Source organism: Centroberyx affinis, unplaced genomic scaffold (assembly GCF_046629955.1).
Source record: "Centroberyx affinis isolate AG114_WGS23_722 - 3 ecotype Tasmania unplaced genomic scaffold, CSIRO-AGI_Caff_v1 ptg000449l_1, whole genome shotgun sequence".
NCBI lineage: Eukaryota > Metazoa > Chordata > Actinopteri > Beryciformes > Berycidae > Centroberyx > Centroberyx affinis.
The window spans coordinates 1-242,844 of record NW_027279111.1 but is presented as its reverse complement, the minus strand read 5'-3'; the positions used below and the strand labels follow the sequence as shown (position 1 = coordinate 242,844).

Sequence of the window (242,844 nt, the reverse complement as noted above, 5' to 3'; positions counted from 1 at the left end):
TGTGTGTGTGTGTGTGTGTGTGTGTGTGTGTGTGTGCGTGCGTGCATGCGTGTGTGTGCTGACTCACTGATTTTACTACTCTTTTTAAGGCAGTGGAGGAAGTATTTACTTTACTGGGTTGGCTATGGGTCAGAGGGAGGCGGTCTTCTGAGGTGGTCCGTGATGACGGATAGGCTCTTGAGTCTCGGGAGCTTCGACTCCATGATGTCAGCATCACTCTGCGTCAGATGCGAGTGCATTTTTTCTCTCTGCAGGAAATAGGGCAGAGTTTCCACTTTGCTAATGTACACTTTCTTCATCTTTATTTGAACCAGAGAGATAATTTGGCATAAACATATAGAGTCATATCCACTTGACAAACCTTTGCAAGACAGCATGACTTAAATTATGGGTCCTCAAATCTTTTCAGCTTTGCACTCCAATAAGGAATTTAATTTCTCGCTGTGGGACCTAATGTGAGGACCCATGAGCAATAGGCACACAATTCATTTCTGGGTCCTGACCCATAATTTAAGAAACCAGATTCCTAGCCAACAAGGTTATAACACACAGCCTGTTTCTGGGAAGTTATGGCAGCGGGACACACCTACGGTATATTATTGACTCTTTGAGTGGAATTTCTAAATTCCCTATCGGACTTGTCTAGACTGCTGGCCCTTTGCCCCCAGGTGGGTGCTACACATCGGTGGTGGATGAGTTGAGTCGTCCCCCCCCCCATATGTGAAGCGCTTTGAGTACCTAGAAAAGCGCTATATAAATGTAATCAATCAATCAATTATTTGCCTCAGGAGGAGAAAGGATAACACAAACACAGTATTTCCTATTCTGGACCAGACACACACACACACTCTCACACACACACCATATCTCCTGAGCCAGGCAGGTGTGAGGAAAGATTGCTCACTGAACTGAACATGGCTGTGGAAGTGTTTGAAGCTGAATAACACAACTAGAATAACAGGCTGGAGTCAGAGTGAAATTGTGAAATTTAAAAAAGTCCTGACACCCCCCCTCCCTTTACCCCCCCCCCCCCCCCCCCCCACACACACACACACACACACACACAGGCCTGCTGTATACAAATGTGTGACATCTAGACAGACTAAGAAATCCAGAAATAGATACGCACACAAGAAAACACGCACATATACACTTGCTTCCTCTCTCTCCCCTTCTCTCTCTATCTCTCTCTCTCTCTCACACACACACACACACACACACACACCGTTGCGTGCATTGGTCATGAGTGTCCTCATTGCGGGCTTTGTGGAGTGCCACAGCCCGTCTCTGCTATGCGTATGACTCAACACATCAAAAGGGCGAGAATACAGGCACATACATGACCTTCACGTGAATGTGCAATCAGCAAGCCCTGAAAAACTCCAACACGGAGGTCGTTTCCTCCCTGATGCACAGTGTGAGCCGAGACGAGACGAGGAGAAACTTCAGGAGAGGTGAAACCCGGTGTGTGCGGAGACTCTGAAGCTCAGTCTGTCAGGACCGCAGCTCTGAATGTCGGAGTAAATCTCCAGGGCGCCGGGCCAGACGTTTCCGTGCCAGAGAAAAGGACTCGCACACAAGTATCCTAAGCACATAATTAGTACTCTCATATGATGGGAATATTGCTCTTGGATGATGATTTAATTGGGGAATGTAATGATTTACCGGGTGATGCGTTGGAGCAGGTCTTCAGGCTGGGAGAGACTGTGGGTGGCTGCTCATGGAGGGGAAAGTGGCTCTGTTGTGCTGCTTTGTAAAATCACCCTGCTGTAAAGTGACACATTTAGAGCGGGTTGGAATTATTAGAACTGTCATGCACATGTGGCACATGTCAAATAAAGAGTTTTTGGCTTTGAGAACACATTAATTGTATTCATTATCATGGAACTCGGGACTGAATGAGGCAAGATAGAACTGATTTTGTAAAAAGGCATGAAAACTGTTCATTATAGTGTATACAATACACTGCTTTAAGTGTATTTTTAAGGCTTTGTTTTTGGTTCATTCAGGTTTTTTCTTTATCTCGCTCAAGGTTATTCATTCTCAGTTGTTATGAGAACTTCTCTCAGGGAAGAATAAACCCCTTGAAACTGATACGGTCATATTTAGGTCAGACACCTGAGAGTACCAGCATAGGAATTTCCTCTCATATCTCTTTTGCAGATTCTTCCTTGAAAGCTGCAGTTCAGCACAGTACACCAAAGTACAGTACAGTAAGTAGCTGCTGAGAAAGAATTATGTGTCTTTTATGTTTAAAAGATTTGTCTGAGGTGGTTACAACATCTACACCAACTCTCTTTGTCAAGTCAAAGTTAAAGTTGATCAACCACAACAAAAGGAAAGAGAACATGACAGGACTGTGACTCTGCACCTTTTCCTTGGCTGATGAAATATTTCAGGAGTCTTAGAAATATTACGAAGCGTGTCAAATACTTCAACAGAAAGCACTAGAAGCAAGATCTTTTCTTCCATTTATTCGATTATGTTTCCATTGCACATAAACATTGCGTATGGCATGATTTATCAGTTAAAACAACACATAGATAATGGTCACAGGAGTGTCTATGTACACAACTTGGTCCCCCCAGAATTGACTGCCTTTACACATCTTACTTACACATTTGTAAACATTGTCAACGCTCATTCAAAACTTTAATATATTGACAGAAAAAAATGGAGAAAAGAAAGCAAATTTTACTACAGTGCTTGTCTGTATTCTATATTCAAACCTAAATTAGAAAGTAAAAGAAAACACAGTGAATCATGACAAGGATCATAGAGCTGCAAACAGAGATGTCTTCATAAGATGAGCATTGTTTGTTTCGTCGCACACAGCTTTGAGCTTGAATTCAAGTCTTATAAAACACATAAGAGAATTCTGTTAATCATAAATGACAGAAAAGATGAAAAAAAAATTAAAAATGCAACAAATATTCTGCTAAAAAATATGAACTAAAATAGCCGAGCTGCATAGTTCGGCGGCTGTCGACCGCTGCAGGGAGACTGCAAACCCCGCTGATTTCTGAGTTTCTCACAAACCCATCGGGCTGAAACGCGAGCCTGTAAAGGGTCGGCGGTGTTTCGGTGTAAAATTCCACTGCTGTGTGTGTGCGGGCCTCTGGCCCCCGCAGGTGTAGGTGTAGTGTGTCAGATTCCAAGGCCTCCAGTGCTGCAGGTGTAGGTGTAGTGTGTAAAATTCCACTGAGTGCCGCGGAGAGCCGCCGTTAAGCTGCAAGTGGATGCCGTGATCGCGCCACGCACGCACTCACACCCCACCCAACCCTACCCTCCCTCTAACCTCAGCTCCACTTATATCAGGTTAGGGGGGTGCGGGTGGGGGGGTTGAGGAGTTAGTTGGGTTATGGGAGGAGGAAATGACTTGTCAAAAAAAAAAAACACACACAAGCTGCGCCTGTATCTGAAGGGAAAGCCTGAAATAACACGGTCAGGAAAATAAACACACCTTCAGCCTGATCTTATGCGTGGCAGTAACAGGGAGGGGGGCGGGGGGGTGAAGGGCCGTTTCTATGGCATCAAGTCTTTGTTTTTCAAAATGGTGGCTTTCATGTGAGACACTCCCTACGGGGGAGCAGGGAGTGCACCCTCCCTGTAGGTGGGTAAACATGATTGAGATGTTTGAGGTATCCAGAGGGGGTGCGCTTGGCGTGTTTAGGAGTTGCCATCAAACAAACCCAATGGTTAGGAGCTCCTCTTCCATGTTTTCCTGACAGGATTACATGTTTAGACGAGCCATCCAGTGAAAAAAATAATAATAAAAAAAAAACATGACACTTTGCATGTTCTACAGTCATGCTTGAGATATGGAAAGGAGGTACAGCACAGGTAAGAGTCTCTAGGCTTTCACCGGTAAACTTTAGGGTCCTTTACAAAAAACAACCTTTATCAGGCATTAACCTAAAATCCACAGCTCAACAAACGCTCTTGTTTGAAATAATACAGAAAAAAACCCCAGCATGATCGCATTTTCCAAAAAGAAAATGCTTCACTTTATAAGAGAATCTAGAAGAATTACTAAAGTCCACTTATCCAAAGTCTTCGATTCAGATCAGGCTTCCGGTGATCACTTTTTTTGTTTTGCCCGAGTCTCCCTCTTGAGGAACTTCTTTTTCTGGATATCGTTGAGGGAGAAGGGCATGGAGCAGCGGGAGGGATTCTCCTTCCTGTACACGATGCTCTCCTTGATGGCCTCTTTGATCACCTACAGGACAACGACAGGGTTTCATTCCAAAATGGATTTCCATTGAGGGAAGAAATGCTTTAATCAGTATTCCAAAACTCTATTAATTCTATCAGCAGAAATGTTACATATTGTAAGAAAAGGCCTTATATACTCTTCTGGACCTGTTTTTGTATTCTTGTATTCTCTATTTTTAGCCTTTTTATTTTATTTCGGTTTATTACTCAAAAAAGTACTATCCTATCCTATCCTAGTTTCAAAATGTGCTTCATATTAATGGATTGATTTTTTGGTTCAGAGTAGTGTGGATATCTTGCTTTGGAGCAAAACCCTTGAAGTAGAGAGAGGATGGATGAATGTAAACCCTACCTATATGTGATTAGGGCACTGAACACTTTTGAAAAACCTTGATTGAAATATGATTGGCACATACAGTAGATATAAAGATCAGTATGCACACATTTGTTTGAAGTCTCATACTATGGGGGACATCTAATTTGTGTTGGATAATTTAGCAAACTTTGATGTTGCTGGGATGGTTTTTGTGTGTGTTCATAGCAGTTAACTGACGTGACATTTAGGTTGGAATGTGGTTTTCCATAAATTAGAGCTGCCTGGCTGAGCTCAGTTCCATCCATGTTAGACTAAAGGCTTTGGCTACTACCTGTACACTATATGAAGGTATTTTGGGAAACTTCTATATTGACAAAGTAGGTCTGTCTGAATGAGCTGACCTTTCACTGAAATCAAACACGCTGCATCACATCACAGCAATTTACTCAGCAAGGAAGTGAGTCAGATGCAGTGAGTGAAAGTGAGTCTGACCTCTGTTACACACAGGTCCTTCACAGTGACACAGCTACACCAGACCAGACTTGTACAAACCAGTTGTAGTCGGCCAACTGGGTTTTGATATTGCAAAACAACTGCTATCTGTCATGTGCGTGTAAATATTTAAAATTTCCCCAAAGATAGCATTGAAGTCTCTCTGAAGAAAAGACACGGCTAAATATAGCTTAAGGAAGAATGAATGACTGAATGAAAAGGATTACGTGTGTGTATATGTGTATTAGTTAAGTCCTGCATCACTTTGGTAACCATTTTGATAAACCTGATTCTGATGAAACTGTAAAAAAAATATATGTTGCTATTGTTTGCTGTGGCTTGGTGTCAGAACTCTCATCTAAAGCCATTTTGTGGTGGCAACTTTAGTTGCCACCACAGTTACCTCCCAGTAACTAACTGGTTTAATTCTACTGGGGACACAAACTTGTATCCCTAATTAAACAACCTATTAAACCATCAAGGCAGAACTGACCTCTATGTTGTTGAGTGTGTTAAACTCCATGAGGTCATGGAGCTGGGTGTACGCCTGGTTGGAGTACTGGAAGTTAAAAGTCGAGTACGGTGTCTCGGGGTCGTCAAATATGTCAAAGTCTCCCACCTCCTTCTCCTTCTCTGTCTCTCTGGGGACTCCTGAAAAAAAAAGAAAAACAAGTAAGTTAGAAAACACACATCCACAAAAAGTCATTTGGGTGCAGGGGAGAGACTGATCCACTGGGAAGAACACAGGAAAAAAATGTTTTTAATGTCCCGGCACATACCAGCCGAGTCCTATAAACACACAAAAGTGAGGCAAGAAAGCAAGACTAGGTTTAGAAGAAACAAAGAAAACAAAATCTGTTGAAGTTTTGAGAAGAATTGAGCAGAAATGGCAACTTTATTATATGGAAACCTATTCATATGCAAAAAAAAGTTTATCTCGCAATTTTGATTCGTCATTTACTTTTTAAGGAAAAGCGGTATGCACCATCCGGTATTTGACTGCACTGTATTGAGACGGGGGGAACAGATGAGACAGAGAGAAATAACAGCTCAGAAAAAGCAAGCAGCCAGTGATGAGTCCCCCCCATGATGATGATGATGATGATGATGATGATGATGATGATGATGATGATGATGACAATACCTTCCTTTTTCCACAAGCGGAAGCCCATTTTTGGTAGAATTACTTTAGATATCTTTCTGGCTATGAGGCAGAAAAGCTTATGTAATGGCCATTAACAGGCCGAGGAAGTGTGTGGGCGGATGACCCGCTGTATGAAGAGGCAGTATGGACCCCATGTTCACTGCAGTGGAGACGGGGCTTAGTGTTATCTGGTGTGTCTTTGTATGGGCCGGTGATGTATGGGTTGTTTACACACAGAGCAATCCCATTGGCGTGAGAGATTCCCCCAGGCACCTGGCCAAAGACTGACTCCTGAAGGGACCATAACTCACCCAAGCAGCTCATAAAACACTGAACACACACACACACACTGCGGACATGTCTGCACACGCACACACACACACGCACACACAGACATGCAGGCATGCTTGCACACACAGACACACCATTTCCACCAGAAACCCACACTGACTTTGAGCCGAGGATTTACTGGGGTCACACAGATGAGAGGCCCAACTTTTCACTATACGTAAAACACCGGAACTGACCATAATTGCCCGAATATAGTGGAATTCCACGGTCCAACTTCGAGGAAGAGATGCCTCATATGCCATGATGGTAAAGCGGCATAATTACAATTCTTCAAAGAGCCCTGGAATATTTTCCCAATAACACACAAGAACCTCAACATGTGCACATACTTACCGGGCGCTTTGAATTGCCTGAAGTTGATGTTGACCAGGACAAAGTGGATGATGGTGGGGCAATTCTTTTCCCCTTTTTTTGGTTTGAAGACGTAGCATTCCTTCAGGCCCTCGCGGTCGAAAACTTTGGGGTCGATCTTGGGGAAGGGGAGCTTGTTCATTCGGGCCCACTTCTCTGCCAGCAGAAGCTCCTAGGGAGAAAGTTTTACTTGATTTCGCCTGTCTGCTTGGACCGCACTTCAAAACTCTACAATCCATTCATTGTCATTGTGGCAGAAATATATTCCTAATATTTATGACAGCTTGTAAAATAAACCAGGAAAAGTGCCTTAGCCCGCAGGTGGATTCTGACCTTAAATGGGGGGCTGGAGTCGCTGGGTCGTGCAGAGAAGTCAAAGGAGATGATGAGGTCGACGCCGCGCTGCGGCCGCAGGATGAGGGGGTAGGGAAGGTTATAGGTCAGACCACTGTCCACCACATGGATCTTCTTACTCTTCACATCCAGAGGCTCGTAGATACGGTCAAACTCGTCTGGGTCTGAGAACATTCCAGAAAAATAACACATTTGATATCAGGAACATTATGGGAAATTTCTGTTCAGCCACATTTTATTCATGACCAAGCAACAAGCCCAAATGATTTATGATCTATGTAATTGTTCTTTTCTGACTCTGAATTTTTCAATATCACCACTATTTGCATCTGCATACAATTCTTCAGCAGTGTTGGAATCCAAAGAAATGGCAGTTTTTTTGCTTTTTCTACAGCAGGCAAACTAGGCAGGATTATCAATAATCTGGAGAATCGATCCTGCAATATATATATTATCATTTCCTATCCTGCTTTTCTTTCATTTCACTGCTGTAAATATACAGCAACAATAAAATGTGAGAATCATTTATATTTATGAGTAAAAAGCCCTAAATAACTTTTCTCCGCTTCCCTTACCTGTGACGGCGTCCACCTCGTCCTCCGGTGCAGTGGACTGACACATGAGCTCACTGAAGGGGGAGAAGGGGATGTCGGTGTTCAGGTTCAGGCCCAGCATGAAATTATGCACCTGGTAAAGTTTGAGATGGGGAATGCAGAGGAAAAAAGAGTTTGGTGCAAATCTGAATGTAAGAAAAGGGAAACTAGAATGTAACTATAACACATACAATGCATCGGATATAGCCTTATATACTTTCATTTCATTTCAATGCTTTCATTTCATAATTTCAGAATGTACCTTCCCCGCCCGGCCCTCTCGCGTGTTGAACAAGGCAGACTCACTGAAGAGGGAAGCGATCATTCGCTGACCCCAGCTGGTCTGGGCGTGTCGATGGAACTCATCCTCTGCCTCCTGGTTCTCTGTACCGCCTAGCAACCAAAGTAATTGCAGAAAAATACTGTTCTTAGGCACATTTTGTCTGTAGGACATGCAGTGACAATGGATGGGGAAGTGACTAAGGGAAAGTTTATTTTCTGTAAAACAAATTGGGAAAAATGTAATTCAATTCAATATTTTATTAAGGACACAATTAAAACGTTCAAGCAAACATTAAAAACAAGGCATAGAATAAACATATGACATAACAAAAAGAGACAAGACAGATTAACAGTTGGCATTTGCATATTCAAACGTACTACTTATATCTAAATGTATAAAAATTCTGGTCCTGTCTTGACCACCAAAATGTGTGTAAATTCTTGGACATATACTGAAGTCCTGGACACTGTCCCCTCCTTCCCAACTTTGGCTTCACTGAATTACAGAGACAGAAAAAGGGATTTTTAACCAAGTATACCCAGAGTAGTTCTGATCTCATCTACTCTGCTTTAGGGTGCCTACACTGTTGCCCTTGACTACAATAGCTACGCAAGACAGTGAAAGGCAAATAGTTACTGAGAAAGCATAAGAAAAATGATGTGCCAGTTTTGGAGGGAAAAATACATTTCTATGTTCAATGGCCATTAACTTGACACTTTGCACTTTGGTACACAATTTTGCACTGGCACAATATACTGCGTCACCCCCCCCCCCCACCCCCCCCCACCCCCCCCCCACACACACACACACACACCCCCCGCCCCTTCTCTCTCTCTCTGTCTCTCTCTCTACCATTTCACTCCAATACACCTACAAACAGAAAGCCATTACCACAGTGCCTAACCTCTAATTCATGTTGCATATCACTACTAATGGGAACATCAGCAGCAAAACACCCATTCACCGCCAAACATTTGCAAACCATGATATATGGAGTCTGCAAACCAAGAAGTTGGCAGTGAAAGCATTTCTTCACTGCCTGGCAGTAACCACAGCAGCCGCTGTATATAATATGGCCTTCTCACGGCAATCACCAGAAGCATGATGCAGCAAAATTAAAAGAAACCACATAAAAAAAAAAACTTTCCCTCAAACACTAAAGTGTGTCAAACTGTCATCTCCACTGCACCGTACACAATTGAAGCAAACTGTATAGTAGGATATTGTAAGTCCTTCCTGTGAATCATGCCTGTCTTAGTTGGCCTCACCTATGCGTCGCTCTTCGTCATTGTCCAGACTGTCTTCTCCAACGATGTGCTGAGGCCTGATCTGCTCTGTAAGAAAGAGACAAGACAGCTTCACTCATCAAGACCCTTCTTCAAAAGAAGTTAATTAGCACATTTATACGGTACATCTACATTGTATAAGATACAATGCTGCTATCCAATTATTAGGCAACACCAAATTCACTTTCTATTGTTTATCTCTAGCAAAAGGACTCCCATCAGAAAGACAATACACCTAATAAACTAATACATTCTTTAATTGGGTGGAGACATTCTTAGCACTTACGCACACAACACACTGCATTGTTGCTATAAGAGCGTGTCTGCATATTAAAAGGTCACACCAAACAAAAGCGCTCGAGCAAAATAAACATCTGATGAGCTGTCAGAATAATCACAGGAAGCTGCTATCTCCCGACACGCCCATGGCCAGGTGATTATTTTAGGCAGGTAATTTTAAAGGTCAGGATACCCATTGTATGTGTCAAAGTGTGTGAAAATACATTTGCCACCAGAGAAAGAGACAGGTGTTAAGAGAGGACAGACAACAATGGAAGATCAGGTGATGAACTGTCTGCATGGTGGAGGAGGGTGGGAGGCCTGGGCAAGACGCACAGTTTCAGTACAACACCTCTACATAACAGTGTGTATCATGCACGTGTTTCAAAACCATCATGTTGTTCCATCAATGGATCTATTATACTCAAAGACAATAAGAAATTATCTGGAAGAACATACTTGGATTATGATGTTTAGAGAAAAGTTTCAACAAAAATTGGCCAAAAAAGTATTTCACATGATCATTCAAAATATATTTTGAACAATGGAAATACATTTTCTTCCTGTGCGACATATCCGAATACACAAAATATGTTTTGAATGAATTTAATGTGTATGAGTCCATTTTTGCATTCCAATTTTTGTATATTTTGAAAAATATGTGAAATGCATTTTTATATGGGTCCTTACAATAACTTGGATCTTTTTAACATTTTTCCTGTGGAGCAATAAGTGTTTTTATTTTTGTATTGAAAACTGTCTCTCTCTATCTTCTTGTATTATTCTATTCATTTTAACTATATTTTATTTCATTGATATGTTTTATTGTGTTGAATTTGATTGCATTTTATTATTCTTTCTTTTATTTGTGAAACACTGTGCTGCAATCTTTCATATGAAATGTAGATTGATTGATTGATTGATTGACTGACTGACTGATTGATTGATTGATTGATTGATTGATTGATTGATTGATTGACTGACTGATTGATTGATTGATTGGAAAAACATTATTTGGCAAAACCCACTTCACTTCAAATCAGTAGTCTATTGCAGGATCACTATACATACAGTGCTGTTCCAATCACAAAAATAAATTGTATTTTACTTACTCGTTTGCACTGACACATTAAAACATGTTTCTCTTCTAAATCAGTGCAGCTGAGTACGAAACACAAAGACAGACAGAAACAGAGGAAGATTACCTAACTCCTCCTCCATGGTGCTGCCGCCAGCCGTGTCTCTGACCCCCAGCACTCTGTTGAACAGGATCGAGAAGGCACTCCCCCACACACCTGGAAAACAGACACAAACAAGCACGCATACATGACGCATGTGTGTGTGTGTATGTGTGTATACATGTGCATCTGCGAATATGGTAAGTGTGTGTGCGTCTTTCTCACCCATAAGAAAATGCAGTGGGTTTTCCTCGTATTTCTTAACAGCAGTTCCCATGAAAAACTTGCTTCCAAACAAGTCCGGGGTCATGAAGGTGCCGTACTTGGCCATCCCGATTTCATAGGGACTGAACTCCACCCAGTCTGCAGGTGGAAACCTCAGTGTCAGGGTGTCATTCGAAATCACATCAACAACAAAGTAATTTAAGAGAAAACTAACTGAGTTTCTGAAAAAACACAGTCACCATATATTATTCAGACAGTGTCTATTTTACTGAAGAGTGTGCTCTATGCATGAAAGCTGCTATCAGTGGTAAACAGGGTGCTTGCATTTGTTTGCAAGAGAAACAAAGTATAGATGGAGATTAGTGTCATCAGAATTTGTATTTGACTTGCACGAATTTGAATTTGTCAATCTCATGTTGAACTATTGAATAATAAAGTGGGACACGGCCACTGTTGGCAGCCTTGGAGGAGGCGGCTGCCTTTGAGTCGACTCTCAGGGAACGAAAGTCCCTTGTGCTCAGAGGTGCCTCTCAGGAAGATGAATCTCAATTAAGTAAACTGAATTTGAATTGGGACATAAATAAAGTTAAATATAATAATCACACTGAATTCCAAGACATTGCATTCAATTTCAAAGTGCCTTACAAATTGAATTTCTGAATTCATCCAAACATTTTTTTTAAATCAGTGGATCAATATGAACATGTATTTCACATGTATGCAATTCAGATACAATCTCTGGCACAACTCTCTTTCCATAATAAAGCCTGAGGATACACAGACATTATAACGTCGACAAGACACACAGGTGGACAGACAGAAACACACATACACAAACTCTCAGGCACGGATACGTGCACTAATACATGCACGCGCGCACACACACACACACACACACACACACACACACACACACACATACACACGCACACACACACACACAAACACCCACATACGCACATATGATGAAAATCCTTGGGTTAAACCTCTGTCACCTTTTAGCCCATAATTTCCACTGAATTGCATGCAGGCTACAAGGTTACAACTTGAGTTTAGTTTAGTCTTTTGACAGCAAGGTATTTTCCATTGAACCAGGTCACAAAGAAACTGGAGATTCTAGGTAAGAGGTGAGTCAAGTGAATACACAGGAACAACAATTTGCATACATCTATTTTAGTCACTGGCTGACTCAGCAGTCAAATGTTCCAAATGGGGCATCTTGAGCTGCTGTTTGCAGGTCAGTTTTGCAAATCCAGTTGTGGTGATGAAGGCTACCAACAGGCAAACACCATGTGATTTTAGATTAGGACTTAAGGTGACCTCGCCCTGAGGCATATCACAGCAGCACCTGACATTTCACTCCCTAAAGTACACTGCACATACACAACTTCGACACCCTTTCCAAAAAACAACAAATAACATGCTTGTGGTCAGATGGCTGTTGTGATTGTACTTCTGTGGGCTGCATTATACAGCAATCACGTATACACCGTGCCTCCTACACACTAAGCGAGATATTTTTAGTAAGGCGTATTTCTAAGTAGGGTGTTGTTATTATACAAAGGAAAAACTCATCTGTGATGTCATCACTGCACTGCCTCACTGAATGAGGATATGATGACTTTGTTGATATTGTAACCAGGGTGATTACCTATGAATAAGAGTATATTTTGTTACATGCTATGAGTCTCCCATTCACTGTTAATAGAGCAACTCTGGAAAGTTTCTCCTGATGACATCACAGATCGAGTCTTGGCTGTTTGGCAGACAGCAACTCATATTCACATACATTCACTGATCTGTTTTTTCCATTTTCTATTCAAATATCAACTCCACCGAAAATTACTTAATAGCCGCTGCGCTACGAGGAAGTGCAATATGGGACTAACCCACAGTTTATCATGGCTTTGTGCACTCTATTCTGTTCCTTGACATACAGTAGCAGAGCTGCTATCTAACACCATCACCACTACAGATCAGCCGCTAGAGGACAGCCCATCGCATCGTGATGCATCCTCTCTGCAGTACATGAGTCACACTATAAGGAAATATGTACAGCTTGGTCACTTTGCATGTGGCTAAGCTCATTTGATCACCTCTAGTTACTCATCACATATGCAAAATAGTTCTGTCAAGTGCATGAGTAAACACGCAAGCATGGGCATATATGCACGTATGCTTGCACACAAAGACACACGCACATACATGCAAACACACACACACACACACACACACACACATACATTTACCTGCAAACATGAGCTCAGAGACATCTGGCTTGACGTGCAGACAGGTGAAGAGAGGAAGGGGACACTGAGCCTGGTTCACCTTCTCCTGTATCTCACTCAGCTTGGTGTCCATCCTCTGGTACGGGATAAGTTTATTTATTCACATGTAACATACTCGTACTGCAGATGTTCAACACAACATGTTATCACATGGTTACAAGAAAGTATATTAAAAAACTAAAAATACAAATAAAAGTAGAGAAGATGCGTGTACAAAAACATGAAGAAAGCACAAAAAAATCTTTAAATTAGGTTAGGATGAAAAGTCAGTTGGTCAGTGAGTTTAATATTGGCACATTTTTGAGGCAGGGTAGAATGAAGTAGTTGTTGAGGGTCATGTGGCACAAAAGAGAGGAAATGAAAATCGAACTAGAGAATGACAGACAAGGGGAGGGAGACAGAGGAAGAGGAAAGCCATCAAAATTAAAACAAACAGCAGTTGTCTGGCGGCTCTTACCCCGGGTATAAGAGTCTCTCCGATGAGCATGCCGAAGATATCTGTGAAGGTAACCGGCTGTCCCCCGGCCTTCTTGGTCCACAGGGCCTGGATGTAGTTGCTGATGTGCTGGGGCAGCAACAGCCTCAGCGGGTTACTGCTAACACTCTTCATCAGCTCCTGGTTGATATCCTTAGGGCCTTTAGTAGGAAACTCTGGGTGGGAGTAGAGAGTGGACATGTACCTAGAGAGAGAGAGAGAGGGAGAGAGAGAGAGAGAGAGAGAGAGGGAGAGAGAGAGAGAGAGAGAGAGAGAGAGAGAGAGGTATAAAACCTTCATATTTGTGGTCTTGAAATATTCAGAGAAGTGCTATACAATTCAAAAGCACCGCTACACAAGAAAAAAGGGGTGTGTTGTGGGTTATTATCTAACTGAGCATTTATTGCACAAACATTCTGCTTTTTCCCAGACAAAAAAGGTGTTACAGGTTATGTGGGAGGTACTTCTTAGGTAGTAAATTTCAATAAGCTCATCCACAAACATGAAAGTGGAGGTTGAAGTAAGCCAGGGGATTTAGCTATTCGACCTATGTTAGCTGGATGAGAAAGATCATGCAAGACTAAACATGTAATGAAATATTGAGGAACAAAAATGTTGCATGAAAATGTGCAATGAGTGATGTCGGAAACTGACAGGCTTCATGCCAGCAGGGGCAGGCAAGTCTTCCTGGGTAGGGGTGAGGCAATGCAGAGGGCAGGGAGGAGAAAGGAAACATGAGAGTGAAAAGAGAGAGGAAGACAAATAGAGAGAAAGTAAGATTACAAAGGAGGGGTCAGGCAGAAAGAGGGTGTAAAGTGAGAGGAGGAAGAAGAGGAATGTACAGTACTGAAACTGACCACGTGGATCCAGAGAGGCCAGCGACGTAGGTGGCACAGTCCAGGACGCCCGACTCATACAGGGCCTTCATAACTCCTGAGAAGCCTACCATCGCTCGGAAACCCCCTCCTGAGCCCACTATGGCTATCACTGGCACCTGCAGCAGGCAGGCAGTTAAACACACACACACAAAGAGAGAGGGAGAAAGAGGAGTGAGAGAGAAGCATAATGGAGATTACATGTTGTGTTATAAGCTACTGCTGTAGGACTATAAACAGCTAAGGCTATGACTTTTCTTAAATCATGATATCTCATTCTTTCAGCATGAGCAACTTCCCTCTGCACTGTGCGGCTGCCATGCTGGTTGCCTCACTCCTTTACAACATTTTTCAACTTGTGCTGTCTGATTTTCAGCTATTTCGAAATTTTCACTGAGCCACATCCCTTCCTTTCTGAAGTCTAGCCAAGGAGCAGCCTGTGTTTAGCTTGAGGTCTATTCTGAACACCTTGACAGAGACAGTTCCACGAGGGTCATCCTGAAGAGTGTTGTGGGATGTTCCAGCACAGTCGGAGGCTAAACAGTCTGCCTGCAGCGGCTGGTTACCTCATTGCTCTGAAGCTTCCGGCCCGTGCGGAGGACGTCAGCGGGCCTGGCTGGGAGGTAAAGAGGGTGCGTGGCCAACCCGAAGGGCGTCGGGCCAAAACCACAGCAGTCAGAAAAAACTTTGCTCAGCTCGGAGCAGGAGAGCAGAACTTGGAGACTTGTGCAGCTTACTACAAGGCTCACTTCTCAGTTTCCAATAAAGTTGCCAGGAGTTATAAAAAAGTGTTAAACCCTACGAGCTGAGAACAAAACGTGGGAAGAACTGAATGCGTGATGGTTATAAATCTAACAGGTTTGAAGTTTCGGCTGTTTGCTACATCTCAAAGAATTACACTAAAATTTAATCTTGCATAAAAATACATAAACACTATGGTTAATTTGCAAGAGTGAAATTGAATTGGAATGTTAGAGACGCTACAGTGAGCATGATTATCATTCCCATCCACATTCATACTGTACTGGATGTACTGGATGCATCCATATGTTCCAAAAAAACTGGTATATATGAGCTACGGCATATTGTGATTTAATTATTAAATCATCTCAGGTTTCATGTATCAATTAAAATTAATGAAAACTTGTGCTGTTAATGAACATGACAAATTCTATAATAATATGATTCCTAAATAGATTTAGGAATCAGGCATCTTTCTGTGGGGCCCACAGCTGCCTGGTTTCCATTATACGGCCAAACAAGGTTAGGCTCACATATTATTCATGCCACTCAGTCCCCACTAACAAAATTGCTGTAATTATTTGTAATACATTATCTACTACCAAGAGAGATTATTTGCCAGTATTTTCAGATGAGTATAGTGTGCTTGATCCAGTGTTATAAACAAAACTAAAAGCTCTCCTGTTAAAACTGTGTCAAAACTTCTGGTGCTCTGTTCCCACCTCCTGAGGAGAGCTGGGGAGGAAACGAGGCTTCTCCATGTCCAGCAGCTTCTTGATGCCCAGCGTCACCCTCTCCCTGCGGGTCTGTCTGTACTGCTTCTCCTTCTCACACAGGGCCAGGCTGAACCGCAAGTCCAGGTTGGTACTGCAGATACACACGTTGGCAATAATAATGAATGAAGTATCTCTCTCTCACATTCATTCATTCAGACACACGTACATCAACACATGCACACACAAAGAAAGGAAGTTATAATGCTTTGTACAGCTGACCTAGATGAGTGATCCATCATCACATTTACAATATGCAATTGACTTGAATAAATATTCAAGTGCCACTTCTGCTATGTTCTCATAGTAACTATAAAGTGCTTGTTACATAAAATCATACATTTTTAGCTGCATGTCTTCTCAATCTCATCATCTAGTTACAGTAAATTCATCACGCCTTTCCGTTTCCTGCTGAGAGGGAAGAAATGACCTTTCGGTTGGCGAGACAGTCCTGACTAATGTTACAGCAGGCCTACAGCTCAGATATGATCTGCCTCCAGTCTGGTCTGGTCTGGTCTGAGGCAGACAACCAGAGACAAACACAGTCATGACCTCTCACCCTTTACCCCTCACCTTCCATTACTACCAAGCTTCCAACAATGCCTGGCATGTCCAACTCCTCCCACTAACCACTATGTAGTGATGCAATGGTACTTATGATGTATTTTAACCTCACTTTAGCTTACACCAGCCTCCTATTATTGTTAAGGCCATAAAGGTGTAAAGCAAGATGAGCGTAGTTATGCTGCTTTAAGCTCTCATTTGGGTTTCTGCAGTGCTCCGGGTGAATTCCTGTGTATTGTTGAACCTATGACTGCTTTTGCCGCTATTTAGCTAATATTAGTTTTGTCATTTACATGTGATGGCCTTTGGGTTAATCACAGAGGCCGTGCTGCTTCAGAATATCATTGGGAAACCAAATTAACTTAATGACAGACAAGTGATTTTGAACGGAATACATACCACACCTCCAGGGACATCTCTAAGTGCACTTTGGTTGCCTGTCAAAACAACAAAATATGTGGCGATTGTTGATTGAGGTTGGTAATTCTGTCACCAGGCCAACACACAGGGTTACAAAACAGACAAAGAGAGAATAAGAGGGAGGGAGAGGAAAGGAGATGAAGTAGAGGAGAGGATGGGATGAAAGATGCGTGGAAAGGAAGAGTTGGAGATAATACGGAATAAATGGGGCTAAGATACAGTATGGGTGGAATCTTTATGGTCTTTAATGCAGTTTTCATTTGTTATAAAATTCAAATTGGCGTCTGTGCTAATATTTCCTACTTTAATAGAACAGATGTCTTACTTTGCCGATGAGGAAAGGCACCATCTCTGCCTGGCCTACTTTGAGCTTGGAGATGTCGTACGACGCCGTCCCAAGCGTCTCGTCCATCACATAATTGGCATCCATTAATGTCAACTGATTGTAATAAACATGAGAAGTGTGTAGTTAAATACATAATGGGAGCAGCACATTACTTATTCTGACATGTGTATATGTTCACTTCCATAAACCATCAACAACCAGCAAACATTATGTGACCAATCAAGTGTTATCTTGTCATCAAGGTAAACGGTCCTCCAGTAGGTGATCATCATAATGCAAACAACCACCAGTATAAACAATTATACTTTCAGAAGGTGGGTAAGCTGTGTTTATGCAGGTTTACCCTCCATTACACCCCTGCTAGTCATCCTATACTGGACTTGTCATTAAATGTAGCTCTCACCTCCAGGACGTTCTGCTGGTTGGGGTCCAATATGAAGTGAAAGGTCTCGTTCCATGTGGGGTTGATGTCGTTGTCTATATGCCGGGTCCTCTTTCTGCTCTCTGGGGCCGTGGGGATGAACAGCTCCACATATGGATCTGGGGTGTCCACTGCAGACACAAATTCACAGTAGCATTGTTTCCCTGCAGTGTCACTGGGTGGAGGAAACAGGATCCCTACCAGGGGAACTATGACAGAACTATGACTGTACTGGTTTCAATGGAGAGTGTGATGTCTTTTTTTTTTGCATGTGTGTGTGTGAATGCATTGTGTGTGTGTGTCACTGTACTGCATGTTTTAGCAGAAGTCAGATGGACAGGGGCAACAAATGTACTCACACAGGTCACCCAGTGCTCCCTTGGTGACACTCTCAGCTCGCACGACCGTCACTCTGAATTTGTGAGAAAACTGTTGTTCCACCTGCAAAGCGACATAAACGTTCAGTTCAATTTTGTTTCATTGCCCCACATGGGAAAAATGCACATTAGGCTTATGCATGGACAAATAACACATGCTGTATACAGTCCAACTAGATGACAGACAGATTCACTAGAAAATCTTGTATAAGTCAGTATCGTTTTTGTGGGTGAGACCATGGTAGGGCGACCGACTGTCAAATCCAAAATGAAATTCTCCAGTCCAGGAACTCTAGAGGCCACTTTGTGGTTTGTACTGATGTTTCCTGTGTTGAGCAATATGTAATGCTGATCAAATCTACAACAGAAAATATCGTGTTGATTCGCGGGCATTTTTTACATTAATCCCTAAACAATGTTCCCTTTGTTCTCTGTAGATATTCATCGCTGATTCATTGTGTTGGCAATGAGCAGGGGTTATGTCTTTTTCTGTTGTAGTGTTTTGCTTTCATTTCATCTTAAATTACTGGGCTCCGTTCTGTAAACCTATCTGTGTTTCTCAAGTAATCTTAAGATCTGCTTATGTTCACTGCAGTTTAGAGGTGCGAGAATTCATGAGGGACACAAGCAGCCTTAGACTGTTTTGTTTATAATGGCCTGTTACACATCCCTAGTTATTTAAGTGAAAGAATTCAGTTAACCATAAATGAGTTTAATAAAATATAAGAGTGTACGCAGATATCATAACGCTTATCTCATGCTCATCTTTGCTGCTTTCAAAACCCACACTAAACCTAGCCAGCTTCTGCACTGACTGCAAGACCACAGAGCTGCAATGATAAGCCTAATAAAAAAAAAACTTGATGTTGAAACATGTTTTTTGTAATGTTTGAATGAAATTTTGCTCTGGAGCCTTGAGAGTAACTTCCATATTGGGCAGGATGGAATGAAAGAGATTTATTAGAAATTATTCAACTATTACTACCTAAACAAGCAACTACATATTTCATAAAGACCCTGCATCAGGTCTGATACAGTATGGGATGGTTTTGAGACTAGTAGTAGAATCTCTCCATTCCAATTTCCACTTGGCTAGGTTTTACTGTACGTCCAGGAAAAGGGTCCTATGTCAACACAGCAGTGTACTCACAATGATGTACTGGTATGGGTCTATGGAAGCCATTGTGAGCCGTCAGCAGAGTAATTCTCAGTCTGCAGGAAAGCCTTCGTCCAGATGTGAACTTGAACTCAGGATGATGCTTCAGTGATTAAAGGAACCATTTAGAGACTGGAGGATGACACAAAGCATTTGAACATCAGTGAAACTGACGGAATTCACAGTTAACCACCCATAGCATTCAAAAACTATTGATTGCGTTAAAACTACGATGCTCTAAAAATAAAAACACATCAACCTGGCGACCTGAAAGAGTTACTGGCATCGATATTTGATGTGCGTCTTTTCACACAGTTTCCATTGGTTGCTTTTGGCAGGGCAACTGTAGGTAAAACAAGAAAGTACGCCTGTTCTCCATTTTAAACTACAGCTACTATCATAGACTCAATGACCAGGCTTCTTAATCTCTTGAAACCCAAGTAGAACACTGACTTATTGTCAAAGCAAAAGCTACTGTAGAAATACTGTATATATATATATATATATATATATATATAAATATATATATACAGTATGTATATCTATGAGGCCCTTTGGCATCTTGCAGTGTGTGACAGAGGCAAGGGGAAGTTTGCACAGCCACCGACTCACGATAAGACTGCGCCCATGGCATGTGTCACACAGTATCAGTGTGTTTGTGGGTGCGCATATGTTGCAGAGAGAGAGAGAGAGCAGTAATGAGTTGTCTCCTAGATTCCTCACTAGCTGACCAATCTAATTTAACAAAGATGTTTTAATGTGCATATAATATACTGCACAGTATGCGGTCTGGGTGTGTAAGTGCAACAAAGGTAGTGAGATAGTCATTTTCAGCAGTATCATGCTTATTGTTTACAGTGGTTGAATGGGCATGTATGTGATAAGAAATTTGCATGGACTCTCTGCCTCTGTGTGTGTGTGTGTGTGTGTGTGTATGTGTGTGTGTGTGTGTGTGTGCGCGTGTGCGTGCTTAGTGGAGATAGCATCTCAAGGTCAGCAAGGCTTTTCTCAGCTGTTCACCAAAGCGTGTCATAACTGAGGGGACTGGGAGCACGTAGAGCGTCTGTGTGTTCACAGTATTGGTCACGTACTTTGCATCAGTGGTCCAAGTTTCTAATGTGCCAATTCAGCGTCTCTCTCTCTCTCTGTCTCTCTCTCTCTCTGTCTGTCTCTCTCTCTCTCTCTGTCAACGTGTGCCCTTGATTTGCAGCACACAATATAATAAAAGTGCATGGAGCCTGCTTAGTCCTCTGTGTGAGCCAACATACAAACCAGATCACTATCTTCCCAGTGCTGTCTTGCAATTGTCATGTCACTGCAGAGGTGCACAAAACAGATATACTGCATATTGGTAAAGTGCCTACATCATAAGACAAATAATAACATCCAAAGACCCTAACGTAAAATAGCAATAGTAGGTCTAACCATATAATAAGGTGGTAAAACAGTAAAACTTGAAGTCCCAACAGGATTATTATAGGAATATTATAGCCAAGTGATACCATAGGACATGAAACCATGAAGTATATATAATAAGGTCGAAAGTAAAATAAACTCACTATTGAGCACCACAAACACTGTAACTCCCTGTACAATAGTGATTTTTCGTTAGGGCGAAGTGTAAACTTTATACCTGAACATCGCAATACCACTGTACAGTGAATTGTGGGCTTCATACAAAACTCGTTATTACCTTGCAACAAGTTATGCCTGCTCCGTATTGGCTGGACTGAATCAGGTCAGATGTGACAGGGCATGTATGGTATGAGTGCGAGATTGGAAGTCGACACTATTTTTAATTAAGCCAACGCGTATCTAATCATAGCCTATATGTTAAAATCATAGCCTATATGTTAATATATAATATGATGTAGCCTACAATAAGTATGTACCATGATATAAAATACATCTTTATCAAAGCTTTTATTCTCTTAGTATGTAGGCTACTGAAAGTTCCTGTTGCATCTGTTCACACTGACCTGTCCTGTAATCGCTCATTAGTCGTATGGAATGTAGACTACTTTAAACCACTTGATATTCTATAATTGTTAATAATAATAATACGCCACGAGCTTCCTCTTACTTTGAATTGCTTAAAGCAGTTCAAGAAGACGCTGATTAAAGCGCTACTAGCTGGAGTTACGCACCGATCGTCTCCAAGTTCCTCTCCAAGCCTATCAGCCATAAGCAGAACAATTTTCGGATAGGCCTACTTTTAAATGAAAGGAAACGCCAACATACCTTGACAGGAGAGTGCTATCAACTCACAAATCCTGAAAAATGTGTCATGGTGTGCAGAAATATGGTTCCACTGTAGGCTTAGAGATGGAGGAGGTGCTACAGGCTCTCGAAAGACGCACACACACCCCGGCCGTCACGCAGATCGCAGATTGCGGTATAGGCTACAAGTTCAGGGAATAGGAAGTCAGAACTTATCTAATAAATGCAAACTCCAAGAAAACCGGAAGAATGGCTATTAATATCGGTACCAAAATACTTCAGAGACGCGAACGAGCGGCGAAAAGCTCCGAGTTAAAGTTGAAAGTCAGTTTGGCCGACGGGGCGAACCTCCCGCGGACTGCTTCCCACCTCTCCAAACGCGCTCCAGTGCGCAACGTTTCCACACGAGGGCGCATAAAGACTGGACTATACGGAGAGTATGAGCATTAATCGATACATCTTTGGCAATATTGAACATGACACAGGGGTGACGCTGGGGCAACTAGTAGTCAGAGGTTCCTTTTGGTGAAAATGGTTTGAGGGTGATGGAGGACACTCATCCAACTATTCCATAATCCCCTAAACTTTCTCCAACACAGCAATAATAAATGAATTTCACACACCCTAAATAGTTTTGTCATCTGTACTGTAAAATTTAAAGGAGAGTGGGCAATCTCTTCACCCGTATTTATTTACAGGGAGGAAACAGAGAGAAAGTTGTGGCGAGGCCAGCAGGGACACATGGCTCTAAAGGTGGTGAACTAAACCACTAGTTATCTTTAGTAAATTCTTATTTCATTCATTTCATTGCCTCATCTCTCCAGACCAAGAGATCCTATAACAAGTAACTTCTCAGCGAACATACTGTATATATGTAGGCTATTTAATTTGTATTCCTTTTAATGTATTTGCTCCCTGAAAATGTGCTCGTCATAGAATATTCATCATGTAGCCTATAATATATTTGCTTAATGATATTCGTCTCCCCATAGAAATATACAATTTTACCCAGAAGAATATTCGAAGGGCTTATAAAGTAATAATATATAGCCTATATATATATATATTTTTTTTTTTAAATGAGGGGTTATATATAACAATTTTATTATTAAAGTAATTCACCGGAAAAAAACACACTTGATTTTGTTCAGTTTATAATAAAAAGGTTTTATAAAACTCATGTAAGTTCTGTCATCTGATTTGTTGCCTATATGTTTTGAGTTTATAGTCTATATATGATACCTAAGTTTAATAGTATGAAAGAGGCTGCTATAATTTTCATATTATGACTATACTATTATAAGATTTTAACACATGAAACATAGATTGTTGTAAAGTCTCACTTATATGGGTGGGTTGAGAGTTAGGCTACTTGCTATGAAAGTGACACTTGGATAGTAAGTATAGCTTGGCATATGAAAGTCAGAATATATCAAAATCGTGGTAAATTAATTTTTTTCCACGTGTGCACATCGATCATAAAAAGAGGGGACCTAAAGGCAGAAACCGTTCGCATCGCCAGTAATACCTTTTTTGGTGCCAAAATAAAATAATCCAGAATCAATTGGTCGGAAATGGACAGATTGCTGGATTGTGTAAGAAAAAATATCCCAGATCTTACTCGTCTATTACTTAGTTATAAGTCAGGTTCATTCACTGATGCGGTACTTGGCACCACAACGTGGATGGGGCAGATACTGTGACTGTGACGTCACATGGTCTCACAGCTCCACAAGATATAAACTGCTACAGGAGCGCAGATTCGGTAGACTCACTCCAAGCCACACAGTCGGATACCACAGAAGAAGAGAGAAAGGACACAAAAAGGAGACCAGAAGAAGGCATTGGAGTATGAACAGAAACATAGCGGCGGTTTTACTTTTGGCACTGGGCTTTCTCGTCTGCGAAGGGGGTAAGCATGGAAACAAATATTATCTACAGATGTCTGATAACTGATAGTTGAGAGTCTGCCTCAAAAGTTTTCTTTTTGATCTCTGACAAAAGTTTGTATTTTTGTATTGGTTATTCTATTAAAGATATTTAGAAGTATACTACTGGGAACTACATAATATCCCATTGTAAGAATATCATAGTGATACCATAAGGACTGAAAAAATACGATTAAGGCACGATAACGTTATTATAAACTCACTATGAAATACCACAGACAACCTATTACATCCTTATAGGATTATTACATGGATGGTGAATTTTCATTATAGGATTCGGAGTTTGTATAAGACTTTCCCAGGTTGTTTGTTCTTGGTATCACAGCTGAACTGTTTTCTCAATGGACATCGCACTGTGTGTTACAGGTAACCCGTGCTGCTCAGAGCCATGCCAGAACAGAGGGGTATGCACAGCTCTTGGATCAGAGGGTTATGAATGTGATTGCACGCGGACCGGTTACTACGGACAGAACTGCACAACACGTAAGTGAAGTTCAGAATTGTAGCCTATAAATCAAATAAACTAAAACCCACGATTATTGTCTCTTTTAAAAAAAATAAATAAATAAATAAATAAATTAATTCACATTCCCAATTGATGTTCACAGCCGAGTTCCTCACCTGGTTGAAAATCTCTCTGAAGCCTTCACCCAACACGGTCCACTACCTGCTCACACACTTCAAGGGCTTCTGGAACATTATCAACAACATCTCATTCCTCAGGGATGCTATCATGAGATATGTGCTGACATGTAAGTCTTGAAGAAAATAACTCTGGCTGAATGCAAACTGAGAATCTGGATTGGGAATTCATTCATAGCAAATTCAACTTCTTCAAATATGTTCTTAGATATTCTATAATAATAAAAAATATTCAAATATGCAGTGTTTATCATAATCATGAATAATAATTACATGTTTTATGTTATTTTCTCTCTAGCCCGATCCCACCTGATTGATAGTCCCCCTACTTACAACGCGGATTATGGCTACAAAAGCTGGGAAGCCTACTCCAACCTTTCCTACTACACACGCACCCTCCCCCCGGTGCCAGAGGATTGCCCAACACCTATGGGAGTTGTAGGTGAGTGCACTCTCTGTGCCTTTGGAAAACCTGTTTTCTCAGATTCTTGAATACTGAGCAAAGAGTGGCTTGGCCTCATTACATCACGGTACGCACATGCCAAAACGATCTGCGCTGCTGGCTGCTGCTCACAGTGTGCTGAGGAAATCACTGCAAAAACTGCACCAACCAGCCAAAACTAACTTTCATGAAGCCGCTCAAGCCACTCAAAACATCCAGAAGTATCAGAACAAATCTTTGCAAAGACAGAGTCATAAAGTGGGTCACAAATAACAAGTAGGATCCTGAAACAAGAGTAAAAAATCAACCATGGGCATGTTTGATTTTGCTTAAAATGTTTTTAAATTGAAAATATAGTTAACAAATCTAGCTTTACAAGTAGATCATCATCAATCCACAATCAAATGTATAACATCCAAATTCAGCTATACAGTTAAAGCCAGTATGATTAGCTTGGTTCTATATTGTTAGTGTATATTAATGTTCTGCATTGTTTCTCCAGGTAAGAAGGAGCTGCCTGATGTGAAGGTTTTGGCTGAGAAGCTCCTGATAAGGCGACAGTTCATCCCTGACCCTCAGGGCTCCAGCCTGATGTTTGCCTTCTTCGCGCAGCACTTCACCCACCAGTTCTTCAAATCCGACATGAAGAAAGGACCCGCCTTCACCCAAGCTCAAGGCCACGGGGTGAGGAGAGCAGCTCACAATCGTCATTTCATATCACACTGTATTAGAAACGGTGCAAGAGAAAGGGTCATAATGGTGACATTATATGATAGTAAAACATCTAGTTGTGTTGGGCATGGACATATGTTTTTTTAAATAATCTTTTCATGGTACACCATACCCGTAAATCAGACTGTCACATCATATTCCCTTGTATACATCTAGATTTCAGTTAGAGAAAAGGAAAGCGAGACCGCAGTTGTGATTACAAAATTAATTGAAAATGAAACATGTATTCATGTGATTGTTTGTTTTCAGGTGGACCTCGGCCACATCTATGGAGATAACCTGGAGAGGCAACACAAGCTCAGACTGTTCAAGGACGGCAAGCTGAAATATCAGGTATGGGACTCATCTTGTTCAAACGGCCATATCTTTAACTTTAACTGGTTTCTACATCTTAATCTTGAAGACCACAATTAGTTTCTTACGGTTGCTTCCTCTGTTCCATGACTGTGTAGGTACTGGAGGGAGAGGTGTACCCCCCAACAGTTAAGGACGTTGGTGTTGAAATGCACTACCCTCCCCACGTGCCCGACTCTTACCGCTTTGCCGTGGGCCACGAGGCGTTCGGCCTTATCCCTGGTCTGATGATGTATGCCACCATCTGGCTCCGGGAACACAACCGGGTCTGTGACGTCCTGAAGGAGATCCACCCCAACTGGGATGACGAAAGGCTCTTCCAGACCTCACGGCTCATTCTGATTGGTGAGTGTGTGAGATAGCGATAGGTAGAATGCTTCAGCACAGTGCAACACGGTTTAAAATTAGCCGACTTGCTAAGCTGTTAATGTGTGAAAAAGCCTGCTTATCATGCCTTTCACAGCGTTGAATAAAGGAAGTTATGCTTTTCTCAGTTTACTGTCATCTGGAGGGTGGTGTTAACAATGTTGTATATTTGCCAAATATAACTAGGTGGACAAACCATCCTTTAATCAACTGAATAGTCTCTAATGTCTTTACATTACATAAAGGTTTACAATTTGTCTAATCTGAACATCTCATCTGTCCTGCAGGGGAGACCATCAAGATCGTGATTGAGGACTATGTGCAGCACCTGAGCGGCTACAACTTCAAGCTGAAGTTTGATCCTGAGCTGCTGTTCAACCAGCGCTTCCAGTACCAGAATCGCATTTCATCCGAGTTCAACACCCTGTACCACTGGCACCCGCTGATGCCCGATGCATTCCACGTCGAGGAGCAGGTTTACAACTATAAGCAATTTGTCTTCAACACCTCCGTAGTGACGCAGCACGGCATCAACAACCTGGTGGACTCCTTCACCAAGCAGGTTTCTGGACGGGTAAGAACTACTAGTAGTAGTTGTAGTAATAGGCCGATTTACTTCGAGACTGTACCACTGATGTTGCTTTGAGACCGTACAGCTGACCTCGCATTCTTTCTTCAGGTTGCTGGTGGTCGAAATGTCCCCGGGGCCGTGATGCATGTGGCCATCAAGTCCATAGAGAACAGCAGGAAAATGCGCTACCAGTCTCTGAACGCCTACAGGAAACGATTCTCCATGAAGCCCTACAGCTCCTTCGAAGACCTGACAGGTGAGACGAAGTGAAGATCACTCAAAAGACCACTAGGGTTAGGGTTAGGGTTAGGGTGTAAACGATGACATCAAATGGCAAAAGAGATAAGAGGAAAGGTTACTGCCAGTGCCTCAAGAAAAGCACAGCAGTTTTTAAGATCCTATCTTATGGCTCTGATGCATGCCTGAACATAAACTATGGACATATTTGAGTATTTGATGAGAAGGTGTGTTGAAACGCCATTAAACTGGTCTGGACAGATTTTTAGTGCTCACAGCTTTGGAAGTTAGGAATTTATTTCCGTGCCTTCAAAAAAAAACAGATGTCCCCTCCAGCTTCAGATAGTGTAAGCAGTTTGTCATGGCAGAGAGCAAGACATAAACAAAAACCTGCTGAAGGATGTACTGCTTCAGAGTCGAAGATTTAAACTCCCCAAGAAGAGAGGTTTTGATTAACCAGTAACTATGATTTATGAGGAAAGCAAAATGTCTGTATATGTGTTTGTGTGTGTGAGAAACAGGGACGAGAGATCAGTATTTATTCTTTTTAATGTGTTTGCTGGATTTCAATCCGACAAAAACACAGGTGGTCGTATTTAGACTAGCTGCAAGCTTTACAGCTGCTGAGGCAGTGCGAGAAGCCAAGCTGAGAAACTAACCAAACCCTTTTCCTCTGGTGTCGTTACTCAGGAGAGAAAGAAATGGCTGCAGTGCTGGAGGAGCTGTACGGACACGTCGACGCTGTGGAGCTCTATGTAGGCCTGCTGGTGGAGAAGCCCAGGCCCAACGCCATCTTTGGGGAGACCATGGTAGAGATGGGCGCCCCTTACTCCCTCAAGGGCTTAATGGGAAACCCCATCTGCTCCCCGGAGTACTGGAAGCCCAGCACCTTCGGCGGCAGCGTGGGCTTCGACATCGTCAACACCGCCTCCCTGCAGAGGCTGGTCTGCAACAACGTCAAGGGCCCGTGTCCCGTGGCGTCCTTTCAAGTGGTTGGCATAAAAGAGACGGGATCCATTACCATCAACTCAAGCACGTCCCACTCGCGCGGCAGTGACATCAACCCCACAGTCATTTTGAAAGAAAGGACTTCTGAGCTGTAATTCTTATTTTATTCGGGGTTTCTTTTTGTATTTCTTTGTATTTATTTATTATTTATTGCATATTTATTATTCTATTTATAACATAAGTGCAAACCCAACTTTTTTATAATTATTTAGTATATTTTTGTAAGGTGATCAAGGAAAGATTCTCTGCTTGTTTTTATTTATTGAATGAGTTTATGTCTTGTATGTTATTGTTCCATTAACTGGTGACCTCAGAAATAGCACTGGCAATGTTGATGATATTAATGTTTTTAACAACTTGATACTTGAATTTCGGTTTACTTTAGTTTACAGTTTCAACCACATTGTACATTACAGTACTAATGTTGCCTTAAACTGACTGTCACTTTTTAAAATCTATTTAAACTGCCTCTATATGACTGTTACAACTTGCTTGAATTTTACTATACTGACGGTGAACAACATGACTGATCTTGACTGTCCTGATACCTACAGTAAAGTTCTAACTTCACTATTGTTTTCCTTCTGTTTTTTCTGCTTCAATACAGTGCCTTGCAATTTAAATTGACTTTAATTATTTCAGTCTAAGCTACACCATTGTTTTGAACTGAGCCTTTGTACTATAGAAAACTCAACAATATAGTGGGTTAAAGAAAGCCATGTGATTTTGAGAGTAATGTTCTCATACTCCACTGACTTGCACAAGCATCACTATAAATGCTACCAGGAAGCTGGTGCAAATTTCTCAGAACTAAATATTTTAACTGCTAAAGAGCAGACTTATCTGGAGATCAAAAATCTTGAGCTTTTCCTCCAAAAGGAAAAACAACATTATCCGAGTAATGGCTTGCTCTTATGGCACAAGGCAGTGCAATTAGTATTAGTGAGCAATAGTAAACATGTCATCCCCCATGAACGATGGAGTCTTCCTCAGGGCCAGCAACAAATATGTCACCTTGCTCTGACCTGTAATTGTAGCTTCCCTCATGGGTCGATAAGTGTAATTTGGAGTGAAGTGGTGAGATGCACCATTCCTCCAGGTTTTTGAAAATGCTGGAAAGATGCATCATTGCAAGTTTTGTCAAAATTCTTTGAGCGGTGTCTGAGATATCATGGGTGACAGGCAGATGAAAGAGCAACCAAGGAAGGAGACCAATCCATAGTCCACAAACATATAGCCTGCAGCTTCTCTACAGACAATCAGCAACAGACTGACTTTATCAGCTCGCACAGTTTGGTAAATCTTCTGCATCCCAACAACAGATTTTTTTATTGCAGTTGCAATATCAGCTTCCATTCAACAAAAATGAATGGTTATACGCAGAAAATCATTTTCACCTTTTATGTCTTTTCCAGTTCATTCTCTGTGGAGCAATATGTTTGTATGGTATCAGAGAATAAGGGGGGCAAGACAATCTTTTCTATCTTGAATATACTCTTACTGATAAAGACCAAACTGTCCTAAGGCAAAGGAATAATTTCAGTGATGTGTTTCAAAGGTGAAATTCTATCGTATTCCCCCTATAGCTCAAATGTCAATGAAAAAAGTTGATACACTCTGTATCTCGTGTGTACTGTGATTTTCTAAGTTATGTTCTCTTTGCGCAGAAAACAAAATCTGAACTTTTTTTATTTACAACTGTTGCAAAGAAAAGGTTTGCCTATAAGAAATTATGGCACTCATTTCTTAGAATCGAAGAACATCTAAAACTAATTCGGAAGGATTAATTTAATAAAAGGTCTCTTGTAAAATCACCTCAGAGGCATTGCAACACAGGTTGAAGGAGTTTTATTGTGTTAGACAAGTTGAATCACTGGTATCTTTTTGTTACAGCACTCAGATTTAGCCTTTGTTTAAGAGGGTGCTTCAACTTAACTTATCTAAGAGACCTTGAAGGACCCTTGTTTTAGCCAGTTTAATTGTACTTCACACACACACACACACACACACACACACACCCACACACACGTGCTGTAGGCCATTCTGCACACTGAGGAGCTTTCACTTTTCAGCACACTAGATAGTATCTAAGACATGTGGCTACTCGTCAGTCCCAAGGTGATCTGCACGCTCTGAACCAAGATGGCATGAGCTTCCTCAATCTGCTTCACAGATAAGCTGTGCTTGGAAAGATGAGCGAAGTTCAGGAAGCATAGATCAGGAAATTCTCGCTGAAACTTCTGCATTCCCTTCAATAATGTGCAAATTAATTACAGGGAAGAATATATCAGCCTATGCTTCTGAAGCAAAGTAAGGGCGTCGTGGAAAAATACCACTACTACATGCTTAGCAATTCCTTCTGTGAACTGATGTTGTTTTGCTATTACTTTATGATGAGTCCAGATTACTAACAATCATAACAGACGCTGCATGACATGTATAACAAATGATGCGACGTTTATTGGAAATGACGAGGTGACCATACAAAGACTGGGCTATAATATGCAATGCTAAAACTTTCCACAGGTCTGACGTGCTCTTTGTCGGGAACACAGCACAGAAAAAAAAACATTTTTATATGAGGTGAGAAGAACAGCGCTCTCCAAAAGCGAAGCAGCCCACAACGCCACACTACAGTGAGAGGAAACCTCGCCTCAGTGGTCTGGTCTGGCAGTGCAACAAAGAGGATCATGGTTATTTTTTCTATGGTGCCCCATCCAAAACAAACATGGCGGAGCAGAACCATACAGCCGACCCCCTGAAGGAATGCTGACGTGCCTCGCAGCACAGTGAGCGGTGAGTCAGAGAGCTGGGCATCATCCCTTCTAAACACAGACAATGACAAGTTAACTTTCCCATCCATTCACACATTTCTCTCACCGATACAGAGAACACATCAACAACTCTCTTCACACTGGGTTTAAACACACACACACAATCTGGGAAACGGCATTAATTGAGTCATGTGCATCAGTTGTCATCTCAACTGAATCTGATGGACAGTTCCCCCATCTCATAATCGTTGTCCCCCACTTCAAAGGACCAGGCGTAGGACAGCCTGTCAGTGGAACTTTGACTTGGCCCATCACGGCAGGAAAATGACCTAATTGTGCGTGCACATTATTAGTTTTCCCGACTCTCAGTGGCCCGAGGGCGAGTATTATTCAGTAGCGCAGCAATGTGTGGTGTGCTCAGGTCCTGGTCTATGAGACTGAGCAGGGGAACACATCTTGCTTTGTGTGTGTGTAATGAGCATGAGCAGGCCGTGGGCCCTGGTGTGGGAGAGGATCAAGGGATTTCACTGTGTGTTTTCAATGTGACCGGTCCTGGCCTTCTCTGGAACCGGACCTGGTGTGGAAATCGTGATCCGAGAAGAGCGTTACGTGACGGGCCGCAGGTGGCAGGTGACTGGGGTCAACCGGAAGCTGGCGCCGGTCGCCGCTGCACGTGAAGCACTGGCACTGACCCACTGGGAGAAATGGAAATGGGGGAAACTGTGCAAATCACAGTTGGACGTCTGTTCTACAAGCAGTACTGTAAATTCTCTGAGATTAAATTATACATGAATGTGGCTGCAACTGCATCTGGCTCCATCATGTATGCAGGTGGGTTTTGATACAGGTGCATGTTTAAATCACATTCACCTGGCTTATATCACAACATCTAACCCTGAGGTCACAGGTTCATGTTTGAGGTATGTTTGCGCCTGTTGTGTGGTAACAAGTCTTGTGTCAGTGCATCGCCCCAAGGAAGCCGTTTATTTGTCATTGTCTATAATGATGTCATTCCCTGTAAGCGATCACGGTTTCACTCGACACTTGACACGCTCACACGAATAAACTTTCATTCGTAACTTATCAGACGCTGACAGGATTGTTTATGTCATGGCGACGGTAGCGAGGCAAAGCCTGGGGCATGAGGAATGTCTGTCTTGTAGGATTTCCCTACAGTAATAACTAAGATCGTGATCTAAGTTTCTGTTTCTGCTTATGGGTGGCTTGTTTTGCGGCTGATAACTTCCTTTAAATCTGCACATGAAAGATTTCTGTGACGGGCAGAGATAGCGATCCAGAAATGAACGGTAAACTTAGTGGCACATAGACAAGTGAGGTGATGCCAAAGGAGTAAACAATCAAGCCATGGGGAAGAAAGAGGGAGGAGCAAGGAAAAAAACAATGAAACTCTGTGTAAGTAAGAGGAAGTAGAGAAGACTCAATGAGTCACCTAAGTTATTAATTTATCCTATGTTGGTTGTTCAATGACACTCCTGGCAACAGCAGGTGACAATATTGAATTCAGATGTTTCAAACGTAATTTCAGGAAGTCTACTGAGGGATTTTTTTTAAATTAGTCAATTATGTAGGTCAGGAGGAAATCGATGGTCCGTGTGTCATCTCAACAAATACTCATGAATGGACCACAAACACTGACGAAAGAAAGAAAGAAAGAAAGAAAGAAAGAAAGAAAGAAAGAAAGAAAGAAAGAAAGAAAGAAAGAACGAAAGAAAGAAAGAACGATTGATTGATCATTTGAAGAGATTTTGAAAAGGTGAGCCGTCATATCTTCTTCCACTCTTGTCATGATGTCACGCTGTGTGTGGTTGTTTTCTGAAGCGCCCCGTGACTTTCTCCCAGCAGGAATGCCTGGCGTCTCATTCTGTGTTTACGCTTCTGAAACCGGCGCGCATTTTGTCTGACGTGTGCGTCGCAGAAGCCACCTATCTGCCGGAGCCATATAAGGGGACACCCAGAGGAAAGGGCCTTCTCTAGTCATACTGCTGTGATACCGTGTCACAGGATGACATCGAACCAGCTGTGATACTGAAACTGTCACTCCACACACACTCAGGTTGGGGAGCAGTGCTGCATCATGCTTAGCTCAGACACATACACACACACACACACACCCATACACACAATCACTCTCACAAACAAACACAAAACACACACTCACAAATCAGACATACCACAAGTACATCATACACACACATCACTGTTATACATCATAGAAGCCCATTTGAGGGCCTGAAGCAGCAGAAGCAGATGATAGGGGATCATGTCACATGCCAGAGAGGTTAGATCTGATCTTTACTTAGCTAACTCTACTGCCAGATCTATAATTAACTTAAAGAGAATAATAATCGTGAATCCAAAAAAGGCCACAGAAACACCGCTAGAATGGCCTTCAATAAGAAATGTCTGAGCAAATGGTTGAGTCCCACATTTGGTCCCAACCCATTGTATTGATTCAGAACGAAACCTCATGTGGTCTGGACTTCTACTTGTCATCTTCATTAGAATCAAGTCATTTCACTCTCACACACACACACACACACACACACACACACACACACACACACATTCATGCTAGGAGGGACTATTACTTCCTCTCTTCCTTGCCCACAGACACATCAGTGGTGCTCTGCCCCTTTCTCACACATTACAGTAGTGACTAACAGCATGGTACAATGGCCTTATCAAAGGCCGGCCATTTGCTCAGGTGTCTCAAAAGCGTTCCCATGTTAGTAATAGGTTGTCTCAGAGCTCTCAGACCTTTGGCACATACTTCGACAGTGACACTCCACACCTTGCATTTGTGTCATCCTTCCACTCCGCCCTGTCACCCTGTCACTCATTTCTCCTTTGTTTTTATCTTATTTTGGAAACCATTTTCTTATCTCCCATATAAGATATGAATGAAACGAGCAAACATCAGCCGATTCATTGGCAAATATCACTACAGGAAGCAAAGGGCACAAATGCAAGTACAGTAGCTATGAATGGGTACAAACAAGCCAAACATTCAAAACATATCAGGATATAATTGTGCACTGACTAAATAGACTTATGGTAGGTCCTCAGATTAACAACATAGCAACCAGCCGGCCATGTGCTTCGCAAATAACAAGCAAAAACTAGGAAGTCAGTAGAAGAATTCCTGGCTTGAAATCTCTCAGTATTTTTCCTTTCAAAGAATAAGAACATATGTTTTTCATTCAATTTCTCCCAGCCTGTGTAAACGACATGACGTGTTTGTCTTCTTGGAAAGCTCAGAGAACCACACTCCACAGGGATTCAGGATTTGGCAGGGCAGCTGCCGGACAAGCAGGGACTGATTAGATCCACATCCACACGCAGCAAAGCGATGCTTAATTGGTGTACAGGGTGAGCACGTAACTTTGATTTCAGCTGAAGAATGGATGTGTGTGTGTGTGTGTGTGTGTGTGTGTGCTTGTGTGTGTGTGTTTGTGTGTGTGCGCGCACTTCATTATAGTGAAAACCCTAAACCATCACCCCGCACTTCAGCCATGAATCAGAGCTTTTAACTGGCAAAAGTGAATCTCTCATGCACCTACATGTTGTCATTTGTTGAATTGCACTATAATAAAATGCTCTTTAGTAATCCAGGGTTTACATGGAGACATTAATCATCATATCCTCACAACTAAATTACCAGGAATTACCTCTAAGAATCACTGTAGCAGTAATTGGAAGTTGTCTATACTGAAACTTAAGCACTATTCACTTCGAGAGAATTATGAGAAGTTCCGCCTCTCATATGTCAAGCTATGTTTCTTACTATGAACTGACTAATTTTCATAGCCAGTAACTTATAAGCCACCGACATAAAAGAGAATTTAGAAAATAAATGGCTTATAGGTTTCATACTATGAAATCGGCCCCTTTCATCCTATGAAATATAAATCATATTAAGCAGGCCCTATATGATTCTTATAAAACCTTTTCACATAGAATAAAATACTGGTAGCACTTTACATTTACATTACAGTACACAAATTACAGAGTAATTGGTAATTTTTGGTAATTATTTGGTAATTTTGGTTAAAAAAAAAAGTAATTGAACTATAAAGCCTGACTTTGCAGTACAGTTCCTATGGTGTTATCTATTAATTTCATAATAGGTATTGGGTAACAATACTATAACAGCGTCATCTGTCTTCTGAATTAGAATATGGAAGTTCCATGTTCTTTCTAAAGAAGGCAAGGACTGTTAAGGAAATGTTTACAAAGTATTACATAGTAATTATTCACTGACGATTGCACAACTTACTACTACTACTACTTTGAATCAGTTTACAACACACTGCATCTTGATCGAATCTGTACAGAAAATGTTATATTGTCTGAAAGTGTGATACTATATTGTCTGAATATATATATATTTTTTTTAATCAATCTTATTTTATTAACAATATTTAACACCTCAGTGCTTCACCATTCCTTTTATCAATCTTATAAAGTTCATAAAGGGTGTTATAATATTCATCATCCTGGCCTGAGTTCATCTACACCAGGACAAAAGCCAACAGCTTCCTGCTTCCCAACCAAACGAACAAAAGGAGCTGTTTGCTTCTGGGGCATTGATTTAGATGCAAATCTTCATACATTATATAACCAATGAAATCAGGTCATTTCTTGAGCTTTCAGTATTTGTACACCAGAACCATGACAAACCACATTTCTGGTCTAGGGCACGTACCATTTGGCCGTGGCGTCCTGGCCCGGGACCTTTCTCGCACTTCATCCCCATCTCTCTTCCCCCCTTTCCTGTCTCTCTCAACTGTACTATCTAATAAAGTAGAAATGCCATACAAACAATCTAAAAAAGAAACAAAACAATTAGCTTAGTAACAGTTTATCTGTGTTAACATAATAAGTATTACCATTTTTACGTGCTCACAAAGTGTAGCACATTTTGTTTTTATTTGCTCACTACACAATTCACGCATCATGGTCAAAGGTTGTGACAGAATCTGATTTCCCTCTAAACACCTACGGCCATTAGTAATGAGCCAACCTGTCAATATGTCAACAATGCTCACACAAATACCGACCTGGTTTCGCCAGCACAAGCCTTTTATTTGGAATTCCATGCAACATGAATTATGCTGTGACATTTCTTGCAACATAAGGAAGCAAACAAAAAAAAAAAAACTCTTTATCTGCCTCTATGCACTCTATGCACTTTATGCATTGCCTCGTAGCACTGCCTCGTAGCACCTATGTCCTGTTGGACCAGAACTTAGCTTTATGGCACTTACTCTCGTTGTTCTCTCCTGACTAGAACCTTGCTTGTGTTGTATTAAAATCTCATGTGTACGTCGCTTTGGATAAAAGCGTCTGCCAAATGGGAAATTGTAATTGTAATTTTCGTATCAGCGCCCTAATGACATGCTATGTGCATGTCATGGAAACTCTACATAATGTTTGTAGCAGCTACTATTGGAAAGTGGTCCCACAGGTGGAAGGTCCCAGGTAGAGTCCCCCTGACAGCCAATATCTGACACGGTCGCCCGGCACTCTAAGGCTGCATGTCCACCAAAAATCTCTGTTTACAAAAGCGCTGAGAACTTGGCAGGTTTTTCAAAGCGCTGAGTGCTTAAAGCTAGAAATATTTGTGAAAACATTTCAGCAAAAGAAAGCTGTGCTTCAAACAGGTTTTCAATAATTGCACAGCAGCTTCCAACAGGCTTCTGTTTTCTGGAAATAAGAAAAACTGTCTGAATATCCAGTGGACAACTAACCATTTTTAAATATGTGCAATGGCTGTGGAAATGGTTTCATAGACAGCAGATATATGGAACTTGCTCAACACATAGAAAATCATCTAAACTTTCAACCGAAGAAGAAAAAGGAAAGAAAATCCCCTGTTTTGGAAAGAAGAAGAAAATCAGTGCTAATCAGAATACCTTTATTATTTTAGCCAGCAGTCTTTTTGTAGGGGTCAGTGCCCAGTTTTTCATATTGTTCATATCTATTTATGGGATTAAACTCTTCAAATAAAAAAAACAAAAACAAAGCAAAAACAAAACAAAACTGGAGTTGTAAAGCATTAAGGCAGCAACAGGCATATGCAATATAGTACATGGGTGCTTTAAATTCCTAATTCATAGATGTGATGAATGGTATAATAACTTAAGGTTTACTTGTGACATAGTGGAAGAACTCCTGATCTAAAATCTGCACAAGAAAACCAACTGAAAGCAATCTCTTCAGTCAGGTCATGAGGTTTACTTCTTCTAACTGGTAGCTACATACTTCACCCTCTCTATTATTACAGATAATTAGTATCAAAGTGAAAATTAACAACACATTTCAAATCAAGACCGCGCATACCGTCTCTACTAATCATCATTCTTACACTGGCTGAAGTGTAATGTGAAAAATGAAGAGTCCTTGTCTCTTCGCTCCAAAGAGAATGCAGAAACAAAAAATTCAAATTCCCCTCTGTTCTTTCCCTGTCACCACAACATCCCTATTGAACTGAATAGGGATGTCACACCATCAAGCTCGGAGTGCAGCGAGGTCAGGTAGTCAAATTCAGAGTAGTGAATGAGTCACAGTCTGATTACAGGAATTGAAATGAATACAGACGTGTTGATCTACGCAGATCTTGACTAAACTGTTCAGGAATTTGATTTCAGGATGGATTTTCAGATAGATAGATAGAAACATGAAAGCCAGAACTCTGATCTGCGATATGAAAAAGTTCCATTGTCTGCTGCTCCATTCATAATAAATGGGGGAAAATAACGTTGTTACCCAGGGTGTTTTAAAGCGGATATACTGGAGGTATATTTGTGATTCAGGGCTGTAAGAGCTACTAAGAATGAACAATCATAGTGTGAAAGTTAACAAATGTGTCCACAAAGTCAGTCTCTCATAGATAAACATGGAGAGGTGGGGATAAGTGGAAAACAAAACTGATAGGTGTACAAACTCAATATCTGTAGATTCCCATTGTATTCTTAGATCATTAGTGAAACAAATTTAAATCAGGATTTTTGTTAGCCTGTCATGATGTTACCCATAGTAACTCAAGCCGGCTTGTAGTTATCGCCACTGAAAACAGACAGTAAAATGATAAACAAAACAGTAAAATTATAACTTTGGAATTCTAACAACCATAAAGCAATGCTATCCAGTTAGCTGTTCCCTGCAAGTACCCAAATGAGCCATGATGAGCAGCTCAAAGTGTTGCATCAGAGTAGCTTCTCCTTAGGTTCTCTCGTTTTTCACTTTGAAAGAGAGTTAGAAAGTATTGTTTGAGCTATCCAGGATAATATGTAACATGCACATTCTGTTTTTGGATGGGTTTCTTTAAGGAGCAGGACTTATATTACTAAACATGAGTGGGATATAGAGTAAAGGAACGCACAAGGTTTATATATGTGGGGATTTAATGTGTGAGCATCAGCTGGCACCTGATTGTGCATCTAACAGTTACAATATGGTGATATGGTGTGGGGTATGTGATATGTCACTCCAGCATTTTGTATCAATGGTTCACAAGGTGTTAATATGTATGTACCTTATTTAGCAGAAAAGCCCCCATAATAAATCCTTAGTACTGACCAAGTGACAAGGATATACATTTTTGTGCCATTTAGTGCCCTAAACCACACTGTACCCAACACATGCTCTTTGTTATCTTGCCATCGTTTCGTGATCTGCATAAAGAAATATTACTCATCCAGCATCTTATGATTTTGATGATTGTTTCTGTTAAAACAGACAAGCCTAAACAGGAGTAATAGCATACTAAGAAAATTAGGTCATCTTTAGCAAAAAAAAAAAATCCTTTGGACTACACCCCTTCTTCAAATACCTCAACAATCAGTAGTCAGATACGTGACAAGTGATAAGGCTATTGGTAATCTTCATCTACAATCATATGAGTGAGCCGCAGTATTCAAATCTGAAATAACAACACATCGAGGACTCAAAATAACCCCAAGATAACATATGGTTGCCCTCACAAACTATTTCCATGTCTGTAGCAGGTGAGTCATGAAAAGCAGAGGCGTAATGCAGAGACTGCATGCAAACAGATTTCGTCTTAAGGTAATCAGATGGCTGAGCCGTTGAGGGCGGAAGTGTAAGAGGAAGGGGATAAGGAGTGATTGGCAATGAAAGAAAAGAAAGGGAAGAAGACACCTGGGCAGGGACAACTGGTTTCTGTCTACAGTAAGTATTAGCACACAGGCCTACTGCGGCGTACTGGAATCATCACCACACATGAAGAAATACCTTTGCATGAACTATTCCCTCTGCTATTGGAAAATTGTGCCTGCTGGTAGAAAATTGTTAAAAGATTCAAAACAAACAAATATAGAGCACCGGCAGAGGAATCAAATACAGCAGTGTAACTATTTAGTATTGCAAGAGACACATTTAATGGAAATTACCCTAGAAATAAGATCCGTCATGAATTGAGATCAGGTCTCAAAAACTACAAATTACCAAAAGAACAAGGAAACAATGAAGTGGGTTTTTGAATCTCATCCTTGAATGTGAGCAATACTCTGAAAAAATACTTTCTGTTTTGGAGAGCTCCAGATGTGTCCCTTAAGAGGCAAAAAGATTATGTTGGGTTACGTTCTCTGTACATTACCGCAGTAGAGGTTTGAACAATGCAAAAAAACACAAAAGGCATCAATGTGCATGTTTACAGTCACAGTCATCCTGTTGAAGGTTATCCTATGACTGATGCAAAGAAGTCTGTGAATGATTGTCAGAATAACAAAGGTTAAATAAAGAGCATGACGGTAACCATGCCATGGTTCCATTCTGAAAATTTCCACCAAACGCCACGTTATGGCAGAGGAAAATCATGATATATGACATATGAAAATAAAGTAAAATTTCCTCAAATATTATCAAATGAAAATGAGTACAAATAGTGTTTGAGTAGAAGCATGTGTGCAAATTGTTTTACACCAAGTTACTCTTATTTATCAAGGTGTTCATGATTTACTTTTAATAATTGATACGGTTTGATTTTATAATTAATTAATTAATAGCATCTCACCCATGACTGGAAATAATTCTCACCAGTAAGCCAAAAATCTTGACATACAGGTTGATACATTTTTTTTGGCACCTTTAAGTTTTATGGTCAATTAAGTGATGACAATTAATCTTACCAGCAACCTAAAAAACCTAAAAACTTACTTGCACAATATTACAACATATTATGACTTTTGGGATTTCATAAAGCATTTCATTAGTGACTAACAAACATCCCTGCATCATGGACAGGTTAGGAACTGTTACTGGTTTGTATTCTGGGCCCCAGTCTCCACCTTCCTACTTGCTGCTCCTCTGCTCACTGGCCTCATTCACAGTGAGTGACTGACCTGCTCTGCTTTGTGTTCCTGCAGCACCTCCCGGTGGGCAGATAAAACATGATCATGCAAACTTTCAAGCCTGAGCCTAATTTTCCTTGGAACAATCAAGTGAGCCCCCCCAAACAAAAACAAAAACATCACTGTGGGATGAGTAATACTTATGAATGAGTGGCGAACGGTAGCAACAAGAGGTGGAAGAGGGGGTGAGGGGCGCGACGGGGGCCAGCTACTGCGTCACTTTCTCCTCCTCCTCTTACGCACTTCTGCTACAATCTGGATCAGCTATGGTGTTGCGCAACACACACACACACACGCACACACACACACACACACATACAAATGGAGTGAATCAGGGATCCCTACGGAGAAATTAAAGAAAACCCACTAATCCACGGGAGATTCTCCTGTAATGAAATACATATCCTGTCTCCTGTGACTTTCTCTTCTTTCCCAACTGCATGAATGATGATGAAGAAGATGATGATGATGATCAACAAGGAAAATTACTGACCCTGCAATGTCTGGGGTCATTATCATTGTACCTTAGAGATAGGTAGATTCTGAGCAAAATTCTTCATGTTTCCACCGAAACCAAACAAAGCTTGCACAGACGGGTGAGAAAGCCTTGATGATCTCTGGGAACTCTATGTGGAGGAGCCTGCAGGAAGACTCGAAACCTAAGGAGCTGGTTACTCTTGGTGAATTTGAAACAGTTGTTCTGACCATGAAAGATGAATATACTGGAAATTGTTGTGTTGATTGAGATTATTCATCTCTCTTTCTTTCTCTCTGCGCCTCTTTCCCCCTTTTTGTCTCTTACTCATTATGTGTTTCTTGTTTTTCTGTCTGCGCTGGAAGTTTCTTTATCAAGTCTTGCTTGAAAAAAAATGGTTTTATAAACGTAAATATAAAGGACAAATAAGATTAACTAGACTGCATCAAAGCTTGTTATAAATTGTTTATGTCTGACAGGCATTCAAGACCTCAGGTAACTCTACTGCAGGAACAGATGAAATTACAGCAGTGCAGAGAACCTGTATTCTCATATTTTGGCAAAACCAATCTATTTAATTTGATTGATTAACTGATTGAAAATGCAATCAATTTAAGCATAAAAGGTTGCAGGCTATGACAAGATTAAAGGTTTGTCTTTTTCAGTGCATATGCGTGAGTATGAGAAATTGAATACAGTCAATTATCAGAGGTTTCAAAAAGGTCATGCAAAACTTTCCTTTGAACAGACATTTCTGTTGTTTTGAAGAGGATTAGTGTTTTTCTTAGCTTTGCCTTGACTGTGTGTGCAGGACATTCGTGCCATTTGACACGCAGGGAGAACATTTAGGAAAAAAAAAATCATTTGAGCAGGTGGAACAATCGCTTTGGAGACCACAATGAATCACTGAAGAAACGCTAAGGTTATTTCTAATTTGCTCCATAAGACCAGACCAGAATCTGTGCATTCAGGACACTCACATGCAGACACTCAGGCAGACACTCACACACAGACGTCAAGATGGCGTCACACACGTGCTGTAATGTGGGCATGTACACCCACAGACACTCACTCACTCTCCACTACCGCCTATTACACACACGCGGGTGCATACACACACACACACACACACACACACACACGCACAATTAGGCAAAGGCATGACAGACACTAAGCAGAAATGCCCATGAACACGCACAGATGTGTGCAGTTACACGCAAACAAGGAAAACACTTGTGAGCCTGCATTTGTGTGTGTGTACACATCTACAGATCAGTCACATGAAAACATAGAGAGAGTATTCAAACAATAAAAACATTCTGAAAACAAAGAGAGACTTATTGGAAATCGAAGTCAGTAGGTAAAGGAACAAATCTTATTCTGTGCGAGAAAATTCATGAGCTTTTCGTGCCTTTACTTTTCATTTCCTGTCCTTAATCTTTCTGATTTTGCAACAGGTCATCACCATGAACATCTGTTAGCTTCAAAAAGTAAACCTGCTGCTTCGAGCATTCAGTGCAGTTTTACTGAAAGTGAGCCTCATGGTATCTTCAGCCAATAGGAAATGAGACTGTTGAGTGCAGTTCTTGCGTTCATCTAGTTCAAAAGAGTTAAAATAAGTTGTTCAGAGTTCATTAATTTGCATGTTGGCTTTGATCGAAGATGCCGCCATGCACGCCATGTCCTCTCCCTCACCTCTGTGGTCTCACATTGCATAGCCTGCAGGGCGAAAGAGAGAGGGATTCGGAAGAAAGAGAGAGAGAGAGCGAGAGAGAGAGAGAGACAGAGAGAGAGAGAGAGAGAGAGAGAGAGAGAGAGAGAGAGAGAGAGAGAGAGAGAGAAAGAGAGAGAGAGAGAGCGAAAGAGAGAGAGAGAGAGAGAGAGAGAGGCACTGGCAGAATGTAATGGATCTAACCAGAGAACCAAGGCTCTTCAGGCTCCAATAGAAGCTCTATCAATTTCTCAACCTTATTCCATCACCCTAATGAAAACCTCTCCCTCGCTCTGGATGTATCAGGACTCCCCCTCAACAGTATTGCTTCCTTCAAACTTCTTTTTACTCATCTCTTCCACCTTTCCACCCCCATTCCATTCTCAAATATTCTCTCTCATCTTCTTATTTAACCCGTCAGTTACTGTAAACACTTTGCCGCTGCGTGAGGAGAGCTGATTAACCAAGAGGCTGTTGAAGCCAAGAGAGAGCGAATACATACACAAACAAATGCCTACACGTATGCACACATACACGTACACGCACAGGCACACAAGCATGCATGCACACACACTCAGGCACACTCACACACATTCATATGTTACATATTACATACTGTTCATATTGTTAAAAAATTGTTTAAAAAAATCATGATGAAAAAAGTCTTGTGCCAATGTATTGCTGCTATCCTAAGTCAGATATTATTCATTATTCTCATATTTGCTGTGTATATTTCTGAATTCTCAATTTTTTAGTACAAGTAGCTTAAATTCTGGTTAGCTAAGTGTCAATTATCGTTAAACAGGCATAAATTCTCGTGAACTCATAAAATCCTTTATTGGGTCTTTAAAAGAAGCAACAATGAGATGTTCCAATTCATAAATCAGACCTTGACGTACACACTGAGCTTGTGTCCAGTGAACAATAAATATTTGACTTTGATCTTGATGATAGGCAATAGATTGTTTTGACTCCCAGACTCCCAGCATGTGTGAGCAATCAGAAAGCCAGTACTCCCCTGGAATAGCTGATGCTGTGTGAGACGACGTGAATTACCAGCAATACCGGCCCAGGTCATCGTTTATTGGTTTAATGGTGGTTTTTGTCTTTTTAAACTGGAAGAGTCAGGGCAGCAGAATGCATTGGCTGTGGACTTCAAATAGAGCAAGGCTGGACTTTCAGACAGCCACTAATAACACTGTATTACATAGTTGTCATAATAATGGAGGGGGTCACAAGGGAGGGGTTCCTGCTCATAAGAGTGATTAAAATGTTAAAAGGAAAACCACAACAGTGTCAGAGCCCGGCTACAGGAAAACTACAGAATCTATTTGTCACAGGATATAATGAAGGTGAAGTGTTTGTATGTGTGTGTGTGTGTGTGTGTGTGTGTGTGTGTGTGTGTGTGTGTGAGAGAGAGAGAGAGAGAGAGAGAGAGAGAGAGAGAGAGAGAAAGCGAGACAGAGAGAGAGACAAGCAAATGGGCAAGTCTGAGTACAATTTTTGCAGTTGTACTTGCAAGATATTTTAAAGAGATTACATCTAAACTATAGTAGTCACATGTCTCTGGAGTGTAAACCCAATATAAATATGCTTGAGAGGTTGTTTAAATAGTGATAGTGGCTTTCTCTCTGCCAATGTCAGCACTCTTCACTCTGACAATCACAATCGCGAGGATCTATGAGAGGCATAACACATTAGAAATACAACTCTTAAATGAAAGGAAATATAATAACTGCCCTGATGCGTGGCACCTGGTGGTTGAGAACATGAAAAGAAATACTGTCGCAGACAAAACGTCATTGTGCCCAGCGCCACAGGTGCGCCTCGCCTCACCATAGCAACGGCCTCAAAAGGAATAACTATTAGGTCATCATACCTGCCATCTCAGACCCTCTTCACGTTACCACACTGCTGATTAATCAGTTAACAGCGTTGGCGGAAGCCGTTGCCTAATATAGCTGGTATCCACTCTATCTCTGGTTTACCTATGGAATGTAACGTTACATGCTGTGACTCACTTGAAAAATGCGAGGTAAAAAGGCCCCACCTCTTCTGCCCATAGCATGTGGGAGAGACAGTGAAGATTAAGACACATTATCTCCCATATTATTATGCACCACAACAGCGCTGGAGATTTCAATTCCTGGCACTTCTATACGTCATGTCTGATAGTTGATCTTCAACTGTGTGTGAAGCTCCCTGACTCATCATTAAAGAAAACCGGTTTTCAAACTGAAATATCACTGTGGATGTATGGAAAACGCTGTCTGGTTGTGAGTAATTGCAGGCTTTGTGTAAATGGGGTAACTCTATACCTTGAGTTCCAGTAATATGGACGTAGCAGAGCATATGGTTTACATAAGAAGACCATGCTGGGCCTCTTAATAACTATAATGGACCACCAAGCTGATTCTATACTCACGCACACACACACACACACACTTCCTATGAGGTTTCTCTTACTCCCTATAAGATAAACCATCAACACATCAAACATTATTAAACCTAATCCCATTACAAATACTTAGTTATTAATGAATCATCTCGATGATTGAATGGTTAAAATAATGACATGCGAATGAGGTATGAGTGAGGGCCATAACACTGAGCCAATGACACATCCTTTCTTGATGTCACCTCAGAAAGTCAACAACCTGCCTATTTATTTTCCATTCTATCATTTCGCTGTGTATTTATAACTCTCTCTCCTCTCCGAACAGAGACATCCTGGTGTGAGTGACAGGTACACACCATCAGCACATCAATCATTGCCTTTCTATCCTCATGCCAAAGTTTAATAATTTGGCTGAAAAAAAACATGCGTGGTAAAGTGGCATGAGGAATAACAACACATGGAAACAATCCAAATCAATTGGATTAATTTATTTCCTCAAATGATCAGGCGACACACCTTTCCTGTGTGTCACCTTAAAGGTGTCGCTGGAAAAAGAGAGTCAACATTCCAATATGAAGGTATGCAAGGAATCACATCCATTCCAACTTTATGCCCGGTGAGAGGGTTTGGATACTTGCCAAGCTCATGAGTGGGGACAAGTTTTGACATGATAAGACGGCAGCAAGCCATCAAACTAGTCTTTGCGAAAGCGCAACTTTCAAACTATTTTGTTGCTGGTGGTTTCACTGTGATGGTTCAGCGTGGTTACATGGTTGAAAACCTACGGCACCACATTTGCCCATCGGTCTAAGGTTGAACTCTCCTGCCTCTCCTCTGCTTTGAGTCCCTCTCAGCTTCCGACTGTCTCAGCAGGGAAAAGAAAATCATGGAAGTGGACCGCCACCATTGTTTTACTCAGGATCCATAGTCTGCACGAATACCTTTGTGTTTCAAAGCTGTTGATCATGACGACATGTCCACTGACAATACAAAGGGCTAATGGATAAACGTGCACCAACCTGCACCAGTATCTGGTGCAGTCAGAGAGCCTGACTCAAATTAGGTCAATCCCACACAGAGTCTCCCATTTGACTGTGTGATCCTTTCACTTCCAACCTTCCATTCCTGAGCCTTTGTGAAATAGAGGCCATTTCAGAAGAATACGCAAAACACAAAACAAAGGTGATGAAACTATCAAAATGAAATGGGAAATAATCTCAATCCATAATCTCAGACCCTGACGCCTACTGCTAGTGACTATATTCACAATATAGGTGGTAACTATGCCTTATCACAAGATGTAATTATATCCAGGTTGAGGATGTGAGTACATCCTTTTATAAAAAGATTTATACAAGGATTTTACAAAAGCTACTTTCATAGCAAATTTGAGGAACGCTGAAATGAAATGCGGCATTTATGATCAAAGATGTTCAATGTAGAAAATGAGATTTTGTTTAAATTGTTAAATTTAAAGTTACTACATTTTCAAAAATCTATCCCATTTTACAGGCAGTTTCAGACTAACTCCAGTCAGCACATCACAACTGGACTTGGTCTTGATTGGCTCCGCTCACAAAATAATTTAGTGAGTATTAATAAAGTTTGCAGCATTTGAACTGGAACCTCCAATACCATTTTAACTAAAATACATTTATTTCCCAAACACCATTCTTATCCTGAGCCACTGTATATTTGAAAACGAAATCATGAAAACTGAATCATATGGGACCTTTAATATTTGGGCTGATGAAGGCACAAGGCTGACCTCTAGTGTTTAAAAAGGGAGTGACAGGACTGGCCTGGTATCACCCAGCTGCTCCATCCAAGAGAGGCTCCATGATCCAAGTCCTCTTAGGTAACAGGGAAACTCTGAAGAGGGGCACAGAGGTACAACCCTCAGCCCATTGAGACATCAGTCACCTGGTGTCTGAACAGGCCATCATGTGATGTCATCTGTCAATCATTGTGCTTCGGACCACACATTCAGTCTATTTCCATTTTCATAATTATATGTTTGTCAATATTTATTTTATAAAGACAGAATTTCAACCATTGCTCCATAGGTAATGAGGTGATATCTATGTCTTCTTCATGTGTGTGTTAAGTGACTGGTTCTTCACAATGAATAAAGTAAATTGTCTCAAAATAATGGATATGAAATGCAAAATGTATTTGGATAGTCTTGTAAAATAATGTTTTGAATGAACAGCTAATTGTAATTTGTTCTTTTCAAATGACATGCATTTTCCTAAAAATAGCAGAAGAGGTTAATATAGTGTAAGAAGCTAATATTGGATTCTAAACCGCTGATGACGGGGTTTTTTTTTTTAGAACATGAGGTGCTAAATAATCTGTTGGTTTCCATTTTAAGCGAACCATGCTGACTGAGGGACTGAGAATAATGAAACCCAACATGACATGCATACTTACTCAGTCTGCATGTATAAAAAAGTTTACTAAGCCTTTAAGCCAATAAATACAGGACACAGAAAGAGAGATGAAGAGCAGAAGTCAAAAAAAGGTTGCATGAGCTGTCCGAGAATATATTGTGAGGGTGTGGATAGCATTTACACTCACTATTTGCACTGCAGTGATTCAGCATTCCACAAAGGGAAACCTTAGAATAAGGTATGTGGGAAAGACAAAGAAAAGAGGGAGTGGGTGAGGTCTTTCTCTTCTAACTGTATGCTGAGGAAATGTACTGAATGAAAAGTATTCAAGGGCTGAAACGTATGTTGTCCTATTCCCAGTGTCACCTGGTGAATCTGAAGAAAATACACCATTAATGACCGTCGTCCAAGTATCACACAGTTCATTGTACTTGTTTTTCTACCATACAGTCTTCCATATGCATAATGAAGCACTGTATCTCTGACCAAAGAACATAAGGGAAGATTTTAACATTTGGGTTTTCATACTTCAACCAATTTTTATAGCCCTTTGTGGGTGTTTGGGGTGATGAGTATAATGGGTTGCTGACCACTCGCACCTTTCTTGTGTATAACCTCTTGTCAGCTTTACACCTTATCACCTGAACCTGAACCTAAACTCTCTCTGTTAGATAGTGTGACAAGAGGATGCTGTTAGGAGGCAGCGATGTTCATATTTGTGTTCAAAAGAAAAGTGCAAGACAAAGCATCGCCGTACATTCCGCGCCTGTAGCTAGCGGTTTGCGTTCAATTCGTGTGAAGCCCTATGCCTTGGAGAACTTTGAATTCCAGAGAAGATCACTTTTATTTGACAGTTCATCTCGGGGATAGGGTGCCCTTGCTTGAGTTAACTCTTTGCATGCAGTTTAAGACGGTGAAGGCTCAACATTTTAATGGTTACTTACATTATAATGATAATATCCTGTATAGCATGTAAAGATTGCAACACTAACTAATTTGTACTATTGTTGAATAGAATATGCTCTCATTATAGTCTAATCAAGTGAAGTGTTGGATTTTTGGTGAAAACAAAACTTTTGTTCTCTGGCCCTTTGAACATTGTGTTATGTTCTTTTGTTCTTTATCTCCAATCCCGTCTTGTTCTCTCTCTCTCTCTCTCTCTCTCTTCTAATTCCTGAACTGAAATCCTCTTAGGATCCATGCTCTATTTCTGTTTGGTCTGACCATGAGGCCTGTAGCCTTTTTTTGAAATCTTCATTAGACCAAGCTCATTGGCTGGAAAAGACAGACGCATGCACACAAAAAACTACACTGTCCAGCAACAGACATCTAAGTGAAGTGATTGAGTTTGGACCAGTCCAAGGTGAGCTACTGACAGAGGGAAGACTTCATTGTGACTGCAAGAGGTAAGAAAAACTCATTCACTCTTATTTTCTCGGAATAATAGAGTAAAAAAAGTTACAGCTTCATGTGCAGAGATGGAAAGTTCAGTTTCGCGTGAAAATGTTGGAACTAATTTTTATTTTTGGAGCTTTTTATTTTACAAATGGTACACAAATGACAATACAATTTTACAAATGTTGGAGCTAATTTGATACGTTTGTTTTCAATTTGTTTCAGATGTTTGGCCATCTTAATTTTTCATCTAGATAATTTACGATTCAGATTATGTTACAATAGGGAGTATCTTGATAGAATAACCATCTCTGTTTGTGGTTTAGTTTCTTCGTTGGTTTAAAAGTAATGTCTTCTGCAAAGAAAAATAACAATAACAATAACTGCTCCTGTGTTTAGTCCTGGGAAAACAACCTATTTGAATTGAAAATATTTGGTGTCCTTTTATGAATTTACTCACACACACATACATACACACATACATACATACAGCATACACATACACAAATACACACATACAAATACATACATACATACATAGTACATACATATATACATACAGAATATACATATATACATACATACATATATACATATAAAGAAATATTTGAAACATTTCAGAATACACTTCCTATTATTGCTGGTACTAATCCCAGCAAATCCATTATATCCACTTGTGGATTTGGGGGTCAGAGGCGTGGCCTCAAAGATCGCTAGCCCAAATCAGCCTGGAACAGCAGGAGACTGCAGGCAGGAAAGAAGACTGTCTATATCAGATTGAAAATTGAAACACTGGGGCATTTAATCCAATGACGTCTATCCAAAATATATTCAAAAGTGACTACAGATTTGCATCTAATGCAAGTCATATTGTACATTTCTTGTAAATTTCACATCATGAAATACAGGTCAGCAAAGCAATCACAAGGAACTGTTTAAACTGTTTAAAAATTCAAAATTATTTTAGGTCAGTGATTTAATGATTTGTTGATTTCCACATGGCTTCAAATTGTTAGTTTTCAATATCATGTGTTCCATTTGAAATGGTAGTTGCAAGGAAAGCAAGCTAACAGCAAGCAAGAGACATCTGATACTGCAGTAATCCTCTTAGACTGCATTAATTTAATTAATTATCGTGGAACTCTAGGTATTCAATACCTCTGTCACGGAGCACCAGCTCCAAAGACCTAAAGCTGTAGCTATGATTATCTGATGAGAACAAACAAGTGTTACAGGACATTGCCAAATCAAAAAGTGAAACACTCTTGGATGACATGGTCTGCCTCACTGTGATTCTCTTCTTTTTCCCTGACAGGTAAAATGTCTGGCAGAGTGCTGGAAATGGAAGAGACTGCAACCCACACAGGTGAGGAGGAGCAAACAAGGCCCATTCCACAGTGACTGAACATTTTTGCAGGCTGGTGGCCTTCGTCTGTGCTTGTGCCTTGTGTACTGGGTCTGGTCTATGTTTAAATGCATATCCCAGACACATTTTGACCATATGCAATACATAGTCATTGACTTGCACTTTCAATCGAGCTTGCATTACAAAATAACATTTAGTTTTTTATGAGGACAAAAGCAGCATTTAGAGAACAATTAGTTCTAAATAGATAAGAAGCAGACCCAAGCAAAGCAGAGAGACGGATCTGTAGACCTTTGGCAAGTTGACAGACACTCTAATCTTCTTTCTCTACCAGCTCTTACACAACTGTGGCACAATTAGTACACTTCTTTAAGGACTGAGATGGGGCTTTAATCCCCGAGGAAGGCAGAACACAAACTCCAAAGCTCATTCACAGTTACCCGTTTTACAACTGTCAATCACAACAAGAACATTGTAGGGGTTTCGGTCATCTGCCTTATGCCTTACAGCTCAACGGCCACTGCTACATTACAAGATTAAATGGTGTTTTCCTGGTCCACAGGTCCAAAAGGAGTGATCAATGACTGGAGGCGGTTTAAGCTGGAAAGTATGGACCAGGAAAACTTGCCACCCGCTAAGAGGGAACTGCTGAGACAGATGTCCTCCCCACACAAGCCCAAAGACGAGTGCAGAGCAGGCTTAAACCGCAAGGTACCAATGGATCACAACACCACATCTATCTATCTATCTATCTATCTATCTATCTATGAAAATTGTGTGTAGTAAGTAAAACAGTCTCATAGGCAATAGGGATTGAAATGATTGCTCTTCTATCATTCTCCCAGATGAGTGTCCAGGAGTATGAGCTGCTCAAGGAGGAGGATGACGCATGTATTAAGAAGTACCGAAAGCAGTGCATGCAGGAGATGCACGATAAGCTCAGCTTTGGGCCCAAGTTTGAAGGTGTGCACGACCTGGACAGCGGGGAGGCCTTCCTAGAGGTCATCGAGAAGGAGCACCACAGCACGGTGGTGATGGTCCACATCTACAAGGATGGAGTCAAAGGCTGCGAGGAGCTCAACAACTGCCTTGACTGCCTGGCCACCGAGTACCCCACTGTCAAGTTCTGCAGGATTGACGCAGTAGCCTCAGGTGCCGGCGAGCGGTTCTCTGATGAAGTGTTGCCTACGTTGCTGGTGTACAAGGCAGGCGAGCTACTGGGGAACTTCCTGGCCTGCACACAGCACCTAAACGAGGAGTTCTTCGCCACCGATGTGGAGGCTTTCCTCAATGGCTACGGCCTGCTGCCGGAGAAAGAGCTGCCCGCGTTGGGTAATGAAGAGGAGAACGATGTAGAGTGAACAAGAAAGATGGCTGGTGAGGAGGCAAGGGAGGTGTATTAGCGAGCAAGTTAGAGTTCGATGACAGACAAGTTATTATTTTGGGCTACAGTATATAGACAATCCATAAAATCTCCACTAGTTCACTAGTGTTTGAGGATTCGTCCCTAAAGGAGAAATTGCTCTACATCCTTTTGGTCAAGGAACCTGAGCATCCCACACATCTCACACATGTGTATGGGTTAAGGTTATGGGATAAGGTGTTTCTTTATAAAGTATATCATACATCAAAAAAATAAGCATGCAACCTAATGTTTGTTTTCCATGATTCCACGCCAAAACCAGCTTATTCTAATTAAGAAGAAATAAACTTTTATTTTGTAATGTTAGAAAATATTACATGCATGTAAAAATCTGACTATTTATTTGTAGATTTTTTTTTTGACAGAATTTCATATTTAGGATGGATCTTGTACAGAATATATTTTTAGATCCAGGGTTGATACAATGTGAAATCCTTAATGTGATACAATATTTTGACACAAATAAACTTGAAATCTCTGTGTTTTAGTGCCACATTAAAAAACACACAATGTCTTCACCTAAATGTAACGACTGGAAGTTACGAGGTCAAAGCTGTCTGGATGGGGAAACATTCATGTATAAATACCTTCTGTTCAATCTGCTGAATGTACGCTGTCTTACCAAGCCAGTGCAGAGGGATGTGCATGCTGCATCTGGAAAAGGCTTTTACGAGCCTCTGACATGGTAATGTCATCAGAATGGAGTGAATCCATTTCCTGTATATATTATTGTGGAGGTGGCAGAAGGTCATGGAAATACCCAAAGAGAGTTGTCTAGGAAACGTTGATACGTGTGCTGGTTTTCTTCCTGTTAAGTGTGCTATGGCTTTCAGCATAATGCTCAGTATTATCACCATATTTTAATTTTCTAAAGATTTGGTGACAATATTAAATTGTGTACTGAAATATGATGTTAGATCTGTTGTTCAAAATAAACAAAAAAAACAAGATAAATTAGTAACTCAAAGTTAAGTTTTGCTTTGATTTTCATAAAGACTGTAATTGCTTTCCTTTTGGTTTTAGTTACAATTTTACAAGTGTTTGAACAAAAACATAGATGGACATCATGTCTATTCAGTGTTTTGTTTCCCATCAAAACTGAGGCAGCAAGGGAAGTAAATAGCAAACTGCACACATGCAGCGATACAGGACGTTGCAGGAGAAGTCTCTCCCTGCACGCTCCCACTACAACACGCTGTCACATGTCAAATAACCTCAACCAATAACCTAATCACACACTTGACTCCCCTGTGACCCTAGTGAGGCTCAGGCTTACCAAAACCACAACATAAAAGCCTGTTTAGTTATTTAAGTGTTTACCCACAATTTGATATGTCATGAATTAAATTTAGGCGCCTCATATTTGTCGAAACTGACTAACACGTTACCATGCATGCACATTGCTGGAAGCTGCTGGAAGCCTTTCTAACTAACACTAACTGTGGCTGAATCGTACGTTCGTCAACAGAAGTTGGTGACAAAGAATGTTGGCTCTTATTGACTCCTATAGAGGGTCTGTATATGATTTTATATTGTCATTATATTATAGAGCCAGCTCAAGATTGTATTATACAGATCAGCCGTATTTGATGATGAACCAGGCAATCCAGATGTTAGCTGTCAAAGGATTGATCATCTGCCTCCTCTTCTGTTCATACAGTAAAGTACCAGTAACTGTAGAATATGTAATTCCATGCATATAGCAGCCTCGCCTTTGCCATTCTGAAGTGTCACAGTGTCTGTATCATTTAATTCTTCATCAGAGTGTCATTCAGTGATGAACAGTCCTTGTGATCGCAGAGATCTAGACTGAGCTAATCAGGCCAATCCTCTTACAGGATTAAAGCGGTAGCTTTGGTGGCTGACTGTATGCTTTTGTACCTGTTTAGGCCCAAGGACAATGACAAAAAACATTTATGGTCATCTCAATCCCACCATTAAATGGAATAAAATGGAACCAAACAGTATATGTAAGCTAAAGCTAAATTAAAATGCTTGCTATCCCTTGGTGATGATTCACAAGGAAAATACATTAACATTTGGTCCTTGTAACAAAAGGCTTTTCTTACTATTGGCAAAATACCTTTGAAAATGCACCTCCAAACACATTCCAAGATGTCTACTTTTATGTGGTTTCATGTGAGTAAATTCCTATAATTTCTGACATCTTGTCTGCGAAAAGGTCCTTGATTCCTAATTACTCCAAAAGCCAAATGTGAACTGTGACACGCTAACACATATTTCTCCGAGGATATATTTGTGTTTTCACGGTGCCGCATCTGGCATGGCCTGCATAGCCTCTAGCTGGTAACACCTCGCTTTGCACACAGTAGCGTGTGTAAAATTTATCATAACTTTTTTCTGATACCTCCCAACAAGAGCCTTCCGTGCAGTGAGGTTTTCCCGAGGTGCCCAAACGTGTCACGACAGTCTACTCCGGATTGGCTGTGCACCCGGACTAGCAGTGCATGCATGAGTGGCAGCCAAGTAGCCAAAACATCCCATCTTGACTCTCCAGACAGCACATGTCACCACTGGCCCATACACTTCACACCAACTAAAGGTGTTTCTACCTGGGGATGTGCCGCTGAGCTTTAGGTACATATCACAGCCATGTACAGTATGTGCTGCATATCTGGAGTTCTTGTAATAGGGGTTGGAGTTCAGTGAGTGCAGAGGAAGCCCCTGGCTGAAGACAACATGCCAAAGTTGAGAAAAAATCAGTTCAAAACAAGATGACTCATCACTGAGCCAAAAATGAACAACAACCAATAGCTGTAAAGCATATACATAACTAAGCCCTGTGAGCAGTGATTGACTCATCAACCCATAGCTTCCCTGTAACAAATATTTACCTCAATGCACTGACCTCCTGATCCCTCACCCATTTACAGCATTTTGATTTCCCCTCGGTTTATATTGCTTCACTAATTGGAGAACTTTTGTGTTTGCTTGGACTCGTGGACGGCCCAGCTGCAACGCTCTAGTTCACCCACATAAAAACCTGTTTCACTGAGGTGACGTCATGACACAGCAATAGAGACCCTATCTGAGACGCCCTCTTCCCCTGTTACCAAAAATGGACAGCGGAAAAAAAGCAGGGGCAAATGACATAACTAAGAAATGTGATCACTGGCAAGTGCAGCAAGTGACACACTAGTTTTCATGTGTATAATAATACTTTTCAAGGATCTAAATGTTATTGCTTGACTTCTTTTACGCACGAAAAGCCTAAAATTTCCTATGTGTCATTTTCACAAAAAAAGGAAAAACAACAATCAAATACCATTCCTCTTCATACGAGCAGAATGACTAGATAGGATGCAACCAGAGCATTAACACAGGCTTCCACAATGCTATTACTAAAACGGGGGGGGGAGGTGAGTAATCTGGTAAAGGTTAACAGGAGGAGGGAGGGAAGAAGGGAGCAGGAGGAGAGCAAGGTACAGAGCTGTAATTGCTGCAGAAAACAAATTATAGTCCTGCTGCCACCCCCACAGTGCAGTCCTGCTTTGGGCTGGTCTCATCAGAGTTTCTCACGCTAGGCTCAAGAGGAGGTGATACTGCACTTTCTTTTTGAGCTTTACCTATGGGATAGATTATTTATGTATTTATTCAGTTGTTTATTTGATAGGGACAGTGGAGTTAACATAATTACACTTCACAAATTGAAATATAAAAGATGTGTGGCTACTGCTTCCAACCCTGGTCATTTAAATGGCTTTTAAATGGATGGACGGAGGGAAAGATTGACAGATGGATGAATGAATAGATGGATGGACAGATAAAAGGATGGATGAATGCTATATCATTACATATCCGTAGTCCTTTTCCATTTCTAATATATCTAGTACACTGAGAGCCAGGTGCCGTCAAGTCTTGTATCACCAAGACCAACCAACCACAACCAGATTCAGGTGAAGTCTCATCGCTTCAACGATTCAATGATTCAATAATTAAAATGGGCAAATGCTTGGCTAGTGAATCATACCACGCCTTCCTCAAACACCATAGAGTGCAGTCTATGTGGCCCTGCCTGAATGTAAGTATGACCTCTGAGTTTCACTCTTCCAAACAAGTGTTGGCAACATCCAAGATGGCTGACTCAGATTAAGAGGTTTGCACAGCAAATATTACTGTACATCTCAGTATCCAGGCGTGACAGCCAACCGGAATAAAATATTTCTGCTGCCTGGAGCAAACCTTTGACTTAACAGGTCCCTTGTTCTTGCCGTCTGTCTTTTGTCTCACAGAAGAACCACCTTGGTTATTTAACCAAGGCAAACCACTCTGGTATTTGTTAAAACTGGTCCAGACTAGGTCTAAATACCTACCACACACGTGTCACTAGGGACACAGATAATAAATAAGTGAAACAGAAACTGTGGAGGCGTTTAAAGCACACATACGGAGTAAGACGTGATACTCGCATAACTTTAACTCAATAAAATGTAAAGATCCTGTATACTTACTAATTAATTTTGAACATTCTTTTAGATTAAGGACTTTTTTTATTTTCAAGAACATCATCTAATAGAAAATTATTAAATGGTCTGAATATGTCAATTATTTTATATAATATTATATATATATATATAATATTGGCAGGATATTATTTGTACCTAAGGCTTTGTGCTTGGCTAACAGGGTAGGAAGAGAGTCTATTCACGTTGACAATAGGCTACTGAGCATCATGGCCATTTAAACCTCTTGAAAATGCAGCTTGAACCTGATGTCTTTTACAGTTATCTGGCTTATGATATACACTCTTTAAGCTTTCAACCCTAATTGCCTCATGAGAATGGATTGTGTCATCGTGTTTTGTGCTGTACTGCATTATTCTGTACTCTACTGCACTGTGCTGTATTGTATTGTCTTGTTTTGTACCTTGATATAACTGGAGCCTGGCCTAGCCTGGTCTGCTTGGTCATCTTGGACTTCCCAGGAATGCAGCACCTCGGTCTCTCCAACACCCAGTAGACACTGGCCCCCCTCTCAGTTACATACACACAGGACTGTCACTTGCCAAGCATTCAGTACTATCCAACAACACAGAGAGAGAGAGAGAGAGAGAGAGAGAGAGAGAGAGAGAGAGAGAGAGAGAGAGAGAGAGAGAGAGAGAGAGAGAGAGAGAGAGAGAGAGAGAGAGAGAGAGAGTGTGTTTTGTGCACTAGAATAATGCATTAGCGCCATCTTCTGACATTAAAATTGCCAATTCCCCTCCCCGTTGCCAGAATGGGAAGGGATTAATGTTTATTCCCTTTAGTCAACCTTGTGAATAAATGCATCTCGTGTAATTTTCTGACATTCTTTTTCCTGTCAACTCTGTCTTACCTGAGTTCTTATGAGTCGACGGCCTTCGAAGAAACTGTTGGACCCATACTGCAAAATACGTTTCGCATACTGTAACTTATGGATATGTTTGGAGATGTGATTCACAAAAGGCCTATACAAAATTTGCCCAAAATATCTGTACATGTAGATGACATTTATTCGAAATATATTTTGAACTGTTGACACAAGTAGCCTGACGTTAAACCACTACATTTCCCACAATGCTCCAAGGAAACTGACAAACTCGAATCGCAAACTGCGCCTGCTCGGACAGCTGCCGTCGGAAAAAATGGCGGCAGTACTACTGCAAATGCTGGAGCGATCCGAGATATCTAAGCTACCAAAAGCAGTACAAAATAAACTCGAGAAGTTTCTTTCGGATCAGCAATATGAAATCGATTCTTTGAAAGCACAGCAGGAGCAATTTAGAGTTGACAGCGGTAAGATATCGCTTGCTATTAAGCCAGTAAGCGAACGCGCGTTAGCTAGCTAGCTAACATAGCCCTGAACAGACTAGTAAATTACTCAGACTAGCTCTAACGTTAATGACTTTGCTTTGGACGTTATTAGCATACCAACCTCCCAATGTGAACTATTTAATCTGTCATTCAACGGCTGTGGTAATTTGGTCAAGATAAGATAACAGGCTAACGTAAACAAGTGTCAGACGAGTAAGTTACTATCTAAGTTAGCTAATGTTAGCTAACTTCAACCAGTGTCAGCCGATGTAATTCTAAATACGTTAGCTAACTTATTCATTTATTTGTTTGTGTTTATTTTATCATTTCCCCTACAGAACAACAGTTCTTCGAGAAAGTGAAACGACTTGAACAATGCCAGGAAGAATTTGTGTCCCAGACTCAGGAACACCATAAACTTAAGGAGCAGTTCTCCAAGCTTGGTGAGAGTGGATTCTTTTCTATTCTGTCATTATACCCATTTTAGCCTGACCCAGCTGGCCAGAACCCCCTAGCTGGATTACTTAAGGATTTGTTCTTTCTTGAAATATCCCCATTAGAGGAGGAACTAAAAGATGTGCGTGAGAAGAACAAGGAATATGAAAATCTGCCAAGGGAGATTGTCATCAGAACAGGTAAGGCAAATAAGAAGGCTCACACATTAATCAATTGCTTTGTTTTAGCTATATTTCTGTTCAGTTCTATTGTGTTTTCATGTGTACTACTACCTATTATAGTACCTACACTGTCAAAAGAAAGCATGTCAGTGTTTTGCAAGAAACACATTTTGTTTGCATTTGTTTACTCAGAATTACTTATTGGGATACTTTCAGACAGGAATGTCCTGGGAAATATAAGATAACTCTGATAACATTTATAGTCGACCAGGAAACAACTGTAAAAGTTAAGAGAGTAGTTTGTCAAGCAGACTGGGGAATGTGGATGTCTGCCCCAACTGCAGATACAGCCAATACAATAAACTTTACTTTTGCAAGCTTTGCAACATTTTACCTACAACTGTTATGATTAAGCTAACACATACTATGTTTTAGACTCTGCTGTCAAAAGCCAAAGAAGAACTGGAGGCAGAAAAGCGAGAGCTGGTTCGAACATTGGAGAGGAGATCCTTGGAAGTGGAGCATTTAAATGGTATGGACAAATTAATTCATATGAAGGAGGCATCTATTAAAACTTGGCTATATACACAGGTTCATTTATAAACAGTTAAACAGACTAACAATTCCTTGGACTTAGCACTTGTCCTGTTTTCTTTCCCCCACCAGATGACTTAAGGCAAATCAATGACAAATTGGTGGATGTGAGCGCCTCCAAGATGGGGCTGCAAATGAAACTAGATGAGCTTGAAGCAGCAGAGGTCAACATAAAGGTCAGCCATACTGAATCATCTGAAAGAACAAATCAGCTGTCAGCAGATTAATTTGATTCCCATGTGTCGTTATTGTGGCTGAACTGTGTGTTGCTTATTATTTTAATTTGATAAAATAGATTTAATGCCTTGCTTTGTAAACATAACACATTGTGAGACAACAGGATTTGAAATTAGTTGCATTGCACTGAACTATACTACGGTGGATTGCGCATCTAGTACAGGGAGAAGCGTATGGAACAGGAGAAGGAGCTGCTGCATGGCCAGACGACTTGGCTGAATGAGGAGCTGAAGGCCAAGAGTGAGGAACTGCTGTCCCTGTCCCGTCAGAAGGGTAATGACATCCTGGAGCTCAAGTGCAGCCTGGAGAACAAGGAGGATGAGGCATGTTTCTTCAGTTTATTTATTTACATATTCATGTACTAGGTAAACTGATCAAGAACTAATTGTGTTAACAACCTGGTAAGGAGTTTGGACTTGTAAAGATGAATGTATGCTTTCATTCAAACCCTTGTCAAAACTACTACTACACAATGTAACCACTTTCTTCAGTGGTGGATGATTGCCGCTATATGCCATGTTAATCTCACAATAGTTTTTTTTTGTGTGTTTGTAATTTCCAGCTGATCAGACTCCAAGACCAAGTAGCCAGTTTGAAGACTTCAAATGGCCATCTTCAGAAGCAGGCTGAAGACACGATCAGCAAACTGAAAGAAGTATGTTGTGTGTGTTGTTTCTTATAGCTTCCCTGAAGTTGCCATTTTGTCTTGGTTTTCACAGGGACAACTAATCTAATTTTTGGCATGTTTATTCTGCAATAAAACGATCAGGGTCACAAAGGACTCAAAATCAACTTGTTATTGTCCTTGTGTAAGTTTAATCATTGAAGTACGGGGAGATCTATGATGTGACTGGATGTTTCCCCATTCCAGGCCAAGGAGCAACAGGCCACCATGGATGAAAAGTTCAGAAATGAGCTGAATGCCAACATTAAGCTGTCCAATTTATACAAGGTTTGTACAGTAAGAAGAATTTTGATCAAGAAATGTACGCCAGTGAAACAGCACTGCCGTACATTTCTCCTCATCTGGAGTGCTGTGGTGATTTAATGGGTACAAGATCTTTCTTTGTTCTGTGGTTTTATTGTCAAGCTTCAAATTCACCATATGAGCAAAACGCTGTGTTATGCACATCATCACTTATTACCTTTGCCAGTAGTTTGCCAACACTAACTCTGATCTTGTGGTTGCAGGGAGCAGCAGCAGACTCTGAGGCGAAGAGTGAAGAGCTGAATCAGGCGGTGGAGGAGCTGCATAAGCTGCTGAAGGATGCTGGAGAAGGTGTGTGGCTACCACAGAACTACCCTTCCCCTTATTAAACAGTTGTCCTTTATTCAGAAACAGAGAGAGAAGGCGTGTTCTTTCCTAGAATCAGCCTTGGACACACAACCCCCCATTCATTTCCAAAAGATATTCCTGTTTTCCTGCTTTTTTGGGTGTTGTCCTGGACTGGTCACATCCGGTTCAAGAGCTTCCCAGTGTAACTCATGCTAAATTTGTGGAGACCACACTACATTGCGTTTTGGACCCCTCTTTTTAGTCTGACTTCTCTGTAGCATAGTTACAAATATTTGGTAAAGTGGATGTGCAGTTTCTTTCTGACCTGTCCTATATGCCCCATAGCTGGTCTGACTTTGTTGAATTATGTTTGTTTATCTTTGTGCTTTTACTGATAAATGCGTCTCCAATTGTTGGGATCACTTAATGACCAATACAACTCTATTTCCTCTCTCCGCCGCAGCAAACAAGGCCCTCGAGGAGAAGCTGCAGGAGATGAATGGTGCCAAAGAAAAGACTGCTGCTGAGCTGAGGGAGAGGATCCAGAGCCTTGAGAAAGAGCTGGACAACGCCAATGAACTACTGTCCGACTCTAAACATAGAGGTCAGTCTAATCTGGGTTTCAGTGTGGAGTAGGGTTGCAAAGGGGTGGAAAATTTCCGGTAAATTTCCGGAAAGTTTCCGGTAAATTTCCATGGGAAGTTAAGCTGGGGAATTTTGGAAATATTCCAAATTGGAAACTTTCCATGGGAATTATGGGAATTTATGGGAATTAACTGGGAATTGGGGGTAATTTAATGGAAAGGTATCATATCCAAGCATAAATATTTGTTTTCTTATAAGCAGACATCCATCCAAAATAATACAATTAAAACAGATTTATTTGTAAGTAGAACTTTATCAAGTGTTAAATATTTTATTGAACAATCAATTCTTTCATTGAAGAACAAAAACATGAATGTTGAGTTAAATATTACTCATCCCCCCGACCCACCCCATTCAAAAATTAATAAAATTGCACAGGAATGCACAGTGCATGTAGGGGGCGTGGTCTCAACAGCCCTGCAGTAAGCAGTGTGCTATGTGTGCATGTGATTGAGGAATAGCAGAGATATTCAACTGTACTTGCATGATATCTGGTTGTTTTAGTCAGGATTATGCTAAAATATATTTTCCCCAACTATATTTAAGTTCCCTATTAAGAGCATACCTTCAATTTAGTAAATTCCTGGTTTATTCCCGTTTATTCCCATAAATTCCCGTTAATTCCCATAAATTCCCGTTAATTCCCATGGAAAGTTTCCAACTTTGAAAATTCCCGGAATTTTGCAACCCTAGTGTGGAGACATATTTCTCTTGAGGTTGCTTCTTTTCCTTGGTTGGTTTTTTCAATTGTCCTGATTGTCCTGAATCACTAAGGACTGGTCTTCATTTGTGGACATTAGCATTTGAAAGGAAATCCACATCCTGATTTTCTTTAATTAAAATTTAGCAGACACCAAGCCTTGTACAGAAGTGTTTTAAATACGTAGAGGATAGCCCTTTGATCTGTGCCCTAATTGTTGTATTTCCAGGCCCTGCCGGTGCGAGCTCGTTGCTGTCAGAGGAGCAAATGACAACAATGTCCCCAACAGCAGCCGCTGTAGCCAAGATAAAACCTGGCATGAAGCTGACTGAGGTATCTACTGCTGAATTTGAATGTCCAAACTGCAGGTTTTCCTCTTACAATCCTTAGAACTTAGAAATGGGTCTGAGGCAGTGGCTTGTTAGAATAATGAGTTTGCTATTGATGGGATGCAGTGGACCACCACAGATGGATTTCCAATTTCACTTGATGTCCCGAAACTTTGAGCCTGTAGTCCAAATTGGGGGTTAGCCTGTGCTTGGTCTTAATTTGCAAGCATCTCACAGTGTAGGAAAAACACCTATAATATGTAAATGTTTGCTGTGTGCGCCCAAACAAACGGTAGATTCCAAAACACTCAGCACAGAGAAGCACAGAGAAATGAGGTGTCAGTGGTAGGAACAGTCCATGTTTATTTGAAGAACAAGCTACAGCGCTTTTAAGGAGCTGCTGGTTCTTTAATAAACATTGGAGAACTGTTGGTGAGCATGATTACCTCCTCTCTGCTTATGATGCCCCTTTGGTGTATCCTACTGTGACCTGAATTGTTCCTTCTAATGTTTTTGGCCAGCTGTATACAGCATATGTGGAGAGCCAGGAGCAGCTGCAGTTGGAGCGCTTGGAGAACAAGCGGGTCAACAAGTACCTGGATGACATAGTGCAGGAAGTGGAAGCCAAGGCCCCCATCCTCAAACGCCAAAGGGACGAGCACGAGCGCATGCAGAAGTCAGTGGCCAGTCTGTCCACCAAGCTGGAGCAGGCTGTCAAGGTGCGTGGATGGGATTATTCAGTCGTCATCATGACTTCAGTTGTTTTATTTATGAGTTTCATGTTTTTCTGTTTTTCCTCCATTATTTCCTTGTTTGTTTGTTCTGTCTTGATCATAAAACGTGTGTGTGTTAGTACATTTTTATGGCACATACAGAATCTTGCAATGTGGTGTTCTTAGTGAAAACAGGTAAAACAATATTGATCAGACAGAACAGCATGTTTGCTTGTTGTAAAGCTTGTCATTAAATAATGTATATATGCATTTAAAAGTACTGAGTAATTTTTATATGTGTCTGTCTGTGTGTTCGTTCCAGGAGGTGCACCGCCTGCAGAAGGAGGCTGATGAGTCTAACAAGCGCTCCTCTGTCCTGGAGAGAGACAACCAGAGGTCTGAATTGCAGTTGGCAGACATGGCCCAACAGGTGGGTTAGCCCTTAACATGCAGTTATCAGGGGTGGTTTTTGGTAACAGATCATGACATGAAAGCAAATTTAAGTGAGTGTTAAATGTTTTTAAAAAGACAATACTGGTGTAGCCAGCTTAAGCTCCTCGGGTCAGGAAGACATCAAGGTATAATTAATCGGCTTCCTCCTGATTCATATTTTATGAGCCATCCTTCCTGCCAGGTGCGCGTACTGCTGATCGAGCTGGAGGAGGCTCGTGGAAACCACGTGGTTCAGGAGGAGGAGGTGAGCTCGGCCGACATCAGCAGCACGTCGGAGGTGATCAGTCAGCACTTGGTGACATTCCGCAGCGTGGAGGAGCTGCAGAAGCAGAACCAGCGCCTCCTGGTGGCCCTCAGGGAGCTCGGCGACACCCAAGAGCAGGAGGAGTTTGAGGCGGTTGGCACAAAGTGAGTTAGGATGTGTGCTGATTTTCTTTTCTTTTTTTAAGCTGCGGCCAGCAACTAGTCTAAATGGGTCCGTTCCAAAAATCTCAAACAGCATCTGCGATTGCTATAACTATAAAGACTCTATGAGCCTGACTGCTGCATCACTTGGTCGGTAGACTAAAATAATAAGTGGTTCAAAATTTCCTGACGGTATTAAAAAGGTGGTTTACTTGAATACGCAGGTAAAACTCTGGTGTGTTTTGCTTGTGATTTGAGGAATTGCCAATTAAGCTAGTCTAAATGAACCTGTGTCCTAGGCGCAGTGAAGTGGAGCAGAGTCTGGAGAAAGCCCAGGCTGAGCTGGAGGCCTTGAGGGAGCAGCGCAGCCAGCAGATACAGATGACTGAGTCCATTGTGAGGCAGAGGGACATGTACCGTGTGCTCCTGGCTCAGGCAACTGGAGTCAGCTTCCCTCAGCAAGGTAACGCAAACAGCTTTTTACTTTGCAAAGAGATGTACAATAGACTTTAGCCAGGGAGATTAGCCAGCGATTTTTCTGTGGCAAGGTTTGTAATATGATGTTTAATCTCCCATTTAAGGGTATGGGAGATTGTGGTGCCCAACTATTTTTTGCATAAGTTTTACCAAACTTTGAGCTTTAGATTGTTCTCATTGCGCACCAGTCAATAAGAGCTTTCCTATGGAGTTTCATGGGTTTTTTTTTAACCCTACCACCTGCTATTGTTTTCCTAATCCCATTCCTGTAATCTATTTTGCACACAACATATACAATACAGTTGATATCGACATCTTCCTTGAATAAGGCTGTGCAGTATGGTGTGTGTGTGGTCTCAGAAATTGCTTTCCCCTCTTCCACATCTTTACCGATTACACCGTTATTATTCTCCCTATTTGGCTGAAGTCCTGGGTTTTTGTCCTCAAGGTACAGCACCCGAGGAGTTCTCCCTGACCTCCACTCCCCGCCGCTCACCAGCAGCCACCCCCACCACAGCAACACCCACTGCACTGGTCTCCATGGCAACAGAGTCTGCTGAGGCATTGGAGGCCAAAGCAGCTCTACGACAGGTGAGCTCCACATTTGTCACACAGCGAGATGCTTATTCAATTTGTTTAAACGTCATTTATTAAAGAGCGTAATATAGTTTGCATACCCCATGCCACATACAGAACAGTGCCTGATGTGCTGCATGAGAATGAAACTGCCTCCAAGTCTTGAGTGTCCTGCGAAGTGCTGACAAGGGTTCAGCTATCCATATTTCTGTCTCATTGCTGAAGAAATGGCAAAACTGTCCCTAGATCAGTATTTATGGACAATGTCACCCACTGTAACTAATGAGCTCACTCAGTGGAATGGTATACACTGTTTGCCACTAGATGGCAGTCTGTTCACACTGACGTGTCCCCGGTTTTTATTTCATCCCGTATTGCAGGGGTTCTTGCACTTTCGTAGGCCACAACCCAATTGGAGTGAATTCAGTGTCACCCTGGACCCCAACTCATTAAAACATTTACAACATGCTAGCACTCATACTACTGGGGACTGACTAGTTACAGATCAGTATTTTTACTCATAGAATAAGAACTGGTACTTCCTTGATATGTAATAGACATGTCTGGTTGCATCTTCAGTTGCAGGAGGTGTTCTCCACTTATAAGAAGGAGCGTGTAGAGAGTGACAAGGTGGTGACGGAGCAGAACGAGAAGCTGCAGGAGCAGCTCTCCGACCTCCGCTCCCAGAATGCCAAGACATCCACCCAGCTGGAGTTTGCCTCTAAGAGGTAAGGGTGAAATCATGACCAGGGATGTTTTTATAGGATGGGAATCATTTTTGGCCAAGCAACTGTGTTGTGTTTTTTAAGAGACCTATTTTCTTACGTCTGTCTTGTCAGTAATTGCACTTGATATTTAAATAGTACCTAGGAGTCTAGGCCATTGACAAAATGCCTTCCATCTCACAATGATGTTAGGTATGAGATGCTGCAGGACAACGTTGAGGGCTACAGGAAAGAGATCGCCTCCCTTAGAGAGAAGGGACAGAAGATGGCCGCTGCCGCCCAGAAGAATGAGCAGACCATCCACACCTTGAATCAGGACCTGAGAGCCGCCCAGGAGAAACTCACCATGGCTGAGGTGTGTGTGTTTGTCTGTGTGCCATCATCTTATCCTTTCCTTTTGCTTTTCTGTTGGCTTAGTTTGTCTCTAAAGTTTGTTTGTGTTCTTATTAGTATAGTATTAGTGTTTCAACACTGAGGTGAATTATAATGGTGCTGGTTTAGATTTTTTTTGGTTTTAGTGCTTTTTATGAGGAATTGCAAAACATTTGGACTTATCTCCTCCTCCCTCTCAGGGTCGCGCTGAGAGCCTGCGTAAGGAGAAAGACATGCTGAAGCTGGTGGAGTCCAGGCTGATTCAGGAGAAAGAGACTGTCTTGAGCCAACAGCGCAGCCAGAACCTGCTGATCACCAACGTCCAGGCCATCCAGGTCATTTGCATTTAAGAGTGTGCTACTCACTGTCACGCACACACACACACACATACTGTACATACACACATACAGCTCAAATCCATACATATCCATATATATTCTTTTTCAGCAAGGTTTTCCTTCTCTTCTGCTTTCATTCATGTACACAGCAAGTTGAAATTAGGGCTGTCCTGAATACAATTTTTTGGGCTTCGGAGCTTCGGTAGTAATCAACAGCGAATATTTGAAGCTTCAAACTGCTTGGCTTTCCATACACGGGTAACAGTTCACCCGACAAAGTTCACACATAGTCACAGTTCCTCCTCACAAAAACACAGCACTGAAAACATACTTAACATACATATAACTTCAATTAATAGCCTGAGAGAGAGAGAGAGATGGTCGAGCGAGCTAGAGAGAGAGAGAGATGGTCGAGCGAGCTAGAAAGAGAGAGAGAGATGGTCGAGCGAGCTAGAAAGTGAATGAAGAGAGGGAGCGGTAGTAGCGAGAAAGCCGGTGAATCAGAGAAATAAAACGTTATTTTCTGCATGTTTCACAGCGGTTACATTCTAAAGCACAGAGAGAGAGAGAGAGCCCCGTATGAATATACCGGTAGCCTACCTTAGAAAAAAGATTTTTTTTTAAAAAGATCAACGGAGAAATGTCTTGCTGCTGCTTCTCCTGAGTTTTGTTCAGCAAATTTGACAACTGACAGCTTGAATTTCACGTCGTACTTTTTTCTCTGTGCCACCATGGCGATCAGCAAATGTGACTGACATTTGAATGCAAGTAAAAAAAAAAAAAGAAACTGCTTCGCAGCGTCAATGGCAACCGGCTTACGGATTACATATAAAATTACATTTAAAAAAACGAATATCCGAATCCCAAAATTGAAAACCGAATACCTACCCAACGAACGAATATCCGAATAGTCGAATATTCGGGTCCAGCCCTAGCTGAAATGTATCCTTACAGTTATGCTACATTCTTTTCAAACTTTTGTAACTTTACTATCCTATTCCAGGCCAGACTACAAAGTGTACAGACACACGCGGTCCAATCATTTTAACTTCTATGTTCCTCTAGGCCACACTAGAGCGCTCAGAGACTGATACCCGTCAGCGTCTGAACAACCAGTTGGAGAAACAGGAGCGGGAGATCTCCCAGCTGCAGAAGAGGCTGGAGCATGAGGTGGAACAGCGCCACCTGCTCAGCAGAAACCAGGAAGTAAGCATCTGCTATCATACAACGGATAGTTTCGTTTCATTTCTGATTGCCTGTTTCACATTCAAAGGTTGTTTATAATGCCTGATAAATGCACACCTTTGATTGCATACCGCTACGTATGTGTAAAAAGGATAATCATACGTATTGCTCGGCAGAGGAATAACATTTTGTTATTTACTTCTTACATTGATTATATGCATTCCTTTTATTACAGTGGTGTGTTACTGCTGTTTTATGAAAAACAATTGGCCACTCAAGTCCATGCTTTACGGTGGTTTTGGTACAGCTATGAGAATTGTAGTTTGTGTGGTACCTTACAGACTGTTGGCTGTCCTAAAATCATTGTAAAGCTTGGTCTTTCATGGCTCTTTGCTTAATCAAAGCATAGACTGATTCATCTCCTTTTTATGTGTCATCCACAGCTGTATGGTCTTTGAGGAACACTTTGATGTGTTTTTTTTCCCTGCCTTTTGTTGAGCCAGGTACCCAGTGGGAGAAATTCAGTCTCTTAACGCTGGGCCTAAGGGTCATGAAAACAGTTTGAGATAAAACTGAACAGCGAATTCATTTGCTCACCTCATATCTCTGTTTTTCTCATTTTGCATACACAGATCCAGCTGATCGATGCTAAGAGGCAGTTGGAGACCCAGGTGGCTTTGCACCAGAAGACCAGGGAGCTGCTGAATGCTGCCCAGCTGGAGGTCAACGCCCTCAGGCTGCAGCAAGGCAGCAGCGAAGCACGTCTCACCCTGAGTTCCCCCTCCACACCCACTGTGGGCTTCAGAGGTGAGCGCACCCACATACAGACAGACAAGTACATAAAATAAAGAGTGCAACACACACACAAAGGAATGCACACAGATACACACTTAAATGCTTAAATGCAAAGTGTTTTCATTGGAGCCCAAGGTTGTCATCAAATCCTATGACCACAAAGTTAGGCAATGCATAGCCTGAAAAGTTTCTAGTCATAGGAAGTCAAATAGTTTATGGGTTATTGTGAAGTCATTGCCTGCATAATTATTTTGCACCAAAATTTACATGCTGCTTTTCTTTTTGGGAAGGAAATAACAGACATGTTAATTCTGAAAATGCTGCACGTGAGAAGCCATGCTCTCATTAGCTGATGTTGTTATAGCGGTTTATATGAAGCAAGACCTAGTAAAAGAGCCAAATTAAATGTCTAAGCAGTGCTCTTTGAAATGTTTGTGGTTTTTATGCATGCACAATTTACAGTGTAATGGTATTTTCATTAGTCGCAGGTTCCATCCTGGTCTCCATCCGCCCTCCCCCCTTTGTTTTCATGCAGTCGATACTAACTGTAGTGTTTTCAAATTGTGCCACTCACAACTCTCCCCTCCCTACCTACAGGCCTCCAGGGTTCAGATCAGGACAGGGAGGACCTGCGTAGCCGTCTGCGGCAGGCTGAGACACGGACTGAAGAGCTGACAGAGAGTCTGATGGCGGCCACCTCCTCTATGGAGCAGTACAGAAGCATGGCCCAGAGCCTGGAGGAGTCCCTGGACAAAGAGAAACAGGTAGGAGGCTGCTATCAGGACACTAGCCCAAACTGCTTATCAGTATACCTCAGCAATCACAAAAAGTTGAAGATGAAAAAAACTATATATACTCCATTGAGCCTATGAAGTATTACACATGAAGGAGGCAGAAGTACAGTTCATACATACATTTATAAATTTAAGGTTCTGGTTTGCTGACAGACAATATTCAACACAAAAAAGATAGTCGGCACGACCCTTGGCCCTTCATTATTATGCAAATTTTCATAAAACAGACAATAACTTGTAATTTTGAATTCTTGCATTGTTGTGCAAGGCATAATCAGTCTTAGATTATTGTCTAGATATCAATAAAGACTATCAGCCTCTTTTTTACCACTGTTTTTGGCTTTCTTGTCCTCATCCTGTTTTCCTCTGGTCCGTGTGCAGGTGACGGAGCAGGTGCGCTCCTCCATCGAGGCCCGTGTGAAGGAGACTGAGGAGCAGCACCGGCAGCTGGAGGGGAAGCTTCTGGAAGCAGAGAAGGAGAGGCAAGAGATGCAGGAGGAGAAGAGGCGAGCACTGGCCTCTATGGAGGAGCAGGTATACCAAAATAGCAAATGATAAAGCAAGAAGTTCACATCATGAATCAGATTGTTGCTGTAAACTTTTCTAAAAAAAAATGGGCAGAACAGTTTATTTGTATGAAACACAGGAGTGCAATTTTCTTCCTAACTTATCACATTTGGCTTTCTGAGCATTTTCTTGGTATTTACTTTTGGTCTCCATTATATAAGTAAGTATGCTGAAAACTAGTGCATTTTCATTTGTTGTGTGTGTAGATGAGCGAGCTCAGAAGGAGTCTGAGCAGTGCCCAGGCAGACCACCAGGAGGCGCTGCAGAGAGTGGCAGTAGCTGCAGCCCAGCAGCAGCAGGCTGTACAGGACAGCCAGGAGCAGGTTATACACTATTGTGTTTCAGGGCAACATGACTAGAATTAGTACTGAAACAAATAGTCAATTGATAGAATATTAATCAATTAGAATTTTTATAATCAATTAATCGTTTTAGATACTTTGTGGATTTTTTTTGGCTGCTGGTCAGACTAAGCAAGCAATTTTAAGACAATATTTTGGGCTCTGGTAACCTGTGATAGGCATTTGTCATTATTTTTTACATTTTATTGACTAAATGATTTAATGAAAAAATAATAAATTAATCGATAATGAAAATAATGGTTAGTTGCAGCCCTAACTACAATCATACTACAGTCACAATTCTTCAAGTTCAAGTTGCTGGATATACTTCATTTAAAAAAAAAATTTGCAACCTCTTTATTAAGTAAGATTAATTATGGTGATTTTGCTCCGGGCTGCAAAGACATATGTTAAATGTCCTTATCCCATTCCCCAGGCTAAGCTGGCAGCTGAGGCGCAAGATAAGTATGAGCGGGAGATGATGCTGCACGCAGCGGACGTGGAGGCCCTCCAGGCTGCCAAGGCTCAGGCTCTGCAGGCCGTCGAGCTCAGACACCAGCTGGAGGAGCGGGCCCAGAGGGTCAGCGCTCAGCTGCTGGAGGCCAGAGTCTCCTGGGAGGAGCAGGAAAAGATCCTCAAGGTTGATAGTAGAGATGACTAGATAGAAGGATAGGTGACAGACAGAATCAGAGAAATATAGAAAAAAAATCTTTCATGTCAATTTCAGAATGGAGATAGTGTGTTGTTGGTGATCTGACACTCAAGGTTTTCTGGTCTTCATTGTTTTCTTTTCAAAATGATCAGTGAATGTCAGCGACAGGTTAGCATCTTGTGCAGATGGTTAAGTTAGGAGAAAGTTTTATTGTCATGTAGATACTTTGTATTTGACATTTAGATACTTGTTGGACAGATGTAGTCGAGAACAACAAAACAAATTTAAACCCTGGGTAACTTCATATTTCAGTGTATACAACTCAGAGTAGTCATGCCCCTTTGCCAAGACAGTTGTGTTTTGAATCATAAATTTCTTTCCTTATCTTTCAGGAGGAGATGTCCAAGGTGGGGAGCCGCAGTGAGGAGTTGCAGAGGCAGAATACCCTCCTCCACGAGCAAATCCAGGCGATGAGCAGCAAGATGGCTGCCAATCTGCAACGCGCTGCCAGTGAGAGCCCTATGAACATCTCCCTCACTGAGGAGGGCAAATCTCAAGACCAAGTCCTCGAGATACTCAGGTGAAACATGTTAGCCTTCATTTTCTATCGAATCTCACACAAACAAAACACCCACGCACAAAATAAAACATACATAGGCACAAATGTCTCCTGCCTGTCCTTCCATGTTCTCCCTCTCTATTTTTGACATCCTATCCATCCTCCATCCCAGGTTTGTGCGTCGGGAGAAGGAGATTGCAGAGTCTCGATTCGAGGTGGCCCAAGGGGAGAGCTTGCGTCACCGTCTGAGGGTGGAGCACCTGGAACGAGAGCTGAAGGAGGTGCAGGACAGCTTGAGCGCCGCGAGGGAGAGGATGCAGGTCAGTTTTCTAACCAATAGGCCACCCTGGCGCCCATAAAAATGAAAAAATATGATAAAATACACAAAGAAAAAACAAAAAAAAATCAGTCTAACCTGGCCACTAGGACTCAAACTGCAGCACATGGTAGAGATGCAGTATGTGAATGATAGTCCTGTACTGATCTGTTGACCTCTGCTGCCTGACCCAGGTGACGGCCAAGACCCTTGCTCAGCACGACGAGCTGATGAAGAAGACAGAAACCATGAGCATCCTGATGGAGACCAACAAGATGCTGAGAGAAGAGAAGGACAGGGTGGAGCAAGAACTGCAGCAAACCCAGGCTAAGGTATCAGTTTGAATCCAGCTTTGAAATGATTGTTGAGAAAGTGGGTGTGCAGTACTATAATAGGTTATACTCTATCGTGCCCAGTGAAAGGATATACTCTATATACTTGTGTACATCTTTGACTACTTTGTCTACTTAATTATCCTTGTATTGCTTGCATATAATTAAAGGTTTGGGAATTACTCCTCAGTGAATAACTTAAGGGCTGAAGGTCTAGCATTGACATTTTAACATTGGTTTTACTGATTAATTGAATTTGCTGGGTCTTGGCTTTCCTTCTGTGTGTTTCAGGTGCGTAAGCTGGAGTCGGACATCATGCCGATGCAGCAGGCTAACTCTGAGTTGAGTGAGAAGAGCGGCATGCTGCAGGCTGAGAAGAAGATTCTGGAGGAGGAAATCAAGCGCTGGAAGGCTCGGACACAGGTCTGTGAAACAGCCAGACACTAATTTACCATATAATGCTGCTTATAAGAAAAAAATGTGCAACATCTGTAACTGGATGATAAAATTCACAAATCAGCTACTCCTCCATTTAATCTTGTGTTAAGAGAAGAAATAATTAGGCAGCTTTTTAATTTTAATTTCTAATAGTGTGGCAATATTGTAACATTAACCCAATGTAAAATATCATATTGCCTAGCTGAGCATATATTCACACCCCAGCAATTAAAGAATTTGATTTTTTTTGTAAAAAAGAATATATATACAGTATATGTCCGGTTTCAGCATTACCAATCCTTTTCCAAATTTGTGTACTGTTAGTCACCCTGTACTTTAGTCACCCTGTACTCTGATGATTTGTCGTTGATGTTGTCTAAGATGGGTCAGAAGTTTCAGTGCACTGAGTTTGTTGCTCATGTTTCTCCAGCATTTGGTGAGCCAGCAGAAAGATTCAGATCCAGAGGAGTACAAGCGTCTGCACTCTGAGAAGGAGGCGCACCTCAAACGTATCCAGCAGCTCACTGAGGAGAACGCCAGACTTAAAGTAGAGGTGGCCAGGTGAGGGATGGCTAATGGCTCAACTGTTGAATTGTAATTGAGAGTGACACACAGAACCAGCCTATTCCTATGTGTGATATGGGCAAACTGTTAAAACAGGTCTGTTAATTGATGTGATAAAATTTTTACCTGATTTTTGACTGATGAACATTGGTTTAATTTTTTTGCTTTCTCTCCCTCACTATCCCCCTCTCTTTCCCACCCGCTACCACTTTCCCTCCCTTATTACTTCCACATTACTACACCAATTTTCTTTCTCCCTCTCCCATCATTCATTCTCCCAATCTCTTAATTTCTCTCCATAGGAGTGGTGGTTCAGTGACTTCCCTGCAGTGTCAGGTACAGAGCCTGCGTGAGAATACCAATAAGATAACTGAGGAGAGAAATTCCCTAAAGAGGGACGTAGAGGTCAAGAATCAGGAACTCCAGGAGAAGATGCGTACCATCACCCAGGTCAAGAAGATTGGACGCCGCTACAAGACGCAATACGATGAGCTCAAGGTGGAACATGACAAGGTGAGAGAAAAGGGAACGGATCGTCTCTGCGTGCATTACACACAAGTCCCCCTCAAATGCAAGGTGGAAGTAATCAGATCCATTATGAACAGTCGACCGGCCACTACTCTTGTGTTGGTTTGACCCAACGCTAATATGTCATACTGTGTTTCCTCCAGCTGGTAGCTGAGGCAGCGGCAGGCCCATCACTGGAACAGGAGGCTCGTCAAGCCTCAGTCCAGGAACTGCAGAGCCTGAGAGATTCCCTGGGCCAGGCTGAAACCAGAACCAGAGAGCTGGAGGGACAGCTGGAGAACCTCAATAAGGTCAGACACATGATTTTGTTTTTTGGTCGCAGCGGGTCTCTTCCAAACTATCCACCTTGCGTGTTGGACATGTTATCCCCTTTGTTACTTCATGTTAGCTGACTAACTCTAATGATAGCTTGCAAGTTGTTGTCAAACTTTGTGTTTCATAGCAACAAGCTGTGCTTGCTAGCAACACTCACAGTTGCACTTTGCATTTGAGCATGAGAAAAAAGCTCCCTGTGTAATCCTGACCTCATTGGGCTTTTTTTGCTCAGTTGCTCTCTTGAGTTGAATATCTTATTGTCCTTTATCTAAGGGTGACATATAAAAAGAGATTCCCAACAGAAACTGACCCCACAAAGTGAAAACAATTTAATATCAAGTCTGACTCAGAACTAGGGAGGGACAGCTGGTCAACCTCGGAGTCAACAAAATGTTAAGACTGTGGAGACTGTGTGTTAAGACCTGGGTGGAGTAGAGTAGATGGAGAACCGCATGAGAAAGCTTTCCATAGTCTTACATATTTTTTGTATGTATAAAATCTGTTGTTGCTGGTTGAAAACAAATGATGTATGGTGATATATATATATATATATATATATATATATATATATATATATATATATATATATATATATATATATATATCACCTCAACAAGTGAACCAAAAAAAATGTTGTTTATTAATCTTTAGCTAAACATTCAGCTCAGGTTTGCATTGATCCCATTCCACCCAATCAGTATGCTTGCTTTTTCTGCCTACATTCATTGATACCGTGTCCTCCTGGCCTTCCCTAGGTGGTTGGGGAGCGTGAGGCTGAGGTGCGCAGCGCCCAGGAACTGTCATCCAGGCTGCAGGCGGACCTGGCCAGGCTGAGGCAGGAGCTGCAGGACAAAGCTTCGCAGGAGGACACGCTGAGACAGCAGATGGCCGACAAGGAGGAGAAGACGAGGAAGGCCTTCGTGGGCGCCAAGCAGAAGATCAACCAGCTCATGGGTGAGAGGACAGGGTTTCTGGGGCAAGGTGTCCCTGATATTCCACCAATGCATTTAAAACAAGAGTTAGATAACCGACCATATCTACTTTGAGCATCCGTTTTGTTATGACCTGAAAAAAAGAACTGATTCCTGACCAGCATCACTATACGAGAAGTTTTAAGAAATTCCGTTCATTGTGTTAAGACCCACTTAATTCTTTAAATATGATTGATGTGCATTATTATCATAAAATGCATAGTTCCAGTCCTCAGTTCTGATTGGCTGAGTCATGTTTGATGTTGTAAAATACCTGATAAAAGCACATCTGTGAGTGCATGGCTAATGAGCAAACACTTGGTGTAGCTAGAGTTTAAGATTCATGTTGATTGATAGATGAATAACATTTGATTATTATATGTATTTAATTATTACTGGTTAAAAGATTTATGAAACATTTACACGCCATTTTTTTTTGTCTTTGCAATGGCGTGACAGCAGTTTTATATAAAATCCACTTTGCACATGCTTAACAATGCCTCCTAGCTGTTGTAAAATCACTGTAAAGCAAGACCTGTCATGGCTTATGTCCTGTTTTTCCCAATTGTTTTATTGCTTGTTTGTTTTATTCTAATCACAGTCCTCAATCATTTTTGTCCAGCCAACAAAGACCAGCTGCAGAAGGAGAACGAGGAGCTGAAGCAGCAGCGTGAGGAACTTGATGTGCGAGTGAGTGCACTCAAGTCCCAGTACGAGGGCCGTCTGAGCCGGCAGGAGAGGGAGCTCAGAGACCTGCGAGGCCAGCAGGAGAGACAGGAGCAGAGAGATGAGCCCCCTGAGGCAGGACCTAGCAAGGTGAGCTACCTGGTACAGCCTGGTTTTCACAGCCAGGATATGGGAAGCAGTGGTATGTTTAACTTTCCTTTAAAGTGTACATAGGATGCTCCATCAACTATAGCCAAAAGTTAAATCCTAACAAAACGACTGAAATCATAACAAAATGACTGTCAACACACTGTATTTTCAACGTGAGCGGGAAATACATGACACAACACGTGATGTTAATTGGTTTTGTTTTGAGTAGGCGGTGCAGTGGCCTTTATACAGGGGTATTCCTCGGCTGTGGTTACTACTTTTTCTTTTACAAGTAACTGTAAAACTACCAATATAAAACAGATAATTCCCATCCTGAGTTCTGCTTGGCTGAGTCATTTTGGAAACCACTGTAAAATACCCAGTAAATCCGCACCTGTGACCACACAACAGTTAATTTATATATTTGTGCACAAATGAAAAACAATGTGTCATGTGGCAACCACATTGTTCAGCTGCTGTTCAAGAACAGTATCACTACCTGGAAGAATACCATTGAATTATCATTATTATTATTGAATCATTATTTAATTATAATTGATTATAAATCAAAGATTTTATAAACATTTACATTTTTTTATTATTTAATACAATTGTGCATCATTGCCAATTTTGTAAAAGCAATGAACCATTATCACTGTAAAGCATGGCCTCTCAATCTAACCTCTTAATTCTATGGTCTGAGCAAGGGATTATAAATAGTGTTCTGTTTTTCGTTTTCAACCAAAGCAAAAGACCCTAGGACTATCTGTAGTTGGTCCCGCCACTACTTCTACTACTACTAGTACTACTACTGCACGAGCAGTTGAATCGTCGTCACGCTTCCATTTGTCCCTCTCTCCCAATGTTAGACCCAGGAGCAGCAGAGGAGCACAGAGCAGAGACAGATCAGCCTGAAGACTACACCAGCTGCAGACAGGGGCAGGTATGATGCACTCAGTTATATTATTTATCATTCATAAGTTTACACACTTAAACGCACAGTGGGGGTATAGAAGTAAACAGACTCTACTTCCTTCTATAGTTATACTATGCCCTGTACATATTTGATATTTGGTACACTTGCTTGCTCTGTCTATTCTGACCATATTAAATGGTCATTTGCACCGGAAAAGTCATCATTCATGCCCTGATTTTTGTTTCTCTTAGTGCCAGTACCTCTGAGCCCCCAACTGCCAACATTAAGCCAACGCCTCTCGTGGCTACTGGCAGCAAGCAGCCTGTCAACCCGGGGAACAAGCCCACTCCAAGGGCAAGCATCAGGCCCATGATCACCCCAGCCCCCGTACCCACCCCGACACCCACCGCTACTGTCATGCCCACCACACAGGTGGAGACCCAGGAAGGTAAATCTGATGAGATGGGAAACCAGTCGGCCAAAGGAGAATTGGCCCTTTAGATGAGTGTCAAGTCACAAAAGCTGTGCTAGTAAATTCTCACTTGATAAATGCAAACCTTTTCCAGTCATGCGTATAGAGGGATGTTTTTTGGGGCACAGGTGGCTCACTTTTTTCTAACTTTAATTGAGTCTGCATGAGCTGAAACACTTTCCCACTCACTCTTACCCCTCTGCAGCCATGCAGTCTACCGAAGGTCCGCCAGTGGAGCATGTGACTGTGTACGGTAGTGCCAGCGGCTCTGTGCGCTCTACCAGCCCCAACGTCCAGACCACTTTAGCAAGCCCCATGCTGACGGTGCAGCAGACCCAGACTCAGGCCACCGCGTTTGTCCAGCCAACGCAGCAACAGAGCCAGCCCCATGCAGAGCCAGCCAGTCAGGAGCCACCACCCGTGGTGATGGAGGCAGCACCTAGCTCGCAGGTGGAGAGGCCTTCCACCTCAGCTATGTTTGGGACTGGTGAGAGAGTGTATTTTTTTGAAAGTTGGGGAAAATTAAAGGTTTATATGAAATATTATACATTTCAATATAGTTTTATTTAGAGAAAATATTCGGCCAGGAGCAGTACAGTTTAAAAAGAGATACTTGATGATCGTGTTAAATACCATCAATGTTACAGGCATTAGTACAGATTATAATGGATTCTTGATTTTGGATTTGCACTACAGACTCCTGTTTTACATATCTTTGAAAGATCAATTTCCATGTTTATACCGCAACTTAAATGTCAAATTTGTGTCAAGCAGGTGGGGAAAAAATCCAATCAAAACACCATTTTATGTACTGGCTACTTCAGTTTGAAAAACACTTTGGGTGCAATCCCACATTGCTCTTCTATCTGTCCAGTATGAACACATACTTTATGTCTGAGAAAACTGTACATAACTATCAGAGAAGATAATCTTGCCTAACCCTGTGCCCCATCTCCAGTTTCAGCGACACCAGGAACCTCCACTATGTCCAAGAGGCCTCGCGAGGAGGAGGACAGCACCACCATGGTCATTGACACAGATACAACCCAGGACGACTCCTCCGAACCCCCAATCCCCAAGAAGTTACGCATCATCCAGAGGGTCGGCCCTGAGGTGAGAGGGAAAAAAAACACTGTACTCAGTGTGTTAACGTTACACTGAAAAATAATCAAGTGTTTTCATTGTTCCCAATGATCTGAAGATTGTTAATGCAGTTCGGTGAGTGTTCAGTGTTGTGTGTTGTCCTCTCAGGAGGAGGTGCTGGCTGAGGACAGCACTGAGGCAGAGGGAGTGGTGCCAACAGACGCTCAAGAAAGTCTAGAAGCCAGCCAGGTAAGCCATAGTCCATTTATTATTATTAACCAAGGTTATATTCTATTATTACAGGACTATATTACCTAAATAGATCGCAATCTGTCCTTTGAAAATCAGTTCTTTCATATCTTTTGGCTTTGTCTGTTAAAGGTGCTACGTGTAGCATTTTCAAACACCAATATATCAATATTAGATCAATTGTGATACTTTTAGTATAATTACCACACACAATGTAAAATGCAATGTAGATGCTGGTAGATCTTTTTGGCGATGGTCTCATTTGTTTACAGTAATTATACTGATGTCTCAAAATTAATGTGATAATGATTTACTGATGTTAAAATGCTACACGTAGCACCTTTTCATTCATGAATTATTGACAAATGCAGTTGAAGCTGCAAAGATGTGGAAATATTGATAGGAAATATGAAGAATGCATGTTATACGTGCTTTCCATTGGTCCTGCAGGGAGAGGAGTTTCCCGTGCTGGAGGAGAGCGACGAGGGGGGACCCTCCCAGTCTGTCACCATGGAGCTAGAGGTCACCCTGGCCCACACCGACACCCCTGACCAGCCGCAGCAGGACGTCATCGTCATAGTAACGGACACAGAGAGCGAGGACGACCAGGAAGAGGAAGAAGAGGATGAGGAGGAAGAAGAGCAGGTAGGGATTTCTTGGGAGCAGTCGAGGCGAATATCATAACAGAATCTCCTTAAAAAATAGAATTATTCTACAGTTGTATATAACTACACAATTTTATTTGACATCAGCCAGATTAAGGAGAGTATCTTACAAGGCAACGTGAATTAGACATCAGTGTGTGTCAGTTTCTCTTTTGTTGTTGTTTGTTGTTTTCTTGCCGCTACTGATTTGACCACTGCTCAACACAGGACTATGATGAGGAGGATGAAGAGGAAGATGAAGATGAGGAGGAGGAGGATGAAGAAGATGAGGATGAGGACGATGGAGGGATGGGGGAGGAAGGAGAGGACAGTAACGAGGGCAGCGGAGACGGAAACGAGGTTTACGAGGGAGACGATACAGAGGTTCGGTTACCATATGCACACACACACACACACACACACACACACACACACACACACACACACACACACACACACACACACACACACACACACACACACACACACACAGTTACAACTCTGACCTACACACTCCCTCATCCGGAACACTATCATTTCCAGTATTCCACGATAATTCCTCCCACCCACCCACTCAGTTACACACTGTCACACACCCTTCTCTGCCCACCGACTCAGTTTTTCCACACTCTCATTCTCGCGTTTTACCCCTGTGTCGTAACTATGTCTGTCTGTGTACAAACTGTGTGTGACTTTAGTTGTTTACCTTTTGCCCTAGTCTTGTGCGCGCATGCACATGTCCAGTTGGATGAGTCGGTGTCTGAGAAGGGAAAGTAAACCGACCTTATTTGTAATCTGCGGTGTCTGAAGATGGGTCAGAGTGGAGAATCCTCAACCCGCTGTCCAGTGCTTTTGTTTAGTTTGGAAGTATGCAGGCCTAAATTTAACCATAAATTTTAGTTTAACACATTAAATATTTGAACTCTGCTTTTTGGAGGGACTTGTTGGGATCTGAAAGATACTTGAAGGAAAAGGCACACACCAACTGACAGGATGATTAAAGTTTGTTACCGTTGAACAGAACATATTGGTGTCAGCTCTGCCTCTCCAAGACTGGACTGGTAGAGACAAAGTTTTATACACATGAGAGCTTTGTTAAAGTGTTGGAGTTAAAAAAAACAACTAAAAAAAACAGTGAATTCTGTACGATCTTCATCTGATGATAGACCGAAAGCTCAGCCAATAAATGTGAAACCTGCATTGATTTAAGTGTACAGATGTTCCTTTTTGAAAAGTTAATTACATGCCTTTTTCTCATTGGTGTTTGTTAATCGATTGGACTGTTATTTTCTTGCTCTGAACTACGGAAGTATACGAGAGGCTGCTATTTAAGGGGAATTTAGGAACACTTTATGAACTCTGAAGGGCATCTTTGTTCTCTGTAGGGAGAAAATGAATCATAATCTGTATGTGGTGCTCCGCCAGTATAGCCTGGCAGCCATCGTGTGTGGGAACCGTCCCGTAACTTGTCTCCCATTTTGCCCCCCGCTCCTCTGTTTTTCTTTATTTCTCACCTTCACTTTCCTCTTTCTTCTCTCATTTACTTTCTGTTTTTCCATCGTTCCCTTTAAAATTTTCCTTTGCTTCCTTTCTCTTACCACCCCCTTCTCTTTTATTCTGTCTCTTTTTTTTCCCCAACCTTCATCCTTTCTCAGGGGGCTGATGTCACAGACCCAGGCACTGAGACAGAGGAGAGTTTGGGGGCGTCTGACTCCACCCAACGGCCGGCTGACTCCCAGACACCCAGCTGTAAGATCCAGGAAACCCTGAGAAACACATATGCATCCACCCCAAACTCTCCACATGCACTCACAGTCGTCCCGCCATCCAGTTAGTTATCTGACCACTTCACGATGACTGAGGAAGCTGTAATATGTTGTTGTCTGTCTGAAGGGAAGAGTAGCAGATCCGTTGGTCAAACAGAGTTCATTTTCATCTAGGGCACATGAAGGTTACCTTTATTTTGAAATAGTAAGGGTTTCTTAAAGTTTGTTTGGCTAACATCCAAACTGAGTAAATTAGACGGGCCTGGGCCCCAGACTCATAAGAACATACGTTGCTGTTTCCATGTGGGGACCAACCAGATATAGGGCCTGTGATCCAACGGTGCTGAACCTTAGTTTAACAGACACTGCTACAGAGAATGGATTGATTGATTTAATTTGACAGATTTTAAAATACACACATGGTTGATAGCCCTTAGGCCACAACCACACATATATAGTAAAATTGTCGAGGAATTTAGCACACAGTAAAGTCAAAACTACTTATTTCCATTGTGGTCCTCGTTGTGTAAAGCAAGGTCTGACTACATGAATCACAACATAGAGAGGAAAAAACATTGTACATTAGGCCTATATACAGTACATTCAAAGAACACAATAATGATTTTCTGATGGTCTCTCAGAAACTCAGCAGCCACCCCTTCGCAGCTCTTTTAAAAGAAAAATAGACCTCTGCTCATTTGCAAATTTCTACTCCTTTTTCAGTCGAGGGCACGGTGGAGGCCTTCAACACAGAACGACCTATCACGAGCTCCAGTTCACGCATGCCCCAGTCGCCACGGAGACCAGCGCACCAGCTGCCCTCCCGCCTGAACACCCACCCACCCCCAACGCTAGAACTGGGGCCACCCGCTCAGGTTCAGGTATGAAGGAAAGGGAAAAGAGCTTCACCCCTGTGAACCCGTAGCCTGTCCTTTTTGTAGGGAAAGTTGACCACTAAATGCAATCATGAAACAAGTTTTACTTGTGTGTTGCTAACAAGCATTGTTTAAATGTGTAATCTTACAGCGTATCCCCATTCGTCGCCAGTCAGTGAACAGAGTCCCTCAGCTTACACCTGGGATGGCCAGCAGTGCTGTAAGTCCCATCAATAACCAGAGAACATGAGGAAGAGATTATGATTATTCGAGTTATTCTAATATATATATATAAATCTCAATGGAGCTCTTAAACTTCTACTCTCTGCGCATGTCTTTCTCTGCAGCAGCACTGCTTTGATGATGACGACAGGATGGTCCCCAGCACTCCCACTCTGGTAGTACCGCACCGCTCTGATGGTTTTGACCAGGCCATCCAGTAAGTCGCACACATGTGCTAATATGTCAGGAAGTCCGAAACTAATCCAAAATTCATATTTTGTACAGAGGTATCTGTCCCAAACCTTTCCGGTACTCTACTACAAAAAAAATAAACTAACATGACTGTTACTGGTAGTACATCACCCTGTAGTCTGTAGTAGCATTCTATGTGATTCCTCTCTGTTTGTGTGTGCCAGTTCCCCCCAAGTGGCCGGTGTGCCCCGCTTCAGGTTTGGCACTCCAGAGGACATGCCGCAGACCAGCTCCTCCTCCCACTCTGACCTGGGACAGCTCGCGTCCCAAGGAGGTACTCCACTACCACATGATTTCCCCAGGATATTTTCTTGACATTGCATGAAAGGCCTGTGAAATGTGTTTAGACCATGTGACACAAAAGATCTCTTTTGAAAATAACACTAAGAGCCCTTCAGCTGGGAAGGAGTCTCTCTAAGCACAGTGAACCGCCCCACCAAATTTCATGATAGAGGAAACTGCACCACACCCCGGCATGATTCTCTATCCCCTTCTGCTATGCCACCCTTGTCCTTTCATTGCTGTTACTCAATGTGTTTTTGGTGCATTTATATTGTTCATAGATTGTTTGCTTTTTTCACATAATGAGAAGGTTTTTTTTGTAAATTATAATCATAAAGCACTGTGTGTGTCTGTAGGTCTGGGGATGTATGAAAGCCCTCTGTTCCTAGCAGCTCATGAAGAAGAGTCTGGTGGGCGCAGCGTTCCCACCACACCGCTACAAGTGGCAGCACCAGGTAACTATTCATGTCCGGTAAATATTCATGTCAGGTTCTCAAGAAACCCATCTTGTTTATCAGTAACTCTTCAGCCCATTCCAAAAAATACTTGACAATGTGTTATCACTGAGATATGAACGTAGTTTAATAGTTTAATCTTGCATTCATGTCTGTCTCCCCCAGTAACGATCTTCTCCGAGGTTCTCCCCGACGGAACAGATCACGCCTCCCAGTCGGTTCCCATGGTGAGCACGTCCACACCAGGCCTGGTTGTACCAGGAGGACCCGGCACGGGAGAGGAAAGAGACGACGTCTTCCTGGAGCCAGACACCGACAGGTCAGATACACTCATCTCTACTGTTTTATTTCAATCTTTCAATAGCTTTTTATCATATCTTTGGTATTCAAACCCGTAGCCTTCCAGTCAACACGCTCACTTCCCTGCCTTGCAACTACAGTTCAGTATTTGTTTACACATGAAGTTCAAGGCTGATCTGAAATGTTTGTTTATTCACTGAAAATTCATAAACTCCTTTCCACCCTCAATATTGATAGTTGAATCAAATATGAAAGTTCAATGCCGCACTACTCACTCTAAAATTCATCAGGTTTATATTAAAGTGCATCTTGAGATTTGGTCATTTGAAACCTGCAAAACCTCCATGGCTACATCATTTGTTCAGACTTTCATATCTATTTTGACACTTTGTGTCTGTGTGTTTGTTCCAGGCCCAGTGGGGAAGTGTCAGTGGACCCTGTGGTGTCCCAGGGGGATTTGGAGGAGCCTAGCCAGCCATCAGACGAGGCCAGCCTCCCCTCCACCAGCCAGGAACCCTCCTCCAGCTCTGCAGGTACAGTATAGCCTCATAGCTGAGCAGCTCCCAGCTGTGAATGTGTGCAAATGTATTAAAGCAAACCAGATCTTGTTCATCATCATGTCGAGTCCCCTGGGGCAACTCAGGCTCTTGAGATGACACCTCTCCACACATCCCGGTCCAGCATGCCAGAGCACAGTTCATCAGCGCTGGCTTAGCCAGTGTCCTTCTTCAACACGTATAAATCAGATCTTGTTAAAGTCTTAATCCGAGTGGGTCCACTTATTTAGTCTGTCTAAATATCTATCAGTATTACACAATTTCTTTTTTTTTTAATCTTTGTTAGTGTCCAGTTTTGATTACCATGTTGTGTCTTTCTAGATACAAGCAGCGGTCCACCCAAACCCTCTAGACCCGGGTCCAGCAGACAGATACAGCGCTGGTCAGAAAACCGCAGCGGCCGCATCAAGAGAGGAGGTAACCTTCTAAAACACACACAAGGGATTCTCCCATTGGGTGTTTATTGAGCTAACACCGATCACCTGTATTTCAATTAGAAGAAATGGACAATATGACATTTTTTTTATATTATCTTAATGTTTCAGACTTGAAAAAAATTGCTTTAAAAAATGTTTTCTTCCACTAGATACCCCTTTCCATGTTGTGTAGTTAAAAAGAGACTACTAAATGATGATTTATAAATCTCTTTACTAACTAGTAGTGAATGTTCTGTCAGGTGCAGATGAATTGCAATACAACATACTGCTTGGCAGCTATCATATGATGCACACAGCTCACATTTTCTGCTTCACAAAAGTTTATTGGAGTAGCTGAGTAAAGCTTTTTACTGATATTGACAAACACTCACACCCCGTCTCTGTTGATGCACTCTCACATTCTGGCAAAACATTTTCTCTAATTTTGATTACACAGAGCATAGCACTTAATACATGTCAGTGTATTATAATTGAGTTTTAATGTTGGAAAAAAATAACAATACACAAACTTAATCTAATATTAACCTTTCCATACATTAATTGCATTGCATATTTTATACAGGCACTGTACATAAGTTTTTACATCAGTGTAGCAGGCTTTGTGTAACAGATATTTTATTTTGCAGGGCAGGCATTTCCTTCTCGAGGTATCCATGGGAGACGATTCGCCAGATGAAGCACTCATCTAACATTTCAATCATGATTGGAGATCTTGACATCATTCCTGACGACAATATTTTAAAATCTCTGTGTTCAGATTCTCTTTCTGGTTTTGATTGTGTTCACTTGTTCTAAAGCCTGTTTTTTTTGTACTTGGAAAGTACCGTTGTAAAGCACAGTCCATGCTGAATCAATGTGTTTTATTAAGAAACGTAATAAAGTTTAAAACTACAAGTAGAGCTTGTACGTGTGAGACGATGTGTTGAATATTCAGTGTTTTCTGATCAGACTCTCTTTGGGCACTTGAAGAAGTCGTTGGGCGAGTTCCTCTGAGGTGATGAGATGATGGCTTGAGGGGCACCAACGATGGGACGCTCATCCATCCTGACGTTGTAGTATTTGGCTGAAAAAGAATGGTTGGATGGTTAGTTGATGGGCTCATCAAGGTTTTACATTTATGAATGGTGCTTGGGAAACACATGGGAGTTTTATATCCATGTATTTTCCAGTATCCATTCTAGGGAATATGAATTGGGCATGACATTAAGGGAAAGAGAAGCACATGCATCTTCCAACAAGCCTGACTTACAGTGCATCGGACATTAACTTGGACAGCTGTAGTGTTTCTTTAGTGACGTAAATGACTAGACAGACAGCAACCCTCCTCTCAACAAGATTCAAGACTAACTTTATGCAGTTGGGCCTGTGCCTAAAATTTAGTAAAATATTTTTAAGAGGAAATATCCAGTCCTACATAGCCTGGTGGCTTTAAATTTAAGGTGTCATCATTGAAGTTTGCACCTTTACTCTGGTTTTTGGATCATAAACTTTTCTTCCACTGTAGGTGAATGGACTCTACCCTCCATCATCTGTCTCTGCCTGGACGCCCCACCCAGACACACATGGTTCTTGTCAGGCATTTCAGACATGATTCGTTTGAGGTTAAGACGAAATGTCTCATTGCAGACAGACAGGTGCAAGGCTTTTTCTATTATTACTGAGGTCATAAGGGCAATGGAGATACAGAGTGGAGGAAGAGGTCTTCAACCAGTAAACCCCTAGATTTACCTTCAATTCCTTCAATGCAAAATGTAAAGATGTAGAATTGCATTTCATTCTCCAGTAGACCATTCACAAGAATTTCCTTATTGACTGAAGATGAGAGGGATTTTGTAACTTATTGACGATGACAATGATTTTGTAACTTACTTATTGAAGATGCGAATGATTTTGGAACTTATTGACTGAATGTGACAATGATTTTAGAACCAACCTAAATGTCTAATCTCTCTGAAAGAGAAATGACCCCAATATACCCCAGTGTTAATATAATGACTTACATCTTGAGAAGACGTAGTACTTGTATCCCTCTCGTGAAAAGTGGCTGGGGACAGACACAGCAGAAGTGACGGTGGAGGGGAAACCTACCCAGGCCGAACGGAGGTTGATGGCTGGCTCTAGGAGAGACACTGGAGACAAAACAGGCGAGTATATATGAAATAACAGGATCAAACCAGACTGCATATTGTTCGTGTTATTCACTGGCCAGTTTGAGTAATGTTTTCCTTATATAAAATTTTTTACACATTTTTGTTTGTTCCCATATGGTAAGCTCATCATTAAGTGCTTGTTTCATTCAAAATTGTTTTGACTCATGATTCTATTGAAAATCACACCACTGGTCTACAGTTGCAACCGCATAAGCTGTATGTGGGCTATTTGTTTCCACATTAACTATTTACAGGGTGGACCTTGGTGCCCCTCTCACCTCCACCACATCATGACTCATTTTTCAGAGAACGAAACGTGTTGTTATTCAAATAAAGCGTGTTGAAATCTGTTGAAATGCTCACAGATGCTCAGAAGACACGCCCAGGAGACTCATCACGGCTACATTTATATAGGACCGTAAAATCTGACTTTTAACCCTCTATGACATGAATGTGATTTCCTCATGGCTGTCTAAAAAGAGAAAATGATTCCATCTATTTTCCCCTTTAGACAGCCATGAGTTGATTATATCTGTGTAGCAAAGAGAGAAATCTGAACTTGTTCTGTATCTTTCTTCGTGTACCTGCTTGGCGGGCCAGCCGGTTGCGGACAGTGTAAACGGCATGCTGGACTTTCCTGCCACATGTTGGACTGGTGCCAAACTGGTATGCATATTTCTGGACCAATCCCCCTGGTAGAAAACGATCAAGAAAGAGATCGTCAGCTCAGAATTTACTCAATCATTCAGAACTTTAGTATGATACATGTAATGCACAAAAACTGAATGATGTAGTTTACACTGAAAGCAAAAGGAAAAAGAATACAAATGACACAAAAGCAATAAAGAATAAAGCTAGGGAGTATGGAAAAAAAATAAAAAAATTGCACTGATGATTAAGGGTAAAATATTTTGTGTACAATAGTGGTAGCACTGGACTGGGTCATCACCTCTCTTGAAGAAGTAGACAGACTCTTTCCTCGTCTGGTACTGAGGCACAGACAGGGCCGCGGTGATGTGGCCCCGCAGCCCATCAAAGCCTGTCTGGATGAGCTTAGGATAGCCTGGGTCCACCACATCGTTTTCAAATCTCCAGTATTTTCCTCCCTGTGAAGGTCACAAACATCAACACAAACCGAAAAATTACACCTCTATCCACTAAACATGCACACACCTGTACAGTACTTTACAGAAGTGGCTAATTGGCAAAGGAGGTTGAAGAGTGAATGTGCTGGGAAATGGAACATACTTAACACATTGTCAACACAGCAATAATGCATCCTGATTTACTGCAAGGCCTCACATCTTCACTTTCCCCGTCTTGAATTTGAATATCTCTCATTGGTTATTATGAGATGGGTGAGTTTACCTTGAAAATGTATGTTTTGCCCTGGCAGTTGCAGCGGGTGAAGACGGTGTCAATGGGAGAAGGGACGCCCCACACTTCTGTGATGCCACGGGCCGGACCTGGCACCCTGTTTCTATTCAGCACCCAGAAGTAGTGACCTGTAAGAGAATGACATTACTCCATATAGGTGGTCTACCTGTTACTTCAAGGATTGCTATGGCAGTAATTTCTAAATCTGTGGAATTTTGTCTTGGGTGAATTGTTTATGCTATTGTCGCAATAATGCCAAATTTTCATTTTCTCTTCTTTTGTAAGTGTTCTCCCTTTTACATACAGGCATTTGGTTTAACTCATAATACAAGTGTTTGATCTAATGGCTGTGAATGGGTAACTGACAGCCATGTTCAAAGACATCAGAGAGGGTTGCCTTGGCTTGACCCCAGATCAGTTGCCTGGCACTAACCTCTGAAAACCACCATTGTGCCGTTCCGCAGTGTGGTGACTGCGCTGGTTGGCCGCCCGCTACACAGGTTGGTATCGTTGCTGTCATCTAGAGAGAAGGACACATTTATAAGGAAACTGTGTGTGGGGAAAAAAGGGAATATGACAAAGAAAACATGCAATGACAGACTGGGTTGTGGTGTGTCTTTTTCTCCTGGAGCTGCCTGGACACTCCTACTATGAGAACTCTGTTTTGTTCCATTCTTTAAAGGAGCTGAGTTTTGTTTCCAATTCCAAAGGACTGCTTGACTCATTTAGGGTGTGGGAAAACAGGCACCTCTGTCACTTAATATAGTGCAGCTACACTTTGAAGGGAAGCTCTGTTCACCCTGACGCCTAATAAAAAAACTCGAGCTCATAAAACAGGCTGCAAGCAATAATAAATCTGTGACAGAAACTAGAGGATTGCATCTCTGCAATAGTGTTAAAGTCCTGTAAGATGGATGTGGTCTTAGATAACAAATGAAGATTCACACACACACCACACAAAATTTACTTCTGCAGTGTCTTTTACTGCCTAAATTTTGTGTGCGGGAATCTTCATTTGTTTTCTATGGGCGATTTGATGGGGACCTGGATGTTTCAATGCGTGCCTATGGTGTGCCTATTTCATATCTATCATAAGACTTAGCATTGCCTACCTGCTTGGAAGTCTCTAGAACCGTCTATGTTCGGAGTTTGTGTGGTGTCCAGGGGCTTGGGCGTGGGTTTCGAGGTGGGTTTGGCCGGACTTGGTTTAGCTGGAGATGGTTTGGGTTTGGCCTGGGGCTTTGAGGGTCTTCGAGATGGCGTGGGCTTGGACGGGGCAGGGCTGACTTTCGACTGATCAGTAGTGGTCTCTCCTGGCGTGACATCATCCACCCTCTCATGCTGCGCTGGGTCTGTGGGTGGGGTAGCACCGGTGGTCAGGGCATCATTTCGAGATCCGGGTCCATTCCAGCGGTCTGGGGTGTCCCCTCTGGCCCCCGACTCAGGACCTGGCTCAGACCCATCCTCAGACCCTGGAGCCTGGAAATCAGTGCTGCTGGGATCTTGAGGGTCTGACAGGGAGTAGGAAGTGGCTGTTGGGACATCCCAGGCATTATTCTTGGTACCATCTGGCTCTGAGTTTGGAGTGGTTGCTTCTGGGATGTGTGCCTGGTCCGGCTTTGATGAGGCGGGGGTGGTGGTGCCTGGAGAAGCAGGGGATGGCTCGGAGCGCCCTGGGACCGAGGAGGAGCCCCGTGTGGGTCCTGTGGATTGTGGGTCAGTGGCTGCATCGGAGGCCGGTGTCGTGGCGGGGCTGGATGCCTGGTTGAAGTCTGGGTCGTCTGCCTTTCCTGGATCTGTAGGAAAGAACTCTCGCTGCCCAGAAGAGGCTTCAGTCGGGTCTATAGTCTGCGCCTCTGGAAACATGTCACCTGGAAACGCCACAGTGCCTTCAAGCGGTATTTCGGCCTGCCCTCCAGACTGGATATCTAGGGTGTCGTCTGTAGGAGTAGGCCCAATTTGGGGCACTGAGGTTGGGGTAGGCTGCCTGGAGACATGGGAAGCTCCTGCGGAGGTGGGAGAGGGCAGAGGGAGAGTTGTTCCCGAGTCGGAGGGGCTGGTAGGATCAGACTGTTTCTCAAGATCACTGGCGTCTGGAAGTTGGAAAAGCGTGATTAGAAACTGCGATGTTAGATTTGAGTCCGAATGACTCAACGGTAACAAGAAGCATGGTACTAGATAATCACATAAATGACAGCCTGCATGTTATTGCCAAGTTATTCCTGGCTATCACATACCTGCACTGTCAGTGGGGGCTTCTCCATTGGTTGGGTCAGAGGGGGTGGCGTTGGCATCGGCCTGGGTTGGCTCGTTATCTGAGAGACCGTCCTGTCTCTGAGGCGAGAGTGTGAACGACTCCTCTAGTGTGAACTCCAAGTCAGAGGTATCCTGAGTGTCTGGCAGGGTGGGGTCAGTGGGCACAGGCTCCAGCAGGTCAGTTGGGGAGGGTTCGTAGCCGCTGGTGCTCTCTGGGATAGCTGTAGCGTCTGGGTCCTCCATTCCGTTCTCAGAATAGGGATCATCAGGGAGGTTTGGAAAGATCTGGCTATACACATCTGCAAGATCGGATTTTAAACTAATGAAACTTTATTGGGGAGAAATCTCAGTTAGATTTATTGTGCAAGAAAGTCATCGCTCACCATCACTGACATCATCCTGCAGATCTGATGCTGGAGTGACCAATGGAATTAAATCATCTGCGTCAACTGTGGGCAAATAAGACAAAAGTAAACAACGATTGCAAATGTCTTACAATTGGCATTTTAGTTGGAGTTAGATAACTGAATCAATTATATTTCTTCAAAATTGACATAATATTTTCTCTGCTTCAGTTTACTTTAGCTTGCACATCACTCAGACTCTGACTGTGACATTCCAGAGGGAAACGTCATGACGCGCCATCCTCCTGAGAGAGAAATGACAAGGATGCCAGAGTATCTCTACACACTTACTTGTTCCAAACCAACCGTTGAATTCAAACCTCCATGAAAACATTCTGTCATCCATGCTTGGCCTCATCTTTGCTTTCCTCTCTTCACTTTGTGACCGAGTCTGTGTCCGTTACCCTCCTCCACATGGTCCACTCATAATGACACTACTTCCTTGTGTTTCTCTTGGCCAGTGAGACTTGAGCTCTTGGCCTCCTCTAGTGAGACTTGGCCCCCAAAACTAGCCACAGCTACAGACCCACAGTGTGACAGCCAACCAAAAACATCTTCCTGCTTACTTCCTAACATGTGCCTTATTAAATATGTTGAGTTCAGTGCAGATCAAAAAAGTTTAAGTCCAAAACGAATGAGTTGATGATACAAGTATTGTTCAAATAACATTGGTTTCTGTTGTTGGAATCAAGTAGTAATTATTTGTGATGTGTGAAACTCATTTCATTGTCAGTTTGATGGAGGTTAGTCACCTGGGTTGTCTCCCTCGCTAAATGTGGGTGGAGTCCCATTTGGCTGCTCAGCTTCTCCATTCAGAGTAGGTTCTGTGGGAATGTTTATGAATATACAAAATTAGAGGGCTAGCACTGTGAAAATAATTACCCTTAAAAATCCTATAAATCTGTAAAATCTGTAAAAAAAAAAAAGATCAAAACATTTGCCAAGTAAAATATACCTTTGGGCTTGTTATTATTTACATTATCGCATGAACCAGTCTTCACCGGTGTTACACTGGCTTGTCCTCTTTCTGTGGTACATTACCAAGACAGAAAATATTGTCAAGCATGACCTGATGCATTGATGCAGATTACTGCATGCATCACATGCTACTCCACATGCTGGTGGACATGCAGGGGTACCCTACTCAAACAAGTGTGCCTCCAAACAGGGTCCTGTTAATCTTGACATCTCTGCATTTCGCCCCCTCATTTATCACTCCTAGTTTCCATGCATATACAGTCATCTCAAATTGGCGTAATCCTAATTCTTGCATAATGGTGCAGATGAAAGAGAGCTGGGGGCTGATTCTAACATGCAGCCATGCTTGCATTCAAATGACCAGTCATAAAGTACATCAAACTGTAATAATACGATTCCTAAAACTAATTTCAATTTCCCCATGATAGCAAGCAGTATCATGGAAATACCAGCGGGTATTCATCTGTAAAGGAAATCTATAATGGTCAACATGCAGAAAATGTGATGTGAGATTTCAGATAATCATGCTGCACATGTTTGACAAAGTTTACCTTGTGCATCACAGCTGGTCTTGTAATCTGGACAGCACTGGTTGTACCTCATGCAATCAGAGTCGCAGTTACACTGCCGGCCTCTCTTGAAGGTTTCTCCACACCGCCCTTTACATGAGCCACCTGTCACACACACACACACACACACACACAGCAGGCTTCAGCACAAGATACTTGTATGATGAACTTCAATAGAGCCATAGTCCAATTCTATTGGATGAATTTCATAATTTTTATGATTCATAAGGAACTATTTCAGGCAATATAGATGGAGAATGTTGGTCTTTGAAGGGATGTGGATGGGTGAAAATCGATGTGAACTTGAAGATCAATAGTAACTTGAATGGTCTATAAGAAACAAGAATGTCATGAAAAATGCTGTTGGTGAGTGAGGGTAAAATTGCCAATCAGTGCCTCAAAATGTCTGCATATCAATGCTGTGAGGTTGAGATCAATAGAAAAACAATACATTTCAGGTACTACTAGTAGCCTACTGCTACGATAGTCACAGCAGATTGCCAGAGGAAGGTCTCACTTGTGGTGCATTGGGATTCATAGTCTTTGCAACACTCATCATGACTCAGGCAGTCATAGTCACACTGGCACATGTAGCCCCTGTAGTACTCCGCTCCACATCGGCCACTGCAGCTTGCTGTAATGAGACATTTGTACACGGAAACTCAGAATCAAAAATTAGATAGTTTCTGTACTTTGAAACGTTGTGTTGTTCTCTCTCCAATAACACAACCTACTTGGACACAAAGTCTGTAATAACAAATTTGTGTCAGAGATTGATTTCTGTAGTAATGGCACAACCACAGAGACAGATGTCCACCTCTGGTAAATTATTTGTAACAAAGCAAATAAGAGTAAGAGTACAAGCACAGCAAACACATCAGATCTTCCAGGAGAGCCCTTCATCACACACATTTTGTTTATGGTGACTGCATGCATCTAAATTTCTAACATATAGACTATTGAAGAATACATTTCAATAAAACATTTATGAATGCAATACAACTATGCTACACTTTTATATGGGCAATCAGGTTATTCAGAAAATAATACTCACACTGAGCAGCACTGAATGTAAAGGCACAAGCCAGGAAAATAGTAGCACAAAGTGCAGGTGAAGTCATCCTCACAAGGTTTTCTGTAACTCTAGAAAAATTAACATGACAGATACAGAAGAAATAAATCAGATTTTGGTTGTGCCATGTGTGTATTCATTTTGATAAAACATTAAATAGAGAAATGAAAACAACAAAAAAAAGACCTGGACTAGAAGAGACAGAAAAAAACTGTGACCTACCTTGAGACAACTTCTGTCGGACTCCTGCTGAAGGTTGGACTCCGGCTGCTTTTAAAAGGTTCAGACTGACCGGCTGATTTCCCGTTAATTGGCGGATCCGATCTAATTAAAAAGTGTGATGAGCTCACAGGCTGTAGGGAGGACCCTCCCGTCCAGACAGCATGATTCCCCACAAGCAGCTGGAAGCACATCAACACACATCTGTGCCAGGCAGACGGCTGACATCACACACTTCACAGAGCAGAAGAAAACATACGTAGGAGTTGTGACAGATTACGAAACACAGGCGATCACCTGCTATTCAGCCACAAGTGGATGAACTGGACAGGTTCAGCTCAATATGATTTGGGTTTTCAATTTGAGTCCATCCAATCAATCAATCAAATAACTTACAGTCAAGTTCTTTCTCTGGGTCCATATAAAGCTTCACAGATGTCCGAAGATTTAATTTTTTGGCCAATTTAATTTCATGATTGAGCTTCATTACATACTTTATGGATGTTATTACCTAGACCGAAAGGCAGGCTGACGCTAGACCAGTAATTCCCTCAGAAATATTTCTTGAAGAGGTCGAGAGATCCTTGAAACAAGTGTTTATAGACTGAGAGATGGTTAAAATCTCCAATGAAACCAAATTACTTTTAGGGGTTGGCAGCTCTTCTTGCCCTAATAAAAAAAAAAGCACTGCAATATTCCTACAGGGATTTAAGTGTCTACCCAATTTGTCGTGACGTTATCATAATTTATGGTAGGCTATTTACTTCTTTTTTTAATCTCCTATGGTATTGCTGTAATATATAGGGTCTTGTAGTATGTATATGGTACTCAGTAGTGAGTTGGTGGTGAATTTATGGTGACCTTATCATACTTAATGGTAGGGATGGGACAGGATGTATCGAAATTCAATACAAGCCTATTGCAAATTACAAATTTGTGACAACACATATCGCTGGGCAGAAAAATGATAATGATATTAGTCGCGATAGGTAGGCTACATTTTATTTTGCTGTAGTAAGCTTGCCCATCACAATCTCACAAGCTCTCAATCAAAATTATATTATTTGCACTTTATGATGACATTTTTAAATGTGTTTGTTGTAATGTGACGTTAAGGCGACACATATGTATTTAACCTCACTTAACATCACTAAAAATACACACTGCAAAAAAATCTCCATCTTAAGTCATTTAGTCTATTATTCAATTGTTGTTTAGCAAGCCAGTGTCATTGCTAGAAAGATGTGTGGTTCAGAAATAAACATAATTCTTCACAGTCATAGTTGTCATTGAACTTTTATTTATTACATTGTATCATGGTTGTATCAAATTGTGAACCCCATATCACGTTTATTGTGAGATAAACATATATCTTCCCATCCCAACTTAATGGTAGGGTTTTGTTTTGTTTTATCTCCTATGGTGTCACTCTAATATTCCTGTAATATTCTCCTAGGATATTATATACAGGCTATATCTAGATGATAGTTTTGCTGTGATTTTGTATAGTTCCCTTGTAAAGTGTAACATAGGATTACTATATTTCTTTTTCATCATAGGGAGAACACTGGGCTGGACCCACCTCTCTGACTGTAGGCTGATAGATATGCACATGTATTTTTATTTCTTAGGGCTGGTCTGTACGGTGGGAGGTTTGCGGCTCGAGGTGTTGGTGGACCAAATCATGCCTGTGGTATTTTCTCATCGTGTCACGGTGCTTGTAGAGGAAAAGCGCTCATTAGTGGACTTGTGTCAAGGCTTATTTCAATCTAGATAACGGGATCTGATCGAGATGACTAGGCCTACACCAAACAGTCCAGTAAACACAGAGTCCACACAACAATTCCTATACACTAGCACTATGAGGACAGGAAGTCAACAAGCCCCCGCAGTGGTTTGAAACCCAATGCTGGGGTCAACACAGGCCACAATGTGGCAACACGCACACAATGAGGTGATGGGTCTCAGGATTGAAAGTTTTGAAAGTAGAGCAAGCACGCCCCCTTGTGGTTGTACGGGTGTCTGGGTTTCATTTGGGAACATTTGGGTCCGTGTGGTGGAAGCAGCCTAAAGATCAGAGAAACTGGCTTGTGGGAAGTTTGGATGAGGAAAGTGAATGAATGGCACTCTCCACTCCCCCAGAAACTATTTCCGATATGCCTTTGAGCAAGGCACTGAACCCCCAGCAGGTAGTAGTAGTAGTAGTAGTACTGTGGTTGTAGGCCTACTGGGCAGCTCCCAGGTGTGTAACTGTGTGAATGTGAAGTAGTGTGATGCTGAAAAACAGCAAGTGTGCTCAGTTGACTTTCCCTGTTAATTTGTGCACTTTGTTAGGATAAAAGGAAGTTCACCTTCAGTCTTGCATCTTCTTCCTTCAGCTGTTTTTCCAATCGGTCTGTTTAGTGCTCAGACGAGATCACAAAAAATGCATGCATGTAGCATACTTCATGCATTATGCTTTTAATCATAGGAAAATAAAAAAAATGTCATGCAGATGGTAGGTGGTATGGGTGATCTTTTGTTTCTTCTCCCCCTGGCAGTGCAAAAGGGGACGCTCTGACTTTGTTGCTGACATCAGCTCTCCATCATGTCGTCCTGATGGTTCACGGTCGTGTGCAGTAGCGTCCCTGTCCTCCTCCCCCGCAGCCAAAAACCTCCACAGAGAGGCGGACACCTGGCACAGAGGGAGAGCTAGCAAAGGCAAAGGCAGCAATGTAACAGAGAAGAGGCACAAAGCTGCTTATTACCACAGACAGGTGTCAAAGACATTGTATCTCCTGTTGGGGCAAATGGAGAGAGGGACGTCAGCTTGTATACTGGATACAAAACTGTGTCTGTGTTGTGTGAGCGAGGGAGGTGATCTTCTGTCTCGACAGCTTTAATTAGGCAGCCTGGTCGGGGCAGCAGGCAGCTGAGCTGATTTGAAAGAGCCTGAAGAGAGACAGAAAAGTGATGACACCCAGGAGGAGAGGTGATGTGGGGTCGGTGGTCCGACTGGAGGGCCTGGTGGGGCAGAGCTCAGCAGAGCATACACATTGGACTTCATTAAAAAAGATGTGAGCAAATGTTACAGAAAGAATGTTTATTTGTAAAAACAATGTTAATAATATGAATTCAAGAAAAGCACACTGTATTTACAACTATCTGGCATTCATGTTTTGTTCCATTATTTCAGTCTTCCTGATCCTAATATTAGAGGCTCAATGGCTGTAAAATGTTTGTACCGCAGCTTTTTTAATCATTATTTTCTTATTTGTTCATTTACACAAAATAAACATGCTAAGACTAAGTTGGAAACATAAAGTTTTGATAATGTTTTACTCTTTTCTTTTATCTTTTTATTGATTTTAATCTATTTTATTACCTTAATTTCATTTCATTTTTTCTCCTGTGTCTATTTGTATGGCTTTTTAACTTGCTGTAGCTCATTGCATTGCATGTTAATGTATGAAATGTGTTATATAAATAAAGTTTGATCAATGAATTGATTGCCACCTTGGTCTGCCATAGCTTGTCTAGTAAAACTCATTCTGTCTTTTCAGTCTGATTCCTATTCACATTTATCAAAATTGTACTTAATCAGGTAGTCAGAAGAAGATTATGATAATGTTAAGAGATTAATCGCACATAAAATGACTGAACCACTGAAGAGAGTGACCCCCCTTCATCTGACAAAAATGCTAGAGGAAATTAGGAATATGCCTTCAAGCTCATTTAGTGTGTATATTAGCATGAGAACATGATCAGAACAAACCTTTAGGGGGAGACAAATAAGAGCAGATGAGCCATGAAACACCACAAACACTCTCGCAGGATAAGAATAGGAACACCAACAGGTGGCAGGGACTGATACATAATTAATTTCCATGGCTTTCATCTGTCATTTCATTTTATTTTTGAGATTTTACTGTGGATTAAAGGCTCAAAAGATTATGCTCGGTTTCATTTGTTTTTGCTGATGGAAGCAAGAGGACACTGCCAATCAGACTGTTTACAGAAAGATGGGGTTTGTGTATAACCAGTCAGGTTCATTTATGGAGTGATTCTGTTAAGAAATTTTTTGTTGTATTTTATTTGGCATTCCCTTCTACTTGAATGTTGTATCCAATTGCTCTGTATACTTCCTCCATTTACATGACACTCAACATTTGGATGACAAATACTGCACATCACTTAAATCTTCTGGGTTTTTTCCCTTTGATGTCTTATGTTAATTCTCACCCTTACAGAAAACAGCAGCTTGTGACTTTGAAGGCTGTGATAAAATGTTCTTTTCCTGGCAGTATCTCAATGTAAGTCTGAAGGTGGAAGCGATGAGTATCTAATCTAACATCTCTGTATCTACACAGAAAACCTCCTCTAACTGCATCCTTGTGCTCTGCTACTTCACTGTCCTCATTTTAACTGTGCACCACTCTGCGTCACATCGAGTGTCAGCACCTCCGCCAGAGGACCTTCACCTGCTGTCGCTCCTCCAGTGGGAAATCTTTGATTTCTGAAAGCACCTGAAAGAGCATGTGAAGTTGCACAGTGGTGAGTCACTGCCGCTGTGTTGGTGGCGGGGCAGAACCTGCCTCCAGATTCATTGGCTTCAAAATTGCTTGTGCCCCTGTTGTTGGGTAATGATGACCCTTAGCAGCAGCAGTGGCGTAGTGAACACAATTCTACGGGAAACACTGAGAACCTGCAATTTTTTTGTAATGAAAATGGTCAAATATAAAGATATTGAATATTGGCACAAAATATTTGCTATCGGCGAAACAGGGTATTCCTACATCGTTTTCTTGGAATTTACACCTTACTGACCCATTTGCCTAATTGCTACTGAAATATACAGCATGATGTGTTTATAGTATACCCACCTCACCAGCCTCTGCTATACCAATGAGTAATAGGTACGACGTATTAACATAGTAGCATGACATTTAGAAGGCGTTGAACCCTGATCTGCACCAGAGGGCCTTCATCTGTAAGTTTTGTGCCCAGACTTTTGGCACCAACAGCTTCCTCCATGTCCATAAGCAGCAGATCAACACCGGAGAGAAGCCACAACTAAAGCTACACAGCTGAAGTTATCCATCATAGTTTTTCACAGAATTAAACTGCCCAGTTCCACTGTATGTCTGTCTCATGTGGAGACAGTCTGCAAAATTGACTCACAGTATTTCTGATCATACTATCATGCTATTTTAATTGATAATGCAATGATGATGTATGAAATAAATTCTAATTCCTTATTCAGGCTTGAAATCAACCTTCAGTTCACAATCTCGCTCATATTACATGTTCATTAAATGAAAGTCCTATCCCCCTATTTGTGTGGTTTAACCAGATTTTTACCTGTTCCCAGAACTGCCACATACAGCAGCACAACACAGAGAGTAGCTGCCAGTTGCCCTGTGATCTGCAGCGGGGCTATGGGAAGAGATACAACAGCCATTTAGAGCAGGCCTCTGGACTCAATATGGACTCAGCTATTACTGCCATCAGCACAGCAGCAATATCAGCAGGGTATGACGTCCCTCATGTTTGCAGATATGTGTGTGTACTCACACTCATGAGCATCTGAGCACCAATAATGTATTTCTATGAGATGCCTCCATTCATCATCAATAGTATGAATTCACCGAAATAGCCTGCCTTGGCATCACTGTCCTGAGAAAAGATCAGCTGCATCTCCACTGTAAGATTTGGTATAGGCTTAGTTGAAAAACTGAGGAAGAGGATTGTTTTACCTCCCCACTGTCACTCCCTCCAGGACTGCTGTCAACATCACAACCTGTGTGCAATCTATCTGCTTTTGACAAGGTGGAGGATACGCAGGCAAAGATTTTTTTTCCCCTCACTCACCTCCTAAAATATATCCTGAGCTAGTGGGATGGGCATCTCTCTCTCCCTCTCATTCCCCTCAAACTGCCTTCTCATCATGTGAATAAGTGGTGAATCGACCCTTGCAGCTTCCTCAGACCAAGTGTCAGACCTGTATAGTGAAACTTGACTTGGTTAACAACGATATCCATTACTCTGCCTGCAATATGCATAAGTGACCTGCTGCCTTACTGCTTGTGCCCATTTATACAAATTTAGGAAGAGGGATGGTGGGGATTTCATTACTATTTTCTGTTGTATTAAAAAAACCCTGATGCGTTTAATAGACCCCCCCCCCACCCACCCCCCCTTGAATCTGCAGATCATCTGGTGTGCTATTACTTGGAATATTCAATCTGACAGTTACATTTAGAAAGCAATTCTGCAAACTAGGTAACAGGTAGCAGTTATCGCACCAGCACACCAGTGACCCTGAAGCTGTCAGTGTTGACTGAAAGAACAAATCTATCCCAAAGACATGAAACAATCTAACAAAGAGACTCTGTTTTGGCTCTAAGGTGTACCTGTTGTGACTGTACGCAACAGCCCATACACAGGCAAGGCTTTCTCTGTTGATGGTAAATAGCTGGGATCTATTCATGTGACTTAGGAGGCCTGACTACATGTGGGATCAATATGATTGATGACCATTGATTGAAGACGAAGGAGATGAAGTCCTGTTTCTTCCACCTGTTTTCTTTTGTCTTTGCAAACAGACAAATGCTGTATTTTTTATATTGCTCTGTAACCTGCTCACATTGAAGTAATGTTGAAAACTGATAATCGTCCACTATGATAAGGCAGGAAGGTTATGATCAGAAAATAATTTGATGATTACACCTTAGCTGAATGAATAACTTATTTATCAAATGATTGCACTTTGTTTACCCTATTTTTGACCTTGTTCTACAAATGGAAAATACAAAAAATAAGTCATTTACATACTATAGGTTCATTAGATTTCTACATAAGTAGGCTATATGGGGTATGTGTATATATCTGTATATCGTTGTGGGCGTGATCTTTGAAAAGGCTATCCAATAGGCTGAGAGTATACGCTCTGAGACCCACCTTTATGTGGTTGCTATGCCTACAACACGTCTCTCCCACATTGACGGACATATTAGCCAATCAGCGTAGAGGTGGGCGGGAGTTTGCGCGCACACTGAAAACTGCCTGGTGAATTTCTACTATGATCAAACCTCTCAGGGTGCATGCTACGGCCGGATCGAGGCTGCTGAACAACTAAGGATGGAAAATGTACTATAAACGTTTTCGAGGAAACCTACACAGGTAATACTTCATTATCCGTTCGCCCCCTCTGTAACATGAGTATAATTTTGAAACTAAGTCGAAGGACTGCGCCAGTGTGCCGAGTTGACCATGCATGACTGTGACAATGTTGAATTGAAACTGCCAGCACTTGTAGACAGTGAGGCACACGTTTGTTTGACATATAAATGGAGGGAAATGTTGCTAATGTTAAAAGAATAACTCACGAGAGACGGGTGCATAATGTGAATGTGTAACGTTACGGCAGAATATCATTTAAATCCAGAATGTAAACTTAATTGCTTCACCTTCAATGAGACAAACATCAAAATGTTGCTAGAGGGCTTCAGAATCAGCATTATCTGACAAGGGGGGTGAGGGCTTTTACACTGAACTTCACTGCTCTCAGATCAGGCTGTAATGTTGACATACATCCATTTAGCCTTTTATGGATTTCTTGACAGTCAGTGGGATTGTAAATTTGAATTTCAGTATGCAGATGGATTTCCTATAACCCAAGACAGGTCATGTTTGTCAGTGGATAGTGTCACCTATTACTGTAGTTAATGTCTTTCCCTAAATCTGTGAGGTCGTGTTGATTCACAGCTCCATTGAGAATGACTTGGGAAAAGTAAAAACCTTAACTGTTCTACTAGTCCTTAAAGTAAACCTCCCATCCCTTGTCACTGAAGCGGCTCTCGCTGCTCTGCTGGACATCACAGACCAGAGACCCCATTCTGGGCTTTCTAGGTTAGAGAGATGGAGAGATGTTCATGTTCATAAGTGTTGGTTGAACTGTCCTAGTTAGGCTATGTGGATTTTTAGTGCTATTTAGATATGTCAAGATGTTTGGCTGGGTTGAAGCACCTCAGTTAGAGCATGGCACCCAACACTGGACCCATAGCAGAAGGTCAAACAGGGGTGAGTGTAGTAGTCACCCTGACTGAGACCTTGTTAATAAAAGAGCTTCTGATATAAAATTATTTCATTTCTTAGGCCATGATATGATTCTTCAGTTTGTTACTGTGATGTACTGTATTCAGATGATTTGCTCATGTTTTTGTAATTGACAGCAGTAAAACCGGTGCCTCAATATCAATAGAGCTTTTTCCCCTCACACCTTAATCCCTTGAACAGTGGTTGTGAGATGAGATTTATGTAATGTGAAAACATAAAAAATAACAGTAAAATAGCTTGAAAATAGTGATCATTGGGCCTATTTGGTGTCAAAGTTAGGGCTCTTGGGTAGGCATTTCACTTCATCACTTCACTTTTTGGGGATGCAAACCAAACTGCAAGAGCTGCTACCCCAAAATAACCAAGGCTGGAATTCCCCTTTGACTCACTGGTATGTTTCGTTTTTGAAATGGGCATTTGAATGGGCATTTGAATTCACTGTCTAACACCTATAGCATAAGCCCTACAGTAGCTGCATCTTAACACTGGCTTTCTTCAGATGCTACAGTCATCCATCTACCCGCATTGTTTATCTCTCTCTGTCTCTGAAGCCAAATAGCAGGACTTGAGAGCTGAGCGCTGCTGGATCGTTTGATATCAAACCAGTAAACAACACTCTCCCTGGTGCCTGACTTCAACAGGAGAAAGACTTTTCCCTGCTGAAGGCTGAAAAAGTGACTCAGGGTGAGTGGGATGGAGTGTGAAGAAGCAGAGTGAAGTGAGGGGGTTTCACTACCACTAGATGAAGAGAAATGCATCAGCCTTGTGAGGAACAGTTTTCTTCCCCAGCTCTCCTCAGTCTACACTAGGCGTGATATTGGCAGATTACCTTTGGTGCTGGGTAGCTCTTACAGAGGAGTGTTCATTTATTGGCTACAGACTACAGTCTTCTATAGCATCTCTGTTGAGGCTCCTCAATATTGACTATTTGGTATTTAACTTTGTATGAGCAAGTTAATAAGTGTTTAAGTAACAGTAGGATTATACTCAAAACAGACAAGTTAGATCTTGGCCTAGTTGGCCTAAAAAAAAAAAAAAATGCCTGGCTCTTTTTTTGTACTTCTTTTTTTATTAGGCTATTTGCTTTATTGATGATACTTGAATATTTCAGGGCCACGGGAATGATTTTTTTAAATTATTCACTGCTGTGTTTTTGCCCTTGCACTCATTACATAATGGCTACTTGTGATGTTGCTGATACATGAATTTAAGCTCATCCTACTGTTGCTCTTGCCGTAAGTCCCTCTGGATAACAGCGTCTATTAAATGCTTAAAATATAACATGGAAGGTAAATGTAAAGATCCAGCATGACCATTACTTGGCTTGATTAGAGTTGCTATGTCGTTGTTTGGTTTGGTTTTGTCCTTCATAAAATGTCTTAATCTAAGGACACCTGTGCTTTCTGGAAAGCTCCTCAGAACAGACTGATTATCACTGTGGACATTCTGTGGAAGATTAGCGACATGAGTCAGCGCTGTTTGTGTTTCGTTTATTGATAATTGAGAGAACCAATTTGAATGCTGAAATTCTCAAAGCAGAAATGGAGTCGATACCTCTCCTGTTAGTGGAATTATATTACAATATTACAAAATTTCAGTAATATTGTAAATAAGTTATTCCAGTGCTCTTGGGGAATTCAGTGAGTTTTAGTGAAAAATGAACCCTACTTTCTGTCTTTGTATTCCTTTTAAGAGGTGCTGCATGGCTCGCCGACTGCAGTTGCTTCTGAAGGAGAGGCAGCAGACAGGCTGAACTCTTAGAGATATTTTATTGAAGAGAGAAGGTTTAGACCTATCTTAACCTATTGAGTGGCCGCCTGGCTGGATGCCAGGCGTGTCACTATACACTATAGTTTATGATAAATATTGCATAGTAACGTATTGTTTTCCAAAGACAGTTGTACTAATATTGCAACCCTGCTCCACACTGTTTAACATGTTTACTGGAGCCCAAAGCTATTGGTCGTAACATCACTAATGTGGTGGGTTTTTAAATGTGGAGGGGAGTTGAACAACCTCTATGAACACACAACATCCTTTAGGAACAAGTATAAGGCTTGGCCATATTCAGAAGCCAGCGTTTCCTGTGGATTTTTGTTCAGATGTTGTGGTGGGCTTAATTTTGATTCTGAAACCCCGGTTTCTCCTGAAACCATTCTAGGATCAGTTCCAGTAAGTGTTACATTGTGAGAACGGCTCTTATTTGAAGTTTTAGATCATGGTTATGGACAATTGTGATGTAATTGCAACTGTTTGTTTTCATTTCAACAGAATAATGAAATTTCGTCTGTGGGGGGCCATCAGAGCAAAATGAATATAAAGGGAACGCTGTCAGAAGCCAAAAGCAAGGAAAAAGCAATAATGGGACTCATTCAAATTCAATTGTATAGTACATTTAACTCTTTCATTTAGGTAATCACAGAAAGTGTGAAGTTGGGCCACCTGGGAAGAGAATATAGGCAGGGAAAACATTGGTCTAACCTCTGGCTGCCACCCTCAGGCTCCTGCTGACTGGCTGCTTCTTCACAGCAGTGTAGCACACAGCCAATCACCACACCACACACTCTCTTCTAAAGCGTGATGCATTTAGAGCCCTTTTTTACCCCTTCAGGCACCATCGACGGCGTCCGTCTGAGCGCCGTGAAAGCCTGTGATATGGAGAGTGACAGAGAGAGGAGAAGGTGAGGAGAAAAGGAAGGGACAAGGAAGTAAGAGCTGCCTGCTTTGCATTTAGATTTGAATTGAGTGGATGTCTTTGCCGAGCTGAAGCTTTATCAGAGGGAAACCTGCTGAGCGGTCCTCGCGCTACATATTCAGACACGCACGGACACCCATGCGCACACGTTTGCAGTCATGCATAGTTAACTGGCAGAACTCTCCCACGTTGGGACTCGGGTAACTCCTCTCTCTCTCTTTGACCCATAAGGATCTTCTTACTATCCTTATTCTGATCCTCCCTCCCTCCCTCCCCTCTTGGCTTTCCTACAATGCATGGTATGGTAACGATGACGAATATTAATTATAGATGGGTAGCCCCTGTTATGTAGGCTAGGGTGCTGCAAGGCCTTCCCTCTTCCTTGCCAAGCAGGGCAGAGCCCAGAGGCAGGAAGCATGAGGCAGGAAACAGCAAAACTAACCTGGTATATAATAATAAAACAACCAAAAACTATTTGTACCTAAAATTCAGATTTCTCGATTTACAATGCAATACATTTCTTCCATCGGAAAGTCATTAGAGTATGATTTATGAGTATGATTCTGGGAATTCAGGTGGCAATATGGCATCCCGCTGAGAAATCTTGTCAAACCCTTGCATAATCCATGACCTCCGCCTGGGGTTGTGAATGAGCCCAGCCAGGGTCGTCCCATGGCAGATGGAAGGGCCCTGGCTGGTATCCACAAGTATCCACCCCCAGGGCAGGCTGGAGGAGCAGGCCTGGCTCCCTGGCTGCGTCCTGGGTCTATTTCTAGGTTACTGGTTCATTTCTTGCTGGGCTCATTAAGCAAGAGTGATAGGGAGAGGTGGATATGAAAGGATTTACCCTGGTGAGGAGAAATGGATCCCCGGTTGTTTACTAGTATTAGGTTGGCTTAATGGCAGCCTGGAAGGTTATTGTTGACTTCAGTGTAGGCTTATTATTTGTTCTCAGTAGAAAAGAGGAAAAAGTTGGGCTTTTTCTTTTTTTAGCCATAGCTCAGGCTGTCTGGAAAAAAAAAACACTTGGTAACCCAGGAGAGGAAACTGCTAGAAAAGAAGAGGGGGAGTTTAGGGAATCCTCTGTCATTGTGCTAGGCTTAAACTGTACTTTCTTCATTTACAGTTGGCCTACATAAATGTATTCATTATTTGTTTGAAAACACTTGTTTTAAAGTCTTTTTAAAATGGGTTATCTTTTCCCCATTCATATAACAGATGTCCAAAAATGTGGCAGATCTAAAGAGGGAAAACATTACAAGGAAAAGAAGAGGGAGGCTTGTAAATGGGGTATTATACTACAGTGTTAGGCTTAATTCACAGCTGGACTATGCAAATATGCTCCTGCTCAACTGTGTGCTGTTTGTTTTCAAGCCTGTTTTTAGAGCGCTCATCTTTAGCCTGTGCAGGAACATTGACTTGCATTGTGAAGGCCCTTGCAGTTGTGCTGGCCATGCCATGCTGCCATGCTGCGCGCTCTCTGCTCTCACACAGCTGGTCATGCCAGGACTTGGAAGTGATGCCCGCCTGGCACATTGTCATAGACTGCACTGGACTGGACTGTATGCTGCAGTGACAAAAGCACATTCAGGCCAGGACAATGGGGAGCTGAGAGCCTGGGTTGTGTGTTTATCTCTCTCCTTTTCTTTATTTCTATCCCTCTCTCCCTCTCTCTCTCTCTCTCTCTCTCTCTCTCTCTCTCTCTCGCTTTGCCTCACTCTCTCCTGTCTATTGCGTTTGCTGTCTCACTGTTTCTCTCTTTCTTTTTGAATAACTACAGGCTTGTGCGCAGGTTCATGGATGGAGCCTGTTTACTGCTTTAAGAATAGTTGCGCAGGGCTGCTAAAGCTGTTTCAGTCATCAAATGGAAGGTGTAATTCAGTCATCAAGTTGGCTGTGATGTGATTGTTGGTTTTGGTCTGCTCTTGCTGAAGCGCAATCTTTGGTTTTAGTGTTTTTGTTGATGCACAGGTGTTAGTGCTGAAAATATGGGGGTGCTCACTTCGTTGATGATGATTATAGCAATCATCTGCCTCTTCGTAACAGACACAATGAATCACCACCAGGATGGATTTGGTAAATCCATGGTCTGACAAAGTCTGTCTGTCTTAAAGCGGTATTTCAGCTTCAGACATTAGCTGTCCCTGAAATGTATTTTGCCTGACTGCCAATGATGATGATGCAAACAGGTAAAATTACTTGAAAGAGTTGAAAGAGATGAATAATGAAGAGGATCACCGAAACATAGACAAATAAGCCCAATATCTTTGTTTTGATGCATTTGTGTCAGAAATATGACGTCCAAACTAACTGAGGTAAAATAAAAGTGAACTAGGTGACATCACTACAGATAAACTGACAGCCTGTGTTTGTGCCTGACTGGTCATGAACCCATGCAGGTGTTATATAGATGCAAGAAACTACAAATATCTACCAAAGTGAAGTGTTGCTTGAAATTACTAACAACAGCAGTGAGTCATCGCGCAGTGGTGGATGTGGCAGGTTGGCAGAAGACTGGTGTAAGACTGTTGGTGCAGGGGAAATTAGGCCTGACACAAAATGATCTCTACTGCTCGCGTCGCCAAATCAGGCTTAATACTGAAGGACAGACGAGAGTCGATCTGCAGTGCAGTAGACCTGTTAGGCTCTGGCTGCTCCACAGCCGGCGCGTCTCTGTCCTTGTCTCTCGCTTTCATTGCCTCACACCTCTGCTTTGGCGAGGCATAGGGAGATTATATTTAAAGGGATTGCAGTTAACAGTAGTTTTTAATGTTAATTTAGGGGTAGGGCTGGGCGATAATTCCATATGATCGTATATCGTCTTTGAGTGGAATCATATCGTGATGATATGGTGATTTTGGGATATCGTGACACTGCTGTCTAAATTGATGATAACAAGCAAATTTTATTTAAATACTCTGACAAAATCTGGTATGGTAGAAATATTACTTTGAGATATGGTAGGAATATTACTGTTTGACATCATACCTAACAATACCATTCGGTTCAATGGGATGAACATTAAGTGGATTATTTAACACGTGATTTTGCATACGTGAGCCATGTTGCGATATAAATTAAAAAAAAATCCTTATTATTGTGATATTGATTTCAACCATATCGCCAGGCCCTAATTTAAAGTCAACGCTAATAGGGGGGAAACAACGTAAAGACATTACTGGTGTTTTTGAAAAAATAAGAAAAAAACGGAAAAGTTAGAAAAAAAAAAAAGCAGTTTGGAATAGATTGCCATTGCCATCTTAACATATTCTATTGATTTTTCCTGGTAAATAAATAAGAGTAAACTTTAATGATCCCTCTGAGGGATGATGGGTAACTCATGAAATGTTACTGATGTTATGTAAGTTTTAATCCCTTGGCTTTGGCGCTCTACCAGAGCAACTGGCTTTGAAGGACGTCTTTGAATCTCTGCTGTAGAAAACACATCTTTTTAGGGAATACTTGTTTGTTATTCACTGCACTTGTACCACAGCCACCGTGTCGCTCAGCGTCTTGCCTTTGTGCCTTGCCTATTCGTCTTTTTGTTCACCTGTTTGGAGGGTTATTCTGTTTTCGTTTACCTGTCTGACTTTCCAACAGGGCTGTGTTATTTTTCTCTCCATCTCACTGTCCGCCCACCTTGCCTTACTCCCCTCTGTTTTTCACCTCCACTCGTTCCTTCTCTCTCTCTCTCTGTCACTATCTCTCTCCCTCCTACTTCGCTCCCTGAGCCAATGACAGATGGGGCTGTTAAGAGCCCAGCGGAGCGTCTTTATTCCACTCTCGGCTGTGTCATTACATTTAACCCAATTCCATTTTTATTTTGTTCTCCGAGCCAGCGGAGGCCATTCTCCGAGGTTGTCAGTGGGAGTTGGAGGAGAGATGTGGGAGTCGCTCTGTAATTCCTTCTCAGCCTCTTTCATCCCTCACCCAGAGAAGGGAGAGGAGCAGGTGGAGGTGATGAAGAGGAGGGGGAGTGAGGAGGAGGAAGAGGAAGGAGTTTCCGCTGAGCTTCCCTCGGAGAGGCATCTGTCAGTAGCCCACTCTCCAACAAACCCCTTGCCACAGGGAAGAGAAAGAGAGAAGAAAAAAAAACACAGCAGAAGCTTAGTATGGGCGGAGAGGAAGCACCATTTATTTCCTTCAGGAAATAAATGGGTTGGGGATAGTTTTTGTCTTTGTGTGTGAGACAGACTTTCTTTCGATCCTCCCCCCTCTGCTTTTCTTTAAGTCCTAATTTTTCACGGCAGCCATCTGCGTGTTGTCAGGCGGTGTGAGGGGCGAGGGTGGTGCGGCTCTGAGAGTAGAGGAAGAGACGAGCTTGTCTTCACTGATATGGCTGGTGGCCCGGCTTCTCTGCCTAACTGCCTGCCTGTCTGTCTGCTGATGATATGATAAACACCTTTCCTTTACTCCTGTCTCTGCTTTGCTGTCTGTATGACTGTTGCCTGTCTATCTGCCTGGCTCTCTCGCTGTCTATCTTCTTGTCTGCCTGTCATTCACAATCATCTCAGATCAGAAAACAAGGATCGGTCAAGCGCCAGCGTGATAGTGTACCCTTTTGAATAGAAACAAATTGACAGGATGAACGGGATTGCTTGACATGAGAGATTAACATTGGAAACTATGCTTGCAGTTGTGTCAGAGTAGCTGTTCTTAAACCACTCAGTCACAATTAAATGAAAAATGACTTTTTAATTGTGTTGACTAAGTCTCCATATCATAACATACACCTATTTAACAATAAATGGCAACAAATTTACCAATTTCTTTTTATTTTTATATCAAAATCCCATTACTTTACTTTTTAGTGGTTACATGGCATACCAGTTGGCAATGCATAAAATTTCCAACCAATTATACCATCACAGATTTTAAACAATCCCCCCCCCTGCCCCTCACATCATCTAAAGCCAGCAACTTCAGAATTTTCTAAGTGATATGAGTGGCAACATGGTATGGTGGTTTACTTTTCCTAAGACACCATGGTTGTGGTCCCGTTGACTGGAAATTATTCATTAAGTTTTTTTATTGTGTTTATTCTGTGTATTTTTGTTCCCCATAGTTTATCAGCATTGAATCTTTCTTTGCCCACTCTTGGCAACCATTGCACACCTGACCATCCTGGAAGGCAGATTCCTCTCTTCCTTTTTTTTTTTTTTCCCTAATGAGGTTTATGTAGGAATTTTTCCTTGTTCTCATTGAGGGTTGTTTTCATTTTCATTTATTGTTTCATAATTTGGGTATTGTGAAGCCCTTTGTGACTGTAACAGTAATTCTAGGGTTATACAAGTAGGCCTAAACTTGTGATCTGGAAATTGTGGTAGCTCAAGATTATGTGCAAAGCGCTGAGTCAATTCCCATGTTCGATCTGGTCCAACCTGCCTACTTTTGAACAGTTCCTCCCTGTTTTTTCAACCAGAATTACATTGAATTATGGAAGCAAGACACCATCAATCCCCAGACTCAATTTTAAGTGTATTTTAAATGTATTACACTGGATAACATCACTCAGACACTGTGGACATTGAGACACTTTTAATTGTTTTATATTTATATTGTTATATTGTTATGTATATTGCTTATATCATTTCTGCACTATTCTTATTCTGTTTTTTTTTTTTAATTACCTTTTCTTTGTTCTGCTACTGTACTGTACATTGCTGCTGTGACACCAGAATTTCCCCTAGGGGATCAATAAAGTGCATCCTTATCCTTATCCTTATCCTTATCCTTATTCTTATCAAAATGCTGTTTCCTTGTGTGAGGATGTAGTGGACACTAGATATGCAAAGAACTGTGGGATACATGGCAGCAGTTGGCTGTCTCTCTCTTGAGAGATTCACAGGAGCAACTGGACATTATTATGCACTGGAGTTTTCCAAGTTTTCTGGATTTGTGTGTATGTGTGTTGGGACCGCTTATAGTTGTGTATGTGTGCATACAGTAGGTTGAGAGTTGCTGCTGAGGCTGCTGTGGTTAAACCATCTGGTGCGCGGTGACACGCGCGGCATGACCAGAATTTGCCTGAGCAGTTTCATTTCTGAATATGAAATGATCGCGAGGAATCAAGGTCACAATGTGTCCTACTTCTGTGGGATTTGTTTGCTTCAGAGCAGAGCTGATTTCAGCTGAACGTCTAGTTGAAACCAGATGGAGAATGCTGGATGTCAGCTACGTCCCACCGAGTGACTGGTTTCCACATCAGGTCCCAGTACACACCTCTCTCTATCGCTGTGTTTCTGGCTCTCAAAAACATTAATATTGAAACAAAACAGCCCACTAAGTTGTCACAAGTAGAAAGAAAGCCAGTCCAATGTTTGCTTCTTTTTCTCTCTCACACACCATCTCTGTCTGTCTGTTTTTATCTGTTAGCTTGACCATCACTTTCCTCTGTCCCCCTTTCTCCTTGCCTAAAAACCATCTGGTATGTTGGTGGGAATCACTGTCCCTGTGTCCTTAACCCTGCATGGGTATTTTGTGATTTTTGTGCCCAGGCAGCATCTCTTGGCACTGGCATCACACATCGGTGCCCTTTTGAAATAATATGAAATGGAACTTTAAAAAAACAACAACATTAGTTTCAGCTTTCAGCACAGCATTCAAATTTCTCATTTATATCTCATTGCCTGTGTGATACTTTACGTTCCCATTTGGCCCATTTGGTTTTAGGCCTAGCTTTTCTCATCTCCCCTCCTTCTCTTCCTCCTCATGTCTCTCCAGATCTCTCTCTCTCTCTCCAGATCTCTCTCTCTCTCTCTCTCTCTCTCTCTCTCTCTCTCTCTCTCCCTCTGTTTGCTGTGCCCGCTCTGCCAAACAGAACGCTATCTGCAGGGGCTTCCAGTCCCTCTGCTGAGCTAATTAACAAGGTGTGAGAGGCGTGTGTGTGTGTGTGTGTGTGTGTGTGTGTGTGTGTGTATGCAGTATATCTGTGTGTGTTTGCGACTGTGTTCGTCTGTGTGTATTTCTTTGGTTGCTACTGCCTAATGCCAGGTCACCTGGCCTGAGCTGAGTCTGTGCCAGGAGAGGGAAAGGGCTGTTGTCAGCAGAATAACAGATAACAGGAACCCTGAACGAGGTCTGCCCTGGGGAAACACTTTCACATTATGGATACACTTGGAAAGGGCAATAACGAGTCTGTGTGTGTGTGTGTGTGTGAGTAGCAGGTCAGAAGGTGGCTGTTCAGCTCTTGCTGCAGTAAATTTCCTTGTGCCATCAGCCAATTAATAATTGTGTCAGTCAAAAAAAGCCTGAAGTCACGACGACTCGCAGCTTTATGTTTTTTGTGAGTCACGCAGTGTTTTGTTCTGTTGTATTGGAGTGTGTGTGTGTGTGTGTGTGTGTGTGTGTGTGTGTTTGTGTGTCTGGTTTAACACTTGGAGGTCCAGGACTCCCCATAAGTATATTATGATTAATTGATATAAAGACCTGTGAGGACATTATGGACAGAACGTGACACCACATGGAAAAAACGCATGTTATAGTATAGGATTAGGCATTAGGTTGTTAAGGTTAAATTCAAGGTATAGTAATGAATCTCAGTCAGTGTAACCACATCCAGTAATGTCTTTTCACCTCCTTCTTCACCTCTCAGCTGTTCTAAAATCACTATAAACATGGCTTCTGGTGGCTTAATGCTTTATAAAATAACACATGATTGTTTAAAAAAAAAGAAAGAATGCAAATGTAGGTAATAATCTGCAACATTTTCACATAAATAAATGTCTGTTTAGCTACTGTCTGTTGCTGATGGATATAACAAAATATGATTACCCCTACAGTATATCCAGTTCATGAAAGCTTTCACATTTGCTGTTCTATAAATCTAGTGTCTCGTAGGTCTTTCCTGGAAAAAAATCCTCTGGCACACAGGAAGTGATGCTGTTTACATTTACGGAAGCAGCAACCGCGGTTTGTTTAGAATGAATAGAAGAAGAACCGGGTAGTTAGCATGAGCAGCGATAGCCACTGTGGCTGAACAGACACCGAAAAGAGCATTTGATTGACAGGTGATCTCTGGGAAGTGCAGTGCAGAAACACCACAGCAATGAGCGCTGAGCACCAGAGATGTTGCCGAAAAAATAAAACCAACATGAATCCCATATTACCACTTAGTATTTACTAAGAATTAAAAAATACAAATTAAATATTATTCTTCCACCAAGCAATAAGGTTCTTGAACTGTAGCTAAACAAAGTGGTTGTGAGACGACACACACAAGCGCCGGCATGAGTGGTGATGATCAGTAAGCAGATGTAAATATCATGTGGTCACAGGTGTGGTGTGGGCTCATCCAGTGTTTTACAGCAGCATTGAACATGACTCAGCGAATCAGAACCGAGGACCGCATAAGAACTTATCGTCTCCTCGGTGGCTCTCTCTCCAACTCCTCTGCCTCGTTCCCTCTATCCCTTCCTCTCTCCCTCCTTCGGTCCCTCTCTGCATTCCCTCGATCTGCTACCCCCCAACACACACACACACACACCCTGCTTCCTTCCGCAGCTCCCTCTGTCCGCTGAGTGTGTCTCTTTGAAGTAGTCGGTTGAACCCTCCTGCTTCCCCCCTCAGGACCACCCTTCCTACATTAAAGGTGTCTCAGGACTCGCTTACTATTGTCTCCTTGCCTACAGTAACACCAGCATGTCGTCCCTCCCTCCCACAATGTTCCACACTCACCCTTTTATTTATTTATGTATTTATTTATTTATTTATTTCCTTTTTATGAAGCGGGGACTTTCTTGAAGCTTGTTTATGTGCGGTTTTCACAGAGACTTTAATAATGAAATTCATAGTCGGAGGGCAGAGGATAGGATTCTGCCCTTGGCAAAGGCTGAAAATACAAAAGTTTGCAGAAGGTTGCGATCAATAGAGGCACCTGAAGGAGGAGTAGCTGACATGCTCTCTCTACCTTCCAGTTTCCTTCCCGCCAGCATTTGGACTGTGAGATGGAGGAGAGGTCAGGGAGACAAGCAATGCTCTCTCTGAGATTGAGAAAGTAAGGTCTAAAGGGCGACTGTGTCTGCCTACTGGCTCTAATGCAGCTCTCACTCTTTCTTCTCCCATTCTTCTCTCTCTCTCTCCCTCTCTCTCTCTCTCTTCTCTCTCTCTTTTACAGATCGCTGTAAACCTGAGTAAAGATGGCCTTCTTTCAGAACAACTTCTGGGTAAGTGTGCTGATAAAATGATGGTGATGATGATGCCGAAGGACAGGATACTTGCCCAAATTGCCCATGTTGGTGACAGATGTTGAACGGGCTTGTATCTTGATATTTAACTGCCACATATTGCTTATTCAACAATTCACTGAATCATAAATATGAGTCACGGAGCTTTTAGATTTCTTTTTATATTCTCTGTGGACAGCTCAAGCTCCAGGCTCTGCGCTGCTTCCCAGGTACCACAGACAGAATTTACTTTCTCCCTCCTCCATTCACTGAGAAAAAATGTAGATTGATCTTGTATTCAGTCCGTCTCTTTTCCTGAAGCAAGACAAACAATCTCTTTAAGATTATTCCTGTGGGCGGCAATAATGTCACTTATTATTTCATGTTTGAGAGGCCATTTCTTGAAGCACTTGCATTACCTTGCTTCAAGATATCATTTGATTCAGTGAAATATTTATATTTTTATGTCCCACCACCATGGTACATGGTATGTGGGACATGATGACATGGTGTTTGTGTCTGTCTGTCTGTCTGGAGACACATTCTTGTGAACGCAACAACTCAAGAACAACACATGATAGAAACGATGATGATCTGATTCGATTTTTGGAGCACCTGGCTGCATAAATTTGCATATTAATATGGGAAAACATATTTTCTTGAAACCACTATAACTCTTTAATGATTCAGAGTTCATATTAACACCACCCATGTGTTATGTGAAGACAAGTATTTGACAGAAATATTTGCTAATTAATGCAAGAATTATCTTAATGACCTCATTAGCATATCTGGTAATGTTTAATATATCATGGTGATTATGGTGGATTAGACAGCTCAAGGGCTTCTTGTGTGTGTTTGTAGGTTATAGAAGAAAAATAAGGTTTCAAGACAAAGTATTGGACTAAAGCCATTTAAGATGCCCATTTTTGCAGTGTTGGTATGAATCATTGTGAGAGGAGACGGGGCTCTGCACAGATGGTTAAAGTGGAGGAGTGAAGACTCTTTCACTGCACCCCCCCTTTCTCCCCTCCACAACAGGCCACATCTTTGTCAGTTGCTCCCAGGGCTTTTTCTTCGCTCTCGCTCTCGCTCTCGCTCTCGCTCTCGCTCTCTCTCTCTCTCTCTCTCTCTCTCTCGCTCTCCCTCTCTCATTTTCTCTATTCCCTCATTCTCTCTGTCTGTCTCTCTCATTTTCTCTCCTCTATTCCCTCATTCTTTCTCTGTCTGTCTCTCTCATTTTCTCTCCTCTATTCCCTCATTCTCTCCCCTGCACACCTGGTACAGCTATTTCAGGTGTGCCCTACTTCTTCTACCATGCCCCATCAGACTAAGATTAGAACAAAAAACAAAGTTCTCAATGACATTTTAGGTTGAGCAGTGAAGCTAGCCAGAAAGTTGATTCAGCTACATTAATTAGATCCAGCTAGGAAAATAAGTGCTTATAAAGTGGAAGGTTTTTGGAACATTTGAGGTTCTCGTATCAAGGTTGAGGTTTTATTTTGTCTTATGCGCTCTTTATCCACATGTGTTTGGCCTGGCATCTATGGATCAGGCTGTGTCCGTCTGTCAGTGATATCTCAGATGACAGACAATGCGAGATCTCAGGTGATATCTGAGTTGCTCTGATTTTGGCGAAACTTGTCAGGGATCATGAATGGTCAAAATATGGAACTCAAGTGTCTATAAATGTCTTCCCACCTGTAGCACATGCAGGCTCCCTCCTTTTCATTGGTTTGCGGATGTGCATGAGTTTTTACAGTGGTTGAGTATTATACTGTATGTGTGGGCTTAGAATTGTAGTTGTTATTGTATACCTATGTACAGCCACGCTCTCTGTCTTTGTGCCTACTGAATGACCATCAGTGATTCATAGATATTCATGGAAGTCTTTGTGTAGTGGGCAGGATGGCAGGATAGAAAACAGGCAAGTCGGCAGGCAGGGAGGCAAGTAGGAAGGCAAAAAGGTATGGGGCAAACGGGCAGGGAGTCATGCAGGCAGATTAAAGAAGATTAAATTTTAGGCTTCTTTGTTGCAATGTTCGCCTCTGAAATGCAGGCTCAAAAGGCTTTATTTCTCGAGGTAAGTGTGCGTGTGTGTGTGTGTGTGGGTGAGTGTGCGTGCACAGATGCATATGCATGACTGTATCTTCCACCCTAACCTTCTCCCTGACACAAATAGCTGTGTAATACAAATCAGCCCCTTAGTTAATTAGCCAATAGAGACACTTGGGAACAAGTCACACACAGCCTTGTCTTGTTCTTTGGCTCAAGAACATTCACAAAGCCTCCTCATAGCATGCTGTCCTTTCCTATTAAGTACATAAGAGCTGTGCTCACGGCCCACAGGGGGAAGCCCATCAGCCATAATTAAGTGCATCCTTAGTAAATTAAGGCACTATTAAGCCTTGGGAATAGATTTTCCTTCTTCAAAACGGAGGGGTGCTGCTTAGTATTCCTGGGATTTTAGATTATTTCATTTACAGAAGTATTTCACCAAAACAGAATTTCCCCATGAGGGACAATAAAAGCAATGTTTTCATTCAGTTTTTCAGTTTTCATATATGGCAGGGAAAGAGTGTTCGCATTGTTTAACAGGCTCCAGGTCACTTGTCTGTGACCAAACAGGCTTTATTGATGTCATACATTTACCAGTATAGTGCCTTGCTAGGAACACTGGTCGTTGTCTATGGCTGTCTTCTTATTATAATCCTCTACTATTTGATCACAATCAATCAGTTAGCCAACAAAGATGGCCGTAAGGTGATTTAATGGAATATTATAAAGAACCCACGATCATGAACCCCCCCCTCCAGTGACCTCACCAAAAATCTGACCATTTTCCAGTGGGTCTCACGTTGTTTTGAATGATAAAATGAGCCAATTTAGGCAGATACTGCTGTGCATATTTGCCCTGATTGCTTCACTGCAGACCTGACCCTCAATTTGGTTGGGATTTCAGCTGGTGGAAATAATGCCACATCACTTAGATTTAAATTTTTGAATGGGTTATTGAGGTCGCTGTGTGGGGAGTCTTTAATATTCCCATCTCTCCTCAGAACATGCCGTCTCTTCTCTCACTCCGGACTGGCAAATAGACCATTACTAAACCTTGCTATGAATCTGCATGGGATGAATCATCCAGCGGGGTTTAAATTAGCTGCTTGATAGAATTACTGGAAAGATCATCAAGTTCTACTTTTTTTTTTTTGCATACTCTGTGTTCTGTACTTGGAAATAGCTCCTGCTTTGTCTGCAGATGCAAGTGTAACTGCACACGCAAAAACACATATAAACCACCCACTGGGTTTTTCCTATGGCCTGTTCCTCCTCCTTAATGATGTCAGCGTTGCTACCCTCCCATCACTCGAGGTCATGAGGTTTTCTCTGTGGGTGAGACAAGCAGTAAACACACAGACACACTGCGAAACTCTTCTCTCCATCTTTGTCCCTCTCACTTTCTCTCTGTCTCTCTCCTCTTTCTCTTCTCCATCTCCTTTTCGCCATCTCACCCTCCCCTCCTTCCTCGCCTCTCGCTCATTCGTTCTCAATCGTTCTCAATCGTTCCTCGTGGATCTGTTCTGTGCCCAGCTAGATTAGATTAATAGCGCTGAGGATAGTGCCTCTCTGTCCTGCCAGATAAAGGGACATTTCACAGCATTTGCCCTCAGGTTTGCAATAGCAGATGCAAATGATTTGTTTGGTGTGGTGCTGCGTAATTGTGCTCAGGGTAGAAGCTCATAGAGTCTCATATAGCTTTGTGTGTGTGTGTGTGTGTGTGTGTGTGTGTGTGTGTGTGTGTGTGGGATGTCCCTGTGTGTGTCGACACACATCTGCTCCTATGTATGTCTGTGCTTGTATCTGTGCCTGTGTTTCTGCTTTCTGTTTGTGAGCGTTCATTCATTCTGAGCATGAGAGTGTGCACATTCTGTAGGTTTGTGCCTTTGCTTGTGTGTGTGTGCACGCACGCGCCACTGTAGCTGCTGACTGTGCTGCAGCATTGTGCTGCTGAGTGTGTCTGTGTGTCATGAGCTGGTCCTGTGCTCTGACTGCTCCAGCCCGGGTCTCGTCACGTGGTGCCGCCAGGATTCAGCTATTTGCCCTGCAGCGAGGGGACTCCCCAAGCCACTTATCAATACTGCTGCTACTACAGGTCCAGCACGTATGTGTGTGTGTATGTGTGTTTGTGTGAGAGATCTAGGGTATGGGTGTGTGCACTTCATGCATCAATGTGAGCACGCACATAAGAGGTGTTTGTGTTAATATTTGGGTGTGTGAGAGAGAGGGAGGAGAACAATGGGAATGGGAGGCTCTCAACATGAAATGATTGCAGTATGTTATGTCGCCCCTTCAATACAAGGTCGGCTGAATAACAGATTGTAGATTAGTACATGAGTTGTGTAAAATCTAGGTGAATTCTGTTAGATGAGCCTACGCAGCAGAAGTTAGTTTGGAGCCATCAGTGATGCCGGGCTATGCTACCTACTCCTGATGTTATTGACACCTCTCTGCTATGGGACTGTCCATTCAATGCAACCTGCCCAGTCAGCAGGAAAAACTTCTATGAGTCAGCGAAACTCACTCTCACACCACTGACTGACTGGTGTGATGGCTGGCTGATTGACTGGCTGGCTGCCTGACTGACTGCCTGGCTGGCTGACTTTGAGACTGACTGAGTGGCTGAATGGTTTTAGGTGCTACTTTCTTACTGGCTGGCTGGCTGGTGCCTTATGGAGTACTGCATATAAAAGGTTCTCTAAAGAAAAGCCATAAAAGGTCTTAAATTACTCAAACATCTGCTAGAGACTCCAGGGCTGCGTTCACAGTGCAGTTGAAAGTGTCCCAATTCTTCAATTTTTTTTCCTGTGACACAGATCTAATGTTTTCTAATCGGTGTGGACAGCAAAAAGCTGGATGGAATTGCATTTTTTTTTCAATTCCAGTGTGGACCACATGGATATGGGGTACAAAATTGGATCCACATGCGCCCTTTTTTTTTTTTTTTCTTTCAATTGTATCTGTTCTATGTTTTAAAATGTCCTAAATGTTTTTAGACCTTGCTGCATACCAAATATCCCTCGTGGGACAATAAAGATTGACTTGGTTTGACTTGATAAAGACTTGACTTGATTCATACAGTATGACTGAGTGACCACCTGCCTGCCTGACTGCCTGCATCACAGCGCAAGAATGTCCTCGGACACTGGATCCCCTTAGACAGACTGAAAGGCAGATTTGACCAATAGCCACACCGAAGACACAGCTCCAGACTGTGCCAGTGAAAGAAGCATTACCTTGCAGTGTCGTAGAGCCTGAGCCAGGCTGAGCAACACCACTCTTTCCTGGTCACATGTATTTTCAAGTTGCAGCAAATAAACAAAAATGGAATGGAATGGAATGGATGGTATTTACAAAATACCAAATATTATAGAAAAACACTTTTGTTAAAATAAATGAATAAATAATCAGTGATGGCTGTTGCTACTCACTCTAATGCAGTGTTCACATTGCAGCCTAAAAAAGCGCCATACTGGTCAGCATCCCAGGAGTGAGCTGCAGTGGCAAACTGGTTTCTCATTGCCATGGTGATTTTGATAAACAACAGTTTTGACCATTTCATGTATATTGATGCTATAAAAAACATTTACATTTCATTAAATACCATTGTGTGACTGTTTATTTTCAATATCTCATCTAATTTCAAAATGGGTTATAATTTGCATAAATTATTAAACATGATTTTGACTGTTAATGAATCGGGAGCCAAACAGGGAATTGGAATAGGCCAGATAAACCAGAATTTGGCAGTACATCTTCTCCCGGACTCCAAAATGGACAGAAGAAGAAAACTCTTGCTTTTTCACAACTTTATCTTTGTTGGTGGATGAGACAAGAAGAACTGATGCACAAACTTATGTGGCTACATCTATTTTGCTAGACTTTTTCAACATCCAGTTTGTGTTCACCCCCGCAATAGAAGGCAAACATTTGCACAATTCAACTTTTGTCACCAAGTTCCGTTGCCGGCAGCATCAGCGGAGTATACCGTCATTCTCTGATTGAAAACGATGAACATCCGGTTTGCCATCTGCCTCACACTGTCACAGTGTAAATGCACCATAAGGTCTGCATCTACATTGATGATTGCATCCCGACTTGGTCCATTGTAACCATAACAGAATAAAATGAACATAAACCACATCCAGCCAATACCAATATATAAGGAGTGAACCACTGGCAGCTTCCACCGATTAGGCTGAGGTCTACATAGTGGCTAGCATTGAGTTATGACACCCCCCCCCCCCCTCCCCCTCCAACACACACACATTCAACATCCCTCCTCTTCTCACCCCTCACTCCTTCAGTCCCCCTGTGGTCGACAGCAGCACTTAGCCAATTAGGGTGGACACGCAGAGGCAGCAGGAGTAGACAGATCTTTATTTATGCTAGCAAAGCGTCTGTGCAGTAGGCCCTGCAGCGCAGCGTTTAGCTCGGCCCGGGTTCCCTGGCTGGCTGTAATTAGCTTCGCACAGGCCTGAGGGGGAGGATGAGGAAACTAGAACCAAGTGAGAGAAGTTAGTTGGGGCAAACTCCATCACACACACTTTCACTGAAGTGCGCCCAAATTAAACAATGCTTTAAGGAAGAAAAATGTCTCAGCTAGCTTAGGCAGTATAGAATGAGTGTCTGTGTGTCTGTGTCTGTGTGTGTTTGTTTGCAATAAGTTAGGTTGTCTAAAATGCTGTCTGCCAATAGTAGCAGCAAAAATCTGAGGATGTGGTAGAATGGCCAGCAGAATATCATGCAAACCTAGTTTTATTTTACCCCCCAAAAAAGTTCCCAAAGGAAAGGTTTTTAATAAAAGCATTGTTTTATTACAAGGAAGGGTATAAAACCGTGACACTCACAAGAATATCCTCATCCTGACTCAAGATGACCAGGGTCTACTGTATCCATTTCATAACATTATTCTATTAAACTTCCATTTTATAATAGCAGTGCTGAATCTCTGAGACGCTTCAGTCAAGTTAATAGTCATGAAAAACCAATACCTCTTTTCTTACAGGAGCTTGATACTTACTGGCCTAGGATTCACATTTCAAGTGTTTTCGTATAAGAGTGCTGACTTTTGTTCGGTTTGCCTCCTAAAGTTACATATATAGATAATGTTATTTCTTGAAATCTATTTTGTCTCGAGACCTCACAGTGAACCCAGATCAGCACTCCTAATCTTAAAGTCTGTATTTATTGGCCCTGGCCCAGTAAATAATGGTGACCCTGCCCCGCTTCGTAGCACCATGTTGGCCATAGATTTCCCTGCCCCTCACCATCCCCCTTGATAAATTTGAACAGATCCCCCACTGCTGGTAATTGTTTGACACGGTTTCGAGGGATCTACCAAGAAGTCTGCGTCTTTATGAGAAGGTTGTGTCTGCATTGCCCCACACAGATTTTACACCTCCCTACACACACCCCTCCATTCCTCTCCTCTCCTCTCCCATCGTTCCCCTCATTGTCATGGTAATGAGCTCTGTTGTGCATGACCAAAACGGTCAACTTAATTGATGAAAACGAGGAGAGCGGGAAGGGAGAGAAGAGGGGGGTTGCATATATCCGACATAAAGGATTCTCCTTCACCAAAGGCTTGAGGAATACATTATGGAGCACTTGAGGAAGACTCTCAGTGGGTTTGTAGTTCTCACATCAGTGTAATGTGCCGTCGGGTAGATTGGTGTGCCTCAACATCTATAAGCACACGTTCTCCTCTGCACGCACCATCAACCACCGGCCCACTTGAGCATACAGGGGTCGGGTGTAGTTGTGTAGTCAGTCACGGTGAAGAAGGAGCTGTCATACTTTGGTCACACTCTGATCATGCACGTCTCATCCTTTTGTTGCACTTGCCTGCCTGGTATCACCGAGACGTGGTTTCCCATGGCAATGAGCCTTATCGTGAAGTGTGACTCGGCTGTTTTATTGCCATCCCACATACTCCCCCTCAGGGACGCAAACTGTGGGACAACAGACGTTATTAATTTTTTTTTTTTTTTTTTTTTGAAAGCACAATTTAATTATAAGTCCAACACCACCACATTAATTGTTCTTTTCATTAAGTGCTAAACAGAGATTCCTGTGGTTGAGGAGACATACAGTTGATCACTGCACAGATGTTTCATTCCCTAGCCGTGTGAGTTCAGAACGAGTGAAACATGTCGTCCCCCATTAATGATGTAGGCACCCTTGGACCAACCCGTATCAAGATGCTAATCCCTCCAAGTTTATAGGGCCGGTGGTGTAGCAGTTATGGACTTTCACAACGTCTCCATCGGACAGTGTAATATTTTAAAACGCCAGAACGCAGTGCCAAAATGCATCATCCCTCCAAGTTTTGTCCACATCACACTAATGATATTGCATTTGAGTTTAAACTTTTGACCTTTAATGATAGTGCTGCCATCTGGCCAATCAGCGTAATGTTTTTAAATACCAGCACACAGTGAGAAGATGCATCATCCCTCCAAGTTTAATCACAATCAGGCCAGTGGTGGGTGAGATATCATCTGAGATATCACATTTGGCACGCACGGAGGGACAAACACAGCCCAGTATATTATCCTCCCCCCCCCCACTCATGGTAGTGTCTGGCACTTAGTTTGGATAAAAGCAGTCATCACATATCATAATACTATGTCAAGTTATGACATGAGCAATTTTCCTGTCAAAGTGAGTAAATATTGTAACATTTATAAAAGTAAATATTATAATATCCTGAACACAGACTCCCTTGACTGTTATGAAATATGTTTTGCAAAACCATTTGAGCAGTAGTCTATGGTTAACTTACAAGCTCTACTTGTATACAGCCGATAGGTCATCCTGCTAGCAGTGGTGGATTGGTGTTGTGTCCACCATGGAGAGAGGTGTGTGTGTGTGTGTGTGTTTTGAAGGCTTCGGCGGGCAGCTCACCTTTCTATGGCCAGGGTAGGGTTTCAACAAAAGACAAGCTGCCAATGGAGAGAAAGGGACAAAGCCTAGAGAGGGTTTTACAGTAGACCTGTGTCCTATTTCAAATAGGATAACACACAGAATTAGATTAGAGTTAGGAAATAACAAATGATGGGATTGTATGTATTATATGATGAGATAGAAAGAAATGTGTTTTTATGCTGTATTCAGTCTGATCAAGTGTATTTCAAGATATTTTAAATAGAATTATCTCAGTGCACTGGCAGCCAATTTTGTTTCATGGTGGTGGAACTTGCTTCATGACGCTTGTACCACAAGTGCCCTTATTTTTTGAAACAAGTCACACTATGTTGAAACAAGCAACATCTCTTAACCAGCAAGATTGTCTGCTATATTCAGTAAGATGAGTTTATTTATAACCTCTAGTGTATATAGAAGCTTAAATGAGTCTGAACGTGGAAGACTGGACGATTCCTTCATTATTTTCTGTTTATTATGAGAAAGGCCCAGTGTCTAGCGAGCAAGGGGAAAATGAGGCGTCGTGGTCTTGAGCTGATCCCAGCAGTGCTGCCTCAGCGGCTGAGCTTGCATCGTTGTATTCTGTCAGGTCCTGCATGGATGAGCCGCCATGTCATCAACCCGTCTGAGGCTTGTGCTGCCGGCTGCTAGGGAGTCCTCTCAAAACAACCACTGTTTCTTTGCCTGACGTTAGGAGTCTAGCACTCAGTGTGTGTGTGTGTGTGTGTGTGTGTGTGTGTGTGTGTGTGTGTGCAGGTTTTCATCTGTGCTTGCATGTGGTTTTGGGTTGACTGCTTGCGTCTGTGTACCCAGACCTTTCCATGGCATTCCAGCCATTCCCCTGCTACCTGGGAATTGGTCTGTTCTCCTCCAGTGGGGTATTTATAGGTCCTGAGAAGCAGCTGTCTGTCTCCCTGCCTGCCTAGACAGTCCGGCTAGAACGGGCCCTCTGTTGACTGAAAAATGTGTTGAGGTCTCAAGGAACGAGACAGGCTATTTTTAATGATGCAACCTCCAGTGAGGCACTCTTGCCGGATTACTAAGATTAAAGTTAAGCCAAGTGTCCAGGTTTGTGTGATTATGACAGAGATGGGTGTGAGGTGGAGTCGTAGTCGGTGGTAAATCCGTTTAGTTGCTGGGTAGGTAAAACGACACAGACTTGTGCTTTTCTCACATTTGAGTAATGTTGAGTCATGTTCATCCTGAGATGTTTGTGCTTAGCAAACAGAGGTAGAGGTTGCAGTGAAGTGTAGCGCATGCAGACAGACACCCTGGATACTGTTCAGTCCCCCATGTGCAATCACTGACGCTCACTAGGAACTATTAGCTAAAACCGTAGCAGAATGTGTGTTGGCTTGTTTGTGTTCCCCCTCCAAATGTCATCACAGCAATCGTTTGCCCGACAACAACAAAATGCAAAACTACACAGCGTTACAGATCATGACAGAAAAAAAACTTGGTTGTTTTGTGACTTACTAAAGACGCCTAAGATGGTAATTTTTCTAAGTTTGAATGTCAATGTTTGTGTTGTGTGTCGGATTCCTGAGGTAACCCAGCAACCAATTTGCTGTTGAATAAATGGTGATATGCCGGCCTGCACCAACGTTGAAAACCCATGTAAATCTAACGTAAATATAAAAGTCAGGACCTAAATATCTTAATAAAATGAGTTCATGAGTAATGAGTAATATGAATTTTTGAACTTTTGAACTTTGCCTCCTCCTGCATGTCACTGATCGAGAAATGCTTGTTGGGATCCAATGAATCCTTCAGAGGAATATCTGGAGCTTAAACTTTGCAATAAAGGCCTAAACTTTGTCAGAAGAACAAATGTGTTATCTGTGTACTGGAGCACATTTATTCCTGTCTTTGACTTTCTAATATTGGTTTCTCCACTGTTTCTCCTTTGTGTGCTAACAGAAGGTGTGTGTGTGGGTGCGTGTGTGCGTGCGTGTGTGCGTGCGTGTGTGTGTGTGTGTGTGTGTGTTATTTGTACCTCGACAGGGGGAGAAGAATGCCGGCTTTGACGTGCTCTACCACAACATGAAGCATGGCCAGCTGGCTACTAAGGAGCTGGCTGAGTTTGTCCGTGAGAGGTAAGGTGTTGCCTCTGTGTGTGTGTGTGTGTGTGTGTGTGTGTGTGTGTGTGAGAATATTTGTATATCTGTGTGGGTGGTGGTGGTAGTGATGGGACTTGGATGGGTGAAATTCTACATTCCCGACTCTGTGTACTTGGAAAGAACATGAGAAAGGCTGCCAAGGTTGGGTAAAATGCTCGGAGATTATAAATGAACTGTTTTGGGTTTCATCTTTTTCCATGTCTAACAAGGTGTTGAATGATTTATGCCGTTGCAAAGTCGTAGTTCTGTCAGCAGAATGCAGATCATGGGGGGGAAAAAACTTAAACAAGTCTTTCTTTGTTGGAACCGCTCTCTCCACTCTCACCTCTGACCCCTGTCCTCACTACTGTGCTGCTTTTGAACTCAGACCAGAACACTGGAGTGTCAGCGCTCACACACACACACACACACACACACACACACACACACACACACACACACACACACAGAGGCCTGGATACGTGGATTGTCCTTGGGCTGGGGTATATCTTTTTTTATTCCTGGGTGCCTACTGCTCTCTTCAGTTATCTAAATGTAAAGTGCCCTCTCAATCTGGGTAGTTAGTTGATTAGCGGTGAGTAAATTGCATGTGAAGAATGAGATTCCCCTAAGAGTTTGTTTTCTCACAGCAGGAGCCTAACGCACAGACTGCAGTTTCAGACCAATGTCATAATCCTGACATTGATTCACCAGTCCTGCGCACATTCCCCGCAGGGGGAAATTCACTTATCTCCACGGATAGCAGCAGACAACAAATCAGCGGTCAGGAAATGAAATAGCGGCATTGTGGGGAAAGTAGTGTGTGATCCCTCAGGACAGGGCGGCCAATTGTGTTGATAAATTTCCTCCACAGTCTGTCTCTCTCTCTCTCTCTCACTCTCTCTCTCTCTCCCTCCCTCCCTCCCCACTTTCCTTAAAGGTCAGTCTGATATGAGAGGCTGTGCGAAACGCTATCAGTTAAAGTACCGTAACAGCTCCTGCAACTGCATTCTCAAGGTGTCTCAGTTATTGGGTGTGACGTTAATTTCCCCTACTCTGGTACTCTGTCTAATGGGAACGTATTGCTACATCTTGTATTGCGGGGACACAGCAGACATCAGCCTGTGACCCAGTTCAGGTCCCAGAACAATTTCAGAATCACTGCTCGAGATCGATAGTTTATCCGTTTGTTTATGACCCCCTTCCTCCTCCTCCTCCTCCTTAGTAGCATGTTGTTCTGTTCACCCTCTAGATATATGGATCAATCCCCCCCTTTCTCTTTGGGGTCTACAGATGGTTATTAAAGTTTTATGCTCAGCCTTGTGAAACGAGGCCATTTATCATTTAAATGTGGCTTATTGCAACATTTACCCAACACTGGGGAAAATTAATCTTTATCTCTCTTGCTGTGGTGGTGTATGGCCGGTATTTAGGCCTAAGTTTGCTCCTGATAGAAGAAAACATGACATATGAGGCCATTAACAGTGTCAATGCTGTTGTGTGGGGAAGTGTTATTGGACTATATTCACCAGTCTATGGGCTAGTTGGAGGAATTTTAAATGCACAAAGCATTACTCTTCCTGTCTTGTTACTGGGCGGAGTTCATTGGAGAAACAAGAAGAGAAGCATGCACCCTCTGACCCGCCACACTCTCTCTCACACACACACACACACACACACACACACACACACACAGAGCACTGGAATTGTGTATCCATAATTTGAAAGAGTTTCCCCAGGGCAGCCCTCTATTAGAGTTCCTGTTATGTTATTCTGCTGACGTGTGTGTGTGCGCGTGTGTGCGTGTGTGTGTTTTCAGGGCTGCCATTGAGGAGACCTACTCCAAATCCATGAGCAAACTGGCCAAGATGGCCAGCAATGGAAGTCCACAGGGGTGAGTGGAGTTACCAGGAATGTAAACACAGCAGAGTACAGCAACATCCTCATCCTCAGTTCAGTGTTCACTTCATGTTCAGACCAACTGTACACACACACACACACACACACACACACACACACACACACACACACACCACACACACCTGCCTGTTCCAGGCAACACCATGCTATGCATTACTACAGCAATAATACATGTGCTGTATCTGATCTTCTCTGGTGTTCATACCAGTTAAGAACACATAAAGAAACATATGAATATGAGCATCAGTCCAGACTGCAGTTTGCCCTCCACTTCATTTTGTTACTCTAGACCTTCTAACCATGAGGAACTGCTGGCTATCAGATGTCAACCTCCGTCTCTTAACCCCAAAACACAAGGTTTGATGGGTATGTTGAGGACAGACACTCACATTTTCAGGCGTCTCGGTGCGGTTATTTGGTGCCACCTTAGTTTGAGTGACATTCCTCTCACCTGATCGAACAAACTAAGAGTAAAGACTCCAGAGTTCGATTAAACGGCTCCAAACATACTTGATGTGAAGGCACCCTTAATGAGAATTATCATCACAATTAGATTTTTGACTCACTGGTTTGCTAGAGCTACCCATTGTACCATATACCACACGCAACACCATGATCCAAATCCCACTGTCCCACTGTGTAGTGTTTCCAGTTGTAATGTCTTTACCACAGAATTAAAGCTCTAAATCTTTGAGATGTTCGATACACAGGATGGAGAGTGCGATGCTGCTCAGATAAAAGGTTGCAGCTCAGCCATGTGGTTTGTCTCCTTCACTTCCTGTGTGCGCTCTGACTTTACAGATGGAAAGCACATTCGTTAACAGTTTAACTGCTCTGAATTACAACCTCGCCAGTCAACCTTTCACAAGTCAAATCATGTTAAATCATACTTAAATCTGAAAATTTACATGATGAGGTCATCCAAACGAGTTTCCCACTGGTCATGGAGTTTCTGGAATATTATGGCATTTTGAGAGGAGATCTCCAGACAGGGGAAGTCAGGGAATTTGATAAATTATCTGCGAAAGTCAGAGAATACCAAGGGATTTGAAAAATGGGTCACTTTACAGGAACATATCAGGATGTATTTTACTACTTATTTCACACATTTATTACATTAAAGCATAATACCGGTTATTTTCAACCTGGGCGGTGTTGAAAGGACGTGTTTTAATCGCTTTTTGGTTTGGGTTCAAATGTTGGAGATTGTGTTGGCCCTCTGGGTGTGTATTGGAGAGCAGCGCTCCTGGTGAACTGGCAAAGCTCTCAATGAAGTAAGTGAGGAAATTTTTAACACATCATGATGGCAAAATCTAGGAAGATAATGTCCAGGTTGTAAATAACCAGAATTATCTTTTAAATGGTGGTTTTCAGCAGTTTTTCTGAATTGTTTGGCCACTTGTTGTGGAAACAAACCAGGAAGGAATAAAATCTTTCAGTCATGAAAGCACTCCAGCTCAGTTATGGAAAGCCATGGAAAATCTTACATCATCATTTTTACATCAGGGCCATTGTGGCAATTGGCCCTAAAAGTAATCTTCAGCAAAAGAAAAACTGCAACATAACCTCTGTGTGTGTGTGTGTGTGTGTGTGTGTGTGTGTGTTCCCTAGGACGTTCGCTCCCATGTGGGATGTGTTCAGGGTGTCTTCAGACAAGCTGGCCCTCTGCCACTTGGAGCTGATGAGGAAGATGAACGATCTGATCCGTGACATCAACAAGTACGGAGACGAACAGGTCAAAATCCACCGCAAGGTAAATGGCGACTGTCTGGGATGAAGAGGTTGGATGTTTTGCCAGTATCTTGGGAAAAAAGAAAACACTGTGTCTCCAAAATGCCTGTTTCTCAAGACTTGAGGAAAAAATGCTGAGTTGCATTCTCCCATTGCTTGCCTGCATCGTTTCTCTGTCATCCTGATCTAATCTATCTCACAGAAAATCTAATTACAGTCTACTCCCTTCATGGTAATTGCTGCGTTTGCCCTTAAAGTATTCTGTCAAGTACAATGATGATGTGCGTGTTCATGTGTTTGTGTGTGTGTGTATCACCAAGACTAAGGAGGAGGTGGTGGGGACTCTGGAGGCGGTGCAGGCGCTGCAGGTTCAGAGCGGTCACCTTCAGAAGTCCAGGGAGGGCTACCATGCCAAGTGTGTGGAGCTGGACCGGCTCAGAAAGGAGGGAGCACCACAGAAAGAACTAGAGAAGGTTAGACACTCCTTCTTTATTTTAAAGATTGTTTCATAGGCATTTTTTTGATTCATACAGAATTGAAACTAATGAAGCCTCCTACAGGATTAAAATTAATCCATGCGAAGTCGTGCACTACTGATTTTATAAGAGCCATCGTTAGGCACGATGCATGATAAATCCTTGACTTTTAATCAATAAAAATTAAATAATAAAATTTTAAAAATATAATAATTCACTAACAAAGGTTATTCATACTGGTACAAGCAATAGTGCTTGTATCAGTATGAGTGGTGATTTTTGGTTGGTTCTGTAATGTTTTATTTTCTATAATTTATTTAAATTGCATCTCTGCTGCATTAGATAGTGTACAGTGGTGAGAGACAGGATAGTCTTGACACCGGTTGTGAGATTCGCATCCATACTGTAGCAAGTATCTCTACCTTAGTCTGTTGAGCCGCTAGGAGACCAAAGGTCTCCTAAGTCACTTGCTTTTATTCATGGAAAGTGAAAGCATTGTTCCACAACTTCATATTGAGCTAAATTCCATGCCGAAACATTTTTTGCTGGGCATCCTGGTGACTTGGAGCTGCGCAATATGTAACTAGTGTTGTGAGATTGAGTCCCCTTCTCTCCTTTGACTCTTCTGCCATTCTCTTCTGTCATATATAAAAAGGGTGAAATATTTAATACAGCAGGAATGGTATAATAAAAGGAAATTTCTCTTAAAAGAATTTTAGTCTAGAACTACTCTTACTCCATTTTATCATGTTACTATGTCCTGTGACCCTAAAATGGATCATGCGCTTGTTTCTTTTGGTCCTCCACACAACAAAAGTCTCAGTGTTTTATTGAGCCTGGGTCCCAGTTTTAGATTAAATCAGTTAGATTTGCCCCGGCCTGAAAAAGTTGAAGAACAACAAGTATTTCCTAACTGCTCTGTGTTCCTCATATAGCAACCACTCTGTGAATTAATTGCTGCTCACCATTTTTAAGAAAAGGGCTGAATACTGAATGAAATAGCTGTAATTATGCAGGAGACTGAATTGTTCTCAATGATTTACCAAGCCATTCATTTTATTTAAGGGAACTGGATGAGATAAAGGCTGTTATTTTCCTGTCCTTTTCTCTCTCACTAGGCGGAGCTGAAGTCTAAGAAAGCAGCAGAGTCATTCGCGGTGTGTATCGAGAAGTACAACCGCGTGGGAGGAGAGTTTGAGCAGAAGATGAGCGAGTCCGCCCAGGTCGGTTCTGACTCCAGTTCGGCTGAGTGTCGTTTCTCCGTCTCCGCCTTTTATCCGTCTCTCTTTCTCCGTCTCTCCCCCTCTCAAGCTTTGTCTTTATCCCTGTCTCTCGTGTCACTGTCTTGCGTTCTCTCTCACTTATCTATCCTTGAAGAAACCCGCCATGTTGTTTTATTTATGGTCCTACATCAGGGCGGCCAATCCGTGAGCGTGGCTTCCCCAAAAATGGATGACTCAACCCCCCACTTCCTAAACACCCACCCACTCACACACACACACAGACGCACACATACACACCCTACACCCTGCTCATTACCTTTAATCACTGCCTCCACATTTCCATGGTTACTGGTGCTGTTTCCATGGAAATCTTTAACAAACCCCAATGAGTGCCTCTGTATTTTACATGTGAAATGATGACTGGAATCCTTGTGACCAATTATGTGTCCTAATAGCTTCGAGAGGAGGCCTGTCCGTAATTATGAGTGGGTACGCAGAGAAAAAAAGAAGTAGGGGGAAAAAACGGTGTGCAGAAGGATGGAGGAAGAAACAGGGAGAGAGAGAGAGAGAGAGAGCAAAATACCAGATCAGTAGATAAGAGACCGGGATGCTTTTATTTATCCCACATATAACCAGACGGGATCACAAGATGAAGTCTCTAAGATCCCAGTCCTAGAGCCACAGCTTCAAGGAGGAGTTGCAGGGAGAGGGAGCTTTACCTGCTGAGACTCACATGTAGGAGTTTCCCAGTAAAACCCAGAGCGGCTGCAGAGGGCAGGTGGGAGTTAAGTGCTTTGCTGAAGGCTTAACTTGACAGCAGTTGCAGAGGGAGGGGGAAAATGCTTTATGCCGGCTCTCCCTGCCCAGATTTTGCCCAGCTCATTTGAGGATTGGAACTGGCAAAACTCTTGACCACAAGCTCGCTTCTCTAACTAAGAGCTGCCGCCGCTGTGTCAGGCCAACGCACCTGAACCAGACAGGGACAAATGAGCTGGCTGGATAAAGAGCAGGATCAAACCCACGTACTAAATCCACTCTAATTATCGCCGGCTTATTACCTGGCAACCCGGCTCCCCTTCTCCTGGCCGAATGCCTCTCTGTAGCTTCTCGACTCCTCAGTAGACCAACACTGTCTTTAGCTGGCTGTTTCGTCTTCATTGCATATCTGGAGTTTTAGCTTTCTGTTTAATTGTATTCTGTCTAATACTCTGAATCCTCTTGAAACTCATATTGTGCAGCTGCAGTGGTTTGAGAAAGTTGTTTTGTTACCACTGTTCACTGTGTGTGTGTGTGTGTGTGTGTGTGTGTGTGTGTGTGTGTGCATGTGTGCGTTGGTGTGTGCGTGTATTTCTGCATGTTTGTGTGTGTAGAAGTTTCAGGGCATCGAGGAGACCCACCTGCGCCAGATGAAACAGCTGATCAAGGGTTACTCCCACTCCATAGAAGACACCCATGTCCAGGTGGGACAGGTATGTCATAGGTGACCAGACAGCCGTCCCGCGGTCAGACGACCCTCTCTGCTCCCGGCTGGTGGAAAACAAACCTTCAGACATAGCAAGCATTTGTCTTCACTCTCCAAAAACCATATTGGAGAATATCCCATTTTCTTGGGACCTATATGTGGCAGACTTTTTCAATTTAAAATGAAGTATCTAGGACCATTAGTCCCGCTCAGTGTCTCATCCTTTAGGATCTGAAAAATAAAATAGATTTTGTGTCAGTACTCCTTAGTCTGAGTCATGACCCATCGTTACCAACCCTGATTATTCTTTTTTGTTTTCTCCCAGCTGTCCTTGGAGTAGCGTTCAGTTGTCTCGTTCTGACTACTGATACCAATAGCAATACTATAAATAATAATAATCAATCTGTTCTGCTCCGCTGCAGGTCCATGAGGAGTTTAAGCAGAACGTGGAAAACATCGGCATAGAGAACCTCATCCAGAAATTTGCAGAGCAGAAGGGAACCGGCAAGGACAGGCCAGGTATAGCATGCTCACCCAGATGATTTTTGTTGTGTTTCTAATAGGAGAGAAATGGAAGAGTAAACACGCAACGTCAACTTATGTAATAATGAAAATATAAAAGACGCCCACTCAGAAAACAATATTCTAGAGGCAGTATAATTCACTGAGCCTGTTCGTAATGACAAAATACAAAACTGAGGAAGTGAGTCAACCTCCTGAGCGTGAGTGTGTATGCCTGCATGCATATGCTTGTGTGTGTGTGTGTGTGTGTTTGCTGCTGTCCATTTGTGTCCAACTGCCCGTTGTCTCCATGTTCTCCAGCTCTGGTTGGTTTTGAGGAGTACATGACAGCCTTGGTGCCAGAAGGTGGGAAGAAGAGTCGGGCAAAAGCCTTCAGGATCCCTGGCCTGGGCAAGAGGGACAAGGAGCCAGACTCCACGTGAGTGAACATACTCACACACACACACACACACACACACGCATGCTCACACACATGCACTTATTTTCTCACACAGACCTATTAGCTTGCCCACTCACTCACTCAATTTGCTCATTCACTCATTCTCACAACTGCACATAGACACATTTTCACTCACCCACTCACCATTCATCCTGTTTTTGAGTCACCCACTCACTCTCTCTCTCTCTCACACACATACACACATACACACATACAAACACACACACACACACACACACACACACCGCTCCACAAGCCCTAAGCTTCTGATATTAAATCTTGATCTCCCTTCTCGCCGCTGGTTTCAACCTTTTTTATTACCGAATGATGAAAGCAAAACAACATCTATGTGTTTTTGTGTTTGCAGGGATTCAGCTGTGACGGAGGCACCGGTGAGTGTCAGGGATAATTCACACCCAAACACTGCAGCTCCAAAACCATCAACTCAATTATCAGTTCTGTCCGACTCCTAATGCTACTCACGTCCCTGCCGACGACTGTGGTTTGGAGAGCTCCTACACTGAGATGTGTGTGTGTGTGTGTGTGTGTGTGTGTGTGTGTGTTTGCTGGTGGGGGATGGGAGGAGAATCATGTGTGAGGGTGTGTGTGTGTGTGGTGGTGGGGAGGTGGGAGAGAAGGAGCGGGCGATCATATGTGTGATAATGACGCGACTGCCGGTGTCGGGTTACCCAGTTTATTCTGGTCCTTCTGGGAAGGGGCTTCTGAGGTAATGTGGCTGTCAGAGGGGAAGTGTGTATATATGCATGTCTGTGTGCAAATGCCGCAAGTGAGAGAGTGTGTGTGTTTGTGGGTGCACGCACATGTGTTTGGGTCTGTGTGTGTGCGTGTGTGTTTGTGTGTGAAGGGGCTTCAGTGGCTGCCAGGAAGCCCTCTAACAGACTGTGGCCTTTCTGACCACAGTGTGACAGTTAATACCAATAAAACAAGTAGCACAAGAAACATCAGCGTGTAAGTGCTAAAACAGTACATTTTCCTTGTAAACAGAACATGGTAGTAGTAACGCTAACACTTTGTTTTGATAGTCCACTGTTGACCCTCTACATGGCAGTTGTCAACAAGATTTGTCTCAACAGACAAGTAACATCTATTCAACCAACCACTTGTAGACTATAAGCATCTGAAGTCCTAATCAACAGACTTCACCAGCTGAGTATCTGTTGACTATCAGAGTCAATTGCCTTACTGTCCTATAACCCTAACTTTAACCAAACCCTTAACTGAAACTTTTTTTATGTGCCTAAAATTAAACCTAACCCTAATCTCAACCCTCATCCTATCCTTAACCCTAATCTTTACCAAGTTCTTTTATGTTCCTAAACCTAAACCTAACACTTAACATTTGATAGTCAACTGAAAACACTAGCTGATAGTCTGTTGAAACAATTCTTGTTGACAGTTAGCTGAATATCTCCTGATACATTGTTGAGAGTCAACAGTGGACTATCAGAATAAAGTAATACCATAGTGACTTTTAACAGAAAAATGAAGTAAGTGGTTACACTACACTGAGAAGACTTTGCAGCTTTGCAGCTTTGCAAGTTGCATCAACACTGCTGCTCGATTGGTTTCATATTACTAATATATAGCAGAGAAATTTGACTTTTTGATCTTGAAATTTGATTGGTTGCCCTGTGTCTTACACTATTACTGGGAACACTGTCCAGATAGCAACTTAGTCTACCATCTTTAGAGTCTGGCTATGATGGTTGTCATAGTGAGTTAATGACAACTTTATTTCCCCCCAAGATATTTCTCGGCGTGGTGAAGAGACCTCTGAAACGGTGTTTAGTCTCCATTTAATCCATGGCTGGGTGAATTGTAGACATGAATTATAGGTCGAGTGACAGCCAACGCCACCTTTCTAACTGTAGGTGAGCACTAAAGCACACTGTTGCCATGGGTACACTTGTCTTTTCAATGTTACTTTTATGATCTGATCACACCAGGACACATAATCTGGGCAGGTCCCAACATTTCCAAATCGTTTTTTCTAGCATTGTGATCTGATGAGACAGATCACATCGCAATGAAAAAGACCCATGTGTCCATGGCTGCTGTTACACTGCTGTCATTTCAACGTGATTTTTGAGATCCGACTCCAAAGATCAGATTTCATGAGATCACATCGCTGTATGTCTAAAAATGGCTGTGTCTCCGGTGGCTGTATTTATTTAAATCTGCGTCTACATTACTTTTTTTTTTTGGATCTTCCTCTCGATCTCTTTACATCGCTTGTGTGCTCATCTTGGCTGGATTGTGTCCAGACTGTGTAGAATTCAGATCGCAATGTGAGCCTGACCACTTCCATGTCTGGTTTTGAAGATAGCAATATGAGCAAAATACAGTTTATGTGAATCCAGACCTCTCAGTTACATGGCATGATCCGGTGATAAAAGTCACATTGAAACCACAAGACTAACTGTAGCCCATGGTGTGGTAGTAGCTCATCATTGACACACTCTGTTAGAAAGCACTTGGTTGTACTTTAGATAGCCTGTTGTAGTGGCTATTTAGTGACACACACTTTAAGAGAAAGCTCTTGGTAGCACTGTAGGTTGTAGTGCTGAGTTACACCACATAGTATGAGAAAGCACTTGTGTGTCTGTCAGATATGCAGTTGAAGTGCCATTTGTCTCCGTCTTGCTGACCCAGCTGCTGTCTGTCTCCGTCTCTTTCTCTCCTGTGTGTGTGTGTGTGTGTGTGTGTGTGTGTGTGTGTGTGTGTGTGTGTGTGTGTGTGTGTCCCCACTCATACAGAACTCACCCCTGGAAGTAGATGATGAGGGATTTGTCATCCGAGCCGACAGCACCCAGAATGATATCCTTTCACAGCTTTCACATGCTCGGCCTGGACAGTGCAGTGTCTGGCCAATCTCACTGCAACTTCAATGTTTTTGTTGGAGAGGGTGGAGCTGCTGTACATATTTGCTGTCACATTACTGTCACAGATAAGCCATATCATGTATGCATTATATTACATCTGTACTGTGCTCACACAAGCAGATGGAGCACTTAATTTGCTTACTGAAAACAAATCGCGGTTAGAATAAAAACAATTGGAGCTTTCCCCAAATTCGTCAATTCACTTAATATCAATTGGAATATCCACATTTCAATAGAATCAAAAAGAGACTAAAAATCTCTAAAAGTTGAGATCAAATTGAAACCCTCACACTACAGAGGCAGACCTAAAAGCTGTTTGAACCCAATTAAACACAATCAGACTGCTGAATGGACTGAATGGCCCATAACTGAGAGAGAGACATTTTAAATGGAGCCTAATCAGAAGGTCGGGGGGGGGGGGGGGGGGGTGTAGCATCTACTTTGTTAGCGCAAATGATTAAATGCATCGCCTCATTAACTGTAGAGCCTGATAATTATTCTGATCACTATCCCGCTTGTTAGCACAAACGATTAAACACATCTCCCCTGTTAAATATAGGTCTAAGGTAAAGTCAGAGGGAGCTGAGCTACCCGCCATCTCCAGTGTGGAATATGAATAAATTGCCTGCTGAACCTAATACTCAGTGTCCTGACTCTCCAGCCCCGGTCCATTTATCAGCGGCAGCGCTCTCAGTCCTGACAGCTCCGAGATAAAAACTCTTCCTGCCTTTGTTACCCCACCACCCCAACCCCCTCCACACCTCCTCCTCCTCAAAATAGTTGGTACGCACTCATCAACAGCCCTTACATAACTCAACAGGCAAATATATACCCACGCTGTATCCGTCCCTCAGTGTCTCCGTATCTTCAAACACACACACACACATGCACAGACACACACACGGCACACGTGACATGGCACAACAGAGCTGCGTGCAGCTGAGAGCGGAGAAGTCCCGAGAGGAAGGGGCGGTGACTTCTGGCGGGCTGATGGTGGGGCAGGAAGTGGCGGTTGGCTGTTTGACAGCACAGCAACCTCACCTCCAGCAGACCGTGGCCTGCACACTGCTATACCTACTGCCTCTGTGTGTGTGTGTGTGTGTGTTGTGCATGTGTGTTTTTGTTGGTGCTACTCTCATTGCTCTGCATGCTGCCTGCCTACACTGTTTCTCTGTCGTCCTGATTTAATCTGTCTCACACTGAATCAAATTACTGTCTTTTCTCTTCACGGAAAGTTTGCCCAAATAGTAATATCCATCGATGAGCAGGGGAATACAGTTCAAGCCTGCTGGCACTAATCCACTCTTTCATGCTTTTTGTTCTTTTTGTTCCTCATATGCAGTATTTTTTATATGACATGATGTCGTCTTGGTGGCGTCTGTCTGTCTGTCTGTGTGAAGACACATTCTTATGAACACAATACCTCAAGAACAACACATGATAGAAACTTCATACTGACACCACAGGTTCCCCCAATAGAGTAGATCATCTGATTAGATTTATAGTAGGAACTATTCTAAAGCCTTAATGCTTTAAAATACATATTTAATACCGCACATGTGTTATGTAGACAAGTATGTTGACAGAAATATTTGCTATTTAATGAAGTAATTTGTTTAACTAATGACCTCATTAGTATAACTGGTGGTTATGTTTAATATATCTTGGTGATTATGGCAGGACATTAGGCAGCTCAAGTGCCTCTGATTTGAACTCATGAATGGTACACTCATGGGCTTTATCAATTAAATTAGCTGAAGGCCTCATTTAACTAACCATTTTTATATATTCTAGCACCAATAGCAAAAAGTTTTCCCTTTCTCGCTCTTTCTCGCTCTCTCTCAAGCCACCTCTTTATTTTTGCCACACCTTTCTGGAAAGTATACAAGGCACTGATCTTACCGAATGCGCTTACCCGTCCCGCTGCGTTTACAGTATCAGCTTGTGCTCCTTGACCCTCCTCTCTCTCCGTACGCTGCGCCGACGAGAAGGAGAACAACTTCTACTCCAGCGACTCGGACTTCGACGACGAGGAGCCCAAGAAGTTCCACATCCAGATCCGACCGGTGGCCAGCAGCAGCCGCAGCAACTCCGCCGCCACCGAGAAGGAGCTGAAAGCCACCGTGGGGGCGCTCACCCTGCCGCCCAACAGAGGGGTATGGGAACAGGCTGTGTGTGTGTGTGTGTGTGTGTGTGTGTGTGGTTGGTGATGCATTTATAGAGCTTGTACGTGACAATTCAGTGATTATCAAAGTTATTTCTGTGATCACGGACAGTTCAAGTCATCATGCCCATCATCTGCCCACTGAAAATGTGGTCGTCTGGATAGTGAATTTTCTGTTTTTCTTTGAATTTCCTCTTTAAGCCGATCCTGTATTACATGTTAAAATGAATCCAGCGTACTAAACAAATCTCTCCCCCTCTTTGACTTTCAGGTATCAATCAAGCGGCATCTCTCAAGTAAGTTCTGTCAAACCTGTTTGTATTTTTTGGTGTCTGTTTTCTGAGTAAATGTCAGTGTGACTGTTGTGTCATTGTGCAACAAAAATCATTCTTTTCTGATTTCTCATATCAAAAGCATTGAAAAATGTGACAATTTTAGACTACCTGCTGATAGTCAATATACTGCACTGTGTACTTTGAGTATATCTGACTCTGCATATCCTCCCAGTTGTAAAGTGTGTGTGTAGTCCATTGATTGCTGTTGTCTTCTCTCTCCATCTCCACAGGAAACTCAAGTACTACAGGAGGTCGCTCGGAAGGAGAGGGGGAGGGTGTCTCCCACAGGGGTGAGTCTCTCTCTATCTCTATCTCTATCTCTATCTCTATCTCTATCTCTATCTCTATCTCTATCTCCATCTCTATCTATCTATCGCTCGCTCTCTCTCTCTATATATATATATATATCTCTGTCTCTCTCTCTAGCTCTCTCTCTCCCCCTCCCTCCATTCCTGGAGTGCAACATCAGCAGTACAACGACCTCTGGCCCAAACATGGGCCTCCTCCGCTGCTACCCTGTTATTTGTTTTTACTTGGAAGATATCTGTACAAGAAGGAAAATCAATGCTTTTCTCTTTCATTTGGCACTGATGCACCAAAACCTTTTTTTTCCTGTTGAGTAAGATCATCTTCATGGTCCTTATGAAGAGTAATGAACAAATATTTTCAGGCCGTGGCTGCTGTATATGATGGTTTATATATCGCAAGGAGTTGTGAGCCAGATGTGGACTCATTATGCTTAATATATCATACAGTATGTGCACCAGCTCACTAAGTCAGTTCTCTCTCCGTATATTTCTAATATTCAAATGTATTATTATGTTAATCATTGTGATGAATGTCTTTCTGTTATGAAGCAATATATGCAGCCTCTGGGCTTCTTCCAATAATTAATCAAGTAAAATGAAATGGAAACGGTGGGGGAAAAAAATTGCTATCAAATCAATCACTTGGTGTTAAAGTGCACCATTCTGTGTGTTTATGGCTGTAAAAGGACTTGTGAGTAGGTATCACTTCGTTCTTGAGGGTTGCAAGCCGAAAAGGTTGAAAACCACTGCACTAAGCCATCAGGACCCCCCCCCTCCACAAACCACACATACACACACACAAACCACCCACACATGCACGCACAGCCACATTTGTAGCATCAGTGAAATGATGATGCATTCGTGCAGCATCTCTGTGCCTCTGGCTAGCTTAGCCCCCGTGTCTCCCTCTGGGCAGTAAATCTCCTCAGTGGCTGACCTTGAATGTACGGCCACCCTCCATTAGTCACACCCGGCCCTCTGCTCGCGCTTTATCACCCGCAGGTTAGCTAGCTGCCAGTAGGTTAGGCTGGAGCTGGAGCTGGAGCGGGAGGCTGCCAGCTGCAGCGATTTACAGCAGTGGGGAGTCTCTCTCTTCCTCTCTCTATTCTAGGTGAATTAAATCCAGAGGCGACAGGATTAATGACGAGTGTCTGATTAAAGCGGTTACGGAAAGCGTCTGTGGTGACAGTGGCAGCGGCTGGTGCAAAGTGAGACCAGGCTAATTGCTGGTATTTATCCAGGAGAAGGTAATGGGTGATGGGCATTCCCTCACATCTCCTCGTCTCCCTCCATCCCTGTCTCCCCTCGGTGCTCCGACTAATAACACCGTGCCTCTGATTAGTCCTGATTAGGGAACATCCTCCAATTAAATACTGCAGAGAGTCACTGTGTGTGTGTGTGTGTGTGTGTGTGTGTGTGTCCTTTCTCTGCAGATGGAGAGCAGGAGGGCCTGCGCAGGTCCACCTCCAGTCCGGATCACAGCAGGTGAGATGGCTCTCTCTCCTTCATCTCTTCGCACTCTCCCTCCTCGCCTCCCTCCCTCCTCACAACGCATCTCTAAGCAGCGTGGTGCACAGAGAGATGGACACAGTGGGAGATCTTATGATTGCAGCTTCCTGAAACCATTTATGTCGCCTTTCCAGTCTCATAGTAGATGGCGTCATCACTGCCCTTTTCATCAGTTTCAAGTCCCTTGTGTCTCCTCCCGGCAGTCTTTCCAACGTCAGCCTCCTTGTTTTTTTTTCAAGCTTGTCTGCCTCTCTTCCATACCTCCATTTCTCTCTTTCTCTTCATTCTTTCCTTATGCCACAGCCCTCATTTCCTCTGTGGCTCAGAGGACAGAACATTGCACTAAGGTTAGGATTAGGGGTTTGATTCCCACTGGATCCTGAATACTGTGAGGGGCTTTGGATAAAATTGAATGGCATATGTTTTGTTGTATCATGCTCTCTCCTGCCCTCCACCTTTTCTTTCTTCCGCCATCCCTCACATCCCTTATTTTCCTCTTCTGTCACTCCCTTACTTCCATTCTCACTTTCCCTCACTCTACCTCCCCTCCTTGCCTTCACTCCCTCCATCACTCCTCCTCTCTCCCTACTTCACTCCCTGATTTTCTCTCTCCCTGTTCCTCCCCCTCCCTCCACTAGGTTGAGTTCTACAGCGTCGGGTTCAGACAGTCTGTTTGGACCTCCGCTGGAGTCAGCCTTCAAGTCCAAAAGCTTCGCTGGCCGAGAGCAACTCAGAGAGCAGAGCGCTTTTGGTCCTTCTGAATGTAAGTGTAGTTGGTGGTGTTTCTACACTGCACTTCTCAGAGATCACCTGTCAATCAAACAGTGTGTCCAGTACTGTGACGTCTTTTTCTTTGGATTTTCTGTTGATGCAGTTTGAGTTTCTGTAGGTGGCGCTCTGTTCTTTGTCTGTTCAGCCATGGTGGCTATTGCTGCTCATGCTAACTACCCAGTTCTCCTTCTATTTTTTCAAAACAAACCACTGTTGCAGCTTCCAGAAACATAAAATGCATCAGTTCCTGTGCGCCAGAGGATTTTTCCCTGGAAAGAGCTACCAGACACCGGGTGTCTAAAACTGCAAATGTAAAAGCTTCATGAACTGGATATGGGTTGAATCACTGTTGTGTTATATCAGTCGGCGATAAGGGGTAGCAACATGGACAGTTATTTATATGAATATGTTGCAGATTATTAGTTTAATTTTACATATTTCATTTAAATGTTACATAATGGAAGCATAAAACATTAAGTGTAAAAAGAAACGGCTATTGAAAGAGGCGGCTATTGCTTCAATAGAACATGATGGCCATTAATGTTAGATTAGATTTAATTTAATTCCCATTAGTGATCAATAAAGTCTAACCTAATGTAATTTCTTTGTTCCCCATTTGTATTGATAATCTCTGATGTACTGTATTGTATTGATATTCTCTAATGTGTTTCTCAGATGCTGCCTTCTCGTCCGACTCTTCCTCTCCTGAGAACGTGGAAGACTCTGGCCTGGACTCGCCTTCCCATCAGCCCCTGGGGCCCTCCCCCGAGCCGACGGGTTGGGCAGCGTGGCCCCCTGCTTCTCATACTAAAGAACAGACGCAAACCCTGGGGCGACCCGCGGACCCCTTCCTCTCTGCCTTCCGTGACCCCTCCCCGGGACGCAGCCCCCACCCCCAGGACGACCCCTCCAGTGTATGGTCGGTCGCCCCGTCCCGCTCCCCTCGCATCCCCCCGGACATGGACCCCTCGTCCCTACACTTCCCCGCTTTCTCTCAGTCCCTGCCCCCGCCTGAGATGGAGGCGTCAGTGTGGAACTGCAAACACATCCCGCCCGAGGATCCCTTCCTCGCTGCTTTCGAGAGGACCGTCACCCAGGAGACCTTACCCCTGTCTGACGCCTGGGCGCCCCCGCCGCCGCGTCCCACCCGAGAAGGCAGGGGCATAGAGGTGCGAGGGGACCCGTTCTCCGTCACCCTCGCCGACACTAAGACGCTCCCCGCTCCCTCTTCCTCCTCCTCCTCCTCGTCCTCTTCCAATCGTAAAGAGAGAGACAGGAAACGAGACCGGAGCCTCCCGCCGCCGGTGTGTCCTGACGACCCGTTCGCCATCACTATGATCGGCAGCCCCACGCACCAGTCGTCTCTGGCTGCAGCAGCCGGGATCCTGCCTCCCCACGGCGGGGGCGGCAGTGTCAGCAGCAATCGGCTGGCTCCCGACGCCAGTTCCGGCTCTTTGCCCCCGGCCCAGCCGAAGAAGGAGCTCATGCACTGGAACTCGGTCCACAACCCGTTCAGCGAGGGTGTTTCTGTCCCACTGGGGACTCAGGCTTTGAGCAGCTCCACAGCACAGGAAGGAGGAGGAAAAGGAGAGGGAGGAGGAGAGAGGAGAAAGCATCGCTCTTCAGAAAGTGAGCCACGCAGGAATGCCCCACCGCTCACAAGGCATTCTGGGCCGCAGGAGGACCTCTGCTTTTCGACAGACAAAGACCAAGACTGCCTGGACCTGAACACTCAGCTGCCCTGCAGCATGAGCTCACACAAGGGTACCGATTTCTAATAAAACCACAACACTGCACTCAGATAGCCTTGGCTTCTTTGTTAGTCAGCATATAGCATAATTATTCCATCAGGGCTGCCCCCCCTAATTAATCATTCATTAAGGGATAAGCTAGCTAAAAAGTTTCTTAGTCGATAAATCATTTTTAGAGACTTTTTTGTTGATGTTGTATGCATTATTTCCTGGAAAACTATAGGCATATCTCTGGCATTGCAACAAGATTAAAAAATATGCACTTGAATTTGAGGAGAATAATTTGGAAAAGGTACTGTTATTTTACATATTTATTGATTAAATCATTTAATTAGCTGACAGTCCTAAGGCTATTAATCTACTGAAGATCTATTTAATCAGAGATAGTCCTGCATTCTGTTAAATCAGACTACAGATTAATGGATTGATTTTGATTATGTAAGTGACATCCGCTCTGTCATGTCCAAAATTACAGCAGTCTGTTGTTTCATATTTGAGAATATTTTGCTCATTTCAATATAGTTTCTTAAATCCTTCTTTTTCTGATAATACATCAAGCAAGAAAAAAATACCCAAATGTCCTTTGTTGTTTATGATCGTCGGTACCATTTTTGCCCAAAGTTTTTTCTCAGTGGAGAGGAAAATCTTCTTGAAGAAGGATGCTAAAACTCTCCAAAACCAATGCAAATGAAATGCTATTAGGTGTGGTGCCAGCTCTTCTTGGCAGGGCGGCGTGTTCAGCCTGGGACCGGCTGTTCTGAGCACAGCCCTTGACTTTTAGAGGATGTCTGCCTCTTGCTCCTGTTTCAGTGTGTCATTCAGACTCTCTCTGTCACTTTGTGTTTCTAAGGTTCCAAGCACAGCTTCAGAAAGGACAGCGCTGAAGTGCTGGTGGCTGCTCCTCCTCGACCGGCCCGGGTCAAGAGGACTTCAGGCCGACTGAGCGGCTGTGAGAGAGTAAGCATCCAGGGATGTGTTCAAAGTTCAACCAATTCAGAAAGTAATTTTATTCCAAATCTAATTTTCGGAAACCTGCTGCTATCATACCCAACCTATTAAGAAATATTTTAAAATGATTACTCTGTAATAAGCCAATTTATTGCAGCTTTGAATTCTGAATCAATTGAACGGTTTCATTAAAAAATGTTGGAAAATATATTAGCTTATATTCATTGCTCAAAATATTAAAAATACAAATGACGGGGCGTCCTGGTGACTCAGTGGTCTAAGGTGCATACCATGTAGATGCAACATCCTGGGTTTGTCATCCCCCTCTCTCTGCCTCTCCTTTCTCTCTCTACTTCTCTAACTATCTAATAAGGGTGAAAATGCCCCCCAAAAAATCGTAAATAATGTTAATCTTGGTTTCTTGTGTGTATACACACAGAAAGCAATGTTGCTATTAAAATAATCAGAATAGATGTGCCGAATGTTTAATTCTACCATAGTGATTGTTTTTATTGATAAGTTATATTACTATCCATTTACATTTATGTAGATGCGGCCTTCATTGAAATTCCACTTTTTACTTGCTGCCCTGAAGCTTCCTTGTTGGAGAGGTGTTGTCTGGAAATCAAAATTTGTTTAGTTAACTGTCAGAATGGTCAAAGAGTGGTTGCAAGCAAGTAGTTTTATTGGCATATTCCTATTCACTTCTAATGTACTGTTAATGAAAAAGGAAAGCCTCCACTTGCCAGTGTTGTACAATAGCTGGAGAGATGCAGTATAGTTGTATGATAATTGTCTCAAATAAGACCAGTCTTGGTCTCTGACATGGTCTTGACTTCAGCCCTGATAACATCCATATGAAAATAGTGTTAGTAATAACCTCGCCTCCTCCCTGTGTGTCTCAGTCCAGGTCACTGTGCTCCTCCCCCCTGCCGGAGCCCAGCCCCCCCCTCACCTCCTCCTCCTCTTCCAGCCCCAGTGAGTGGGGGCCCCAGACCCGGGATGGCGAGTGGGGGGGGCAGAACCGAGCCCCCAGCCCTGCCAGGGTGGGACAAGCCTCGCCGCTGCCCTACCAGCACCAGGAGCACCCCCAAAGACACCGTGAGCACAGCATGCAGCACACAGAAAGATACAAACACAGCTCACTACAACGTCAATGTAGAACTCGCCACATAACACCTTCCGTCCTTCTCCACAGTGCATCTGTCACGGGGTCCGAGCCCCATTTCCCTCAGCACCCAGGAAGCCTGGCCCGTGGCAGCAGCCATAACAGAATACATCAACGCCTACTTCAAGGGTGGACAGCATAACCGGTCAGTATGAAGCTGCTTTCTACATTAAAAACGGCATATCATCTGCTGTTAATGACATCTAGGGTGCTTGTTGATTGAATCGCAGAGAGAGTAACAATTAATGAGATTCAGATAAATGAAATAATTTTTTTCTGTGTGTTCGTTCCCTTCTCCAGCTGCCTAGTGAAGATCACGGGGGACCTGACCATGTCCTTCCCAGCAGGCATCACCCGGATTTTCACAGCCAACCCCAACGTTCCTGTGCTCAGCTTCAGACTGGTCAACATCTCCAGGGTCGATCACTTTCTGCCCAATCAGAAGCTGCTCTACAGGTCAGCTGCCTTCTGGCTTTGGAATTACAAACGCGTCTGTGTCCGTATGAGTATTGATGATCGTGTCTCTGCGTCTCTACAGTGATCCGTCTCAGAGTGACCCGGACACCAGGGACTTCTGGTTCAACATGCAGGCTCTGCAGCTCTACCTGCAGAGAGAGGCTGAACTCAACCCCCAGGCCTCCTACTACAACGTGGGCCTGCTCAAGTATCAGGTCAGGACACTGGATGCTGCTGCAATTCATTTCAAATCAGGATTCACCTCTCACTCCATTACCAGTATTTTCTGCTTCTTTGTGCTGTCCTAATAAGGTTTCTGATCATTGACTACATTATAATCTTTGTTTATTATGGCAATATTGTACAATATTGGTGTCATGATGATTTGCTGCTGTACAACAATTAATTTCCCCTTGTAACATAGTCTGTCCTTTCTGTCTACTGGTTCTTTTCTCTCCAACCCTCCTCTCTTATTGTCACTTCCACTATTACATTCTCCTCTATGGGTTGAGAAAATTCTACAACCCTTAGGTTTAAGAAATCTTTTCAAAAACAATTAGGTAAAGTCAATAATGCATAGTCATCCATTCCTTAAATTGAGTTTATTTGACGCTGGATTGACCCCAATCCTGCTCTGCACAATTTGTAAATCCTCCAGTGGTATGAACACCACATTAATGAATTTACACCACAGGAGTATTCATAAAGTTAGCAGACCGTACCCTTTTCATTTTAGTCTTCATCTCGGTCCAGCGCCTGTTCTGAAGTTGATTGTGCGTGTTTTTCCTCGTCGTTTCCTCAGGTGTCGTCCCAGGACCCGGGTCGGGCCCCTCTCCTGCTGTCGGCCGAGTGCCAGCGCAGCGGGACGGTGACGCGGGTCTCCCTGGATTACCACTGCTGCCCGGCCACAGCGCCCTCCACCCAGCTCACCGCCGTCCAGGTGCTGCTGCCTCTAGACCACACTGCCACGGACCTGCAGTGCCAGCCGCCCGCATCCTGGTGAGGAGTGAGGAGCGACTGTGGAGGGATAACTCTCTGTAAACTGTCAGTGACTTGTAACAGTATATAGTCTGCCCCCTGTTTACATGGTGATGTGGCTTTTTTATTATGGCAACATCTTTGGTGCTCAGCGCTCCTTGCTGTGGTGTTTCTGCACTGCACTTCCCAAAGATCACCTGTCAATCAAACAGTGTGTCCAGTACTGTCACGTTTTCCTTCCTCCAGTTCAGCCATGGTGGTTATTGCTGCTCATTCTAACTACCCAGTTCTTCTTCTTCTATTTATTTGAAACAAACTGCAAACATAAAATGCATCACTTCCTGTGTGCCAGAGGAGTTTTCCTGGGAAAGAGCTACCAGACACCGGGTGTTTAGAACAGCAAAATATAAAAGATTTCATGAACTTGATGTAGGCTGAATCATTTTTGTGTTATATCAACTGGATAGAGAGTAGCAAAACATTTATACATTTCTGTATATGAAAATGTTGCAGATTATCACTTTATTGTGCAGAATCATAATGTGCAAGGAGAGTAATGTACACTGTTAAAGACTAGTGGACAGATGAGGGGCAGATGTGATGGATGGATGTATCAACTGCTATTTTTAGCTCACAGTAGCACCCTAAGAATGGACCAATGCGCTGTGGGTAGAGTTGTTGGGAGGAACAGAGAGACCGAGGATGGAACTGGTGAAAGAAGGTCAAGGGGAGGGTGGGGTGTGGACAAACAAGGAAAGGGGGATAGTCAAAAAAAAGAAAAGGAGGAATAGGGTGTGCCTCACTGACCCTTTATTTGCCTCACCAGGAATGCTGAGGAAAGACGGCTGCTGTGGAAACTACCCAACCTCTCCCCGACCAACCACAGCAAAGGTCAGAGCTCTGCGGCGCTCACTGCTTTTTAGTTTTTTAACCCTTATTTAACAAGGGTGGCTAGGAACACACTGTTGTTTACTGTAACAGCCTGGGAAGCACGGAGAGGGAGGGTTACACACACACACTCACACCTTGGAGTCTGTCTGCATGATGGAGGATCTGTGCATCTGTCTGTTTGTGAGTGTTTTCCACTGTCTTAATATCACACAGAATTCTCTCCTTGGTTACCTACAGGTTCACATCTCTACATAAAATATAGAAAATGAGTAATTGACAGTTATGTATACTGGATCGTGAGGCAGTAACCTTTCTGCGCTCCACATCCCTCTCTCTTTCATAAGCTGTGTGAAGGTGTATCATTATCTTTAGCATCAGCATTAGCATTTGAAAGCGGCAGCAGCTGTGAGCCTGGTTTAGGTGAGCCAAGCGATGATTGGAGGTGCTGCTGAATACCTGACTGCTCCGACCTGAAAGACCGCTGTACATGGGCGACATTTTGAGGCAATTTAGATTAGGCATTTTTGTCAAACGTCATGACCACCCAGACATTAAATTGTTTGTTATTCATGTTGATTTTGTCCCATTTCCCAATGCCCATCCCTCCCGATGAAATAATTCCCATCTACTTTTCATCGAGGTGATTGTTGCTCATGCGTCACGACCTTAATGATACACAGAGGAGCCACCTCATGTAATAGCTCAAAGGTCAACTCTTCCTTGTGTTTTTATATGGCCCTTAATTAAAGAAAAGGAAAAGTCTAGAATAAAAAAAAGAGAAAAAGCACCTAGGAAGGTATGCACCGCTCTGCACCAGACACCCACATTTATTTTTCAACTAATGATATATTATTACCTCTGTGTGAGGCTGCATGGTTGGAGACCAGAGAAAAGAGCTATTCATAGCCTTTAGTGATAGATGGCAGGTTTAAGGGATATTAAAGGCTGAAAAAGTTTCTAGTTAGAAGACTTCTGTGGTTTATGAACCAATGACAGTAATGAAAGGTTACCATAACTCCTTCCTGTCCCAACTCAAATACTGTTTTCCTCCACACCTCCTGTTTCCTTATTACTAAAATGTTACATTAATAATGTCCTGCTGAGTTGAGTCGGTAATGACTTCACTGTACTGGAAGCCTTGTAAACAGAAGCCACCATGTTAGAGGAGTGATATTTCTCAGCTTGATGATGAGGGCTGTAAAGTAGCTGTGCAGTAATCCATCCTACAACTTCACATCCATTTTGGGAAGAATGGAGCTTTGTAAAAATAAAATATATGTAATGTAAATCTCAGAGGACTTTTAAACATCAATATATCATTGTTAAATTAATTGTCACTGTGGTATAATTACTGTAAACAAATAAGACCATGGCCAAGAAAACTGGTAGCCTCTGTCTCACACCAGTGGTATTATTAGTTAAAAATTAAAATAAAAATGTTTTGGCCTTTCCCTCCTTCCATCATCTACCATTGGGAGAAACTCTGAACGCTTTATCTCTGTCTGCGCTGGGAGCACAGCCCCATTCTCAGAACAGTGCTAACTGTTTCGTGCCATAAAGCAATACAGCAGATTTCCCGGAAAATCTGACTTGGTAGCACACAATATAAAATGTAGTGTAGAGGCCAGTAGAGTGCCAGTCTTCTCATTTGTTTACGGTAATCATGCTAGTGTCTCAAACTGAACGTGGTAATGATTTATGGATGTTAAAAAGTATCTGTTGTATTAGTGAACTTTTGCGTTGCTGTGAACTCATCATTCTCATATCTGTGTTTATTGGCTGTGTGTTGGTCAGGCTCAGGGACCCTGTGTGCCAGCTGGCAGTGCCTGGAGGTCCCCCGCGGCCCCCCGCCCAGCCTGGCTGTCCAGTTTGTGGGCTCCGGGGCCTCGCTGTCGGGCATGGACCTGGAGCTGGTGGGCAGCCGCTACCGCATGTCCCTGGTCAAGAAGAGATTCGCCACAGGTGAAACTGAAATGCACTCGGCATCCATTGCGTTCTGTATTCTCACACTGGCTGAGAGTGGTTTTTTTTTGGTTTTTTTCGGGGGAGGATCTCAGTTCAGAAAGACCATTAGGGAATGAAATGATTTTCAAGTCCATGATACACAGGCAACATTTTAATGCAGTGTAAACTGCCAATGCTGCCTACATGTATGACTAGACATCATTTATTATTGCTCTTTGAAATGAAATAAAAAGCTTCATGGGAGTACATTGTGGACTTAAGTGATTTATCAAACTGTTTTTTGTTTAAACATTAAAGCACATGTTTTAATGTTTTATGAGTCACTTTGAGATGTTTATATGGTGATAAGGAATGTTTTGGCGTACTAGATATCCATGGTTGGTAATTGTTGCTGGGAGCTTTAGCGTGAGACTGTCTGGGTTGCAGTTTGTTCCTCTTCACTGGCCAGTACGCCTCCCTAAATTATTTTGGCGGTGCATTTGCTTTTTCTTCTTTTAATAATCTATTTTTCTTCTCTTTGACAGGGAAGTACATGGCGGGCTGCTCCTTGTGAACTGTGGAAAGGACTGTCAGATTCCCACATGGACCACTGTTGGGGGTTCAGAGAACATATTGCACTTTGGGACTGGGCCCTCACTGAGAGGGGGTCTAGAGGAAGTGAAATCGTGGTAAGACTGATCAAACGGTATCACTGGAGACAAGGCACCTTACTCAGACTTACTAGCCTTGAAGGACGATGTGCACTTACTTCTGACAGTGTCCTGTCTGCTGTATTAAGACCAAGCCTTTTCTTGTACGCTCTTCTTTTTCCCCCTCTTATTGATTCTGCGTTGTACACTCGGTCCTCCACCTTCCCCAGCGAGTGTATCCCTCTTCTTTCTATTGGCTCTCCTCTGCTCCGTTTGCATTGTGTTCTGTGTGCCTTTGTATCACGAGACTGAAAACTGGATGTCACAACTTTTCTTGAAATACAGCAAAAGTGTGTATGAAAAAAAACTGAAGCATATTACTGTGTCTTGAACTGAGTTGCCATGGAAACTAGAATTTTTAATTTATGTAAATATGGAAGAAATCTCTAGAAGAACATCCTAATGGAGTGAATCAGTTATTTGTGAGCAAAGATAATTACAGTTCTTCTACCAAACCTTAGAAAAAAATGTTTGTAAATCTGCTGTTTGTTCCAAATAGAAGTTTTGTGACGTTGATATTTGATAAAATAAAGAAACCTGCTCAAGCCATTGGTTTACACCAATTTATTACACATTGTGACCAAGTACAAAATACAGCTGAACTATGCAGTTTGTTACAGACCATCGTCTGCCCTTAGGCTAGGTAAAGTGTAGTCAAGAACAGGTTTAAAAATACACAAAAATAAGGGTTCAGTATACTTGTAAGAAGAACCAAATCTAGTTCAATAAAAAATAATCCTCAGCCAAAAGTCTAAACAGCATTACAAAACATTACAAAGTACACATAGAAATTACTTTCCCAAAGCACTTAAAGGCAAATTACTGTGACAGGCACAAGTTACAAAAAGCCTTAAATAACTCAAGCTTAGGATTCTCATAGCTACAACAAAATCATCTGGGGGGGAATTAGGGGGGAAGGGCAGGAAAATCAACCAAATCAATTTCAACACAAAGATTATGTCAATCAAATCAAATAGGTTATAATAGTTCTTATAAATAGACATTTCTCTTGTGACTGTTTCATAGCTTACTTGGGTGCCTTAGCACCACAAACTAAGAGGATTCATATGTTGAACAATTGAGTTTCGAAACAAATTTATCACACACACACACACACACCTGTCTAATCAATTAAATTAAACATCAAAGCATTTTCTTCCGATACAATATGACCAGTACAGTGTGAGGAGAGAAATGATTAGGCAAAAACCGAGTAGTTCCAAAGGCCACAGAACACACACTTTCTACATCATATAAAGAAATATATATGTATATATATTCAAATAGTTTAACAGTATCTTGGTGTCACACATTTAGGCCTAAAGTCCTACTGTATGGCTATATATAGCAAGTCTTCTATGGGCATAAGCTGTGGGAGCTGTTTGCACTTCCATTTATCATGTAGATATGACTAGTAGACATGGAAAGGAGGAGTAAACATGGAAAGGGAAATTCCCAAAAACGTACTGCATTTTCCTATCCAATTCAAATGGAATATAAGACTTCATCTGAGTAACGGCATGAGGTCAAAGCATCTGAACTCGGGGAGCGTGTGCCGGCTCAGATGCCGACAGGATCCTCTTTTCGTAAGGGGTTTTGGTTTTACAGGTCCAAAGCTCTAAAAATGTATTGATTCATCTATTCCTTTAGATAAATAAAAGTACGCTCACTTCGGCCAAGAAATGAGGCTCCATGAGACAGATGGATAGACAGACTTCCAGTTAGGCAAGAGGGCTTTAACATGTACTGTCTCTGCTATCTCCATTAAGTTGATTACTCTCTCGGAGTAATTCTGGGTTCGTTCCAGACTCTGTGGCAGCCAAGTATACTACCACAGTTCTGCACATATGGGCCACTAAGTCGGGACTTGTTGAATGCATCCTTAAGAAACACATGGAGAAGCCATCACAGGATTGCTGTTGTCATTTGGATGAACAATGTGGAGAACTATTTACATGAAAGGGAACAGGATCGGTAGACACGAACAGTAACAGTGGCTACACTCTTTTATACTTTGCCTCATGTCATCTGAGCCGAACAGAGCACAGCATAGAAATCTAGTGAGGTAAACAAATCAACATCTTTTACAGCCAAGCTGATGGACTCTGAGTTCCCTGCAACTATGAGGGTTTTCAGTATGAGGCCCTACTGACTGACAGAGCCACAACTATGGCTGAGCTGGTGGGATATATTGAGGGACAAGTCCTTTGGGTCAGTAGGTTGCATGGATGTGCGTTTTTTTGTTTTTTTTGTTTTTTTTGCTGCTAGCTGCAGCAGAGGCAACAAGGAGTACACGCCTACACCTAATCAATTTTTAAAGGTGCTTTGAATGTCTGAGGTTCGGAGACGATACATTCATACTGCGGTAGAGGCACAGCTGAGGGAGAGATAGACATCTGTAGTGGTGGTTTAAGAGTTAGCATTCTAAGGCACTCAAATGACACTATGGCACAGCTAGTTTAAAAAACAAAAAAACAAAACAAAAGAGAAAACCAAAAAGAAAAAAAACACCACACACCACCACTCAAAGTTACACATCCAACAAAAAAGGTACTGCACAAAGTCATTCTTATTCACAGTTGCAACAAGAACGTAAAGAAATCAGAACTGTATTACACCCCTGTTAAGTTAAAACCGCAGACGTAACCCTCCTCCTGGGTGAGATTTACATTTTTTCCCTGGGAGAAAGATCACTGTCTTTATATACACTAGCGAGGGGAGGACTGACATTGCTACTCTCGTCTTTATGTACACTGCGCACACCGGCTGTGGAAGGACTCAGTGTGCGCTGGGCCCCAGAAGCTGTAGGGTGACAGGGGAGAGACGCTGGTCCGGGCAGCTCTCCATCTGGCCCCGGTCTGTCCCCCGTGTCTAGGCTGGACTCAGATCTCCTGCAGCGAGTGGCTGATCTCAATCCTCTCTCTCTTAACAGCCGGCTCAGTCGGCCCTCTGGACACGTCGGCGTCGCTGCCCAGGTCGCTCATTTCATCGGAGAAGGATGGGTCTGGTGGCACAGGGAGGGAGAGAGGGTCAATAAAGTAGGGTCAAATAGAGCTACAACTAACATTATCACAATTAGACTGAATCCAAAATGTCTCGCAGATACCAAAGTCCATGAGACAGTCCAAATGTTGGGATTTAGGTTTATGGTATCTGTGACAGAGCTACAATACTAAATGCTTATCTCAAAGCCCCTTCCACAAAGAAGAGTATGGAGAGGATAAATGGAAAACAGATTTCCCACAGAGCATCTTAACGTCATCACTGTTCATCTTTCCTAACAGGGTAAAGATTAACTGTTTTTTTTTATTTTTTCATGGAAAACCCAGCTTCTGACAACTAGAGCAGATTAGCCAGAGCAACATTACTAGACTAACAATATAGCTACCACTCTAAGACTAGCGCTTACCTTTGTCCATGAGTGATGGCATCATAGAGCTTAGGTCACTGAACTGTAATTTAAGAGGACAGAAAGAGACAGACAGGGAGAGAACATGGCATTAGTGCCAACTCTTTGGACTAACTCAAGTAGGCATGTCAATTTCCAAAACGTTATTTTCGTAAGTATTTTGACCAAATGTGATTTCGCTGTTTCATCTATCTTCTCACCTCTCCCATGACAGCGATGGGCGTTTCTCCAGTGGCCTGGGCCACGCGGTGCTCCACCAGGTAGAACATGTACTCATCATAGAGCAGTCGGATCAGGTGGAAGGAGCCGAAACTGGCCGCGCTGCGCAGGGTCAGGTCTCTGATCACCATGGAGCTAAAAGGAGGGAGAGGGAATAACAGAGAAATAATCAAATAACATGCTGTACGGAGGCAGCGGGCAAAAACACTTTCTAGGTTTAGTCTCTCACTAAACACACAGCACTGGGAGACAGCTGGTGAACGGTACAAAAACATACAGCCAGAAAAGACTTTCAAGCCAAATGGCAATTTTCCCTCAAAACTGAGTGGAAAAAAACTAGACTAATGTAGGGAGTTTTGGGGAAAGTGGGAACAGTTCAGTTCTTCCATCCCTACCTGTAGAAGGACCATTTGAGCAGGAACTGGCGTGCAGCTTTGGGGAAGCTGGGGCTGCCCTGGTGGGGCTTTAGGACCTGGGAGACCACGTTGTCCAGCCAGGCGGCCCACTGGTCCAGGGAGCTCTGCTGCTGCAGGGTCACCTTAAAGTCCTGCTCCAAACGCTGAACCACGCTCTCTTCACACTGGCACACCCAGGACGCCTGCTCCTGTTAGACGCATTAAAAAACACACCCACAACAACAGTGAGCCAGAAACCACAATACACAGTGAAAGACAGGCAGGCAGAGACACAGACAGAGACAACATAGGAAGAGAGAGAGAAAGAGACAGAAACCGAATGGCAGAACATCCACAGACAGTGAACACACACAGAAGTGACAACAACAGACTAGATTACCTGGACGTTAGCGAAGTCGACCCGATTGAGGTCGGAGAGCATCTGGTTGATCTGGGAGGTGTTCTGGAGGACGGCGCGGGCTGCCTGGGCCAAGTGGTTCAGACTGGTGTAGCGACGCAGTGTCTGGGCAAACGCACTGACCACCGCCGCCTACACCACACACACACACACACACACACAGAATCCAGAGTAGGTTCTGAGGTTTTTATGTCACCCTTGATGATTTTAAAATTGCTGAATAAACTACACTAATTCAGGATTTAAGGTGACTAGTTCAGGTTTCTAAGACCCTTGCTACACCTGGCATTAACAAGCATCCCAGGTGACTAGACTGTGTTTGGATAGAGCAAGAAGTGTAAATGCAATGCGTCTTTAATCCGTATAGCAACTACACAAACTGAAATAAACTTTGGTGCATGGATCCAGCCAGGAAGTGCACCCAACAGGTAGCAGGGATCTTAGTTAATAGACAAGATGATTATTGTCAATTTTAAATGGTGATGTGTGCAGCAATCTGCATTTTGCGAGGGAAAGAGAAATCAGATCTCAATGTGTATACTAGAGACACATTTTAATGTCAGGTGTAATTGTAATCCATCTAAATAATATCTGTAGAGTGTCCAGATACGAGACGCATGTTAACAGCAGGTGGAAGGGGGATCCTACTTTTTCTCTCTTACCTTGGTACGGACAATCTCTTGGGGAAAGTCGGTCATGGCGGTAGTCAGCCAGCCCTCCAGACTCTTGGCAAAGTTACGGATGGCCTGAGTGAGAGTGCCTGACAAAACAAAACATAGCCTCGGTCACTAAGAAGAGATGGCATCATTACTACATCTCAGCTGTATATAAAGCATCATAAGTAAACGTGTATAAATGCAGCTCATTGCAAAAAAGTAAATTTAAGTAGTTGTATAATAAAATAAAGTACAGCAGACTCCCTCTGAGTTAATGCTGGGTGTGGTGTCAGTGTATATTTAGGGTGCTAAGAGATGATAGCGTGGACATTGTGGATGAGATTCTGCTGTGTATGTATTAGTTCACTAGTAGTCCGTATTACTCAAAGCCTGGTGCTTCAGTAGTGTAGGGACAATACCTGCCATGTCATGGCTTTAAAATTCAGCCCATGCCCCATTACAGTGTTTCATTCCCTCTTTCCTTTCATTCTCCATTTTATAGTATCTCATAAAGCTGAGGTGCCATAAAAAGAAAATTAAATATGTTAATACAATTAATATGTATATGTATGTAGTACTGACTGGGAACAGGGCGCAGGACATCAGGGATGAGGATCTCTACCAGAGCCTGGTAGAGGATGTGGTCACAGCTCCTCATCCACAGTCTGACTGGTTCATATTTACACAGAGCCACCAGCTTCTCTCTGGGGATCACACCGTCCAGGTCTTCATCACTACACACAGTGTAGAAAAACACAGAGAGGCCACATAGTTAACCCAGATGGTGAATATTATATTATTACATGCAAATGAGCAATAGTGAAAAGCAAAGTTACAATTTTACAACTGTATATCCAGTAACAGTGTAAAACACTAAATTAAGCCAAGTGTATCATGTAAAAACAGAAGAACGTTTTTCTGCATTAAAATATTTTTACAATTCTATTTTTTCCATCTGGATTTCCAAATATGAAGCTATGAGTTAATTTTATTCCAAGTAGCAGCCTGCTTCCCTCCTTCTTTGTTTCCAACAAAAAAAGCCTGTATGTTTGGTCTGACCTGTTGGGGATGGTAGTGGTTCCGTCACTAGGTGGCGGTGTTGAATACCAAAAGGTCTGCCAGAGCTTCTCAATGTAGTGGAACTGGAGGTTCATCACCACATCCAGAGTGGCCTGCGGGAGAGCAGCAAGGGAGGGGTGGAGGGGGTAGGAAGGGAGGGAAGAGAGGAGGGAAAAGAGAGAGGAGAGGGAGAGGGGGAGGAGGGAGGACAAAACACACAGAGCTGAGCCATGGCAACCAGACACACAACAAAGTTTCTACCGGCAGGCCAGGCAGGCAGCCTCTCACTCACTCTCAGCCCTCCTGGTTAGACAATGAGCCAGCCAAACACTGCCCCTGCACATTAATCACCAGGAAGATCCTAAAGGCCATGTTTAGGCTTTATTGGGAGTTTTATTTGAAGTTGATTTCACCCCGTATTTTTTTGTCCTGGTTGTCTTTATTAGACAGATTAGCTTTATAGACTTGTGCGTTCACCTCCTTTTAACATTCAGTGGCCAGCTGACCTGAACTGGCTCATGTGACTTCCTGTTTCCTGTTCATATGTATGAACCTTTTAAAAAAAAAAAAAGTTGGGCATATTGCACGCAAATTAACACTAACTGTAAGAAAACAAAGGAGTAAGCTATCAGCAAATGTGAAACTACAGTTCCAACCCTAACCCTAAAGAGATACTATAAACCACAAAGAGACATAAGGCAAACACAACAAACAGCCATTCATAAGACCAGAGGAAGCGCTCAGCCCATGACCACGCAACGCAGAAGTGAAACTCCAATGTGTTTTGTCACAACCGGTATATTGCTACATTCAGTGTCTATTGAGTATGAGAGTATGATTCACACCATGCCCAGAGATTCTCTTCTTTCTCTCTCTGGCAGGACACGCACTTGCCGCTGGATCTTGTTACACAGCAGTGTAGGCTTCAATCACATGATATGTTTTTGCTTCCTCTCCAGCCATCGCCATGGTAACCTTGTTTACCGTTGCCCCCAGCAACAGGTCAAACACAGAACTCCAAAACAAAAAGGAGAATTCCCCATCCCCTCCAAACAAGAGCATTTTACCTCCCCAGTTTTCACCACACAGGAAAAACAGCATGCCTTGAAAAAAAAAAAAAAAAAAACTGTTGGAGACAGACAACACACACACACGCACAGTCAAAGAAAGACAGGCCTGCGGCAGAGATTCCCAACCTTAACACCCCACCGCCCCAACACTTCCACACACACAAGAACACTAATTTGATTTACACTGTGATTTACTCCCCTCCATATTTTATTAACCATCAAGCCTAATCATCCTACTCATAAACAGAATTTAATGGCACACAATATTTGGCTATTGTCAACATAAACCTTGACATTAATAAATGCATGCACAATGGTGAACATGACTGTGTATATTGCTGGTTAATGCCGATTTATATCGCTGCTCAAAAAAGAGAAACTGCAGCTGCACAGACTTAGGCTCTTACTTAACTACATGAAAGTAAGTGAGAAATAAGTTATTGTTGTATGCCTGGGCCAACTTGTTACCTTTATTTGTCCTGTAACCTTAAATGATGGCAATAAAAGCCTTGTGTAATGTGTTAACAGGTCGCTGTTTGCTCACAAAAAGGGGAAAAAAAGCAAAATGCATAAACATTAAACGCGCAATGGCACCGAGAGCTGTGAGAGTGACAGAAATGCGCCGGCAGACAAAGACAGGAGCCCATGTGCCCGTCCACAGACAAGACAACACAAAAGCCCAAGGGGAGGCCGCCACAAAGACACCAAGATGTCCACCCAGCGCGCTGAAAGGTTAATTGGCATGTCTTGAAAGCTGCACAGAGATGAAAGGACGGCTGGAACAAAGGGAGCGTGGTGAGGCTGGACAAGGGGAGGGCAGGGATAATATGATAAAGCCAGCGCTTCGCTGCTTTAATCACAGCCTCTCTCCCCCTGTCCTTCTCTCTCTCCTGCCTGGAAAGCCCCCAAATTTTAACGTTCAATATGGTTTCTCTCATTCTCGTTGCCAGCCCGTTTCATCCTGGGGGAGTGTTCTCCTGCCCACTCACATTCACTCTGGTACCGAGGGGCTCTGCATTATGCTGTGCAGCCTGTGAAATGTCATTGGTCCACACATCATTTCATCATACGTCTTTTTCATCAACTCAGCCAACACTGTGCTTTCAGCAGGGACAAGACACCTGTTGAGTGCTGCTGTTGTATACTCGCTTTCACTCTGTCTCCTATTTAGGAATGTGAATCTCCCCTTATTAGACCAATTTGATAAGAATCTCGATACATAGTAAGTGATTCAATACAGGAAATCTGTGAGTCGGTCAACAATTTGATACGTTGGCATTCATTTTTGATTTGATCTGACACAATACAATTTTCAATCTGTGTCATGAAGAGCAATGCAGAGTTTACTTGTTATGATGTCCTTATTTTGACTCGTTACGACCCATGTGGTAAGCCACATGAAAAAAAAATGTGGTAATGATAATGTGGTAATGCACATTATCCAGCTATGAAACAGAAATGTCAATGTTAGATAATGTCAGTAGCATTATATATATATACGTATATATAGGCAAGGAACCTGTATAAAATAACTGAAATTTCTGACCAGCAAGACAGATTGTGACAGACTGCAATGACAGAATAAAACGCAGTGGCAGGACACAAAAACAATGTATTTTTTGTTTGTGGTTGACATTGCATTGCTGTAAAACAAACTCACATGTATCACTTACTATGCGCATGTTTGTTATGTGTGAAAAAGCTGAGAATAATTAGCATTAGAAACCAAAATCTACAGAAAACGTCAATTATGGCATTTGACGGCTTCAGACGAGTTTGAACGCATGAACACTTCCAAGCCATTGCTTCAGCCATCAAGTTGTTCCAACGAATATTCCCACATCATATGAATACAGCCTTAAGCTACAGCCATATTCACAAAGAGTCGTAGCAGAGAGTGACATGGAGGGAAAAACAAAGACGCAAAGAAAAGAAAAGAGACTGTCAAATTGCATTTCCCTGGTCAAAAGACGGTTGGTATGACATATCAGTTTTCATCCAGCCCTGTATGTTTGAATCCCTACAGCCATATCTTCAAATGGGATAATCATTTCTCCCCTACTCTTATTTCTCATTCTCTACTAATTTTGGTAATTTTGTTCACATGGATAACTGTGTTGTAATTGTAGTTCACTTTTTGGGGAGGGTGAGGCCACTGCAGTGAAAAGAATGTAAAGTAAATACATTTATATATAATGTGAAGGTGGGTAGCTCCCAGGTGCTGAAAATGAGAGTATGTGCTCAGTAAACATTGCCTGGGCAATGGAAGGTGTAAAAACATGGAATGGTGCTGTGACACCTACCTCGCAGTGGTCTCTGTAGAGTGTCTGCAGCTTCTTGATATCGTTCATGTTGATGCGCTCAGGCAGAGGCTGGGTGCCAAGGTCAGGGGAGGGAAATGGAGGCAGGGCGTGGGACACATCTACACAAAGCACAAGTACGCACAGGTGTCACTCATCTCGCTCGCTCACACACATTATTTCTGGGAGACTAAACCATGCAAACTGTATGGGAAGACATCTAGCCTATGTCAACACAGAAATGCATATCCTAATTGTTGTCTCAACAAACTAGATGCCTGAAAGTAAAGTTTACCGGTTTGACTCTTATTCTCTACGTTTGTACTGAGTCAAGCAAAGCAGTTTTGGCTAACATTACTTAACAAAATTTAGTTCCAGAAGGTAAAAACACTAGAGGTTTGAAACAGTTCTCTAATTCTCAATGTCACAACATTTCTACAAGGCTGTGGTGCCAGTCCAGCTCCTGTCCTTACCAATGTACTGCTGGTGGTGCTGGCTCTGAGCTGCCACGGACTGCTCTGGAGTGCTGGCACAGTGCTGAGAGCTCCCACACAGGCTGTCTGACATACCATCCATCTTCTGTAGAGGTTTGAACCTGCGCAGATGGGAGAAGGCAGGACACCTATGTTGGCTAGGGTTGGAAGGAACTAAAGCAAGGATAGGTGCGCCACAGAGGGTCGAGAATATGCAGGTTTTCATTCCGAGGACTACAGCAGATGATTGCACTGATTAACACACCTTCAACAAGAGGGGGGACTAATCAGTGAAATCACCTGGTGTAGTCTTTGGTTGGATTGAAAACCTGCAGACTCTCGGCCCTCCATAGCACATGGTTGCCTATCCCTTTACTAGGGGATGACTTGGGGAGGAGGATGACGAAAATTGGACACAGCAGTGAAAGAAGAGGAAAAGGGCAAAGAGGAGAAGATGTCAATGTGGAGGAGTAATGCACAGAGGAAAAGGGAGAGGAGAAGAAGAGGAGGGCAAGGAGGAAGAGGAAGCACAGCCAGCAGCAGAGAAAGGGTGGTGACAGTAAGGCAGGTGACAAATTAAACGTGTGTCGCCATCGATATTACACTGAGATTTACACACCATCATCTTGAATCTTGGATGAAACAAAGCTCTGACATTCAAAAACCCTACAACTCATTGACACCAAAGCGGGGAATATGCAATGAAAACAAAAAATAATAATAACTTCAACAAAATGACACAAGAGTTTTAGCTGAGTTTAGTTTTAGCCATATGTGAGAGAGAGCGCCAGATAAATGGAAAGGAAGGAGGAGGAAGACAAAAATGGCAAACGGCAGGGAGAGAGAGCTGACCTCTGCTTCTGGTGGACGGGCTGCTGCCTCATGGCCATGTACTGGGTGTCCTCCTGCAGCCGGTTGAGCGGTGAGTCAGGCTTCACCCGGATGCCGTAGTAATGATACTTTGAGTTGCCTCTGGTAGATTCAGTAAGAGAAAGCCAGAAAGCAGTGAGGAGGAGAAGGCTTGCCATCAGTGTAATCACTATCATTAGCCTCTTCCATCAGCAAGTCTCCCGTGCCTACGAGAGTCATCATACTCATCGCATCTATGATGGTTACATGATTACAGTTATCAGCATCTTCATCATCAGCATGCACTTCTTCCTGCTTCTACCTGGTGCCGAGGCGCCGCGTCCTTAGGCCCATGAAGACTGAGCGGATGAGCTTGCCGAAGGAGGCTGCATTGACCGGATCCAGTTTCTGTTCCTGACAGTGGCGCAAGTAGTGGTTATACAAGGAGCACCTGGGCAGGCTCACTCCTTCTGCAGTCTCATAGTTATCCAGCAGCCACTGCAGCTAAAACAAAAAGATACACAGGACACAGTCTCACAATCAGTCAGCCCTAATGGACCGACTGCCCTCTGATCGTCACCTGGCCAGCAATGGAGAGGAGCAGTGGATCTTATTATCACATCAAAAGACAGATAAGACACGTACACTCTCACATCCATCACCAAGCCATCTGTTTTAAACACTGGAGAGAACATTGCACTCCCACTGTGGCTATGCCTAAGCCTTTATTTCTTGACTGGGGGAGTAAATGACTACTGGATAGGGAATGGCTAATTGCAGAAAGACATCTGGAGAGCTATCAATTCTATTAGGCTCCAAATCTCCATGACAGACAATACTGAGAAGGACACAGTCTGTCTTGTCCCTGTCTGTAGCCAGCACAATCATAAAGAACTAGCATAAAAAGCTTGGAATAACCAATTTGCCAATCAAATTGCAAACAACTACATCAAATAATATTTAAATTTATAAGGATGACGTGGAGATTGTAGAGAGGGCAGCTGAGGGTAAGAGCTGGAACGTACACAGGGAAGCATCTAAACCAGTTTATTACCATCCTGACCATCATTCAGATGGAAAATTAAGTACAGTCAAGTAGTACTGAATCTCATTTCCATTTCATTGTGTTATAATTGAGATGATAGTCTCCCAACAAGAGGACACAAATTATACGGCAATATAACTGAGTGACAGTGAGAGCATGTCTTGATGTATTTGGGTATGAAATTAGCAAGGAAATGTTCGTTTTGGCTTAGGGAGCAAAGCAATCACATGGCGGAAAAATCAATCCGCTAAGTACATGCAGAGTATTAAACAAAGCACAGATACAAGATACATTCTTGAGCAACAAGTGATAGCAAATGCAAGTCCACATTCAGGACGAAAACTAATTGAGACAATTATGCAAGTTAATGGGACAGTGCAGAGTAAGAACAGCTAGCAGTAGGTAATGTGTTCACTTTAGTAGAACATACAAGTAGAACACACTGCCTAAGGTACAGCCAAGCCTTTTTTCAATTTCTCTCATGTCCTTTTCAAAGAAAGTTCCTGGTTGACTTACATGGCTGTTGAGCAGGCTGCTTTTGTGAGTTGCAATTCCTTCAGACTTTTGGAGGTTTTCAATCGCCATTTCAAGCTAAAGAAAAAAGAAGCATGCAAAAATGAAAAAAAAAAAAAAAAAAAAGTAGACATTTGAGGGGAGGAGGCAAGAGAGGATGAGCAAGTGAAAGAGAGAGATAGATAGAGAGATAGAGAGAGAAATAAGCAGGGGTATATGAAAAAAAAAAAAAAAAAAAAAAAACACAAAATAGAGAAAGGAAATAAGACTGTTAGCGGGCAGCCAGATCTCTGCATTTCCATTAAAATCAGTCAGTGTTGCAGCCAAATCCATTATTGGCTGACAAAAGCATGCAAATCAAGGGACTCATAGGGTTAAGCTGCTCACTGAAGGCTTGCAGTCAGACACTCTAATGTATGCAAATAGGAACCACAAACAGGGCACAGATCACATCAAGTTCTGGGACAATAGGTCAACAATGTCCACCTTTCCCCCAAAAAAATTCACCAAACAATGCAACCTTGAGAGTATATTTGAAATGCAGTGATCACTTATACTAAGTTGTAACTAAAACAGGAGCAGGACAGTGGTGATATAAAATATATTTCCATATCATTCTGGCCTTTTCTTTCCATTAGGTATCCCAATGAAACCATTTTCAATGAATATACCAGATCATTGGGACTTTCAGTGGTATGGACGACAGAAAATAATGGAGATAAATTGGCAGGCATAGGGAATGACAAAACCAGGGACTTTCTTTAAACCCTTAGAAGAAAATAAAGAGTAGAAAAAAGAAAAGATGTGTGGTACTGCAGCCAAATTTGAGACAGAAGAAAAGGAAAAAGAAGCAGGCAATGTTCCAAGCCTTAAGAAGGCTCCCAAGGGCTCTTGGCCAAATGGTAATGAGCCCCAGGGGTTGCTTTGTTTCGCAGGGCGCTCAAGTGCCTGTGAAAACCTCTGAAACAAGGCAGTGCTGAATTATTTAAGCCTGTGCCCCGATTCTTCAGGCTCTCTGCCCTGCTCCTCTCTGCTCTCTGTACATTACTGCGATGCTAAGAGGTCTGAACTCAGCTTGCTGTAGCCCTCTGTCTCTCTCCCTATCGGTCTGTCTTGTGCTGGGAGGCTGGGCGGTCAGGACACAGGCTCAGGCAGCAGTGATGACAGTTAACACCAGTGTGCATCCCACATGCCCATATGGCAGTGAGGACGTTTGCTAGGCAGGGCAATTTGTGTGTGTTAGTACTAGTTTTAGTAACTAATGATTTATGCACACTAGAGAGCAGAAATTTACATTTAGACTGCCCACAGCACAGCAGTGCAGAAATGACAAACAACCCCTCAGGTCAGAGATTGACCTTCACAGCCATTCTTTGTCTTTGGTGGTCTTAGACCTCTAATTAACACTTTGAATTTTTTGCTTGCTCATTTGTATTATGCCAGAGTGCTAGTGTGAGCCCCATGGGAGCAGTGGGATGGGTGTTGCTCACCATAGCTGAAGAGGAGCGTGAGGAGTGTGAGATGTGGTTGCGGCTTCCCTCCATGCTTCCTCCGTGGATCAGGTAGGTACTACCGCTGGAGATGATGTGGCTGCTGCCCACGTCCATGGCGATGCCCACCATTCCATGAGGGGGCACCCCTCCACTGGCAGAGGAGACCACTGTGGTGACATGAGCTCCTCCGGCCTGCGAGTCAAAGTAGGTTCCTCCACTACCCTGTCCGTACAACTGAGCCTCCGGGTTGTAGGAGTAGGCTGCTCGACTGGGGAGAGAGCAGGGCATGATTGATCAAACTGCAAAAATATGTATACAAAAGGCTCTCATCACTGCAATTTGCATGCAGTGATGTCTTCTATGATGTTGCCAAGGACATTTAAATACATTTCATGACCACTGATGAATTTTAAGAGGTCATGTGTACTAGAGCAATCTAGGAGTATGCTCCATCTGGAAAGCAGGGCCTTTAATCTGCTGACTTCCAAGTCTTGTGCAAGGGCACAAGAGTACTGTAGATACAGTACAGAATGTTGTTTACTTTGACAGCAATACAATTTATATTGTCAAATTACTTGGGTAATGCTGGAAGTGTATCACACATCTATCTGTAAAAAACAACAACAACAACAAAAAATCAATCAGGATTCAATTTGCTCTGATTAGAATCACTTTAAAAGCAGCTGGATGTGATACATTGAAAATGATGAGGAAAGTGGCCTTGAAAATCTTGCTTGTCATCATACTCTTCATCCAGCAGCTATTCATACAATAACTCAAGATGACTCTAAATGAAGTCATATGGATGATATTTGGCAAAAAGTATCCTGATTAGATACTGTGATCAGCATTATTAATCACAATTATGTGTCTCTATGATTTGACAAGCACAATTATTTTACAGGATTTTATTAAAATCTTGGCTATTTTCAACTATAACGGTCTCATGCTAGACAGTTATACAACAATTAATTGTGTAAAAAATAGCTGGACTCAAACCAATGCAGCCAGTCATAGTAAGCAGACAGCCCCACCAGTCATGTCGACTTGTCTACTCGACCACTTGTTCATCCCCTCAAGGTAGAATGAAGACCAGCTTCTTTTATGAGCTGGGAGACTGAATCCAAAATGTGTCGGGCCCATTAATCTCGGGTCCCCACTCAACAAGAGGTAAAGTCTAGATTATTTGCCTTATTACTATTATTAAACCAATTAGAATCCAGGGTGATGCACAAAATGTAGGGTTAATGAGTGTCTTCTATTTCTGCTCTGCAGTTGGCGGAAGAAATCACTATTCCTCCATGAAAGTTACTGAGAGTCAGACTACAATATGAAAACATGCATCGTATTCCTTTGCTGTAACCGTGGAGTGGTGCAACATTGCTTACATAGTTCCATTGGTGTAAATAGTCTCTCCGCTCTCTCCTATGTATTGGACCTGGGATGGGTAGACATGTTGCACCTGCTGAACCTATAGTCAGAAACAAACAGGAGAATCAAAGTAGGGCTCAAAACCAGGGAAGGATAATGAATAAACAGAAAGGTAAATCTTAGAATATTATGTCATTGAGACTCTAATTAACTCTTTTGAATCATAAAGAAATGGAGAGAGAAATATGAGAAAATATGAGAAATAGGTTAGTGTGTGTTTGCGTGTGCACAGATGTATACGTGTGTGTATATGTGTGTGTACCTGCTGAGGGACCTGTTGAACCCTGGGTACTGACAGTTGCTGTACTTGCGCTCCCTTCTGAGCTGAGCCTGTGGCTTGAACCAGCACCCTCTGTGTGGATAAAAGATATAACACTGTTATATACATTATGCATGGACAATCACACACATACATTATACACAAACACACACCAGTGCAGACATACGATAGTCAACACAATACAGGCAAAAACACTTGACTTTTTCGGTCAATAAGAGCACAGGGCAAACTCATCAATATACATGTCTATTACCTAACAAATGCAGGGGGAACATTTGTAGAAAAGCTGATGTTTGATGTTTGTTTTTTGTCTTTCTCCATTTTGGTAGTGGCAGCAGTGTGTGTTGGTTTGAGACAAAATTTTCTTTGATGGTTTTGGACAACCACCCCTGGTTGCCCTCAACCAGGGGTGGTTGTCCAAAACCATCAAAGAAAATTTTTACAACAGGGATTCAGTTTTGTCTCTATGGATTCTGCTGACAACGCTGCCTTTTATTCTATACCCTAACTTGTGGTAGAATGGAAGTATTGGTCCAGTAAACTGTTGCAGGGAGAGGGCATGGCAGAAGCCTGCCCCTTGGCAGGGTTAATGAATACTAGTGGCATCTGTTGTAAGAATGGAGGGGTAACAGCAGTAGCTTACAAATGTAGCCATCGTAAAAAACGAATTTTTCTGAGCAGGTATTGCATGGAGCACTAAACTACTGCTGCATTTTACGCCTCCAGGAGAAATTCTGTTCAGATAATACTCTGTTTTCTTTTCAGACAAGGCACAAGGACTAGTGTAGCAACCAGCTGTTAGTTTTGTGTTCCAACATAATTATTCAGTTCTACTTTACGACATTTGAAAAGGAATAGGCTGCAACAGTTACAGCAATTTTAATGACAGGACAAATGCACAACAATGGGGGAATTCTACAATGACTATGCGAGTAGCAGTTGGCAGGGTGGGGGTAGCGACCTACCTGCTGGGAGGCTGGGACGGGCTGAACCACAGGAGCCTGGGCGGATGTCGACGTACGCAACGCTGCCACACTGGATGTGGAGTCGGACCCTCCCTCGGAGCTCTGCATGCTGGGACTGCAGGGGACAGATGGAAAGGAGAAGGGGGGACAGGGGGGACAGGAGGGGAGAGGAGAGGAGAGTCATGAGTATGGGGACATTCCATGCCGGATTGAAGACAGACACACTCTTATAGGTAACGCTGAAGCCTGGAAGAACAGGATAAGAATATTTCAAGTCCATACACATGGACAGCCATACCAAATAAATGCTCTTTCTCCCCACTCCCTTCACTCTTGGAAGCACCAGGGCATTCATCGTGCCCCAGGGGGGTTTCTGGCTTTGCCAAGTCAAGCTGAGTCAGTAAAGCTCTCAGAGCCCCAGAGGCTGCCCACCTTTGGCCTTAATCAATGGAATAATAACCAATCCAACAGCATTACACAGACACCACTAGTCCTGCTGGCAGGACAGACACAGGTGGAAAAGTTACAGTACAATCAGGATACCAGTAGGATTGAACTGCTCCCCAAGGACTAAACCCTCACTGCTGCCACTGGGCTTTCCACTGGGTGACAATGTGCACAGCATAGTAAAGGAGGAGAGCTAAAAATGGAGTGACACAAAGGCTCTCTTTTTAAAGAGGGAAAGAGAGGGAAAGAGCGGGAGCAAGGGAGGGATAAGAGAAGAATGGAACTGCAAGGGGGAGTGAGCAGATAAAAAACAACTTCCCCAGTCTCTCCAAAAAAGAAAAAAGAGGGGGGGAAAGAGAGATGAAAATGGCAGTGGGGCTCCAGCCCCTGCCAGGGTCCTGATGATATCCAGCGTTTGTTTCGAACGAGAGCCGTTCTCTGAGGGCTCCAATAATCCAGCTGATATGAGGAAATTCCTCAATGCTTTGTAAACGTTTGTCGGTTGCTATGGTGAGGAATCCATGACGACCACCCCTAACTCTACCCCCTCCTCCCCTCCCTGCACACTCCTCTTTTTTTCCCCCTTTTTAAAGCTCATGCACAGGAACTTTCGAGTGTGGCTGCAAAGAGAAGAGGGGGAGTAGGATTAGAGAAAGGGAGAGAGGGAGATATGGCAGGGGTTAGCGGGGGTGGGGGAGTGAGAGCTGAGAAAGGATGAGGGAGAGAAGTGTGTGTGTGTGTGTGTGTGTGTGTGTGTGTGTGTGTGTGTGTGTGATTTTGGGGGGGTCAATTGATGAGAGGCCTTTTGCTTTAGGCAGAAAACCAGGAACAGTGGGCAAAGTCAGTCAGTAGGCAGACAGGGGAATGGTGCTTCTCCAGGATCATTACAGCTACGGACCACAAGACAGAACCTGCTCAAGAAGACACAATACCTACACTACAAACACCCCCATTACCAGTCATAACACACTGCTCACTATAATGTTATTTTAATTTACTGGAAGAGAGTGCCTGAAGAACACCACTTAGGCTACAGTAATCTACAGGTTGAGCCATTAGATCCGAACAACAGGTGCAGCCAGGCTCATCTCTTGGCTTTCTCAAGGCTAACCTATACTTTCTGACTGAGCTCCCGATTTTGTTCAAAGCTGCTTCACACTGCATTTGAAACACAGAAGTGAGTCTGGCTCTTTCACTCTTTTTCTGTAGCGAATGTTAATTTTGGCAACAGACTCTCAGTCCTCCAATCCCCACTCTCTACGGCAGGTGATAAATGATATCCCCTGGCCTAACAATAGCAGGTCTGCAAATACAAAGGGAGACAACTGGTTGCAAACGAAAGATTACACTGTAGACCTGTGAGCTACCTAAACAAACCCAAACTATCAGACAGATTGTGAAATTGACCTTCTTAGAGAGAATAACAACAGAGTTGGGTGTGCCGCCACTGACATTTTCCAAGCATGAAGACTTTGCCACAGGCAAAAACACTGCTGTGTCTACATGACTAATAGACTGAGTGGAGGAGGCCTATGTTGAAATTCGTGACATGTGTCAATTGCTGTCTCATCATCCTTCACACACAGACCTAAGCTATGAGAAAGCAAATATGCTACCAAATCCCCAAACACTTCACCAGCACCACATCCAGTCTGTCATATGCAGTCCTCTGGATGCATCTGCAATGTATTTGTCAGCACAAGGCATAATTAGCACTCATCTGTAAGGGTCTTCCTATTTAAAGTCATCCCTCATATTCTATTACAATTTTGCTTCACGCCTCTTCCTTCTATGTCATATAAATATCAAAAGACTATTATCAGAATGGTGCTGGCTTGGAGTGAACTTTAAAAGCAACTCCAGCACTCAAACATCTTTCTTAAGCAAGGAATTTGTCCATGAGGTGTCAGTTGAGTTATAAATACACGTGTAACAATCCCATCAGTTATCTTTGGACTTCTTTGTACTTGTCATTTTCACCAAAGGAAGAGACACAAGCCTGAGGGTTTCTTTACACCATTAAAGGAATGGGTGGCAGGGCGAGATGGTGGGGGGTCATAAAATTGTGCACTGACCAGCGCATTTTCATCCATAAAAGCTCAATTAAAGTGCTGGCTTTAATAGGTGTGGTGAAGTGCGCCAAATTGTCTGACTGGACGAGAGAGAGAGAGAGTCTGCAGGCAGAGAGGACTCTTTCTCCTCAGCCTTCAGGGAAGGTTAAAAGCCACACAAATTCCCCACCAGCAGCTATGAGCGGCACAAAGGCAGAACACAGCAGGAGATGCAGCAGACCACTGCAGAAACCCTACTGTGAATGGGCTGCTCTTTAGAGCCAAGCCTTTCTCCCTCCAACCCAGAGACAACTTCACACACAAGTCCCATCAAAATAAGACAGCCCATTTTCACTCAGACAAATCTCAAATGAGCAATTAGGAAAATTACAAGAATGGCTCCCCTATTCATGACTCACCTGAGGTTTTAAAGCTATATGGAAATGAGAAAAATTTAAGAACTCCACAATTCCAAAGCTCTATAAACTGACTGTAAAACTATAGCCTAATGTTGACAATGCAGACAAGATTTAAACATCTGTCACTGACAAATCTAAGTTAAACAGTGCTCAATCAGAGAAAAACACATACAGATGTTCAATTAAAAGCAGGAGCCCGACAGTCTTGGCTCATGTTTGCACTGGCCCACATTGTTTGCAGAGCAACAACGGTTGCTAGTGGCAACACCGTCCACTCCCGTTTCCAGGAGCCTGTTGCTATGCAACCAACAGAATACTTCCCAAACCAAACAATGCCATCCCCCACCTGATCCCTCTATCTCACACTAAGCAGAAACTTACAACAATAAATATGTAAGCTATTAATTTCAGGCACCAGGGGACACAGAGACAGAGTTATTCCTGTGCTGCAGTGAGGAAAGATTACATAAAAATGTTAAGACTTTATGCTGGTTTAGACTTGATTGAAGAGGACAGAATGAAGTGTTCCCTTTTTGTATCTACTTGGTGGTCAAAAAAAGAGGAATGTTTAAGTCATCAGGAAGGCAACAGTCTATCCTTCAAGCTTTCCTTACACTTCTGCCACCCAAAAACAACTGCTTTCAAAATCAAGTCAAAAGACTTTCCAAACTTCCTAACCTAGGCAGAGGAGTTAGTGAGACACCTTGAGCAGAATCATGTCAGAGTGCTTACTGCTTTTTACAACTCAGTAGAGGTTGAAACAACCCAGCAATAAAGGAGAGGCAGACACTTGTTGCTGTTAAATTGAGGTCTATGGGGGACATTTGTTCAACACTACTTTTATTACCAACTAGCCCTGTTTCCCCAAGTAGCCTACTCTTTTCAATCCAACCTCCCCAGCCCCAAAACCCTGTCACAACATTAACATGTTTTACATGCGTTTCCTAATCTGAGGATCATTATTATGTTCAGTGGGAAACAAATTCTGTTGCAATTCTGTGGTTTGAAGAAACTTAGATTGACTTTCTTTTCTTTTTTTTTTTTAAACTACAAAAACCTATGAAAACCTATAAGATCACACAGGCACACGTACTCACACAAAGAGCAAATTAAGATATGATAAGAGATTTCCACAATAGAGGCTGTTCTTCAAGCCTGTCTCATTAATTCATGGCTAATCCAATCAAAGCAGCTCTTGGGGTCTGCAGATGGCAGGGTTTGAGGAAGAAAGAGAGAGAGCAAGTGAGAGAGAGGGGGGGGGAAGAGAGAGAGAGAGAGAGAGAGAGAGAGAGAGAGAGAGAGAGAGAGAGAGAGAGAGAGAGAGAGAGAAGAAATAGGAGGCACCAACCCCAGCTTCTGATCCAAGTCTCCCCTCCTCTCTCTAGCTCACCTCCCCACCTCTGGCCATCAGCACAACCTGTCCACTCCGTCACCATGTGTGCTGCAGGCCTGACAGCCACAGAGAGAATGATCAAACCGTTGCCATGGAGACGGTGTGTTCGTCCATGCACTACACTAGCACCTTCCTCCCCCAACCCCCCACCTCCTCTAACCCTTTCCAGATTTCCACCCCCAGCCCCTATCCCCACCATTTAACATCTCAAGATGAAGAATAGGGATTTGAAACAGTGAAGCTACACGATTATGAGAAGTTAAACTGGAAAACACAACAAAAGACACGCAGGGAGGAGGGAGGGTTACGAGTCACAACTGGGAAGGTAATCAGACTAATCTCGTGCACGTGGGCGTCTCTCTCTTTAATGAGCGTTTATCTCATGTTCCTCAAGACGGGCATGCTGATGACACAGTGAAGGGAACTTCGCTCTTTGTTGACACGCCACCTGGTTACTAATGGAGATGGTGGAGAGAAACTGTTTGTGATATTTGGTTTCCATTTGGCTCCTTGCATGAAAGCCGTTTTATTCTTTTTTGCTATAACATAATTAATGTTTTCGAAAAGCATTGCAGCTGAGTGATTACATCACTTCATGCAATAACTTTTTGGATGCTTAGACTCACTGCTTCTAGATCCATATCCACACAACATGTGCAGGACAGCTAAAATTTCAACTTAAACATTAGATTCACAGCTAGATACAAAGCACATAATATGGACAACGCGGCCTAAAGCTATTGCATCACCCAACATATTCTCCACATTACGTTGTCCCTTTTGAAAATCTCCAGTTTTCTAAACTACATAAAGCGGGCAACTTTCCCTTTGATAATGCAAGGAAAAACATGACTGTTTAAAAACCATGATCATAGAGGGATCACATTTAATCAAAACAATCCACCATGACCAAGTGTACGGAGTGGTTAAGGACCCCAGGGCTTTTGCCAAGCTCAGACTGACATCCTCCTTTCTTAGGGTTAGGGTTCCACTGAGGGAATATTTTGGTGCTCATGCAAATGAGACATACAAAATCACACTATAAGCCTGTTTTAAATCTGTTTTCAGTCACTCTCTTTAACAGGTGTGAATCCAACCTGGGAACTTTGAATGGATTATTTCCTAAGGAGCCAGATTCTGCAAAGATGCCCTCAGAAGCTGGCAGAGTGCTCCTATTATCTTGACCCATGAACCTAAGATAAACGCTGTGTCTCACAAGTGGAATTCTCTGTTTTCTTGGCAAGTGTTCACTCCACACAGATATGACACTGCGATTCATCATATGCTTTCACAAGCACTACTTGAAACAAACCAATGAGTCACCAGTTAATGTTTTAAGATTCAACACAGATCCAAGTTTTTTTTTCATGCAGTGAATACTGTGCCATGCTGAATTCTTGCATCAACCTCAGATGAGTGTGTCTTATCGTTGCAATGCAATATCCTGGAGATGGTATCTGTTCATGACTGAGTTGTGGCCAAATCCCATCCTAGTGGTTTGCCAGCTGTTGCAGCCAGCCACAGAGGGAGTGGATTTAAGCGCAAGTCAAACTAGATGATTTTAATGCCGACTCTAAGCCCGATTTGAATATGGGCTAGTCACGGCAGACTATCCCTTTCTCCAAATGCTGCCAACTTTGGCCATTTGACCTGACGTGATTTTTTCAAACATGTTTGATTTTGTTGTGCCAAATCTGGTCAGGCTCCTGTAGTGTGAAGCGGTACAAGACTCACCAAGAATGAAATCTGAGAGTGACACATCAACACATCAATGTTATTCTTGTAATGGTGTCACTTCAAAATACATTTGTAATGTAAATGTAAACTGTAGGCTTCTGGAACAAGGAATGATAGAACATCTATGTTGTATCTACAGTGAACTGTTCTGGATGAATGGGTAAACATTTTTGAATGATAGAATCAGGTAGTGTGTTTGTTTTTATGTTATGTAGTGTGTGATCCCTCTACGTCATGTGTGACGCCCATCTTTGTCCCGTCACATAGTGTGAACATTTTCCTGACCAGACGGCAAGTGTGTAGTCTGAACTGCCCTAGTGAGGCAACAGTTTTCTAGTCTGTCCTAGGCTTTACTTGGTGTGAGAGTCCTTGTATGGCTACAGTACTATTCCATTTCTGAGCCATGACATTGCTGAGACCAGGGTTGGGTTCTAAATAATCTTCATTGCAGTGCCTGGATACGCTTTTGATATTAAAAATGATTACTCACATGACGTCAGCAGCATTCACACTCATTTAATTTAGCAAATCATATTTGATGTCATTTCCAGAACATTAATCATCAAATTGATCTCACAAGTGCCCCCTCATTGCAATTTGCAGTAAGATGGCACCAGTTCATAAAGCATACAGTATGAGGTTGTGACACAATATAGTGAATTTCAGAAACTGATTTTCCAAGACCACATCTAGTTTTCCATAACAATATTCATTCATTTTAATATTTTCCATTTGTTTTTGCTGACTGAAACAATAGTCTTTGCATTTCCAAGTTTTTCAGAATGGTTGGGAACTCAAATTAGTCTGAAACATGGCTGCTTTGTCAGTGGCAACTGTTTGCCGCTGGTCCTCCTCTCCTGGTTGCAATGTAGGTAACTTGGAACATGGCCAAGGCTGACAGACAGCACCAAGCCAGGACGATCTCCAATTACACAACACTAATGTTGTTGATTCTTACATGGAAATAATTAGCATACAATGTTGGTTTTAGCATCTCCCCCATGTCAAGACAGCGCTTGACTATGATCTCTTCCGAAGCCAACAGGTGGTGGGGTTTCTCAAAGGACAGAGGTGGGATCTGAAAGCCACCCTGTAACAAGGACTTCCAGCCTTTAGCTAAAGCAAGCCTGTCTCCCTCCACCTGTGAAACAGGCTTCCTCTGCCATTGTTCCCAATCAAATCTGCTCATTAAAGGGCTTCTGAAGAGCAACCCTGGAGATCCAGCAAATAAAAAAGGAAAACAAAAATTCTGCCTGGGCCCACTCATTAACAAATCTGGCCAAATCTCACTCTAGTAAAGGTCTAGTCTTGGTTGCTCTAATTATTTTGTAGCAAGTTTACACTGGCAGAAGTTTTTTTTAAGCCAAATAAACATCTCTTAACAAACTAGTCTGAAACTCTACAAAAGAAAGGAAAAGTGAGGAGAGCATGGGGGCTGCTACTATCCCTGCCTGAAAGACCCAGAGAGGGAGGGGATGGAGCAGTCATTGTAATGCAAATGTCACAGCCTTGTCTGCTGTTTGTGGCAGGAAATTTAATTAGCAGTTGTGTAGCTACGATACAAACCAGGTGGAATGTTAAGAATGCTCCTGATGACACACACACACACAAGCACACACAAAGAGAGGAGATAGACTGAAAAACATTTCATTTCACAACAAGTTTTAACCTGTTGTCACTGTAAGGCCAAATCAATGGCAGCATTTTTTTGGTATATGACAAGGTTGTTTCCTTGTATCCTAGCAGTGAAAGCTAACAGTGATTTCCAAAACCTTGCTACCAGGGAAGACTTAATGTGAGAAGACAAAACAGAATCAAGGATACAATCTATTTTCCTTCCATCAGATTATTATTAAACTAAAATATAGCACATCACTTAAGATGAAAAGCCCTCAACAAATAAATGAATTAGAAAGATTACGAAACTGACACATTCATGTGTAGAAATGGCACTATTAATTTCCACTTAACAAGCCCCACAAGGCATTCTCCTTTCAGTTCTTCTGCTTTGCTCAGTGATTTCTTGACATGCCTTTGACTGGAGATATGGGATAACCCAGCATTGAAACCGTGTTAACATCAGATAATGAAATGCACAAAAGCCAGACAGTTCAGTTAATAGCCGTTAAATGGAATTTTATATGAATATGATCAACTGTAAACAGTAACAACAGAAGGGACAGCAGTGAATAGGCCTATGTCTATATTTGTGGCTGGCTATTGGATTGAAAACCTCTCCTCGGGGCAGTGGTGGGCCTCATCAAGATGAGCTAAATACAGCATGAGCAAACACACACAAACACATCCACACGCACACATGCGAAAGCACGCCCATGCATACACACGCGTGAACACACACAGGACATGTGACCAAAAGCTGTGTCAGGTCACCCGCTGCCCAAGAGACCACTGCAGCTGTCCTTTTGATAGCTGAACTGTACTACACACGAGTCCATTAAACACTCAAAATGGCACACGGGTATCTGTGTGGACACTGCTAAGCACAATCATATGAGCAAATCCAGAGAAGGTGCTGTTTAAAAGCGGGCTACAGGACAGGAGGCTAGGCCTAAACATGAAGCATAAGTTGTCGGTGAATCACGGGCCTCTGCGTCATCCATCGCTGAAATGGACCAAAGCATGACCACGACCACAGGCTATAGGCTGTGTCATTAATGGCTACACTACACACACTACACTTTACAATACATGAGTATAATATGGTTGTGCTATGTAAGCGTGTGTGTGTTTATGTGCCTGTTCTGCATTTGTGAAATTAAGGAGCAAGCAAATGACAAGTAGTAAAAGACAGCTGCTGGAAGAAGAAAATCATTCGCCTCCCATTTTAAACCAAATGACTACATTCTCATCACTCACTTAGGCTACTTTGGAAATCAGTAAGAGATTATTACATGAAAATGTAGAGATAGAATGGGTTTAACTCTCTACCACCAGCTGCTTTCCATGTTGTTCCGTTCTCCCTCTGTGCACCTTTTCCTTTTGACCTGCCTCTGCAAGCCAAAACTATGCACTCTTGCCACAAAGAGGGAGATGAAAATAACCTGATTAAAAACACTGACTTTTAAAAGAATAACATTTCACCCCCTGGCCCACCCCATCTCCTTTCTTTCCATGACTTTGGGTGTATTTGTATATCAAGTTGCCATGTAAACATAACACTGTCAAGCTCAAATTGGGGGGGGGGGGGGGGGGGGGGGGGGGCACAGAGTTTCAGCGCAGTCATTTCTTTATTTTCTTTGTAGCTGTGGAGAGTGTGTGACCAATCAAAGTTAAGATTCTTTCTCTGACACTTTGTTCAAAACAAACTGAGTGCTCTGTTAAATGTGCATTTAATTCTTGTTCAAAATACTCATGCCAAAAGCAAAGGAGTAAAATTTGAACAAATCTTAGTTGAGAGGGAAACTTCAAGAACTTTACTGTCATGAAGAAACCAAAATATGACCACTTCTCACCTAAAAAGGAAACAGGTATTGGGCTGCATCAATAATGTATCCTCTGATCATGAACCATTCAACCATGAAAGATGAATACTTTGTAGAAAAACACATGTGACATTGCATAGCTTATTTAATTAGAAGAAACTAGATAGTGCATTAATTACAGAGTAAATTATCATGCCGCAAAGATTCTCCCTAATGCTTCAATGGCAAACAATCTTACAAATGACCGAGCGCCTGACAGCTGTCTCCGAAAAGTGAGTTCATTAGATTAAAATGTATCCCAGGGGACAAAAGAAACAGAAGCCCAAACGAAGGGGAAAAAAACACAACATGCACAGGATTAGAAACCTGCCACAGTCACACTGTAAAACTGACGAAAATAGCTATCTAAAAAACACAGGGGGTCTCCTTTTCCTCGTTTTCTCATTATTTCCATGGCTCAGATCGGTATGGGCCCTCAACTCTACAAAGAAATCAAACCACATGGCAACCCAAATGAGAACTACCACCTGAACAATGTGACATTATCACTGAGAGCAACTTGGCTATTAGCAAACAATCTGCAGTGGGTCTGTTCAATGGTGTAGCATCAATCAAAAACACAAAACTGAAAGGTTAGTGGACGGAGCAAAGGTCCATATAATGAAATAAGAGAGAGGACAGGGACTCAGTATCAAAGATTTGTTATGGAGTACCATGAAGTCTATAGCCTTATTTGCTATCCGGATTTATTATCACATAGAAAACAGCACTCTGAGCACCCCCATCTCTCGTTAAGACAGTAAAAACAGGACCAAGGAGAATAAAGAGCCATCATAGCACCACCTAGCTGTAACATATCCGATTATTATATTTTCTAAATACTAAAACTTAGCAACTTTGCCAAGTACATTGTTCCATTCAGATCTTACATCCCAAACAGCAGTAAATGATTGCTTCACACAGGTTAGATAGTTTAGCCTGCCTCTGGAGCACAGACCATAATTCTAATATTAGCTGACAACTCTTCTGGTTGTGCATCAGGTTTGGTAACTAATGAACGTGTTGTAACGTCGCCGGTTGAAGCTCATAAATCTCCGTGCGCAGCTATTGGATATTTTAAAGTTCGTTTTACGATAGTGTTTGTAGCAAGGTGTCGATACGAGTGTAATCTGAATGAAAACGACCCGGGGGCAGCTAAAAAACGTCTGCCGAAATGAAAGTGCCCCCACTGATCAGTTCAGGCTTCGTTCCAGCGCATAGTCTGAGCCCTGGACTAAGCTAACGTTAGCTAGACTGCCACCTGCTCTGAATAAAAATGAGAGAAAGACACTCAATTGAAGTTTGGGCGTGTCATGACGAACTAGATAGAGCCTTTACTGGCAGTGTGAGAAACGTTTTAATCTGCAACTGAACTCGCATTTACCACTAATGATTGCCAAAGTTAGCATTAGCTAGCCACCTGTAGCATGACTAGCAACCTATCCATCGAAGTGGGATGCAACTGGAAGCGCGTTCACAGTTCGACACACATAGCAACGACAAGTGTCAAGTGATGTTGAATCAATTTCGAGATGGAATTACATTATAGTAAAGTCAAGTAAAGTGTAACCAAATACATAGTAGACCTTAAATACTGCGAACACTGACCATACTTTTGCCAAGCTGACATTTGTTGCAAACAGTTGTTACCAACGTCAGGTGAACGTCAGTTAAATGAAGAGTGGAGAGCCGTTTACAACTTGGGGCGGATGCAACAAAGAAGGGAAAGTTATGTTGTGGAAGATAATAGAAAGTGGTATCAATGCATTCGATCCCATTGTATTTTGCTCCAAAACGAAAAAAGATAAATTCAATGTCTCAATTCTGTAAAGATATAGTCACCTTTGCCTTGAGAAAAGTTCTGCCCTGGCTGTGCTCTCTTTCCCCTCTCTCACTCGCTCGTTGACTTCCAGTTGCTGCTGCTGCTGTTGCTGAGTGTTGCACCCGTTGGTAAGTAACTGTCTCCACGGCTACAGTCACTATGGCGCGACGGGGTCTCGAGGCAACTGTTGCTACCCTCGACTGCCTACGTCAGCGCCCTCACCATGCGGGGGAGGGAGCAAAAGGAGTAAACCCCGCCCATCTTGGACGTTCAACTGTAAGTTTGAATTGAACCACTAGGAGGCCGCCGTAACTAGAGATGTAGTGAAAGGTAAACCTAACCAAATTCAGTTTACTCACCTCTGCTTTATTTGCGTAATCTAGCCTACCCATTCCTCTTGTTTACCAGGGCTTTTTAATTGATCTTTCAGGCACTACAAACCAGTTTTTGCACTTTTTGCAGATTGTATCTTTATCTTTTTATCTGTTTTCTATGTATTCAAATGCAATGTAATGCCTGTGTATTTTTTATGTATTTTAATGTATTTTGTCTGCCTATGTTAATGTAAAGCACCTTGAATTGCTGCTATGTATGAAACGTGCTATACAAATAAAGCTGTCTTGCCTTGCCTTTAGGCTGACATTAATGTTTATGATTTGAATTTATAGTATACATCACGTTAAGTGGTACCAAACTGATGTAAGTTATGTAAAGATGGAGTCTTTTAAAGTAAAAAATAAAAATAAAATTAAAAAAAAAAAAAAAGGCTTTCCTTAGTGTTTTTTGTTTTGTTTTGTTTTGTTTATTTTGGTGGTTGTTTTACAGTAAAACCCTGCCAACAGCATTTTCGGAACAGACTAAAATAACTTCTTCCTTTTATGTCCATGATGAGATATTCTTGTCTGAAATGTAATGTAAAAAGTTGCACAATGCAAATGACACTTCTTCTTCTTCTTCTTCTTCTTCTTCTTCTTCCAACCCAAGTGAAAGCCACAGACATAGGAAATAGAGCAACCGGTCTTGTCTTCCTGCTATTCAAATCTGAATCACATGGTGGCAGCATACGTCTATAGTATGAAACAAAGAGCTCATCGCCTGCAAGATAAATTCATATACTTTATCAAGTCTACTTTATATATGTATATATTTAAACATCAATCAAATAAGTACAAGGCAATTAAATAAAAATGTGGGCTCTTACTGTGATTAAAGCAGATTTTGTAGGCAATACAAGAGTAAAGACTAAAGACTCCTTAAAACAGATTTCTTATGTTTTTACTTTGATAGACAGATTAGTGTTGATTTATGACAGCACAAATGTATCTCTAAAGGCAAGTAAAATCTTAATGATGTCATCAAGAGACACATCCTGGAGCTGCTCCCTTGACAGTGAAGGGGAGACCAGCCTTGATTTACAGGGTGTCTGGACCCATTTTCAGTTCTTAGGCTACTTGTTAGCACTGCATTAAAAGCAAACTGATTCTGATCTAAAAGTTCAAGCAACTTGTCATGAGTCCATACAGTTAGTCCTCTATCAATATATGATTCAGCTTCTGCCTCTTAATTGTATCATAGCCTTTCTTCCTTGGTTTCTAGTTATAGGAGACAATTATTCATGTTTACAAAGGTTCATCATTGTGTGTAAGGGTCATGTGCACTAAACAGCCACATAAATAAAGTTGGCAATCCATGTTCATGTATCAACATTTATTATAATATTTTTCTGCATTTTAATTCTGCCTAATATAATTAATGAACGTGCCTGCTGATATTATATGTACACAATTAGAAAGAGTTTTAGAGTGATCAGGGAGAGAGAGGGTGGAAGTTGGGCCCTGTCCCTCTGGGGCCCACTTAGGGCTAGTATTGTAAATTATAAAAGCTGTGATTTACATAACACACTGTATAATTTATATAATGTACAAAATGTGTACACCTTCTTGGTAAATAACAAAAAAGCACATCCAGTCATGCATAGGCTACATGTTTAGATTTAAGATGGGGACCCTTCCATTCCAAATCAACGTGTGTGTGTGTGTGTGTGTGTGAGAGAGAGAGAGAGAGAGAGAGAGAGAGAGAGAGAGATGTTGGGGGGGGGGGGTTATTACATGGGCCTAATAAAAATATTCTCATCTTCTCCAAAATGTGTCTTATGTTTTTTCTGTCTATCCATTTACGAGGAAGCTCTTCTCAAGAAAATGACATGGAGTGAACGTGTCTGTCAGGTGTAGTGCTTTAAAATTGCTCCAGTCTCCATATGACCGCGTGCACCTTCAGCCCAACCCACCAAGGACTTGAACGCCTGCCGGTGAGAGGAGCGCTCACAAGCTGCTGACTCTCTGACACGCGGACATTCACTGTCAAAATAACTAGAAGGTTCATTTGTTGGTAAGTCACTCCACATTTCATTGATTAAGTTGCGTATTCAATAACGAATATGATCGTAACGTTGGGTAGAACTTTTATAAACATCCAGGAAGACCGCATCAAACCACAAGCCACTTGCTATAGCCCCGGCCGGTCAGTTAAGCTAACTCTTGATAAAGCTAATTAAAGTTAGACTATCTGCACCATACTGTAAACGGCTACGAGTCTGTTTCTTATGAATGATAAATGACCTATTTTACACTTTAAAGGGCTTTCCTCTTCAGCATTTAATGTTAGCACTACAGCTATCAGAAGCAATCACTCTTATCAAATGTTTGTAAGAAAAGTTGTGCCACAGCCATAGCTTAAAATTGACTTTTTTGTATTTAAAATAGCAGACACCTTCCAAGTCTGGTTGGCCCATTTGTTTTGTGTCTGTTTGGGGTTTTTTGGCAGCACTGTAGGAAATTATGTGCCTGCATAGACTTAACATTGAATGTGTGCCGTGAAAAGGACTTTATGGCAAAAACAATTGTATTTCCATTTACTAGAGATTCATTCTTAAATGTACTCCTTATATGTACTTTTAAGTTGCCTTAAAATGTTGGAATAAATTTTCGGCAATAAGGGTTTTATTTTAATAGTTTTGCCGTAAATAAATGTTTTATTCAGAACTGGTCCAAAATGTTACAACTTCGATTTACTAGATCGACAGAGTTGTACCTCGAAGGCTGAGAAATGTTGACTGAAGTTAACTAACGTTACGCCTCAGAAAATTAAACCGGCAAATTTGGGGCTGGCACCTGTTTTAATACAATACTTCCATGGCTTTACTTCAAAACGTTCAACATTCCTTATTGAGGGTTTTATTTTGAAAATGTTGACCGGAAGTTTTATATATGATTAGATTTTTCATTCTGGCTTCACCACGGATGTTAAACTCTGTAAGGATGTTATGTACTGTCTAAACTGTGCATCCAAAGGTCTTGGACAAAGTTAAACCAAGCTTTTTAAATCTTTAATTCAGTTTTGTTGTATGTTGTGTGTTGGTTTCTTGTTCCGTTGAGAAATCAGACCACCTGTCACGTAGACGTCAGTTAACGTTGTCACAGGTGCACAGTTGTTTTCATTTTCACATTTGTTTAGTTAGTAGTCTTACATTTCCCTCTAACTGTCGTTAAAAAATCTTAGATGTTATTGAAACTTGCAGATGCCCTGCACTGGTGGCTAAAACACTTATCACACAGCAGTACCAGCCTTTTGCACGTCGCCCATTAAAACCTGCACATCGGTTGCAGTTTCTGGATTATTGACACAAAAAGAGGAACGTCGCTCGTGTCAGTTAAACGTTCAATGAACACTTGAGTCCCTGGACACCCCCCAATACTGTAATATAGAATATGTTTTGAGATATCTTTCGAAATATAGTACACATATTTGTCAAAAATATGTGTAGGCTATTTACAGATGATTCAGTCGAAATATGCTGTAGATTTCGAAAGAATTCCATCTACTTGTTCAAATGCATTTTCGCCCATTTTACATAAAATTTAGTGCCTGGAGGTAATTTAGTTCAGTCCCAGTTATGGTAGCCTACTATATCACAGACTGAAATCCCAAACTCGTTTTTTTGGAAACTTCTTCATGAACACTTGGATTCTAATCATTAGGTTTTATTTATCTGTATGTGTGTTTTTAGATGAGATCTATGAGCCAACCAATCATCTGCAATAGTTTATTTGCATACTGCCTAGATAGCTGTATATTTGGCGCAAGGTCTACTAATGATAACTTACATGTAATATTTAGATTTTATCGATATAGATCGAGATGGGACAAAATTGGACAAACTAAATGCATCATTGCAGTGCAACAGCACAGCATCGGATGTAGCCCACTGTTGACGTTGAAACGGGGAGGAGCAGGGCGGACGGCAGGATGTCACTGACCGACAGTAACCTCACTGGAGGGTGCATCAGCCTGCAGCGTTACACGGTTTGCGCATGTGTGCACGGGCTCACCCAGCCTGGTTGTCATGTGATGCTGTGGTGTGGTGGCTCTGTGCGTTTTCGTCTCTCATGGCAATTGGCTGAGACTGATCTTGCTATAGAGTAAGGGATGGCACACATTTGTATGTTCTCATGTGAGCATCTCCACACGTGAGTTAAGAGTTTGACCTTGAAAAGCAAGCCACCTTAAAGTCTAGTAATCAATGTACATCAGGTCACCTTATTTCCCCTGCACCTTATTTCCAGTCTGCATTTTCTCAGATTATTTGCTCAGTTGCTAGTCCATTTTGGCTGTCAGATATTGATGCTTTGTGAAGTCTTTGCTGTTACAGCCATAATCCCATGCTCTGCTCCAACCCATGAACACACACATTTAACAAATAAAATCTTTGGCCAATTTTTGTTCATTTATTTATTTCTAAGCATGTTCTAAAGTGTATGTCAATGTATTTTTTTTGGCTTCAACTGTTAAAATGTCTCTATTTCAACAGAATTAAGGTATCTTATTTTATTTTCAATAAGTATGACAAAAATTTCAGCTTGTCATTTTACCACAAGTTTCCATGTATAAATTAACCTTTTATGCTGTACGTCTCTGCAAAATTGTAGGTGCTTTTACTCTTTGTATCTTAGTTTGGGTGGGAAATTTGCGTACTTCCCTTTCTGCTTCTTGAACTATTGAACTGTGGAGGGGAGTGTAGGGGAAATTGTGCAGAGGAAACCACTCATCAGTTTAATCCAGCGTGTGCTACTGGGGTTCGCTCTTAAACATGGTGCTTTGTGGTCATTTGCTTGGTGTAATTTTCAGAGTTCATAGATGGTGACTCACTCTTGTTTGGAGTTACCCACAGGTTAAAGTGTAAAATAAGTGTCTTCATAGTTGTGAATTCCCATCTTGTACTTCACTCTCAAATACAGTTTTGCTGTCTTATATAGTAGAAAGCTGCCCAACTCTCCTCCCCTGTTTCATATGCTCCAGGTTAGAAGACCTCTGTTCACAACTGCCATATGATTGCCTTCACAGGGGTGCGTTAATGAGGGGTCAAATTGGGTCTTTCCCCTCTCAGGACTGGTCAGTTTTCACCCTTTTGGTTTAGTTTCACTTCCAACTGCAGACATTTTTGTCATGGTCAGTTCTTAAAATTCTGTTTCTCCTGTGTTGTTTCCTCCCCTCAGACAATGCCCTTGTTCTAATATCCTGTATATCAGGATAAGCTTCAAAAGAACTAGAAGTACAGGTATGGCTTGTCAAGTTAAAGTAATTGGGCTGGCTGTGTCAATACTACATGATTTTGAGCGGGAGAGCTAAAATGAGGCTTTAGCTTTGAGAACCTTATTCTGAGTAATGCAATCACAGCATGAACATTGGGTTAGGGTTAGAATGAAAATTCTTTCTGACTACAAGGCCATAGTCATAGAATAGCTTCTTGTCAGGTTGCTTAATGACTCAAAGCTTTGGTGTAGGTCAAATAAATCCAGCTGTGATGCAGTATCTAGTCAGAGTGATGTTGAGTTTTGATTAGAAGCTCTAGAATACATTGTAACAGTCTTCCTTTTAATGATGATAGCTAGAAGAATAAATAAGAATAGAAGTTGAATAAATTACAATTTTGCAATTGTTTAAAATTAAAAATTAAATCTCAATTTCTAATGTTGCTCATAATGTAGGTCAGAGGATATGGGCGTCCTTGCAGTGTGGATATTTGCATGATCTCAGCCACAGTGGAAAGTCATAAAACCAAGCCAGCACAGCTGCAACTGCACTTGCAAACTTGACTTGTAGACCTATGCATACAGTCCCCTGGTTTGTCCTGTAGTAACCCCGGTCGGCAGAGCTGCATCGTGTGTTTGACTGTGTATTTCTGTGTGAGGGGGATGGGTTTCGAGAAGAGTGTGTGTGTGTGTGTGTGTGTGTGTGTTCCTTGAAGCCACTGCCCCCACCTGCATTCGTTTGGCTTGCGTGGCCTTATATGGAAGATGGGTCTTGTGGTGTGAGCAGTTTCAGCCAATCAGATGGCTTTAGGGTTGTAGAGGGGGGAAGTGTGTCTGGAGGAAGCAGGCTGGTGTGCCTGGGTGGGGTTTAGGAGGAGGGAACAACTGAGCCGGCCGGGGGTTTGAAAATGAATGATATGCTACACAAGTTGTAGGCTTAGTGGGAGAGGCTAGCATATTTGTGTTTAGCGGCAGACTGAATTCACAGCATTAACACTGAGTGGAGGATTCCAGAAAACCTGCTAAAAACAACCCGGGCAAAGACTTAGCTACCAACAATGCAATGTAAGTATTTCAGCTTGATTTCGATTTTTATTTAATGTAGCTAGATGAATTGCTTTTGCCTTGAACAGCAGTGCTTTCACTTCACACCACACCAGTTTTGGTAAGGAAACGGCTTGTTTAGGTGATTGATGGGAATAATCTTAACTATCTTAAATATCAACTTGTGTGTAGGCATATTTCAAGTGTGATAATCAATGATTTTGTATGAATATGGATCAGTTATTTCTTTAAGTTTGTCTGCAGTGTGATTTCCTTGGCTCTCCTTTGGCTTAACCATTTCCTCACATCACTCTTGTGGTTATGAAATTCAGCTGACTTCTTTGTTAACCTGATAAGCATGAGCCCAATTGGTACCAAATATAGAATCTCTTGATTTTAAAGAGAGGGCTGGCTGGTAAAATGTACCGCCCCACCATCCTCTCCACAACATGTGGAGAGCTGGTCTTCGGGAACTAGGGTGGGACCCAACAGCAGATCTGTATTGATTTTGTCAGATGACAGCTGGAGGTGAAGGGATGCTGAAGCCTTATCTCTTTTTGAGAGGTCTGCATTGGCTTGCAAATATTTGTCTACAGAAGGTTAAAATGTTTAACGGGGGATGGTAACTGTACAGTGAGGATGCTGAAGTAAAGCTCCAAGGTAAACTGCACTACTGGGGGCTGGTCAGAGGCAGCAGCTGGCTCTCAGGCAGGGGATGAGAAATCCGATTCATCTCAGTTCAAATCAAAAACGGGTTAAGGCAGTACCGTGGAGTCGGTTGCAATCTTGTATGGACGTAGAGAGATAAAACATGAGGACAGAGGGAGAAAATTTGTGTGTGTGTTGGGAGGGGGGTGGGTTATAGTCCCTTTGACAGGAGATTAGCCTAACTGTAGTTTGCGGGCGTGGTGGTATTGTGTTGGGGGGGGGGGGGAGGGAAGTCCCTTGTTTGTTTTGAGACAGACGCACAGTTTTGGCAGGGGGTGGGGTAGTTACGGTTGCCTAATTTCTTTATTGAGAAGAAACTATTGTAAACTATTGTCAAACATATTAACAGTACGTGCTCCTTCAATATTGGTCAATGATTTAATTTAAATCTTAATATTCTCATCTTTCCAACTGTTGCATTTTCCTTTTTAATACAATATTGAGCAGCTGTGGCTACACAAGACTGTGCTGTAAAGGTCCTAATCCTCTCTTGATTGCATGAATGCTGGGGCCAGTTTCTATCGTGATGTCAGTTTGCGCAGTGCTAAATCCATCAGACAATTCATCCTGGGCAGTAGTTGTGCTGGCCCATGACTGGGGAAACTCCAGGCAGGCAGTCAGGCAGGCAGTGATGCAAAACACCCTTCCTGTCTCTCTGGGCAGGAAGGAATATTAATGAAGTGCCCCCGAGAGACCTTGGTTTCGGTTGTTGACAACCCTCCACAAACACACCCCACGGTTGGTATCGATATCAATGGAGCAAACCACTGCATCGGATGAAATGCGATTTTTCAAAGCTAAAAAGTACGGTATAGCACAACAGACAAGAGAGTTTATTTGAGGAAGAGTGTGGGATGGCATCTGCTGTGATAACATAAATTATTAAATGTTTCCTACTTGAAACTGGGTTTTTTGGTAAATGTGGGGGATGTTTACCTGCTGACAGTCTTCCAGTTTAATAATCAACAACTTGTCCCCTCATGACAAATGATCGATATCAGCAATCCACTGACGAGTTGCGTGATGCAGGAGTGGTAGCGGGTTGTCACATCAGAGCTAAATCAGAACTACGCAGCTCTAGCCTTATTCATCTAACCTTGATGGGCTCATGTGACGTCGGCTCATCAGACCTAAACGGACAGAATGCTTGGAAGGAAAAAGGAAGGAGGGGGAGAAAAAGGAATTGACTGAGGAATGAAGGTTCTTTCCAGCCTGACGTTCTGCCCGAATATATCCCATCTCTCATTGCACTCTTAATATCATTTGAGTGACTGAGCCTTTTCTTATGATCAGTGTCACCCTCCTCACCCCCCCATCCCCACATCCCACCACCACCCACCCCTCAACCCCCATGCTTGATGACCAAAACAATGAGCATGCACAGAGCCTTTAAAAAAAAAAAAAAAAAAAAAAAAGGGGGGGGGGGAGAGAGGGCTTATTATATTGTCCGTCCCAGCCCCGGTCCATCACACGTCTGCCCCCACCCTCTCCTCTCCCCACCCCCTTAAGACCGCTCATAACCCCACATCCACCCACAGCTGTGTGCGTACGTCCTTGAGGAGTCTGTAGCTGCGTTGGGAAGAAGAGGGGAAAATAAAATGGCAGCCTTGCATATGTCCATGTGAGAAGCGGTGAGATCACCCCATGACATCTGTCTTCTTGGCTAAGACAGCATCAGGGCTCCGCAGGAATCTGTAATGAGCTGACATCTCATCAGGGTGAATCGGCTGCCCGCCTCACCACGGCCAATTTGCGAGGTAGAATTGATCTTTTCAGTGATAACGGTTTGTGTGCCCATGACACTTTGACTAGATGGCTGTTGATTCCGGGTAACAGTCAGGAATGTTAGTGTAGTTTTTATTTTATTTTTTATTTTTTTCTGCATTGGTACTTGAACACACACTACTCCCATTAATTTCTGCTGAGCATTCCAGTTTTCCAGCTTTCCCCAGTTATACATTCAATGGAAGGTTTCAAACCTCTGACGTTGATAGAAAATATTTTTGTTCATGCTCCCTGACCCCCGTGGAGCCTGTTTTCTTTACACTTGCCCTTGCCCAATTGTCCTGACTGGTGAGCCATGATAGGCTACTACCACAATAGGCAGAAAAGCCTGCTGGTATGTGTTTTCAGCCCCCTTAGATAAACAGCAGCCCACACCAGTGTCTTTACCAAATGGGGGCCAAGCAAGGCTGTGGGCTTGAGTGAGAAAGGGAGTGTACTGGGGGTGTGCGTTTGACAGCGGTGGAGCGGTGATGGTTTATTGTTATGGAGGGATTGACGTGGTTCCTCTGGTGAAGTAATGACCAGAGGTAGATGAGGATTCGCTGATTCGTCTCCCTCCCACCCCCTTTGAAATGGACCTCATTATGGGCTGATCATCTTCACGCACTGCTGAAGCAATTACATTTAGCTAAAAGAGGTGCTTTGTTTATAGAGGATATAATTAGCGGACATGAACAGGCTGTCTATTCATTATAGCAAGACAATGTTACCTGTATCAAGATTTACCACATTACCAACTAGGCTGATGTAATCACTTGGACTGTTGCCATACTACCTAGTTTTGCCAACAGAACAGTTGTATTATAGAAGACAATATAATTGTATAATTTGCTCATATATTGTAAGGTATGAAAGTTGACAGTGAGCAAGAAGTAGTTAAAACATAACTGGTCTCCCAAGTCATCTCTTGCCAGCAGTGTGTGTGTCTTTCCCTTGTATTTACTCAGTAGTGGTCAGTCACCATATGTCACCAATGTTTATTTGCACTAGCACCAAAGCTAGGACCAAAATGGGGATGGATGTGGAACCATAATTACCCCCAACTGCAGGGAAACACTGATATGTTCTGTTCATCTATGGTCTGCCCCTGTGACTTGGAGCCAGTAACACTCTGGTGTGAGTCTTGTGAGTTTTGGAAGCCGTTGGCAGTCACATGTCGATGTCAGTGTTACTGTGTGGCAATTAGGTCAGGGGAGCAGTGCTTTTTTTTTTTTTTTTTTGGTCATAAGGCATCCTCTTGAAGCGTGCCTGAACCTTGCTCCATGAGTGTGTGCGTCTAATATCCTTCGCCATTTGCTGTGACTTTCCAGGCAATTAGTGATAACGAGCCCTGTTCAATATCCCTCATCCCCCTCTCTCAGTGACCGTGTGTGAGCCCACCGCCATGTCTGCAGCCGTGGTGATGGAACCTCCCAGAGACAGTGGCTTCCTTCAGTCGTCCTGTGGTGCCGAAGACAGCGCGGCCTCCCTCGAAGACGTTGCTGTGGATACAGCCAAGTATGCCTGCACGCACACCGACACACCTCAGAACCACTGGCTTACTGTATGTCTGCTGCTGTCAGGGATTGTAACGTTACTGAGATGATAGCTAATTGCCAGTACTTTTAGCACTGGGCTAGTGTAGCATTATTCTTTTTCACTAGAATCTGATTGTGGGTTAAAAGGGAAAGTACGCAAATGGCAGCCAAATAGTCTCCCAGGCTAGTGCTCCAGTGCTCACTGGACACTAGTATAATTTGCATGTGTTGTAAAGTGTGCAGTGTCATTCTGTGTAAATGTATCTGTGTGATTAAATTCCTGTCAGCACAAGTATAAAGTCTTAATCATTTTGCTTTGTCAATTAGGCTAAGCTTTTATTTGAAATTGTTGTTATTGTGAAAACTGAAAATACACACTTGGGAGGGAAGGCATTACATGTCCGTGAAACAAATGCGACTGTAGCCCAACAGGGTGTTGCGGAAACAATTGTTTACTTAGACCAGAAAGCTATTTCCCCTATGAGCATGGGAAGGTTGTTGCCCTGGGTTATCCCCTAGGATGTGCAGTAGGCTTGGGGATCTACGTCCCTGTGTGTGTGTGTGGTGACATGATTTTTCCTGTTCTTCAGTGAGTCCTCAGAAGAGGAGTCAACAGGGGAAAGGGAAGAGGAGACTGGCACCCGTGATGAGGTCACCACCACCAAGCCTGCAGACATTGTGACTGAACAGCCCTCAAACACACAGACAGGTGGGAGGTCAACACACACACGCATACACACACAGGCAAATTGTTCAAATTTAACAATGGAAATGGCCACCAGGTTCAATGCTGTTTACACTCGCTTTGTCTCACTCTAAACTAACATTAACAAGGGTGCTGCAGCCTGTAGTTTGTAGTAAGCAATCTTCATCAGATTTTCACTGGACATGGGCACACACAGAACTGGGTCGAGGCAAAAAGTGGAACAATCTTTACCACATACTCTATCCTCTTGTTGGATATAGTCCTTGTGGTCCAACACTGACTGTGGGCTGCAAAGGTTTCTACTTGCCTAAGTAGTGTTTGTGAATCCATGAAGAAGTAGGTCAAACGGAAGTGAGTGAACTCCACATTCTTTGGCAGAACGACTTCCCTTTTCCTGCCTTTCTGCCAGTCTCCAGTGGCCAGGAATATTTTACTTTGACATTCTTTCCTCCCTTAGTCATTGCTGCCAACCTGGTTAGAATTTGAACTCTAAAGGCAAAATTATGGTTTCTGCGGTGTGCCCGGTGTGCCTGGTGTTCACGGCAAGACCGTTCTCTCTGAAGAGGCACATTTTTGGTAAATATGGCAGCAGCACGGTGTTCACGGAGAGCGCAGAATCTCCTCTGGTTATCCATTTTTGCCCGTTGTCAGCTGTCAAGTTTGCTCGAATAGACTACTTCCCTAGTAACAAATTAACATAGCAACTATTAACCAATCATAGCCTCGGAACTGACTGCAGCGAAACGGTTTCCAGGCAGTTGAAAATGTATTTTGAAAAGAGTCTCCCAAAAAGTCCCAGAAAACCATGGCAACTAAATATCATATCATAACATCTAGTGTTGGTAGAGTTTTCAATGAAGAAAAAGTCACCATCCTACTGATGCACCAGCTCCATGTGCTGGCGACTGTCAGTTTATCGCTTATAAGCCCACCACTTTATCATCAAGTTCATCTGTACACACACAATCATGCTACAACGGTATATGGAAACAGTCGGCCTGTCAGGTCACATGACCACACCATTCTCTCTTCTCTCCTCGTTTTACAGGCTTTTCAGTGTTGATGCTAAACACACAGCATGTGAAAGGTGCTTTCAGGACAAATTCAAATATTGGTAGATGTTATCCTCAGTGCTCTCCTCATCATAATAACCCTTTGCTGTTCAGATAACTGTGATATTTTGGCTGGTGGCCATGGTCTATGGCCATAATTAGGCGATAAAGTTTGTTTCCTCCAGGACATTACATATACAGTAGCAACAGTGCAATTTCATGGTCTATATGATAGGTATAATGATGAGATGATATTGATTCGGCTGTTTGAGGAAAAATTACATCCAACCAACTTGTAGTTATTGATTACCATAGTTAAGTTGGATCCTCACCACCCTCCCTGTGCATCCTGTGTGACTGACCTGCTGCCAAGGCTGTAGATTAGACTCGCTCATGGGCTCAGAATGTTTTTTGTGGCTGTAATATGGTGCCAGAGGGTGAATGGCATCTCCCCTACTGTGATAAATACCAAGGAGGAACAAGGAGGTCACATTTGTAAGTTTGGTTCTGTATGTTTTCTTGGGCAGGAGAGGAGGACTGAAAACATTTGGTCCTGAAACCTCTTGCCAAGCCTGGGGTTATTTTTCTGAGTGCTTCTTTCAGCAAGAGACTGTGCAGCTGCCTGGGCTTCATCTGATGGATTAATGTGATTTGTTGGTTTGTCCTCATACATAAATGGCACCATGGTATCTTGGCTGGATAGGAGCCCCTAAAACCTTGAACTCCTCTTCACAGCAATGCACCCATCACATGATTGTCAGTAAACGTTCTTAATTTGGTTTTAACACACGCATTCACACCTATATATTTGGCTTCTTCTTTTCCCACCCTCCCGCCATTATTGCCAATCATCTATGAACATAAAGAGGGGGGGCGGGGGTGGGGGGGGGGGGTGCACATTTTTTCCATTGCCTTACAAACATTAATTTGATAAAATAAAATCTAACAAATCCTTTTCCTGTCTCTTCTCCTCTTCCAGTGAATGCCCGGCGCCCAGATTCTCTGTCGGTGCCAGCAGCAGGGGAGCCCGGCCTGTGGACGTCCCAGGGCAACGGGGAGGTGAAGCTGAGGATGGGGGACTCTGGCCTGGCCGCCGAGTCCCCTTTGACCGTAAACCAGATGTTCACCTCAGCCGTGGAGCGCTTCGGCAGCTACACCGCTTTGAGCTGGAAGGAGGGCGAGCAGCAGAAGAGTCTCAACTACAGAGACTACTACCAGACCTGCCGCACCGCAGCCAAGAGCTTCCTCAAGGTAAAGCCTGGCCAGAGACAGAGAGGTGCCAGCAAATGCTCTTTAAGAATTAGGACAGTCAGCTTAAGGGTTTTTGTTGCAGTTGAGTTGACTTATCTAGTGTAAATAGGATGGAACATTCAAATATGAACTAGTGAAATAGAACACACACAATGAAAAGTGGTTTATGTGTAACTTATATGAAAATGATTTATATTTACAATATTGTATGAAATCCAAGTGTAATATTTCAGATATGACTCGTTGCTTACACTGAGGAGCACCCAGCTTATCAGCTCATATAGTTGGTAATGAGGTTTTATTAGCATTGAGAGCAGTAAAACAAACCGTTGACAGTTACACATTTGCACGTTCAAGACCATAAAACTTTCCATCACACATTATTGCTCATCTCCTCGGGGCAACTTACCACTAATACATAAAACCTTTCACCCACACAAGATGTGAAAAAGCAAGAGAGAAATATCTGTAAAGTGTTCTCTTTACAAAAAGAAGCACCTGTTGTCACCATTCCCTCTCAGCAACAGTTCCCCTCCCGTCTCAAAACGTCAAAGATATCTGCTTCAGTTTAAACAATCCAGTACTGTTGTCATTTTTTCACCTCATGCCAGCGGGTTTGGCTTTCTGGCAGGTCAGTCTCTGCAACACGCGACACAGTACAACAGTGTCAGACTAAAATGTCAGCCATGTAGGCGGGCCAGCCAGCCAGTGAGGCAGCTCAGTACAAACCTCAGCTGTACATACAGCACAGGGCATGCAATTGTTTATTGTGCAACCCAACACCGTTAGTCAGCATGGGGATCAAAGGGCTGACTTGCTCTCAGTGGGGGACGTGTTTGTATACATACACACTGACATACACGCTTACATGTGTCTATCCCCCCCCCCCCCCCCCCCCCCCACACACACACACACACACACACACCACACACACAGACACACGCACACACAGACTCTTGGACACAACTGTCCCTGATCCTTGGGGCCTGTAGTTCCTGCAGGCAATAAGCACATGATGCTAAGCTCATGGCGCTCGATGGCAGTGTATGCTTGTCTACATTTTCACACTCTCCCACACATTAATGAAGCTCACAGTTTGGGCAGCGATGGCGTTACATTTCCAACCAGAGGAACTGAGGTTCAGGTATCACGCCTCTTTATGTTCCTGCTGCCATTATGAAAGGCTTCATAAGTTATTTAAAAAGCTCATCGCTGTTTTAAACTTGGTATCGGTTTGTGTTATGACGCATTGGTCTCACGCACATTTGGTGGAATACAGTATCTGCTTCCATAGTTACGAGCTACTATGGAAAATTCGCTTCAAACTATCTTGTGATATGATCTCTCAGAAGATCTGCGCATCTGTTGTTGTCAGGTCAAAACCTTGTAGGGTTTTCAGGAATTGGGACAAATAAACTCGGTGTTAGATTGACCACCATACATTTTTTACATCATACAGTAGGTTTTGACAGGGTTTTGTAAGCCCAGGATATATAATTTTCTCAACTTGCAGAGGAATGTGTCATCCTTAAATTAAGATAAAACATGAAAATCACCAAAATTGGAATTACAAGATTTTCACAGCAATATTTAAGTTGTGTGTTTCTCAGATCTGTGTTTTAAAAAGAAAAACTCTACCAGATGTGATTTAGTAGTAGATCCAAATATTATTTTTAGTATATTTAACTACATGTGTTATTATATTTATAGTCTAACTCAGTACACGTGTGTTTGTGTTTTTCTGTAGCTTGGTCTGGAGCGCTACCACGGCGTCGGCATCCTCGGCTTCAACTCCGCTGAGTGGTTCATCTCTGACATCGGTGCCATTTTGGCAGGGTAAGTGTCTGCTGGTGTCTGTTATGAGTTTGTTTGTGTAAGTGTCAGCAATGAGCTGAATGTTCCCCTGCTGGCTGTTGAATTTACAGCTGTGTGTGTGTGCAAGTGTGCATGTGAGAGACTTGAAATATGAGCATGCCAGAACACTACGCTGAGTGACTTTGAGTTCAGCACGTACTCCATTGACTTAAAGACAACTGGCTGATGGATTACAACATGCTAAACAGGAGTGCTGGTGAGCTGTGTGCTGATCACACCATAGTATCGCCAACCATCTCCAGCATGGTCCTTGGATTAACTAGATGTAATGGAACCCAATACAATAGCGCAAATTAAGAACTCAACCCATTGATTAGAAAAGGCCAGCTTTGCCCCATGGTCACACAACTGAGCTGGTTATGTCAGAACATCTGAACATGAATGAACATCTGTCATGTATCAACAGTGATCTGTGTGTGCACTAAATCTCTGCTCTGACAGCACCGGCAACACAATCGCATGTTCAAATGTGGATTACTCCATAGACTCCCACGCCTAGTCTCTGCTCACTGCTGATGCATGACAGTAAGAATGTACTGAAACTGGTAGCTCTGCCAAGCTGTGAAACCTGTCCTGACCGAGAGAAATCACCATAGAATTTCTTGAATAGTCTCTCAGCAGAAGAGTCGGGTTCGCAGCATGTCATGTTGCTGGAATGTTGCTGATGAAGATCCATATAGGATCAAAGCTGTATTGCGAGAGTGTCAGCGAGTTCCATGGGCACACACTCTTTGGGAAGAATATCAGATACACATGGAGTAAAGCCTGCAGGGTCATCATCCTTTTAGCTAGTTATTGCTGAGACTAATGGTGTAATGTTGCGAAGCAGCTATAAGTGTAGATAGAAAACGGGTGAGATGAGTCGAGGTCTGATCAGCATTGAGAGCAGGTATGATGGGGTTGGTTGCGGGACACCAGGTCTTACTGTTGAGCCTTCTGGAGGTGTTGTGGGCTGGATTCAATTAAATATCTGTGATGGGAGTGGCCCATTTGCTCAACTCAATGACATACCTGAACAGCCAAGCCAGGTTTCTATGTTAAGTTCTCTCCCAAAATAGCACATGGGATAGTTGCACTTGCTTGTATTGGTAAATGATCAAGAAAAACTGCTCCAGGATAATGACTGAACACTGTCTCCTTCGTCTGACTCTCTCTTTTCTGTTGCAGCGGTTTTGCTGTGGGTATCTACACCACCAACTCTCCCGAGGCGTGCCAGTATGTAGCGGAGAACTGCAAGGCCAATGTCATTGTGGTTGAGAACCACAAACAGCTGCAGAAGATCCTTCAGGTGAGCTCAGAGGGTGATTGTTGAGGTTGAGATGGAAAATGATTAGTTACTATTAGACACTGACAAGGGCGGAGGGACAAAAACGTTCTGTCCATCATGAAATAGTGGACATTGAAAAGTGCTTAAAATATCTTTCTATCACGTGCGACCCCATATTTTCAACAAATATGACATTGAGATGTGCACACTACTATTCTTGCTCAGAGTTGTGATCAGGACCACAAGAAACGGGGGCAAAAAGCAAAAACATGTAGCGGCGCAAGCCAGATGTGGACGTTCACCTAAGCATTTTTACTGTTTATTCTGTGTATTTCTCACATTTTTTATTTCTTCCTAATGAAATTTCCATACACACTTTTCTTGTTCTCATTGAGAACAAGGAATCCCATTGAGATTGTATGTGCCAAAATATTGAAATCCTAACAATACAAGAAATAATATCACTGGCACAGGCCTTCGATCAATACAGCATTAGTCCTATATTTTTGTCATGAAATACCTGTTATCAGTATTGGTAATCAGTAGTATAGAAATGACACAGGTGTTTGCATTGACTATTGTCAGATGTCTGTGTACTCATAAGAATGTATTCTGTGTTTGTTCACAATGTTCCACAGGTTCAAGACCAGCTGCCACACTTGAAAGCTATTATCCAGTACAAAGATGCACTAAAAGAGAAGAGACCAAATCTGTACACGGTAAGGACACACTGCTTTGGACATGGACACAGTACACAAACAAGAGAAGGTTTAGCCACTTGCATCATGGTGTAGATGTGCATGCCCTTTTCCAGACCAACAGGGTTCAGTAACATTTTTTGATATTCTTGTAGATTCCTAAACAAATATTGTCCCCCCAACTTTAGTTTAAGAATCGTCAGTTCAGTTAATTTTTTGTCACATTATTTTTCTTTGCGTACTGTAGTGGGCAGAGTTTATGGAGCTTGGACGTGACGAGCCAGACACTCTCCTTGATGAGATCATCTCCAGCCAGAGGCCCAACCAGTGCTGCACGCTCATCTACACCTCAGGAACCACAGGCCAGCCCAAGGGAGTCATGCTCAGCCACGACAATGTAAGTTACATTAGCCAAGTGCGTTGCATCTACATTTGAGAAGGCTGAACTGTCACTTGCCTGATTCCTAGCACTGTCAAGAAGAGTGTATTCCAGCTGTGCGCTTGCAGTGGGGGAAAGTGCAGATGCAATTGAATGATATGCACAATACAGCGAGGTAGACTGCTGCACAGATCAGCATGTTGCATAGCTCTTAGTTTCTAAGAGGTTTCTTGAGACATGTAGGCATGGATCAGCCTTAAGCTATTAAAATGACAGCAACTTTAGTACTTTGCCCATGGTTAAAATTCCTTTGAAGACAGTTAAAGCTTTCAACAGGTGCTCTTATCCACGGGGCTTATAATGAGCTAATTCAAATACAGAACACTAACCCCGGTCCTCCTTTCCTTCCCTTATAGCTGACATGGACAGCGTTCGCCACCAGCCGCCATGTGCGTCTGACAGACGCCACCCAGGCTCAGGAGACTGTGGTCAGCTACCTGCCACTCAGCCACATCGCAGCTCAGATGGTTGACATCTGGGTCACCATGAAGGTCGGGGGGGCTACCTACTTCGCCCAGCCAGACGCCCTCAAGGTGAGGCACACCGTTTGTCTGTCTGTGTGTTTACATGTTCACTGTTCAGTATGTGTGTTTAGTATACAAACATGTGCACACCCAAAACCTATAGTCCATCGCTTACTCCAGAGCTTCAGGTATATATTCTTTTTTTTTTTCATCAAGTTAAAGTTTTGTCATATATAGAAATAAAAGTGAATGAAATGCTTATGCACGCCATTATCCTCATTGTAACAGAAACTGCAGCATAGCAACAGCCATCACTGGAATCACAAGTCACAATAGCGCAATTAGATAAGTCCAATGTGAACAGTCAGCTGAAACTTATCTCTGAACCTTGAGAACCATCCACCCATCCAGTGTATCCTCCACAACATGTTCTTTGATAAGAATCTCAAGTGTTTTTCTGCAGTTCAAAATGTGACTGACATGCCGAGTTATCTCTTAAAGGACATTTGCTGCCAGGCCCTCCATATCATTTCATATTATGACCATCATCATTACCACCCTCTATCCTCTGATTAACACAAACCAAGTGTGTAATCTAATTAGGAGAAGCAGATTAAGAGAAGACTTTTGATACAAGTGAAGGGCATCCTGAGGGGGACACGTTGACATTTTACACAAACGAGAAAAGGCTTCTTTGTTGCAAGGTTGTGTGTTGGGTCTTTGGCAGCAAACAGTAGCTTCTCTTTATAAAGCAAGAATTTTCAGCCTGTTGCATCACACTGTAGTAGCAGATGTTCATGGTCTTTACCAAGTATTCGCCGTGCTCGTCTTCTCTCTATGTGAGATATAAACTGTGAGTGGTGTTTATACTTCAAATAAAGGCTGCTGGTGCTAATAGTATCGTGTCTGTCTTGTCTTCCCAGGGCTCCCTGGTAAACACCCTGAAGGAGGTGCGTCCCACAGCCTTCATGGGCGTACCACGAGTCTGGGAGAAGATGCAGGAGAAGATGAAGTCTGTCGGGGCCAAGTCTTCCACTGTGCGCAGGAAAGTCGCTGCCTGGGCCAAGGATGTGGGTCTGCAGACTAATCTCACCAAGATGAACCAGTGAGTACAAATTTCAGCTTTATTTGGACATGATTGATTCATTTCTTCAGGGGTGAAGATTCCTATTTTGTTGCCTTGGTTGTCCTGAGCACAACCCTGGTTTATACCCCAAGACCAAATCACACTTATGTAGCTTTCCTTACTGATTTTATTCAGTTTTAGAAAAGCAGTACAGTTGGCTTCATTACCTCTTTAGTTGCCTTTCTGAATCACATTGATGTTGACATTGATACAAAAAATCTCTTCCATCTGTCTCCTTAACTCTTATTTGTACTGTGTTGCAGGAGTATTGTCAGGGCATTGTAGCTCTGTCCCTGCTTTACATGCCTTACTATCTGCTACGTGTAATTTTAGTGATCTAGGAAGATGAGGTTATTTTACTGTTGCACTCACTGTAAGTCATTCTGAAAAAGAGCATCAGCTGAATGCCCTAAAAAGTATATGTAATGATCTTGTGTGCCTCACTGGAGATTTGATGTTAGTCAGCCTAGAAAAACCCAACTCATCGCACGCAATGACTCACACTTCTTCCATTTCCTCACCCCTCAGAAACGGAGCAGTTGGACGCGCACCGCTCAACTACCGCGTGGCCAAGAAGCTGGTGTTCAAAAAGGTGCGTAAAGCCCTGGGCCTGGACCGCTGCAACAAGTGCTACACAGGCGCCGCTCCCATCACCAAAGACACCCTGGAGTTCTTCCTCAGCCTGGATATTCCCGTGTACGAGCTGTACGGCATGAGCGAGAGCACCGGTCCTCACACCATCTCCCTGCCCGACGCCTTCAGGCTCACCAGGTACCTGCTTTTCTCCTCTCTGTACTCTCTGATATCCGTTGACAGGTATATGTCTGTACGTCCCTCTGAATATTTGAAAAATTGCCCTGCAGCTGTGGAAAGGAGATCCAAGGGTGCAAGACGAAGCTGCACAACCCGGACGAGGAGGGCAACGGCGAGATCTGCTTCTGGGGCCGTCACGTCTTCATGGGTTACCTCAACATGGCTGACAAGACGGAGGAGGCTCTGGACGCAGAGGGCTGGCTGCACTCTGGCGACCTGGGCAAACACGACCAGAATGGATTCCTCTTTATCACTGGCCGAATCAAAGGTAAAAAGGTTTAAAGGTTTTTCCTCTAGCACTGTCACCATTTCACCTAGAGACACTGACACTGACTCCCTAACTGTACTGTATTGGACCCTAATCCGCTACTAAACCTGTTCCCTGAGTTGACTTGTCTGTGTGTGTGTGTGTTTGATTGCAGAGCTGATCATCACAGCAGGAGGAGAGAACATCCCTCCTGTCCCCATCGAGGATGCCGTGAAGGAGGCCGTGCCGCTCATCAGCAACGCCATGCTGATCGGCGACAAGAGGAAGTTCCTCTCCATGCTGCTCACCATTAAGGTAAGCCTCGGAAACTGAGACCTGGTGTAACCGTCGTTTTACACATGCTTCTATTGTCCAGATAAATAATTAATAATAGATCAGTTCAAGGGCAGCAGGGTGGTGGAGTGAGTAGGGAGACCGTGCTTCAATTGGATGACAGTGACTATCTGGAGTGACTATCTTGCATGTCTTTCTCTGTTTGGCTGTCCCCCTGGCTCTAAATGGCCATGAATATTACTACTATATGTACTATCCTCAGCCAAGTACCCATGCCAGACCTCGTACCCTAGTGAACTCTGCTTCAGTCATGGTAGAGAGCCTGTTCAAAAGACAACACACAAACAACACTTAGCAAGCCATTTGTATAGAGGGAGCTTGTTATGGAATGCGATAAGAGCAGGAGGATGCAGCAGGTCGTTATCACACAGAGTAGAGGATATCAGACTGAGAAGTGACTAAGACTGATGTAACTTGTTAGCGATACTGTATCTGAGGCATGCATTTTAAACACTGCTGGCTCTGTGACATGTAAACATCTTATCTTTATTCCCTTTTATCTAATCGCATAAAAAGCCTACAAGTCCATCTTGACTGATGGCAAAAGGAGATTTGCCGTCAGTAGTGAAAAAGCAGAGCACTGGCTTCTTCTACCATATCGTTTCAGAGAGTGCCACCTGGTGGATTGTTTGGCAAACTGCAGCACAGTGTACATGGACTCTAATCCAAATTTTGAAAGCAGAAATGCTCCAAACAGTTATTGCATGGAAGAGGAAATAATAATGGAATATTAGAAAACAAAACAAAATAATTTAAAACGTGACATTTTACTTTTCCTCCAGTGCCAGGTGAATGGGGAGACGGGCGCCCCAGAGGACGAGCTCACAGCGGAGGCCGTGGAGCTGTGCAGGAGGATGGGCAGCAACGCCGCGCGTGTCTCTGACATCTCAGGCGGCCGAGACCGCGCCGTCCACGCCGCCATCCAGGAGGGAATCAACCGCGTCAACGAGAACGCCACCTCCAATGCCCAGCGCATCCAGAAGTGGATTGTACTAGACCAGGACTTCTCCATCACCGGAGGAGAGCTGGGTGAGTAGGATGGGAACACTAGGTGTGGTGGATAGGAGAGTATGGGGGCCACATTGTAGAAACATGTTAAATTAATGTATATCACCAAAGAATTCAAAGACTCCAGAAGACTCTAACTTGCAAATCCTAGCCTAGCCTAAGGACACCTATCCTAACTTGCTACTAGCCAGTTCTCATGATAAAATAACTATGTTAAATTTCAGTCAAAAGCCTTTCATCGAACCAGCTAAGTGTTAGACCTTGGCTGCTACTTGGATGATTATGGTGTCACAGCAGAGGTTGACAATCATTCATACCTATTGCTGTTGCAGTTACAGATTAAGATGTCCAACATTAGCAGGGTGGCTAAGAATACAGCTGTAATCAATGTGCACCACCGCAAAACATCAGCTGTAGCAGATACATTTCATTGTGACAATCATGAATGGATGCAACTTTGTAGTATGTTTTTTTTTAGTTGGTTTGAAACACCATGCACTCCACCCACCAGTCACTGGTCAGAAATAAAGGTCAATCTTGGTAACCCTCGAATAAGACATTACAAGTAGAACAAGGAGTCTGACTACAGCAGGTAGGATGTCCTAAAATGTAGATAAACTAGAAGGGTTAAGTTAAAGAGAACTAAGGTGGACTAAGGATCTGTTTCTATAATGGAAATTTTTTTTGTTTTTTTCTAACATTGTCATTTTAGATATGCATGGGCAGTTGGGATTTTATTGTAATGTAATTGAGATCCTGATAAGATGGAAGATCCTGATAAGATGGAAGGTAGAGCAAGGTAAAAGCTGGTAGGAATATAGAAAAGTACCAATTATGAGACAGTTTGGGATGAGCAATAAATCTGCGATGTCTTAAATTTGAGATCTGGAACAAGTATGGAATTTTGAAATGGATAAAGGCTAGCTGGACCAGGAGAGAAGGATGTGTGTATGAATCGGTGCTAAATTGTGTGTGTGTCCCCCAGGCCCTACCATGAAGCTGAAGAGGCCGGTGGTCATGAAGATGTACAAGGAGCAGGTTGAGAACTTCTATAAGGAGGTGGCCACTCCCAGCACCCCCGACAACCCCCTGCCTCCCAAATAGAGCTGCACTGGGACAGTTCGTCCCCTCCGCCTGCAGAGGGATTCAGAGAGCAACCATGAAAGACCTGATGCTGACAATGTCTCTCTGTCTCTTTCTGATGTACACATACATGCATACATGCACATATATACACTCCAACATACGCAGATACACATGTATCCAACCACTCCGTGTTGCCGTCTCTCTCCTGTAAAAATGTTTTGGTAGCTTTCCTTTTTTTGGTTGTTGGGTTTTGTTTACATTTGTGGGTGCTGTACAAAAAGGAAAGCAAAGAAAATCCACAAAAAGCCATTGTAAAATAGCTTTATGATTTGGAGTTATCAATAAGCTGATGTCAACTATTTATTTGTATTAATGTGATGAACAATAATATCCGATAGATGAAGTAGCCACAGCTGTATGAAGTCATTGTTTTTTGTACTGTAATATTTGAGAGACAAAGTGGCAGAGAATCCAAAAACAAGTCTATAGGACGTAGCAGAATTTTTTTGGGGGAGGAATATGTGTTTTGAACGTGTCGCTCTTTATTTATTGTTTCCAGTTTGCCAAAGTCAATGTTTTACTTGGGCCAAATGAGCTTCAGATGTAAAGAAATTGTTCCAGGAACACTTGATATCAAATTTAGCATTCGAATCCAATTTTTACTGGCCTTATTGTTGTTTTCTTGTCTTTGTCAGTCTGGTTTCAGAGCTCTGAAGGAAAGTGAATTAGTCATTTATGTTGTGGATCTGTCCAAACAGCGAAGCTGTTCTGCAACGACTCAGTTTCACGACGACCGAAGTAGATGCAGTTGTAGAGATGAATAGAAATCTGTGGGCTACAACCACACCATCTCATAGTTGAGCATCCAACCTACGTTCTTGAAACAGTGAAACCATGTCATTCAAGCCATATATATATATCGCAATTCATGCTTTTTTGTATCCATTTGAAAAGTGTGTGTATTCAGCTATTGTGTGTTATCTCAGTACAGCCTACGCACTTGCTTGGTTGAAATGTTTTCGAACAATTCTTCTGTGTGTAGAATTGCTGTGATCTTGTGAAATACTGTAAATATGTTTTGCCTACATCTGCTTCTTCTCTCTTGTTGTCTTTATTTTTTGTGGGTTGGATGTTCTTTCAACTGATCATCAGCCATTTGTTGAACAGCCCAGCACCACTTTTGCACGCATACATGGAGAAATTGCAACGGGAAATGTACAGACGTTAGATTTTAGGTTTATGGCAAATGTATCAGCTGCGTTAGCATTGTCCTTATTGCTGCTGTTGCCACACCTATGCATCAGATATAGAAATGTTCTAATGCTCAAGGTTTTGGTACTATAACCAAATGTCATACGCCTCCTTGAAGACATTTCAAGTCACATTCTGAAATAAGGTTTTGAGGAAGTTTAAGGTGAAAATATCACCCACTACTGCAATCCAAAGAGTTGATTCCTGTATATGTAGCAGCAGTAATGTACATGATGCTTAATCTGTATGTTTGTAACCTTCTCACAGTGAAAAGTGAAGGCGGGTATGGCTTGCTCAAATCAACTGAAGTAAGATAAACATAACAGTGCAAACTATAGGCCAGAAGGCAAATTATGTCATTCAGGCATATCTATAATGTTGTTAAATGAGGAAATGACGGTGATTCATAACAGTATGCTGGGCTAGGCGAGTTCTCTGCTGTCTTCAATTATTGTTTAAGTAACTGCTGTGAATACACAGCTAACATCTCAAGCCATTTCAGGCATTTGAGTTTCTGTTCCATAGAGGCTGCAGAAGGCCACCTATGGGCAGTCACATACTGGAACATGAGGACTTGGAACAGTTCAATAACTTTAATGTGTTTACAGCCAGGACTGGGTCTCTATAAAGTACCACAGTACTAAGATCAACTTTGTTCAATTATCCAATTACAGCACTCAGTAACTTTATTAAGAAGGGTGCTCTACAAATCTAGTTATTGTAATTCTGCAAAAGCCCAGTCTAAAACAAATCAATGAGAGCTCACAACACCCTAGACAGAATACTGGTTTTACCTGACCTTAATAAGACATGAGCTTATGTTCCTAAGAGTATCAGGGTGTGAAGATGGAAATATGCATGTGACTGCTGGAGAAACAGCTGGGCAGGCCTGTTTCTGCCCAGTCTACAGAAATTTGAATGTCCTCTGTGTGCGTGTGAGTGATCAGTTACAAAATAAAAGTTAAATACATGGAGCGCTGCTGTCTCATTGCATTCCCTCTGTATTCCTTTGAAGTGTGAGGTAAATATTTCATGCAATACGTCATCACATCAAGGTTAAGAGAGCATTGCTTAGAACACAAAGTAATGCAATTTGAGGATATAAAAACCTACTAGAGACAAAGGCCAATGGCAACCCGTACTCCAACAATCCTACCTGTAGCATTGATATTTACTAACATTATCTCAGTAAGCATAGCCTGTCACATACAATAATACATTTACTGAAGGTTATACCGCAGCAGAGGTCTCGGGATATTGGCAATATGTTTCCTCAGTGCAGAGCCGACCGTGGACGGTGTCACAGCACACTATTTATTTTGGCTGTTTATTGGCCGTTGCCAATAAATGTCCCTACTAATAGTGACATTTCCTCAATAGATTGTCCATGCATCATGACCGTTATTGCCTGGCCCGCTGCTTGTCCTTTTAACCCCGCAGACTGCAGGACATCAGGGACCCCAACATGAACCTTAAATGAACCCTCCACACCGGGTCAACCGCAGGTCAATGAAGGGACACGCAGGGACAGTACTCAATGACTTTATTAATAATATGATTTCAAAATAAAAAATAACATTAAAATAACATTTTTTGTCCTTGTTAACAACTTGCATCATATGGCCACATGGTGGCATTGTAATGCCAAGTTTTTAAAAATACCAAATCGCATTGTTCTTCTGCCATCCAGTTCATTTGTTCAGCCCATTATGGTAGCATCAACCACATACATGGAACACATTTTGGACTTCCCCTGCCCTCCCCTCTCCCCGTCCCAAACCCAACTGTAACCCTCACCCCCCAAAATAAAAAAAAAATAAAAAAAAATCAAACCTTGATAAATACAGGCAACCCTGTCCCCTGTCACAGACACATTATGACAACCACTGACACAGGAAACGCCCCGTCTGCACATGCCCCCCCCCCCTCACCCACCCCATCCCATATTCCTCACAGCATCTGGAGACAAAACATTTACTCGCAAGTAACCATTTGCTGCTCATTTTGCTTTTTTCTCATCCTCTTTAAAGATCCACACAGTAGATATTCTACCTTTGCTTTATTATACACTTATATATATAATATAGTCTCAGTTGAACTGCTCCCCTCTCACAGCCCTGGTATTGGTTCCTATGGTGTGTTAATGTTTTTCAGGTTCAAGGGATCATAATACAACAAAGTTGAGTGAAGATGACAGTTTGTGTTGGGGCTGTGTAACAACAGAGTACAGACGAATATAATGCTGCCGAATACTTTGAGTAGAAAAGAAACACTCAAATCATAACTGGACGTACACAGAAAATATACTTGGGATTTTAGTTCAACGGTTCTCAGTTCCCTGAACCAAAAGTGTGGATTACCATGTCCTCCTTCTGGTCCAGCTACTCTTACTGAGAGCAGAGGATGAGGATGATATCAACATGTTTAGCTCATCCAGCAAACATCCCAACACCTGTTCCTTGGTGTTCAGCTGTCATCGGGACTATGATACACAGAAACATTCAGGGAACTTCCCCATAACATCATCCTACGCCTAAAATAGACAGATTTAACAGGCATGTTTGTTTGTGAATAATAATGACAATACATGCCAAAATACGAATAAAGACAATTAAATAAGAACTTTTTTAAAAAATGGTTGGCAAAGGAAAAAAAAAATCAATTCATATCGTATTGCATGTAAATATTGTATAAAATCCTTAAAAATACAGTTTAGATAATTACGATAATTATTACTTAAGTACTGAAGTCACCACAGCCAAAAGTGCAGAGGTCCATAAATAAAACATTGACTGTGGGTAGACAGTTGGGTTTCTCTGGGAGCTACTGCTCAACCTTACACCCTCCCACCCCCCTCCCCTCCCACCCCTCCTGTGACCCCACTCCACCACCACAAGGGACTAAATGAGTGCCTGGTCAAAGGTCACAGTTCATGAACTAGGACTTGAAGGTTAAAAGTTCACACATCCATGCACAGAGAAGAGGACAGGAACGTTCTTTTTTTTTTCTTTCCTTTCGCTGACACACACACACTCATGCACGCACGCACACACACACACACACACACACACACACACACACTCGCAAACGCACAAACCTCATTGTACACTCACACGGTTGCAAAGTTCATTCTCAGTGATCACTGCCAGAAGTTCTGTTGACATAGGCACACCTAGATAAATCAAGGGAGGGAGGGGAGAGGGGTGGGGGTGGGGGTGGGGTGCTGCGGGGCACATAAGGCGGCGGATCCAGGTTGTTTCTTTTTTTTGTTTTGTTTTGTTTTGTGAAAACCAGAACACTTTCTGAGTCCTTGACACTGTGTGCTTGCTCACAGGTTTACAGTAAGGGCAGAGGGAGTGTGTGCGTGTCGCTGAGCCGGGCAGGCAACAGAAACAGAGGGGTGAAGTATTAAAGCTATCAGAATAAATACTGTCGGTAGGAAGAAAACAGAGAGAAGAGGAGGGAGGAGGGGAGAGAGGCAGGGAGGGAATCACTCATTGAAGGCTGACTGTTGGAGTTTGAACCACAGTGGGCTGGTGTGTGTCTGTGTATGAGTGTGTGTGTGTAAAGACTAGAGGGGCCACAGGAATTAACACACCTGGGCAATACAATTCAATACAATATTGGGGGGGGGGGGGGACACGAGGAGAGCTTTGTTTAGCTTATTTTCCTACTATATTTCCACTGTTGAGGCTGTTATGGTGGCTAGTAACTTGATATCGCTCCTTGATAAGTAAAATATATCAAACCATTTTAAAAATTCATATTTGGCCCACCTGACGGGCCTGAAGAGGGGAGCCCAGACCTGATCCACAGTCAACTGAGAGCACTGACTCACAAAACACACAACACAGCTGGAGGCGCACGTAACTGTTACTAGAGCTAACCGACGTGAGCAACAACCAGGGAGTCATCCAACACTTCCTCTTTACAACACTGAACCTAATCTCGGAAAACCAAGGACATAAAACATGATTACCTTCAATGAAAATTATTTATATTAGAATTTCTGGAAGGCTTGAGTCACCATTATAAACAAAAATATCACTGGAAAAAGGACAACAGCCTACAAAAGACACTGGAAGGGAGTAGCAGGGATGGGAGCCATTAAGACAAAACTGGATATTCAGGCCTCCCAATTAACACTTGTTCCCAAAAAGGGGGCGGGGGGGGTCTTGAATCTGTGACCAGGGCTACGCTAACAGACAATAGAGCACACCCCCCCTCACACTGCGAGTTGCAGAAAGGCACTAAGAGTGGGGCTGTTGCTAGCCGTAGAAAAGTAAAAGCAATATACATTCATAGCTCACAGGTTAACCTTAACCGCATTCTGGGAAAAAATACACAAAATGCATTTGTAGAAAAATAAAATGTAAAAAAGCGTGGCCCCTATCTTTTCTTTTTTTTTTTTTTTGGATTCTGGGAGACAAGTATGGCTACTTTTTCACGGCTTTTTACCCCCCACCACCGCTAGAAGGCAATTCGGGAGTGATCCTCCACCGCTCTGGCCCCGAGCAGTTGAGCCCTTTCATGCACGCCGGTATGGGAATAAGGGAGGGGGGGGTGGGGGGAGAGGAGGGATGGAGGGAAAGGGTTTCAATGGGCGCGGAGGAGTGGGGGGGATGTTGGGGGGGTGGGAGGTCAAGGCTCAGCTTTCAGTGTGAGGAAGGAGAGGGAAACTCAACAGAACATGTGTTCAAGACAACGGCGAAAATCTCATCCAAAAACACAGACGCACACACACACACAGCACACATCTCAGTGTCTTCATGTACAGTAAGTAAGTGTAAGGACCTGGGAGAACAAACGTATGCATGATTTTGTATTTGTGTGTGTGTGTGTGTGTATGCGTGGGTGTGCGTGTGTGCAGGGGAAGGAGGAAAACAAGCTGTTGTTTGTGCTCAGGCTTCATGAACACAGAAAAGTCAGTAACCACAAAGACATCATCTCCTCTTAAACCTCGGCAGTGCTCGCACGCACACACACGCACGCGCGCACACACACACGACTCAGGGAATATGTCGGGAGAGAAATGAGCTCCAGCTGAGAGTGGGGGGGGGGGGGGGGGGACTGGAGTGTTCTGCCGAGTAAGGAGTGTGCGTGTGGGGGAGGGGGAGGAGGAGGAGAAGGAGGAGGGGGAAGTGTTGGGTTTGCAAAGGCTAGAGTACTATGAGTGCAGGGGGCGAAGGAGAGGGTGGGTGGAGGAGGGGAGGGGGGCAGTCGCATTCCACAGTACTGCACACAGGCTTGACACTCAAAGAGTCATGTAGTGAAAATCCTGACTGTAGACGGAGTTCGGCGACTCCTGTCCTCCAGTCTGAGTTAAAAGGACAGCGGGGCTCAGCTCCTATCCCGCCCCCCTGCTGCCGGCTCCAACGCTCCCCTTCACACCTCCTCCTCATCCACCTCATCCACCTCCTCCTCTCCTCCTCCTCCTCCTCCTCCTCCTCCTCCTCCTCCTGCTCCTCCTCCTCTCCCCCAGCGCCACGTGAAGGTGGTGTGTGTCTTCACGCGTGCTCGTGTTTGTTCGTGTGTGTGGTAGTTGTTCCGGTGGTTCAGTTAGGTCTGTAATACGGCTGCGACGTATGTGGCCGCCGCCGCCCCCTCCTACGAGGGACGCGGCGAGTCTCCGTCCGCCGCCGCGCGTCGACGCGCCGGCTCACGCTTCCTGTCACGTGGCCGTCGCTTCCAGGTAGCTCTGTAGTTTGCGGACGGTGGACTCGTCCAGTGAAAAGAGGTCAAAGTCAAAGGTGGTGTTGGTCACGTTAAAGTGGCCCGTCTCCTCGATCAGGTTGACGATCTGAGGGAGGAGAGGAGAGAGAGAGCCTCCGTCATTTACTGTGACCACGAAGTGTCCTTCAGACCAAGGACAATTTATTCATGGGAAAACTCGCACAGCAATAAAATCTCCATGTATTCTCTATGATTGATTGTACAATGGCTGTTTATGGTGCGCCAAGTTGAGAAAATGTCATTAGTTTTTTGGGTACATTTTGCAGGGTGTGCATCAGTGAATCCCAATCGGGATTAATTGTTGCACTGAACCACATATTCAGATCACATTCATGAAATGGTGACATGTGTGTGTCACCATTTCATGAATGAATACACATGACAAACACATTTTCCAGTACAACATTTTAACAACTAACAATGGCATGATGATCATTGATCATCATAGGTGTAAAATGGTAGACACATTGTCAGGCCAGCGCGCACACACACACACACACACACACACCTGCTGTAGGACATTGCGCTCCCTCAGAGCCATCAGTCTGCGATGGAGGTCGACCAGCTCCTCTGTGTAGGCCTGCAGAGTGGGAGGGGTGCAGGAGGAGGACAGTGAACATGATTAATAGAGTATTAAGGCCATGACAGATAATGACGATATTTAGATGGACAATGTTTCCAACAGTAACGTTTGTATAATTTTGTTTTTTATATTTGTGACAGTTATTTCGTCAAACCTGCTAATCCCCATCCCGGCTCAAAGCAATACTAACACTTTCCTTTGCCTCTGAAAGTTCCCCATGTGCCTCCATTAAAGGAAAACTTCACCCTCAGATACTCTTACACTGTTATGTATCAATAATTGTAAGTGTTGCAATTTACTTTTTTTTTTTTTACTTCAATTTTACTTTCCCTCAACATCATCTACTTGTTAGTTAGTGATTTCCCAAAATGCCTTTCAACAACCCCTGTGAAAATGTCTGAACGTCAGCTGTGGGTTAGATGTGTAGGTGGAGAGAGCACAAGTGATAGTGGTAGTAAGAGTGAGAGTTTTCCAGTTGAGAAAAAGTGAGTCCACCCCCTTACTCAAAATGCAACATGTCTTATGGCTGCATTGCTTTCTGGTCTATTGAGGCGGCGGTCGGTGGAGAAATTGGTCTCTCTTCCTCTTCTACGATGGATTCCTCCCTGTTCTTTAAGGTTGTATCCTGAGGTAGAACTGTCCCTTTGATTTAACCCTTTTTTTAGTGATGATCTCCATAAGGTTAAGTTTTGTCCAACAACACAAAGCTATGTAGTTTTACAGTGTGAAAGAGTGATATAAGATAGTGATATATCAGTCAATCAGTTTCACTTTTTCACTACTTGAATCATCTAGTTAGTAAGAAAAAGAAGAGATTTTTTTTCAAGAGTTCATAGGCCAAAGTATAACTGCACATCTGGCTCAATTCACTAGCCACTACTCCATCTTGAATTCATTAATGCATTCAACTGAAAGTTGATGTAACATTGCATGTGTGTGTGAGAGTTTAAGTATAAAAAGTTTGATTTACCCTTCCTACCTTGTCGTATCCCTTCTTCAACACCTTCTCTGACCGAAACGAGGGATCTGGACTCTTTCTGCCCGACACCTGCACTCAGAGGGAGAAATCAAAGAGATCAGAGAAAGAGAAAGAACAAGAAAGAGAGGAAGAGAGAAATCAAAAAGAGAGAAAGAGAGAGAGAGAGAGAGAGAGAGAGAGGATATACAGAAGAGAGGCAGAGGAGGTGGCGGTGTGAAACCAACTTTTCACAGCTCTGGATCAGCTGACATGTTACGGTCAACAGCCAAAAGGGAGGCGGACAAAGAACAAAGATCTGGGACACCACTAACAATTAAGATGGCTGACATGAAAGTGGAAGCCCGGTGCAGTCCTGAGAGACTGTCCCAATCAGGTTTCCATGCCTGTCTGCTGAAATGAACGGCTTTAGGTCTGTTGTTTTAAAGTAAGATTCATCTTACTCTTGTTTTGGGTAGGACTCATACCAATAAAAATGAGTCATATCTGTCTAAGCTAATGCCCTCGACAACTGTTTCAAGTATTACTCATGCGTAGGTTTCCCCAATGCATCTTGGCAACAAATTGCCCTTGTCCCATTCATTTACAATAACACAAAGATTATTAAGCGGCAAAATGCTTTTGGGAACTCCGACTCATGTCAATGATTTTTATGATTTTAGGCGTAGGATTATGTTGTGGGGAAATTCCCTGAATGTTATTTTCATGTATTCTAGTCCTGATGACAGCTGAACACCGAAGAACAGATGTTAAAATATTTGCTGGATGGGTTAAACATGCTGATATCATCATCATCATCCACTATCAGTAAGAATAACTCCACACCAGAATGTGTACACAGCATGTACCGCTGAACTAAAGTATCTGTCCTGTGTATGTCCATGTATGAGTTTATTTTCTACTCAAAGTATTCCAGCCCGTGGCAATAAGACAATGAAAGTGGACAGGAAATTGAGAGTTGTGTCTGTCTCACCTTGTTATTGGAGGAGCTGTGTTTCTGCGGGGGCGGGGCGGGGTCTCGACTGGGGCGGTGCGAGCCGTCACTGCTGTCACTCTCGCTGTCCAGGCTGAGTCTGACAGGAGGGGGACAGGGCGGGGTCAGAGGTCAATCACAAACACAGACTGACAGAAAGAGCACATTGTCATACTGCTTAGCACTGGCCCTGGTGTGTTTGTGTGTGTCATAGATGGTGATTGTTTGAGCCGTCAGTGTGGGCTTGCTGCTCGGTAAAACAAACCATCAACAATAACCCTTTCCTTTGTTATGGGCTTCATTCACCTGCAATGCTAAATAAAACAAAACAAAACACAGAAACTAACAAGAACGAGGTCAGACAAAAGACAGCAGAGGTAGGGAGAGGAAGAGAGGGGGAGAAACTGACCGAGAGTCACGGTTGGGGGGGTTGGTCTTGACGGGAGTCTCCTCCTCCGAGCTGCTGTCATCATCATCTGACTCTTCCGACTGGATTTCCTCCACCATGGAACGTAGGGGGCCTAGCAAGAGAAGGGAAGGGAGTGGAGGAGGAGAGGAGAGTCGCATAAAGATTAAATTTCTCTGAGGTTAAAATGCAATACCGCTGACTTTCAACCCTATAGCTCAGAAGTCCTACCAAACCCTTGATACCGCTAAATCCTCCATGTTAAATCTTATTTTAAGTGAAAATGGTTTCAGTGCTGATCCCTACAACGCAGCCCTACCTTGTCCTGGTTTCTGTCCCGGCTCAAAGTCCGAGTCGGAACTGGAGCCAGAGCTGGAGCTGGAGTTGGAAGGACTGGAGGGGGCCGACTGCTGTAAAGAGAAAGAGAGAGGGAGAACAAGAAAGGAGAGAGATGGATAGGGGGGACAAGACAGACAGAGATGGGCAGCAGGTCAGTCTGAGTGAGAGATTCCCAGTTATGGGATTTCATGAGGTCACACAGGGCAAAACTTTCTAGTCTGTCTGTAAATTATGTTGGATTACAAATGGATTAATCTAGCCTGGTTCCAGACTCCTGAATCGCAACCCACCCACTCTTCAGATTTGGTTGAGAGACTCAGAGCATCTGGTGTTGCTCTATTCAAAGGCGATTTCTCGATCGGAAAAGCAATCGGGCCAATCAGCGTCTTTGTGGGCGGGACTAAAGTTTGAACCGTTTCAATGGCATTTCGGCATAATAATATTTGTTGAAATCATTCCTTAACCAACATATTGTCTTTGCAAAGACGATATTTTTGTCAAAAACAGCCAATATGTTTGGTAAAGTTAGTAAATACACCCAGCATCAGTGTAACTGAAAAGCGTCTGGAAACTAGTCACTAGTGAAAGGGAAAATCAACACCCCCCTACACAGAAAACGGCTAACATGGAGGCAATGTCAGACTGAATAATGGAGTGGAAATGAAATGGCCATTCAGTCTGAATATCAGGCTAGGATTAATAATAAATCGGCAAGTACAGCAAATTTAGTACATTAGGACAAATTATACACATAATAAAAACCTTCCTGTAAAGGATCTGTTTGACCTCACCAAGAATACAGAAAGACATTTCTGACAATCAGATTTGAGTTAAAGCCCTGTCCAGCCCATGTACCTCTGACTTCGAAGAGGCTTCATCCTCTGAATTCGACTCATCTGACTCTGGAAGCTTCTTGGGCTCCTTCAGCTCCTGTGTGTCAGTTTTGCCTTTGACCCAGCGGCCTTTCTCCTTGGGAGGTTTCTTGTCTGTGTATGGCTGGCTGGCTGCAGACGAGGAGGAGACGCGGGGAGAGGTTCCTGTGAAGGCCCCGGCGGCGGCCCCCTTTGGCCCCTCGGAGCTGCCCTTCTTCTGCTTCTTTGCGCTGGGCTTGGGAGACTCCACCGTGGAGGGTCGTTTCCCTGGGACTTTAGACTCTGCGGGCCCTCCCCCTCCTCCTCCTCCCCCGCCGCCCCCTCCTCCCCCAGCCCCCCCTCCTTTAGGGGACATGCCTTCCATCTTTGCCTCCTTCAGGGTGAGTTTAGGCTCCTTGAATGCGGCCTTGGGCAGGCCCTTGCCCTCATCTTTCACTTTGATCTCTGCTGGCTTCTTGGAAGAGGAGGAGGAAGATGAGGAAGAAGGATCGCGGCCACTCTTGCCGCCTCCATCGCGGTCGTTGTCCCCTTTCGACGTGCCTTTGCTCTCCGAGTCTTTGCGGGGTCGTTCACGGTGCTCCTTGGTCACCTTGTGGGGCTTGGGTCCTTTGCTGCTGCCGCCGCTGCCCTCTTTACTGGGCTCCTGGAGAGAGGAAACAGGCGGATGAGCACCAGCATTATCTTCATAACCACTCTGCTCTCAGAGCACTCAGCCGAGGCCCCGAAGGAGAACAGAGCTCAACTGCCTGCATACTTAAACAAGGAAGTAGACAAACAGGCCACAGACTCTAGATGTTGGATGACAGGTGCTAAGTCAGATTGCAATCCTACATTGGAGATAGTCAAAGAGCAAGTTTAAGTAACATACAAGCAGAATGACACTGACTTGTGACCTACAGGTAGAGAGCATGGAGCGGGAGTTCTACGGATTATTGTGGCCTGATAATAGATTTAGATTCAAGCAGCAATTTTCCCCAACTACTGCAGCATGAATATTTACCTCAATGTATCAATCCTAAACTTGTTTTGATAGCATAGTATAATAGCTGTAGAAAAATGAGACCAATGAGTGTAAATTGGTTAATTCTATGTGTTGCTCTCTATGTTTGCCTCAACCAAAACAGAAAGAGGACTCACTTTGAATTTCTCTATTTGTTCACATGCGAACACATACACACAGCACCTAGCTAGGTGTGGAGCATCAACTGCTGCTGTAGTTGAAGTTACTACAGTCCTGGATAATCAGGATAACCACACCATTCAACAATGTATTGTCGAGAACAGATCCACTCTACTATATTGCTACACTCTGATAGGTTAGCTGTCAAATTACGGTTAGCTCTCAGTATCGTAGTAGCCTGTTAGCCAAAATGTGTCATTAGCATTGACCAAACTCAATGAATTCCACACTGGTTACACAAAACTGCTTTGCTAGCTCAATCTAGTTGCAACTAAAATATTCACCAGCAAATATTCAGCAATATGGGTCTTTAAGACTTGAAAGTCTCAACAATTATCTGATTATGTTGACTCATATGTCAACAAACACATGATTAATTCTTCACCTTATGTGTGGAAATGTAATTTGTATAGTAAAACACTTAGTGGTTTTGAATAGACATAAGCTTAGCAAGATGCAAAAAAAATTATGCAAAGCTTCTGACATTTTTAAAGGCCAGTTCCACATCTCAGTCAAACACAAAGACTGTACCACTATACTGGTCTATGAGAGGTTGAGACCATAACCTTGGTAAAACTGATGTGTTCCTCTCCTGGTAGATCAACTGGCTGAGTAATACCACTGCATGTGTATACATGCACAAACACGTAGTCAGTACTCAATAGTGATCCGAAGTCTGAGTCTGCCTATTCTATAACCAAGATCGATTTAATGATTTTGTTCATTGCATACATTGTTGATTTTGTCATTTTTCAATACCCTTTTAAAAAAAAAAGGTCAATGAAATTAACTGATTGGAATGATGAATAACATGAATGAGTAGGTTGGGAGTGCTAGTGAGGTGACTTGGGGTCAGTATGGACACAGCTTATCCTGTGTGCAGGGATAAACACAGACAGTAAAGCTCATCAGAATTAAAAGGCATGTCTGGAGCAGTGAATGGGCTGTTTCTAGTCGGTGTTGGCGAGCCAACCGACCTTTGACACGTGCGAGGTCTTGGTCTTCTTGGGGTCTGAGAAGGCGGAGAGGGGGATGGTGGGGAGCATGGGGTAGTCTGGACTGGGCCTCGACATGGCTTCGGCCCCCTCTGGAACCACCATTACCTGCATGATGGAAGGACGGGAACGAAAGAAACGAGAGAGACGAGTTATAGCCAATAACACGATCAAAAAGGTATTTCTGTTTCTACGTTGTTCTTTAAAGCGACTGTACATCATATGTACACAGTAGCTGCTACTATTGACTCGCACCAAAATAAACACACTACATCCTTCAAGTTCTGCTAACTAGTGAGCCAGCCTGTCAGTCATCCAGCCATCCATCCAGACTACATGGCACCCAGCCAGCCAGCCAGTCAGGCAGCCTCACCCCTCCAGCCTTGACCAGCTTCCTCCTGAACTCTTTGGTGGGGTTGTTGAAGGTGAGCTTCTCGCAGCGCAGGTGGTTGACAGGGGGGTTGCCCTCCAAGTTAAGGAATAGGTCATAGTTGAAGGTCACCTTCTTTGGCTCCTCCTGGAAGAATAAAGCAGAATAAAAGAGTATTTTATTAAGCTAATTGGTGTCATTTTTAACCCTCCTGAAACAACTTTATCAGACATGTGACACAAGGTAATTTGTGTTTGTCTTTTTGCGTATCCGTCCTAGATACACATGGTCAGCTCTCCATACCTATGTATTTCACAACAGAAGATAAAAGCTAGCTGGGTGCTCTGTGGCATCCGGCCAGATCTTATCAGCCCCGGCATATCAACTGGATAACAGTAAGAGAATGAACCATCACCCTGGAAGTCAACAAGACAGACAGACATACCTGGAGCCTGCGCGCTGATAAGAAACGACTAACATTCCTGAGAAAAGTTGAGTTTTAAAAAGGCAAACAGTGGGGGATTGGCAAATAAACTGGAAGCCTGATCACTGTATGCCAAAGGGATATAAGAAGCGGTACAATGAAAGTTGAGGAAGAGCCATTAAAACACTCATGACAGATTTTATAAACAAAAATGTCCTTTCATAAATGCGGGGTTGGATTTAGCGTTTCAGCTCTACACGCTCTTCCTCCTTCCCTTGCTGTATTTTCTTGATCTTCCTGATAGATTTTTCCATTGAGTTCAAGTAAATTACATAGAAACAGAGGATATCAGATTGTTTGGATACAGTCCAGGGGTCTAAACATTATGGAGAAATGCAGGAGACAATGGTGCACTAACTTCCACATGCCTCTTTAGCATTTTCCTTATCTTAGAGTAAGGGTGGGCTTGTTCTCTCTTTTGTCCTTCTTTTGATAGTTTAGGAGACTTAGAGGTGCGACTATAATAGTGTGTGCTTGTTTTAATTATTTCACTTGAAGAAGAGACAAATGTCCCCTCGTGAAAGGAATGTTTTTCCCAGCAGGACCTTGCATTCTGATTGGTTGAGTGGAAATCTCACAACATTGCATCAAACAACAACTGTCTGGCCTATTGGGGGCATGCTGCCCAAAGTGTGGCCTGTGGGGTAAATTTGCCCATTCACAATAACTATTGGTCCACCAAAGGTCTATTTCAATCTAAAATTTGTTCAGTGCATACACAGTTCACAATTGTATTCAATAGTGTAGCATGCACTAAATTAAAAATTCAATATGCAACATTCAAACTACAAATACTGAAGCCCATCCACTTGTATATCTAGGGTCACTCTGTTATCTGTAATTTATTAATTTTACAACAACTTGCACGGCATTGTGTTTCTAGTGTTTCAGTATTTCTCTGATATCTACGCAGTCAAACCTGCAAAACAATATAGCATCCTTGCATTATTAGTATGCTACTGTTGGAGAAAAGAAATTGACAAGGTTCAAATATACTGAATTTAAAGGTCACCCCTCCTATAAGGGTAGGAGTTAAAAGTCAAGGGCAATTTGGCTAGAACCAGCTGACAGGCTTACAGACCAACTCTGAACTCCAGGTCTGGGACAATGGCACCAAAGTCCTGTGTTCCTTAAAAACAGACATAAGGCTGCATGTGACATGTCTAACAGCAAACACTCCCTCTCTCTCACATACCCACACACACACGCATTTCTTTAAGCAATTTGTATTGTGTGTCTGATCAAATAGTTACTCTATTGTTACATAGTTGCGGCAGAGCTGTCAAGCGACCGCGGCTCAGAATAGGATTCAGGCAGTTTCCTGAAACAGTCACCACAACAGCTCATCATTAACCACAATGGAATTGTAGAATTATTCTAACCAAACAGCCGTCCCTTTTCCGAATCCCAAACGACACTTCAAACAGACAACTTAACACCAAAAGAAGAACTCTGCTCAACTGTCCACGTCTGGTGTGACTGTTGTGTTGACAGCTTGTCACGGGGACGGCGCTCGCTAGCCATCAGATCTGATTTCGGGTGAAAGCTTGAGGAGCAGAGGGAACTTGATCTGAGTGTAGAATAACCATGTGACACTGGCTCATATCCTGAGCGACAGTCTGGCTCGCAGACAGGAGTAGAGCAGGAAGATATCTCTGTAGCACCTCATTCTGGTCTTTTTTTTTTTTTTTTTAAGTGGACAGTCCACACTCCTTCAGTATTACTTTCTTTTGTTGCTCGGACAACGTACAGTAAATATTAACAGGAAAAAACAAAAGGGAGAAAACAGTTTGGCAGCGCTGCATGAGCTAGGATTTCAACCCTTAAAGCCATGGTATATGGACAGTTCACTATCCCCACTTGGGTATGAAGTGGCCACTCGTCTCACCCTGTTCTTGAAGTAGACCTCAATGGGCATGAGGAAGCCTGCGTAGCCCGACTCCTCCACTTTGTACGGTGGCTCCTTGCATACTGCAGACAGACAAACAGAGATGCATGATGGCTGATAGTTGTTACAGTGTTATTAAGCTTGTATTATTCTTACTACTGAGAGTCTGACTGAGGACTGAGTTTCATTTGGGGATGGGCAATAATTCTATATTATGGTTTAATGATTGAGTTATTGTGATACGCAATTCTGTTGTCTAAATTACTGATACAAATACAAATACTATTTGTTACATACATATACATAACATATACTATTATAATCTCTAACAAAATGAGATGGGAAACAAATTGGGTAATATTTGAAAATTCCAAAGTTTATCATACTTTATATTACCTTGAGTTCAATCTGATAAACATAATTTTGATTATTTAACGTGATTTTTAATATGTTAGTAGATGTTGTAATCAATATCAACATCAACATAAATTCTGGATATCAATCATGGATACTGGGATATCACTTTTGCCATAGCTTTATGCAGGGACACCTAAACAAAACAGTGATGGGTCTAATAAAACATGAGTGAGGTCCAACTTTGTATACTGTAGTTATTTGAGGCGACTTACAAAAGAGACAGGAACTTAAAAGGGAAAATGCTATAATGGAATATTCCACTGCACCATTACAGTGTGTGTGTGTGTGTGTGTGTGCATTCATATGTTGTTCTCTCTTCGTTGTACCTCTCTTGGGTTTGGGGAAGCTCTCATGCAGCCGGAAGACAACCTTATCTACAAAGTGCTGGATGTCGCCAGTCTCTGGCCCTCGGACAAACACCATCCAGTCGTGGGTGAAGCCCTCTGATGTCACCTTCTTCCTTAGCTGGGCCCTGTGACCCAACTCCAGCTTCACCTGCACTGTGCACTGCAAAGGGATGGGGAGAAACACAAAGAAGGTCAAATATATTACTAGACCAAGCCTTTAGGCATGAGCATGGCAAACAAAGTCCAAAATTCAAGGCAACACTGAACTGTGCATTGCCCCGATTTATTCAGATGTGACAAGCGGGTTGTTGAGCAAGTAAAATGCAATTTTTGCTTACTTTTCCCTGTAAAATGTATGCTTTTCTTTTCTTAAAACACTATCTTCATGTAACTTGCATCAGTTTGATATCACTTGCTATGTCCTATACTGTAAATTTATATCATAAAGATTTATGTCAGCCTCCACTTCATCCCTGCCTACATTACAATAACACTGGAATATGAACAGTCTCACTGGTTGTAATGCCGCTCCACAGGCAGTTAATAACTCCCTCTTGATTATAGGGTCTGAGACAAAGATGCAGAGCTCTACAGCGTCACTTACGAGCTGATGTTGGTTAAGAAATGAACATAAACAAAGCCAGTAGTGAGATGAATAAAGGGGCCGTTATTCACCGATTACTGATTTGGCCCTGAACAAAATATAAAATTTCTGGATGTACTTTATACAAGAGGGGCGAAGCTGAACATTTGGCCTAGACTACAAGACCTAAAGCTGGCCTGGTGTCGGGAAGTTCCCCCTGGAATGGGAATGATTAGCTGCCCGAGCCGACAGATCTCAAAAGGTTTGTCCAAAAGAGGGGCATATTGTTGGGCTACCTCTCATTGCCAAGAACAATGACAGCAATGGGACAAGCAAATGACATTGTGCTGCTGTGATGGTGGTGATCGGGATAGCAAGTGAAGAGGCTTTGGAGATGGAGTGGGGAGGGGAACAAGGGGGGACGAGAGGGGACAGAAAAGGCACTTTATGTCCAGGGGAGGGCTGAAGAATGTGGGGATTTGGCCCCTTCACTGAGCAGCTCGTGAGCTGGGACTGAGTGGGGGGATTAGAGGGGACAGGATTGAGATGAGCTGGTCTGGCACTCTCAGGCTCGCTCTCTCACACAGACACACAGTCTCTCACACACCTCCTCTGCCTGGCGTTTCGCCCGGCCATTCTGTGGCAGTAATGCCCTTAAACTCCAGACTCCACCACACCCTCAGCAAGCAGCCATGGAGTCCCTCCAGTCACCCCACACCCCCCAGGACTCCACCAAATCAGGGATGTGATAAGGACAACACATGAAAGCAGGCAAATAATGGGCCAAAAGGAAGACAATGTGATTCTCCATCAGAAATCAATAGGAATAAGAAATCCTACATAAAAAAAATACTGTTGCGTCAAAATACCTGAAAAAAAAAAGAAGATAGTTACCTGAGAGATTCAGAGAGGACAGATGATAAATAAAAAAGACACAATGATTACAATAAAAGTTTGTCAATCATTCTTCTAATAGTATAAAATGGAAAAAATTACATTTGGCAAAACTTATTTCTACAGCTAACCTCCATCAAAGCCACTGCAGGGGAGATAAAAACAGACAATACGCAGCCGCCACCACCATCGAGTGTACACGCGCGCACATGCACGCCCACCCACTTGTACACACGCACACGCACAATCTTCCAATTGAAGAGAAATGCTCGTTTTGGCAGACACGCTGACTCGCATGAAAACAATGAACCCCCACGTGCCATGTAAATAACACCCCTCATGACCAAGTTAATCTCTGCCAGCAAAAAAATAAATAAATAAATAAATCAAAAATCTGAAAGTCTCCTTTGGGGAGGAGGACACACAGAAACAAGAAGAGGCTAAATGTAACCCCATCCCTGTGTCCTAAAACAATCACCACAGCGGTTGTGTTTTGATGATGAGCCCAATCGTAGGTTCCGGCTAAATCCTTCACACTAAGCCCGTCCCATCTAAGACAACATAAATAAAGAAAAACAGTCACTTGTATTGGAAATCGGTCAATCCCTCTTGGGCATCAAACATCAACAAAACGGGGGGAAGTCATACGTGGCCAACCTACCTACAGCGGCCATGGAAAGCAGTAAATATTGGAATTGGGGTGTGTGTATGTGTGTGTAGGGGTTGTGAAAAGCTGCAGGATTGCTCGTCCGGTCATCATAAATACAGCGTTCCTGTGCTACTAAATAGTAGCAAAGATTTCAGCATCTGTGCACATGCTACTATTCAATGCACGAGACAATTAGGCTAATCAAGCTGTCGTCTGGTTGTGACATGATGCTGTGATGTGCATACAATAAATCCAAAACAAACGTATAATGAGTAACAGATTTAAAACAACTTGCTCCACAAGACTCTGAATCTGAAAGACTCTGCCACTAGAAAGACATCAAAAATTGCAAATTTTATATATATCTTTGTCTCAAATGAATAGTCTGATGCAAAGCTTGCACAAGTAAAAAAAAAAAAGATGACATTCAAAGAGGCACAATTTGACTGGTCTTTCAACTTGTGGCGCCGCTGCCGACGTCCACTGGTTGCATAGATCTAGTTAGGACTTCAAAGGGGCCAACACTGAACAGGGACAAGTTCCAAGAAAGTGCCTGGGCCACTTTACATGGCTGTGTGTGGCCTAACCATCTGAAATATAGCCTGCAACAACCTCAAGCAACTGAACAGTTTCTCATTTTGACGCAATGTCTCCCTTACAGTAAGGATTTAAGCAGGGATGTAGGAGGGTAAGCCCACCTAAACTCAGCTGACCCACCTTATTTGCACAATAGAGTTATCTCACCTTTTTAGGCTGACATAAATCTTGATGCAAATTTATAGTATACATCATAATGAGTAGTATCAAACTGGTGTAAGTTATGTGAAGATATGATCTTTCCAGGGGAGAAAGCACATAATCGTTCTTTGCTTAAAATACAATTGATTTTTGTTCATACTGGTGGTTGTTTACCTTATCATCATCACCGACTAGAGGTCATGGTTTACCCATCCTCTTATTTACCACTACATCACTGGATTTAAGTTCAACGCCAGATAATGAATATGTCAGCTTTTCCACCATACTGGAAATTTTTGCTCCACAGTCGCTAATATGGGTAGGCATTCAACATTAATGATTAGTTAGCAAATTAGGAGAAGATTTCACAGAACTTGTATACAAGTTCCTGGTTTTATAAGCGGTACATTTGTGATTTGAGGCCGTAGTAGTGGAGACACCACCCCGCCTCTCCACCCCAACCTGGAGAGGACAAATCTTTTCCCCCGGCGCCTTGTAGCTGCTGCTTAGCTTTTAGCCAACGGCCGATACACTCCTGGTAGGTAGACTAGCTTAGCTTAGCTAGCCAAAACCTCGAGTCAAATTAGTCTTTAAGCTGATTTATTATATGCATGTGCTTTTTAACGCAACAGACCAGAATAAGCACCAGGTGGAAATCTCTTTGTGTGCCCAGTTGTACAGCTATGCAGCGGTGGTGAATGGTGTAGTAGACTGTAGCTAGCGGTAAATACCGATGTATGAGTGGCCAGCTAGCATAGCTCCTGAGCCAAACAACTAGGAGTTCATTAGCAGCAGGAGCATTTTTTTTCTGGCTAGCAGAACAGAGCATTCATTCCTGTCCAGGCAGGGCGCAGCCTGCTGGCATTTTCTCCGTTAAAAGTTCAGATTTCATAAGGAGACACAAAAGCCACTGTACCTGGTTCTCCATGGTTCTCTGGCTTCAGTGATTGTTGTATTTATTTACAGCGGCGTTTGGAGAGCGTCTCCCCAGTCTCTGCTCCTCATTGTGTGTCAATTTCAGCCCAGAACCGGAAGGCAGACAGCACCCCTCCCCTTCCAGACGGCTGCTGGCATGCTACCAAAACAGAAAGCTCTCTCGTCCAATCAGGTCGGAAGGAATTTAAGAACTCTTGGAAGGAACCAATCACGACACCCAGAAGGCGGGGCGATCTTTGAGCTACAAATACAATTAAAGCATTTTCTGGTGGCTTTCTCGAGTGACAGCAAGCTTGTCCCAATGGCTAAAGCTCAGTTTCAATTGTAAAATGCACATGATGCATGCTAATTGATTAATCGAGGTTCATAAACATATCTTGTAAAACCATAGTAAACTCGTTGAGCAGCACACTTTTGAATGCAAGTAATATTGGTTAAAAGCATGCAAAAACCTGATTTCCTTCTGTGAATCTCCCACAGCAATGTATGGTAGTTTGCATGAGAAACATATTTTGTTGTAACCTAATGTTAATTTTACTTACACACCAATAGGAAAGTGACACAAATTTATATGATTCAAAAGAAGTTTGTAATTACATACACCTGCATATTGTAATTTTTCTGTATCATTTAAATAAAGTCTTAGAAGAGCTGGATAAATCTGAATTGGCTACATCTACTCTACCCCTCACTCCACAGGCAGTCACACTGAGCTTTCTCGGCCTCTGTCTCCAGTGACATAGTGCACTGGTTCTATTTCAAATGTCGGATCTGAAAAGAAAGCAGTATGCCTTCTAATTGAAGACATCTCTTTTATAGATTCAGGGAGTGAGGGCCCACTGCAGTCAAGTCTCCGTGGTGCGCAGACTTTGATGTGAGATTATCTGGCCTCCGCCACAGGACAGAAGGTCACAACTCTCTCACTGGCTTGGTGCCTCCCCTTCTACCCCTGTCACTCAAACTGATCCAGTCTGCCTCTCAGTCAAATCAGTCTGAAAGAAGTCCCACCTGGCCGTCAGGCACAATGCTGCCCTATTTGTATTGAGACATCAACCTTTAAATCCTCCTTTTCATTGTGTAGGGAGAGAGGGAAATACAAAGTGAAGCCATGTCCTACACAATACACACTGGTACCATACAGCTATATTGCAATTGATAATAAATGATAAAGGATATGCACAAAACAGATCTTACTGAATGAATGGATAAGTCTGTGAGATAGCCCAGCAGTTTTTCTTCCAAATCTTTATTTCAGTGTACACACAGGGTAGTGAAAAGTTACAGGTAATTGTTTTCCCTTTGAGCACCATACAAGTTGTCTTTTGTCATCTCCTTTGAAATAAGAGTTTATTCTGTTCTACTGGTTTTCTGGCTCTCAATCCGTCATCTGGCTGTCATTTGTTAATATTCAAACATCAAATTTGAAAAGCATGGATTGTCCACAAATAATTTTGAATATTCCCATCAGCCCACAAGAGGTCACTGTTGCAGTTTCAAGTGCAGAGAATGCATGTACATTTCTTTGTGTAAAGGATCTATTGTAGTATCTATTGTATCCTTCAGGAAAGATCATGTGAATGGAGGCATAATGTACCTGAATTTTCTCAAAACCTCCCCAAAAGCAAGTGGTTTTTGAACAAAAAGGCTTTTGACATTTTTTTTTTTGACAGCACTTTACAGTCATATTGTAGAAGGCCTGAGAGAGACAATAGGAATAATCCCAGAGAAAGACACCAGACAATTATCTGATATTGACAGACATTGATATCTGTTATTGAAATGGTACAAATGTCTTCAATTCAAAACAATGTCACCCGAGTATTGCATACAGTACCATTAAACTTAACATGTTACTACACTCAGGTATGTAACTTGCTTTGTTGGGATTAATCCAGAGTTAGATAAAGGTTTGTTTCCAGGCTTCAGTTCACACATCCCACTGGTATACTGGCCCTGATGAGAAGGTATATGACTGTGAAACAGCATGTACACTAAACTCAGTTCCACATGTTTGAGGTATATTAATAAATAACTCAATGTAAACAAATGTAACTATATGAACAATGTAGTTCTTCACTCAAAAAGCTGCTGCACTGAAGAATGTCAGTGCGTATCATCTTTTAAGAAAACAATAATTTCATCATATGAAAACACAGATAAATATATTCTGCTTTGTACAGAATCAGATGTGCATTCATATGTTGACATTAAAGAGCAGCAAATAATTGATTTGTACAAAATGCCAGGTGGGCAAAAAAAAGCGCAGGTCTGGAGAGTGTCCAGTTTGGTGACATTAGGGTGGCATCTCTGCTGTTTGCAGATGATGTCGTCTTGGCTACATCGGGCTGTGATCTCCAATGTGCACTGGAGTGGTTTTCTGTTGAGTGTGACGCGGTCAGGATGAAGATCAGCACCTCTCAGTCTGAGGCCATGGTTCTCTCCCAGAAAAAGGTGTCATGTCCCATCCAGGTGAGGGAGGAGCAGCTGCCCCAAGTGGACGAGGTCAGGTATCTTGGGGTCGTATTCATGAGTGAGGGTAAGAAAGGTCGAGATATTGACCACCGGTTAGGTGCATCGGCTGCAATAATGCAGGTGTTGTATCAGACCATGATGATGAAGAGAGAGCCGACCCTCACCTATGGTCAAAAGCTTTGGGTAGTGACCAAAAGAATGAGATTGCAGATACAAGCGGCTCAGATGAGGTCCTTCCACAGGATGGCTGGCCTCACTCTGCGTAACAGGGTGAGGAGCTCAGCAATCTAGGAAGACCTCGGTATCAAGCTGCTTGAGAGGTGCCAGTTGAGGTGGTTTGGGCACCTAGTAAGGATGCCACCAAGGCACCTTGCTTTGGAGGAGTTCTGGGCATGACTGGGGGGAGACCTCTGGGTAGACCCAGGACCAGGGACTACATCTCCCAGCTGTCCTGGAGGAAAAGGATGTCTGGGCTGCTCTGCTCGCCCTGTTGCCACCACAACCCTGACCCGGAGTGTGGCTAGAAAATGGATGGATGGATGGAAAATGCCATAAACACACACACTTCCACTCTCAGACACACGCATACTCTTCAAAACACACTATTTCTTTCATTGTCACAGTCATTAAGGGTGTCTACACACACTGTATAAAACAATTTCATTCACTTTTTCATGTTTGACAGAGTCAGCACCTTGACAACTGCAGCAGCTCGGTACTTCTAAGTCTATGTGTTAAACTTAACACCAAACCCCCTGAAGTGATTCCAGTGTCTTCTTTAACAGGACATGTCACTTCGGTAGAACATTTTCACTTTTCACTCCTCACACCTCCACAGAAGTTCAGGAGCAGTCAACTCAAACATTAGCTGCCCTAGGGATCCACTGTCACCACTGGCATTCAGGATTTCCCCCAGCTCTCAATAGCAAAAACTAAAAAACAGACAAAATTACGTCTTGAAAAGTGAGATCCAGGGCTGAGAATGAATCAACATTATCTGGGTCTAACTTCCTCATTTGTTAGTTTGTCAGAAGTATTATTCTAAGATGATGTTTTCCAATTTAATATAAGAAGCCGGTGCTGGTTATGGGTCCCCAGAGGAGATAATTTTGGTGGTTGACCATTCATGAACTCCTACATAGCTGAATGCACTAACTAATAGAAATGTTCTACCAAAGTTAAACGTCACGTTTACTTCTTTAGCAGCGTTTCCGTGTCTTGGTAGTGCCTTCCAGGACAATGTGAGGCAATCCAACTGCCCATTTGTCACATGGCCAGTACTGTAGTCCAGGCAGCGAGTAAGGGATCTCATAGTTGGCATCCAGGTAAGCTATCAGGGTACTGCCATAGGCCACAGCTATCACAATCAGAATGTGCCTGGAGGATGGATAAAATGGACATAAATACACATGTTCATGAAAGGAAAGGGAGGGGAAGGAAAGGAAAGGAAAGGAAAGGAAAGGAAATGAAAGGAAAGGAAAGGAAAGGAAAAGGTTAAGGAAAGGAAAGGAAAGGAAAAGGTCAAGGAAAGGAAAGGAAAAGTGAGGTGAAGTAAACCGATCCAAGCCTAGACTTACCAGATACCGTGCAGGTAGCAGAAGTTGAGCCTCTGCCAGAAACTGCAGCCAAAGCGGTCACTAATCCAGCAGGAGATGGCCAGCACCCACAGACCTACCGACAGCTTGGCCAGTCGCAGAGCCTTCTGGTCAGTACAGCTGTGAGAGAGAGAGAGAGAGAGGTTATTATACATATAACAACCACTGAACTGACAGATACAGATATCAGAAATAGTTTAGATGATGCCAGAGTTCTCCATACCATTTCATCTCGACAATCAGAGTGTAAAGCATGTGGAGGCCGAAGCAGTTGAGAGCGTAGGCATTGGCAGTAGGCTTGACAAACGACGACACTGTGGTGATGACGGTCACCATCAGGACTAGCCTTGAGAACGTAGGCCTGTGGTTAAAACAGACAGCGAAAGAGGGACGGACAACGTGGGATAAAAGGTTAGGAGGACGCACTGAACTTCAATAAAGCTCCTAATTTGAAAAATCTCAATTGAAAAAAATGAAAAATCAATGTCAGGTTATTGAGCCTGGACTTCAGTCTTTAGGCGGTGGGATTCCTCTCACATGCTCATCAAAATTTCATTAATCTTTTCCCCACCCAGTGGTTAAATATTTACACAGGGTTCGGTGGAGTTCCATTCTCTCACTACAGCAAGGAGCCCCTCTGTGTCACCTGTGGGTGAAGACAGTGGCACCATATTGTGTCTTTGTGAGAATAACTGCAGCCGTGGCTGTCAGGCCGACTCCTGCGTGGCTTAGGTTTCAGAGTGGCGTGCCATGGAAAAAGCCTGTCATTGTTTTTTGTCTTATTAAAGGATTATTGGGCTGTGTGTGTGTCAGTGTGTGTATGTACATGTATTTTCAGGTGTGTGTCTTTGGACGTGTAAAGACATAAGAGATGACCTTAGAGTAGGGTTCCAATGCATGGAGATATAGACATAAACACACTCTCCCTCACTCTTTAGCTTGGTGGATTGCTACAAGGTGATCTTACCTGTCCTTGATAAAGGAAGGGAAGAGCTTGCGGGGGAACCAGAGGGCATATCCCACCGCCAGTACCCACAGGATTGACAGCTCATCCAGCATCTGGCCCACGAAGCTAAGAGTCATGTGGAAGTAGGCGGAGAACAGCCCTGCAAAGAGGGAAAACATATACATTTTCTTTCTCAGGTGAAACTATACAACCTTTGATAATATTGCAGGAGCAAAAATATATAAAGACAGTAGAAATAGGACAGAGGGGGAGAGTGAGAGACCGAAAGAGACTGACATGGAACATACAGAGAAAGAAAGAAAAAAAGAAAGAAAGAAAGAAAAAAAGAAAGAAAGAAAGAAAGAAAAAGACTGACCTACAAATATCATCATGATCCAGACCAGATGGATTGCCAGATTCCGCTCTCTGGCATAGGGGTGCAGCAGGTAGAGCATGATGGGAGATATGACGAAGAAAATCAAGCTGCTCATCTACAGGGAAAATATCAATCGGTGAATCAGTCAATCAATCAATCAATCAAACAATCAATCAATCAATTGCCCACTGTTTGTCCTGTGAGATTATAAATATTATGTAGAAGTTTTCTCATCATTCACAAGGTAAAATGACTTATTTGCAGCTATATGGCATGTTTTATGTGTTGTTATTTTTCAATAATATGATTATAAATAATATGAATATGAATAATGTGGTTGCATTTTGACATCAACGCTGCAGTGTGGATCTACAGTACAGAAACGAGCTTACTGTGTTAAAGTACTCCACTACATGTTCAGAGTGCTTGTAGTTGTCTTCACACCAGTCCACCTCTGAACTCTCATAGGAGAAAACCCCTGCCATCCTTTCACTGGAGTAGAAACCTGAGGGAGAGAGAGAGAGGGAGAGAGAGAGAGGGAGAGAGAGAGAGAGAGAGAGAGAGAGAGAGAGGGGGACAGAGAGAGAGAGAGAGAGAGAGAGAGAGAGAGATGAATTTCCACAACAAATCACTAACTACACAGGTGATTAGGTGTGTGGATTTTGTAATTTTTTCCTAGAAACTACACATGCGTGCGCACACACACACACACACACACACACACACACACACACACTAACTTCATAGATTTACAGATAGACTTTCAGTGAAATGTCGAGGAGTCAGTTCCCCTCCCAACAGAAGAGATGAGCAACTATCCAGGAGGACAAGAACTTTGTTTGTATAGTTGGTTTATGGAAATCAGTTTCCAGTCCCTACACTTGTATTCAAATGTGGCTTGGTGCCCTTTGTCAAAACATTTATAGTAATTTAAATGTATTGGGATGTTAATGCCAACTGTGAATGGGGACAAATAAACAGCAATAGTTTCAGATAATTGCTGTGATTAAGCTTATAGTCAACATAAAATAAAACGGTCTTAAGAATAGCTGAGATACGTATTTCTAAACCCAAAATAATAACTAAATAAAAGAATGAGATGTGAGCTTGATAAGTGTCTTTTCACCCAATGATATGCTGGCTAATGGTTTTACAACCCTGATGGCTTGCTACAGGATATTTACACACTGCATATAGTCTCCAGGCAGAAAAACTCACAATACTGCATTTTCCACATAAATAGTGTAGTTAGTGGTGTAATAGTAGACTAGGCTACAGGCACCTCAGACACTACTGTATACTGTATGTAGAATGTTACAGTAGGCTATCACTAAAACAGAATGTAGAATGTTACTAATGTAGAATGTTACAGTAATGCTATAACAGAATGTAGAATGTTACAGTAATACTGTAACGAAATGTAGAATGTTACAGTAATACTATAACAGAATATAGAATGTAGAATGTTACAGTAATACTATAACAGAATGTAGAATGTTACAGTAATACTGTATAGAATGTAGAATGTTACAGTAATACAATAACAGAATGTAGAATGTTACAGTAATACTATAACAGAATATAGAATGTAGAATGTTACAGTAATACTATAATAGAATATAGAATGTAGAATGTTACAGTAATACTATAACAGAATGTAGAATGTTACAGTAATACAATAACAAAATGTCACAGCAAAATGACCCTTAGTCCTTATAGGAATTCTATTATAGGAATAGTGACAATGCCATAAAGTACGACAAGGTCCATATAAATTCACTATTCACTATACCACAGATCAACCATGCATCCCTACAGGAATATTAGAGGATTATTATAGTGATATGACCATTGGAGAAAAAGTACCACTCGAATTCTCTATAGGAATACTATAGGAATGTTACAGTAATTTCTCGTTAGGGATGTATGCAACTTCACACTTCTTCCAATCGGAGACGCACTAAGAGCATTAGACATTTCTCTACAGAAAACCCTAATGGCTGCTTTAAGTACAGAGTGTTAAATAATAGGTCTATCAAAGTATATGAGATGGTTGGGGGGTGTCTTACCTCCCATGCTGCCGCTGTCCCAGCCACCAGTCCTTCAGTGTTGATCTGCAGGTAGCACAACAGGTGGATTTAAAGAGGAGGAGCAGAGAAACACTCCCGATCCTGTTGCACTGGTCCAGCCTGACTCTCTGACATCACTAAACCTGAACGATTTCACATCTCTGGGGCCATCGGTCATTAAATCTGTCAATGCTTGACTGGATTGATTTATCCCCATTGAGTGTTATTGCCCTCGAGGGACAGAACTCCAGTAATCCTATAATAGATATTAGAAGGATGTTATACAAATAGGCTATCAGCGCCAAAACTATAGAAATATTATAGGAATGTTATGGCGATACCACAAAGGATAAAAGTACCATAAAGTACTATAAGGTGACTACAAACTCGCTACTGAGTACCACAGACCCACCATATGCCTCTATAGGAATAGTACAGTCATTTCACGTTAGGGTGGATACGCACCATTAGTCTAAATAGCAAACACGATTTTGATTTTGTCACAGACGAAGGCTAATGAACGGACAGGATAACACCTCCAGAAACTGTCGGTAGGCTGTATTTCTCTGTGTAATCCCAGGTCTTCACTCAAAGAGAGATCCACCAAGATTTGCATCGGCCCATCTGCCTCCGCTGCGTCAAGCCAGCCAGAGAGAGCCAGAATGAGCGATTTCGCCTTCAAAATAAAAGCATAAACTTTGTCACTGGGCGGTGGGCTAGGGGGGAAACAAGAATGAGTGTGCATTGCAACAAAAATCGCACCAAAATACTAGATAAAAATGTAAATCGAAGCTATAGTGTACAATCGATACTAAAGAGGATTATATTATATCATATTACAGTACAGGATATTCCCTGAATTATCTTCTTGATTTTCACTTTGGTTGTTTGTATTATTCATCAATAAGGGTTTTATTTTGAAAGGTTTGACCAGAAGCCCTGACACAGTAAAATTGCCTCTGACTGATAGCATTTGTAACAATGCAATGCTTTGTAAATTTCCCAAACAAAATCACTGTAATATTCTTATAATATTCCTATAATATAATATTCCTAGAGAGACTTGAGTTTTTAATGACGTTATAGTACTTTCAGGTTGCTTTTTTCATCACTATTACCATTATATTCCTAGAATACTCCTGGGACTTACAGTGTGTCTGTGGTCTATTCAGTAGTGAGTATTTTTTAGTTTACACTTAGAAGACTGAAACTGGAAAAACGTGTGACCTCTCCTTGTAGGCCTACCTGAAACTTATTGACAGGTTTCCAATCTCAGAACCTGTTTTTCTTATTCTCATTCTCCTGAGATCACTGATTGTAATGAACCTGTCTGTATACCTAGTTAGCATCAACACCAGCACAGAAGGCAGGCAGACAGGCAGGCAGGCAGTCCTGTCCCTTGTTGAATTGCTTCATTGCCACCCATTGCTCCAGAGGAAGAATGAAGCCTGCATGCCAGGAGACAAGAGAGACCATGGCCTCATTCCAGCTGACAGACAGATGCAATGCTCAACTCTTTCTAGGAACAAGCTGACATCCAGGACTTTGTAGAGAAGTAAAATACGGCCTGGTATTATGGGATCAGCACAACATTCATTTTATTTTGTATCATTAAACAGCACTCTTATTCACAGTTTGCCAATTTAACTGCCATTTCATAAAAAGTAGTCTTGGTTATATTTACATGTGGTGATAGTCTGTGTAGTTTCTCCTCATCTTCTTTCCCTGATTCCAACACACACACACAAACATTTATATTTAATGCACTGCGATGTGGAGCTCTGCCCCGGGGCAGAGATGGAAACAAATCAGCTCTCAGGGGCCTAAATGAGCAGAGAAGACCAGGTGTGGTGCGCCAACCAGGAGACTATGGTCAATCCAATTACTGCAGGCAAGGTCTTCAAATGAGGCCTTGGCTGTTGAGACTGCAACACACTATGTGCATCTTACTCTGCTGTTAACCACCATCCCTGTATGATGCCTGCAGCAATATGCCTCTTGTTTATTTGCTTGTCACTTTTTTTTGCATCAACTGGCTGTAAAAAAACAAATACTACCTATCAAATGAAATTTAGTTTTCCCTCTCTTTTGGAAGAAATAGCCCATCTGTATTCACACCAGGTCTCATTAATGAAGCTACTTTGTAAGTAGAGCAGAGATGCATTTGCAATTGGTTGTTCCTCAACTTTAGCTATTTATCAAAGCTCAAAAACAACAAAACTATTTTTCATGTCAACTCAGAATGATAAAAAACTTTATTTCTCTTCTTATTCATATACAAAAGCATACAATTTTGATTGGTTGATTGTGAGGAAATCACATTATTTTACAAAATCAACCAAAGATTAAAAAATAAATGCAATAATGCACAATTTAACATTATTAAAACAATTCAGTCCCCTCTGGTAGTTTCTTGTGTAAACCTTTTATAAATTACTGGTGTCACAATCTACACCAGTGTAAAATTCTTTGAGGTAAAAATATAAAAATGGGCCTCCATTTGGCAGGATGAAAATTACCCATGAATAGAAAATCTAATTTTTTTTTTTTTTTTTTAAATTGAAAACATAAGTTTGTTGTCACTGTATTTGTTCATGGCTGTGATGCCATGTGAAGCTCGGCAAGGTGCATGCATAACAGTCAAGTCATTCTTAACACTTTGAACTTATCGCATATTCAACATATTCAACATATTCAACATATTCAACATATTGTAAATGCCAGAAAGCATTGCAGTAATTGAAGGTCACTTTGCTGTTCAGGCTGTAACTGTAGAATGAAGTCGAGTTCAGTGAGCCAGTTTTTAAAGAAAGGTGTTTTGGGGGTGTGGGGGGGTCAAAGATCTTGTTGCTAGGTCGAACAGAACAGGATGGACTGAGAGAACAATAGAGATGAAACCTGAGCGGCATTCTGCAGTGGATCTCTGCTTTAACTCTCATCGTGACCGACACAACAATGTGTCCTCTACTGTGCTCGTACAGTATGTTGCTGAACAAGTTATATGTGACTCAAATGTCAGTAACATTCGCCCTAAACAGCCCTTTCCACAATGTCTGTCGCTGAAGATCTACCTTGCAACCATGTACCATTCACAGGCAGTTTCTTTAGCGTGCTGTATGTGTCGTTTTCAACAAACCACACACACACCGACAGACATCTGCTCGATGAGATTAGTTCATAACTGACCCTGCGCCAGTGAATTGAGAACATTGATCTATTCTATACACTTCCTACTTCTCTCTCCCATATCTTATCTCTCATTCAGTCTCTCAGGTGAACAGAAGAAGTCCTGGTCAAATCTTCTCCACGTAGTTTCCAGGGAAGAGACCCTCCTTTCCTCGAAACCTGCCTGTCCACCAGCCAGATGGATCTACAGGGAAGAGCAGCAGGGAGAAATAGCGTTAAACAGTGTCGGCCTACTTCACAGTGTACTTAGAGGTGTAAACGATACAATTCAAATCTCTGTTTGCTTTTGAGTCTCTTGATCGTTTATTTAGACGGCTGAGCCGCCCTTGCAGTCTCCACATACCTTGTTTGACCAGGTCGATGACATCGTTGACGTCGAAGCTGATCTCGTCGGTGTCCTGGCCAGTGTACTGATATATGGCCCGGCAGCGGGGCCCCTGGGGGCGGGGCTGGGGTTTAGGAGCAGGGGGAGGCCGCTGACCGATGCTCCTCTTCCTCTGCATCCTGAGAGAAAGAGGGAAACAGAGGGAAATGAGAAAGGGATGAGAGCAGCTCCAGAAGAAGGGGACTTGGAGCGTTTGATCAAAGACAGATCGGTCTATAAAGTATAATTTATTTTTATTTTTGTATACTCTTGTTTACAAGACCTTTTAATGCACTTTGTGTTCCTGATTTGCTTTTACACAGTAGGTACAGTAGATGTAGATCACGTGAATAATGAAAACTTGTCTGGATTTACTGTGAAAGCCTATTAGATTAAAAAGGTGAAAATGCCCTAAAATGCTCTGATCATTCATTCATTCATTCATTCATTTGTTCATTCATTCATGCATTATATCTTGGTGAGTGATGTGCCTTGACTTGCCTTGATGACTCATTCATTCATTCTTGTATTGTCTTTTTAGTGAGTGATCTGCTCCACCCTCACATGCTCCTCCCTCCCTCCCTTCCTCCCTCCCTTCTTTCCTTTCTTCCTCCCTTCCTTCCTTCCTTCCTTCCTTTCTCCCTTCTTTCCTTCCTTCCTCCCTTCCTTTCTTCCTTCCTTCCTTCCTTCCTTCCTTCTGTATATTTTTTCAGCAGGTGATCTCCCTCACCCTGACATGCCCTGGTCAGGCACGTTGAGGAAGTCCAGGTTCCCTTGCTGGTGCTGGGTGGGTGCCGGGGCTCTGCGGGTCTTCTGGGAGCCCAGTTTGGGCAGTGCTGCACTGGGTGGCCGGCCCTGTTTCTGGGGGACGAATATGTGATGTCTGATGGGTTCTGAGGGGCTCGGCCTCTGGGAAACTGGGCTGCTCCGTTCTGGTGACCTGAGGAGAGAGCAAGTGGAATAATGGTGAGGACAAAAACCTTTCAATACTCAAACAACCTCCAGACTTCAGTACAGCTGCTGTTAGATGGGAATCTTGCACCTCAAAAAATACTTTTCAGAAATTGAGAAAATTTGTATTAAGGTTCCAAATCCATTTTTAAAATTATATAATGTGTTTGGAATGGTTTTTATCAAGTCTAGTGCCATGATGCTGCAATAACAATTAACATAACATTGAAATTGAAGGAGTTTAGGCTGAATAATGACTTTACCTCTGCTGACTGGGTGATTTCTCCCTCCACCACGAGACTGTGGAGCAGTCTTCCTGGTTGGCTCTGATGAAATATATATTCAGTTACTATAACATCTTGATACAGTCTATCTAGGGTAACAGCTGGCAGAGAATGAAACCAAGAATTAGGCATCATAGGTGTCTTAGTTTTTATACGTTGCATTTCTGCTGCAAAGAGGAACTGCTCAATTCTTGTGAGATGATTTTATTAACTTACTAGAGGTCTTGGGCAGACCGTCTCCTATTGTGATGGAGAGGGTCTTCCCTGCAGGTTTGACCTGGGCCAGGTTGCCTTGTCCCCTCTGGAAAACCACCAGCCTGGAGCCTCCTCCACCCCAGCCCTCCTTCTTCACTCTGAACTCCAGTCTGGGCGGGGAGAAGACAGACAGATTATGTGTGATATGTGTTTCTGTGAGTTTCTATGCATGTGTACGTACAGGTCCTATGTGTTCCCCTACCTGTCGTTGAAGGAGAGCGTCAGTTTTCTCCTGGTCACCTCCTCATAACGTTTACACAGCAGGCTGAGGAACTCTGTCTTGAAGTTGGACTCCAGCAGACTGTCGTACTGGGCCTCATGCAGGATGAAGAAATCATCCATTCTTGTACTGAAGACAAAGGCAGAGGATTAAGGATTTAGGCAGGATTTTAATAAAAGGTGTCTCTCTATCCGTCTTTCTGTAGATAGGCTGTACTGACATACACTGACATAGCAGTGTACAAGTTCTTGTATTTTTGACCAAATCATCAACCACAAATGCTGCCATTACCACTACCCTACCTGAGAGAGACGCCACTGATGTTTCCAAACTCCAGCTTCCGTTTCAGCACCTCTTTTATCTGTCCTTTCTCAGGTCCCTTCTTCACCTTCTCTCGGCCAATCAGATAGATACACTTGGCGGTCAAGATCAGGTCTCTCTTAATGGACTGGATGTGAGAAAAAAGAAGGAAGTGAGAGGGGTGACTAATGCAAGAAAAGGAGAAGAAGAGGGGGTGGCTTCGGAGAAGAAGGATGGGTGGGTGGATATGTCAAGTCCACAAAGAACAGTCTAATCTATAAGTCTGTTTTAATGGGTACAGATGCATGATAAATCTGCGGTCTCACATTGTCACACAGTGTACAACCAAGCCAACTTCCCCTTGTCTCAAATTACATGAAGCAACTTAACAGAACCTTTTTCTTCATTCCTTTGAAGGACAATAACAGTGTTTTTTAGGGACGCATATTTCTCTTTACTTGATGGGAGTTACAGTAATCTTTTTTCCATTCAAATCAAACAGGAGGTGAACCTCACCTTGAATCTGCGGTCAAACTTGTTGACGGAGTCAGCAAAGTCGACCCGCTCCCTCTTGGCCAGGAACTGCCGCAGCTCGGGCCGCTGCTCCAGACCGAGGTAGTCTCCAACGAAGTTCCGGTTGATGCTGTTCGTCCTCCGCTCCTTGGAGTTGTACAGGATGTCTGAGGCTGAACGTGGCAAGGATGGACACACATTATGAATCATGAAATAGATGTGACTCGAATAATGTGATTAGGGAAGAATAGGGGCAACAACTCACCCTCCTCTCTCATCTGCTCATACTTCCTCCTGGCGATGTATTTCCTCCAGGCCTTCTGGATGGTCCTGGCGAAAGTGTCAAACTTCCTCTCCCTCATCTCCTCCAGCAGGAACAGCTGTGGAGCACACAGACATTATTTTCAGTTCTGAATGATACCTCATATTGTTTTTTTTACAGGATTTCATCAGTTTGCTATCCATCAAGTAAATGAACCGCTCTGTACCGATTCGGGGTTCTTGACGAAGACCTTGGTGCGTCCCATCTGGTACTGGTCGTTGTCCATGTTGACAGACCTGAGGAGGTGAAGGACCCCCTGCTGCTCCGGACCCCTCCAGTACGGCCATGTCTCAGCGGTCAGAATGGCATACCTGGACACAACACACACACACACACACACACACACACACACACACACACACACACACACCAGGAGGCACAAAGGCGTTCAGAACAGAGTGCTGCATTCCTCTCTCAGGACGATCTTAGAGGAAACCACGCACACTAACATACAGAAATGGATGCATTCACATGTACACACACAACAATCACGTACTACACACACACACACACACACACACACGTTTTACTCACCTCTGCAGGAACTTAGGGAAGGGTCTGCGATAGGCAAAGCCGGCCCTTCGTACACGAATGTTTTCCCGCAGCCCGAGGTATTCGACCTGATGCTTAACCCTGGAAACAGTTGGAATTGCCATCATTCGTTCAGTGGTGTTTACTGTGTGGGTGTGAACATGTGAGTATGAATATGTGGGTGTGAATATGTATGTGTGAGACAGAAACAGAGAAAGAAAGAGGAAGAGTGTGTGTGTGTGTGTGTGTGTGTGTGTGTGTGTGTGTGTGTGTGAGGATGCTAACCTGCTCTCCTCCCAGTCTTTGGGTCTCTTGGTCTCATTGGGCTTGATACAGCGGATATAGTGAGGAGTGCACTTCATCAAGGTGTTCACTAGGTCATTAGCTTGTTTCTGTGGGAAGAGTGTACAGTCCAAGCATTGTTACAAGGAAAAACCTCTTTCTTTCTTCTGTATTGTACAGATTGAGTCAGACAAACTGATTAAAGCGCCATGAGGCACTTGTTTCAGTTCTCACCTTGATCTTGGAGCTGGCTGTGGTCGGCCTGCTTTTCTTATCTGTGTTGAGGTTTTCAGGGAACAAGCTGCGGATGAAGTTACTGTAAAGACGAATTGACAAATTGGCAATTGGTCAAAGCTCTTTTCACTGCATTTCCCATGGTTTTAACTGTACTACACATACTGTAAGTGGAAATGTTAGTTAGGTACGGGACACTCACTGTTCGCTGCTCTGCATGAGCTCAATGAGGTCAGGGAAAAGCACATCCCGGTTTCTCTCACAGAAGCCATTGATATCGTATGACACCTGAGACAACACCAACCATTATAACTGTCGCATGAATTTTTACCAATCATTATTAAGAAGGAAAAGAAAATAACCTTGTGAGGTTATTTGCCACAGAGCTTCAAATTCAAGTGTTAGTGATTTTACAGCCGTCATTCATGCCAACAAGCACTACAGCTTCCTCTTGGTGTGAACTAATTTTTTCAAGTCCATGGCTCCCACCTTGCCAGCGTAGTGGTGTATGACGAAGCCTGAGTTCCAGCTGTTGAAATGCTCATGCGTTCCCACAGCAGCCTGCAGCTTCTGCAGCAGGGTGCCATCTGCACCCTCTCCCTTGGCATGCATGGTGGCACACACGTCATCCAGCACGCTCATTATACCAGGAGGGTTCTGCAGGGAGAGGACAGCATGGATGAATCTTAGTGTAATATTGGGAACTGATGCTACGTATTTGAGTGTGGGAGATAAAAACAACTTGTATCACCAATTTGTCATTTGATTTTGTAAGAAATCTGTAACTCACGCCTGTCACTATCCCCCACATATAGAATGAGTTACATTAAATGATGAAAACCTATTGAAAATGCATTGTTTGATGCTATGTAGATAAAAGATTTCTGCAGGACAATATGTAATTTCAAGGAATGGAAGGAGTCATCAAGGCCAAGCACCACACTGACACAACTACTGATTTCTCTTATCTGTTTTTTCGGCTTCTTGACTGAGATGATGCAACTTTGAGCTCACCAGTTTATTTTCAATGAGGTCACACACAATCTTGTTATTGAAGTACTCGATGGCCGTCCACTTGATGCCCTCCTGAACATACTCTTCCTGGGAGAAAATTAGGAGAGACAGAAAGAAATGAGCCTGAAAACTGAAGAAAGTGTGTTTGGATGATATTTGCAGCCCTGCTCAGAGAGAATGGAACAGCAGCACACTCTGCTGCTAATTCTACATAATGCAATGACCTCCTGTAACCAAAGGAGCTCTGCTTGCTTGGATTGGCAGTGAGGATTCAGAGAGGATTAAGACTTCAGATCGAGAGAAGTGTCAGAAGTTAAGACAGCAATTTAAATGGACTGTAGCTACCTGCTCGGCCTTGAGAGTCAGCTCAATAAAGATCTGCTGCAGTTTCTCGTTGACAAAGTTGATGCAGAACTGCTCAAAGCCATTTCTCTGCCAGGGAGAAGACAAGCCAGTCAGTCCAAGTCGGATTAAGCCATGCATTGAACATCTGTTACTATGGCGGTTGTCTATAAATATTAAGTGACCGTTAGAGTTGTAAGAAGACGAACCTGGAATATCTCAAAGCCGTAAATGTCAAGTACTCCGATACTGTAATCTTCATGTGGTTTCTGGATGGCTTTATTTATGGCCTAGAGGAGAGAGAGAGAGAGAGAGAGAGAGAGAGAGAGAGAGAGAGAGAGAGAGAGAGCAGATTGATCTCCAGTTGTATAGGTATTTCAGTTGGATAGTTTGACAAAGAGACAGAGGAGGATATCATTTCACATTTCATTTCATCTAAACCTGTTGGCATAGTGTAATTCAGACAAGGGAAAAACAGGCATAAGAATGATCATCTATCTCTAGTGACAGCAGAGTTGCGCAGACCTCCACCAGGTAGTCAAAGAGTCGTGCGTAGAGGGCTTTGGCCAGGGCGTCACGCGTGTAGGTGGCCTGCTCCTGGTTCAGGGTCACGTTGATGGACTCAGACTTCCCTGCCCACTTTGAGTCCATCTTCCGGCTGGTCAGCTTTTCCTGCAGACGGTTGGGGTCGATGCCCAGCAGATAGGCAGGGAAAGCGAGCACTGGGGTGTCACAAGAGCAAACAAAGGCACAATTCAGTTTCAGTTTCAGATCGACAGCAGAAATGTCAAATGAGTCAAAATGTGGCTGAAAATGAGGTACGGTGCAGATATACATCTTCTAACGTCTGGGAGCTAGACTGAAAGTGTATAGATCGCTTGAAAATTGATCTAGATTCAGCTGTAAACGTTCATCTCCATTTCACTTCCTTTAGACTTGGTTCAAATTTGGGTAGTGAAGAAAATTCTGCAATAGCTAGAATTTAATAATGCTAGACATGGGCTAGTGGGCTGGTAAAATTTCTACCTCTGATGTAAACATCAATTATCTAGTAGGCAAGCAGTAAAGCAGAGGATAAACAGGAACGTATTCAGATTCTATCAATTAGCATGGCATCTATCATGGGACCGGTTTTGTCATGGTGAGTTTCCCCACAGCTCTAATTTACTCACATCCCTATGGGAGAAAATTAGCAAATTTGTATTTAACGTGAGAGTGTGTGTATGTGCGTGTGCATGTGTGTGTGTATGCAGGCATGTGTGTCTCACTCACAGTCGGTGCTCTCCACCTGCCCATAGTTGCCTGCCTCTATGAAGGTGATGTTTCCCAGGTGGAGGATGCCTCCTACGATCTGCAGCACCTGAGCCTGGACGTCTCCTGGGATCCCGATCACCTGCATGGCTTCCTGGAGACGACAACACAACGGCTGAGAGAGAAAGCCACGATACACAGCAACAGTTTGAGGGCAGTTCTACCGACAAGCATCTGTGACTTTCATTTGAAATATCTGTTTGTTCTGTTTGTTATTGCCTTTTTAGAGGTTGTGTTTGTTATACTTTATTCATTCCCCAAGTTAGAAATTCTCTTTTTGGTCTCTAACCCTAACCCTGGGGTTCAGAGTGAGCCTTTATATTCAGGTGGAAATTTAAAAGGGGGATAAAAGAGTTTGAATTCCCCTCATAGATTTTAGGGACAATTAGGAAAGCAGTGGTTGATATTATCGTCCCTGTTGCATGTTAACAAAACACCCACTAATATTAGTTTGCAGTGTACAAGCTATGGCAGTGTGTTCATTCCCTTTATTTCATGGAACACAGTGAGGTACAGTAAAGTAGGTTCCTGTGTGAAACCTACTTTATTTTCTCCAACACTAACATACCATGGTCTCCTGGAAGTCTTTGCTGTCGTTGGTTCCGTCCACCTTGTAGGTGCCAGACTGGTTAAGGTAGTAGTAGTAATCTGGGGTCATGATGCCCAGGCCCTCCTTCTGCTGCGCGGTGGCGCCCTCTATCAGCTGACAGACAACAGTGCAGGTAGAAAAGCAGCTGAGCATGATTCTCCAGGGCGGTGATTCTCAAAGTGGGTCTGGTGACCCGGGTCCCCAGCCAAATGGAGAATAGTTCACTTTCACTATAATGGAATGAACTAGAAATAATCCTAATTATCCCAATGAACATCAACATAAGGGAGACTTCCTATAAATAAGGGAGAGATGGCACCCAGGAGTTATATAGCTAAAAATAATAATCAATGGCAAATTAAGTTTGGATCATAAAATCATCAAAATGGACAGCTAATAATGGAGGAATTCAGGAATATTTATTAATTTAATTTAATTTATTAATTTAATTAATTTTTTTAAGAAGGCATAAGGCATATTTTTCACATGTTTCTGTGATATTTAAGGTGATATCTGCCAGTTGATACACTTGGTTGATGTGATCAAGCCTGTATCTGATCGCTGAGGTGGTGTGTGATAGCTGTTTCACTGTGCAGGTCTCAGATCAGCCTCTCACCTGATAGTAGATGTGGAAGTTTCTCTCGTTCTCATTCTGGCTCACTACCCTTGACTTCTCTAGCAAGAAGTTGGAGATTTTGCCTCCGTCCGGCTGTCCTCCTCTGCTAAACTGGATCTCGAAGTATTTACCCTGATAGATACACAATCACAATACAAACTCAGATGTGACCAACAGGCAGGCCATCCGCTGATCAATCGATCTAATCTGGTCCTTGGGCAACTGCAAAGTAGAAGTGTAGAAATCCCCCATCATGCATCTATCCTGAGACACTGCAACAGCCTATTCTTTCTCAAACATAACATACAATTCAATAGAAATATCACAACATAAAACCTGTGTCTCTTAAATGAGTGTCAGCTATCAGAGAGTGAGAATTTCCCTAACAAGTGCTTTCAAGGTGAAGCAAGGCAGAAACAATGCAGCATCATTTTTCACATAAAAACTGTCACTTCCATGTTTGCTCCATCTGTATGAACTCAAAGGTAATCCACATGTTACTAGATTGAATCTATCACTGCACAGTTGCCACCCTTAAGCTAGGGTCCCTACCTGATCTCTGGGGTTACATCAAAGATAGACAATAGATGAACAGGAAACATCAGATATCGATGTCATGCACTCTACTGACAAAAACTGCACAGTTGCATATGAATGTGGTTTACAGCTCTAAAGTGTTAGGACCACTGTGATGGGAAATGTAAAGGGGGGGAAAGTTGACTGCGCTGGTGTGAATGAATCACATTAGAAGTGTTAATTTGATGGCAGATGAGTATGCTGCACTTGGAGAATTGGGTATACTGTAACCCCACTATCAGAGATAGATCAAAGGTTATTACGCTTTAGGGTGAGTATTTTCCAAATGCTCTGTATATCTTCATATAGCCCTCATTTACATTACAGTAAGGCAGTATATACTGTAAGAAACCCAAAGCTATTTGACTTTTTCTCTTGGATTTCTGTTGGATGAGTTTGTGCTGAGGGAGGGAGGCCAACTGTGTGCCATCAAATATAAAGCTCTTCAAGTTGAGTGATCATAAAAGCTTGCAGATCTCCAGTAGATCAGAGTCTAGTACAGTGAGTCAATTTCAGGGGGGAACTAGGGGGTGATGGTGTCTAGTTTTTACAAAGTAGATGATGCATCTCACTTGTTGACTGTAAATTTATGGAGAAAATTACGTAAATTTTAACATATCACCTATTGGTGGCAAGTAAACCTATCTCAGCTAATATCCACTTTTCAAACCTGCTCTTGACCTGATTCCAAACTCCACTTAAAGTTAAGCCTCTTGACTAATTGCTGACAGGAAGGAGATAACAGAGAGGAGCAAAGAAAAATAAGACAAGGGTGTCAAGAGAAGAGAATGCTGGTTGAAGAGTGATGGGGCTCTTACTCACAAAGCGACTAGAGTTGTTATTGCGGACGGTCTTGGCATTACCAAAAGCTTCCAGGAGAGGATTTGACTGGAGGATGATGTCTTTTACATGCTGGGACACATGCACGCACGCACACACGCACACACGCACACACACACGCACACACACACACACACACACACACACACATACACACACACACACACACACACACACACACACACACACACACACACACACACACACACACAGAGTAAGAGAGAAAGTAGAAATAGCTATTTCAGACTGTAGATTAATGGAGTTTCAGTCATTTTGGACCATCAGATAACTACCAACATTGCATGCAACTTAAGCCACTACAGATACCTGTACTTTCGATCCTCCCCCAGATACTTTAGAGATGTAACCCATGATGTACTTAGCAGCCACCGTCTTCCCGGCTCCACTCTCACCGCTGTCAGAGCACCGTACAAAATATAACACAACTCAGTGCAACACAAAACAATACAGTATTACACAACACACTAGCACATGGCATCACATGATACAACACAAAACACACGCGCACACACCATCCATGTGAAACTGTGACATCAATGTGATGCTAAAAAAACATATTAGATATTGAAAAAGGGAAAGCGGTGGTCACCTAATGATAACACACTGATTCTCGCAATCAATCATCATGTTCCTGTACATATTATCAGTCAGGGCGTAGATGTGGGGAGGGTTCTCATACTGGGCCTAGAGAGAGAGAGAGAGAGAGAGAGAGAGAGAGAGAGAGAGAGAGAGAGAGAGACAATCAGTTTAGGTGAATGGAATATAAAATGCAATGGAATAGAACAGCAGAATACACCACTATCACAGATACAAAGTGTACTAACCTGCGTATTAAACTATACCTACTGTGTAGGTACTTGACAATCTCCCTAATTAATAATGTACTTACACTCACTCACAGTGTAAGAGACCTTTACAATGGCTTCATTAAAACATTGTTTTTGTACTGCTGTAATACATATGTAGGAGATTTTCATAAAATACCTACACAGTAATATTGTGTCCTTACAATACTTTTCTATAGGTTAATACAAAATTTAATACACTGGAATAAGGCCACTGTAAAGTAAAGTGTTACCTAAAATACTGAACAATTTTACTCACAGCCCCTTGGTAGAGTTCAATTTCCCTGTCAGTGAAGTAGGGCATCTGTTTGAATGGGTTGACTGATATCAGCACAGGGCCGATGTAGGTCTGCACAGCACAGTCAAGGAGGAGAACTGAACAAGAAGCTCGGGAATTATCTCTAAAATATCCATATGTCTCTATGTTTTGTTATTTTCCCTAGTTAGTGCTTACTACTTAATAAATGCAACAAATGAAAAGAAAGAGAGAACACAACATCTTGGCTAACTGCAGTGTTTACCGTAGATGTGATGTTGGTAGATGATGTCAACTGTTTTTTGGGTTTTTTTTTTTGACTGTGCACCAGTTGTGTGCAGATTTTGGTAAGCTTTTTTTCTCACTCTAAATATGGGTTTGAAGTTCAGCTGTGCTCTTAGAAGACGGAAGTGTGCTGTTGAGTCACACGGAAAATGCAGAAGAGGAAGAGTGAATTCCTTGTGTGTATGCCCATATACGTATGTTTGTGTGTTTGTTTGAGTGCGTGGTTGTGTGTTTTGGGAATTTCTTATTACTTGGAAACGTGTGTGTGTGTTTGTGTGTGTCAGTGGTGGAATGTAACTAAGTGCATTTACTCAGGTACTGTACAATTTAGAGGTACTTGTACTTTACTTGAGTATTTCCATTTCATGCTACTTAATACTTCTACTCCATTACATTTTAGAGGGAAATATTGCACTTTTTACTCCACTACATTTATTTGACAGCTTTAGTTACTAGTTACTTTGCAGATTTTGATTATTAATACAAATTATAAATCAACTAATAAATTATGATATATTTCTGTAGGTGAAGCTAACCAGCAGTATATAAAGTAATTACATTTAGCTCCACCTTTACCAGCTGCAACATTATAGTGATGAACACATTAATGCATCAATAATTATAGTCCAATAACATGCTATATATGATTCTGAAATGGGTCATTCTGCATAATGACTACTTTTACTTTTGCTACTTTAAGTATATTTTGATGCTAATACTTTTGTATTTGACTTACGTAAGATTTTAAATGCAGGACATTTACTTGCAACAAAGTATTTTTACACTGTGGTATTGCTACTTTTACTTAAGTCAAAGATATGAATACCTCTTCCACCACTGGTGTGTATACAGTATGTGTGTGTGTGTGTGGGGGGGGGGGGGGTATGAGTATGACAGTATACTAGTATAAATAGGACAGAATGGGAGTTTAGAGTTGTATACTTAGTGCAACACACAGTCTATGAAAGGGAATGAATTTGATTTGAATGGAATAAGTGAACATCAAGGTTTCCATTGAACACCAACAGCTTTTCTTCTCATTTTCATCTCTAACTTTCAGTTGTGCGATAAGGACTGAAGGTAACAAAACATTCAAACATTCACCAGCCGCTTGTGTTATCTTACCAGCCATAAAGTGATGACCGGTTACCTGCCACAGTGGCTGGTAGACATGAAAAATGACCTGCCACAGCCAAAGATTTACTGGCACTTACTGGTTCACCCTGATTAGGAAGGAGGCCAGCGCCTGTTGACAGATAAAAACACTTCCTGTTCAGCGCTCATGATGACTTCCTGCACTCACAAATAAAATCACAAAATCCAGTCAAACAAAACCATTTTGTTGTGGGTTTCTGAAAGGAAAGAGAAACTCTAACTGCGCCGTTCAACAGGACAGAGAGGCGGCGTGATGCTGAATTCAAACACCGCATCACACAATATATAACTGGAGTTCACAAGAGCAATCATCTGGATCGCAGCCGGTAGGATACGAAGATGTAGTCGTCCATGTATCTCTTCTTGAGGTTTTCCACGATGGCGTCCTCGTTGATCTTGGACAGCAGCACCATGTCGTCCACGCCGCTCTGCTTCACATTCTGACTCTGCCAGTGGTACTTCGCCTGTGGGAGGGAGGGAGGGAGGGAGGGAGGTGGAGGAGTGAGCAGAGGGATCAGGCTGAGAGAGCTACAGAGGTGAAGATCAGGTTGAGAAGCTGCAATTAC

The 242,844-nt window shown here is 42.7% G+C and overlaps 11 protein-coding genes across 15 annotated transcripts; 5 read left to right on the top strand and 6 right to left on the bottom strand.

The window, feature by feature from the left end:
• Positions 1-2,471: 2,471 nt before the first annotated feature.
• Positions 2,472-22,075, bottom strand: pla2g4ab (phospholipase A2, group IVAb (cytosolic, calcium-dependent)). Of its 2 annotated transcripts, XM_071517034.1 has the most exons (19): positions 21,745-22,075; positions 19,498-19,635; positions 18,330-18,411; positions 17,953-18,101; positions 17,529-17,642; positions 17,183-17,220; positions 16,169-16,313; positions 14,688-14,824; positions 13,813-14,035; positions 13,317-13,431; positions 11,068-11,205; positions 10,870-10,959; positions 9,368-9,433; positions 8,079-8,209; positions 7,799-7,910; positions 7,203-7,387; positions 6,852-7,041; positions 5,517-5,674; positions 2,472-4,219 (listed from the first exon to the last, which is right to left on the bottom strand). In XM_071517034.1, exons 2-19 carry the CDS (start codon positions 19,528-19,530, stop codon positions 4,082-4,084), a joined length of 2,244 nt encoding a protein of 747 aa, XP_071373135.1. In that variant the 5' UTR covers positions 19,531-19,635; positions 21,745-22,075; the 3' UTR covers positions 2,472-4,081. The 2 variants fall into 2 exon arrangements, with proteins under 2 accessions (XP_071373135.1, XP_071373136.1); XM_071517035.1 differs by lacking the exons at positions 19,498-19,635; positions 21,745-22,075 and having other exon boundaries at positions 18,332-18,400.
• A 1,407-nt stretch (positions 22,076-23,482) lies between these two features.
• ptgs2b (prostaglandin-endoperoxide synthase 2b) lies at positions 23,483-28,594 on the top strand. Its single transcript, XM_071517036.1, has 10 exons — positions 23,483-23,635; positions 24,039-24,155; positions 24,281-24,424; positions 24,613-24,756; positions 25,259-25,440; positions 25,738-25,821; positions 25,941-26,187; positions 26,496-26,782; positions 26,888-27,035; positions 27,707-28,594. Exons 1-10 carry the CDS (start codon positions 23,575-23,577, stop codon positions 28,117-28,119), a joined length of 1,827 nt encoding a protein of 608 aa, XP_071373137.1. The 5' UTR covers positions 23,483-23,574; the 3' UTR covers positions 28,120-28,594.
• A 21,291-nt stretch (positions 28,595-49,885) lies between these two features.
• pdcb (phosducin b) lies at positions 49,886-51,636 on the top strand. The gene is made up of 3 exons (XM_071517037.1): positions 49,886-49,931; positions 50,494-50,642; positions 50,777-51,636. The coding sequence occupies exons 1-3, from the start codon at positions 49,886-49,888 to the stop codon at positions 51,290-51,292; spliced, it is 711 nt and encodes a 236-aa protein (XP_071373138.1). The 3' UTR covers positions 51,293-51,636.
• Positions 51,637-56,977: 5,341 nt separating this feature from the next.
• Positions 56,978-84,188, top strand: tprb (translocated promoter region b, nuclear basket protein). Its single transcript, XM_071517027.1, is given in 51 exon segments — positions 56,978-57,128; positions 57,485-57,589; positions 57,707-57,768; positions 58,178-58,295; positions 58,430-58,533; positions 58,753-58,917; positions 59,157-59,249; positions 59,466-59,546; positions 59,786-59,873; positions 60,334-60,478; positions 61,461-61,548; positions 62,066-62,263; positions 62,580-62,687; positions 62,892-63,118; positions 63,415-63,578; positions 64,041-64,183; positions 64,748-64,896; positions 65,086-65,248; positions 65,466-65,600; positions 66,669-66,809; positions 67,421-67,595; positions 68,181-68,347; positions 68,759-68,911; positions 69,151-69,267; positions 69,722-69,925; positions 70,330-70,517; positions 70,669-70,816; positions 71,007-71,144; positions 71,436-71,567; positions 72,013-72,143; positions 72,449-72,681; positions 72,834-72,964; positions 73,745-73,943; positions 74,583-74,776; positions 75,658-75,719; positions 75,944-76,140; positions 76,370-76,651; positions 77,123-77,277; positions 77,416-77,496; positions 77,947-78,141; positions 78,369-78,524; positions 79,796-79,889; positions 80,630-80,781; positions 80,933-81,001; positions 81,129-81,220; positions 81,420-81,529; positions 81,894-81,992; positions 82,158-82,311; positions 82,704-82,825; positions 83,171-83,266; positions 83,913-84,188. Coding segments are annotated over 51 exon segments (7,104 nt in total). The 3' UTR covers positions 83,963-84,188.
• A 29-nt stretch (positions 84,189-84,217) lies between these two features.
• prg4b (proteoglycan 4b) lies at positions 84,218-97,751 on the bottom strand. The gene is made up of 12 exons (XM_071517018.1): positions 97,652-97,751; positions 91,538-91,654; positions 91,003-91,125; positions 90,226-90,297; positions 89,453-89,518; positions 87,926-88,753; positions 87,247-87,333; positions 86,805-86,941; positions 86,386-86,542; positions 86,021-86,128; positions 85,287-85,415; positions 84,218-84,349 (listed from the first exon to the last, which is right to left on the bottom strand). The coding sequence occupies exons 1-12, from the start codon at positions 97,749-97,751 to the stop codon at positions 84,231-84,233; spliced, it is 2,043 nt and encodes a 680-aa protein (XP_071373119.1). The 3' UTR covers positions 84,218-84,230.
• Positions 97,752-99,397: 1,646 nt separating this feature from the next.
• On the top strand, positions 99,398-148,495 carry fcho1 (FCH and mu domain containing endocytic adaptor 1). 2 transcript variants are annotated; one of them, XM_071517024.1, is made up of 28 exons: positions 99,419-99,472; positions 103,020-103,116; positions 112,219-112,267; positions 123,257-123,348; positions 125,171-125,245; positions 126,883-127,024; positions 127,323-127,475; positions 128,597-128,701; positions 130,072-130,170; positions 130,586-130,682; positions 130,986-131,103; positions 131,492-131,516; positions 133,902-133,962; positions 136,002-136,183; positions 136,463-136,487; positions 136,757-136,816; positions 138,268-138,319; positions 138,982-139,106; positions 139,790-140,878; positions 141,716-141,822; positions 142,719-142,914; positions 143,012-143,126; positions 143,282-143,437; positions 143,520-143,652; positions 144,240-144,436; positions 145,242-145,306; positions 147,101-147,268; positions 147,796-148,495. In XM_071517024.1, the coding sequence occupies exons 3-28, from the start codon at positions 112,241-112,243 to the stop codon at positions 147,822-147,824; spliced, it is 3,693 nt and encodes a 1,230-aa protein (XP_071373125.1). In that variant the 5' UTR covers positions 99,419-99,472; positions 103,020-103,116; positions 112,219-112,240; the 3' UTR covers positions 147,825-148,495. The 2 variants fall into 2 exon arrangements, with proteins under 2 accessions (XP_071373124.1, XP_071373125.1); XM_071517023.1 differs by lacking the exon at positions 103,020-103,116 and having other exon boundaries at positions 99,398-99,472.
• Positions 148,496-148,536: 41 nt separating this feature from the next.
• On the bottom strand, positions 148,537-176,022 carry rfx2 (regulatory factor X, 2 (influences HLA class II expression)). Of its 2 annotated transcripts, XM_071517020.1 has the most exons (18): positions 175,907-176,022; positions 164,536-164,650; positions 163,553-163,642; positions 163,248-163,330; positions 161,857-162,127; positions 160,370-160,444; positions 159,131-159,312; positions 158,812-158,931; positions 157,960-158,081; positions 157,490-157,608; positions 154,117-154,229; positions 153,640-153,791; positions 153,064-153,161; positions 152,384-152,533; positions 151,984-152,192; positions 151,570-151,723; positions 151,370-151,412; positions 148,537-150,964 (listed from the first exon to the last, which is right to left on the bottom strand). In XM_071517020.1, the coding sequence occupies exons 2-18, from the start codon at positions 164,641-164,643 to the stop codon at positions 150,843-150,845; spliced, it is 2,211 nt and encodes a 736-aa protein (XP_071373121.1). In that variant the 5' UTR covers positions 164,644-164,650; positions 175,907-176,022; the 3' UTR covers positions 148,537-150,842. The 2 variants fall into 2 exon arrangements, with proteins under 2 accessions (XP_071373121.1, XP_071373122.1); XM_071517021.1 differs by lacking the exon at positions 160,370-160,444.
• A 2,171-nt stretch (positions 176,023-178,193) lies between these two features.
• On the top strand, positions 178,194-200,001 carry acsbg2 (acyl-CoA synthetase bubblegum family member 2). Of its 2 annotated transcripts, none has more exons than XM_071517031.1 (15): positions 178,194-178,274; positions 186,373-186,508; positions 187,119-187,237; positions 189,266-189,537; positions 191,285-191,373; positions 192,580-192,700; positions 193,318-193,398; positions 193,625-193,774; positions 194,173-194,349; positions 195,204-195,385; positions 195,935-196,177; positions 196,270-196,487; positions 196,642-196,781; positions 197,603-197,849; positions 198,814-200,001. In XM_071517031.1, exons 2-15 carry the CDS (start codon positions 186,396-186,398, stop codon positions 198,930-198,932), a joined length of 2,271 nt encoding a protein of 756 aa, XP_071373132.1. In that variant the 5' UTR covers positions 178,194-178,274; positions 186,373-186,395; the 3' UTR covers positions 198,933-200,001. The 2 variants fall into 2 exon arrangements, with proteins under 2 accessions (XP_071373132.1, XP_071373130.1); XM_071517029.1 differs by lacking the exon at positions 178,194-178,274 and adding an exon at positions 182,390-182,539.
• A 5,572-nt stretch (positions 200,002-205,573) lies between these two features.
• Positions 205,574-219,612, bottom strand: mllt1a (MLLT1 super elongation complex subunit a). The gene is made up of 12 exons (XM_071517028.1): positions 219,509-219,612; positions 215,708-215,888; positions 214,965-215,047; positions 212,596-212,739; positions 212,205-212,330; positions 210,031-210,690; positions 209,156-209,246; positions 208,840-208,951; positions 208,431-208,530; positions 207,452-207,529; positions 206,407-206,478; positions 205,574-205,965 (listed from the first exon to the last, which is right to left on the bottom strand). Exons 1-12 carry the CDS (start codon positions 219,518-219,520, stop codon positions 205,837-205,839), a joined length of 1,788 nt encoding a protein of 595 aa, XP_071373129.1. The 5' UTR covers positions 219,521-219,612; the 3' UTR covers positions 205,574-205,836.
• A 2,691-nt stretch (positions 219,613-222,303) lies between these two features.
• Positions 222,304-227,113, bottom strand: acer1 (alkaline ceramidase 1). The gene is made up of 8 exons (XM_071517026.1): positions 226,987-227,113; positions 225,310-225,422; positions 224,918-225,032; positions 224,563-224,701; positions 223,819-223,956; positions 223,578-223,715; positions 223,196-223,377; positions 222,304-222,520 (listed from the first exon to the last, which is right to left on the bottom strand). The coding sequence occupies exons 1-7, from the start codon at positions 226,991-226,993 to the stop codon at positions 223,200-223,202; spliced, it is 828 nt and encodes a 275-aa protein (XP_071373127.1). The 5' UTR covers positions 226,994-227,113; the 3' UTR covers positions 222,304-222,520; positions 223,196-223,199.
• Positions 227,114-229,223: 2,110 nt separating this feature from the next.
• On the bottom strand, positions 229,224-242,737 carry myo1f (myosin IF). Its single transcript, XM_071517025.1, has 27 exons — positions 242,614-242,737; positions 240,842-240,931; positions 240,327-240,421; positions 240,044-240,131; positions 239,699-239,788; positions 238,301-238,432; positions 237,664-237,798; positions 237,057-237,189; positions 236,310-236,506; positions 235,994-236,074; positions 235,788-235,874; positions 235,443-235,529; positions 234,918-235,085; positions 234,631-234,716; positions 234,429-234,510; positions 234,198-234,304; positions 233,916-234,014; positions 233,548-233,692; positions 233,325-233,439; positions 233,063-233,232; positions 232,549-232,694; positions 232,229-232,375; positions 231,988-232,136; positions 231,751-231,813; positions 231,267-231,476; positions 230,516-230,676; positions 229,224-230,356 (listed from the first exon to the last, which is right to left on the bottom strand). Exons 1-27 carry the CDS (start codon positions 242,689-242,691, stop codon positions 230,237-230,239), a joined length of 3,261 nt encoding a protein of 1,086 aa, XP_071373126.1. The 5' UTR covers positions 242,692-242,737; the 3' UTR covers positions 229,224-230,236.
• Between the last annotated feature and the right edge of the window lie 107 nt (positions 242,738-242,844).

Coding starts and splice junctions, on each gene's coding strand:
- fcho1 (XM_071517023.1), top strand. CDS start 112,241: ATGGCCTTCTTTCAGAACAACTTCTGG. Junction 112,268..123,256: donor TCTTTCAGAACAACTTCTGG/GTAAGTGTGCTG, acceptor GTACCTCGACAG/GGGGAGAAGAATGCCGGCTT. Junction 145,307..147,100: donor CCCGACCAACCACAGCAAAG/GTCAGAGCTCTG, acceptor TGTGTTGGTCAG/GCTCAGGGACCCTGTGTGCC.
- acsbg2 (XM_071517029.1), top strand. Junction 192,701..193,317: donor AGCTGCAGAAGATCCTTCAG/GTGAGCTCAGAG, acceptor AATGTTCCACAG/GTTCAAGACCAGCTGCCACA. Junction 196,488..196,641: donor TATCACTGGCCGAATCAAAG/GTAAAAAGGTTT, acceptor GTTTGATTGCAG/AGCTGATCATCACAGCAGGA.
- acer1 (XM_071517026.1), bottom strand. Junction 224,702..224,917: donor GATCATGATGATATTTGTAG/GTCAGTCTTTTT, acceptor CCCTCTTTGCAG/GGCTGTTCTCCGCCTACTTC. Junction 223,716..223,818: donor CTGATTGTCGAGATGAAATG/GTATGGAGAACT, acceptor TCTCTCTCACAG/CTGTACTGACCAGAAGGCTC.
- prg4b (XM_071517018.1), bottom strand. CDS start 97,751: ATGGCTGTTGTATCTCTTCCCATAGCCCCGCTGCAGATCACAGGGCAA. Junction 89,519..90,225: donor TAGCGAGGGAGACAACCCAG/GTGACTAACCTC, acceptor ATTTGCCCACAG/TTGACGCAGATGATTTAATT. Junction 87,334..87,925: donor TTCTAGAGACTTCCAAGCAG/GTAGGCAATGCT, acceptor CCTTCTCTCTAG/ATGACAGCAACGATACCAAC.
- rfx2 (XM_071517020.1), bottom strand. CDS start 164,643: ATGCAGAGCTCCGAGGGAGGGTCCGACTCCACATCCAGTGTGGCAGCG. Junction 151,724..151,983: donor CTCAAATGGTCCTTCTACAG/GTAGGGATGGAA, acceptor CCCTCCTTTTAG/CTCCATGGTGATCAGAGACC. Junction 150,965..151,369: donor GCCATCACTCATGGACAAAG/GTAAGCGCTAGT, acceptor CTGTGCCACCAG/ACCCATCCTTCTCCGATGAA.
- myo1f (XM_071517025.1), bottom strand. CDS start 242,691: ATGGTGCTGCTGTCCAAGATCAACGAGGACGCCATCGTGGAAAACCTC. Junction 234,717..234,917: donor TACACCACTACGCTGGCAAG/GTGGGAGCCATG, acceptor GTGTTGTCTCAG/GTGTCATACGATATCAATGG. Junction 234,015..234,197: donor AAAGACTGGGAGGAGAGCAG/GTTAGCATCCTC, acceptor AACTGTTTCCAG/GGTTAAGCATCAGGTCGAAT.
- pdcb (XM_071517037.1), top strand. CDS start 49,886: ATGTCTGGCAGAGTGCTGGAAATGGAAGAGACTGCAACCCACACAG. Junction 49,932..50,493: donor AGAGACTGCAACCCACACAG/GTGAGGAGGAGC, acceptor CCTGGTCCACAG/GTCCAAAAGGAGTGATCAAT. Junction 50,643..50,776: donor GAGCAGGCTTAAACCGCAAG/GTACCAATGGAT, acceptor TCATTCTCCCAG/ATGAGTGTCCAGGAGTATGA.
- ptgs2b (XM_071517036.1), top strand. CDS start 23,575: ATGAACAGAAACATAGCGGCGGTTTTACTTTTGGCACTGGGCTTTCTC. Junction 24,425..24,612: donor CATGAGATATGTGCTGACAT/GTAAGTCTTGAA, acceptor TTTTCTCTCTAG/CCCGATCCCACCTGATTGAT. Junction 24,757..25,258: donor AACACCTATGGGAGTTGTAG/GTGAGTGCACTC, acceptor TTGTTTCTCCAG/GTAAGAAGGAGCTGCCTGAT.
- mllt1a (XM_071517028.1), bottom strand. Junction 210,691..212,204: donor AGACCTCGCACGTGTCAAAG/GTCGGTTGGCTC, acceptor TCCTCTCTCCAG/GAGCCCAGTAAAGAGGGCAG. Junction 205,966..206,406: donor AGCGCAATGTCCTACAGCAG/GTGTGTGTGTGT, acceptor CTCCTCCCTCAG/ATCGTCAACCTGATCGAGGA.
- pla2g4ab (XM_071517034.1), bottom strand. CDS start 19,530: ATGGCTTCCATAGACCCATACCAGTACATCATT. Junction 16,314..17,182: donor GAGATGTCCCTGGAGGTGTG/GTATGTATTCCG, acceptor GTGTATCTGCAG/TACCAACCTGGACTTGCGGT. Junction 7,388..7,798: donor CGAGGTGGACGCCGTCACAG/GTAAGGGAAGCG, acceptor GAATGTTCTCAG/ACCCAGACGAGTTTGACCGT.